The sequence below is a fragment of the Pelobates fuscus genome, chromosome 3 (assembly GCF_036172605.1).
Source record: "Pelobates fuscus isolate aPelFus1 chromosome 3, aPelFus1.pri, whole genome shotgun sequence".
Taxonomy (NCBI): Eukaryota; Metazoa; Chordata; class Amphibia; order Anura; family Pelobatidae; genus Pelobates; species Pelobates fuscus.
In genome coordinates, this window is record NC_086319.1 from 92,987,163 (window position 1) to 93,228,230 (window position 241,068).

At 41.8% G+C, this 241,068-nt stretch overlaps 1 protein-coding gene across 1 annotated transcript; it reads left to right on the top strand.

The window, feature by feature from the left end:
* Positions 1-75,828: 75,828 nt before the first annotated feature.
* On the top strand, positions 75,829-221,370 carry SH3PXD2B (SH3 and PX domains 2B). Its single transcript, XM_063447362.1, has 13 exons — positions 75,829-76,119; positions 116,705-116,785; positions 137,084-137,159; positions 158,942-159,018; positions 177,270-177,361; positions 207,528-207,553; positions 215,202-215,336; positions 215,500-215,604; positions 216,593-216,710; positions 217,046-217,269; positions 217,544-217,593; positions 217,879-218,004; positions 218,532-221,370. Exons 1-13 carry the CDS (start codon positions 76,048-76,050, stop codon positions 220,062-220,064), a joined length of 2,715 nt encoding a protein of 904 aa, XP_063303432.1. The 5' UTR covers positions 75,829-76,047; the 3' UTR covers positions 220,065-221,370.
* Positions 221,371-241,068: the final 19,698 nt, after the last annotated feature.

Consider the following 241,068-nt stretch of genomic DNA (forward strand, 5'->3'; position numbering starts at 1 on the left):
ATACTCCTATGTCAGCCAAAGGGCTAATGTAGCCGGGGTAGATTAGTAATAGTGTGTAACCAATCCTAAATGATAGCTTTAATGAAACAAATAATACTAAAAGGAAAAGGTACAATTACTAATGCAGAACCCATAATAAACCATTAGTGCGCTTCGGTATCTAGAGAATACCTGTGTATAGATGCACCCTCCAAGTATATTAAGTATATAAATATATATCTGTACCCCATAGGTGCAACACCCATTAGGATTAGGGTTGCACCAAAATTCAGGTACATCTAAAGTCTGGTAACTTGGTGGGTTTGAGCCTATTTAAGAGGAAACTATCCCCACATGAGGGGTACAGGGAGAGATAGAGGAAGTACAGAGTAGAAGAGGTCAGTCTATAACTAGCTGACTATTTAAGTTAAAAAGCCTCTCTCCCTGGTAAACTAGCTAGATAGTCATAGAGGTAAAGAGGGATAAATAAAGTTGTAGAGAGAAAAAAAGTTACATATTAAGAGTGCAAAACATAGTGTCGAAGTGCCCAGTGTGCATAAAATATGCAAAAACGCCCAATGCGCGTTTCGGTGCCTTAGGAGATGCACCTTCGTCAGGGGACAACTTACAAATGATACCTGAGTCTCTTAAATACTCTAAGTGCCATAAAGAAGCCAGTACCTGCATCCAATAGGAGAACGGGGGAGTGAACCGCATGTGTGGTAAATTGTCATCAGCCCGATAGTGTCCATCACGTAACCACGTGGTGTAAGTGTGGGCGGGGTCAGATGACCCGAGGGGAGCTCGATATGCACGGCTCAATGGAGTGTACAGGCGTCAAGTCTGAGCTCCACCAATCACCCGCCAGCAGGCGGAGACCAAGCCGTGGGGGATAGGCTATGAATCCTAAAAACGTCAATCAAAGTCATATGGGCAGATTGGGCTCAGAACGGGCTAGAAATTCCGAAACCCCGAGTATGTATCAAGCATTAAAATGATACACATTCACAATCATTGAGCTCAAGCCACTAGATGAATAAATATAATTATGGTTATAGTACCTTCTATATGAATTAAATGATACTATGAATCCAATTATATGTCTGAAGAGATACATTAATGTACCACAAGCTGAAAAAAAGGGAGAAGAGATCCACTCCAAAGACAGGGTCCAAATCAGGATCACAATGTATGTAAAGGAGAAAGAGATCTCTGATATCATAGAAAGTGTTTATGCATAAATAAAGCTATGTATGTGTGAAAAGCAGCTAATGCCTATATCCATATCTGTCAAAGTATCCCCATATTTTGGTAAAAATTTCATCTTCAACTGGATGCAGGTAAAAGTTGGGTCAGGTATCCAAAGCAAAATAATTAGTGATAAACAATAAACATAATAATATACATACCACAACACATACTATATACAATATATACAGGTGCCACAGGCAAAAAATAATAAATAAAGAGATAAAGTTTTAAGTTTACAAGACCTGTATCAGTAATTATAAGAATGTAAACATATAATATGATATAACTGTGCAGGATCTTGAGATGTTTGGCTTGTAGTGAATACAGTTCAGGTTGCGATAAGGTCACCGAATTCGGCTTTAGTCTGAAATAAATGGAGTGTATGAGAAACCCTCATTAAGGCCTAGGAGTGAAAGGGTTTTAAGTTTATAGATCCAAAAACTCTCCCTTTGGAGTAGTCTTTTGTCTAGATCTTCCCCTCTTGGTCCAAGTGTGACCTTATCAATACCACAGAATCTGATCCCTTCTGATGATCCACCATGATGTAGTTTAAGGTGTTGTCAGGGTACCTGTGGTCTCTACCTCTGAAAGAGGTAGAGACTTAGCTGTTCCTCCATCCAGACGGCCTGATGGCTCCCTTTCCCACGGTCTATCCGGTCATGCAAGGCCGGCCGCGAGGGAGTGACTGCCTTTTACAGCATCTAGGCAGGAAGTTGTCATCAGGAAACTCCTCCGGAACGACCTGTCACTCAATTGCTGCAAGACCAATCAGGACGCCTCGGAGGCGTGGTTACTGCTCTGAACAGGGTATTTAACAGAGCTTCTTTCATTAGCTCATTGCCCTGTCGTGGTTCTAGCTTGTTCTAGTCACTCAGTGCTTGTGTATTCTATTATCCCTTTTGGTTTTGACCCGGCTTGTTTACCTTACTCTGCTTATCTCTGTTACCCTTGATTCGGCTTGTCTCTCGCTTACCTGTCTTCTGTTACCCTCGACCTCGGCTTGTCTTTGACCATTCTATACTGTACTACTTACGTTAGTCCGGCCATTCTAAGGTCCGGTATACGTATCTGGCTACTGTTTGTACTCTGCGTGTTGGATCCCTGTCCCGATCCTGACATTACGACAGGGCCAATGGATCCTGCAAGTACAAACAGTCAGCTGGCTTCTCCTGATCCTAGGTTTGAAGCCATGGATCACAGAATGGATCAGATGGCGCTTGCGCTACAGGCTCTATTATCTCGTGCCAATAACCCACCAGAGGAGATACGTAATACCCCTGTTTCTCCTGTCGGTTCAGATCTAGAGGTAGCCACAGTGGGTGCTTCTTCTCGCATTACCCCCCCAGTACGCTATGGTGGGGCTCCTGAGAAGTGTCGTGGTTTCTTAAACCAAATTAGTATCCACTTTGAATTGCAACCTCGCTCTTATCCTACAGATAGGGCAAAGGTAGGATTTATTATCACTCTACTTATTGAGAAAGCTCTGAGATGGGCCAACCCATTATGGGAGAACGATAACCCATTAGTTTATAACTATAATGCCTTTGTAGCTGCTTTTAGAAGAACATTTGACCCTCCAGGTAGAAAGGTTAATGCAGCCAGATTACTGTTGCGTCTGAAACAGGAGAACCGAACACTGGTGGATTATGCACTAGAGTTCAGGTCTCTGGCGTCAGAGGTCAAGTGGAATGAGCAGGCGTATATGGATGTATTTTTGAATGGCTTATCTGAAGTAATCCTTGATGAGGTTGCTACCAGAGAACTCCCCGAGAATTTAGAGGATTTAATTTCGTTCATCTCTCGTATAGATGAACGTTTAAGAGAGAGACAGAACACTCGAGAGAGGAACCGGAGACCTTCTTTTAGGTTAGCCCCCGCTTTTCCAAGTCCTGACTCCACGGTATCTTTGCTTCCTGAACCTATGCAGATAGGGTATACCCGCCTCTCTGAGGAGGAAAGACAGTACAGGAGAAGAGAGGGTTTGTGTATGTATTGTGGAGCTAAGGGTCATTTACTCTCAAACTGTTCTAACCGCCCGGGAAACGCTCGCACCTAAGTCTCTCTAGAGGACAGGCCTTGGGTGTTTCTATATTGTCCTCTACTCCTAATTATAAAGATCACAGGCTTCTGCTACCAGTTTCCTTAACTTGCGGGAGGGAAGTAGTAAGGGCTATGGCTTTGATAGATTCCGGTGCTGCTGAGAATTTTATCGACCAAGCCTTTGCTAGTAAAAACAATTTCCCATCCCAGCTAAGGGAGACACCCTTGGCCGTTGAGGCCATAGATGGTAGACCACTACTAGACCCTGTTATCTTTCGTGAGACCATACCCATTGATTTAAATGTTGGTATCCTACACGTGGAGAAGTTATCTCTTTTGCTCATTTCATCTCCTTCCGTTCCCATAGTTCTGGGGTATCCATGGTTGAAAGAACATAACCCTATTATCGATTGGGAGTTAGGGGAGATACTCTCGTGGGGCCAGGGCTGCCAGGATCGGTGTTTGTGCAAGGTTTCTCCATTAGCTAATATTAACATACAGGAGAATCCTACGCAGTCCACAGAAAGACAAATACCAGACCTTTACCTAGACTTAAGGGCAGTGTTTGACAAGAAGAATGCCGATTCTTTGCCGCCACACAGGTCATTTGACTGTAAAATTAAGCTTCTACCCGGGACTATGCCTCCGAGGGGCCATGTATATCCTTTGTCTGTTCAGGAAAACTCGGTTCTAGAAGAGTATATTCAGGAGAATTTAGAAAAGGGATTCATCAGGAGGTCTTCTTCTCCGGCCGGGGCGGGGTTCTTTTTCATTAAGAAGAAGGATGGCACGCTGAGACCTTGTATCGATTACCGAGGCTTGAATAAAATAACTGTCAGAAATGCCTATCCTATCCCACTGATTACCGAGTTATTTGATCGTCTTAAGGGCTCCAAAATCTTCACCAAGTTAGATCTCAGAGGGGCTTACAATTTGGTGAGAATCCAGCAAGGTCACGAGTGGATGACGGCATTCAATACCCGGTATGGCCATTACGAATACACTGTTATGCCATTTGGACTATGCAATGCTCCTGCAGTATTTCAAGATTTGATTAATGAGGTACTTAGGGAGTTTCAGCATGATTGTGTTATTGTTTACCTGGACGACATACTAATACACTCTAAGGAGATTGAGACTCACCATAGACAGGTCAGAAAGGTGTTACACAAACTTCTGCAACATGGTCTATACTGCAAATTGGAGAAGTGCAGTTTTGATCAGTCTCAGGTAGACTTTCTTGGGTACGTGATTTCTGGGGAAGGTTTTAAAATGGATCTTGGTAAACTCCAATCTATTTTAGACTGGCCTTTGCCCAAAGGACTCAAGGCTATCCAAAGGTTTATTGGTTTTTCCAACTACTATAGGCGCTTCATTAAGGGTTACTCCTCTATCATTGCGCCTATTACCAATATGACCAAACAAGGGGCTGATACTAAGTTCTGGTCTGAGGAAGCTCTTGGTGCTTTTAAGACTCTCAAGGAACTTTTTGCCTCAGCTCCCATTCTAGTTCATCCTGATACGACTCTGCCTTTCTTGCTCGAGGTCGATGCTTCTGAGACAGGAGTTGGGGCTGTTCTGTCTCAAAGGTTAGGGGTGGATAAACCGTTACACCCTTGTGGTTTCTTCTCTAAAAAAATTTCTGGGCCTGAGAGCAGATATGACATCGGGGAGAGGGAACTGTTAGCGGTCATTAAGACTTTAAAGGAGTGGAGAAATTTACTGGAAGGGACACTACACCCTGTTACCATTCTAACGGATCATAAGAACTTGTCTTATATTGGGGAGGCTAAGCGCTTGTCCGCCAGGCAGGCTCGCTGGGCCTTGTTCCTCACTCACTTTAATTATGTACTTACGTATAGGCCTGGTTCTAAGAACTCTAAAGCCGATGCTTTGTCTCGTCAATATGAACCATCCACTATAACTGAACCACTTCTGTCCTCCATAGTTCCTAAGGGGAATATCATCGCGAACACGAATCTCAGGATACACTCTCCATTGCTTTCTGAGATCATGAAGTTTCAGCATTTGGCACCCAAACAGACCCCTGGGGATCGACACTTCGTTCCTGCCGCTCTCCAACTGGAGGTGCTACGCTGTCTCCATAACAGCAAGGTGGCTGGGCATCCTGGCATCCGCAAGACTTATGCGCTGGATTTTTGGTGGCCTGACTTACGCAAGGATATTAAAGAATTCATCGGGGCATGTGAAGTTTGTACCAAGACCAAGCTACCCCATTCGCTTCCATGCGGATTTCTGCACCCTTTAGAGGTTCCTGAAAAGCCTTGGTCCTGCCTGGCAATGGACTTCATTGTTGATTTGCCTATCTCTAAAAAGCAGACTGTCATCCTCACTGTGGTAGACAGATTTACTAAAATGGCTCACTTCATTCCCTTACCTAAACTCCCATCTTCGCCCGAATTAGCAGAGATATTCGCCAGGGAGATTTTCCGTTTGCATGGGATACCTTCCCAAATTGTCTCTGACAGAGGCTCCCAATTTGTTTCCCGTTTTTGGAGATCATTCTGCTTCCAACTAGGCATCAAATTGAATTTCTCCTCTGCCTATCATCCTCAGTCCAATGGAGCTGCTGAACGCACTAACCAAAAAGTTGAACAATATTTACGTTGTTTCGTTTCAGAACACCAGGACGATTGGGTCGGTTTGATTCCTTGGACGGAGTTTGCACATAACAATCTCATTTGTGATTCTACGCATTTTAGCCCTTTTTTCTTGAATTATGGCTTTCATCCTTCCATCCTTCCTTCGGAGTCTTCTTCTCAAGGGATACCGTCGGTGGATGTTCATGTTGCCAATTTAAGAAAGTTGTGGGATCGAACTCGACAAATCCTTCTTCACAATTCTACGCTGGTTAAAAAACACGCTGACAAACGTAGAAGGGCAGCACCGGTGTTTGTTCCAGGCGATAGAGTATGGTTAAGTACTAGAAACATTCGGTTAAAAGTGCCGTCCATGAAATTTGCTCCTCGATATATTGGACCGTACAGGGTACTGTCTCAAATTAACCCAGTTGCGTATCGTTTAGCGTTGCCTAATGCCTTACGCATTCCTAATTCATTTCATGTTTCCTTGCTAAAACCATTAATATGTAACAGGTTCACCTCCACGATCGCCCCTCCCCGCTCAGTTCAGGTGGAGGGTCAGGAGGAGTATGAGGTCAATTCCATCGTTGATTCTCGAATCTCCCGGGGGAAACTGCAATATCTGGTCGATTGGAAGGGTTATGGTCCTGAGGAGAGAAGTTGGGTACCTCAGGAGGAGGTGCATGCTCCCCGTCTCCGCAGGGCGTTTCACTCTCGATTCCCTTCTCGCCCTGGTGTATTCCGCCCGGTGGGCGTATCTGAGAGGGGGGGTACTGTCAGGGTACCTGTGGTCTCTACCTCTGAAAGAGGTAGAGACTTAGCTGTTCCTCCATCCAGACGGCCTGATGGCTCCCTTTCCCACGGTCTATCCGGTCATGCAAGGCCGGCCGCGAGGGAGTGACTGCCTTTTACAGCATTTAGGCAGGAAGTTGTCATCAGGAAACTCCTCCGGAACGACCTGTCACTCAATTGCTGCAGGACCAATCAGGACGCCTCGGAGGCGTGGTTACTGCTCTGAACAGGGTATTTAACAGAGCTTCTTTCATTAGCTCATTGCCCTGTCGTGGTTCTAGCTTGTTCTAGTCACTCAGTGCTTGTGTATTCTATTATCCCTTTTGGTTTTGACCCGGCTTGTTTACCTTACTCTGCTTATCTCTGTTACCCTTGATTCGGCTTGTCTCTCGCTTACCTGTCTTCTGTTACCCTCGACCTCGGCTTGTCTTTGACCATTCTATACTGTACTACTTACGTTAGTCCGGCCATTCTAAGGTCCGGTATACGTATCTGGCTACTGTTTGTACTCTGCGTGTTGGATCCCTGTCCCGATCCTGACAGGTGTTTAGAGACTGGGGTGTCTATCAATCTTTTGGGGTTAACTGAGTTTACATGTTCCCCTATTCTGAGTTTAAAGATGCAAGACGTTTTCCCCACATACAGCTTCTTACATGAACATGTAAGTAGGTAGACTAGACCTTTGGATTGACAATTAAAGAAGTGTTTAACCGTAAACTCTTGATTGCCCAGTGAGTCTGAAAACACTTTGGATGGTCTGCATATAAACTTACACGCTTTGCACTTACCACATTGGTAAGTACCTATGACTGAAGATTTTAGCCACGTTGTTTTTTGAGGTGCATTCTTAAGATGACTAGGTACCAAAATGTCCTTTAGATTACGTGCCCTCCTTGCAGTGACCGATGCCCTGGGAGTAATTACCCTATGAAGGTGTGGGTCGCGGTGTAAAAGAGGCCAGAATCTATCCAAAATCTTCATGATTTGATTCCAGCCTGCATCAAAATTTCCTATACACCTAATGGTCTCTCGTGCTGATTTTAAGTTAGGCTTCTCAATGAGGAGGTCTGAGCGTTCCGCAAGTAGAGCACGCTTATACGCACTTTTCAAACATTTGTTCGGATAGCCCTTCTGTTTGAACTGAGACTGTAGGGTTTTGGCTTTGAGTTTAAAGTCATCAATAGTGGAACAGTTACGTCGAAGACGTAAATATTGACTAGTGGGAATACCTCTTTTAAGTGAAGGAGGGTGATGACTTGTCCAGGTCAGCAAGTTATTAGTAGCTGTGGGTTTGCGAAAGAGTGTAGATGTAAGGTCTTCTTCGTCTGTTAATGTAATAGTGATGTTCAGAAAGTTAATTTGTTTCCCACCAATTTCGCTAGTCAGTCTCAAATGTATGTTGTTGAGGTTTAGTAGACTAACAAATTCTAGGAAGAGGTCAGGTGTACCCAACCAGATTATTAATACATCATCTATGTATCTTTTCCATAATCTGATGTGCCTAGTGTATTTTTCCAAATGTTCATTAAACACCATGGTGCCTTCCCACCAACCCAGGTGGAGATTGGCATATGAGGGGGCACAAGCCGTCCCCATAGCCGTTCCCCTCGGTAATATTTTCCTTGGAAATTAAAAGAATTGTGGGTCAAGATGAACTGCATTAGGTCCTGCACGAATTCATTATGTCTTAACGAGACGACCGGTTTAGCATCCATGCATGCTCTAAGGTGCTGCAGACCCACATTATGTGGTATTGAGCTATAGAGGCCCTCGACATCAAGACTACATAAAATAGCATCACCGTTAACTTTAATTCCTTCTATGGTATTCAATGTATGTTTTGTATCTTTTAAGTATGAAGGAAGCTCAACCACCAGTTTTCTCAGAATCTGATCGACATATAGACTGGCATTTTGAGTTAAATTCCCCCTGCCTGAAACAATTGGCCTTCCATTGAGTGTGGGTTGCTGTTTATGCACTTTTGGAAGGGCATAGAATGTAGCGATGACAGGTTTCTTTACGAATATGAAATTATATTCATCTTTTGAGATCAAGGCTAGAGGTAGTGCCATGTCTAAAATGGTTTTTAATTCTGCTAGATATTTCTTTGTAGGGTCACCCTTGAGTACTTCATAGGTGTCACTATCCTCAATGAGTCTGTATACCATTGAAACATAATCTGGTTTGTCTAAGATGACAGTGTTCCCTCCTTTATCCGAGGGTTTAAATATCACTTCATCAAAGTCTTTAAGATGTTTAAGGGAGGTATTCTCCTGTGTTATAGACTGACCTCTTCTACTCTGTACTTCCTCTATCTCTCCCTGTACCCCTCATGTGGGGATAGTTTCCTGTTAAATAGTCTCAAACCCACCAAGTTACCTGACTTTAGATGTACCTGAATTTTGGTGCAACTCTAATCCTAAGGGGTGTTGCACCTATGGGGTACAGATATATATTTATATACTTAATATACTTGGAGGGTGCATCTATACACAGGTATTCTCTAGATACCGAAGCGCACTAATGGTTTATTATGGGTTCTGCATTAGTAATTGTACCTTTTCCTTTTAGTATTATTTGTTTCATTAAAGCTATCATTTAGGATTGGTTACACACTATTACTAATCTACCCCGGCTACATTAGCCCTTTGGCTGACATAGGAGTATTAGTACATTTATTGTATATAGTTGTTTTTCTTTACCATTTGTTTTGTCTCTACCCATTTTTTTGCTTATTTGCTGTAGCCAGTTTATGATCTATCACACACTACTACCCATACTTCCAGGTGATGGGAATGGCCTGAGGATTATTTCTGAAGACCATTTACATCTTTCTTCTTTTGTTTGCTGTTTTTTTATAAATAATAGTAATTGTACAGAGAGTAAACGATGACACCGATGCACATTCACATAGAGGAACAAATCAGAAATAATTTAAGAAAAGTTATGACTCAGTGTTGGTTCATTTCTCCCGATATCTCTCACAAGACCCGAAGCAACCAATATTTATTGGGTTGGAATAAAAAGGGAGACGGGTATTTGCGTAACAAACTAAGTCAGCAGGAGTCGAGATGGATACACAAAGTTTATACCTCGATACCGGACAGACTTAACAGCGATTGTGCTGATTGTGAACTGTGTAACTTTCTCTCACTCATTGTTATTCCATGATAAATAACGAAGAGTAACTGCATATAGGACGGTTTGATTGTTCTTAGTCTTTTAGTATTTTGTTTTTAGTTTTATATATAGTTTATATGTAAGTGTATGTAAGTGTATATCTCTTTCTCTTGTTTTTCATCTTTATGTATTGTGTGCTAGAAATAGCTAGATATAATATTTAATGATAATAATATTCATGTGTAATAATACTAATTCACTTTGTAGATGTGGGATGTATTTACTAGTATATACACATTGTGAAGAATATACCTGTGATTTAAAAAAAATTATTGTTATAAATAATTGTTATTTTTATCTAATTATGTTTTAGTTTGTCTATCCCTTTTTATTGCAGATTGCTAATGATTTGAACTAGGTGTATACTATTTCTCTTTTAAGGCTTTCTTTGTGGCCGGAATATGGCTATATGTTAGAATCCCCGTTCTGATCTGTTACCTGTTGCTTAGATACATTTTGTAACGAGAGCAATCTCGCCACATTGCATCAGAGGAGCCTGGTTGCCCGCCTGCTCCCTTTAGACTATGGACCGGACTTTTAAAATACTTTATTTTCCCTGCAGAAAGGCGTGTGCCGTCAATTCACCTCCCTGAAGCTAGCGTGTGCCGTCAATTGACCACCCAGTAGCTGCGGTTAACCGCAGCTTAATTGACTATTACTGGGTGGCCGCGGTTACACTTAGCGGCCGCTAGGTGGCGGTGTTATGCAGCTCCCCGGACAGCCATCGGTGCTCAGCCTGGAATCAGTGCACTAAAAGCTGACACTTCTACATGCAGGCACCGCTGAGCGTCCAGCCTTTCCTGCTTCTATTCGTGGCTGTTTAGACGAATGCTGGATTGATCGGGACTTTTTCTATGTGAATGTTTTAACCCAGATAGCACAACCATGGAGCCTATTTGTGTAATTAAAGACTTTGGCTCCATGGCAATTGAACTGTGTGAATAGGATCTGAGCGCTATTCGGTAGTTATGTGCGCTCAGATCCCAGCTATCTGGGGATATGTGACATGTCTGTATTTTATGTATTAAATGTAACTTTGCATATGTTAAAGTATTTTACTGTCCTTATGTCCCCACATGTATAATGGCGATTTGCCTCTCTCCTGGGAGATAATTGGCTTACTTCCCAATTTCGCCTCTCCAGAGGCTTTATCAAAAGTGTGATAAAGCCTCACTTTTGATAAAGCCTCTGGAGAGGCGAAACGCGTCAAGTGGGACCCCCTTATATTTTGGACATTTGTACCTATACTTTTATATGTGATATTTTATAATAAATAGTCTATTTTATACTTTTAGACATTTATTCTTTTATTATTTTATATATTATTCCTCTATGTCCTGTTCAACTACCTGGTGCCATCATATCCTTAGGTGGGGATAGTACCACCCATGCTGTGATAACTAGAGCAAGTCTTGCTCTAAAAATTGTAAGTACATTACTTTATCTTATCACCCTGATTTTATAGTACTTACTACACTATCAGAGTGTCTCTTTCTCTTTTATCCCCATTGTGCATTTGGAGGACCAGTACCATCTTCACCACCTTACATCCTTAGACGGGGATTATACCGTCCACGCTGAAAAAAGTAGAGCTCTTATATAGCTCTACCGTATGTGAGTGTTTTTCCTACAGTTACCTAGCACAAATATTTGCACTGTTATATACTGTATTGCACTATTATTTTTTTCTGTTTTATTATTCCGAGGTATTTTACCAACTTTTCCTCGCAGAGGTGTATGTACGTATAATATTTGGGCGCAGTATACGCCACATTCTATATTTTCTGATTGCTAGGAGTGTAAGCCGATTGGGTGCTTTTCCTATTCGTCTGCTAGCAGTTATTCATGAGGTTCCAGTTTGGGAAATTGGAGTGCTACTTTGTATGCAGTTCGGGAGTTTGGAGCATTCCCTTGTATTCAGTTCAGGAGTTTGGTGTTCTGCAGTAGCTGTGCCTGTCTCTTTGGAAGGGGAAGATCTTCTAAATGGCGGTTTAACCCCTTTATGCCATGGGTGCCATTCCACATTTAATATCAATTAAAATTTAAAACGTTCGCGAAGTGACGATGATTGGAGGTTGAACTTTAAACTTTGGGTATATATTAGCCGTATGAGATGGTGTCATTGATGGATGAAACCTGACGTACAAAATGTATAATGCAGATGGTGGAGCAGGTCAGATTGTGGACATTTACATTTAGATTCACCATTACAGTGTTCTGTTGGACAAATGCATTCTGCCTACACCACTGTATTGGGCAATTAAGTTTTCAATATAAGCTTTTACGTTGTATTTTAAAGGTTTAATGAAGCAATTTTGGTGTATAGATTATGCCCCTGCAATCTTACTGCTCAATTTTCTGCCATTGAAGAGAAAAATCACTTTGTTTATATAGCCATGGTCACACCTCCCTGCATCTGACATACACAGCCTTCCTAAACACTTCCTGTAAAGGGTCATCTAATGTTTACATTTCATTTACAGCCAGGGGAGGTGTGGCTAGGGATGTCTAAACAGAAACAAAAGTGGTCTAACTCCTAAATGGCAGAGAATTGATCAGTGAGACCGCAGGGGTATAATCATACACCAACACTGCTTCATTAAGAAACAGTTGTTTTGGTGACTATAGTGTCCCTTTAAATAAATGTGATTTATTTTATTGATGACAATTTGTTTTTATCCTTCAACATTGAGGCACAACCGATACCCAATAAAGGATTGGATTCTTGTACGTGAGTAAGAGTTTGTATCCCATGTCACCCACGTGCAGACCCCCGATTGGGATCTTCGTTTTGTAATCTGTTGGCACAACCTCAGGAATGATTTCTATTAGTTGCTGCTTATATATGTGTGGCGAAACCGACCTCGCCATGTGTCCTTGGAGGGGGCTGCTTGCCCGCCTCTTGCCTTTGGACTATGGCCCTGGGAGATTGGGCCCTTTTACAAAACGTATTCGGCCCTAACAGAGTGCATGTCACTCATTCTGGCCCTTTAAACACAGTGGGGCCATTCGGTACTTGCCCTGTGTGAGCAGTGATACCCCCAGATAGCTATGCCATGGAGCCTATTCATATAATGAAAGACTATGGGAAAGACTTTGGCTCCATGGCAATTAAACTGTACTTGTGTGGTCTGCAAGCCATTCACCTAATAATGTGCACGCAGACCTGAGCTATCTGGGGATATGTTACATGTCTGTGTTTAAGGTATAGAAAGTAACTTTATATATTTTAAAACATAATCCTGTATTTAGGTCCCCACATGTGTAATGGAGTTTTGTCTTTGACCTGGGAGATAATTGGATTACTTCTCCAATTATCTCCAGGGCAGAAGGGAGGAAACCAGGATGCATTGTGGGGATGTTTTACTTTTACTGTTTGAGCCAGGTTAAAATACTGCCAGCCAGGGGGAACAAAAGATACTTTTACTAACTTTTGAACCCCTGGTCTGATTCATGACAATTTTTAATATGTTGTTCCCCTGAATGGATTGATTGTGGATATGTATTTTTATGTGAATGTGATGTATGGATTTAAAGTTACAGAGTATGTGTGGAAACTGTATTTTTAATGTATGTAATAAATTATGTTAACTGCTTATCTGAGGGGAGGGGATGTGTGGGTTGTTCTATTACTTGATTGGTTGTTTTATGCCTCCCCCTGGGTGTGTCCTGTATGTGCACAACTGTAATAAAAACCAGGCTGTGTGTGCCAGCACCTCAGATTCTGCTTGACCCTCAAACCGATGTGTCGTCTCGTTTTTGGGGGAATTGGATTGTATGCCGACTGCCAGGAGTGTAAGCGGATTGTATAGTTTTCCTGTTCGGCTGATTCCAGGGTTCGTGTGTTTCCAGTTCGGGAGTTTCCAGAATTCGTACAGTTTGTAGTTCGGGAGATTGGTGATTGCTGTAGCTGCTGGTCTATGGAAAAGGAGGATATCGCCTAAACTGGGTTTTATCCTCTTGTAAGTGAAACGGTCCGTTACAATATGTTACTGGTGTGTGTTGTCATGTTGTGTTTTGTAAATCACCATCTAGCTGATCTATCACATTTTCTGATTTATATCCACTCTAAAATATATACTGATCATGGTTTTTATGAACAAAAATACTTTGGGTGTAGTGTATTTTTGTAAAAGACTGTTTAAGCGATACACACTGTTATTGTTTTATTTGTATCCCCTTGGATGTCCTTATACATCTTTCAGATACCTGATCATAATGTGTATTTTTTTTTTTTATTCACGGAGGTGTCGCGTTGTTAAATCGCCCAGTGCTGACTGGGCCCCCTGAAAAGCCATACACATCGGGTGGCACTAACAGCATGGGCCACCAGATGGACCCCTTAAATGGTGTCCCCGGTGGTTGCCGTGCATGCCGGGGCCGCAAAAAATAGCGGCAGGCCCCCGGGCCCCCTGGAGTGACGGGCCTGGTCGCTGCTGCGACCCCTGCAACCCCTATATGTACTCCACAGAGGTGGATCCAATAGGGGCAGGGCCAGACGCGAGAAGACCTGTGAGGAGCTGGAAAAAGGTGAGTAAAATTTTTCATGGAGGGGAAAGGTGGGCAGGGGGCTTAAATGGTAATTCACACCTATAGTGTTAGGGATAAATGCTAGTATTACTGACACTATAGTGTTACTTTAAGCTCTATTTTTGGTAAATATAACATGAGAAATATTGAAGTGATTGTTACAACGTTGCACTTTAACCGTTCTACAGCTGCTTTTTATTAATAATAATTTCCTTAACCCTTTTATATTGGGTTGTATAGTGTCGAAACGCTCACACCTGAACATCAGATAAAAAGCTGCTTTCTAACACGGCATAAATAATGTAACATGTGGCACATCACAAACCATGTTAGACCTTCTGTGAAATCTGAACATCTTCAGGCTGAGTTTACATCGATGGACAGAAAATAGGAAAATGGAAAACCAGATTTCAACTGAAGGATTTTATTAGGGGATATTTTGATGGAACATGTGAATTGCAGCATTCATTATTCCTATTTCCAGGAAACACGCATTCAATTCTACAATTATTGCGCATGATATATTCAGAAAGTGCTGTAACAGGCTTCTAATCTGCTTTTCTATTGGTAAAGGATTGTCCATGAGATGGTAAATGATTGGTTTTCCGGTAATAAAAATATATTGGTGAAGGTGGTGCCAGGATTTCTGTAACATCCACTGTGATTGTCTCATCAGATAAAGATTCTGGTAATTTTTCGCGGATATTTACAGAGCCGCCATCTTTCCTTGTAACCTTAGCCATGGCTCGTCCTGCTCTTCGATTTAAGGAAAATATATTCACTTGCCGAAATCAAAGAACAAATGGTTACTGATATCGGATTGATTTCACAGTGAGGAACGTCTTGCTTAAACCTGCTACAAAATATTTCTAACATAAGACGTTCCAGAATTGTATGAAATGCGTTGGGCAGAAATAACACTTAAATATATAAACGTTAATTTGACAAAAGTCCAATTCCCAGATCTGAACAGATAAATGGCTATATATTCAAAATATAGATTTATATGGTGAATATGTCATCATTACAGTGAATCATGAAATCCCATATTAATTAATATTAAATCAGACAATTTGGATAATTTAACATGTGAGAGTAAGTATCACAATTTAATCAGACGTTTCCTTACTTATTTATCAATATGGCCGCTGTGGTGTCTACACCATCTATTCCCACATCAAAAAAATCAAAATAAAATAGTCAAAATAATCAATAGGCACAAACTATTCACTCACTGGAAGCGTCATGATACCTTACCTTTCTCCTTCCTAACCCGCGCGGCATAGCTTCAGGTTCCAACACTTCCGGGCAACGGCATAGCTTGTCGGCCGCAGGCCGCTCCTCACACGCCTCCTCTTATGACGTGCGCCGACATCAGGAGGATTATACTGCAATGTGCACAAACGTTTTGGAGGCGTGGTGTTAAAGCCAAAGACGCTCTAGTATAAAAGAGCGCCTTTCTCCCTAGATCAGTGCCCTATTGTGGTTCCTTTCTTGGTTCCCTCTAGTGCTTGATACTTCCTCTGTTAGTCTCCTCATATTTTGACCTCTGGCTTGCCCTTTTGACTATTCTCCTCTCTGGTATCTGGACTTCGGCTAGTTTATTCGTTGTTCCACTTTCTGGTATCCTCTGACTCTTGGCTATTTCCACGACTATTCTAAAACATTAAAGCCGGCCATCCTAAGGTCCGGTAATACGGTTCTTTGGTAGGTTATACTCTGCGTGCTTGGGGTCACTGTCCTGACAGCAAGGCTGCATTTTTTAAAAAGGGACACTATTGTCACCAACAGGGCCGGACTGGGGAAAAAATTCGGCCCGGGCATTTTTTATTCACAGCGGCCCACTGAAAAAGGGTCGGGGTCAGATCCCCAATGACAAGCACGCCCTATCTCAAAGTGAGCATGTTGGTTCAATGCTCTTCCAGAGCATGAAAAAAGGGCCCTGCATTTGTTCTGCACAGCACAAGCGAATTTAATAACATGCTTACGTTATGTTTGCTACAAACTTGTCTCAGGGATTTCCATAATTGGGATACTCACTGTATCCCATTTATGGAGACACTATGTGTTTTCTTACATGGAATCTAGTGTGTGCATTTGGGATCCAGAGTGTGTATGTCAGAAATGTAGTGTGTGTGTGTAGGTAGTGCAGCGTCTGTATGTAGGGGATCTAGTGTATGTTTGAAGGACTCAGGAGTGTGTATAGGAGATCTAGTGAGTGTGTGTGTGTGTGTGTGTGTGTGTGTGTATATAGCGTATGCAGAGTGTATATACAGATCTAGTGTGTGTATATCTGTAGATGATCCAGAGTTGGGTAAGAAATCTAGTGTTTGTCTGGAACATAATATGTTTAGGGGTGCAGTATGTGTGTTAGGGGTTCTGTAGTACAGGGAGTGCAGAATTATTAGGCAAATGAGTATTTTGACCACATCATCCTCTTTATGCATGTTGTCTTACTCCAAGCTGTATAGGCTCGAAAGCCTACTACCAATTAAGCATATTAGGTGATGTGCATCTCTGTAATGAGAAGGGGTGTGGTCTAATGACATCAATACCCTATATCAGGTGTGCATAATTATTAGGCAACTTCCTTTCCTTTGGCAAAATGGGTCAAAAGAAGGACTTGACAGGCTCAGAAAAGTCAAAAATAGTGAGATATCTTGCAGAGGGATGCAGCACTCTTAAAATTGCAAAGCTTCTGAAGCGTGATCATCGAACAATCAAGCGTTTCATTCAAAATAGTCAACAGGGTCGCAAGAAGCGTGTGGAGAAACCAAGGCGCAAAATAACTGCCCATGAACTGAGAAAAGTCAAGCATGCAGCTGCCAAGATGCCACTAGCCACCAGTTTGGCCATATTTCAGAGCTGCAACATCACTGGAGTGCCCAAAAGCACAAGGTGTGCAATACTCAGAGACATGGCCAAGGTAAGAAAGGCTGAAAGACGACCACCACTGAACAAGACACACAAGCTGAAACGTCAAGACTGGGCCAAGAAATATCTCAAGGCTGATTTTTCTAAGGTTTTATGGACTGATGAAATGAGAGTGAGTCTTGATGGGCCAGATGGATGGATTGGTAAAGGGCAGAGAGCTCCAGTCCGACTCAGACGCCAGCAAGGTGGAGGTGGAGTACTGGTTTGGGCTGGTATCATCAAAGATGAGCTTGTGGGGCCTTTTCGGGTTGAGGATGGAGTCAAGCTCAACTCCCAGTCCTACTGCCAGTTTCTGGAAGACATCTTCTTCAAGCAGTGGTACAGGAAGAAGTCTGCATCCTTCAAGAAAAACATGAATTTCATGCAGGACAATGCTCCATCACACGCGTCCAAGTACTCCACAGTGTGGCTGGCAAGAAAGGGTATAAAAGAAGAAAATCTAATGACATGGCCTCCTTGTTCACCTGATCTGAACCCCATTGAGAACCTGTGGTCCATCATCAAATGTGAGATTTACAAGGAGGGAAAACAGTACACCTCTCTGAACAGTGTCTGGGAGGCTGTGGTTGCTGCTGCACGCAATGTTGATGGTGAACAGATCAAAACACTGACAGAATCCATGGATGGTAGGCTTTTGAGTGTCCTTGCAAAGAAAGGTGGCTATATTGGTCACTGATTTGTTTTTGTTATGTTTTTGAATGTCAGAAATGTATATTTGTGAATGTTGAGATGTTATATTGGTTTCACTGGTAAAAATAAATAATTGAAATGGGTATATATTTGTTTTTTGTTAAGTTGCCTAATAATTATGCACAGTAATAGTCACCTGCACACACAGATATCCCCCTAAAATAGCTATAACTAAAAACAAACTAAAAACTACTTCCAAAAATATTCAGCTTTGATATTAATGAGTTTTTTGGGTTCATTGAGAACATGGTTGTTGTTCAATAATAAAATTAATCCTCAAAAATACAACTTTCCTAATAATTCTGCACTCCCTGTATATATACATATATGTTTGGAAGTATTGTGTGTGTATGAGTGGTGCAGCGTGTTTGGGGGTTGCTGTGTGTAGTGTGTGTGTGTGTGTGAAGGGTGTAGTGTGCATTTGTGAGGAGTATAGTGTGTGTGTGTGTGTGCAGTGTGAGGTGTGCAGTGTGAGGGTGCTGTGTGTGTCAGGGTGCTGTGCGATGGTGATGTGTGTATATGTGTGTGTGTGTTAGGGTGCTGAGTGAGGGTTCTGTGTGTGTGTGTGTGAGGTGTGCAGTGTGTGTTAGGATGCTGTGTGAGGGTGATGTGTTTGTCAGGGTGCTGTGTGTGTCAGGGTGCTGTGCGAGGGTGATGTGAGTATATGTGTGTGTGTGTTAGGGTGCTGTGTGAGGGTTCTGTGTGTGTGAGTTGTAGCGGAGGGCAATATTAAAATCAATGATATCCGCTGGTTCCACAGGTACATCCACAGTCAGCGCTGAAAAGTAAGGCAAGTTCCCAAATCCTCCCAATAACCGGACGAAACACAGTCTGGGAGTCAACTAACTCGCTTTATTCACAGCTGGCATATTTATACAGTTCCCCATGCAAGGGGTTTCCATACAGTAAATCCAGGGGATTTCTCCCATCATGCAATGTAATTTTCCCAACAGGCTGTGCTGCACGAGAAGGATACTCCCACTAAAATGGACGATTAAGTGGATTATCCCCTCGTGCAGCAGAACTGACAATCTGTATTAAAATACGGTTTTCACATTTTATTCGGTAGATTTAAATGACCGAACGTTCGGCAGGTAGCTGGGACCTGAGCGCATCTTTTGGGAGAATACCGCTCAGCTCCCAGCTGAACTGACCGAACGCCGCATAAAATACACTTAACCATCGAGTTCGGTTTAAAACTGCTGAACGCCGATGGGAAACATAATGCGATGAGAGCGGAACTCCCGAACGCTCGGGAAGTCCAGCGGTGTTCGTATCATTGAGTAGCCGTTTTCAGTACCAGGCGCTCGACGACCGAACACTGCTGGAGAGACGAAGGATCCAAGATGGCCGACCGCCGCATGGTCGGTAGTCGAACGACGGCCACCTAGGAGAGCCTTTAATTACCGATTGCAACAATGTTGCAATCGGTTAACGAGAGCCACACGACTGCTAAGTGTGTGGACACCTGGGGAGCCCGTGTTCGGTTGGCGAACGGCCCGGATGGCCGCAATTCGTCAAACGAAGGGTTTGCATGCTGGTAGCTTAGGGCTGCCAGCATGCGAACGGTGCTATACAATACACAAATAATATAGAAGATACAGTCCCCCATTACATCCTATGGACAACCTGTACATATCATAGTCCCGAAGTGGCTAGGTTTGCCACAATGCCCTCCCAGAACCAAGCCGGCATACACAGTCTGATCCCAACGGATCGGCTTGGGGATGTCCGGGGGAGTACTCACAGATCATTTTTCAAGTTCAGTTTGTCTGGATAACCCGTCGGCGTTACCGTTTTGCTTCCCTGGGCGATAATGGATCGTAAAGTCAAAGGGCTGTAGCGCCAAGCTCCAGCGCAACAGTCTGGCATTGTCCCCAGCCACACGGTTCAGCCATACCAACGGGTTATGATCTGTGAGTAGGGAAAAGGGTTGTCCATACAAATAAGGTTGCAACTTTTTGAGGGCCCACACCACGGCCAGGCATTCTTTTTCAATGGCGGCGTAGCTTACTTCCCGGGGTAACAACTTTCGCTTAGGTAAGCTACGGGATGTTCTCCGCCATCTGCTCCTACTTGGCTTAGCACTGCTCCCAATCCAAACATTGAAGCGTCTGTGTGGACAAGAAATCTTTTAGTTGGATCAGGAGCGGCAAGTACAGGAGCATTAGTCAAAGCATTTTTGGAGTTGTTGGAATGCCTGCTCACACTCTGGGGCCCAGACAACCAGTCGGGGAAGGTTCTTGCGGGTCAAGTCAGTCAGGGGTTTGGCCAGGGCACTGTAATTGGGCACGAATTTCCTATAGTACCCTGCGGTACCTAAAAATGCTAACACTTGAGTTTTGGTCCTGGGGGTAGGCCACTTGGCCACAGCTTCAATTTTAGCCGGCTCGGGTTTCTGCTGCCCACACCCCACCCGGTGACCCAAATACTGCACCTCTGCCATCCCAATATGGCACTTGCTGGGTTTCAGGGTTAGCCCTGCCTCCCCGATACAATCTAGGATGGCCCCTATATGCTGTAAGTGTTCCTCCCAGGTCTGGCTAAATATGGCAATATCGTCTAAGTACGCACATGCATAACCTTGGAAACCGTCCAGTAGCCGATCCACCATCCGCTGAAAGGTTGCCGGGGCGTTTTTCATCCCGAATGGCATGACCCGAAACTGGTACAGGCCAAACGGGGTGACAAAGGCCGACTTGGGATGGCATCATCGGCTAGGGGAATTTGCCAGTATCCCTTACACAAATCGATGGTAGTGAGATACTGGCCACGGGCCATCTTATATAGCAGCTCGTCTATCCGGGGCATCGGGTAGGCATCAGACACGGTTTTGTCATTTAGCCTCCGGTAGTCAACGCAGAACCGCGTCGTGCCGTCCTTCTTAGGTACTAGCACTACCGGTGATGCCCAGGGGCTATCGGAAGGCTCGATAACCCCTAGCTGCAACATTTCGTCCAGCTCAGTCTTCATATGTGCCCTCACTGATTCGGGGACACGATATGGAGCCTGCCGCATCGGCAGCTGTCCCTGGGTTTCAACTCGGTGGGTGGCCAGCGGAGTGTACCCAGGCAAATTGGAGAAGGTAGCCCCCTTAGCTACAATTAGCGCCTGTACCTGGGCACGCTCTTGAGGGCTTAGCCGCTCCCCCAGTTGAACCGCCTTGGAGGGCTCTGTCTGGGTCTCTGGTTCTAAGAGGTCGGGTAGGGGTAGATTCTCTTGATCCTCCGAGGCAGAGGCGCATATCGCCGTCACATCCTCTATCCTCTCATGGTAGGGTTTGAGCATGTTCACGTGGAGCATGCGTCTTTTCCCTACCCCTGAGCAGGGGCCAATCACATAGGTGGTGTCACACTTCTGTTCCACCACCTGGTATGGGCCCTGCCAGATGGCCTGCAGCTTGTCTGTGCGGACGGGTTTTAAAATCAAAACCTTTTGTCCTACTTGAAAGCTGCGGTCTCTGGCCCCCCTATTGTACCAGCGGCGCTGGCGTTGTTGGGCTGCCTGGAGATTGGTGCGTACGGCCTGAGTGAGTGCCTCCAGTCGATCCCTAAACTCCAGCACGTAAGATACAATAGGGGTCCCATCGGGACTACTCTCCCCCTCCCAGTGCTCCCGAATTAAGTCTAGCGGGCCCCGTACCCTCCTCCCGAACAGCAGTTCAAACGGGGAAAACCCTGTGGACTCTTGGGGTACTTCCCTGTACGCGAACAGTAGATGGGGTAGGAACCTTTCTCAGTCTCTATAGGCCTCTCCAAATGTGCGGAGCATCTGTTTCAGCGTACCATTAAACCTTTCGCATAGGCCATTGGACTGGGGGTGGTACGCTGAATTTACTATTGGCTTAATGCCACAGAGTTTCCAAAATTGTTGGGTGACCTCGGCGGTAAACTGGGTGTCCCTATCGGAGATAATCTCTTGGGGAAACCCTACTTGGGAGAATACCTTCATTAGGGCCTCGGCCACTGTTTCGGCATGAATGTTGGAGAGGGCTATAGCCTCGGGATAGCGGGTGGCATAGTCTACTACCGTTAAGATGTACTTTTTCCCGGAGGGGCTAGGGGTTGGCAAGGGCCCCACTATATCTACGGCCACCCGACTAAAGGGTTCTTCTATGATGGGAAGGGGGCAGAGTTTGGCTTTATGTCGGTCGCCCCGCTTGCCGACCCGCTGGCAGATGTCACATGACGTGCAGTACTGTCTCACATCCTTAGAAATCCCTGGCCAGAAGAAAGCGTGGGTTAACCTATATCGAGTACGGGTCATCCCTAGATGGCCAGACAGGGGAATGTCGTGTGTAATCCTAAGCAGTTCCTGTCTATACTTCTGGGGTACCACTAACTGTTTCGTTGTTACTGTGACTGACCCTCCAATTTCGCGTTCAGCAATGCGATACAGTAGTCCTTTCTCCCACATGTATCGCTCCCCCTCTGACCCTGCCTGGTCAGTGTGTACCCGGTCCCTGTATATCTGTAGCGTGGGATCTGATTTTACCTCGGCCTCAAACTTAGTCGGGGTATCCCAGGATAAACGTGTCGGGTGGGGGTCTTGGTCTCTTACCTGAGCCTCAGAGTGCGTTGGTGGAGCCATGGTGCGAGCCTGTTGCCGTGTGGTTACTGGATGGGCTTCCTGGTAGGGAGCCTGTGGAACAAAAGCAGAGGTCATCTGGCCCAAATCATTCCCTAGAACAACATCTGCCGGTAAGTTCTGCATTAGTCCCACTTCTACTGTCCCCTCTCCCGCACCCCAGTTCAAATGTACTTTTGCAGTGGGTAGTCGGTATACAGCTCCCCCGGCTACCCGGACGGCCACAGATCCGCCAGTATGCGTTCCCTCAGATACCAAATGGGGTGCTATCAGGGTTAAGGTAGCTCCCGAATCTCGTAGTCCCTGAACCTCTTTCCCCTCAAGGGTTACCAGCTGCCGGTGATGCTGCCGGTTATCGGTGGCTCGGACCGACATGACCTTATGCAATATACCCAGGGGTTCCTCCGCATGAACACTCCACAAATCCTGAGTGGTTGGTTCCCTCTGATAATGGTGAGCAGCCGCCCTGGGCACTGGGTTTGGACGCCCCTGATTCCAGGTGGGCTTGCCACGATTTTGGGTACATTCCCGGGCCATATGCCCCCATTGTTTACAGGAGTGGCATTGGATGTTGGCCTGCCCGTTGTATCTGGAAGGTGGAGGTACATTCCCTTGGGAAGGACGAAACGGGACGGCTGTGTGCGCTGGAGGTGGTATAGTGCTAGGTAGTCCTGTGGGTCGGGAGTAGCTTTTGGCTATAGGTCCCTGGTGCCTCCGTGCATCAAAGTGTTGGTCGGCCAATCTAGCCGCTTCAGTTAGGGTGAGGGGTTTCCTGTCCCGCACCCATTCTTGTGTCTCCGGGGATAGTCCATTAAAAAACTGCTCCAGCAACATCAGCTGGCGCAATTCCTCCATGGTGGTGGCTTTGCTGGCCTGTATCCACCCTTGGGAGGCTTGATCCAGTTTGTGTGCCCATTCCGCGTGCGAATCTCGCTCTGGTTTGCGCAAGTGTCTGAACTTGCGCCGGTATGCCTCTGGAGTAATGGCATACCTCTCTAAGATTGCTCGCTTCACCTTCTCATAATCCTTGCTGTCCTCACTGGGCACAGCACGGTAGGCTTCGGCTGCCCGACCTGCTAGCTTGCTTGCTAGCAGTTGCACCCATACTGTCCGCTCTAACTCATGTAAATCACACAGTCTCTCAAAGTCCTGCAAGTACCCATCAATCTCATCCTTTTCCTCGCAAAATGCTTTGAAGGCCTGGTACGGGATCTTGGGCTTTACCGGGTTGTAGAGGGACCCTGTGGTGGACTCTGTTCGAGTCAGTGTGTGCTGCGGGCTGTGTGCCATTACGTATTCCTGCACATTTGCCATCACCAGATGCATCATGGCCTCCGATATAGGCTGCGGCAAAAATGCTAGCCTGGTCCTCATCTCTCTCTCATAGAGAGTTTCTTCCATGACTGCTGGGGGTGTAGCGCTGCGGGCTTGGTCTCCCTCCATCAGCTCGGCAATTAGTACCGCCTTGGTTTTGCTGCTGGCTACTTTACCCCTGGCTTCCAGTAGTTCCTTTAACGTCTGTTTCTTTAGTTTAGATCCGTCTCCATTCACTTCGGCAGTCGGTTCTTTCGTTGGATTCCGCTTGCCATTCCCTTTTCTCATTCGGCAGTTGCAATTTGCACGAATTGCGCTTTCGGCTGTAAGTTCGGATCCCACCGCTGCCACCAATTGTAGCGGAGGGCAATATTAAAATCCCCGATATCCGCTGGTTCCACAGGTACATCCACAGTCAGCGCTGAAAAGTAAGGCAAGTTCCCAAATCCTCCCAATAACCGGACGAAACACAGTCTGGGAGTCAACTAACTCGCTTTATTCACAGCTGGCATATTTATACAGTTCCCCATGCAAGGGGTTTCTATACAGTAAATCCAGGGGATTTCTCCCATCATGCAATGTAATTTTCCCAACAGGCTGTGCTGCACAAGAAGGATACTCCCACTAAAATGGACGATTAAGTGGATTATCCCCTCGTGCAGCAGAACTGACAATCTGTATTAAAATACGTTTTTCACATTTTATTCGGTAGATTTAAATGACCGAACGTTCGGCAGGTAGCTAGGACCTGAGCGCATCTTTTGGTAAAATACTGCTCAGCTCCCAGCTGAACTGACCGAACGCTGCATAAAATACACTTAACCATCGAGTTCGGTTTAAAACTACCGAACGCCGATGGGAAACATAATGCGATGAGAGCGGAACTCCCGAACGCTCGGGAAGTCCAGCGGTGTTCGTATCATTGAGTAGCCGTTTTCAGTACCAGGCGCTCGACGACCGAACACCGCTGGAGAGACGAAGGATCCAAGATGGCCGACCGCCGCATGGTCGGTAGTCGAACGATGGCCACCTAGGAGAGCCTTTAATTACCGATTGCAACAATGTTGCAATCGGTTAACGAGCGCCACACGACTGCTAAGTGTGTGGTCCACCTGGGGAGCCCGTGTTCGGTTGGCGAACGCCCCGGATGTCCGCAATTCGTCAAACGAAGGGTTTGCATGCTGGTAGCTTAGGGCTGCCAGCATGCGAACGGTGCTATACAATACACACATAATATAGAAGATACAGTCCCCCCTTACATCCTATGGACAACCTGTACATATCATAGTCCCGAAGTGGCTAGGTTTGCCACATGAGTGAGGGTGATGAGTGTGTTAGGGTGCTGTATGTGTTAGGAAGATGTGTGAGTGAGGGTTCTCTGTGTGTGAGTGAGGGTGATGAGTGTGTTAGGGTGCTGTATGTGTTAGGAAGATGTGTGAGTGAGGGTGCTGTGTGTGTTAGGCTGATGTGTGTGTGTGTGTGTGTTAGGGTGCTGTGTGAGGGTGATGTGTGTGTTATGTTAGGTAATTACACTGAACACTGGATGGTAAATAAATAAGTATAGCAGATATTTCTGTTAAGTGTGATGCATTATAAATAGTAAAAAAGTATTGGTGAAAGTTTGTTATTGCTGGCTGTATATTTAGTTCTAAAATTGGCATTAGGTTTGGAAAGGGGCAGGATGGTGGCTTCCTATGCTATAGGGATAAGAATAAAAAAACAGGAATAATTCTATTAACACTTGTCTGCAGGGGCGTACCTAGACCATTTGGTACCCGGGGCGGGTCCTATTTTTAGCACCCCCCCCCCAACTTTAAATATAAAAACAACCAAACATTTTTTTTATGTATTTAGCACTAAGCAGTGTTTGTGTGTTTAAATGTATGCATGTTTTTGTATGGAGTATATGTGAGTGAATGTAGCGGTGTGTTTGTATGTAGTGTTGGCGTTTGAATGCAAGCATGCATTTGTGTGTTGTGTGGTATTTGAATGCAGTGGTATGGTTATATATAATGGTGGGGTTTGTATGTAGTGTTAACGTTGAAATGCATGAGTGTATTTGTGTGTAGTGTTGGAGAGATTTTTTGATGTCTGCACATATACACATACACACACATGCAGATACATATACACACAAACACAGTCACACACAGATACACATGCAGACATCGTGGCGACTCTAGGAACAATATATATGGGGGGACACATAAGATACCACAGTCAAAACAGGAGGGGGAGCAGTAAAACTTCTCACTAGGGGATGGGGTAATATGCTGCCATTGGCTGTCTGATGCCAGCATGCTGTGCTCTGCATGCTGGCATCTACTACACATTTGCATATAATTCACATTAGCCACCCAGATTTCTTGTTGTGGGCTGACTGACACCTCTCAATTCCAATCTTTGTTTAGCAGATAACTCCTCTATTTGCTATCCTTATGTGGGATTGCCATATTTAAGGACACCAAATAAGGTGCTATCTGCTAAACAGCACCCTCATTTGGTATCTTTAACTATGGAAATCTCACATACGGGCACCAATTCTGGGAATGATCTATTAAACAGCTAAAGGATTAAATAAAAACGCCCTTTTCTTATTTTTAGTTGTTTAGTAGATAAATCCCTTATTTGTTATCCTTATGTGGGATTGCAATATTTAAGGACAGGAAATAAGGGAGCTATCTACTAAACACATATGCAGAGATACACACAATCACACACATAATCACATATATACACAAACACAATCACTGATCCACACACATACAATCACAGACACACAATCGCATACACACACACAAACATCACATACATACACACATTTAATAATTACGAGGTCCACCCAGCCTTCCTACCTTGCTCTAGAAGGGCTGGAGTGGATCCTCAGTCCCTGGTGGTCAGTGGTTGCTGCTGGGATCTCTGTGCTCTTTCTGCACAGGTCCATCGCACGCCCTGTAATGATGCCGAGGCCGCGATGACATCATATCCTGGCTGCCGGCTCACTGCAGGGCGAAGACTGTCAGGCACAGTCAGATGCACACAGTCCCACACACAGTCACTCACACACAGTTACAGGCAGACAGTCAAACACACAGGCAATCACACAGGCAGACAGTCACACATACACACACAGATTCACAGACAGTCACACACACAATCACAGGCAGACAGTCACACATACACACAACACAGTCACAGACAGTCACTCACACACACACACACAATCACAGGCATACAGTCACAGGCATACAGTCACACACACACACACACACACACACACACACACAGAGTCACAGGCAGACAGTCACACATACACACAACACAATCACAGACAGTCACACACACACACACACACACACACACAGAGGCAGACAGTCACACACACACAAAGACACACAAAGACAATCACAATCACAGTTACACACAGCACACACAGAGTCAAAGACAGTCACAATCACAGTTACACACAGCACACACAGAGTCAAAGACAGTCACAATCACAGTTACACACAGCACACACAGAGTCAAAGACAGTCACAATCACAGTTACACACAGCACACACAGAGTCAAAGACAGTCACAATCACAGTTACACACAGCACACACACAGTCAAAGACAGTCACAATCACAGTTACACACAGCACACACAGAGTCAAAGACAGTCACAATCACAGTTACACACAGCACACACAGAGTCAAAGACAGTCACAATCACAGTTACACACAGCACACACAGAGTCAAAGACAGTCACAATCACAGTTACACACAGCACACACAGAGTCAAAGACAGTCACAATCACAGTTACACACAGCACACACAGAGTCAAAGACAGTCACAATCACAGTTACACACAGCACACACAGTCAAAGACAGTCACAATCAAAGTTACACACAGCACACACACAGTCAAAGACAGTCACAATCACAGTTACACACAGCACACAGAGTCAAAGACAGTCACAATCACAGTTACACACAGCACACACATAGTCAAAGACAGTCACAATCACACACAGCACACACAGAGTCAAAGACAGTCACAATCACAGTTACACACAGCACACACAGAGTCAAAGACAGTCACAATCACAGAGGACACACAGCCAAAGACAGTCACAATCACAGTTACACACAGCACACACAGCCAAAGACAGTCACAATCACAGTTACACACAGCACACACAGAGTCAAAGACAGTCACAATCACAGTTACACACAGCACACACACAGTCAAAGACAGTCACAATCACAGTTACACACAACACACACAGAGTCAAAGACAGTCACAATCACAGTTACACACAGCACACACAGAGTCAAAGACAGTCACAATCACAGTTACACACAGCACACACAGAGTCAAAGACAGTCACAATCACAGTTACACACAGTTACACACAGAGTCAAAGACAGTCACAATCACAGTTACACACAGCACACACAGAGTCAAAGAAAATCACAATCACAGTTACACACAGCACACACAGAGTCAAAGACAGTCACAATCACAGTTACACACAGCACACACAGAGTCAAAGACAGTCACAATCACAGTTACACACAGCACACACAGAGTCAAAGACAGTCACAACCACAGTTACACACAGCACACACAGAGTCAAAGACAGTCACAATCACAGTTACACACAGCACACACAGAGTCAAGACAGTCACAATCACAGTAACACACAGCACACACAGAGTCAAAGACAATCACAATCACAGTTACACACAGCACACACAGAGTCAAAGACAGTCACAATCACAGTTACACACAGCACACACATAGTCAAAGACAGTCACAATCACACACAGCACACACAGAGTCAAAGACAGTCACAATCACAGTTACACACAGCACACACAGAGTTAAAGACAGTCACAATCACAGTTACACACAGCACACACAGCCAAAGACAGTCACAATCACAGTTACACACAGCACACACAGCCAAAGACAATCACAATCACAGTTACACACAGCACACACAGAGTCAAAGACAGTCACAATCACAGTTACACACAGCACACACATAGTCAAAGACAGTCGCAATCACACACAGCACACACAGAGTCAAAGACAGTCACAATCACAGTTACACACAGCACACACAGAGTCAAAGACAGTCACAATCACAGTTACACACAGCACACACAGCCAAAGACAGTCACAATCACAGTTACACACAGCACACACAGCCAAAGACAGTCACAATCACAGTTACACACAGCACACACAGAGTCAAAGACAGTCACAATCACAGTTACACACAGCACACACAGTCAAAGACAGTCACAATCAAAGTTACACACAGCACACACACAGTCAAAGACAGTCACAATCACAGTTACACACAGCACACAGAGTCAAAGACAGTCACAATCACAGTTACACACAGCACACACATAGTCAAAGACAGTCACAATCACACACAGCACACACAGAGTCAAAGACAGTCACAATCACAGTTACACACAGCACACACAGAGTCAAAGACAGTCACAATCACAGTTACACAGAGGACACACAGCCAAAGACAGTCACAATCACAGTTACACACAGCACACACAGCCAAAGACAGTCACAATCACAGTTACACACAGCACACACAGTCAAAGACAGTCACAATCAAAGTTACACACAGCACACACACAGTCAAAGACAGTCACAATCACAGTTACACACAGCACACAGAGTCAAAGACAGTCACAATCACAGTTACACACAGCACACACTCTCTCACTTACAGTCAGCTTGGGCTGGAGGAGGAGTGGATTCAGTCCCTCCTGTGCTGTAGTTGGGGAAGCAGGGACTCCTTCCTGCTTTCCCTCTCTCTGTGTGCAGCAGTATGAGGCTGCATGTAGCTCCGCCCCCACAGCCGGCTTGGCTCCGCCCCCACGGCCGTTCTGGCTCCACCCCCAAATCTCCGTGCAGCCAGATCTCCAGCTCCTGCTGCCAGCCCCTGCGTGTGAGCTGTGTCGGCTGCCCGGCGCCCCTGCTGCTATGGCACCCGGTGCAGCCACAGAGCTCACAGAATGGCAAGCCTGGCCAGCCCTGGTGGCACCCCCCTGCCTGATGGCACCCGCGGTGGACGGCCCCCCCTCCTCCCCCCCCCTTAGTACACCACTGCTTGTCTGTGTCACAGGTAGGGGCAAAGTGACAAAAATAATTCCTTATTAAATATCATAATCATCATTATTGTTACTGTAAAAGGCCTACAGAATTGGTCAGGCGTCCCTATCTGCCTGTGGCTTTTAGTGGTCCTACTTTCCACTATAGTCTAGAAGAAAACATTTTTTTATAATAAAAAAAAATACATTATACCCCCCCCCACCCCCTTTCTTACCTGTAGCCTGGAAGGGTGGGGATCCTGCTGCTGACATCCATCCCTGGTGGTCCTCGTGGTAAGTGAACTCTAGCCTGTGAGGCTAGAGTTCACTCTCGCGAGAACCGGACCGGATCTCGCGAGAGAAACCCATCGGAGCTGCAAGTTAGAGCTCCGCCGGGTCCTCCTCCCCTGCCTAGCTGTCTCCCTCCCTTTCTCCCCGCCGGCGGCTGCGTGTGACAGCATGTGGGCCGATGAGGGAGATCTTTGATCTCCCCACCGGCCCTTCATGGAAAACAGCGGGCCGGCGCTAGGATAGCGCCGCCTCTGCATGGACTGGCAGGGGAGATCCTGGGACCTCCCCTGCCGGCCTCGGCCCCTGGCCACCGCGGCCCACCGGGCATTTGCCCAGTTTGCCCGATGGCCAGTCCGGGCCTGGTCACCAAAACAATGCTAACTTAATGAGGCAGTTTTGGTGTGTAGATCATGCATCTGTTGTGTCACTGCTCAATTTTTAGCCATTTAGGATTTAAATCACTTTTATTTCTGTTCGTACAGCCCTAACCACACCTCCCCTGGCTGAGACTGACACAGCCTGCATGAAACATTGTTTAATTTTCAATCTGTGTGTTGCACCCCATACAGCTGTAACCTGCAGAATATGGTTTGTTGATGGTATAATTCTCAGGAATTCAGAACAGTAAGCATTATGACAGTTAAATAATGGCTGTGTTTATTGGTCTTGACAGTGACCAGTCACCAGGTCATACACTTGGGAGTTTGGTAAATATACAGGGAAGGCAATGTACTATATTTTGTATTCGGTCAAATTTGTCGTTTTGAGTGACTGTTGTTGATTCTGCTGAAGTTCCTGTGTATCTCTGCCATTGGACTGACTTGTCTGCACAATCACCTGCAAAAAAAAAAAAATTAAATCACACCAATGGATATACATTACATAGTTACATAGTTACATAGCTGAAAAGAGACTTGTGTCCATCAAGTTCAGCCTTCCTCACATATGATTTTGCTGTTGATCCAAAAGAAGGCAAAAAAACTAGTCTGAAGCGCTTCCAATTTTGCCACAAACTAGGACAAAAATTCCTTCTTGACCCCAAAATAGCAGTCAGATGTCTCCTTGGACCAAGCAGCTATTACCCCACTAATTAGAAATTATATCCCTGTATGTTATGTTTTTGTAAGTATTTATCCAATGTGAAACCAGTTTTTTTTTTTCATGCAGGTTCTACCAATCATAGCCAGGGGAGGTGTGGCTAGGGCTGCATAAACAGAAACAAAGTGATTTAACTCCTAAATGACAGTGAATTGAGCAGTGAAATTGCAGGGGAATGATCTATAAATTAAAACTGCTTTATTTAGCTAAAGTAATTTAGGTGATGTAGCGAAAGCCACTTCGCCACTGTGTTTTGGAGGGGGCTGCTTGCCCGCCTCTTACCCTGTGACTACGGTCCCTGGGCGATTTGGCCCTTTATGCACGGTATTTGGGCATACTGTGGGTTATTGGGCTGCCCCAGGATTATGGGCCCTCTCATCAGCCCATACGAAACTTAAACCCCATGGCGTTTGAACTGTGTTTGTGGCATCTGAGCGCTGTTTGGATATGTTGAGCGCTCAGATCCAAGCCATCTGGGGATGGGTTGAATGTGGGGGTTCTGTTTAGTATAACAGGAGTTATGTATTTTTATGTCTTTTGGTGGTTGCTGGTAACATGTGCTTAATGGAGGCTGTGTTTGTCCCTGGATATAATTAAATGGATATAATTAAATCAGCTTCTCCATTGTCTCCAGGATAGAGGATTCTGTGGAACTAGTTTGAGCTGGAAAAACCATGCTTCCAGAAGGTCAAATGCACATTTGTACTAACTTTTGAACCCCTGGAGTATGTTGTTCCCCCGAATGTATTGATTGTGAATATGCATTTTTATGCGAATGTGATGTATATTTTGGGAGTTATGAATGTTGTGTAAAAACTGTATTTTCCCTACCTATGATAATTGTATTTTCCTGTGTGTACAGATAATTAGTTTACAGGTAGAGGGGAGGGCTATGTGTGGGATGTAACTATTGTGTGATTGGTTAATGTACGTTACTGTGTGTGTCCCTCCCCTTCATGGGAGCACCTAATAAAAAGGGCTGCAAGCTAGCAGCCAGGGAGTTCTATTTTTACCCTCAACTTGAGTCCTGTCTCTTATTGGGGGAATCTGCTACAAGGGATTGCTATGCTAGGCATATTCCCTTGCTATAATCACTGAGCTCTTGTAAGAGCTTGTTCCTGCTTCGTTCTGAAGGGAGATAGCTGCAGCCTGCGGTGCTTATGGTGTCTGGTGGAGTGCTTGGAGTCCTCTGGAAGCGCGAGGAGCATCTTTCAACGGAGGTACCCAGTCGGGGTGCCAGTGGATCCGTTACAGGTGACTATAGTGTTCCTTTAACCTTTCTTCATAACTAAAATGCTCCATACCTTTTATCAATTTTGTAGCTCGTCTCTGGACTTTTTCTAGTGCCATAATATCCTTCTTTAGAACAGGCGCCCAAAATTGCATATTCAAGGTTGTGGTCTTACCAGCGATTTATAAAGAGGCAAAATTATATTTTCATCCCGAGAATTTATGCCCCTATTTATACATGACAAAACCTTACTGGCCTTAGCAACTGCAGATTGACATTGCATATTGCTGCCTAATTTGTTGTCTATAACAATTCCCAAATCCTTCTCGTGTGTGGTTATCCCTAATTCACTACCATTTAGGGTGTAAATTGCTTGTGCATTTTTAACCTCGAAGTGCATAACTTTGCATTTCTCTACGTTACATATCATCTGCCATTTTAGTGCCCAGTCCCCCAATCTATCCAAATCTCTCTGCAGCAAAGCAATATCCTGCTCACATTTTATTACGTTACAAAGTTTTGTGTCATCTGCAAACACTGATACATGGCTTTCAATGCCTATTTCAAGATTATTTATAAATATGTTAAATAGACGTGGTCCCAAAACAGAACACTGAGGGACACCACTTACAACTTTTGTCTGGCTGGAAAATTTACCATTAATTACAACTCGTTGTACTCTATCCTTAAGCCAATGTTCTACCTAATAACAAGAATATTCATCTAGACCAATTTCTTTTAGTTTGAAGACTAGCCTATTGTGAGGAACCAAATGCCTTGGAAAAATCCAAGTAGATCACATCCACTGCAACACCCTGATCTACACTTCTACTTACTACTTCGTAGAATGCAATTAGGTTAGTTTGACATGACCTATGTTTCATAAAACCATGCTGATTATTGCTAATAACAAAGTTCTTCCCAATGAATTCCTGAATATTATCCCTTAATAGCCCTTCAAATATTTTCCCAGTTACAGAAGTTAAGCTCACATGTCTATAATTTCCAGGCAAGGATTTTGAACCATTTTTAAATATAGGAACAACATCTGCCTTCCTCCAATCCTCCGGTACAACACCTGAAACAAAAGAATCTTGAAAAATTAAATACATAGGTTCACTTATTTCCCCACGTAAGTACTCGTGGGTGAATACCGTCAGGCCCCGGAGCTTTATTTACATTAATTTGCTTTAATAGCTGTAGCACCTTGTCTCGAGTTATCCAATCACAAGTTATTTGCAAGTTTTTTGCAGCAATCATTTGCATATATTTTGCCATAGGATCCTCATTAATATATACTGAAGAAAAATAGTTATTTAAAATGTCTGCTTTTTCCTGGTCTCCATTAGCTAATAAACCCAACTCTGTTTCCAGTGTACCTACACTTTAATTTTTTGTTTTTTTAGAATTGATGTACTTGAAAATACATTTGGGGTTGGTTTTGCATTCTTTTGCTATCAATTTCTCCTTTTCTAGTTTAGCCACTTTAATTGCCTTTTTGCAAGCGTTATTGGCTTCCTTATATCTTAAATAGGATGCCTCTGATTTGTCTGATTTAAATGCTTTAAATGCCCTTTTCTTATTTTTAATCTCTTGTTTTAATTCTCTACTAAGCCACATTGGTTTTAATTTGTTTCTTTTATATTTATTACCCAATGGTACATACTGAGAAATGTACCTTTCTAATATTTATTTGAATAGTTTCCATTTATCCTCAGTGTTTGTATCACTAATGAGTTTATGCCAGTCGATATGTTGTAGAGCTGCCCTAATCTTATTGAAATTGGCTTTTTAAAAATTATATGTTTTAGTAAACCCCACTTGCTTTTGCTTTTTTGAGTTTATTTTAAAATTTACCATATTGTGATCACTATTTCACTATTGAATGTTGGTTAAAAGATCAACATTGTTTGTTATGACTAGTGATGTCCCGAACGGTTCGCTGGCGAACATAGTATGTTCGCGTCCGCCACCGCGGGCGAACACATGCGGTGTTCAGTCCGCCCCCTATTCGTCATCATTGAGTAAACTTTGACCCTGTACCTCAGTCAGCAGACACATTACAGCCAATCAGCAGCACACCCTCCCTAGCAGACCCTCCCACCTACTGGACAGCATCCATTTTAGATTAATTCGGAAGCTGCAACCATTTTTTTTTTTCAATTTATAATTTTTTTTTTGTGCATATAAATGTTACAAGCAGATACTCCCCCCAGACACTCTGTATTACTGCAGATACTCCCTCCAGACACCCTGTGTTACTGCAGATACTCCCTCCAGACACCCTGTGTTACTGCAGATACTCCCTCCAGACACCCTGTGTTACTGCAGATACTCCCCCCAGACACCCTGTGTTACTGCAGATACTCCCCCCAGACACTCTGTGTTACTGCAGATACTACCCCCAGACACTCTGTGTTACTGCAGATACTCCCTCTAGACGCTGACACAGAGCAGAATAGGGACTGTTCCCCCTACATAGGGTCACTTGGCAGATATGGATTGACACCTATCCTAAGGATCCCTGATAAACACTGACACGGAGCCCTCCATGGGTGAAGATGGATTAATTTTCTTTTGCGCTCAGGTTTTTTATTTTATTTTTAAGTTCGACGGGTATGATGGCTTTTTATTTGGCCTTTTTTGGGGCTGAAAAATGAAGATTTTAGAAAAAAGAAGACGTTGAATAGTAAGTTGAATTTTACTTTACAGGGTAGTCATTTTATTCCCCCCCCTCACTATTTTTTAGGGTGAGGGGGGTAGGTAGGAGCTTTTTTATTTGGTTGTGTGACTAGGGGCTTGGGGACCCCTAGTCACCTTTGATGGGGGAGGGGGGGAAATTTTCATTTAGGGCCCCCACCCGCCGCTCTACACACGCTACAGACACTGCATACACTGCACACACCCCACACACCCTATACACACACACAATATACACACACTGCACACACAATCTACACACACTGCACTAACTATACACTGTGGCAGGATGGCCAGGCTCTTCACAATAAACTTCAAGTGCAACAATCAGGATAAAATAGTACTGCAGTTTATTGTCACTTTCCACAATTTATACAAGGTTGTGCTCTCCCACAAAATAAAACAAAAAGAAAATAAATCCTACTCCAACTTGGAGACTTACTAAACAACAGTATTACTAACTATCCAACTGGCCAGCTAATCTAGTTCCCAGTTTTAAACAAAATGAAATACAGCACTTTTAGCAGGTTTCACACAGTACCTTTTTCTCAGAGTCTCAGGCTTAACTACCTCCTCTCTCCCAGCTGTTAGCCTCTGAAGACATCAGGGAGTCTAACCTTTTAAAACCCTAGGGCTGGTTAATTACATTCACCTGGTTGATAACATTCAAGGGGTGACTCCCCCCAATTAACCCAATCATGCTGGGAATAGAGATCGCTCCAATCTATTACTCACATAGAAAGCCTTTCTGACCTTGCCACATATCCTCCCCCCCAGCTTAACACTGGTGTGTGAAGCGGCCTTAGCCGAAAAGTCATGCACTCTAGATAATGCATCCGCGTTGGCATGCAGTAGACCAGCCCTGTGCTTTACAAAGAATTGAAATGGTTGCAGAGAGAGGAACCATGGTCCGTAATAAGGGTGAAAGATCTGCCCAACAGATAATATTTCAATGTTTCTGTTGCCCATTTAATGGCTAGACACTCTTTTTCTACTGTCGCATAGTTTTGCTCTCTTGGCAGTAACTTGCGACTTAGAAATAGCACTGGGTATTCTTCATCACCAATCATCTGAGATAGTACCGCCCCCAGGCCTACATCGGAAGCATCGGTTTGCAAAAAGAAATGCTTCTTAAAATCTGGGGCTACCAAAACGGGTTGCATGCATAGAGCTGTACGCAAATCTGTAAAAGACGTTTCTGCATTATCATTCCATTTTACTGTATCTGGTGCCTTTGCTTTAATCAAATCAGTGAGAGGGGCAGCTCGGGTTGCAAAGTGGGGAATGAAGCGTCTATAATAGCCAACTAATCCTAAGAAAGCTTTAACCTGTTTCTTTCTTAGAGGGCGTGGCCAATTTTCAATTGCCTCAACTTTAGTCATTTGCGGCTTTACCAGTCCTCTCCCTACAGTATAGCCAAGATATTTGGCTTCCATACAACCAATGGAACATTTGGAGGGATTAGCAGTAAGACCAGCTTTCCTTATGCTGTTTAATACTGCTTCTACCTTTTCCAAATGGGAGACCCAGTCTTGGCTATAGATGACTACATCATCTAAGTATGCTGAAGCATACCTGGAGTGAGGTCTTAGCAGTTTGTTCATTAACCTCTGAAAGGTTGCTGGGGCTCCATGAAGCCCGAATGGTAAGACCGTATACTGGTATAGACCCTCAGGGGTCACAAACGCAGTCTTCTCTTTAGCTGATTTTGTCAGCGGGATCTGCCAATATCCTTTTGTTAGGTCTAGAACACTTAGAAACCTGGCCTGTGCCAGTTTCTCAATAAGCTCGTCCACTCGGGGCATAGGATAGGCATCAAATTTAGAGTGTTCATTAAGTTTTCTAAAATCATTACAAAAACGCACTGACCCATCTGGTTTAGGTACTAAAACTATGGGGCTAGACCACTGGCTATGTGACTCCTCAATAACTCCTAGTTCAAGCATTTTTGCTACTTCCATTTGTATCGCCCCCCTTGTGGCCTCAGGAATTCTATAGGGCTTTAATTTTACTGTAATTCCTGGTTCTGTGATAATGTCATGGCAGATTTCGCTAGTTCTGCCAGGAATGCTAGAAAATACATCTTTATTTCTGGATATAATTTTTTTGGCTTCCATCTGCTGTTCAGGGGTGAGATCAGCGCATATACTAACGTCAACAATTGGGGATTTGTCTACAGCAATCATACAGCTTTCCCTATCCTTCCAGGGCTTTAATAAGTTTATATGGTAAACTTGTTCAACTTTCCTACGATTAGGTTGTCTAATTTTATAGTTTACTGGCCCTACTTGTTCAATAACCTCGTACGGGCCTTGCCAATGAGACAGGAGTTTGCTCTCAGCTGTGGGGACAAGTACCATCACTCGGGCCCCAGGTTGGAAGGACCTTACTACTGCCTGACGGTTGTAGATAACCTGTTGGCTCCTTTGAGCTTCTTCCAGGTATTGCCTGACTATTGGAGAAATTTGTGTAATGCGCTCTTTGAGTTGATCTACATAGTGAATCACATTCTTTCTAGGTACTGTTTGTTCTTCCCATTCTTCCTTTGCTATATCCAATAGACCCCTTGGGTGTCTACCATAAAGGAGCTCAAAAGGGGAAAACCCTACAGAAGATTGGGGAACCTCCCGAATAGCAAACAGCAAGTATGGTAAGAGAGTGTCCCAATTTTTCCCATCTCGACCTACAACCTTGCGCAACATGTGTTTTAGGGTTCTATTGAATCTTTCTACTAAGCCATCGGTTTGAGGATGGTACACTGATGTCCTCAAGGCTTTTATTTGCAATAATTGGCATAGCTCTTTCATTAGTCGGGACATAAAAGGGGTACCTTGGTCAGTTAAAATCTCTTTTGGTAACCCTACCCGAGAAAATACCTGGAGCAATTCCTTTGCTATGGTTTTGGAAGCAGTATTGCGAAGCGGAATAGCTTCTGGATAGCGTGTGGCATAATCCAATACAACCAGAATGTACTGATTACCCTTAGCTGACTTTTCCAATGGTCCCACCAAATCCATAGCAATTCGCTCAAAAGGGGTTTCAATTATAGGCAATGGGATTAGGGGTGCTCTTAAGTTAGGTTTTGGGGCTGCTAGTTGGCAGTCTGGGCATGAGGAACAGTACCTCTTGACCTCTTCATATACCCCAGGCCAGAAAAATCTCCTTAGAATCCTTTCCTGAGTTTTTTCAACCCCCAGGTGCCCCCCAAATAAGTGAGAATGAGCCAGATCTAACACCTTCCTTCTGAATGATCTGGGTACCAAAAGCTGTTCAATCTCTAGCCCCTCATCTTTGATAACTCTATAAAGCAAGTCATTTCTAAGAATGAAACGGGGATACATCTCTCTGGATTTCCCATCAACCATAGTACCATTAATTTCTATAACTTGGTTACGGGCATTTTGCAATGTTAAGTCATTAACTTGTTCCCTTCCAAATTGACCTGAACCTTGGACTAGGTAAGACCACACCTTCATTACTCTTCGCTTCATTAATCAAAGCCATTTGTAAATTCATAGTTCCCCTATGCTTATCTTCCCTTCGTTCACGCCTTGACTTGCGCCTTTTACATTGATCATAAAACAAGTCAGGGTGTGTAAATGGAAAAATACATAGAGGGCTCTCACTTATGGATTCACCCTGGGTCTGAATAAGGCTTTCAAAGCCTGGGAAATTGCGCCCGAGAATAAGAGCATGTGGCAATTTAGGCACAACTGCTGCCAATACTGGGTATGTTTGGCCAAGACAGCCTATTTTTATAGTGGTAGTAGGGTATGACACAGTACAGCCATGCACACAAAGTACCTTAACCTTCTTTTCTGGGATCAATTGCGAAGGCTGAATCAAACTGCTTGTCACTAGGGTAATGTCACTACCTGAATCCACAAGAGCCATGGTTGCCTTCCCATTTAACAAAACAGTTTTATCATATATGCATGTTTCAGTATGTTTCCCCACCAAACAGATCAGTCCACAAAAGTCCTCATTTACAGAATTATACCCACATTCCATAGGTTCTTGCAAATGTGGACACACAGCCTTTATGTGTCCTAGCTCCCCACACTCAAAGCAGGTAAATGGGGTTCTCCTGGTCTGTATCAAAGGCTTTTGAATTGTGCCATAGTTCAAGGTCTTTGAGCCTGGAATCAGTCCTTGGTTATGTTGTACTGCAGGTGGTGCTGTAGATTTTAACTCTCTCACTGCTGTATATCTTTCAACCAGGGCCACCATTGAATCATAAGTGGTAGGGCTGCCCTGTCCTGCCCACTGTCGCAGACCATGGGGTAATCCTCGCAAGAACCGATCCAAAACTAATGTCTCAATTATTTGTGCAGGTGTTGAACTCTCTGGTTTTAACCATCTCCTTGCCAGATGAATCAAGTCAAACATTTGTGACCTGGGTGCCTTCTGTTCCTGGAATTTCCAATTGTAGAACCTTTGGGCCCGGGTCACTGGAGTCACGCCAGTCCTTGCAAGAATCTCTGCTTTAAGAACCTCATAGCTTGCAGCCGCCTCTTCCTCTAGGTCAAAGTAAGCTTTTTGAGCATCACCAAGCAGAAAAGGTGCAACTATGCCAGCCCATTGAGCATGAGGCCATTGCTCACTGATAGCAGTTCGCTCAAAAGCAATGAGATATGCTTCCACATCATCTTGCGGCGTCATCTTTTGCAGATACTGATTTGCACGTATTGGCTTTGAACCGCTGCTTTGCTCCTCTCTGGTAGTTTTTGAGAGTTGCTGCACAATCTCCTTCAGGACAGTCCTGTCCTCTTGCTGTGCCTGCAACACAGCCCCCATTTGAGCAGTTATCAGCCGGTTAGCTTCCTGTTGCACTGTGGTAGCATGCAGCAAGGCCTTTAACACATCCTCCATGTTAATACAGGGTTCAAACAGCTAATCCCACTTCTGACACCACTTGTGGCAGGATGGCCAGGCTCTTCACAATAAACTTCAAGTGCAACAGTCAGGATAAAATAGTACTGCAGTTTATTGTCACTTTCCACAATTTATACAAGGTTGTGCTCTCCCACAAAATAAAACAAAAAGAAAATAAATCCTACTCCAACTTGGAGACTTACTAAACAACAGTATTACTAACTATCCAACTGGCCAGCTAATCTAGTTCCCAGTTTTAAACAAAATGAAATACAGCACTTTTAGCAGGTTTCACACAGTACCTTTTTCTCAGAGTCTCAGGCTTAACTACCTCCTCTCTCCCAGCTGTTAGACTCCCTGATGTCTTCAGAGGCTAACCTTTTAAAACCCTAGGGCTGGTTAATTACATTCACATTAACACATCCTCCATGTTAATACAGGGTTCAAACAGCTAATCCCACTTCTGACACCACTTGTGGCAGGATGGCCAGGCTCTTCACAATAAACTTCAAGTGCAACAGTCAGGATAAAATAGTACTGCAGTTTATTGTCACTTTCCACAATTTATACAAGGTTGTGCTCTCCCACAAAATAAAACAAAAAGAAAATAAATCCTACTCCAACTTGGAGACTTACTAAACAACAGTATTACTAACTATCCAACTGGCCAGCTAATCTAGTTCCCAGTTTTAAACAAAATGAAATACAGCACTTTTAGCAGGTTTCACACAGTACCTTTTTCTCAGAGTCTCAGGCTTAACTACCTCCTCTCTCCCAGCTGTTAGACTCCCTGATGTCTTCAGAGGCTAACCTTTTAAAACCCTAGGGCTGGTTAATTACATTCACCTGGTTGATAACATTCAAGGGGTGACTCCCCCCAATTAACCCAATCATGCTGGGAATAGAGATCGCTCCAATCTATTACTCACATAGAAAGCCTTTCTGACCTTGCCACAACACATACTGCACTAACTATACACACACTGCACTAACTATACACACACTGCACACACTATACACACACTGCATATACCCTATACACACACTGCATACACACTATATACACACTATATACACACTGCATACACACACTATACACACTACACACAGTATGCACACACTATACACACACACACTATGCACATGCTGCATACACTATGCACACACTATACACACACACTACACACACTGCATACACACTGCACACAATATACACACTGCACACACTATACACACTGCACACACTATACACACACTGCATGCACACTATACACACACACACTATACACACACTGCATACACCCTATATACACACTATATACACACTACACACACTGCATACACACTATACACACACTGCACACACTATACACACACACTGTACACACTGCATACACTATACACACTATATACACACTGCACACACTATACACACACTGCACACACTGCATACACTATGCACACACTATACACACACTGCACACACTGCACACACACTGCATACACTATACACACTCTACATACACTGCATACACTATACACACACTGCACACACTATACACACACTGCACACTCTATACACACACTGCACACACTATACACACACTGCATACACCCTATACACACACTATACACACTGCACACCCTATACACACTGCACACACTATACACACACACTGTACACACTCTACACACACTGCATACACTATACACACTCTACACACACTGCATACACTATACACACACTGCATACACACTACACACACACTGCATACAAACTATACACACACTGCATACACACTATACACACACTGCATACACACTATACACACTATACACACACTGCACACACTATACACACACTATACACACACTATGCACACACTGCACACACTATGCACACACTGCAGGGGCGGCTGGGCCGGGGGGCAAGGAGGCAATTGCCCCCCAGGCCGCCCGAAATTCTTTTAGGACCGGCCGCGGCGGGCCGGCCCTTTAAATGCTGCAGCCGCCTGAGCGCTCTGTAAAGAGCGCTCAGACAGGCTGCCTCACTGCCTCCCCTCCCCTGTAGCGTGGCCGAGCTGCTCTCCGGTCCGCGGTGCCGGCCGGAGTGATGGGAAGGTGCACACTGACTGTGCACCTTCCTGTCAGTCCGGCTAGGTACAGGAAACAGAAACTCCTGTTCCGCGCGGAACAGGAGTTTCTGTTTCCTGTAACCGGCCGGACTGACAGGAAGTGCACACTCAGTGTGCACCTTCCCACCACTCCGGCCGGGCACTGCGGACCGGAGAGCAGCTCTGCCACGCTACCGGGGAGGGGGTAAGAAGAAGAGGGGAGGGGGAGAGAATAAGAGGAGGGGAGGGGGGGAGAGAATAAGGGGAGGGGAGGGGGGAGAGAATAAGAGGAGGGGGAGAGAATAAGAGGAGGGGGAGAGAATAAGAGGAGGGGAGGGGGAGAGAATAAGAGGAGGGGAGGGGAGGAGAGAATAAGAGGAGGGGAGGGGGGGAAAGAATAAGAGGAGGGGAGGGGGGAGAGAATAAGAGGAGGGGAGGGGGGAAGAGAATAAGAGGAGGGGGGAGAGAATAAGAGGAGGGGAGGGGGGAGAGAATAAGAGGAGGGGAGGGGGGGAGAGAATAAGAGGAGGGGGTAGAGAATAAGAGGATGGGAGTGGGGAGAGAATAAGAGGAGGGGAGGGAGAGAATAAGAGGAGGGGAGGGGGGAGAGAATAAGAGGAGGGGAGGGAGAGAATAAGAGGAGGGGAGGGGGGAGAGAATAAGAGGAGGGGAGGGGGGAGAGCATAAGAGGAGGGGGGAGAGAATAAGAGGAGGGGAGGGGAGAGAATAAGAGGAGGGGAGGGGGAGTAAGAAGAGGGGGGAGAGTAAGAGGAGGGGAGGGGGAGAGTAAGAAGATGGGAGAGGGGAGTAGGAAGAGTGGAGGGGGAGTAAGAGGGGAGGGGGAGTAAGAAGAGGGGAGGGGAGAGGGGAGTAAGAAGAGGGGGGAGTAAGTGGAGGGGGAAGTAAGATGAGGGGCAGAGTAATAAGAGGCGAGGGGGGAGTGTTAGAAGGAGGGGAGAAAAGAAAAAAAGTCGGGAAGAAGAGGGAGGGGAGTAAGAAGAGGGGGAGGGGGAGTAAGAAGGAGGGGAGATAAGAAAAAGAGGGGGGTAAGAAGAAGAAGGGGGGAGTAAGAAAAAGGGGGAAGTAAGAAGAAGAAGAAGAGGGGGGAGTAAGAATAAGAAGAGTGGAGAGTAAGACGAAGAAGGGGGAAGTAAGAAGGAGGGGAGATAAGAAAAAGGGGGGAGTAAGAAGAACAAGAATGGGGAGTAATTAGAAGAAGGGGGTAAGAAGAAGAAGGGGGAGTAAGAAGAAGAGGGGGAAGTAAGAAGAAGAAGAGGGGGGAGTAAGAAGAAGAGGGGGGAGTATGAAGAAGAGGGGGGAGTATGAAGAAGAGGGGGGAGTAAGAAGAAGAGGGGGGAGTAAGAAGAAGAAGGGGGTAAGAAGAAGAAGGGGGGGTAAGAAGAAGTGGGGGTAAGAAGAGGGGGTAAGAAGAAGAAGGGGGAGTAAGAAGAAGAAGGGGGAGTAATAAGAAGAAGGGGGTAAGAAGAACAAGGGGGGAGTAAGAAGAACAAGGGGGGAAGTAAGAAGAACACAGGGAGGAGGGGGGGTGAGGAGAACACACAGAGGGAGGAGTGAGAAGAACACAGGGAGGGTGGAGGGGGGGATGAGAAGAGCACAGGGAGGGTGGGTGAGTGTGAGAAGAGACCGCTAGGGGAGGGTGGGGGTGAGGAGAGACCACTAAGGGGCAAGGGAGAGCTCTAAGGGAACTAAGGGACAGCTCTATAGGACAGGGAGCACTTTCACACTACGCGCGCACACACACACACACACACACACACACACACACACACAATGCATCCCTATACATACACAGAAACCCACAATGCATCCCTATACATACACAGAAACACAACATGCTTCCCTTACACACAGAGAAACACACAATGCATCCATTACACACACACACACAATGCAACCCTTACACACAAAGACAATGCATCATTTGCACACATACACAGAAACATACAATGCAAACCCTTACACACACATGCAAACACACACACTGTTTTTCTTACATACACACAGAAACACAATGCATCTCTTACACTCAATGCACACACATACAGACACACACCTTGCATCCCTTATGCATACAAACACAGATTCACACAATGCATCCCTTACACACAACCAGAAACACATAATACATCCCTTATACACAAATACACACTGCTTCCACTACACACAAACACACTGCATCACCTGCACAAACTGGTATCCCTATACACTATGTGGCGAAACCGACCTCGCCACGTGTCCTTGGAGGGGGCTGATTGCCCGCCTCTTGCCTTTGGACTATGGACCAGACTTTATGGGAATGTGATACCCCAGATAGCCATACCATGGAGCCTATTCATATAATGAAAGACTATGGGAAAGACTTTAGCTCCATGGCAATTGTACTGTGTGAGTAGGATCTGCGCGCTATTCGGTAGTTTTGTGCGTGCAGATCCCAGCTATCTGGGGATAGGTGAAATGTCTGTGTGTTATGTGTAAATGTGACTTTATGTATTTTAAAGTGTTTTATGTTGTTTTGCAACCATGTGGTTAATGGAGTCTGCCTTTAGTCCTGGGTAATTGGATTACTTCTCCAATTAACTCCAGGGCAGAAGGGAGGAAACCAGGGTGCATTGTGGGAATGTTTTTCTGCCAGCCAGAAAGGAACAAAAGATACTTTTAGTAACTTTTGAACCCCTGGTCGGATTCATGCCATTTTTTAATATGTTGTTCCCCTGAATGGATTGATTGTGGATATGTATTTTTATGTGAATGTGATGTATGGTTTTAAAGTTATGAAAGTTGTGTAAAAGTATATTTTACACTGTATGCATAATGGGATTATGTGTCACACTAAGGGGAGGGGATGTGTGGGAGGTAACATCTATGTCATTGGTTCTTTTATGCCTCCCCTTGGGTGTGGCCTGTATGTGTGAGTTGGAAATAAAAGCCAGGCTGGCTGAGCCAGTCGAGAGTTCCTGTTTTACCCTCAAAGTGATGTGTCGTCTCATTATTGGGGGAAGGATTTATTGTATGCTGTTCCAGTTGACTGCTAGGAGTACAAGCCTATTCGTATGGTTCCTATTCAATGGTCTACAGCATTCATACGCTTGGGAGAATTTAAAGGTTTCTTCGGTGATTGTGGTGTCTGCCAGAGTGCTTGGAGTCCTCAGGAAGCACTAGGAGCATCCATTAACGGAGGTACCAAGTCGGGGTGCCAGGTGATCCGTTACATTGGTGGCAAGCGGTGGGATGGCGTCCTAGTGTGAGGTAAAGCAGCTCAGAGACACTGTTTGGATTTACAAATTGAGGGCAACGCTAGCAGTCGTGCAGCGCCCCTGGGAGCAGACAAGTATGGAAGGTTCTGGCTCTGGAGATGATTGGCTGGCCGAGGTGAGGCAGCGAGTGGCCGAGTATGGGGATGATATACCCATGGAGACACGCCGGGTGATCTGGAACCAGGTCATGGCTGAGCGAAACACAAGGCTGGACCGAGAATTCCGGTTGGCAAAAGAGAGGAAGTATGCTCAGCAGCAGGAGCGGTACAGCAGCCGAGTAGAGGCTGCATCCGAGGAGGTTAGCCTTCTTTCCCTGAGGCGGCGGGAGGAACCCGAAGTGGGGGTCCTCATAGACTGGTCCTGTGAGGAACCACAACAGGCAGGTAGAGATGGGACCAAGGTCTCTCCACCGGGCCCTTACTCACAAATGTTGCGGGGCCTCACGGATTGGTCCTGGAGAGACCCACAGATGGCAGGTGGAGATGGGATCGAGGTCTCTCTACCGGCCCTACAGGGATGCTGGGCAGTCGGCCCAGATCCCCAGCGGCAGGTTACAGTTCAGAGAGAGGAGCTTGTTACACCCTCTCTCCAGCGGCAGCCTAACCCACCAAGGGCAGACCGTAAGCCCCACACCAGCGCAGATGGGACCGTGGTCTCTGCGCCCAAGTTACAGGGAGATGAAGGAGCCGTCCTCCCTCCCCAGCGGCAGTGTGATTTGTTGGGAATTGGGAGCCCGGTCTCCATTCCCCAGCGGCAGAATATCCAGCAGGGAATAGAGAGCCCAGCCCCCTTTCCCCCACAGCAGGACTCTGTGCTGGGAGGAGAGACAGTCGGTCTCCCTCCGCAGAGACGGGAAGTATGCATGGGAGAGGAGATTGTTACCACCTCTCCCCAGCGGCGGATCATTAATGTACAGGGAATAGAGAGCCCAGTCTCCATTCCCCAGCGGCAGAGTGTTCTAATGGGAGAGGAGCTGGTTACCACCTCTCCCCAGCGGCAGCTTAATGTACCAGGGGGAGACTGTAAGCCCCACACCTGTGCAGATGGGACCGTGGTCTCTGCACTTCCAGCACAGGGGGTAGGGACGGTCGGTCCTGCCCCCCCACAACAGGGCTGTTTAGCCAAAGGGGAGACAGTCTGTCTCCAGCAGCAGAGCTGTGTAACTAAAGGGGAGACAGTCGGTCTCCAGCAGCAGAGTTGTGTAACTCAAGGGGAGACAGTCGGTCTCCAGCAGCAGAGCGGTGTAACTCAAGGGGAGACAGTCGGTCTCCAGCAGCAGAGCGGTGTATTTAAAGGGGAGACAGTCTGTCTCCAGCAGCAGAGCTGTGTAACTAAAGGGGAGACAGTCGGTCTCCAGCAGCAGAGCTGTGTAACTCAAGGGGAGACAGTCGGTCTCCAGCAGCAGAGCGGTGTAACTCAAGGGGAGACAGTCGGTCTCCAGCAGCAGAGCGGTGTATTTAAAGGGGAGACAGTCGGTCTCCAGCAACCAGGCTCCAACCAGACTACTCCCGTGGTAGTGCTGGCAACAGGACAGAGTACCGCTGGTCTCTGCCCCCTCAGCAACCTACCAAGGCAGCCTACCAGTCCCCCACACAGCCGTGGTGAGGCACCTGAACCTGGACAAGATTCTCCCTCACCCAGGTGTAGTAACTGTTTATTGTGGGTGGGCTGCTCTGCTGTTTCTGCCTTGTGGGTGGGCTGCTGGACTAACAAGGGCACTGACCGGCAGGAGGTCAAGTACCCTGTTAGTCTGGGGGGTAAAGGGGAGAAGTGTGGCGAAACCGACCTCGCCACGTGTCCTTGGAGGGGGCTGATTGCCCGCCTCTTGCCTTTGGACTATGGACCAGACTTTATGGGAATGTGATACCCCAGATAGCCATACCATGGAGCCTATTCATATAATGAAAGACTATGGGAAAGACTTTAGCTCCATGGCAATTGTACTGTGTGAGTAGGATCTGCGCGCTATTCGGTAGTTTTGTGCGTGCAGATCCCAGCTATCTGGGGATAGGTGAAATGTCTGTGTGTTATGTGTAAATGTGACTTTATGTATTTTAAAGTGTTTTATGTTGTTTTGCAACCATGTGGTTAATGGAGTCTGCCTTTAGTCCTGGGTAATTGGATTACTTCTCCAATTAACTCCAGGGCAGAAGGGAGGAAACCAGGGTGCATTGTGGGAATGTTTTTCTGCCAGCCAGAAAGGGACAAAAGATACTTTTAGTAACTTTTGAACCCCTGGTCGGATTCATGCCATTTTTTAATATGTTGTTCCCCTGAATGGATTGATTGTGGATATGTATTTTTATGTGAATGTGATGTATGGTTTTAAAGTTATGAAAGTTGTGTAAAAGTATATTTTACACTGTATGCATAATGGGATTATGTGTCACACTAAGGGGAGGGGATGTGTGGGAGGTAACATCTATGTCATTGGTTCTTTTATGCCTCCCCTTGGGTGTGGCCTGTATGTGTGAGTTGGAAATAAAAGCCAGGCTGGCTGAGCCAGTCGAGAGTTCCTGTTTTACCCTCAAAGTGATGTGTCGTCTCATTATTGGGGGAAGGATTTATTGTATGCTGTTCCAGTTGACTGCTAGGAGTACAAGCCTATTCGTATGGTTCCTATTCAATGGTCTACAGCATTCATACGCTTGGGAGAATTTAAAGGTTTCTCGGATTCGGTGATTGTGGTGTCTGCCAGAGTGCTTGGAGTCCTCAGGAAGCACTAGGAGCATCCATTAACGGAGGTACCAAGTCGGGGTGCCAGGTGATCCGTTACATTGGTGGCAAGCGGTGGGATGGCGTCCTAGTGTGAGGTAAAGCAGCTCAGAGACACTGTTTGGATTTACAAATTGAGGGCAACGCTAGCAGTCGTGCAGCGCCCCTGGGAGCAGACAAGTATGGAAGGTTCTGGCTCTGGAGATGATTGGCTGGCCGAGGTGAGGCAGCGAGTGGCCGAGTATGGGGATGATATACCCATGGAGACACGCCGGGTGATCTGGAACCAGGTCATGGCTGAGCGAAACACAAGGCTGGACCGAGAATTCCGGTTGGCAAAAGAGAGGAAGTATGCTCAGCAGCAGGAGCGGTACAGCAGCCGAGTAGAGGCTGCATCCGAGGAGGTTAGCCTTCTTTCCCTGAGGCGGCGGGAGGAACCCGAAGTGGGGGTCCTCATAGACTGGTCCTGTGAGGAACCACAACAGGCAGGTAGAGATGGGACCAAGGTCTCTCCACCGGGCCCTTACTCACAAATGTTGCGGGGCCTCACGGATTGGTCCTGATTGTGGATATGTATTTTTATGTGAATGTGATGTATGGTTTTAAAGTTATGAAAGTTGTGTAAAAGTATATTTTACACTGTATGCATAATGGGATTATGTGTCACACTAAGGGGAGGGGATGTGTGGGAGGTAACATCTATGTCATTGGTTCTTTTATGCCTCCCCTTGGGTGTGGCCTGTATGTGTGAGTTGGAAATAAAAGCCAGGCTGGCTGAGCCAGTCGAGAGTTCCTGTTTTACCCTCAAAGTGATGTGTCGTCTCATTATTGGGGGAAGGATTTATTGTATGCTGTTCCAGTTGACTGCTAGGAGTACAAGCCTATTCGTATGGTTCCTATTCAATGGTCTACAGCATTCATACGCTTGGGAGAATTTAAAGGTTTCTCGGATTCGGTGATTGTGGTGTCTGCCAGAGTGCTTGGAGTCCTCAGGAAGCACTAGGAGCATCCATTAACGGAGGTACCAAGTCGGGGTGCCAGGTGATCCGTTACACACTACATACCATAAGCACACATATTAGATCCTCTACAATAACACATAACACATCCCCTACACACTCCACTCCCTGTGAGCGAACTCATGGGTGGGTGGAACATATAAGTGGACTTATGAGTGGGCCTTATGGGCATACCCACCGTCAGGCCCTGGGGCCCAGACCTTGAGCTGTGTAAGAGGCCCCCCAAAAATGGAGCTGCTTCCAATTCTCCCAGAACATTGAATTTTGTGACCACAGTTGCAAACAGCCTCCAGAGATCCTGTTCTACACCAGACCAGTGGAGCCAAACTGCAGCCCATCATCATCCTCATCTAATTGTAAGTAGGCAATCTAGTATATTATTAGTGACACTAATCTATAATTTACCTCACATTAAAGGGACACTATAGCTTAATGAAGTGGTTCTGGTGTCTATAGCTGGTCCCTGCAGGCTTTTTAATATAAACACACACTGTGTGCAGCACTGGCGTTAGTTCATATGGCAGATCATATGGGTGGGGTATTGTGATGTCACATGGGGGGGCGGCAAATTTATATTTTGTCTAGGGCGGCAAAAATCCTTGCACCGGCTCTGATCCTGGGCAGGTGCACCAGTCTACTGGTGACCCACAGGAGGGGAGTGCACTGATTGCACTGCACTCTCCTCCTGCCCAGACCCGTCTTGACCGCAGTGCAAGTGCCCTCTGTCCTCTGCCCCTAATTTACAGTGGGTCACACTCACAACAAGCAGTGCCTGGAGCCCTTTGCAGAGACGGAAACAAAGAGGTTCTGCGGCAGCTGGCCATCCTGCAAGCATTACATTAAACAGCTGTTCTCCATGCAGCCACAGGTGGCGTTGTGCTGGGAGACTGTGATTACTCTTCACTTCCTCCCAGCCTACAGAGCAGCGTATGGGGGAGAGAGAGGAGGAGGCATGATTTAATCTTACAATAAATCCTCTAAGCAAACCTTTTTTGGGGGGATCAGCTCTGTTTCCACAGTTTATTGGTGTTTACTCTGATGTATGTATTAATATTGAGTGATGTCTAAGTAGTAACGTCAGTGTGTGTCAGCAGGGTCAGCCGTTGGGGTGGGCAAGCTGTGCGGTCACGCAGGGTGCCATGACAACAGAGGCACCCGGCGGCCAACACAGCTCGCAAGTTGGGTACACCAGCATATTTAATTTAAACGATTCGCTGGTGGTCCACTGGTGCGCACTAGCAGTAGGTGCAGTCAGATCATATCCTCTCCCTCGTGGTTCCGGCGCTCAGTTAATGAGTCAGAGCACAGGCTCAGAGATTCTCAGCCTGTGCTCTGACAACATTGAAAGTCAGAGCCGTGAAGGAGCGGGTATGGCAAAGAGCTACTGATTAGCATAACATCAATATCCGTTATAAAACCAGGAAAAGGTGGGCATGGATGGTGAACTGATTTGGTGGCTCAATGGGCCACTTGACTGGTTTTGCCCCCCCAGGCCTAAGGCTGCCAGCCCTCCCCTGACACACTGCATACACTATGCACACACTGCATACACTATGCACACACTATACACACACTATACACACACTGCACACACTGCACACACTCTACACACACTGCACACACTATACACACACTGTACACACTATACACACACTGTACACACTATACACAAACTGTACACACTATGCACACACTGCATACACTATGCACACACTGCATACACTATGCACACACTATACACACACTATACACACTATACACACTATACACACTATACACACACTGCATAAACATACATTTAAAAAAAATTGCAGTTGTTTTTTACATTTCAAAGTTGGGGAGGGGGATGCCAAATAAAGGATCCGCCCCGGGTGCCAAATGCTCCAGGTACGCCCCTGCTGCTACCACTATACCAGACGAGCAGAGAAATGGGGAGAAAATCCCCAAAACCACCCGCGACCGCCGCAAAAACACAGCGTGACATAGGCCAGATGTGGTCAGCCTCAACACCATCAAGAGACTCACAGGAGCCCTCTCCCACGAGAGACCCAACACCCCAACAGACTGAAAGTGAGTACTCGCCCCAGAGCCCACACCAGGCCACCCAAGACACAGCCAGCACACCTGGACACATGGCCCCTGCCACAAAACAGGATATACAGGAGATGCTCATAAGCCTCCAATCAAACCTCAAGAAAATGTGGAAAGCTGATCTGGCAACACTGACCACAGAGGTACAAGCTGTCACAGCGTGCACCCAAGCCACAGAAGCGGATGTTGTAGCCCTGAAACAGGAATTCCAGGCACTGAGCGACAAGGTACACCAGTTACAAAAGGCCCAACTTGACACCAACAGACAAGTGAGCACCCTAGATGACAGAGGCAGGAGAAAGAATATAAAGATAAGGGGAGTCCCAGAAACTATCCCTTTGGAGGAACTGCCGCACTACGTGAGACGGCTGGTGGAATCTCTCCTGCCTGCGAAGCGAGCCAAGTACTTTACGTTTGATGGGGTATATAGAATAGCCAAATCCCCCAGGGCCCCAACCACAGCACCAAAGGACATAATCCTCAGATGCCAAACAGTAGCCGATAAACTAGGGCTAACAGCAACAGGGAAAAACCCCGTACAACTTTGAAAATGGCCATATATCCTTTTTTCAAGACTTAAGCAGGGCCACCCTGCAGTGGCGTAAGAGCATGCAACATCTCACAAGGACATTACAAGTGGAAAACGTAACCTATAGATGGGCTACCCCAAACACCCTGTGGGTCACGAAGGACGGGCAATCCTATGAGGCCACAGCCCCGACGGATGCTCCTGCACTGCTAACAACGCTGGGCCTACCCACCAACGGAACCCACGCACTTGGAACACCTTGCTCCCGATCCGAAGCAGCCACGCGGGAACAGAGAAGGAACAAAAAACCCCGCCGCCTGAATGGGACACTCATGGCCACATATCCCCCAAGGGGGAAAGAAGGGAAACCTTCAGCTGTTGCTGGAACTAATGTGCCCTACAAAGCCGCTATTTTCCTAATGTTGATAAGCATGATTTTTTTTTTTTGTGGCAAACTCATAGCGAAGTAACTCACTTGCTGGTACACCATACTCATGCAAACACACGAGAGAGGCGACAAAATCTTTAATGCCCTAGGCCTCCGATATACACGTCAGGCATAAAACAAGTCCACAGATCGCTCACGCAGCAACGCACCCCCCCCCAAACGCCCCAGGGGGAAGGGGTAGACACCACAGGGATATAAGCGGGACACCATGTGACATTAGACCAATGTAGCACTAGACATGCCCCGCATGGCAACCGACGTCCCCACACTATCATAGTCAACGCAGCACGACCTATTACTTGCTCCTCGGACATGTAGCTTACACCGTTGTAACATAGGACAACATATTGGAGCAATACCTCCATGACATACCCCACACTAATATAACCAGCGACTACAGACTAGCTCATCCCGAGCTCCCAATAGAACCACACAGGACATGGCGGTACCATACAAACACATAGGTCACCTCGTTATAACCACACAGTCCACCCCCTCAACAAAATGTGCAAATATATTGAATGCCATACCTGATGTATAACTGTTACGCTTTGACCACAAGGCAGTGGCACCTATGTATATTATGCTATGTTTTACGCAACATGCACCAAAAATAAAGAATTACAATTTTTTTTTAAAAATTTAAATCCCACGGAGCAGGGGAGGAGCGGCTGATCTCCTCGCTCCTCAGACCCCAGAGCAGCTCTGTGGCACTCCTACTCCTACCCCCTACTCTTTATATTTCACAGTGTGGGATAGGCATAAGGCTATCCTAACTATAAGATAAGGCCAGGGACTAATGAAAGTATTTAAAAAATTGGGCAGACTAGATGGGCCGAATGGTTCTTATCTGCCATCACATTCTATTTTTCTATGCCTATCATCGATGCCAGTTCACACACCTTTCACCACTAACCACACTTATTCATCTTCTGGCACGCATAGCATCATCCCGTTTACATATAAAAAATGTGTTTTGTTCAATCCTGTCATGATATTGTTTGCGTAAATATGCCTGTTACTGCTATCGTGGCACTACAGGCTTGTTTGTAACATGCATTGCACAACAAAATTAATGAATAAAAAAAAAAAATATTTAATCCGATCACAGTAAAATACTGTGATCTGTATTTTGATCACTACAGGCAGGTATCAAAGGTCATGGAGGGGGTTGAATTTTATTTGTAATAGGGGTGGGATATTTAACTAACGCGTTTGTTTTTCATTATATCAAGAAACGGGGGGGGCGGGGCTGGACCGCCGAGCCGAGCGGTCGCAGGAACGAGCAGCTCCTGTATAATATGGCCTACCCACGTTATAATTCGTGATTTTCACGGACCCAGGCGACCAACAATTGTGACCGGCAACACAGACGGGCTACCGGAGCCGGGGAGCGGCTTGCTCCCGGAGTTCTAGTCCCCCGGAGGAGGTTTCCCTGTAGCATCCAGCCTGGCGGTGAATGGAGTGGACGGCCGCCGCTCCACTATCCTGCCCAACGGAGCACGTCATGCACGAGACACAGTGGCGGTTCCGGTCCTGAACCCCCCCCTCCGGACCGGGGGGGTGATCCCGGTCCATGCCCCAAAACTACACTCGGAGGCATTGCCAGACCACCAGGCAGGCCCAGGGCCAAGATGGCGGGGGCCACGTGTGCGAAGACCAACCTGCAGAACCCGAGCCAGAGAGCAGATACAACCTGGCATGGCATACAAGGCTGCAACATACACCATAAAGCGGTGCCCGAGCCCAGAGAATCCCTGGGCGCAAAGCCCTGAAGACCCTGCTCAATACACTGCTCACGTGGACGGAGATGCCCATGACACCGCTCGCCCTTCTTCTGGGCTGGGCGCTCACCAAGAGGAACCCCTCTGCAGCCTGCCATACACCCTGGGAGAAGATTGGGATCGGAAACCCAGGGCCAACGATCCTGCTGAAGGGATCAATGGCATAAGGGCGCGAGCGCCTATAAAGGCCTCAGGCCGAAGGCTAGTGGCATCCGGACGCAGTACCACCACAACACCTGGGAAACTTGAGGACGGGCAACACCCACCTCGAGACGCAACAGCGTACCCGGTGGAGTATGAAGACGAGCAGGGGGAAACTACCACGTAACCTGGACTTGGGCCAAAACCTTTGAAACAGCCGGGCGCAACATCTCTGTACACTGCCTTGATCTGACCGATAAACTAGCCGCACCACCTTGGTGCGCAGCGGGCAGGAACTATGCTCATCGGGACGTAACGGGCATGCAACACTGGGCAGCTCGCAGCACCAAGCGGGACATTATTACTCGAAGCACTTACCGTGTATAATCTCTTTGCCCATACTAAAAGGCGAGACTTTAATTTTTGTTAAAATTGCTGGCCCCTTCATAACCTTTGGTGATGGGCAGGATCCAACAAAGTTTAGCCTGTACAAGTCACGAGGTGCCGGTCTTAATGCTCCAGCCCTACCAATGTCACGTATGTGTAGCTATATGGGTATAAGGGGCGATGTTACCTAGCCCTCATATCTAGCTTTCATCTAAGCATATACTCAGCAACTCGTACCAGCATATAATGCCTGCATGTTCCCCTTGTTATGTTTTCCTTGCCTCCCGGCCACTTAATCATTAGCCTCCGCATAGCATAGTGTATATTTGACGTGTACTTAACTACAGACCTGACTCCTGGGGCCAATACCATAAACATGTGTACCGTTTATGTAATCGACTAGCATTTCCACGGGGCCAACTGCGTGATACCTAGCATGTACCCAAACAGACACAACACAAGTAATCGCAGTTGAACCCTGTCCAGCATGTAACCTAATCTTAAATATCACCTAAGCAACCTTATCTTTAACAATGTTTAGCCTATTTTACATGACCCATCCAAGTTGCGTTTATGTCCTTTCTTTTGACCTCATAGAGAGACTTTAGTGTTCTGCTTCTGGTTCTCTTCTTTATTATGAATACTTTACTCTTGTTAGTAATCTTCTCGAATGCTTAAAAAATATAAAACGAGGCAGTTCCTCATGGGAGATGATGTACTGTATTGACGTGACCCCAAGCTGTATGAAAACCGTACACCCCCTCTTTATTCTGTACCCCATTTAACAAATGCCCCAATAAAAGAATGATTGACAAAAAAAAAAATTGCAATTATCTGTTTCTCTCCACTTCACACTGCACATGGAAGTAGAGGAATGAGGATCAGAAGTCCCTGCAGAACATGTGATCAATCTGATTGGCTGTCACGTGGTGGGACAGCGCTATTGGCTGTTGCTGGTCTGCTTCGGACATCTTCAGTAGGACAATTAATTTTAGTAAATGACAGACATTTTTTATGATGAGTCCTTAGGTGTTGCAATGATGGAAAATTTCCATCTTGTGTTGCAAAGGTGTTAACTCAAATTCAAGGTTTTGGTTTTGTCTCTGTCCTTAAGGGGTTATGTCTCTTTCATATTAAGTGCACCCACACTTATTATATATCATTTTTTTTTCAGGAGAAATATGGCTTTCCTTTCACATCACACATTTATATATGGAACACAATTTTATATGAATAAATTCTAAAAAAAGAAAAAAAAAGTGTAAGAAATTAATAAATGTTATTTTCCAAGTTCTGCATGGTATTTTAACTGTGAATGTCATAACACTGTTAGCTTTTACTGCAATAAAAACACATATATATGTATGCTGTGATGTCCCACAAGTACAACAATGCCCACCATATACAGTTTTTATGGTGCTTTGGAAAGTTACAGGGTCAGATAAAGAGCTTGCCCATTTCAGTTTTTACTCATTGAAATTTTCCAGATTGGTTTGCTGGGCCTATGCTGTCTTTGGGATCGTATGGCAGCCCAGGATAGAAAATCACCCCAATCCTGGCATTTGTAAAAGTAGACAACCCAGGGTATTCAAAATGAGGTATGTCCAGTCTTGTTTAACCCCTTAAGGACACATGACATGTGTGACATGTCATGATTCCCTTTTATTCCAGAAGTTTGGTCCTTAAGGGGTTAATAACCACTTAGTAATACACCCTGGTCAAAGCTCATGTTATTTATGTGCTAGAGATGTGTGTATTTTGCTGCAGACTTTGTAGATTAGGCAAAGTGTAGGATCACTTTCTAATAAAGCCAAGCTGTAGTTCATGGCAGTTCATTACAGCCACCCAGAGTTTTATGGATGCAATGGTCCTTTAGTTTTAACTTTTCCATTGCAGGGTTAAATACACATCAAATAGCTGTCTTCCTGACAGCCATTAGGGTCAAACACTGTTCTCAATTAAATGCTGTGCTAGGAGTAGCATTTAATTGGTGTAGTGAGGCAATTTGCCGTACACATGCACTAGCCTTCCAACGGGGAAGTATTGGATTGGCAGAGATCATGAGGATTGATAACCTCAGCAATGAAGGTAGGGTGTCCACCTTGCACAGTGGTTATAGAGAAAAGGTAAGAAAAAATGCCTTTTTACTTTACATAAGGGGTGGTAATCTAAGCAGCTAGCAAGTCAGTCCAGTGGTTTTTATGTGGGGGAAAAATATTTGCAATTGTTTAGAAATGCTAAGATTCGTTTTCTGGGGGAAGAAGTGGTAATCTAAAACAAGTAGGGGGAAAAGTAGATTTATATTATTAATATATAAGGACACACCTGACCAAAAATCCCAGATCTTTCACATGGATGTATATTAATGTATAGGGTGTGGCAAAAATAAATAACAGTATCTCCACACCAGCAAAACAATTGAGTAAATAAACTATTCTGCTGTAATATACATCCTTTATTAAATTATAATAAAAATGTGAAGGAGCTCCGTACTCCAATCGAGTACCTCCTCCAAGTCCTCTTCCTCACTGCCACAGGGGACTCTGGAGCACTTCAGGCCCAGAACCCAAGCTTGACTGGAGTCTCTCAGGAACTCTTCCACCAGATCAGGTTGCAGCTCTTTTCTTCCAGGCAGGTATTATCCCTTCTGCCTTTACTTCTTATGTTCCTCTCCCAGGCAGGTAACCAGACCTCTGCCTGTTCAGTGATCAGCTAATGCCTTTACAAAGGCATTTGTGGCTCTCAAGCCTAGCTCTTTTAACTTGTCCCAGGATCCAGGCAACCTGCCAACAGATCTGAAGACTCTGTTAATGGGATACCCAAATAATAAACTAGAACACACATTTCCAAAAGGATCTAACACGCAATGCTCTATTTTTTTACTTAGGACTAGCCCATATGCGGATTACATTTAATTTATGGTGACACACTAAATCTAATAAATATAACCAAATCATATTGGAAAATACACAGGAACTTATAATCACTCAATAACATATTTATAAATGGGTGGGGAAGGCAATACCTAACAGGAAATATCTCCCCTGCCTGCAAAAATCATAATATGCAAATCAACCTGAATATGCAAATAAAAATGTTTTGCTATTCAAGTAGTGCATATAGCTGTTTCAAGATCCTCACAACTAACAGCGCTGTAGAGCCAAATCCATCTAGGTGGTTGAGAGCATCAGCGGGACAGGAGAGTGAGTACACACAACATTTAACAATTAAAGGAAAACTATAGTGCTAGGAAAACAAAGATATCTGATTCCAGCACCAATGTCCCTCTGTGCTTGTTCGGGCTCCAGTTTCCTACCTTTCCTGCTGGTAGCTGAAGGTGTTGGGAGTTGGGGGTCTGGCTCTCTTGGCCAGCCCCCCTCCACTCTGCCTACTCTTCTTTCCCGCGCGCTCCTCTCTTTGTGGGAGGAAGTGATGCACGGCCGTCCCTTCCTCCCAGCCTGCTGCCGAAAATCAAGGGGTCCACTCGCGCTGTTAAAGCGCCTCAACATGCGACCAGACCCCTGCTGGCAGAAGCCCACTGGGTGGCCCTTTGTGCATGGGCCAGCCGGTGGGCCTCCTTAGTGTGCGGATTACCGGCCGGGGGGTGAGAAATAGTTGAGGCCAGCGGGGCTCATGGTGCAGCTGCCCCATTTGCCCCGCGTTAAAGACGGCCCTGCGTATATGAGCATTTATATTGTATATGTTCATGAGTAGTTTATGGTATTGTGTATGATACATATGAATGTAAGCTGTGTATGGGGGCTGCTTGTGGAATTGTGTGTGTGTGTGGATGGATATGTCACATTGTGTGTTTGGTAGTGTGTGGGGGCTGTTTGGGGTATTGCATGTGAGAGGCTGCATGTGGGGTTGTGTGCATGTATGTGGATTGTTAGTGGTGTTGCGTTTGTTCGGATTGTGTGTATGTTTGTGTGTGGGCTGTCCGTATTATTTGTATGGTGGGAAGGGTTATTCTGCATTTCTGTTTATATCTAGCAGTGTGGGTGACTTCCCTGGGTTCCAGTGGGGACCAGACCGGCCAGGTACATGTCAAAGACAGGAGCTGCAACTGCGTGCTGCTCTACTACTGTGTGGATTCTCATTCATAAGTGCTGGGAGGAAGTGATCTGAGATCACTTCCTCTACGTGCTGCAATGCATACATTGAGGATTGTCCTTCACCACCTTTTCGGATTAGCAGATATCTGAAGTTTTACTGGGACTCCTGATAGGCCAGAGCCTGTTTGGCTCTAGCAGCCTTGAGTGCCGTGCAAAGGCACCTCGAGTGCCGTGAATGGCACTAGTGCCGTAGGTTGCCTACCCCACCCTATATAGTGCATAAATAAATAGAATCAGCCAACTCTAGCCTAACGTGTTCCTTAGTGTATTAATGAAGAGGTGGCTAAGGTGTGTCTGAGAATGTTTTACCTCAAGGGTATCTTAGATGTGAACCCAACCCTGTTACCTACATTGGTAAATAAGCACATTTTGCAATGCTTTCATGTTTCCTGGAAACGATCTAGGTCAGCCTAATTATTGTCTAAAACATTTTTTAAAATAAGACTAATGAAGAAAGAGTAACTCCGGAGTCAACAAGTAGGGGGCGCCCTGTGCCCTGGATAATCTCTGTAAAAGGAACTCATATCAAGCAGTCACATTGTCATGCAATGAGTTAGGAACTTCTCTGTCACTCATACATTAGTGGTATTAGTGACATTCAGTAGAGAGTAAGCTCTACTTTGCGATTTCACATATAATGTGTTGTTTTAACCACTTAAAGTGCTATTATGCACACTTCTGGAAGTGAAGCAGTTAAATATTTGTTTTTGTGCAAATACGTGTGTCCTTCTGACAGATGTGTTCCTTAGCTAATGAGTACATTTCTAAAAGCTTCCAACACATTAAAGATGCTGAAATAGGAGAATCTCTTATGAGAGTACCCTGCTCCCTTAAGAGGCTTCTGGGAAGCATAAAACAACACTTTTTGCTGTAGGTTACTTTAATTCTACTTATTTTGTGTTCCAAACCAGAGTAAATTGCTGTACTGTTGGGAGAAGCTAAAGAGGGATGAATAAGCCTACATGGAGGGTACTTTGGCAGTGTATTTACCTCTATTAGAGAATCCAGCAGGAATAGGATGGTCTTAGAGTTGCCAAATTCACCATCTTTTTTCACTACTGCTTGGAAAATGCTGATCTGAAGCATGCAGAATTCATGTGCCGCTGGGAAAAAAAATAGTAATACTGTGCAGTCTCTTCTGCGTTTCTTACAGAGACACAATCTTCAGAAAAAAAAGCATATATATATATTGTATTGGAAATTCATTTAAAACATATACATCACAGTCACTTTTAGAAATAATGCAATAAATGGGTTATATTTGAAGACTGGGAATCCTGATATATTTTGGATGTTTGTATTTGGCAATTAATGGCACCAGGCAACAGGTTTCTTGTGCTACAAGACTGCGTTTGGTGTTAAATAAGATTATTTTTTTTTAAATGTACTTAAAGGGACACTCCAGGCACCCAGACCACTTCTGGGGATTGGTGGGTGGGAGGCAGGGCCGGACTGGGGATACAAAGCAGCCCTGGATAAAAAATTTATGCCAGCCCCATAAGTCACTGCGCCATATATTGTCGCGTGTAACATGTAAGGCTATGTCTTGCCATGACAGATGATTGAGTAATATATATATGCATGTCCCTACAGGCTTTTCAACTTAAACACTGACTTTTCAGAGAAAAGGCAGTGTTTACATTGCTTCAAAGTGACACCGCTAGTGACAGTCACTCAGACGGTCACTAGAGGTGCTTCCTGTGTCAGTGCACCTACATTCAGGGCCTCCACACTCTGTAGGTGCTGAACGTTCCCCATAGAGATACATTGATTCAATGCATCTCTATGAGGAGAAGCTGATTGGTGTAACATTTTGCAGCCAATCCAATGGCAAAACATTGGATTGGCTGAGATCATCAAGCTTGATGATCTCAGTCATAGAGGCAGGGCCAGTCGAGGGGAGACCAGCTCGCTGCGTGGGAAAAAAAAGGTGAGCAAAAACACTATTTTTAAACACACACATATACACCATGACAGACACAGAAATACACATATACCATGACAGATACACACCCCATGACAGACACACACCATGACAGACCATGACACAGACAGACCATGACGCAGACAGACCCACACACACACACCATGACACAGACAGAAACACACACATATACCATGACACACACACCATGACACAGACACACACACCATGACGGACAGACACACCATGACACAGACATACACACACACCATAACAGACAGACACACACACACACCATACAGACACACACCATGACACAGACAGACACACACACATATACCATGACACACACACCATGACACAGACAGACACACACCCCATGACACAGACACACACACCATGACGGACAGACACACCATGACACAGACATACACACACACACCATGACAGACAGACAGACACACACACACCATACAGACAGACACCATGACACAGACAGACACACACACATATACCATGACACACACACCATGACACAGACAGACACACACCCCATGACACAGACACACACACCATGACACAGACAGACAGACACACACACACACACACACACCATACAGACAGACACCATAACACAGACATACACACACACCATGACACAGACAGACACACACACACACACACACCATACAGATACACACCATGACACAGACAGACACACACACCACGACACAGACAGACAGACACACACACACACACCATACAGACACACACCATGACACAGACAGACACACACACACCATACAGACACACACCATGACACAGACAGACACACACACCATGACACACAGACAAACTCACTCTGACACACATTACTCCTACCTGCCAGGGGGTCGTGCAGTGCAGGAGGCTGCTGGGGCAGGGGCACCTGTGCTGGCGGCCGCTGGGGGAGGTCTGCTGGCAGCCGCTGGGGGAGGTCTGCTGGCGGCCGCTAGGGGAGGTCTGCTGGCGGCCGCTGGGGGACTTGTACTGGCGGCCGCTGGGGGAGCTGTGCTGGCTCTGCTCTCCCGCCCTAGCGCGCTGCTGAATGAGACCGGGGCCGGAATATGATGTCATATTCCGGCCCCGGTCTCATTCGGCTGCACGCTGGGGGAGCAGAGCCAGCGCAGCTCCCCCAGCGGCCGCCAGTACAAGTCCCCCAGCGGCCGCCAGCAGACCTCCCCCAGCGGCCACCAGGAGACCCAGGTGTCTGCCCGGCCCCAGGTGCCGACGGCCCACCGGGAAATTTCCCGGTATCCCGGTGGGCCAGTCCGGCCCTGATTGTATTATCGACTCAATACGAGTTTGCTATACTGTATAAGCAAGTTCTGTGTGTTACCTGCGAGTGAAGAGGCTTGCTGCTTAACCTAAGGGCTCTTGTCATGGTTCCAAATTTACATAGAACTATGTAAAAAAATAAACAAATTTGTTACATGCATTTCTTACTACTGGCGCTCCTGATGGAAGTGTATTCTTACAACATACATAAAACGTACTGAGACACCAAACAAAATACAGGATTTATTCACGCCACATAGCAATATTGTATGGCAAGAGCACTCAAACACAGTATAAAATGTAAACATGGAGTTCATGAATCTGATACAACATCCAGAGCACTCAACTTCTAATCAACTTCAAAGCCCACACAGTTCTAACAGTCTAATGCTTACTCTCATTAGATAAACCCACTGGCAGGCATTAAGTTGTTAGAGTAGGACCTGCTGATTTCAAGCTAATTTCAAGTTGAGTGTGCTCAATTTTGTACGATATATATATATAAAAAGAAAAATAGAAAAGTGTAAAAAATAAAAATAGACACAATTTTCCAGACGCCAATTATTACAGATGTATGATCTTCTAATACAGTAGGTTTTGTCATTGTGAGTGGTTTTATTAAATGTATGGATGTGCTGGCATAGTTTTCAGTGGGAATTCTTGCATGGTGTAGTCCTATAGTCTGTATTTATCCCATCAATGGGTAGTTTCCTTTTCATTATTTTTTTGTTGTACGTTTGGGGGGATGCCTGTAGGTCAAAATGAGAGTGTCAGATAAGCTTGCTTTCAAATTATTAGTATTGGCTAGCATTGGGTGTAAGTTTTAAATCATTAGTTCTGCAAGAGCCGGTTTGTGTGTGACCACATGTGGTACACATGTGGAGATTTTTGTTTTCTGTTTATATTCTAGCAGATAACTGCATGGTGTTTTTAAAGTGGAGTGACATTTGTTGGTAATGCATAGTTCTACTTAATTTTTGTTGTAACTCTTGTTTAGTATTTTGGAATGTTGGACCCTCCAGGAACTTGTTGCTACTCCCGGACCCTGTTGCGGATGAGTGTTTGATTTTTTTTTTTTTTTTTTTACAAATGTGCTGTTAATAGCCCTCGATTTGTACTTTTTTGTCTCACTGAATCAAACCAAAAAGAAGATTTGGATGGAAGATTTTGCAATCAGAGGATATTTGATGGCACCTGTTAGCTTGTCTGTGGACATTACCATGCTGAGTGTGAGAGGGGTGAAAGCTAAAGTAATAGAGATAACTGGATATGTCTGTGATCTTTCTGTAGCTATATATGTCTCCACCTGCTCTTTCACAAGCATATTGTGAATCCTGTATTGCATTGATAACATGTAATTGAGTAGAGTCTGGACCGGAATTTATGAGGGTCACGCAAAAAAAAGTGGGTGCTGCCCCGAGAAAGTGCCAGCCAGTACCCAAAAAATTGATAAAAATATTTATATTTTCTTTCCCTCAACTCGTTTTAGTAGAGCGGTTGAGCAGTGTTGACTTGACTGTGGCAGTAACTGCTTTGGGCATTATATCCTTGCCCCTTCTACACAGCAGCCAGTGCCTCAGTCAAGCATTCCGAGAGAGCATGATCACTATCAGGACTGTCATTTCAATGCCACTTGGCCACGCTGCTAAAGCGAGGGAAGGAGGAGAAAAATATAAATATTTTTATATATTTTCTGTATCACAGTAGAGGGGGACTTGCCCTAAGGCCATCCATGGCCATCCACAGCCTCCACCCCTGAATGCCATCTATGCAATTATTTTTCATAATGCATGGTTTTGCGGTCATTGCGCTCTATGGGCAGCACCAGGACATACATGAATTAGTCTGTCTGAGCTTAGATGGATAACCTAATGTGATGTGCTAAGCACTATATACAACAATATATAAAACCTTGCAATCTGCAGCCAACAGTGTTACATTTTCAACACCATATGCACTAATCCAATTTTCGAATAATTGATGAAGTCTTTCGGATGCCTTCTCAAACAAGGTTGGTGCCTTGAATTGCTGCATTGCGTATCAGTTATGGTGGCATAAGCTGACTGCAGCACTGTTGCGGAGACTAGGAGGTATACAGGGAGTGCAGAATTATTAGGCAAGTTGTATTTTTGAGGATTAATTTTATTATTGAACAACAACCATGTTCTCAATGAACCCAAAAAACTCATTAATAGCAAAGCTGAATATTTTTGGAAGTAGTTTTTAGTTTGTTTTTAGTTTTAGCTATTTTAGGGGGATATCTGTGTGTGCAGGTGACTATTACTGTGCATAATTATTAGGCAACTTAACAAAAAACAAATATATACCCATTTCAATTATTTATTTTTACCAGTGAAACCAATATAACATCTCAACATTCACAAATATACATTTCTGACATTCAAAAACAAAACAAAAACAAATCAGTGACTAATATAGCCACCTTTCTTTGCAAGGACACTCAAAAGCCTGCCATCCATGGATTCTGTCAGTGTTTTGATCTGTTCACCATCAACATTGCGTGCAGAAGCAACCACAGCCTCCCAGACACTGTTCAGAGAGGTGTACTGTTTTCCCTCCTTGTAAATCTCACATTTGATGATGGACCACAGGTTCTCAATGGGGTTCAGATCAGGTGAACAAGGAGGCCATGTCATTAGATTTTCTTCTTTTATACCCTTTCTTGCCAGCCACGCTGTGGAGTACTTGGACGCGTGTGATGGAGCATTGTCCTGCATGAAAATCATGTTTTTCTTGAAGGATGCAGACTTCTTCCTGTACCACTGCTTGAAGAAGGTGTCTTCCAGAAACTGGCAGTAGGACTGGGAGTTGAGCTTGACTCCATCATCAACCCGAAAAGGCCCCACAAGCTCATCTTTGATGATACCAGCCCAAACCAGTACTCCACCTCCATCTTGCTGGCGTCTGAGTCAGACTGGAGCTCTCTGCCCTTTACCAATCCAGCCACGGGCCTATCCATCTGGCCCATCAAGACTCACTCTCATTTCATCAGTCCATAAAACCTTAGAAAAATCAGTCTTGAGATATTTCTTGGCCCAGTCTTGACGTTTCAGCTTGTGTGTCTTGTTCAGTGGTGGTCGTCTTTCAGCCTTTCTTACCTTGGCCATGTCTCTGAGTATTGCACACCTTGTGCTTTTGGGCACTCCAGTGATGTTGCAGCTCTGAAATATGGCCAAACTGGTGGCAAGTGGCATCTTGGCAGCTGCACGCTTGACTTTTCTCAGTTCATGGGCAGTTATTTTGCGCCTTGGTTTTTCCACACGCTTCTTACGACCCTGTTGACTATTTTGAATGAAACGCTTGATTGTTCGATGATCACGCTTCAGAAGCTTTGCAATTTTAAGAGTGCTGCATCCCTCTGCAAGATATCTCACTATTTTTTGACTTTTCTGAGCCTGTCTAGTCCTTCTTTTGACCCATTTTGCCAAAGGAAAGGAAGTTGCCTAATAATTATGCACACCTGATATAGGGTGTTGATGTCATTAGACCACACCCCTTCTCATTACAGAGATGCACATCACCTAATATGCCTTATTGGTAGTAGGCTTTCGAGCCTATACAGCTTGGAGTAAAACAACATGCATAAAGAGGATGATGTGGTCAAAATACTCATTTGCCTAATAATTCTGCACTCCCTGTACAAATGGCCCACTACTACTATAATCAATGGAATATCAAGTAATCTGTCACTAGAAGAGTTTTCCGCTAGGTTAGAATTTTCCTTGGGCATCCTACTAATACCATCCATGCCAGATAATGGTCAGAAGATCTTTGTTCAGGGAGACAGTCCAACAAATCACATAATTTACTGTACACATCCAGATTTTGTTTTTAATATTTCCTACATTGATTTAGAAAATAGAAAAACAAATCCCAATGTAGTGATAATTTGAAAATTAACTTTGTAGGTCAGCATAGGTTCATGGTGGAGTTAGAGGGTGTGTTAGCATTATTTACAGTGGTTGGTTGGAGGGACGTGATTAATGGTGGAAAATATGTTTGGAGGATTGGATTTCCCAGAAAATAGATTATGATTCTAGTTCGTTAGTCTGTACTGGTTAGGAGTCATCGTTGCTTTCTTGAAAACATTGCATTTCTTGTACAACTCATGGACGTACATGCATGCAATATAATGTAAAATATTGTTTATTCTTAAACAGCATTAACAAATTATGCAGTGATAGCAAGAACAGACAGACGTATCAATTTTGCAATGATAAAATTGTCCCTAAACAATTTTAACTGTTATATACTAGTTTTAAAATTTGAAAAAAGCTGTTTTATTTAACTTCTTTATGTAACTGTACAATACAATTTATTTTCTCAACAATCCATAATGCATGTTTTACCACCATGCAGAGGGGACCCAAATCGTATGGCCCATTGCCAGTCTGAATAAAATTATTGCCAGTTACATTTTAGTAGTGAACATATTAGTTGACTGTTAAAGGGATCAAAATTTGTGCGGATTAAAGGAAAATTGGTACAAATCTTTACTTCCCAACTTTCAGTTAAACAAGAAATACGATTCTGATTCAGAATAGTTTTAGCTTGCCTTCATGGTAGCCATAAAGTGGCAGCAAAACATAAACTACCTTGGAGGCATGAAAATCTGCTTTCTCTTTAACTGTATATTTGGAGAGGAGTTGAGAAGATCGAAAAGTGTGATTCTGTCTCCTCAACGCCCCTCTAAGCATATCATTTTTGGAGAGGGACATAATTAACGGGGCATCTTAGGTAGCAGATTTTTCTAACTCTCTCTTTCTGTACTCGTTGGATCACTTGTGTCAATAAGCAGGGTTATTTAAACTGAAGCAGTTGAACAGATATCTGTTCCAATGATAGTACAGGTGATACTCGAAAAATTAGAATATCGTGCAAAAGTTCATTTATTTCAGTAATACAACGTAAAAGGGGAAACTAATATATGAGATAGACGCATTACATGCAAAGCAAGATAGTTCAAGCCGTGATTTGTCATAAGTGCAATGATATTAGTTTACCCTTTTACTTTGCATTACTGAAATAAATTAACTTTTGCACAATATTCTAATTTTTTGAGTATCACCTGTATTGTCTGTTTAAAGCCAGTAATCAATGTGCTTCCCTTTTATATTGCAGCCTCTGTTAGGTCAGACCATAGTTACATCCACAGCACAGTTCTTTAGAACATTCTGTGGCAAACCTAGCCACTTCTGGACTGTGATATGTAGAGGTTGTCCATAGGATGTAAGGGGGGACTGTATCTTCTATATTATGTGTGTATTGTATAGAACCGTTCGCATGCTGGCAGCCCTAAGCTACCAGCATGCAAACCCTTCGTTTGACGAATTGCGGCCATCCGGGCCGTTCGCCAACTGAACACGGGCTCCCCAGGTGGACCACACACTCAGAAGTCGTGTGGCGCTCGTTAACCGATTGCAACATTGTTGCAATCGGTAATTAAAGGCTCTCCTAGGTGGCCGTCGTTCGACTACCGACCATGCGGCGGTCGGCCATCTTGGATCCTTTGTCTCTCCAGCGGTGTTCGGTCGTCGAGCGCCTGGTACTGAAAACGGCTACTCAATGATACGAACACCGCTGGACTTCCCGAGCGTTCGGGAGTTCCGCTCTCATCGCATTGTGTTCCCCATCGGTGTTCGGTAGTTTTAAACAGAGCTCGATGGTTAAGTGTATTTTATGCGGCGTTCGGTCAGTTCAGCTGCGAGCTGAGCGGTATTCTCCCAAAAGATGCGCTCAGGTCCCAGCTACCTGCCGAACGTTCGGTCATTTAAATCTACCGAATAAAATGTGAAAACCGTATTTTAATACAGATTGTCAGTTCTGCTGCACGAGGGGATAATCCACTTAATCGTCCATTTTAGTGGGAGTATCCTTCTCGTGCAGCACAGCCTGTTGGGAAAATTACATTGCATGATGGGAGAAATCCCCTGGATTTACTGTATGGAAACCCCTTGCATGGGGAACTGTATAAATATGCCAGCTGTGAATAAAGCCAGTTAGTTGACTCCCAAACTGTGTTTCGTCCGGTTATTGGGAGGATTTGGGAACTTGCCTTACTTTTCAGCGCTGACTGTGGATTTACCTGTGGAACCAGCGGAGATTGGGGATTTTAATATTGCCCTCCGCTACACATTCAATTCAGGAACCCCAAACACTTTAAATACTCCGTTCAGATGTACATAACACAATAGCTCTGATATTCAGAAAGTGTAAGGGTCCCTTCATTCTTCATCTCCCTAAGTCTTCGTTCACTTTCCTATCTATTGTCCTCTGATGTTACTTGCTCCATTTCCGCCTATCTCTGTCAACCACTTTGATTGGTCTTGAGTTTTACTCGAGTCCAGCGAGGGCAGTCCTCTTAATTTGGCCCCTACACTCAAAAACAACTGTTTGCATAAGTTCATTTTTGGTTAACACAGAAAGTATGTCCAGCAGCAACATATGACTGTGTTCCAGAGATACAGGTACAATGCACCAATTATTTAGCTTTTCTGGATCTCTGTTAGTCTTATTTGTGTATGAGTGCATGTGTAAGCAATGAAACAACTGGGAGCTCACTAAAAAGTTCTTGATAAATAATTGGAACATTATGTCAAAAATATGTGCATTACTTAACTGTCTGATAAATGTCTGATAAATTATCTCACAGATAAAGTTAGCTTTGATATTTTGAGTGATACATATAGTAAGTAGGTCGGAAACCAGATAGTGTCTCGATGCCTAGTGGTAATTCTAAGCAGCTAATAATCATATGCATGTGCTTTGTAGGGGGAGATTGATCAAGGCAATGGGGCAAGGGACTAAATACAGTGTAATCACAGGGGGAACAAAGAGAATTTTTCAAGATTTTTTTTCACTAACAAAATAGCACCTGTTTTTTTCCTAAGTATCATAAACTGATTGAATGTTCACTGTGCAATATTAAATAATGAAATTGAATAAATCAATTAAAATGCACTTGTGCACATTTTTGGATGTAAAAAAAATAGATTTTATGTAAATTAATTATTGGTAATGCTTGTTACTACTATCCATCACACGATTATGATCATTGCTTAGTTAACAAACACAAAAAATATAGATTCAGACATATATAAAGTCTGTATACCTGGTCTCCTAATCGATATATATGTTGAAGAAGAACATAAACATAGACTAGTGTATAATAATATGTATTATAAATCCTAAACATATGATACAATCTATAAAAAAAAACAGACATCAAGAAATTCAGCTTATATGTGGAGAAATTGGGTTCCCTGAGAAATTGAACAAATTGATTAGATTAACTGGAGTTTTTTGCTGTACACTCTGAATATTTTAAAAGACATGATGCCAGTGATGTAAAAACATTTTGGTGCTTCAATCATAATTCCTTCAGCCTTACACTTTTTCCCATGTATTGGAATGTATATAAAGTTACATGTGATATATAAATACAATTTAAATAAATTAATTGTAGATGGAGTTCGAAAGCTAATGAGCTGGCACTGCATGGAGGAAGTGAACAGTGCACAGCAGATGCCAGGTATGTTGCCAAACTGCTAGCAACCCGAAAGACTACTTACATTGTGTTTATGATTTATATATAAACTTAGAAAAAATATAGAAGCAACTTGATTAGAAAATACACAAATTAGCAGTACAATTTCAATGCTTATTCCCGATGTTTAATGACCATTACCGGGACTACTATAGTTATCTTTTGTTTTGTCTGTAAAAGACTTGGCTTATCTGAAGAAGATAATAGTTCCAAAGAATTTATAAATCACCAAAACTGAAACTTTATTTCAAGGAAAAGATACATATAAACAACTGAGTCATATTTATTGTAACTAACATAATTTTTTTCGTAAACTCTTTAAGTTTCCATTGTTTTTGCTTGATCAATTAGATTGTACTTACAAAAACAATCTAATTTCACCCCTAAAAGTAGAAGTTACAGGATCAGGATACACTTGTAGGCAGAGCTGCTATGGGAAATTTTGGGGCTCCTTACACAGCTCAAGACCTGGGCCCCCAAATCTGCCCAAATGGCCACCCCTAAGTCCACCCCAGGGCCGGACTGGGGATACAAAGCAGCCCTGGAAAAAAATGTTATGCCAGCCCCATAAGTCATTGCGCCATATATTGCCGTATGTAATATGTAAGGCTATATCTTACCACCCCAGATGACAGATGATTGATATAGACGCACACACACAGTTTAATCTAGTGGTACTGATATCTATAACATGTCTCTACAGGTTTTCAACGTAAACACTGACTTTTCAGAGAAAAGGCAGTGTTTACATTGCTTCAAAGTGACACCGCTAGTGACAGTCACTCAGACGGTCACTAGAGGTGCACCTACATTCAGGGCCTCCACACTCTGGAGGCGCTGAACGTTCCCCATAGAGATACATTGATTCAATGCATCTCTATGAGGAGATGCTGATTGGTGTAGTGTTTTGCAGCCAATCCTATGGCAAAGCATTGGATTGGCTGAGATCATCAAGCTTGATGATCTTAGTCATAGAGGCAGGGCAAGTCGAGGGGTGACCCGCACGCTACGTGGGAGAAAAAAAGGTGAGCAAAAACACTATTTTTAAAACACACATATACCATGACACACACACACCATGACACAGACAGAACCACACACACACCATGACACACACACATATACCATGACACACACCCCATGACGGGCAGACACACATCCCATGACAGACAGACAGACACACACACCATGACCCAGGCAGACACACACACACACAACATACAGACAGACACACACACCATACACACACTATGACGGACAGACACACACACACACCATGACACAGACAGAACCACACACACACCATGACACAGACAGAACCACACACACACCATGACACAGACAGACACACACACACCATGACACACACACACACACACACACACATCCCATGACAAACACCCCATGACGGGCAGACACACATCCCATGACAGAAACACACCATGACACAGACAGACACGCACACAACATACAGACAGCCGGCACACAACATACAGACAGACACACACACACACACCATACACACACTGTGACAGACAGACACAGACACACACCATGACACACACACATATACCATGACACACACCCCATGACGGGCAGACACACACACCATGACACAGGCAGACACACACACGATGACACAGACAGACACACACACCATGACACAAACACATATACCATGACACACACCCCATGACGGGCAGACACACATCCCATGACAGACAGACACACACACACACACACACCATACACACACTATGACGGACAGACACACACACCATGACGGACAGACACACACACACACACACCATGACGGACAGACACACACACACACACACACCATGACGGACAGACAGACACACACACCATGACGGACAGACAGACACACACACCATGACAGACAGACAGACACACACACCATACAGACACACACACACACACCATGACGGACAGACACACACACACACACCATGACGGACAGACAGACACACACACACCATGACGGACAGACACACACACCATACAGACAGACAGACAGACACACCAAACAGACACACACACACCATACAGACAGACAGACACACACACACCATACAGACAGACACACACACACACACACCATGACAGACAGACACACACATACACACACCATGACAGACAGACACACACCATACAGACAGACACCATGACACAGACAAACAGACAGACAGACACATTAACACACATTACTTACATAACACACATTACTCCTGCCAGGGGGGCGTGCAGTGCAGACTGCTGACTGTGCTGGCGGCCGCTGGGGGACTTGTGCTGGAGTCTGGCGGCCGCTGGGGGAGGTCTGCTGGCGGCCTCATGTGAAGCTGTGCTGTGCTGGCTCTGCTCTCCCGCCTTCGCGCGCTGCTGAATGAGACCGCAACCGGAATATGACGTCATATTCCGGCCCCGGTCTCATTCAGCTGCACGCTGGGGAGCAGAGCCAGCACAGCACAGCTTCACATGCGGCCGCCAGCAGACCTCCCCCAGCGGCCGCCAGCAGACCTCCCCCAGCGGCCGCCAGCAGATCCACGTGTCTGCCCGGCCCCAGGTGCCGACGGCCCACCGGGAAATTTCCCGGTATCCCGGTGGGCCAGTCCGGCCCTGGTGGGAGGGAGAGGGATCCTCCAGTGCCAGGAAAACAGATCGTTTTCCTGGCACTGGAGTTTCCCTTTAAGATAACGCATGGGCTATGTACATAGTAGATTCTTATTGTAGCCCATGTAGAAGCGTAGCTAAGGGGAGTGGGCCTTTACATTGCTCGGAGACAGGCATAGAGTGACAGTGTGTTGGATTGGTTTAAAGTTGCATTGTGGGAGGAGCTTACAGGGTATATATAAAGCGGCCATTTTAGATTTAGCGACATTTTAACATAATCTGCACTTACCTGTTGTTGTCCCACCCTCCCTCCCTTTGGTTTTTTCTCTCAGTTGGTCATGGCAGCAGGGAGTGGAGAGAAAAGTTGGGCGGTGGGTCGGATTGATATGGGGTAAAATAGGTAGGCATCTGGACTGGTTTGGTAGGTTCAATCTCGTTGGTAGCTTAGAACCTGGGTGTGTAGGGGTATCTCGGTATACCCCTACAATTGTGGAACTGTGAAAATGGATGCCCTTGGTGGCAATTGTTATGTGCTCAATGTTAAAGATATTGTGTTAAAGGGAAACTCCAGTGCCAGGAAAACGATCCGTTTTCCTGGCACTGGAGGGTCCCTCTCCCTCCCACCCCCCAATCCCCAGTTGCTGAAGGGGTGAAAACCCCTTAAGTGACTTACCAGAGGCAGCGACAGGTACCACGTCGCTGCTTCCTCCTCCCCCGCCGCTCCTCCTTCTGCTTACGTCGGCCGGTGGGCGAGACTGATCTCGCCCGCCGGCCGAGAAGACCTAATGCACATGCGCGGCATTGCCCCGCATGCGCATTAGCGCTCCCCATAGGAAAGCATTGAAAATGAATTTCAACGCTTCCCTATGGGGAATAGAGCGACGCTGGAGGTCCTCACACAGCGTGAGGACGTCCAGCGACGCTCTAGCACAGAAAACCTGTGCTATGAAGGACTTAACCCTGCAAGGTAATTATTGCAGTTTAAAAAAAACTGCAATAATTACACTTGCAGGGTTAAGGGTAGTGGGAGTTGGCACCCAGACCACTCCAATGAGCAGAAGTGGTCTGGGTGCCTGGAGTGTCCCTTTAAGTGATAATGTTATTGGGATTTATTGTTTATATAGGGTTGGGTCATTGTCTGGGGGTTATAATTGTAGAAAGGCAGGATGGTGGATTTATATGTCAATGTTGGTGTTGTGTTGACAATGACAATTGTATTCTTGCCAAAAATACAACTTGCCTAATAATTCTGCACTCCCTGTATAGATAGATAGATAGATATTATTTCATTATAAGTGTATTTTGATATCAATATATATACATCTATATATATATATATATATTAATATCAAAATACAGCTAGAACGAAATGACACACATATTTTATTTTTATTTTTTTCATTTTTAACATATTTATATATTTTATATTATATATATATATATATATGCAAAATTATAGTTATATATATTTAATTAATATTATACTACGTGTATTTTGATATTAATTTTTATATATAATTATATATATTAATATTAAAATACACTTTGACAGTGTATGTGTATGTAAAAGTGTATATATACTTAGATCATATATATAATGTATGATCTATGTATTTATTATTTTATTATAAACCATTTTTAACCTTTGTTTAACTTTTTACAGGCAGCAGAGGGGCTACCTGTCATTGCAGGCACTCCCATTGATGGCACAGCTATGGAAGGCTATTCCTTCCATGTGATCGTGAAGTCCTCGCAAAGGTCACATGGCCCAGGAGGGCCAGATCGGCAGCAGGGGGACTCCCTGGGATGCCAGGTAAGTTCCCCCATCGCAATCGCCGGCGAGCAAGTAAATTGCCAGGATGCCGCCAGCCAGCGTTTAGAGCCAGATCCACAAGGATAGCATAGCACGCATGCCGTCCTCAAAGGGACACTCCAGGTACCCAGACCACTTCTGCCCATTGGAGTGGTCTGGGTGCCAACTCCCACTACTCTTAACCCTGCACGTGTAATTATTGCAGTTTTTTATAAACTGCAATAATTACCTTGCAGGGTTAACTACACCTCTACTGGCTGTCTACTAGACATCCACTAGAGGGCACTTCCTGGTTCCTAGCACAGGAAACCTGTGCTAGAGCGTCGCTGGACGACCTCACGCTGTGTGAGGACTTCCAGCGTCGCTCATTTCCCCATATTTTCCTATGGGGGGCGCTAATGCGCATGCCTGTGGGCCTGTGGGCGGATTGTTTTCCTGGCACTGGAGTTTCCCTTTAAGGGGTTAAACTTATTATCAATAAAAGCTGTGATCATTTTTTTTTAATCAAAAATAAATGGTATCAGTGACCTTTTGCAGATTGTGTGGTGGGGTTAAGCATATGCCGCAGAGGTGACTATGCACATGTCAAGTAAATATTGCAAAAGACAGAGGGGGTTATGAATAAAAAGTGTCTGTTCTGAAAAGTGGCGCAAACATGGGCGTGGAGTCCTCAGTGGAGTGTGTCTGCTGTTTGTACTGGTTTCTATGGTGACTACCCCACTTTTAGTACTTTGGAATACTATTTAAAACACTCTAATTTTTATACATATCACCAAAAGTTTTACAAAGCTTCTGCTTCCTCTACCTTGCCAATTTCTACCCTCCGTCAATTCATTGTGCAAGGTCTATGGTCTATCTATGGTGTCTGTGGATATTCCACAGACCACCATTTTGCACTCTGGATCATAGCAGAGACCCAGAGCAAGTAGTGTTTCTAATAAGTATCTCTTAGGTTAGGTATTTGCCTTCCCCTCTCACCCCTAGGTGCTATCATGCAAGCCCTCATGCCAAGTGAAGACACACACCAAAGTGACTGTGCAGCTCAATTCAAGGAAGAATCTCCAAATAACCTGCCTGAGGACAGCCTTTCCAAATAATCCCATCCCCCTCTTAGGGAACATACATTAAACCATACAATTTTATCCAGGCAAAATACTATATTATTACAAGGGAGTCTATTAGTCGAGTGGGAAAACAACTCTGACAAAACTTGTTTTTTCTTATGTTTCCTAAACAGAGAAGCCCATCATTTTCAAAGATACACTAGATTTTTGAGGGGTGGAAGGTGGGGTTGTGGATTCGTGTCCCCCTCCCTGTTCCTGACTTTTCATGTGCTGCCCAGCAGAATGAATGGCTGGTTTCTGTTTAGTAAAACCCTCTGTTGACGCATGCGAAATATTTAATATATTGTAAGCTTAGCTGCAATGATTGGAGCTGCAGGATGACACATCCAGATGTTGTGGAATGCTGAGCCCATCATGCCCAGCCATCAGTTTGCCTGCTGTGTTTCCTGGACACAGCTGGAATTCCAAAGGATGTTTGTCACCGCCCTGAAGCAATCTGACTCCTCAGACTTGTGACACATATTTGCAACACATTGATACAATTCGGATCCCACAGTTCTCTTACAGCAGGCAAAGCTCTGTGCATTGTCTCTGGAGTGTCACTGCCCCTTTAAAAGAAGGCCAGCCCACCATACTTTAATGGGAGGGATTAGTATAGAGCTACACAGAAAGTGGGGAAGAAAAGACAAGGACAAGAAAAGAAGGTAGTTGGGCAGATAGGCTGTGTGCATTACAGGGTGACTTCTGCTCATCCCCCCCTTTCCTGGCATCCTGTAACATTAGTTTCAAGGTTCTGTCACCCAGCAGCTGGATGTTGGAAAGATCTGGACCACCTAGTAAGAAAGCCAAAGCTGTGACCTGCTTTTTTTGTTTTAAGCTGGAGAGAAGGCTTCTAAGCTGAGCCATGCCTAGGAGAAGCATCGTGCAAGTCTGTGTGCAGGACGTACAGAAACGACGCAACCCCAATAAACATTATGTGAGTGCACTTAGGGGACACAGATCATCCTGTCCCTTTAATTAGAAATGCTTATGAAAAATGCACCCTGCGGGAGAGCATGGTATTCAGGGAAGCCCTGCATGATGTATGATCCCTAGGGAAAGTTATCTACTTCGTGGGAAAGATGTTCTGGGGTGGTCTGGTGTTATCTGCCGGGATAAGCTTGAGGGGGGGGGGGGGGAGGTTCATTCCCTCTCTGCCTTTACAGCTCCCACTCCCTGCAGTGACAATGTATCAACTTCAAATGGCAATGTGTTGGAATGAGGGGTGTGCAGGGAGACCCAGGGTGTGAATTGGATGTCAGGATTTGGGTGGTTCATGGCTCTGTTAATAGCACATCAGCAATGGACATTCTAGCAATCTAGCTTCTTATAGTCAGGATGTGAGTGGGAATCACAATAGTTTCCTGCCTAGAAACCAAAACAGGGTTGGTATGGAAATTACTGTATAGCATTTCACTCCTAGATGAGGATACGATTTGGTTTTATTATTAAATGCAGGAAATATGTCATATAGCAGAACAATTGCAGTTTCCTACCAATGCTGACTTCTAAATGTCTTTTGCAAAAATTAATAAATAAAATATTAAAGCCAGACATTTTAGTTGCCCATACTGTCATGTTAAAGGAGTTGACCCTTCCAGTGTTAAAAGTATCTCTATTGGTTGTGGCATCCCTTGCACTGAAAGGGTTACTGAATAGACATTTTCTTTGTTGGGGTTAGTTATGGCTCTGCAGTTGCTTTGGGTTAGGGGTTAGAGAGGACATGGGATATTGAATTAGAACTGGGTGTTCTTGCCAATGTGCATCAGAGGTAATCATGGTAATTGCAGACTGGAGCTGGGTCTGACTTGGCAAGTGGTATTCCCAGCAGAGCTGACAATGTAGCTTTTTGTCTGTATTGGATACAAATGTACTGCTGTTACTTTGCTGTGTCCACACATCTCATGTTTTCTGCATGTTACAAACATGCTTGTGAAGTAGGCATATGTTGGTGTTTATAGTTAGTTATTTTCTATGCTGGCAGGTTTACTTGTCTGCTTAGCAGTGTTGCAGTCACAGGGTTAATGTACACTTTTCAACTTCATTCTTTTTTTCTTTCTAGTATTTTCCCAGTAACTATCTTCTGTCACATTAACAGTCCTGTATCTTTAACAAAGGATAATCTATTTCAGAGTGCTACCATTTTAATAGAATTTAGTTCCTGTCTTTTGTTTGATAGAGTAGACCAGTAGAGATGAACTTGCTGCATAGGGGATTTTTTTTTAAATGTATTTTTTATTTTTAACTAGTGGTCAGTTATATGCTCTTTGTAGTCTTAATGTGGAATTTCTGTACATTAGTCATGCACATCTGCGTAGCCTCATATACAGTCAATGGATGACCTCACTTTTGGAGGGTCTATGCATATAGCATATGTATGTAAATGCGGTCTACTGAAAGCAACACATCATATTAGTTAACAAACCATAATCCTGACTTTTTGTGATATTTCTCTTGCCAATATCATATTTATCCACAAATGGTTTGGGTTTTGGAGGGCTGGAGATGGGCCTAATGGGTGCGTCTGCCTCTGCATCCTGAAATCTAGTGGGACTCCACGTTGTAAATTAAAACTCTCGCTTTGTAGAGTAACCCCTCTCCCATCATGCACCCTCAACATCATCCTTACATATCAAAATCATTCGAATACAGTCCTCTTCTTTACTCCTTCATCCAAAAAAGGCCATTAAAAGACAATTATTAAAACAGGGGCACAATATATAGGATGGACTACAGGTCAAACAGTATGTGCTGAAGTTGCTATGTGCCCACAAGTGGCTATGGATCAGAGCATATCCTGGAAGTTCTACAGGTGCTAGCATCATTTTTGCACATATTGTTTGGTCTGTACAATATCCTTGTTTGAGCTCAATATATGTGATTTTAATAAAAATGTCAAGTTCTTACCAGGATGGCGCTATATATATTTTTTTTTTTCCGATTTTTATTTCATTATGTATTACAATGATACATACTCCTCGTGTGTAAGCTTGTTCGACCAGGGCCCTTTTCGGCTCCTTGGTTCTTGTCAACATTACTTTGTATGTCAATGCTTATTTTACATCCCATCTTCATAATTGTAAAGAGCTGTGGGATATGTTGGCGCTATATAAAAGCTGATAATGAGAATCTCTCCTGTTCGAGTTATTTGTGTGAAGTACTGTAGGTGATACATGCATTCCTTTGGCTAGCGCACCCTGTTTTGATGTATATCTTTCAGTCTGAGCACGTTACAGAGTTGTGTGTGCTGGTGGCAGCTCTACAGTGGGTAACCTGGACTATCTCTCCTGTATTTTTTAAAACATTTTTTATCACAGTGTGTTTGCTAGCTTGTCATTTAGCTAATTGTCCATATATTACGTATGTAGAGGTTATTACACTGGAAGCCAGTTTAAGGATAGTTTTAACTCACTAAAGGTTTTACTAGCATTTCAATTTTGATCACACCGCCACCACCTGCTGCCTCGCTTTAGATCCCATTGGATTCAATATGCAGATGCTAGTCTATACTAGAAATAATTTATGTTAATGGAGCAAATTTTTCTGAAAGCAAGTGATCCCGTTTTTTTTTTTTTCCTGGCAAAATAACGATGAGATGAAGGCAGAGAAGAAACGAGAAGTAGAGTGGCGTAGGCTGGGACTGTGGGGGATAAAACCTTAACCATATATCCTCCCACAGTCTTTGAACCAAGGGTGTTGTACTCCGACCTTCTAAGCTCTGAATCCCTATGCACCCTTGTTGTTCTCCATCGTGGTGCTTGTTTTCTAAGGTACAAGATACTATGGCTAAAATGCTCCTGTGCCAATGAATGCTATGAAAAGACCAAGAGAAAATGGCACAGATAATCCTAACCTGACATTGGGTAGTTCAGACTAACTAGAACACTAACAAAGTGTTTGCTTATTGTAGCTAACAATTGGGAAAGTCTTGCCTTATTTGGAAAACCCAGTAAAGAGAGAGGCCTCTTAAACCAGGAAGTTCCACACAATAGTGGCATGAGATGTGAGTTCTGGACACATTATTATATTCTATATAATTAATTTTTGTGTGTGTTTCTTCTTTAGCGTTCTGAACTTCATGTGTTTTAAGCTCCAGCTCAAAGCTTAAGGTGGTTGCTGATAATTCCATAAAACATGTGAGGTTTTCATTTGCTGTGTTTTTTAATTACAATCATTTTGACACTAAATCACTTCCAGTAAATACTTGTAAAGCTTAAGATGAGATTTAAAATGTCAAAGTGTGTGGACTGTGCGTGTAACAAAAATCTAGAATTGGCTAAACACTTTGTCAGTGCAGGTCTAAACCTGTGGAACGCGAGTGCTGTAATGTTCATGGCCTAATCAATGCAAAATGAATGGCAAGTCATAAATGTTTCCCTTCGGCTGTATCAGACATTTATGAGAGTGGACGGATTTTAAACTTCAGTCTGTAACGGAGGTGTGGTCTATTGATTAGAATGTCAGAGAAAGCAGAGCATTAACAGGGGTTATCTTTCATGATTTATATTAACCCAAAGGTTTGTGCTTGTCCTGAACTCTGGAGTAAAAAGGCAAACAGTAACCGGTTAAATCAGAGCTCTCAAACTCTGACCCACAGATGTTGGACATACAACTCCAAAAATTATTTGGATACAGTATTGGCCAGAGAATCATGGGTGTTGTAGTTTAGCAATAAATGGGGGCCAGTGTTTGAGATGCCTATGTTAAATGATATGCATGTTGTAGTGATAATGGAGTCACTGATGGTATAGTAAAAAAACAAACAAAAAAAAACTGGTCAACTGATGCATATTATATACAAAGATAGAGCCCTATGTATAACAGAAGAGATGAGGTTGGATTTTTCAGAGCCTAACTTGTATTTACAGCCCGGCAGACCATTCTGTACATTTATAAGTGACTTACTGCTCCTCTTTGCATATTGATCTCAGATCTCTGCCTTTTCATGTCTGGATACAACAATGCAGAGCTGTAATTCGCTTCTTAAAGCTAGGCACAGTAGCCAGAGGTCATTAGTATGATGTCATCATGCCCTCCCCCACAACACAGTAATGTGTGCTCTATCTAAGTGGCTTAGATGACTAGGCTTTAAACCATTCTGTGCAATTGAGTACATTCTAGCCATTGGATTCCACAGGATGTCCATTCTCCAGCAGTCTGTGATGAGCACATTGATGTGTAGTTATCATTTTGAGCATGTTCTGGATCACAGTTTAATCAATCTTCTTCTACACATTTATTTTAGCCTTAAATGAATTCCCTATGTGTTATTTGAACCCTTTCTGCCTCAACTACAACTAACTCTTATAATTGAGAATAGAGTACAGTAATTCAGAAATTCTTCTGAATACCCGATTGGTCCAAATGTGGCCAAATTGCAGTACGGTTTGAAACAAAACTCCAAGTCTAGAGAATTTATCTGAATATTTCGATCTAGGCTGCTTCGTATTTACTAAGTAACTACGGTATTAATACAATTTCACCAAAGAGTTATGAAAATACATTTGTCAATTTGCCGTTTTGTGCCCATTGAAGATGCTGCAGATATTGAATAATTTTCTAAAGCGTTAAATAGGATTGATTTATAGTGTATAGCTAAATTGCTAGTATGTGTGTGTATTTATATCTATATCTCTATCAAGTGATATTTGTTCAGCTGGTAGACAAGGGATCCAATAAGTGACATAGCTGTTTTAAGCCCCAACCTGTAAGCAAGGTTGAATCCAAAAAGAGCAACTCCTCGTATTGCTTGGATTCTGCTCATCCACACAGTATTGTTAATCTTCTAGATTATGGTGTCCCAGTGAAGGGTGAGCTGGATCCCTGGTGTCCCAGTGGAGGGTGAGCTGGACACCTGGTGGGTGAACTACTTCCCTGGTGGTCCTGTGGGGGCGCTTCATCGTCTCTATACCAATATCAGATACAGAGCACTTAAAGAGCGCCTTTGCTGTCAATAGCTCAGAGTTCCAGCTGTGGACCACTCAAAGTGGTCAGTACCTGATATTGATACATACCACAATGCTACGCTCCCAACAAATTGTGGGAGCGCAGGGCCATGCAGGGAAATCTTTTGATCTCCCTGCTGGGTCAAATAAGCCAGCTCAGAGCTGGAGCTCCAGAACCTGGGCAGACTAGGCACCAGTTTGATTCTGGACCCTAGACAGCCACCTTTAACATCTAAAGCGTAATCCAGCTCTGGTAGCATACAAAACATTGACCATGGCCATTCAAAACCTGGTTTATATAGCAACTCTACTGCAGGTCCAGGTGTAAACCCTTATCCTGAAGTTTAGGGATAAGTGGAATGGAGTGGTAAACAGTGGTAGAACCCCTGCTTGATCTATTTGGAACCTATCGCCCACCACTAGCTCATTTTTATTTATTTATTTTTAGTCAGATTTATGTATTTGAGCATTACTTTCTGAGCTATTGAACTGGCTCCACCATTTAGATTGTATGGTTGTGTGGTTTTTGTTTCTGTTTTTTCCCCACTCTTATTTGGTGGATTTTTGTCCATTTCTTCCAGTTTGTCAGTTGATAAATAAGGTGAATGTCACCCAAATTGACAGTTAAAGGGACACTATAGTCACCTCAACAACTACAGCTTAATGTAGTTGTTCAGGTATGATCTATAGCTCCCTGCAGGCAATCTAATGTAAACACAGTATTTTCAGAGAAAATACAGTGTTTACATTGATTGATAGGAATACCAGTGGCCGTCACTCAGACGGCCACCAGAGGGACTTCCTATCATGCAGGGCCCTAAAAAGGCCCTGTACACGTCAGACTTATTTTAACTGTGTGCGCGCCTTCTCTCTCCAGCCTGTCAGCAGAGGAGGGGGCGGGCAAAGACCTACCGCATGCGCGGTAGTGCGCTAAGGACTTCAGAGGGCGGCATCTGAAGTATGTGCACATGTGCGGCGAAGCCATGCATGCGCACAAGGGAGCAATGACGCTTCCAAATGGAAGCGTCTGATTGCTCGCGCCCGCCTATTTCGTCATTTTGACGAAATAGGGGGCACGGCTTCACGAGGCTCCCGACGCTGGAACCAGGTGAGTAAAGAGGCTTGGCTGGAGAGTCCCTTTAATTATGACATTGTGATTACTTGCTGCATATTTCAATATTAAGTAACATGGATTAAAATCCTCATTATCTGTAGATTTATTTATTTTTTTTCATCCCATTGTGGATATCCTACCCCAAAATGTATTCAACTATCACTACAATTCACTGCTTAGTAAATAAACACAATATGACATTCAACAATGCAACTGCAATACATCACATGATCAGTATACAAAAAATGTATGGCCTACAACCACTTCCCAAGATGTGTCTCTGAATGTTCATTAGTACCGGAATATTTCCAGAGATGTCGTTTTTTTGTTTTTTTTCCCCTCAAATTAAATTGCAGTAAATGACAGAGCCATTTAGATGGATCAATACATTAATTCTGCATATGTGATCTTTTTAAGACTTGGCATAAATCCTTGCTCATTAAATATAGTGCGTTTTTATTCACTTACCACAACATTTAGGCAAAAAGTGCTGATTTTGAAACAAACTTTCTCACATTTTGGCTATAGTCACAACTTTTGTATTTTAGCTTTTATTTCACAACAATTGTGTTTAATTTAGTGAATAAGCCTCATAGTCTCTATGCCTATAAACATTACTTATTTTGCTGGGCAAGGGAAAACATTTTTTTTTTTCGATTGCTTAACACTACTCTTACCCCCACCCTTTACAAATGAAGGTATACAAACATTGTGACTGCTTTAATCTTGTACAGATGTGACTATCCAGAAAGACATTTTTGAGATAGGTTTAACTCCCTTTCTGCATGTTGTCCAGAGACAGCTGTTACTATTTAAAGGGATGCGATAGTCATCAAAGCAACTTTAGCTTAATGAAGCCGTTTTGGTGTAGAGATCATGCCACTGCAGTCTCACTGCTCCATTCTCTGCCATTTAGGAGTGAAATTGCCCTTGTTTCTGTTTGTGCAGCCCTCCTGCATGCGACTAACCCAGCTTGCATAAAACAGGGTATCATTTTCAACAGATGTTAACTTGCTTTAGATGTCTTGTTTCCTGCTCTTTAAATTGAAATTTAATTATACACAGGACACCACTGGAATTTAATTTCTCTACAGTTTGAATGTAGTGAATAAATCCAAAAGAGTTACAAAGCTAATAGGGCAAATACCTTTTTGTTTCCTTTAACCCCTTAAAGGACCACTCTAGGCACCCAGACCACTTCAGCTTAATGAAGTGGTCTGGGTGCCAGGTCCTTCTAGGGTTAACCCATTTTTTCATAAACATAGCAGTTTCAGAGAAACTGCTATGTTTGTGAATGGGTTAAGCCTTCCCCCTAATCCTCTAGTGGCTGTCTCATTGACAGCCGCTAGAGGCGCTTGCGTGATTCTCACTGTGAAAATCACAGTGAGAGCACGCAAGCGTCCATAGGAAAGCATTATGAATGCTTTCCTATGTGACCGGCTGAATGCGCACGCAGCTCTTGCCGCGCGTGCGCATTCAGCCGACGGGGAGGAGAAGAGGAGGATCGGAGGAGGAGAGCTCTCCGCCCACCGCTGGAAAAAGGTAAGTTTTAACCCCTTACCCCTTTCCAGAGCCCGGCGGGAGGGGGTCCCTGAGGGTGGGGGCACCCTCAGGGCACTCTAGTGCCAGGAAAACGAGTATGTTTTCCTGGCACTAGAGTGGTCCTTTAAGGACTGAGCCAATTGTACAAGTTGTGATCAAAACACAAACAAAACCTGGAATTTGCGCTATATGGCTGTTCAACTGTAATTCACCTCTTTCATATTAAATGCACCCACACTTATTATATAGCATTTTGTTCAGGAGAAACATGGCTTTCATGTTACTTCAAATATGTATATATTAAACATAGTTTTAATATGAATAAAATATAAAGAAAAGTGAGAAATTAAGAAAAAAATTAGTTCTGCATGTCATGTCAGCTGTAACTGCAATAAAGTACAGATATTTATATTCAGCGATTGTCTCACGAGTAGGGTGTAGGTTTTATGGTGTTTTGGAAAGTTACAGGGCCAAATAAATTTTTCAGTTCATACACATTGAAATTTGCCAGAGTTGTTATGTTGCCTTTGAGACCGTATGGTAGCCCAGGAATGAGAATTACCCCCCATGATAGCATACCATTTGCAAAAGTAGACAACCCAAGGTATTACAAATGGGGTATGTCCAGTCTTTTTTAGTAGGCACCTAGTCATAAACACTAGCCAAATTAAGGGTCATATTTGTTTGTGTGTAAAAAATGCAAAAAACGAATTTGAACACTAATATTGGCCAGTGTTTGTGACGAGGTGGCTACTAAAAAGACTGGAGATACCCCATTTTCAATACCTTGGGTTGTCTACTTTTGCAAAGGGTATGTGCAACATGGGGGTAATTCTCATTTCTGGGCTACCAATCGGGCAAATTTTAATGTGGGGGAAAATATAATATTTTATATTTGACTCTGTAACTTTCAAAAAAAAACTATAAACCTGTACATGGGGGGTACTGTTATACTTAGGAGACTTTGCTGAACACAAATATTAGTGTTTTAAAACAGTAAGACGTATTACATCAATTATATTGTCAGTGAAAGTACAGTTTGTGTGTGAATAATGCAAAAAACTGCATTTTCACTGACGATATCATCGTTGTTATATGTTTTACTGTTTTTAAACACAAATATTTGTGTTTAGCGTAGTCTCCTGAGTAAAACAGTACACCCCCCCCCCCCCATGTACAGGTTTTATGGTGTCCTGGAATGTTACAGGGTTAAATATAGGGCTTGCGAGACAAATTTTCTGGACTTTCTGCCTGGGTTGTCGGGCATGTCCCTCAGATTGTAATTAATAAAATGACTTAATTAAGAAAAATTATGTTCTGAGAGATTTTAGGTGATTTACTAATAACAATGTATACAGATCTAAAATGTAATTTAGAACAAGAACAATGTATCTTATCTTATCTACATAGACTTATTTTCTAAACCCATTTCTAGTAGTTTAAAGACACCGTAGATGAGTGTTATTGCGGTTGAGCTCTGTTATACACAGCAAATTGCATCACTGGGGCTGCTCAAAGAGGGTGGACATGTCCACTAAAGCAGGTCACCAGGGAATCATGTCAGGCCTGCATGACAGGACCTGAAGCAGGGACTATCCTGCTGAAATGTTTTATTATTATTATTTTTTATTATTATTTTTTTTATGCCGGTGTGGCTTATTGATATTTATAAGTGGCTACTTTATGTTTGTGTTGCTAATACATGTGTGTTTATGTGTACAAGAGGGCCCAGAAAAACTATCTTGCCCAGGGACCTGGATATGGGGCTACTTTTTATAGCCTTTTCCCCCTGATAGGTTTAACTCATGCAGTAAAACGATCTGTTTATAAAATCTGTAGCTCAATATGCAGCAGTTTTCTGTTTGTTTGTGTTCATGTCAAATCGGTTGAGCTGTTAATAGGTTGATGCACTTGTTAGCCAGCGATGTTTACAGATTGTACTGAAATCTTCAAGCTCCCAGAGGAAAACTACTTCCGATATTGGATTTAATATATTCTGTAATGATCTGCACTGCTAAGCTAGTTCTTACATCCACCGTTCCAGTATAACGTAGTAGAAGATTCAAAATTCAAAGTGTGGATTAATCGGACACTATGAAACTTTTTTGTTTTTTCTCCACTATGGAATTTGTGAATAGACCATTTTATAAAAAAAAAACTAGGGAAAAAACAAAAAGTGTAAGAAAATCTCTGCGGCCAGCACCGCCTCCATGACTAAAATCAGTCTTTTTAATCTTAGCCAATCCAATGATTTCCCATAGGAAACCATTGGGAGGCTAGTGTGTATGTACAGAACACATCCTCTAGATCAGTGTTTCCCAACCCAGTCCTCAAGGCACACCTACCAGTCCAGGATTTAAGGATTACCCAGTTTTGTCTAAGGTGTTTTTAGAAAAAAAAGAACACCTTGGACAAAACTGGGTAATCCTTAAATCCTGGACTGGTATGTGTGCCTTGAGGACTGGGTTGGGAAACACTGCTCTAGATGCATTTTAGCTCTGCAATGTAAACATTTCTGTTCCTGCTGAACAGGAACATGGCATCCAGACTACTTTATTGAGATGAAGAAGTCTGGGTGCCTCTATTGTCCCCTTTAAGCATTATGGTTAGGATTGAAAGGAATTCAAAGTGAATGTCCGTCACCTGCATGGGCAAAATATCAAACTGAAAACAGAACTGACGTGTAGAATTTTTCTAAATAGATGATTGTGTCCTAAATTTTGAAATGAACGTTATATTCACTCTAAAAACTCACAGCGATGATCACTTTAGTGATTAATCCTACATTGTTTGCAAATCCCTGGCCAACTAAAGCAACCTTGTACCTCTTGCTGATCACTTTTTAAGTATAATAACATAATAACATAACATATAATAACATTTGATATTTTGTATTGCTTAAACAGATATTGATAAAATGTAACCTCTTCCCCAGCTTCGACTGGTAGCCATGATCTGGAGTTTATGTATATTACAGGAATATAATGCCACTCACACTGCTGACCTTGTTTTGCCTCTTCCCTATGCAATGGGCCCTGCTTGTTAACCAGCCATCCTATGACATTGACACAGTTGCTTAATTTTTTTATTTTTTTTTATTCTTTATTTTTGGTGTGCACAAAAGTAACCGTAAACCTTGATGTGCCACAACAGCGACATCAGAGTACGTTAATAAACATTTGCATTACAGGTCGTGGTAAGAGATTGTCAGGCACATTTTTGGTTAAAGATAATAAAATTGCAACAGTTTAAGTTCTCGATCAGCGTAAAAAAAAGAGTTTTCAATGCAATTTTAAAATATAAAAATATTAACACGGTTGGCTCAGTGATGCTTCATCAGTAAAGATATGGTAACCATGCAAACCTGCGTGTGTACACTAGACATGCCGAATGTGGAACAGGCTTTTCAACAATCTAAGAACAAAATACACATGCCTAGTCGTAGTGGGGAGTATGGGTCTATGTGGTATGAGATTATTAGGTGTAGTCGCTTAGATCATATTTTGGGCTGTATAAAAAGATTACTCGTACTGCGCTTAACGTAATTCACACATGGAAGGTGGAACGTGCTAAGTGTTGTACAGGCTATAACGATGGGACATACTTGTAGTCTGGGTGAGTCGTTGATCGGCTATGTAGGAGTTAAACCGCTTAGATAGTATTAGATCCAGCTAGATTGTCATGGGACAGGCATAGTAAATTGAACATGCTAAGTCAGGATGAATCTGTGTGACATCACGCTGTGACGTACATAGTTGTAACTTAAAGTAGGTGGTTAATTATCATGTGAGGTAAACGTCCCTCATCGGTACACACTAGCCATCAAACATGCCATCTGTGTATAACTTGAGTTAAAGATAGATAGGTATAGCTCAGTACATGGTAAGAGACATTAAAGGGACACTATAGTCACCTGAACAACTTTAGTTTAATTAAGCAGTTTTGGTGTATAGAGCATGCCCCTGTAGCCTCACTGCTCAATCCTCTGCCATTTAGGAGTTAAATCCCTTTGTTTATGAACCCTAGTCACACCTCCCTGCATGTGACCTGCACAGCCTTTCATAAACACTTCCTGTAAAGAGAGCCCTATTTAGGCTTTCTTTATTGCAAGTTCTGTTTAATTAAGATTTTCTTATCCCCTGCTATGTTAATAGCTTGCTAGACCCTGCAAGAGCCTCCTGTATGTGATTCAAGTTCAATTTAGAGATTGAGATACAATTATTTAAGGTAAATTACATCTGTTTGAAAGTGAAAACTGTTTTTTTTCATGCAGGCTCTGTCAATCATAGCCAGGGGAGGTGTGGCTAGGGCTGCATAAACAGAAACAAAGTGATTTAACTCCTAAATGACAGTGAATTGAGCAGTGAAATTGTAGGGGAATAATCTATACACTAAAACTGCTTTATTTAGCTCATAGGCGTGCGCACGGGGTGTGCCGGGTGTGCCTGGGCACACCCTAATCCCCGCGGCACGCCTATGTATTGAGTCCTGCAGGAATAGCGTTCCTGCACTTTTGAGCAGGAACGCTGTTCCTGCGGGCACTCAGTGCCCCCAAATGCCCCCTTCCGGCCCCCATGCTCCCCCCCCTTCCCCCCCCCCCGCAGTCGGATGCCTGTGTCCATCTCAGACGCGGCGAGGGAGCTGTGTGCTCTCTGCTCCCTCTCGCCGCGCACTGTTTGCTGGTGCCTGAGCCGGAATATGACGTCATATTCCGGCTCCCAGCTACAGCAGACAGCCCGCGCGGCGAGAGGAAGCAGAGAGCACACAGCTCCCTCGCCGCGTCTGAGATGGACACAGGCACCTGACCCACTGGACCCCAGGGACAAGTCCACGCCAGCACTCCAGGTAGGGAGGCTGGGTGGACATTTTTTTAATAAAAAAAAAATGATTTGTATGTGTGTGTGCGTCTGTGAATGTATGTGTGTGTGTCTGTGAATGTGTGTCTGTAAGTGTGTCTGTGAATGTATGTATGTGTGTCTGTAAGTGTGTCTGTGAATGTATGTGTGTGTGTCTGTGAATGTATGTGTGTCTGTGAATGTGTCTGTAAGTGTGTCTGTGAATGAATGTGTGTGTTTGTGTGTCTGTGAGTGTATGTGTGTCTGTAAGTGTGTGTCTGTGAGTATGTGTGTGTCTGAGTGTATGGGTATGTGTGTGTGTCTGTGAGTGTATGTGTGTCTGTAAGTGTGTGTCTGAGTGTATGTGTGTCTGTAAGTGTGTGTCTGTGAGTGTGTGTGTATGGGTATGTGTGTGTGTGTCTGTGAGTGTGTGTGTGTATATGGGTGTGTGTGTGTCTGTAATTGTGTGTGTGTGTCTGTGAATGTATGTGTGTGTCTGAGTATGTGTGTGCACTCATATATATATCTGTGTGTCAGTATTTATATACACACACACACGTGTATATTTTTTTTGGGGGGGTGGGGGTGGGAAAAGAGTTCCCACACTTTATTCCCCAGGACTTCTCTGGAGATGTCCGGATCTCCCTTGACGGCTCACGCAGAGTCGGCGCTATCTGAGTGCCGGCTCTGCTCTTAGCCTCCATGGGCTGGCGGGGAGATCAAAGATCTACCTCACCAACCCACAGCAACACGGAGGGAGGCAGGAGAGGACCCGGGGAGCTCTAGACAGCAGCTCTGCCAGGTTCCTCTCACGAGATCTGAGCATTGCCACGGCAACACTCAGATCTCGCAAGAGTTAACTCTAGCTCCGCAGGCTAGAGTTCACTCTCCACTGGACCACCAGGGATGGCACATGGCAGCAAGGATCCCCCCTCCCTACATAAGGTAGGGAGGGGGGATATTTACTAATCTGCCCCCACCTCCACAATCCCTCCCAACATACAGCCCACACACACACACAGCACATAGACACATACAGCACGCTCACACACACAGTACACTAACCGCACCCTCAAACACACACAGCACCTTTACAAACACACAACACCCTCACACACAGCACACTAACAGCACCCTCACAAACACACACACACACACAAACAAACAGCACCCTCACAAATACACGACACCCACACACATCACACAAACGGCACCATCACACAAACGGCACCATCACACAAACGGCACCATCACACAAACGGCACCATCACACAAACGGCACCATCACACAAACGGCACCATCACACAAACGGCACCATCACACAAACGGCACCATCACACAAACGGCACCATCACACAAACGGCACCCTCACACAAACGGCACCCTCACACAAACAGCACCCTCACACAAACAGCACCCTCACACACAGCACCCTCACACAGCACAGTAACAGGACCCTAACAAACACATCCCACTAACACCACCCTCACACAGCACACTAGCAGCACACACACACAGCAGTGTGTATATATATATATATATATATATAGTAAAAATAGAAAAATAAATATATACACATGCGGCGTGTTTGTGCTTTAGGGTGCACACCCTAATGCAATAGGCTGCGCACGCCTATGATTTAGCTAAAGTAATTTAGATGACTATAGTGTTCCTTTAACTGGAATTATATAGATTGTACTGTGAGAATTTTGCATTGAGTGGCTTGCCGATAAGAAAGCCCATTTTGTATGGTAATTATAGTGTTGTGCGGAGATGTCTAGCCAATTGGGGAAATAACACATTCAAGCATAGAATGACTGCTAGACCTGATGAACAACTGTTAGCTGCGTAATGCCTCTGGGTGGCAAATGCTCGGGGAATTGGTGTACAGGGTCACAATGAATTCGTTGCCCGCAGAAAGTTAAAGGGTTGCAGACAAGAAATAAGTAAGTAAGGGGTAATTTTTGCATTTTAACATCGATTTAGTGTGATATTTGTCACTGTTAGTATATACCAATATCAACGTGCAAGACATACTTCCTAGAGGAATTATTACATTACTTACAAAGCATGCTGTAAGTGAGCAGGAGAACCTTTTTTTTTGTGGGAAGGTTCTCCTGCTCTCTCTGGTCAATTAGTTCTCTGCATACAGGTTTTTTTTGTCAGTAGCATATATCTCTATACTGAGAATTGGTTGACGGGAAGAGTGTACCACAAAATTAACAAACATGCTAGCTTATGTGCTAGTTCAATGCATAGGTGCTATATTACAGTATAAATCTGTATTCCTAATGCTATAGTGTTCTCCTAAGCATGTAGATTTAATATATTTAAACAAATGGAAAAAGGTAATTGTTTTTTTTTTTCCAGAGCCAAAATCCTGGGCACCTGACCTGCCTGCAGCGATGTCACACTGACCAGTGCTTCTCATAGAGGAGCATTGAGGAGAAGCACATGCGCAGTCAGAGCTACACTCCTCCAATCAAATGCTCTATATGAGAAACATTTGAGGAGGTTAGCCATGAGTGCCGAGTCTGAGTTTGTTCTCATAGGAGAAACGCCTTTCCCACTACATGTGTGTTTAGCCCCGCAATGAAAACCTTGCCATCTCTACTAAATAGCAATGTTTTACCTTGCAGGACTAAAATGCAACCAGGCCACTTCATTGAGATGAAGTTCCATGGAAAATATAAAAACAATTGAAACTTTAAGCACAATTTGTTAATCTCAGACTAGCAATTGAAACGTCAATAGGAGAATGACTGTTTGAACTAATCTGGATGGAACTTGTCCGGTGTGTATCCAGTTGTTCCTTGTGAGCTGCACCCTCATGATGCCACTTAAAGGAGATGCATATCAGTCAAGGGAGAAGTATCTATGTGGATAGAAAGGTCAACAAGTCACTAGTATCACTTTATCCTCCACATGAGCTGATCTCCTGCTGACGCAGGTTCTGACTTGCTGAATATTTTCCTACAGTCAGGCCTCTTACTCTCTCCCTAAAGTGATGGGAATATATTTTCCATGGTAAATGTAGAACTTTTTTTGGGGGGTAATATTATTTACATAGGGGTTTTCCCAGCCTAAACAGAACAGATGGAATTACTCTGTAAATTCTCATTTGTCAAGGCTATTGACTGACACCACAAAATGTCACAGCAAAAAATACTTCTGCATCTTCTGTGTACATTTAAAAAAAATTCATACATAAAATGGGTTTAATATAAAAATCTAAAGCAAAGCATGCTGGTTCTGGGCAGTGCCAAGTGCAATGATGGCTAACATTGTGCCCTACAACTGCTACGGACATCTGTTCCCATTATGTCATCAGGCAGTCAAACCGCATCCCTTGCCCATGACGTTGGCAGTCCTACCAGACAGAAATTGCTTTCTGAAAAAGGAGCAATATTTGACATCTGCTGCAGATCAAACTGGCAGAATTTTTACTGATTCTGCATGGCGCAGTACAAAGAACGTTGCTGGGCAATTTTTAATAGAATAGGTTTCGAGTTTACCAGACTTACCATGGTCATTTTAATAGCAATATGTATTTTGTAATGCACAATGTACTCCAGTTTATTAAGTCTATGTAAGCTTTGATGGATATTTAAATATATACACACATTTATGGGGGATTATATACTTTTACATACCATAATTTTGGTTTTCCCTTTACTTACTTTATATGGTTATTTTGTTATTTGCTTTCCTGGTCATTATCTATGGCAGTACTGACTACTGGGTTATCCTCCTTACTCTCAGTTGTGGTGAATTTATTGTAACAAAAGAGATGCTATATGTTAAATTTGTTTGGTTTCCCATGGAGATGGCTCCAAAGCTTTGCCTAATTGAAGGCCTCACCTCGGAGCAGGCCTTGACTGGCCACGGGCTAAGGCCAACTAGATCAAAGGATCTCCCCTGCCAGCCTGTTCAGCCTCAACATATTCAGCCTCACCTTGCGGCATTTGCACCCATCGGTCGTGCGTTTGTGTGCCTAACTCCTGCAACATGTTGATGGACGCTGGCCGCTGCGGATCCACACCAAATTATAGCCCCACGTCTGCCCACTTTGAGGACGACGTCGGCGTGCACATGACATCACCCGGTAGATGCGCGTGCACGTTCTGGGGTCAAAGGCCGATTTTCGGCCAATCAGAGCGAAAATAGGCTTATTTAAACTCCTTATGACTTTTCATCCTTGCCCTGTCGTGGTTTCCCTAGTGGTTGTTCAAGTGTATGTTTCTTAACATTTATTTCTGGTTATTGACTTTGGCTTTGTATTGGCCTCCCTGTATTCTGGTATCCCTGACTTCTGGCTTTCCCTTTTTGTTGTGTCTCTTTCTGTATCCCTGACCTCGGCTAGTATTCTGATGATTCTCTGGTACGTTTAGTCCGGCCATTCTAAGGCCCGGCAAGACGTTACCTTTTAGTCCTAGGTGTGACACAATTTTACGTGCTGGATCAACTAGAAATCCTGACACAGCCATGCAGGGCCAACACTAATAAACTGCTGGCCGAAAGAGGAAGCTGTATCACTCTGTGGCCAGTGGTGAGATCAAAGATTCCCTCATGGGCCAGCCCAGACATAGAGGCCCATAAAATTATGGTAAAAGTAAATACATTTTCACTTTTCCTAGTCTTTCCTGTGCAGTACTGCATAATGTGTAATGCCAGAACTAAATGGATGGGAAATCTAAACTTCAACAATATGCGAACTACAGCGAAATTATTCATTGAGAAAATGAAACAGAATTAAGAAAAATTTATCATCTGTAGCGGTAGCCACCTCTTGAAAAAGTGGACAAAGATTAACATGCTGCCAAATTACAACTGTTTCCCAGGCGACCTGCCGTCACAGCTGGCCACTCTCTTTAGGGAGATTATTGTTGCGAGATATGTGTGCTTTTACAATTGATGTAGTCATCCTTTTCCTGACCGTAGCAATTGAAGTTTTCTCGATTCCCCAGGGCAACACAAACAGTCTATAGTCTATTGAACTTCCTATATTGTTGAGCTCTGTCTATATAGTTTAAAGGGACACTACAGAGCTGAAACTGGCCCCCAGCTTATTAATGTATTAGATCTATATTGAATTAAGAAAATAAAAAAAGCACTTGCCTTGCTGTATTTGTATAGACAAGTGATGGCAGCAAACAGACACATCAAATTAGGAAACCTCTTATTCCGGACTTCTTATCTCATAAACCACTATTTAGCAGAGGATTGTGGGATATGTAGTTCAGATATGATGTGTGGAACTAATCTAAAAACTGATAGTTTAGTTTATCAGTTTATTCATAGACCAATTGATAAAATTGTGAATGGGGCCATTTTCTGTGGGATAATGGCAGCCATACAGTAAAACTGCAAATCAGAGCAGTTTTGTATGTCTAAATTTGACCTGTTTTACGTTGATTCTTTTCCATTTTTGATGTAGTGCTGACATGCCCAAAAGGTGTAAATACAAACTGAGTAAGGAGCACAACCGTAAGTATTTATATACAAAAAAAAAAAATCTTTATTTAGTGGGTACACAATCCTGGAATATCTCATTACATGAGAAACCAAGATATAAAGTCATATCATATTATAAAGTAACAGCCAGAACAATTCTGGATGTATATATAAAAGCCAAATGCGTAATGTAAAAATAGCAAAATATCAGTACAATAGATAGTTCAATGAGATACCAATACAATCCAATCCCACAAATATAAGTACATATAGAAAAAAATACAACAAGCCTACCAGACCCAGTGAGAAGCAGGGATGCAGTCAATCACCAAAGCACCCCCAACGTTTCGGCAAAAATGCCTTTATCAAGGGAGCCTGATACAGGCATTTTTGCATGTGCATTAGGTTTCCGCCACCGGCTCACGTTGGCAGGGGAGGAGCGTGGGCGAAGCTGAGCCAGCGCTGAGGGACATCGGTGCAGGACCCAGGTAAGTGATGGAGGGGGCGGGGGGTCTTGACAGAGGGGAAAGCTATAGTGCCAGGAAAACAAGTTTGTTTTCCTGGCACTATAGTTTCCCTTTAATTGAACTGAATTGTGATGTAATTTCCTGAATCTTTTCAAGTTCATTCTAAAAGAAAGGAGCATGAAGCGGGGCAGCGGGGGGAGGGAGGGAGTGTTAGCTCCCATTTCATGCTACTTTCTTTTAAAATGTTCTTAAATATTTATCAAATGACATCACAATCTTGTTTACCATCTTTGGTAAATATATGCGGCTTCTCATACATGTTATACTACCTTTTTGTTACATTCGAATACAAGCTTTGATTTATTGTACTGAATTAAGATATCATATCCATAAACTCTGAATGATAAAAAGTAGAAAAAAGCCTAACACGATCAGTGATTTTCAATGTTTTTTTTTTTATTAAATATGGTATAATTTCAAGAGAAGCGACAGTACTCTTTTTAAAATGTTCAGTTATTCAATAAAGTTCTATAATAGCTGGGCATCTTCCTCAGGGCCGTCTTTAACAAGGGGCAAACAGGGCAGCTGCCCCGGGCCCAGTTGCTCCTGGGGGGCCCAAAGCAGCTGCCCTGTGGGCCCCCTGTCCGCAGCCAGGTCTGAACAGCCCACCGGAATACTGAGAAATATCCCAGTGGGCTGCAGCAGGTGAAGTAATCAGGGGCCCCGGCCCTTTAAGAGAGCTCCTGACCGAGCCCCTGTCTTCTGGCCTGCTGGGAGGAAGTGTTGTGAGGTCACTTCCTCCCATTTAACAGAGTGCCGCTGGGGAGGATTAGACATACATGGAGAGAAGGAGGAGGTACAGACCAAGAAGAAGACTCCCATCAATCTCAGCCACCCAGCTCCCACTGGACTACAGGGAAGCCACATTTCTGTAAAGGTAAGGAGGGTGGCTAAACTATGTGAATTCATATGACTGTGTGTGTGTGTGTATCTGGCTGCGTGTGTGTATCTGGCTGCGTGTGTGTATCTGGCTGCGTGTGTGTGTATCTGGCTGCGTGTGTGTGTATCTGGCTGCGTGTGTGTGTGTATCTGGCTGCGTGTGTGTGTGTATCTGGCTGCGTGTGTGTGTATCTGGCTGTGTTTGTGTCAGTGTTTGTATCTGACTGTGTGTGTATCTGACGCTGTGTGTGTGTGTGTGTATCTGACGCTCTGTGTGTGTGTGTTTATTTGGCTGTGTTTGTGTCACTGTACATGTACCTGTGTGTGTATGAGTGTCAGTATGTGTAAGTGTGTATCTGTGCATGTGGCAATGCATACATCCCATCTAACATTGCACACAAATACAACCCTGCATTCCAACATTAACAATGCATACAAATACACCACTGCATGTGTATCCTGTGTGTATCACTGTTTGTGTGAGCGTGCATCTGTGTGACAATGCAGCATCTCGGCATTCCTACGCCAACACTGCACACAAATACATATGTATTTGTGTATATATCTGTGTCAGTGTGTGTAAGTGTGTATCTGTGTGTGGATGTGCCAGTGTCTTTATCTCTGTGTGTGTGCACGTGTATTTTATGTATGTGGCTGTGTAAGTGTGTGTATACGCCAGTCTTTGTCAGTGTGTGCATGTGTCCAGATGTTTGCATGTATCAGTGTGCTAATGTGTATGTATATCTGTGAATGTATATCATTCATCAAGGCAATCAAACACAACATGCAACCACACCCCTGCAAACATTACATACAAACACACCCCTGAATTCAAACTCAAAAAGTATATAGAAACACATCCCTACACTTAAACACCAATACTACACCCTACATGCACACACATACTGTATACAACAAAATGCTCACATTCAAATGCACAAACACTGCTCACAAATACAGCCCTGCAAGAATGGTCAAATGGTAGATCCCCAGCTGGCATAGCATCGTGGGAATTGTACAACAGATGAGGATCTATCTTTTCTCTGCTCTTGCGCTAGAGGGAAGGCTCAAAACAATGTCTTGCACCAGGGCCCTGTCTACATTAGTTCTGCCACTGTGTTGGGGTGGAGGGCGTGATTGCATGCCAGAGAGTGAAAGTTTCGGGGGAGGGCGAGGGATGGCAGGATCCAGGGGGCCCAAACAAATGCTTGCCCAGGGTCCAATCAATGTTAAAGACGGCCCTGATCTTCCTTTTGCTCACTTGTGATTTTGACGCTCTGTACGTATCAGAATGTGACAGTTCACTAAAGCCATGGCTTCCTATGCAGAAGCATGTTTCTCATCAAGTAGTACTGCAGCTGAGAGTCGAGAGCTAAGTGTTACCTTACGAGGCCTGTTACTCTTGTCCCAGTTGGATCAGGCCGATCTGCAGATGGGGAAAGCTGAGTTTGTGTTTCCTATGCAGCCTTGGACTCCTAATGTGGATCCTGGATGAGTACTCGTGAGGGCGTGGACTCAAGCCAGCAGTCAGCCCAGCCAAGAAGAGAAATCTCTTTTGTTTCCTGGCATCTCCATTGCTTAAACCTCTGTAACCCTTCACTGTTGCTGCTCCTGCCTCCCAGTCAGTATAATCGCTTACCCTGGACCATATCCATGTGCATTCACTTACTTTGCTGACCTAGACGCATTGTATTCAGCAATCTGAAGTAACCACAGCTGCACTTAAAGGGACAGTCATTTTAATTAAGTTATTGATATTTTTTATTTATTTTTTTATGTGTGTGGGAACATGCTGTCCATGACATTGCTTTCTCATCCATGGCTGGGTTCAGAACTGATGTTGATTATTTTGAGTTTTAGGCCTAACCACAATAGCTTAACCGAGGACTCTAGTTTGTGAGCTTTAGTGATTGAGGCTTGGAGCACCCTTTATCCAAGCTACCATAGTAGCCACTCTCATCGTGCTGGTGTGCATGCATGTTCTGCATAAAGCGGCCTTTTCTTGTCTAGGTTCTTTCAACAAATGCCTCACTTTAAATAGAACCAGGAGGGAGGATGTATATTAGTCATGTTTCAAGGAGAGTTCAAATACATCTTACCAAATACTGTTAAAGGAACACTATAGGGTCAGGAACACAAACATCTATTCCTGACCCTATAGTGTTAAAACCACCATCTGGCCTCCCTGGGCCCCTCATGCCTCCCTAAATATAGCAAAATCTTGTATTCAAGCCTGAAGCTGTAGCTCTGCATGCTCTTTGCCTCAGAATAGCAAGCTGTCTGATGACATCATCAGAAGTGGTGGCCTGGTCCAATGACAGGGCTTCTCCATAGGATTGGCTGAGACTGACAAAGAGGCAGATCAGGTGCAGAGCGAGCATGATTCAAACACAGCCCTGGACAATCAGCATCTCCTAATAGAGATGAATTGAATCAATTAATTTCTATGAGGAAAGTTCAGTGTCTGCATGCAGAGGGAGGAGACACTGAATGTTTGGATGCATTTTAGACAGCCATGACCCAGGAAGGATCTCTAACAGCTATCTGAGGAGTGGGCAGTGAAGTTATCACTAGGCTGTAATGTAAACCCTGCATTTTCTCTGAAAAGACAGTGTTTACAGCAAAAAGCCTGAAGGTAATGATTCTATTCACCAGAACAAATTCAATATGCTGTAGTTCTGGTGACTATAGTGTCCCTTTAAACATCATCCAGTGTACCATCATCTTCATCCAGAATAGAGGTTGGCAGAGGGTTATGTTTGTTGTGGTTCAATCATTTCTGGAGAGTTTTCTGTAGACATTTTCTGCACTAAAATCTAAAAGCACGTGTGGCGATATCAGTAGAGTGCAAAGCATCTATAAAGCAGTGTCATTATCAACCCAGCATAGGAGTCCTTTTACTTCTCAAAATGTTGACTTTTCTATTTCATTACTTGCATTATAGCTGCCTAAAAAAGAGCAGACTCTGCACAGATCACTGCTGAAGAATGCGGTTCTAATGACATGCTTGTGCTATGTTTGATAGGGGTAGTATGACCCCATATGTGGGACTCCTGGGAAGCAACCTGGGATAATTGGAATGGTCCCACCAGATCCAAGATTAAGAGGCTATTTTGTTATCTGTTCCTTCGGCATCATTCCTATTTATAAGTACACTTATACTGTTATGACTTCTCACAGGTTTATTAAACACAGTATTTCAGAAATTTTAAATCTGAATAGCGAAACGGAGTCAAAAGTACCTAAGCTGTGACTTTTTCAGGCATTTATAATTTTTTTGAAAGTTCTCTCTGTTTGGCCTCAAATTTGCCAATCAGACTTAAGTCTCAAAATTTCAGTGTTTGAGTAATTACGTAAGTAAATTCGAACTATATCTAAGTTGAGGAATTTTTTTAAAACTCCGGTATCCCAAAAAGTTGAAATTCACTTTGATTTCCAATATTCTCATTGTACATTTGTGAAATGCTATCTGTGCATAAAGGCAGTGATCATGCCATAGGGCATGAAAAACCATAACATGTAACATTTAATTTGGTCTTCAGGATTGATGGCTACCCTGTAAACCGAGACTGAGTGCATTGTCCTCCTGTTAGAGTGAGTCATTCCTATGTCGGTTTCACCCAGGTGTTTTGTATAATTCCTGGAAAGGAGTCAGGGGACTTAATGTGGGTGATCCCTATCTGCTCAGGCTGTTTACAAAGGGTGTATTATTGAAACATTTACTGATCTTGTAACAAAATAGCTTCCAAAACCAGTCAGAAGGGACATTTGTTTTTTCTTCCCATAATTGTCTCTCAAAGAGGAAATTGTATATAGACATTTGTAACGGACACCTTCCGTTGACTGATGCTCCTAGTGCTTCCTGAGGACTCCAAGCACTGCAGATGACACCACAACCACCGCAGACTCCACAACCGCCGTAGCTTAACTGGAGCCGCGCCGTCTTCCTTCCACCCTGTATGAACCTCCAGCATCCAGGACCGTGTGGGGAAGACCTCACCTCCAAGCAGAGCGTAATCTGAACAAACTCTCAAAATTAAAGCTCAAGGGAGTATGCAGAGCATAGCAATCCCCAGTGTGATATAGCACAATCCCCAGTGTGATATAGCAGCTCCCTCCAATAACGAGACAAGGCTACGTATTGAGGGTCAAGAAGAACTCTGGTTTAATTACACACACTCTGCTTTTATGCAATTCTCCCCTGCAAGGGAGACGCCCACATCCAATTAAACATTACCCAATCACACAACGGTTACATCCCACAGATTCCCTCCCCTTAGCCTGAGAGGTAACCCAATTATAACATACAATTTAAACATACATTTTACCCAACTTTCATAACTCTTAAACCATACATCCAATATTAATAACAGTTACATAGTATTAATCAGCACATTCCAAATACAAACATACCCAAAAATCATTCGAATCCGTCCAGCCGTTTGGGAGATAGGTATAAGTCCTTAATGACCGTCCGCAAGCACATTTTCATGCCCAAAACAGTTCCATGGATTTGGGCTGTGCGGTCGGTCTATTTTACACAGAGAAAACGACTAAGTCCCATTCGAACGAGCGTTCGAATCTTCGAACGGGACTTAGTCTCCAGCCGCAGTGTCGAAGTAGGTACGGGTCAGCGGTGTTCGTGCATTTGGGTAGCCGCAAACAGTTCCATAGATTTGGCTGCACACACTGCTGACCGCGTTCAAACAAGTTAAATGCCACATGTTCGTTTGTCGAATGGCGGCCACTTCAACGACTTCGGCACTTCGACTGCATTCGAAGTGCCAGTTTAAACGTTGTAACCCTGCTCCAAAGCATTTAAAGGGCCAGGAACAGCATACAAAAATCCATTATGCCCAAATGTAAGTCTTAACCCCTTAAGGACACATGACATGTGTGACACGTCATGATTCCATTTTATTCCAGAAGTTTGGTCCTTAAGGGGTTAAAGGGCAATACATTCCAGGGCCATAGTCGCAGGGCAGGAGGCTAGCGATAAGTCCTCTCCAATGCCCAGTGGCAAATGGCAGTTTGTCACAACATTTATACTGCCGATTTGTTTTGACATCATTGTATTGCATCATAAATTGCTCTGTAAGCTATGAATTTTAAAGTTGCAGACTAGAAAACCTACCAAACTTGTCAGGACTGATATCGAGAGAGGGAGTCATGAATGGGCATGTCTATGATGGAATAAATACTAAAGCCAACTTGTCCACTCATAACTGGGCATATCCTCCTGGCACACACACATGCCAGGCTGCATGGTTAGACACACAATTAGGGTTGCCTATTTACTAAGCTCTGCATATGGGCACAAATGCCCAGAATTTCATACAAGTGCAGCTCTAGTGACATTACTCATATACTCAACCTTAGTCCCCTCAGGGCAAAAGGACATTGAGTAATTTGGTATGTCTTGGCTAGTTACCCTATTATAATTTGTTCCTAAGTAGTTTGCAGTGAGTTTGGAAGTTAGAACGCTATAGCAACCAAGACAGTCATGAAAATATGCAGAAGAATTTATTTCATGCATTCATACAACTATCAGGCACTCCATAAGGTTTCATTTTAAGCTTGATATAAGACTTGAACATTTTTATGGCAGTAGCCCCTGCAAGAAGAATCAAATTAGCTCTCCTGAGCTAGGCAAGGCCAAACTCTGCTGAAAGTGTCGGCTGAGTGCTCTTAACCAATGAGTACAGTCCTGTATTGGCTGTTTTTAGAGAGATCTGGCTTCAACTGCAGGAGAAGAAAGATGAGGAGTGGTCCATAGTAGCCTGGTAAGTTGTCTAACCATTCTAAAATGGTTTGAACACTTACTATGGAAGGGCACAAGGCATTCCTTGCACCATAACTACAGCAAATGGAGTTCTGCGTATCCAGTTTGGTTGTGTACACCTAAGTGTTACTGCAATTTATTTGAGGACACAGGATAAACCAACGTTTCGGGCCTTTTTCAAAGCATGCTCAAATGTGTGCATTGTGTCTCTCCAAACAGTAAAGGAATAGAGGACATGTATGATTATTTCTGATACCAATTCTTGATTAGAGGTCCTACCTGGACAAGAATCCAACATTACCGGGTAACTCACTAGTAGAAAAATTAGAATTGTCCGCATGTGCATCCACAGTTTCCAGTAGGAAATTTTCTCTGGGGCTTCCGTGTGACATGACCAAGTTTTACTCGTTCTGTGCAAAGGAAGTTCCTTTATGGGTTGTCATACTGAAAGTCACTAGAGGAGGACTTAACCTAATGTTTTACATTGCAGGGATAATGGGACAAGGACACTGCACTCAGACCACTTCATTTAAATGAAGTGTTCTGGGTGACTATAGTGTTCCTTTAAGCTTGACACAGAGATCTTCAATGAAATAACATTTAGGCCGTTTTTAAAATAGTCTGTTCATAAATATGTTTTATTCATTTAATATTATGTCCCTTATAACTCAAATAATCTTAATATTATATCCCATTAATTGTCACTTGCATATATGTTGTTCGTTTTTTGGGTTTTCTTTGTGCCGAAACTCAGTAATCTGGGTGCAGCCATTTTGTTCTCCTCTGCCTATAATGTCCGCTGTTTGCCCTGCTTGGGCTTTGAGTTTTCTGATAGATTATGGGTAAATTGATTAGCAACTAAAACCAAACCTTACTTTAAGCTCTAACATTGCCAAGATTTTTCAGCTTGGCTGCTTCAAATTTTTTTTTATTTAAATTTTTTTTCTGAATGCTTGAGTACTCCTAAAGAGATTCAGAAGCAGATTTCAGTTTATGTTTGGTGACAGATCAACTTGAAAGGGTTACTCCAACCAACAGAACTTCTTCAGGGATTTGAAGTGGTAATTGTAATAGGAGAATGTATGTGCAATGTTTCTGTTTGAAACACTGCAAATACTGAGATATTTGTAATTGTGTGCCAGGGCTAGTTACAACCCCATCACACATGACCTTGGCAGCCAAGAAGTTCCGGGTTGTCAATGTCAATTCTGTGCATATTTTACATCTGTTGTCATTGCTCAAAACTCGCTGGCAACAGATGTGAAAATATTGCCTTTGCCAGCAGAGCGCCTTGCAAAGAGAATATTTCCCCTCCCTCCTATCCTGTGAGTATTCCCTCAGTATTTTTTTTTTCTGACATATGGTGGCAGTACATATGGGTTGTGCTTCCTAATTGGGACAAGCATCTGCAAGATAGGTGATTAAGAAAAGTCCCTCCCCTTTACCCTATAAAGGGCTTCCCTGGCAAACCCACCTCAGTTCTTCCTCATCCCAGCACGGGACGAATCAAGCGTCTGTCGGAGGTGAAGCACACAGGTTGCTGTCTGGTGGAGGAAGCCCGATAGCTGCCCGGGTGGTAGGATGAGCTGCATGGCTCCATCCGTGGAGGTTCCAGAACCCTTTCTATTTAACCGAGTATGTTCCGGCTTGGTGAGTATGGGCAGGCCGGGGGACGCCTTCATTATGTTGCAGGCCGTGCACAGCGGTGGAACGCATCCCGGGTGGTGTTGTGATCCACCGAAGTTCCAGGTGCGCTATTGCGCATGCGCGAACAGGAACTTCCGGGAAACCGCCGAGTGCAGATTGTTGTGCTGTTCCATCTGGCAGCAGAAAGCTTGTCAGAAGGGTTCCCTGTGTCACCAACCCCCCACACGGCTAGCTGATCTTCGCCTTGAAAATCTGTTCTGATTAAAATTGCAAGTTATGGATGGCATTGTTTTTTTCAGAAAGTGGACTGTATGAGCAGGATGGACTGTTTGTACACCATGGAATGCCTCTGCTATACTCAGCTTTTGCTTATTGTATCTGTTCCTCTCCTCTATATATGGTTCTGGGGTTTATAAATATGACAACGTTGCTGCAATTTCTTGGGTAAAATTAAGCAGAGAATATGCAATCATTCCTATCTTTGAATTCTTATAGTGAATCAAATAGTGTATCCGCTGCCTGAGATGTTCCGCAGGTACCGAAGAGAAGCGTCATTCGATTACTTCTAATGTCTGGCGAATGTTTATCTACCTCTTCTTAAGACATGTCTGGTTCATCATACTGTGTAGAGTTTGTTCCCACCTCATGTACTGAGAAGGTTCATTAGGAATGAATCTGTCATGGGGCAGGATAAATCTGCTTATCTGTTCCTCGAACCCCATGTCTTTCTTATATGCAGAATGGGAACACTCTGTGTAACAAGCCTTTCTTGACCGATGTTTCATATGTTTACCATCAATTGGGTAAATGTTACACCCCCAGGTACACTAGGAATCCATAAAATTCTGCAGAAGTAGCTACTTTAAAAACCCTGTCGTCAAGAAGGCCAAGACCTCTTGCAGACAATCTTTCCAGACTGCTGGGTTTCGGTATGGGTCTCTGCTGGCAGGTGCAGCGGTGTCCAAAACATATAACTTTGTTTGCAATAGTTAATGGAGGTTATTTAAGTCTCCTGATAAGCAGCTTGTCAGTTTCCTGTTTTATATGGATTTGACTAATAATATCTGACAATGACAGCCAAGATCATCTGCTGTTTCCCTTATATCCTGGTGGCTTAAGCTTGGACGGTAGATCAGGGTCCTTATCAGTCCCCTGTTTACTCCCATTAGGGTAAAGAGTATCTTTTATAACCTATGTCGAAAAAGGAAAAAGCTCTGCCTCAAGACAAGTAGAACTAGGTTAGACATGGGTAGGTGTTTCAGACGCCAAGAAGCTTGGAGGCATAATCCTGCATTTCTATACCAAGTGTGGATAGCTCAGTGGGTTTAGACCTTGTTCAACCATTGGGGTTCACAGGTTCGTTTCACCTTCAGGGCTGACTCAGCCCTTCATCCCTTTAAGGTAGATGACTGGCGTATCATTCAATTGAGTCACTTAACATTCCCAGGATGCATTTGGGAACCAGTAATTATCTTAATGTCTCTTGTCTGGCTTTTAAGTGGAACCTACTTGCAATGTTCGGGTAGCTTATCTAGTTTAAGAGGGCACCGCTTGCTCTTTTCAAATCTGCCCAACCCATAATCTTCCGAACATCTGATACTCTATTTACAGAAGCAGTGTTCCTGTTGGATTCAAGGAGTTTGAGATATGGTTCTGTGAACCACAAAGTTCATTGGGTTCCTTGGGAATCTACTGGTTATCAAACTCTGATCATTCCTTTAAACCAGTTATGAATCTAAATTAATTGGTTCCTCTCCTGAGGTTCAGAATTTAAACTTCTGCTTCTGTAACTCTAATTCTGCAGAAAGGAATTTCATGGTGTATATAGATCACAAAGATATATTCCCACATATCCCTATTGCGCAGTGGCGTACACATGACCTATGGGGCCCCGGTGCGAAAAGTGATTCGTGGCCCCCCCCCCCCCCGCACGCTTACTCTGCTTACTCACATGGCGGCGGGCACCTGGTGGCAGGGGTTGCAGGGCTGCGACCCCTGCGACCGCGGTATGTACACCAGTGCATGCAGATGCACACACACACTTAAAGGACCACTACAGACACCCAGATCACATCAGCTCAATGAAGTGGTCTGGGTGTCAGGTCCCTCTAGTTTTAACCCTGCAGCTGAAAGCATAGCAGTTTCAGAGAAACTGCTATGTTTCACTGAGGGTTAATCCAGCCTCTAGTGGCTGTCTCACTGACAGCCGCTAGAGGAGCTTCCGCAATTCTAAGACACTGAACGTCCATAGAAAAGCATTGAGTAATGCTTTCCTATGGGCGGTTTGAATGCTCTTGCTGTGCATGCGCATTCGGAGCTGAGAGGCGGAGGGATCCCCAGCGCCAAGGGAGTCCGGCGCTGGAGAAAGGTAAGTGCTGAAGACACACACTCTAACGAACAGACGCATACACACTAGCTAACAGACACACACATTTACTGACAGAGACACACTCAGCGACAGACATACATACACACTCACTTACAAAACATACACTCTCACTGACAAACACAGACTCACTAACACAAACACACTCAGTAACAGACACACACAGTAACGCACTCACTGACACTCACTAGCAGACACACACTCACTGACACTCACTAGCAGACACACACTCAACAGACACTCACAGTAACACTAACACACAGTAACACACACACTAACACTCACAGTAACACTAACACACACACTAACACTCACAGTAATACTAACACTCACAGTAACACACACACACTAACACACACAGTAACACTAACACACACACTAACACACACAGTAACACTAACACACACACTAACACTCACAGTAACACACACACTAACATTTTTTTTTTTTAAATTTAATCCCCCCAGCCTCCTTACCTTTTGGAGTGCTGAGGGGATTCCCTGGGGTCCAGTGGTGCTGCTGGGCTCCTGGGGGGCCGGTCACCTGGCGGGCAGGCAGGCTGGCGGGTGCGCGAGGGAGTACTCTCCCCTGAGTGCTTCCTCTTCAGCTCCCTCGCGCGCCGCATACTGATACCGGCACCGGAAGATGATGTCATCTTCCGGCTCCGGTATTGTCACGAGCGTGGGCTATAGGCCCAGCCGAGACAGTGGGGAGAGCGTGGAAGTGACAGGGTTAATGACACCAGACCCCTGGTTACCTGTTGCTAGTCCCAGCAACCACTCAATTAACCCCTGCAATCCCTTCTACACTAACCCCCTAGTACACACTTTACTGCCACCACCAAGACTTTTAAACCCGGGCGTCTTAGGTTACCCCACACACAGGAGAATTCTAGAATCACAGTTCTACTTTTACTAATCAAACACTTATAATTAACCCTTTTTGGTAACGTTTTTACCTGGGCTCTCTGGAGAGTAAAGCTCGTAGAAAACAGAGACCCCAAGCTGATTAATTAAACATTTAATCTGACAAAAAAAGATTCACAGTGCTGAGTACAAAATAGAGAAATAAATGACATACAGATAACAAATTGCAAAACAGTACATAAAATAAAATAGGAGAAAACACAAGAAATTCCTTACATATATTTACCCTATATAGAATTCTTGTGGGAGTCTTAGATGGTATTGATCTCCTAGAAGTTACTGACAAAAAGAAAAATGAATACTGACTTCTGGATAGTCCAGCACCCTCATTATATATCTAAAACTAGTTATTTCTCAGTGGGCAGACCCCTGGGGGAATCAGAGGGGGTTGGTCTGGCAGTCTATTGCCCACTCTATGAAATTCCTTGTGTCCAGCTCTGGTGATGGCTATCTAGATGTTTTATGGTCTAGGCCTGGTGCAAGATCAAAGACCACAATAAATGCCATCCCAAGGTTTACAAAAAAACAACTCTTAGCATATATAAACACACATCAAACAAGAACTCATGCTTTTGGCATGACAGGTATCATTGCGGTGCGCGAGGGAGCTGAAGAGGAAGCACTCAGGGGAGAGTGCTCCCTCGAGCGCCCGCAGGACCAGCCAGCCGGGTGACAGCAGGGCCAGCCTCGGGGGGCCCGGAGGTGGCCGGCTCCTGGGCCCCCCCGGAGAAGAGGCTGGCCCAGTGACATACATACCGGGTCGCAGGGGCGGCCGGGCCCCCTGGTGGGCCAGGCCCGGTCGCAGCCGCGACCCCTGCGACCCTGGTATGTACGCCACTGCTATTGCGGCCCCTCATGACGTTTTCTGAAAATACGCCATAATACGTGGATTGTAAAGATTGCTCTTCAAAACGCTCCCATAACAGCATATTTTAGGGAACTATGCATTCCCTACTTGGGAGTTTGGCTACTTATTCTAATCAGGAAGTTTGCCCTTTAAGTATGTTCGGGTAGATAGCAGAGCGCTACAGCAACACGGTTGGATACAGAGACTATAAAGTATTTTCTTCTTCTCCAGGAATCGTAGGGTTTTTTGATATTCGTGTTATCCTTAAAACGTTACCTCAGCATCTCCTGCACTCCTAAAGGAAAGGTCCAATTGCTAATAAAGCAAAAAATTCCTCCATAAGGACAGGAAATGAGATTGCTGGGATGTCTGACATTTTCAATTCCTGCAGTCAACTGGGCAAAATCTGGATTTGGCTGCTACAGTGGGTCAAAGTGTGGAAATCTTGGATTTCTGTCTCCTAGACTCTCTTTGAAAAAAGAGGAAGCTGTCCTTTCTGCCTATAGAAGGAGTACTTTTAACCACAGAAGGCATCTAGCACAGGCTGGGTCGCTCATCTAAATTGTCTAATGTGCCAGTGTTCCTGGTCCTAAGAAAAATAGTCCACTAATTTCAGAGCTCTTAAGGCAGTTCTTCACTCCCCTTACCGATTCAGATCTTGGTTGGTTGATTGAGGGACCTATTGCAATGCAGTCAGACTACGACACTGTTTCCCTCACATCAACAGACAGGGCAGTGCCAGAGGCTGGGTCTGTTTCAGCTATGTACCAAAACGGTGCACTGGGCTCAGGATCTCTTGGAGGTCCTCTCTCCATTCCACTCATGATGTGTCAACAATTTAATCACCTACAACCTCAGTACAAGAAATTGGGATCATGAGTAACGGTCTATAGATCTGATCATGTTCACGGTCTACAGAGAGATTTTGAATGCCCGGATAGACCTTGTGGCATTTCTCCGGGCTTGCATTTTTTTCTCCTATAGACTGTTCCCAAGACTACTTCAAAGAGGCAACGGACCGAGCAGTGGGTCTGCCAATCTTTCCGTACTGGCCAAACACGAGCCAGTTTAAAGCCTTGGTGGAGATGACTTTTAAGTTTGGGGATCTTCCGATCTCGAAAACACTTTTTGAAGGCAGGATCTCCTACTGGAAGTGTTGAATAGGTTCTTATTGACTGTAGGGCACTGCATGGTGGATCCTTCATCTGCTGAGTCTTCATGAGTCAGAGTCCACTTGTTGCGTATAATCTTCTAGTCATTCAGCCTCTAGCCTTTACATGAGGATTTGGAGAGTGTCTACATTGTTTTAAGGAACGTCATTGTCTTTTAGTTCATTTGTCCAGTTGGTTCAAATTTACACCTGCAGGAGATTTCTACAGGTTGGGCATTTCCACGTTAAGACCAAATTGTATTCCCTAAGTTCTTATTGAGAAGGGATTGGTCTTCATATATACTGGTTACACGTTTCTTTAAAGCAATAGGCTTCTTAGGCCCACTAGGAAGTTCTTTTTCCCTCCTGGGATCTTTCTTCAGTCTTTCAGGTCCCCTTTTACTTTGGAGGTTGTTCCTTTTAATATTCTGAAGCTTAACCAGCATTCTTAGTGGCCATTACCTCTGCCAAGAGAGTAAGCAAGCTTCAGGATATATCTTCTTCAGTGGAATTTCTTATATTCCGTCAAGGTGAAATGTGTGTTTCATCCTAAAACTTCAATTCAATATCCAGTGTTATGTTAAGCAGCTCATCCTTCTGTAATTATGCCACCTCCCCGCTGGAACTAGATGGCATATTCTAGAGTAAAAAAAAAAAAAGAGGGCATTTCAGATGTTCCTATCAATATCAGCCGAATTCAGAAGATCAGATCAGCTGTTGTCAACTTCTAGGAAAGTTTTAAGGGGAATGAAACCTCTCGTAATCCTATTTTTCGTTATTTTGTCAATTACATGGCCTATGCTTCAGTAGTTTTGATTCGCCAGCGTCCTTCACAGCGCATTCCACAAAGGTAATGGCAAATTCGTGGGCAGAGAAAAGCTCTTGCTTCACCCAAAGAAATCAGCATGGCTGCTTCTTGGTCAGCTTTTAGCACCTTACAAAACGTCAGGCATTTTCAGACTAGATGTACTCTCTGCCTCTAAAATTGCGTTAGGGCGTAGGTACTTCAAGCTGTTTAGGCATTAGTACCACCCGATTGGGAATCTTGCTATATCCCATACGTACTGCCACCATAGGCCAGAAAAAACAGAAATTTTTACTCACCGTAAATTATTTTATTTCAAATCTCCCTCCCTCTAAATTAAAATTTTGCTTACAGTGCGTGGCTTAGGTGTGTATTCTTGCTACGACTGAGGTGGGTTTGCCGGGGAAGCCCTTTATAAGGTATAAGGTATAAGGTATATTAAGAAAAAAATTATTTACGGTGAATATAAAAATAATTTTTTTATTTTTTTTTTAAAAGAACCCTCTCTACTCCCTCCCCTTTCCTCCCCTCGCCAGCCCAGAGTGCATATGCGCTCTGAGCCAGCAAAATGGACCAATCACAGGCTTTTCTTTGAGTAACCTTTTAGATTATACAGAATACAGTTTTCAATCTTTTGTAGTACTAGCAGAAAATAAGTTTGAGGTTTGTAACTTTAAGAACTGTAATACAGTGGCCACAAGTATAGTGGCCAAAAGTCCAAAAATCTTTTTGATCTTTGGATTACAATATCGGCCTATATCTACTATTGTCGGGGTTCTAATGAGGGAATGTTTTTTCTTTTTTCATAGTTGTATTATCTTTAATTTCCTTACCAAATCATCATTTTAGTTGTATAGCTTTAAAATGAAACATCATGCAGAATACTCTACTTCGCCTCATATGACATATCATCTTGGTGTGTTTTCAAAACTATATGTGCGCCAGTTAGCGTATAATTCTATAGGGTTAATTAGTTCTCTATATTCTGCCAGTAAATTCATTTATATGATTGCATGGTTTGGAATTTTAATGCATTGAGCGAACTGTTGGCATTCCTATTTAAACAAATCCCTTTAGAGAATTTGGGGGAAAAGCTCAAAGAAATTGGGCTTTAATAAGGTTTAAATAGTTCTCTAAACAGCAAGGCTCTATGCAGACTAGGAGTGAACTGGTTAAACTACGGAGCATCCGCTGACTTAGAATGAAAGACCCATTAGCTGTGCCGGTTTCTTTAGGATGATGGCCAGTTATGATATAATGGTGCAAAACCTTAATTCACTTTGGGTCTCTTAAGCAGAACAAAACTGCTTGACGTCACCTGGCAACACAGAGGGGATTTAAAACAAAGCGTTTTTACAGGCCATGCTCCCTTATATTTAATGGGTTCACTCCAGTTGTTTGACAATTTCCTGTGGGGTCCTAGATGGCATCTTTGAAGCCAAGCTGCTGCCCACGCTTTTACAGGGTGGAGGCGAATATCCTGTATACTGGGGGCCTTATTTTATTTTTATTTTTTTAAAGAATGATGTCAATTGAAAAAAGTTGGCAGTCAATAAGACATTGAACATTTTTGTCCTCATCTGGCCTATACACAGCAACCATTGATCATCTCAAGTCTAGCTTATTAATGGGGGGATATGTACACATATGTCATAAAGCAGTTGTGTAAAAAGTCATATGCATTTCTTTTAATAAATTTTTTTCTTAAAGTTCTTAAATCATGATCCGTAAGCCATATTTACTGTAACACTGGAATAAATAGGATAAAACCTTTTTTAAATGGCAGTCTAAGCAACAGCTTCTTGATCTAAAGAGAGATCTGACTGTCATTAATAGGGGCTTTAATAAAATTTTCCTAGTTTGTTGCAGAGTTGGAAAACACTTCAAACTGTTTTTTTTTTTTTTTTTTGTTTTTTTTTTTTGTTTTTTTTTTTGCCTTTTTACTGTTAAACCCAGAAAACTACAGATGTGAGGCTAAACAAGTCTCTTTTTAGCCTATATAACTATGTAACATTACAGCTAAAACGCAGTGTGCTGGTTATGTTGTCTAGAGTTCTAAGTACTGTCTCCTGGTTTTATGTCGGTGTTTAGACGTAGTTAAACTAAGACTGGACTCTCCGCAGCTCTCTGACTCTGCCCCTTCCTTGGCCATGTTGATAATGCAGAGTTTACAGTCCTGCATTGTCATTGTCTGTTTCATTCAATCTGGATGGAGATGTTTGACGGAGAGCAACATGTTGTATAAAATAGACTCTGATTAGTTGCTGATTATACAAAACAATTCACTCAGCATTATTAATGCAGCGAAGGTGACGGAACAGTCTCCAGGTGCCATGGAGAGGCCGGTTTCATGCCCAGTGGGAATGATTCATTATCTAATTGTCTTGGTGGTGGTACGGTTTATACTAGAATAGGTGTGGGTGGTGTTCTACTGCAGACAAGTAGTGATTTTAAACCCGTTCACCCACTGAACCAAATCATGTGCCTAACTGGGAGTGGTGGTGTTCATGACAGCCGGCTTTGTCAAAACGGTTCTAAACAGTTTGACATAAAACTGGGGGAAAGTGCCCAGAGACTCTAGGCAACATAGCCACCACACCAAGCTAAAGTGGTTGTGTTGCTTAGAGCACATGTTTAAAATAAAGAGCATCAATAATTAGAATAACTAGTATAAAGGTAAAACTCCCATGATGCCTTGCAGGCCTTTAGGTTAAGGGCTACGTTTTGGGGAGCCCTGCTTTAAACTGTTGCCCACTATCTTATACCCTTGCCCTTTCATTGATGCATCTACACCATTTTGTACTCTACATCAGAGGTTAAATGGGTACTCGAAGCACCATAACCCCTACAGAGTTCGATAGTAGGTACGGTTTGAGTCTCCTTGTGCTGTCCTGCTGTTAAGCATAAACTTTTTATCTCTTTTTTTTTTCTTCTTTTTTCTTTTTTTAATCCTCTGCTTCGTCATTGATATATCTAGCAGAAGTTCTTACTCTATTAATTCTGTCTGCATTTGGTCAAATGTAATTGACAGATAACACATTCTCAGCCAAGAAATTCTGTTTGTAGTTGTCCAAAGTTTTTATTTACCAAGTAGAAAGGGAACTAAAGTATTCTGTTAACAATTCCCTGTCTTACTCTATTTATTTGGTATTTGTGTGACTGTGTGTGGTTTTTGTTTATTTCTGCATCAATATTTAAATCCTTATAGGAATCCGTTAACGTTATGAAATAATATATTTATGTTATGTTTTCTTTAACTATCGGATGCCCCCCTTTTAAGGATGTATAAAAGAGGATAAACTCCACTTTAATTTTTCGAGCAGAGTCCTAGTCTTAACACAACAACTGCTCCGCTCTCTGTGAAAGCATCAGTGTTGATGGTAATCTTTGACCAGTTAAATTCTTTCCATAGAGAAGTCTATTGAGCAAGTACCTCTAATAGCTGTGCGACATGGTGTATGCACTAAATCACTGCATTAAGATGTAGAGGTTTTGGTGATTAGGGTGCCTTTAATATAAGATGACTCCCCTTCAGGCTTACCCTCCCTGCCAGCCAATCATTTTTTTTTCTTCTTCGTCAAATGTGTATCTATTTTTAAAGAAGTGGCTGGTCAGCCACAGTGTTGTAATCTTATAAACCTTAGAATACAGAGCAAACTGGTTAGGTTATCATTTTACAGTGAGTCATTCATCGTACATGTCTATTAATCTAAAGGTCTATTAGATTTATCTATGGAAAAATATAGCACGGCCGTTCAGCTCTCTAAACAGAAACAATCTGTATTCAGAACTAAGAGTTGGGTGCCACCTTCACTACAGACATGTCAAACCTTGACATTGAAACATAGATAATTAAAGTTTCACCCAGCCATTGGTTTTTAAAGGACCACTATGAAGTGGTCTAGGTGCAGTGGTCTTATCATTTTAACCCTGCAATGTAAAACACTGCAGTTTTGTAGAAATAGCAATGTTTGCATTGCAGGGCTAAATACACCTCTAGTGTTTTGTCTTCCTGTAGAAACATTTGATTAGAGGTGCGCGCCATTTGGCCACAAATCCCTGGTTCCAACTGATTGCTTCTCTATGAACATCAATGGATTGGAGGAGATCGCGGATGATGTGAGCTTAGATGCTGACATCAGTGTAGGCGGAGCTGTAGGCTGCAGTACTGGAAAGGTGGTTTAATCATTAACTTATATTTTCTGATGCCAAAGGGGGATGGATAGAAAGGAAGCTGTAGTCTAAATAATGATTGTTATTTTAGGTACTATAGGTTCCCTTTAATTGAGGTTCATTGTGTTTGTCCATTTCCCAATATTCTTTGAATGTATTTAATATTTTTGGATCCAGTCTTGTATCCGCGTCTTCTAATTTCCCTCACTTAGCATGTCTTATGTAGTGATGCAGTAATTAGCCATATTTTGTTTATTCATTGGGCTACAACAATTAACTGATATTATTCTTGTACTAAATTGATGTAAATTAAAGGGACACTATCGTCACCAAAACAACTTTAGCTTAATCAAGCAGTTTTGGTTTATAGATCATGTCCCTGCAGTCTCACTGCTCAATTCTCTGCCATTTAGGAGTTAAATCACTTTGTTTATGAACCCTAGTCACACCTCCCTGCATGTGACTTTCAGAGCCATCCTAAACACTTCCTGTAAAGAGTCATCTAAAAGGGACACTATAGTCACCAAAACAACTACAGCTTATTGAATTTGTTTTGGTGAGTAGAATCATTACCTTCAGGCTGTTTGCTGTAAACACTGTCTTTTCAGAGAAAATGCAGGGTTTACATTACAGCCTAGTGTTAACTTCACTGACCACTCCTCAGATGGCTGTTAGAGATCATTCCTGGGTTATGGCTGCCTAAAATGTATCCAAACATTCAGTGTCCCCACCCTCTGCATGCAGACACTGAACTGTCCTCATAGAGATTAATTGATTCAATTCATCTTGATGAGGAGATGTTGATTGGCCAGGGATGTGTTTGAATTGTGCTGGCTCTGCCCCTGCTCTGCCTCCTTTTCAGTCTCAGCCAATCCTATGGAGAAGCACTGTGATTGGATCAGGCTACCACTCCTGATGAGGTCAGCAGACTGCTTGTTTTTTTGACAGTGACTGAGGGAGGGAGGGGGTGACACAGGTGGCAGAGTGAGGGAGGGAAGGGATTGCAGAGTGAGGGAGGGGGTGACAGGTGGAAGGGTGATGGAGGGAGGGGTTGACACAGTGAGGGAGAGGGTGAAAGGTGGCAAAATAACTGAAGGAGGGAGGGGGTGACAGTGAGGGAGGGGATTGTAATTTTAAATATACCTTTTCCCTGGTGGTCCAGTTTCTTTGATCCCTGGTGGTGCAGTGTCTTTGATCCCTGGTGGTCCGGTGGGCTGTCTCTCCAGTTTGCCCTGAGAGGCAGAGATCCAGCACAGTCTGCAGCTTCGCCGGATGTGATGTGATGTCCAGAAGTCAGAGCCTTGCCATAGTAACCCGCAGCAACACTTTGATTGGCCCGAGATCGCGAGATACAGCACAGTTTGCAGCTGAGACTGTACTGGCTCTCTGCCTCTCAGGACAGATTGGAGGGGCCTCACACCCAGCGGCATACTGGGCAACCAGCCGGTGTCGGATCCTCTGTGAGGGACCGAGGACCTAACACAGTCTGCCCTATGGCCACTGACATGGGCGGCAAAATGCTGCTGCTGTCAGAATGCCGTCTGGAGCTCGCAGACTATGGATGGGCCGTCCCTGTGTGTGTATGTGTGTGTGTGTGTGTGTGTGTATGTATGTATTACAATATTAAACAAAAATCTGCACACCAGTCAAGCCATAAGACTTGCTTTTCCCGCAGAAATCACAAATTTGCAATGATGTTACTACCGCAAAGGATTCTGGGTGGGCATATGCAAATTAGTTCAACAAAGTATCAAATTTTTGCCTCATTCCATTTTAAACATGGTGTCAGGGTGGCAGTCCGGTGCCCGGGACCCAGACACAGTGTCCAGGCGGCGGCGCGTGGACCGGGACCCAATATGCCTGATGTTAAGTGGGAGTCTTCAGTGTGGAGGTGGATTAGCAGGGTCTGGTGCAGGGTAACCGCACGCCCCCTGGTGTTGAGCACCAGCGTTTGTGCAGCCACATACCAAGACCCTGAATCAGCTTATGCGGATAACAGGAACTAGGAGCTTGGAAATTAAGCAGACCTCCCAGGAGCTTAATAGGGAGGCTCTGCAGCAAGAATGTATCCAGTACTAGAAACAAGGCAAGACTAGAGATAGGCACCAAACATGAAAACAAGACAGAACTAATAGAACCCAGAACCAGAGAAGGATAGTAAGCTAAACCCAGAACATATACACAAGACATGAGGAAAACAAACATAACATGGGCATGACTAGACAGGACTATACATGGACTGGGGATACAAACTAAAACAAGACAAGATAACATAGGCAAAACAAGAGGAGAATTAACGAAGTACTACATATGTAAATCATGGGGATTTAGTCACACTATATGATCATACATTTTATAAGCCTGCCAACAACGCCAATGTACCCCATATCTGGCAGGTCCTACACTGCCTAATGTATGCTAAAACAACCAAAATACATATATAGCACTTACCTGCAAGAAAGGGCAGAAGCCTTGAGGAGCTGCCTACAGGAACACTGAAACAGAGTGAAATGATGGAAAACAAACGGGTGTGGTAACATAAAACAAACATTTAAAGGAAACCTGGAGACTGGGAAATCCAGGGACGGACTATAGGAATGAACCCAGAAATCCCAGCATAAAGAAAACCAGACATAGACTAAAAAACCAAGGAAAACTAAGCAAGAATAGCAAAAAGAGTACTGGATACCAGAAGCCAAGTCCAGACATCAGAACAGAGCAGAGCAGATCATGACACATGGATTCCTTTGAGTCTGTGTTTGCTGTATACAACAGCTTTGAAACACAACTTGGGAAAAGATGCAAAGCCAGTAAACCACTCATGGACAGCGGTTTTGTTAATGCAAATCATCAGCATGAGGTTGGTTACTGGCTTGCTATTGAGGCTTGGCAGTACTGTTGTATGTATATATGTGTGTGTGTGTGTGTATATATATATATATATGCAAATCATCAGCATGAGGACAGACAGATATATATATATATATATATATATATATATATCTGTCTGTCCTCATGCTGATGATTTGCATTAAAGGGACACGGTAGTCACCCAGACCACTTCAGCTCAGTGAAGTGGTCTGGGTGCCAGGTCTCCCAGGTTTTAACCCTTCAGATGTAAACATAGCAGTTTCAGAGAAACTGCTATGTTTACATTGCAGGGTTAATCCAGCCTCTAGTGGCTGTCTTCCTGACAGCCACTAGAGGCGCTTCTGCGACGCTGGATGCGACAATTGCATTCAGCATGCAGAATGTCCATAGGAAAGCATTGAGAAATGCTTTCCTATGGACTGTTGGAATGCGCATGCGGAGTCGGAGTGGGAGGAGAGGTCACCAGCGCCGAGGGAGCCCGGTGCTGGGTTAAAGTTTTAACCCCTTCAGTGCCAAGGGAGAGGGCCCTGGGGGTGGAGGGGGACATAATACATAACCTTTTTGGTTTTTGTATATATACATATATATATATATAGTATATGGATAAAACTAATGTCTTTGTGTGCTTTTCTGTGCAGGTCTACATTATTAAGGTCACCTGGTCCAATGGTAACACGGAGGTCATCTACAGAAGATACAGCAAGTTCTTTGACCTGCAGGTAAGGAGGAATATGGTGGTAAATGCCCCTGTCTCTCTTCTGTTTTTGTTTGTTTCTCTTGATATATTGCAATCACAGTCACGATAAGGTGGTATGTTTAAAATTGCAGCTAAAGGCTTTAAAGCCTTTATGATCACTTTTCTCAAGGCAACTCTTTAGTAGGGGTACATGGAATACAGTAGAACCTACTGCAATTGCATATTGTAAAAAGACTGAATTCAGCCAAAGGGTAAACTTTGTGATCACTTCCTACCTATTAACCTAAGCACATCTTAAAACTCATATAATAGATGTATGTATTAACCTTATTCTAAATGTATGTATGTATCCTTGTTCCTGCAGCAATTTGTAACATCAAATCTGCATCAACTTTATTAAAACACTGCACTCACAGCCCCATTTTCTTATTTTATATAGTGCAGTTTTTGATTATATTTGTACTAACACCTTCACACTGGGCTGTATAATTAATTATAATTCCAAATATGGTGCACTAAATCGACACCGTTGCAAGTTTTGTAATTGGAGTCCTTTCTCTCTTTAGATTTTATAGTCGTCTTGTAACTAACAGATAAAGGGTTCTTCAGTCTGGTCACCTTTCTATTCTTACACAACAGCCCTGGTAGAAGAAATGTGTTTTCAGTCCTACTAGAGTCTATACTCTACAGTCTAAAGTCTTCTAAAGTACTACAATACCCACATCACCAATAATGGATTTTATATGAAGAAACTCGCTTAACGGCATGCTCTAAGCACCATAACTAGTGCAGCTGATTTAAATGGTTATCCTGCAAAGTATGGTGGTGTTGTTTCTCCACTTATTGTGATACTGTCTTGATCTTTGAGTGGTTTCACAAAAACCTGGTGCTTTGTCAAGCCTAAGGCCCAGCCCCTGCAGTTCACCTATAGTTTAAATGAACGTCCACATTAGCCTGTCCAACGTAAGACAGTAAGAACGACTGAGCGTACTCGGCCTTGCGTTGTATGCATAGGCGTGCGCAGCCTATTGCATTAGGGTGTGCACCCTAAAGCACAAACACACGCCGCATGTATATATGTATATATATATATATATATATATATATACACACACACATATATACATACACTGCTGTGTGTGTGTGTGTGTGTGTGCTGTTAGTGTGCTGTGTGAGGGTGGTGTGTGTAAGGGTGCTGCTGTGTGTGTGTGTGTGTGTATGTGTGAGGGTGCTGGTAGTGTGCTATGTGGGTGAGGGTGTTTGTGTGTGTGTGTGTGTGTGTGAGGGTGTTTGTGTGTGTGTGTTAGGGTCCTGTTAGTGTGATGTGTGAGGGTGCTGTGTGTGTGAGGGTGCTGTTTGTGTGATGTGTGTGGGTGTCATGTATTTCTGAGGGTGCTGTTTGTGTGTGTGTGTTTGCGAGGGTGTTGTTAGTGTGCTGTGTGTGAGGGTGTTGTGTGTTTGTAAAGGTGCTGTGTGTGTTTGTGAGGGTGCGGTTAGTGTACTGTGTGTGTGAGGGTGCTGTATGTGTACTGTATGTGTGTGGGTGCTGTTTGGGTGTTGTGTGTGTGTGTGTGAGGGTGCTGTGTGTGTGCTGTTTGTGTGAGAGTGCTGTATGTCTGTAGGTGCTTTTTGTGTGTGGGTGCTGTATGTGTGTGTGTGTGCTGTATGATTGGACAGATTGTGGAGGTGGGGGCAGATTAGTAAATATCCCCCCTCCCTTCTTACCTTATGTAGGGAGGGGGGATCCTTGCTGCCATGTGCCATCTCTGGTGGTCCAGTGGAGAGTGAACTCTAGCCTGCGGGGCTAGAGTTAACTCTCGTGAGATCTGAGCGTTGCCGCGGCAATGCTCAGATCTCGCCAGAGGAACCTGGCGGAGCTGCTGTCTAGAGCTCCCCGGGTCCTCTCCTGCCTCCCTTCATGCTGCTGTGGGCCGGTGAGGTAGATCTTTGATCTCCCCGCCGGCCCATGGAGGCTTAGAGCAGAGCCGACACTCAGCGCCGGTTCTGCGTGAGCCGACAGGGGAGAATAAAGTCCTGGGGAATAAAGTGTGGGAACCAAGATTCCCACCCCCCCAAAAAAATAATATACACTCCAGTGTGTGTATGTATATGTGTGTGTGTGTGTGTGTGTATATGTGTGTGTATATATATATATATATATATATATATATATATATATACACACACATTGACACGCATACTCAAACACACACACATACACTCATACATTCATAGACACACGCATTCACAGACACACATATTCACATACACTGACACACATACACATTCACAGACACACATACACATTCACAGACACACATTCACAGATACACATACACACATACACTCACATATTCACACACACACACACACATTCACATACACACACACATTCACACACACACACACATTCACATACACACACACAGACACACACACATACACAGTCAAAGACACACACACACACACACACACACAAACAGACATTCACACACACACAAATTATTATTTTTTTAATTAAAAAAATGTCCACCCAGCCTCCCTACCTGGAGTGCTGGCGTGGACTTGTCCCTGGGGTCCAGTGGGTCGGGCGGCTCTCTCAATATCAGCCGCGGCGAGGGAGCTGTGAGCTCTCTGCTCCCTCTCGCCGCGCTGGCTGTCTGCTGTAGCTGGGAGCCGGAATATGACGTCATATTCCGGCTCCCAGCATCAGCAAGCAGCGCGCGGCGAGAGGGAGCAGAGAGCTCACAGCTCCCTCGCCGGCACACCGGCACACCCCGTGCGCACGCCTATGGTTGTATGATACATCATGTGAAATTAGCGTACATTCTATGAAGCCTTTCCTTTCTCCATTACCAGAATTTTTTCACCACGTTGACTTTCTTGACTGCCATGGAAAACGTCCTCAACAATAGTCTATTGTAGAAACGGCGTCCAGGTTTCCTGCTATAATAGGATTCTTCCTTTTTATTCTCATGTAACCATAGCATCCAGTAGATTGGGGATGATTCAAGGCTTGTTTGTAGCATATCGTTCTGTTTTCTATAATTGGAGACTATATTTTGCAATCTTCACGAGAAATGATCTCATTGCCTTTCTCTATGATTATCATCCTACTCCTATCCGGAGAATTCTTTATAACTGTTTTGTTCCTGTTGTAGATTTTAAAAACTAGATTTAAAAATATATATTATTTTATTCCATTTACATGTACCTGTGTGTACTATGTTTCTATGATTACATTTGGTTCGTGTGTGCATAAGTAAGAATACGAAACATTTATCTCGAAACCAGCTTCTAAATACCTGGCAATGAATAATGTTGGTATGTGCACTTTCAGTAAGGCGGAATATTGACAAAATGACCAAAGTCCAAATACTTTAGATAACGAGGCATTCTAAACATTTTAGAAGTAAATTTGCCTCCGTTCAGTAATATAATATAGAACAAGAAAAGGGAAAACAAAAACCAACACAACCTGTATAAAGGAGAACTGTCACTTCCCTTAAGTTATAATATTCTTTTAACAAATATGTATTTGTAAGATGCGGTTTTGGCTTTGACTTGTCTGCCTAGATTGTGTTGTATTTTGCTAAATTTGTGATCTAAATTTAATATTAAACTTGCATCTCATGAAACAAGGCTAAGACAATTAACAGGGGATTTCCAATGGTTTATTTAATGGTGTAAACTCCAGAAAAGTGACAGAGTTCCTTTTAGTTAGTCAGTCAGTCATACCATTAAAGTGTTATATCGCAATCTACCTGTGTAATGAACTCGATTAGATTCTTCTACCAACCTTGTTTTCTTGTAACTAACAATTACAATTGTCCCATGCGCCATCAGATCGGTTTGTCTAGATCAGGGGTAGGCAACATTTTGCACTCCAGATGTTGTTGGCTACATCTTCCCTGATGCTTTGCCAGCAAATTTTGTTTTGTTTAAGGTATGCAGCTCTTCACGATTCTGAACAAGTCAGAGTTGGGGTGAAGCCAGCCTTTGACATTGTCCCTACAAAGATCCTCTACTAATAATCTGCATTGACTATTGGGTACAGCCACGTTACAAATCGGAAGAATTAATCTGCTTGCCATTGGTGCACTTTCAATACCATCTGGGATTTGTGGATGGGTTTTTGCTTTTTTATTTTTTTTATTTTTTATTTTTTTTTACGAATTCTGTCTTTTTGGTCAAATTATCACTCAGCGTTTTATTAAACATAGAGAAATATTCACTCCATAAATAAATAATAATAATAAAAAAGCTGATCCTACACATTTTTATTAACTAGATTATATCCTTTTTTTTTTTTTTTTTTTTTTTTTTAATTGAGCGCTCTAGGGCATTCGTGAACCAGATGCTCTGTGAAAGCACTAGGTGTCCGTCTTAGAAACCTCCTTTAATCCAGATTTATTTGTTCACATTGTGCGTGGCTTTATTAAATAAGCGTAGCTTCGGACCAAAGATATTTAAAGCTTACTGCCGCCCAAAGAGAAAAAGTAAGCCAAGATATGCTTGGAAAATGAGAACTCACTTACAAACAATACAAATAGAGGATGTATTACATATAATAGTTTTATTTTCAATAATAAAAAAGGTCAGTTTACTTTAATTGTGCAAGTTATCTGTGTTCCCTCATATAAAATATTAATGGTTGCACGTTTCCTATTGCAATTGTGTTTGCGGATGTGAAGGTGGTAACCAGGAAAATATCAAACCTGATAATGTCTGTATACTGGAGAAAGTCCAATTCTGTACAGAGTGAGGAAATCACCTTGGACTAGAGTCTTCAGTTTTATGTGAGCGGTTTTATTAGATAAACCCAAAACAACAAAATGAAAATAGGTGGCTTTTTCTGATAACCGTTTAATACATAATTTTTTGGTCTGGTGTAGCCCCTGTTGTTTGGAGGAGTCCGATAAGCTCACGGAATGTTTCTTTTGCAATAGCACAAGTGAACTAAAACTTGTGTGAGACTCTCCTAAGGGACCAGCTTTTAAAAGGACACTAAAACCACTGCATTTTATTGAAGTGGTTGTAGTGCCAAGAGTTCCCTGGCACAGTACCACTGTTCAGTATTAAACCATTTTGAAATTATTTTAAACTTTTTCTGAGGGTCCCCAGCTGCCCATGACACCATACCCCCGGGGGCGGGGGAGGGGGGGGGGGGTATTCCTAAGCCAAAGTGCAACTTAACATTCGTCTCTATTTTTTTTTTTTTTTTCCCAGGGTATTGGGGCATGTTCCAACCAGGACAGTTCTGCTTGATCCAAGTGGCTTGGAAGATTGCATAACTTTTATTAAATCTCCTTGACCATGTTAAAAACATTGATAATTCTTTTTCTGGAATCTCCTTTTTGAAAGAGCCTAACCCAGTGCATATGCGACATAGCACAATACTATTTTACCAATAAACCCAGATTATAATTATTGTATCAACCTGTATAGAAATGCTGCCTAAAACTATGTTAACGTTAATGTTAATGTTGCAATAGTAAGTAAAGTACTTGCTTTTTTTTTTTTTACACTGTTGCACTGCTTTTTTTTTGGTCTTTTTTTCCCTGAGTTCAGATTTAGGTTGTGGTTATTCCCCAAGTATTGGAAGTAAGATGATTTATATTACAGGTATTTGGAGTGAACGCTATTTTTCTCAAGCTATTAAGTCTAAACATATTAACGTTTTTCCAGGATTTGCCAAAACGATGATCTATATTACAGGTATTTGGAGAGAATGTTTACTTTTTTCCTAAAACTCCAAGATGCCATACATATGAATGTAAATCATTTTGTATGATGTTTTTTTAATGAGAAGGCTTTATGATCATTTTAAAGGGCTTATACATTTTTATAAACCATTTTTTTAGCTTATCTTAACACAAAAGTAAAAAACACTACGCAAATCAGAAAAATGTGTACTGTGATACTTTTATAAAATTCATGTGATCGGTTACCTGATCTCTCAGACACCCACGCATACAGTGGTTGATAGGGCTCACTAAGGAATGAGGAATGTGTTTTTCTTTAGTTTTGTTTTTTATGATGTATTCCCCCACCTATGATTAATTGTAGAACTGCAGTAGCTCTTAAACAGTGTGCAACATCACTCATTGCTGTCCCAGCTTCTCTTGGAAGGCATTTCCTCTGTGCAGTGGCAAAGCGTGTGTTGCCAGCACCCGTGGCAAGTATGATGTCCCCCAGGGCCGGACTGGGAAAATAAATTTGTCCCGGGCATTTTTCTTATCACAGCGGCCCATTAAGAAGGGGGCGGGGGCAGAGAGGGTGTGTTTTGTCCTCACCAATGACAAACACACCCCCTCTCAAAGTGAGCATGTTGGTTCAATGCTCTTCTCTGTTGAAGAGCTCTAGCATGAGAAAAAGGCCCTGTATTTGTATTTGTTCTGTGTAGAGTGAGTTGATTGTGGTGTGGTATAGTGTAATCAGGTCGGTTTTAGTCGTGTTGTGTTTGTAGTGTTATGTAATGCATATGTGGCTAGGGGCTGTAGAGAGTGTGTATAGGGAATGTAGCAAGTGTGTGCATATGGGCTATAGTGTGTGTGTGTGTGTGTGTGTGTGTGTGTATGTATAGGTGATGTAGTGTGTGTAGGGGTTGTAGAGAATGTGTGTTTAGGGAATGTAGTATGTGTTCTCTTACAAGGAATTTAGTGTGTGTAGATGATCCAGAGTTGGGTAAGGAATCTAATGTGTGTCTGGAATGTAATGTGTTTAGGGGTGCAGTGTGTGTGTGTGTATGTGTGTGTATATGTATGTATGTATGTATATATATATATATATATATATATATATATATATTATATATATATATATATATAATGTGTGTGTTTGGAAGTTTAGTGTGTGAGGGGTGTAGTGTGTGTGTGATGGTTGCTGGATGTGGGTGTGTGTGTGTATATGTTAGGAGGGAATGTGTGTTGGGGCAGGGGTTAAAAACAATAACAAAAAATACATTATATCCCCTTCTCCCCCCCCCCTCCCTTCCTACCTTTAGCCTCCGCATCTCGTGGGTGGAACCCGGCGGAGCTGCAAGATAGAGCTCCGCCGGATCCTCCTCTCCCTCTCCAGCTGTATGCCTGTACAAGTGGGCCGGTGAGGGAGATCTTTGATCTCCCCACCGGCCTGTCATGGAAAACAGCGGGGCAGGCGCTTGAATAGTGCCGGCCATGCATAGACCGGCTGGGGAGATCTTGTGACCTCCCCTGCCAGCCTCGGCCCATGGACATCACGACCCACCAGGCATTTGTCCGATGGCCAGGCCGGGCCAGATATCCCCTAACCCATGGACCATTAGCACTCTGCGAATGTCTTAACGAATGCCTATATAGACTACCTCAAAATCTACCTCATGTTTAAAATAATGTGCATAGACTATAGACATTACTTTAGACGTGAAATGGATTTTAAAATTCTGCAATGCAACTATAAGTGTTACACACGTCACAGAGACAAGGCAGGGAGGGAAGGAGGAACAAGGCTATCTAGGAGCTTATTAACGGAGTACCGGTATGACCCCATTTTAATAGTCATTTACATAATGCCTAATAGCAGCGTGATTTTATGTTTGAAGATACCGCCGGTATCTTGTGTTTGTGTGTGTGTCTCTGTATGTCTTTGTGTATGCCTATTGTGCATGCCAATATTGTTTAAAACAAAACTATTTATGTGGCCAGCCTCCCTTTAAAATTTTAACAAATTTGCCTTTATTCCAGCCCTGCATGGGTCCGCCAGCTCTTTCTCCACCCCAATCTGCCTCCATGGCTGATATCATCCAAATTGTCGATCTCAGACTATTCAATGTTTTCCTGTGGGTGGGGAGATGGGATGGGGGCAGAGCCAAATGCCACGCTGGCCAATCAGGATCTCCTCATAGAGATGCATTGAAACCCAAGAGGTATAAGATCAGGAAGGCCTGCATGGGGCATCAACAGTAATGGAACTAGCAACGCCTATAGTGGGCAGTCTTGCTCTCTGAAGGGGCTATTTGGCTGGCTGCCAACAGTCAGGATCTTGCAGAGAGTGCAGCTGAAACCTCTAATAATGTCCTCGCGCTGTTCTGCCCAAGGACAGTTCACTGGTGTCCCCATTGAGCGACATGAAGGAACTAAACTGGGTCAGTGAGAAAAGACCCCAAACTTTTCTGCCAAATTCAGGACTTTTGTTGTACTTATTGTAGACAACAGTACAGCTCTTGAGATGTGCACACACAAGACTATTCCAATTTTTCTTATTTGTATTATCACCATAGTGCTTTAGACAGTAGAAAAAATAATTATATATAAGTAGGTTAGGGTATCGTGTGTGCCATAGGTACCTTTTTATTAGAATGGGTTTGCTGTTCTATTTATTTATTTTTGTGTCTATTTTCGTTATGTTCATTAAGACACAACATAAAATAAGTTAATATGAGTAATTTGCACTCAGTATTTGAGTAAAATTGGATTAATATTGGCTTACTTAATTAATCATCAAATTATGAGGGTCACTACTATGTACTACAAGTATACTACTCTCGATTTATGGTAGTAATAAGTTAACTACAAAATTAAAATAAAACTTGACACCATTTCACTTTGAGGTAGAGAAACTCAAACAATATAAGTCTGTATTGTTTGTCTGTGTGTAATTATATGTTGTTTATTGTAATATAAGGTGTCTAAAAAAAAAAAAAGAGAGAGAGAGAAAAAAGTAGGTGTATAAAAAGCTTTGGCCTGGAGCTTGCCTTACATTCTCTTATATAAATTGCAGGTGGCTAAGCTGTTGTGCTCTGCCAGATTGTAAGCCAGATAATAAAAATATATAATTTCTTCACAAGAGAAGCTTGTGTTCTTTTCTGTGTTAGTGTCTCCTAAAAGAACATATCTAGCCAGATGTTGTAATCACTATATTGTCCAAGAATACATCTTGAGCACTGTATACAGATAATTATTTTTGCTTTGAGCTCTGCATGTTGAATTCATTTGAGAGGGGGAACCGGTGAGGCTAACGCCTTGGTGTTTGAAAGTCTGTCATTACTTTGTATAACAAGGACCAAAAGGATTGGGGTCACACCCGGAATGTGCATTCTGCAGGAATGGTGCTGCCGTAATGACCGATATTCATACATAATAAACATTAGGTTACAGCGCACACATAAAAAAACACTTATAAATCTTATCTTGCTATCTAAGAAAACATATATGGGGATTCTGTTCCACCATATGGCCATATTGTGTAAAGCCCACCACTACTTCACAGTACCCCAATATCAGTGGGTCCTACATTTAATTTCGAATGTCCTTTTTGTCTCTGCTATGTAAGTTTGCAATCCAGACCAGATTCCCTTTTGGGTTAAGCACCTTGCCCAAGCCCCTAGCTTCAGATGCCCCTTTGGAGGTGACTGACCACAGGTGTGTATAAATGAGGAGTTTTTGAATAGTAATGTCACTTTTATTATACCCTTCATTTAGCACACATATAATTTGCATTGTGAGTATATTCATCCAAGGACTGCACTTTAGTATGATGTATACTCACAGTGCTATTACAATAGATTAATTGTATACACTTTAGCTTATTTAGTACTATTTAATTTGTCTCCCACATTTGGAATTGGTGTAGGACCCACCGATATTGGGATACTCTGAAGAAGTGGGGGTCGTATGGTGGAACTGAATCCCCATATTTGTTTTTATAGGCGATTTTCAGTAGTGTGAGATTTCTACGGGTATTTTTATGTGTGCACTGTAACCTAATTTTGTATTACTTTGTATAACCACTGAAACCTTTTGTAATATAAATCTTTTTTTGTCTACATGTTCTTGCATAGGTGGAGAATCAAATTGTGGTAGGTTACAAATGATATTCTGTATACAAAGCAAAGGAAGTTCAGTCTCTCCTTTTTTTTTTTCATTTTTGGTGCATGGTATTTAAGTTTCACAAACAGGTGTGCACGTAAGTGCTTCAAAAATGGATAGATACAATGTTGTTTAAGTTTTGCACCAATTTTGGGTCAGGCAGTAACATATTCAGGAATAACATTAACATAGTAAGCTTTACAAGATGCTCTGTTGAGGTGTGTCTGTGTGTTTTGTATACCCTTGCGTATAGGGTGAGGCATTATGTATTGTGTCAGCACTTGCGGATTGTGGGTCTGATGGTGCTAGCGCTCCGTGTGTGCGTAAAGGATTAGGTGCGGCTATGGTGTGCCTGGGTAGCGCTAAAACCGTATTCGTTAGGCTTTGTCTTTGTCTTGTACTGGGTGAGTGAGTCTGTGTGCTATGGTGGAGGGTTAGTAAGTCATGGACCTGTGGTAGTAAAGCATAGGTACAACGTTAAGCATTAGTAAAGAATAAAAAAATAAAAAAATAAAATAAAAAAAATTAACTAAATAAGCATTGAGGTCTCAACATGGAAGGTATGCCACTGTTGTGTTGGTAAGGCTGGAGGTATCAGTCCACACCCTTCACGGTACAGGGTGTTGTGATCCGCTGGGCCCCGGTACAAACTGGATGGTATTCTCAGGAATGTACCAGGCACATTCGTGAGCTGGATAGTCCCAGGGCATCTAGGAGGGGTGTTACTTCCTCCACTGAAGTTAGAACATGTGTGGTTCCTTTATGGATTATCTCCAGAGTCCTGTTAGCACCCCACCTGTAGGCTATGTTTGCTGATCGTAGTTGTGTGGTGGGCGGTCCATAGGATTTGCGCCACAGGAGGGTAGCTTTTGATAGGTCTAGGAAGAATGTTAAAGAGGAATTCTCAAATATCAGTGGTGTCTTGCCTTTCAGCCCCGCCATGATGTGTAGCTTGTCTTGAACATTGACACATCTGAGAATGACATCTCTGGCTGGTGGGGTTTTTAGGTGTGGGGAGCTGGTTAAGCGGTACACTCCATCCGTTATGATTTTCTTCACGAGTGTGTGTGGAAGCACAGTAGTCAGTAGGCGCCTGACATAATGCAGCATCTCGTCGACTGAGATCGTCATGGGTATGCCCCAGATTTTAATATGGGAGCGGCGCTGTCTGTCTTCCATGGTTGACATTTTGATTGCCGTGTAGGTGTGTTGTTGCTGGAGTTGTTTGATGGTTTCGTCCATCTGGTTCATGTGAGCGTGGACTTCGGGGCTCTGCTGGGCTGCAGTGGGTGCCTGGGCAAGGTCTGGCCTTGCTGTCATGGCAGTTGGCTTAGAGTTAGCAGGTCTTTGTAACATAGCCCCTATATCCCTGTCCCCAGGCTTACCTTGCCTTTTTTGGGAACCGCGTCCCATGGCTGGTGTGTGAGCAAGGACGATGGGTTGTTCCCGCGGGTAGTTAATGTTCCCTAGCTCCGTCGGGTATCCGGATTTCGTCAAGGCCGAGGATCGATGGCGTTTGGTAGGCCCCGATCTTGCGTCTCTGTTTCTGCTGCCGTGGCAGCTGGAAGAAAGGCATCGGATGGTGCGGTGTGCTGCGCTGGTGCCCGTTTGGTATGTGGCAGGGCTGGATGGGTGCTGGAAAGTTTTGATTTATTATGGATTATATTTTAAGGGTTGAGAGCTAAGTGAAATGGTGTCCGCATGGGTCTGGTAGCAGGCTCCGCCCCCAAGTTCAGTCTCTTTAACTAGTCAACGTTATAATCCACTCAGATATTACCTCATATACTCCTCCATAATAAACCATATAAACATTGTAAAATCTATCCAAAAGTATAAAATTTATTAAATGCAATAAACAAAATGTATTTGTTGTAATATAATAACAAAAGGTGACATCTAAACATATCCCCTGCTAGCCAAATCTATCATTCTGAATATAAAGGTGGTTATTTGTTGAAGTCATTTGAAAATGCCCACCCAGAATCCCTTGCAGTAGTAACACTGTGGGAAAAGCGCATGGCTTGACTGGTGTGCAAATCTGTGTTAATTAAACAATGTATTTACTATACACTGACTTCAGGTGGAAGGGGTTTTCAGTCCCTTTTTATTCCCCACCAAAACTCCATTGGTTTGCGCTCCATTCTGAATATAACAGATTTATGTGGTTCCAGCAGTATATTTTAACTTGGACATCATTTAAACCATCCCAAAGCACTTATGAGCTGCCTTGACTCTAAGCTGGACACGGGCCGGTGCAAGGATTTTTGCCGCCCTAGGCAAAAAAAAATTTGCCGCCCCCCCATATGTCCAGCCCACCATGTGACATCACAATGCCCCGCCCATATGCTCTGCCATATGGGCCAACGCCAGTCTTCACAAAGGGTCTTATCTGAAAAGACAGTGTGTTTACATTAAAAAGCCTACAGGCACAGGCTATAGACACCAGAACCACTACATTATGCTGTAGTGCTTCTGGTGACTATAGTATCCATTTAATGTGAGGTAAATTAGAGATTAGTGCCACTAATAATATATTGGATTGCCTACTTACCACCAGATGAGGACAAGAGGCTGATGATGGGCTCAGTCTGGCTCCACAGGTCTGGTGTAGAAGAGGCTCTCTGGAAACTGTTTTTAACAGTGCTCACAACAATTAACGAACAGGAAGCAGCTCCATTTTTTAGGGCCCCTTACACAGCTCAAGGTCTGGGCCCCCAGGGGGCATACGCCTACAATGCCCACCCATAAATCCACCTACATGCCCATCCATGAGTTGGGGATGTTTTATGTGTGCAATTTGTGTAAGGGATGTAGTGTGTTTATAGGGGATGTAGTGTGTGTTTGCGTGTAAGGAATGCATTGTATGTTTCTGGGTGTGTGTGTGTGTGTGTGTGTAAGGGGTGCAAGGTTTGTTTCTGTATATGTAATTGAATGCAGTGTGTGTCTGTAAGGGGTGCATTAATTATGTAAGAGAACGTAAGGGATGAATTGTGTGTTTCGGGTGTGTCTGTGTGTGAGTAGGAATGCATTGTATGTTTCTGTGTGTGGGGGGGGATGCATTGTGTATGTGTGTAGTGTAAAAGAGAGGGTTTGTGGGGTAGGATAGGGACTGAGATGGGAACAGCTTTCTTTTTTTTTAAAAAATTCATAGTGCTCTCCCCTCAATTATTGATTTCCCCTTCCCTTCTGTCCCTCCGTGTTCTCCCCTTCTGTCACTTAGTGCTCTCCCTTGGCCCCCTGTCCCTCTGCAGTCCCCCTTGGTGGTCTTCTCCCTCCCCCCTCCCCCTTAGTGGTCCTCCCTCTCACAAACCCCTTAGTAGACCTTCCCCTACTCCCCCCACCCCCTTAGTGGTAATCACCCTCCTCCCCTCTCCTTAGTAGTCCTCCCTCCTTACCCCCCTTTGGTGGTCCTTCCCCCCCTTAGTGGTCCTTATCCCCCCCCTAGTGGTCCTTATCCCCCCCAACCTCCCATAGTGGTCCTTATCCCCCCCAACCTCCCATAGTGGTCCTTATCCCCCCTCCCTCCCCTAGTGGTCCTTATCCCCCTCCCCTAGTGGTCCTTATCCTCCCTCCCCTAGTGGTCCTTATCCTCCCTCCCCTAGTGGTCCTTATCCTCCCTCCCCTAGTGGTCCTTATCCCCCCTCCCCTAGTGGTCCTTATCCCCCCTCCCCTAGTGGTCCTTATCCCCCCCCCAACCTCCCATAGTGGTCCTTATCCCCCCTCCCTCCCCTAGTGGTCCTTATACCCCCCCTCCCTTAGTGGTCCTTATACCCCCCCCCCTCCCTTAGTGGTCCTTATAACCCCCCCTCTCCCTTAGTGGTCCTTATAACCCCCCCTCTCCCTTAGTGGTCCTTATAACCCCCCCTCTCCCTTAGTGGTCCTTATACCCCCCTCCCTTAGTGGTCCTTATACCCCCCCTCCCTTAGTGGTCCTTATACCCCCCCTCCCTTAGTGGTCCTTAACCCCCCCCCTCTCACTTAGTGGTCCTTAACCCCCCCCCTCTCCCTTAGTGGTCCTTATAACTCCCCCCCCTCTCCCTTAGTGGTCCTTATAACCACCCCCCCCCCCCCTTAGTGGTCCTTACCCTCCCCTCCTGCCCATGTAGCGTGGCCGGGCGCGGAACGCGGGACAGGAACCTCTGTTTCCTGTACCGGCCGCCGGCGGAATGACAGGAAATGCTCACTGAGTGAGCACTTCCTGTCATTCCGCCGGCGGCCGGGTACAGGAAACAAAGGTTCCTGTCTCGCGTTCCGCGCCGCCCGGCCACGCTACATGGAGAGACCGGCAGGAGGGAGAGCTCTGCGCTTCCCTCCTGCCGGTCACAAACCCGGCCGCCCTCCATGCAGCAGTGATGCGCCGCCTGGGGCTTGCTAAAGCGCTCAGGCGGCGCAGCATGAGGAGGCGCAGCGGGGACAGGGATCCGGCGCCCCCTGGTAAGTTGCGCCCTAGGCGGCTGCCTAGGTCGCCTTACAGGTGGCGCCGGCCCTGGCTGGACAGGAGTGTCCTTCTTGCCTTAAATGTTTAAACTGTTTAGCAATGGTTTAACACCAAATTTGGGGCTCCGTCACCTCTGGCTCCCAACTTTCTTCTTTCTTCCCTCTGCTGTGCAGTATAGGAAATTCGAATACAAATGAGACACTCTGATGTAAATGTAAGTGTGTTTAAAAAAAAACCAAAAAAAATGTTTGTGAAGATAATACATTTGTAATACAAGTTTCTGCTAGGAGCCCCTCTGGTCTTTTCCTGTATCTCCGTCTAAGGCACACCTCCCAACATTTCAAATGGACAAAGATGGACACTTTCATTTTAGGGGTGTGACATCTTCTATGTTTCTACCTTTGGATTTATAATGTCTCTATTAGATGTTAAACACAGATGTTAGATGTTAGATGTTAGATGTTCACTGACACTGTGGTGGTGAAGTGTGTAATTGCCTATCCATCTCATATCTTCGATTTCAAATCAGTTGAACAGCAATTTTTGTCCTGAAAGCACTTCGCTATTGTGGAATACTATCCATTGATTTTATTGAGCCCACAGGTCAAACTGGTGGTCCAAAATCTATTTGTAAATGTAAATGCTCAGTGTGGTGAACAGAACCTCGTCATGGGCTTCTGGAGGGGCCTGCTAGCCAGCCTCTTGCCCCAGAACTATGGCCCATGTGTTAAACCTGGTTCAGGACTGTGAAAAGGCTTTGATCGTACCAAGTCGGGATGCCAGGCAGTGTGCCACAATCAGGCTTTGGTTGAGAGGGGGTTTGAATTGCAACATCTACACTGGGCATAATGTATACAAATCCCTTCTTGTTTCAAACAAAAAGGATTCAAAATTGTGGAAATCCGTTCCATTTATTAGCAGAGATGTAAAAAAGAATCACATTTTTGTGTGGTTATATGGTTAAAGGAACAGTATAATTAATTTCCCTGGATACCTACATTAAAACATTCCTTATAGTCCGTATACTCTCTCTTTCTGGGCGAAACATTGTATTTTCTATATGAAATTACGCCATAACTTGTCTAAAAGGTTTCCGTGCCACAGTATAAGTGTACTAGTGGCTAAACTGTCAGAGAATAAATTGGTCTCAGTGCCACAAAATTAGTTTTTGTCCCATTTTAGTGTCTGTGAGCATGTGTATCTCTGTGTCTGGGAGTGTATGTGTGTGAGGGAGCTGTTTGCCATGGGATGTGTGTATGGAAGGGTCAGCTTGTGATATGGATGTGTGCATTTTGTGTTTGACAAAGCAGTGTTATGTTTGTTTGTGTGTGTGTGTATTAGGGTACTGTGTGTGTGGGTATGAGGGTAAGTGTGTCAAGGTGATTGTGTGGGGTAAGTGTGACAAGGTAACTGCATCTGGTGAGTGCAACAGAGTTACTGTGTGTTGGGTGGGTGTGAATGTGTGGGGGGGGGGGAGGGTAGATTGTGTGTGCAGTGCAGTTCATTGTTTTTTGTTTTTTTTTCTTTTATAGCTTTAGCCCCCGTCCTGCTTAACTTTTCTGCAGTCTGGGGCATTCTAAAGCTTGATTCTAATGCTTTAAAGCTTCACTGTCATGGCCGAATCCCGTGGTTTTTTTTTTTTAAATCCCCCTCACGACTCCACTACATCTAATTGTCCCCCTAGTCACCCCCAAATGCCCCTAAGCCCCCCATATTACTTATTTTTTTAATCTTTTTCTTTTCTGCCTGGACCTAGGTCCTGGGTGCCTCCATCTTTGTGTGGGTAGTTGAAGTCCCTGTGGGACATGTCATCAACCCACACTAGATAGAGCTGTGAAATTACCGCACATGCCCAGTGAAACACTTGGGCATGCAAACAGGAATTTCATCCATTCATTCATCAGCCACAGGCTGCTCACTGTTTAATAGACATGCTGCTACTCGCGAACTGTTCTCATTCTGTTAGGACAAAATTCGGTAGTTTCGCCTGCGTCCTGTCTATATGAGAGGACATTCAGAAATACTGACAGGAAGCATCGCAAGATCACGGAGGAAAGGTAAGACTTGTGGGAACATTTCTCTGACTACAGGAAACGGAGCACACTTTGATCCTCCTCTTGTCATAGATGATCAGGCATAGGAAACCTCCATAAGACAAAATAGTCCCTACTTTGTCTTATGTTTTAAAGAAAACTAGAGCAGACAGGAAGAAATGAAGAACAGATCCTGACAGAAGGAGAGAAGAGGAATCGGTTGAGGAAAGGTAAGTTCGGCATTAATGATTCATTTCCTGTGGGGGTTTAGGAGAGCCGTCAAAAGGACATTGGGTGGCACAACGGCGCAATCACAGCACCTTCCTAATGTGACTGTATGTCCTTCCCTGTTCATTAAGGTAGATGCATTGTCTAGGGGATGTGCAGACCATGAACGCAGATAATGCGCATTCACGGCTGGCGTGTCGTACATTCCTGCTCAATGTAAACTTCCGCAATACTCAGGGATAGGACAGTGATTGACTGTAAAACATAGGGACTAAAAGCAGGTAGATATTAAAAAAAATCCCATTTATCTGCTTTCTCTGCCTGCAGAACTGGACACCTTATTCAATTGTCTCAAAAGGATGAATGCCCCTTTAATTATGTCCACTATCTGATTGTAATGTACTGCGGAAATACGTGGGTAATATGTAAATCCCAAAATGCTTGACTTGGATTAGGTATTCCACATCTAGCCAACCAGAGTTCTAGAACAATACCTACTTCAGGGTGCTAATGGAAAACGTCTTCTTAGTGCAGCACTGAATAATGTGTTTTTTTTTTTGTTTGTTTTTTTTGTCCATGATTCAATTATGAAGTGGTTACCTTACTATGAGATTTGAGCTCTTCAGGAATGTATGGTCAGTCCTTAGTGTATTCTCCTCCTATGAATTTTAGTGTTTTTTTTTTTTTTTCTCCTAATTTAATTGCAAGAGACGAGAGATCAGATGAACAACCATCTGGTTTTATCATTTTACTTTTGCAGTACTTGGTCTTGTAGTTCTCCACAACCACCCACTTTGCTTCTAGAAACCTTATATCTCAAAGGGCATTTCATTAAACATTTTTTTTTTTTATGAATAAGGAAATTAACTGGCAATTTTCAATTTATATATATGTATGTATGTATGTATGTATGTAGTGTGTGTGTGTAAAATAACTCAGTAACTGCAACCTTTTAATGCTTCTTCATTCTGTTTTATACCTTTCTACTTCTTGTTGGGTAAAGCTAAAGTATTTATGAAAATTGTAAAGACACTGATCTGTAATTCAGCCCTTCTTATAAGCCTGACAGACAGTTGATTACAACAAACCAAAAATATAGAGGAGTAAAGTTTTGGCTCGCACACCCTTCCTCAATATCTTGGCTCAAATCTGTTTGTCCGTGTATGTCCACAGCTGAATGGGTATTTCTTCCAGTAGTAAAAGTTTTACATCTCCTGTTGTGTCGAGTTTTGTTAGTGCTTTGAAAGTTGAAAAATGCCAAATTTTTTTTTTGTCTGTATATGTCGATCTGTACAGTGCACAGTTAGCCTGTATGTTTTAGATCTTACTCCCCCAAACAAAACTTAAAAGAGAAAGCAGCCATCTTTGCACCAGATGTCACGGCAGCCTCATCTTCTTGAAGTTCAAGACCCTCTTTGCGGTTCCTCAGTCTGGCTCCTTTCTACCAGTAAAAGGAGGGAGTGTGCAGTAAGAAAGGCACAAATCAGCAGATGGAAAGTCCAAATAGTTTTGGAAACCAGAGCTTGCTGACTCAGATTATTATTATTTAGCCGTTTAAATTATACCTAATTTCTGGGATAAGTGAGTGAACTATGAGTTTGCTTTTACGTACTTTAGAGATCTTTAAATAAATCAATCCTGCCATTTGAAAAGTGTGTGTGTGTGTGTCCTTCTCCTTGCTCCCTTCCTCCACATATTCCTTTTAGCTTAATCTGTTATGTGGTTTGAGTTTTTGGATTGTCAACAGCAGAACAGCTGTTATCCTCCAAAACAAAAGGCTTTGCATTATTGCAACTATCAAAATGTGGTCCACTGTCTTAATACAAACAGTTTTGAGTGGTTAAAGCTGAGGGTTTGTGTTTGTTTTGGAGTATATGTTTCATGCTTATGTGTAGCATTTTCAAAACTCTGAGCCCAGCATTTTCCTTGCTGTCTCGCTAACGGTGTAAAGTGGCAAGCAATGTTTGGAGGGTTGGCAGGGTGTTAATTTACATTTTTAGCTTCACATATAATTGTTTTTCCTCTTTAGCATTATAAACCTTTTGATCACCAATATGAAATAGTTTTAGACACCTTTAACTTGACCTAGTGTGTATTACTTTAAATAAAATATATTGACGATGACTCTGTTTCTTTTTGGACTGCTGTACCTAGTGTTTGTGTGTTTTGGGGTATTTTTTTTATAGGAAGGATTATAAGATGACTAGGGGTACAGTTAGACAGGACAGAAAAGAATGGTAAAAGTAGGTTTTCATGAGGTATGAAATTAGGTCGAGATAGGACCAAAAGTAATTTGCGAAAAGCAAAAGAGGGACATCAGCAGTGGAGAAGCATAATTGAACAAGGGACAAAAGCAGTTGATTTCCAATGCTCCACTAGGTGGGTGGGTGGGTGGTATCTGTTTGGACATATCTATATCTATCACTTCAATTATTTCCTCTCCTTTCTCATTGGCTCACTCTATGACTTAGTGTAAGTGGTGTAATGTTACATGAATACTGAGCACCAGCTGAAACAGAGCACTAGAATAGCATTTTGGTCTCCCTCTAGGGTTTGAAAGTTATTGCCCTTTGTTTTCATTTATTGTTTTTAATACTTTTTGTTAAGCAAGATACAAAACATGGTGGTAGTTTTTAGAAGGTCCATGATACCCAAACAAACAATTGTAAACAAAAGATCCAACACTTGACAAAAATATTGCACTGATCTAATGGAATTATTGTGGAATAGCATTGTGAGAATGAGATACAGAGATATGACCTTAGAACCGCAGAGTAACACCGCCTTTGGCATTGAAGACAAAGCATCCACATGAAAGGGGAGATTGCATGGGTTGACATGCACCTAGGATGCTTTACTAAACCAAATTTGTATCCAAAAAAATTGAAAACAGATATGTGGCTTAAGGCTAGGGAAGATGTAATGTACAGCTGGGGATCTACCTTTTTGGCAATATCTGATTTAGAGTATCATGTCTTGAGACCTTCCTACCTTTTTTATTACTCATCCATCTTTCTCAATGAGAGAAAATAATTAAAACCGTAAGTTACAAAGATAAATATCCTGAGGGTTCCATAAAAACTGATACTCTACCCATGTTTACACCATAGCTTACCCAACTGTATTTAAAGAAGGTGGTTGGCTTCAATTCTGTGTGTACGATCAGATGAGTATCTTGCTGTGCTAATCTCTTTAATGAGGCATTTTTCAAACAATACGGAAAACCTTGTTTTAATTAGCAGGAAACGATTATTTCCCTTCAAAGTGTGACTAAATTATGTAATTGGTCATTCTGGCAGCTAACCAATTTATGTGATTTGACTAAATATATCTGTGTTTGTTGTGAAATCTTACCCATTCATTCACACGGACTGCCAAGGCTGAGTTCAACAAGTATGTGGAGTTCACTTGTGTAGGTCAGGCTAATTTCCCAACATATCTCAATTTAGTGAATAACAATGTTAGAGTTATTTACTAAAATGGAAATTCCAAGTGAATTTCAAATTTAAGGCCAAATAGCTGAATTAGAAAGAAATCTCTAAGTCTACTTTGCTTCCACTTTGGCTGCTGTGGGCTTAGATCTGAAATCCCCTTTGAATTCTCACTTTAGTTAGTAACCAGGTGTATGTATTTTCTTAGGACCAGACATATAGCACTTTCTTATCCCTTTCACAGTATTGATCTTCTCTGTTGGTCTTTTCGGTTTATCAAACAAAAACCTTTGGTTATTTTAGATGTTACTTTTTTAAATTTTACTATCTCTTCTATTTTCAGATGCAGATGTTGGACAAGTTTCCAGTAGAAGGTGGTCAGAAAGACCCAAAACAACGAATTATTCCATTCTTACCAGGTATGTGTATCCATGCCACATCCCAACATTTAAGACCGGGATTTAAATTAGTTGCATTTTAAGTTCCTCTGGAATTTATACATATGTTATATATCAGTCGCACAGGAACTGATGGCTAAAAGAACAGATTATTTGTGGACTATAGACCGGGACTCAGGAAATGCAGGAACTCCAACTGTTAACAGGTTAAACAATGTTGTACTTTTCCAGTTACATTGTGTTTTGTTTTGCTTGTTTTTTCTTTCAAATGTTTGTGGTAGTTGTAGTCTAAGAGTTGATGGCCAGGTATTTGCAAACCACAGATATATTACTGTATTTAAACTTCTCTTTAAAGGAATACTATAGCGTTTAGAATACAAACATGTATTTCTAATTCTGTAGTGTCCTGAGGCCTGGTTAGATTACTGCAATTACCCAATTGAAGTAGGTAAGGAGATTTACTTACTTCAAATCCATCTCTGTGCCATTCTCTGTCCTGCTGGTCCATCTCCTTAGATGAAATCATAAAGCTTGTTAACTCTGCCAATCTAATGCATCCCCAAATTAAAGCTAGTGTGCCTAAGCAGCAACATGAAATGCTGCACAATTCAAATTCAATTCAAATAGATTGAGACAAAGTGGCCTCTGTGCTTATAGTGGTCCTTTTAAGAGAATGTATAATGTTACTTATTGCAAATTCGTTACTTATTGTAAACAGCAATTGATTAAATATGTTTGACAAAGACTTGAACTCAAATGTAGTATCGCGTTTCGGGGCGACTGTTTGACAGATTTCTATTCATGGGTATGAGTGCGTTTGAAGACCCTTACAGTGTAAGTTTAACAAAAAGGTTATATTGGAAAACTATTAATTTGCCACACGAAACATAATCTTGTGAGCTCCCTTTCCATCGGTAGAATTGGTTTGCCCCTGTTACTGGGTAATACACTAAACTTAAAATTGTTAGTAATTCACTGAGGAATTACAAAATGTTAGACCAAAATAGCTTTAAACTTTTTAAATTCTTCTTCAACTAGATAATTGGTGTACTCTGTGCTGTAACTATTTTGTTAGTTTAGTAAGTGGGTTAATTTCCTAAAAGTAGGCATTAAGGCTGCTAGAGTGGGACCTGCCAAGAATTGGCCACATTGACATTGTGGCAGGCTTATGGAATGTGTGATCATATACTGTAACTAAACCTCCATTATTTTTGCCTAAGCCAGGTGTTCTAAAAACAACAAAAACCTATTCCATTCTATGAGCTTTAACCCCTTAAGGACCGCTGACGGTTCAGGACCGTCAGCGGTAAAACGTGCGTTTGGACCGCTGACGGTCCTGAACCGTCATAACGGTTTTGGGCTACTTACCTGATCGCCGTCGGTCCCACGGCGGCGATCAGCTCTCCTCCCGGTCCAGGGGGGTTGCCTGTCTGCCCGGGCAGCCCCCCCTCGGCAGATCAGGACCCCACGGCCATGTGATCACTCGATCACATGACCGCAATAGGGGTCTTTGTATCTGCCTGCAGGGGGACTGTCTGTGCTGACAGGCAGTCTCCCTGCAAGTAAAAAATCACAAATAAAGTTTTAAAATAAAGTAATAAGTGTGAAAAAAATAATAATATGTGTATATATATATGCTATATATACATGTATTATATCTATATATACCTATATATAATATATGTATATATATCATATATATATAATGTCACACTAAGTGTATTTTTATATTTATATATACGTATATAATTATAAAAATACACTTATATTTAAATTACACACGAATATATACAATATATATATAATAACTATATATATGGTATATATATATTATTATAAAATACAAATAATATGTTAATAAAAATAAATAACAAAAAATAAAAATAATTTTTAATAATTAAAAAAAAATTATATATATATATTCAGTTTTATTCTAACAGTATTTTGATATTGATATATATATATATTTATATCAAAATACACTTAGAATGTAATGATATATATATCTATGTATAAATAAATAAATAAAAATAATACGAAATATACATATGTCCACATACATAATTACATAAATAATTTCATAAATATACACGTAGACGTCAAATATATAAATATGTATATATATTAAAATTCTACGTGCATATTTATGTAATATTTTTACCTAATTAAGTAATTTTAATGATTGCAATTTGAGGGACCTGCCTGCCAACCCAGGCCAAAAGTCCAGATAATTTAATTTGCTAGCACTGTGCTTAACCCTGTAACTTTCTATGACACCCTAAATCCTGTACATGGGGGTACTGTTTTACTCGGGAGACTTCGCTGAACACAAATATTAGTGTTTCAAAACAGTAAAACATATCACAGCGATGATATTGTCAGTGAAAGTGAAGTTTTTTGCATTTTTCACACACAAACAGCTCTTTCACTGAGGATATTATTGCTGTGATATATTTTACTGTTCTGATACACTAATATTTGTGTTCAGCGAAGTCTCCTGAGTATAACAGTACCCCACATGTAGAGGTTTTATAGTGTTTGTGAAAGTTACAGGGTCAAATATAAGGCTTGATTTTACTTTTTTTTTTTTATTGAAATTTGTCAGATTGGTTAGGTTGCCTTTGAGAGCGTATGGTAGCCAAGGAATGAGAATTAGCCCCATGATGGCATACCATTTGCAAAAGAAGACAACCCAAGGTATTGCAAATGGGGTATGTTCAGCTTTTTTTAGTAGCCACTTAGTCACAAACACCGGCCAAAGTTAGCGTTTTTTGCATTTTTAACACACAAACAAATATAAATGCTAACTTTGGCCAGTGTTTGTGACTAGGTGGCTACTAAAAAAGACTGGACATACCCCATTTTGAATACCCTGGGTTGTCTACTTTAAAAAATATGTACATGTTAGGTGTGTTTCGGGGATTTATGACAGATAACGGTGTAACAATGTCACTATTGATACATTTAAAATATATATATATTGAAACAGCAATTTCCTACTTGTATTTATAGGCCTATAACTTGCAAAAAAAAGCAATAAAGCATGTAAACACTGGGTGTTTTTAAACTCGGGACAAAATTTTGAATCTATTTAGCAGTTTTTTTCATTAGCTTTTGTAGATAAGTAAAATATTTTTCAAGTAAAAGTCCAAAAACATGTTTTTTTTTTATTTTTCACCATATTTTATTATTTTTTTTAAATACAATATATGACATAATATAAATACTGGTATGTAAAGAAAGCCCTTCTTGTCGTGGAAAAAACAATATATAACTTGTATGGGAACCGTAAATGAGAGAGCGGAAAATTACAGCTAAACACAAACACCACAAAAGTGTTAAAACTGCTCTGGTCCTTAACGTACAAACATCGCAAAAACAGGCCGGTCCTGAAGGGGTTAAAGCTGTTGTTTAGTGAGTGAGTCTCACTGGATCTTGTTTGTTGTCTTACTTGGCTTCAGCAGCACACTTATGAGTGCGCCCTATTTTTCCAATTTTTATACACCAGTTTTTTTGTTACAATATATATATATTTAAAAACTGGTTCGGCCAAACTAAATTTTGTCGGTGTGCACAAGTCTAGTAGAGTGTTATCAGAAAGGAAGCAATTTCTTTTCTGGTGATTCTTTATTTTACTAGTAGAGTGTTCTGACTGTAATTTGGAGTGCATTAGTGTAATGTGTTTGATGCTCACTGCAAACATTCCATAGAATCCGTTTGGAATTAGGCAGGTTCTGGAAGCCATTAACAGCAGTAAGTCTTTGTCAGCAATCTTGGGTTCTGCAAACTATGTATCAGCAGTCCTATCCCAGTAGAAAGTATGCAGTGCAGAGATTTTTATTTTTTATTTGTGTGCCAAAATAATAATCTGTTCTGCACTTTTCTATGAGATGACCCTTTCTTTTACAGAAACAGAACATGCATTCAGGGACATATTTTGAGATAGATTAAAGGCTTGGTTAACCTGGCTTCCTCCTGTGCTATTTTCAAAGGGAAACATGTTCAGTTTGCAAGTTAATGGGTTCAATATGCTGAGTTAATGGCATTTTGTGGATATATGACTGATGCTGTGCAATGCAGTATAACACTACTGTAGATCATGTTTCATGAAAACTATATTACGACAGGTAAGAATTTAGTATGTTTTACGGTTTCCTGCAATAGTTTGGGTACTCATATATTTTAGGGTTTACCTGCTATGTCCCCAATCATAATACTGCTCACTCTTAGCCAGTGGTTGATGTAAAAAAAATATTGATAAAGTGTAATGGGAACTTCTGCTTTAGTGTTGTCACAGAAGACAGGACGAACATGGGCCCCTAATGATCCAGGTAAATGTCAAACTATTGATAAGGCATTTGGTACAAGGGACTGCTGGCATCATTACAACTGCAATACTGCAATTGGTTATGGTGCTTATAGTGCCCATTGAAAGTTGAAGGGTCTTAAAAAATAAATTAAAAAAAATAAAAAGTTTCACATGCAACGTTTGAAAATTTACCTAAATCTGGGGCAGTTTTTCTCACTTTTTTCCTCTCCCAACCAGTGCCATGCTGGGAAGACCCAAAAGGATGACTTTGTGCATATTATAGCTAGGCATTGGTTAATATGGATAAATTAGTGAATGCTGTGTTCATTTGCATATTCTGCGATTATTAGGAAAGCTGATCTAATATGGTCCCTCACTTCAAGTCATTGCGGCAGCAGGGATCAGACTTTCTCCCAGCACATGCTGCTCCCCCTGCTCCATTATGACATGAAGTGACTGTAATTAAGAGTGTGGGGATAACTCATATAGTGTGACCGAAATGTTGCTGCTACTTGAACATTATTCCTAGTATCTGAGTTTCCAGCTAAAGTGATACCTCAAAAACCATGGCTACCTATGTTAAAGTTATTCTGCCTGTAGTGGGCTTACAGCTGCAATGATTTGCAAAAAATTGCTCCGTCATGGTAATGGAGGGCCCCCAATGGGCATGTAGCATAATAGTAGCTCGTATCTTTATGGAAGATGTCCTTAACCCCTTAAGGACACATGACATGTGTGACATGTCATGATTCCCTTTTATTCCAGAAGTTTGGTCCTTAAGGGATTAAGGGACAATCTAGTGTCAGGAATACAAACCTGTATTCCTGACACTATAGTATTGATATGGCATTTTAGGTGACTGGCCTAGCTCTGATTGCATCTTTCCTCCTACACTGCACCGGTCTCACCGTGGCTGGCCCTGCCTGGCTCTGCCTCCATGGCTGAGATCTTCACTCTTGATGCTCTCAGCCAACCCATATACAAGTATTGGGAGGCTATTTTGCATGTGCAGAAAATCAGCTTCTCCTCATTGAATTAATGCATCTCTATGGGGAACGTTCAGTGTCTCAATGCAAAGCGTGGAGATGCTGAATGCCAGTGCTGCACTACCCCAGGAAGCACCTCTATTGGCTGTCTGAGTGACTGACACTAGAGGTGTTACTAGGCACCAATCTAAACACTTTTTCTCTGAAAAGCCAGTGTTTACATTGAAAAGTTTGCAGGTTATAGACGCCAGAACCACTACATTAAGCTGTAATGGCTCTGGTGACTATAGTGTACCTTAAGTGCATGTAGCTCAGCTGTTACTTTGTAGAAACTAGAAGAAAGGTAGAAAAAAGCCAGAGGCAGTTCACCTATATGAGTGGAGCATACAGTGATAGTAATGGATACCTACCCTATAACAAGGGTCGTCTAGTCCTGATATTGTAGCAGTATCACTTTAAATTCAGCGTATATATACATAGAAAGAAAAACATATACAGGGAAATAATAGTGCAAATCTGTATGGTAATTAACCGTTGTGCAGTGATCAAAACAGAAGGCTAACTCACATTTTTTAGAGCCTAAGATGGGATAGGCTCAAATCACTTGCGCTTTAGTACAGTCTGGTGGTACTTGTCCCCTTTTTTGAAGAGTTGGTGGAATCCCTCAGAGATAAGAGATACAGGGAAAACGTAATAGGAGCTAATATAGTGTAGTAACTTAGGTTATAAAGGTGAGTATACTGTATCTTTAAATAGGTGCTCACCTTATTCAGAGCCAGGTACTCGGCTCTGAGGTTACCAGCTTGAGTGTCAATAAGGGAGACACTTTTCTCTTCTTGGAGCAGGTTTGGTGAAGATCAGAGGAGACTTGAATTAAAAATAAAAATTGATTTTGCCAGCAGGCAGTAAAATACAAACAAATAAAACAGAATAAAAAAAGTCCCATAAATATCCTTCACTTCCGAGACGCGTTTCGCCCTACTTGAGGGCTTTCTCAATCGGTGTTCACTGCTCTCCTCCTCATTCTGGTTTAAATATCCTGGTCCGGTTCTTCATTGGTAGATTTCCTCATTGGTTAGCCAATCACATCACTCGTTTGGGGGGAGTGTAGTGTGGCTTGTCAAATTCCTTTTTTTTTTTTTATTTTTTTTTTTTTAATTCTGTTTGTAACCGGAAGTGAAATCACTTCTGGTATTGCGGTCGCCATTTTACTTGTGGGCAATAAGTAGGGAAAGTAGCAGAGTATCATATATTCGTGCCTGTCACTTCCCTTATGCCCTTTAACCCATATTTGTATTTTTTTTATTTTTTTACAATTTGTATTAGGCAAGTAGAAGGATGTACATATATCTTGTATATTGTAAAGATGTCCTCATTTGTGTCAAGCATGCAGAAAAAATGATTGGGGCATAAATGGAAAAAATGAGAATACATATATCAATAAACTGTGCATTAAATTTAAATACAATGAAAATTGACATTCCCACAGCATGTATATAAATCCTTTCGAAAAGCTTTAAAGCAGTAGCTACATAAATAGATTATGTAGTGAGATAAGATTTAACTTAGTTAGTAATAATAATTTTAAATCCCCTGTGATTTAATTAGTTATTAGGCTGTTTGCTTTGTTTGCGTTGCTTTGAAATTGAGACTCGCAGGTAGAGAATGAAGTTATATGTCTCTTTTTTTGGCCGCTTTTTGCGAGCACCACATGTGCCACAGCCATAGAAGCCATTCTTTTGATTAAAGACATTTTTAATCGTTGCACGTTCTTTTATATGATTACGTACTAAATTAGTCCTTAAACTGAGAACTCCTCTATAGGTGAAAATAGGTTTATTTGGTAAGACCTTATTCAGGAACGTATAATTTTGTAGAATTGGCCAGTATTTCTGGAAAATTCTTTTTAATTTATAACTCTGGCAGCTGAAATCACAAATGAACGCTAGATTCCGTTCCTCTGTCTCAGTGGGTGGTGTTTTATACTGTAGGAGTGACTCTCTATCCTTTAGAGCAACTTCACGTTGAGCTTTATCTAATAGTTGGGCTTTATAGCCTTTTTGTTTAAAATCATTGAGAATTTTACAATATTGGATATTAAAAACTTCATTATCAGTACAGTTTCGCCTGATCCTCATCAATTGTGCTTTAGGTGCGTTGGTAAGCCAGGGTGAAAAATGGCAGCTTGTCTCCTCAATATAACTATTGACATCTACTTTTTTGAAATGTGTCTTAGTTTTAATTTCTCCTTCATCTATGTATATTTGAAGGTCCAAAAAATCAATGGACTGACGGCTGTAATTACTCTCCAATTTAATACCCCATGTGTTGTCATTAAGTTCTGACAAGAAGGATAGTAGGGACTCTTCGTCTCCCCTCCAGATTAAAAAAGTGCAAGTGATTTGAGCCTATCCCTTCTTAGGCTCTAAAAAAAAGTGAGTTAGCATTCTGTTTTGATCACTGCACAACGCTTAATTAGCATACAGATTTGCACTATTATTTCCCTGTATATGTTTTTCTTTCTATGTATATATACGCTGAATTTAAAGTGATACTGCTACAATATCAGGACTAGACGACCCTTGTTATAGGATAGGTATCTATTACTATCACTGTATGCTTCACTCATATAGGTGAACTGCCTCTGGCTTTTCTACCTTTCTTCTAGTTTCTACAATTTGAGGTGGGTCTGAGGGACCCCCACAAGAGTGTTGTAGCATCTACACGATTTTCAATATTTTATAAGCGCCTTTTATACACAGTTTTCTTCGTCTTTTTCTCAGCTGTTACTTTGTTGCCTGCAACAGGAGGGACCTCTCTTTCTCTTATGAGGGCACTCCATCTTGGGTATTGTATGTGTCTCTTGATTCTCTTTGCAAGTTTCCCACCCTTTCCTCCTCCTTTTCAGTTCCTGTGGTGTTTCATGTCCAGAACGCTTCAGGCAGAGTCAGTATAAGCACACTAACCCATAAGTTACACAATTTAATGTGTCCCTTGCAGGATGTCCATTTCTATGGCCCACTATTGTCTTGAATCTACTCTTGCCCCTGTCAGCAGGTAGATTGTTGGGGGTGCTCTTCAAAAGATCTTTGGAAAAGATGATGCGATTGTCCAGTTTGCCTCTGCTTCAGTGGAAGCAACGGGTGTTATGCTGCAGGACTAGGTTGGAGTTGCATCCTCATCCTGGTCTGACACAGTACTGCCATATTGGTTGTAGTTCTTATTTATGCTATTCTATTTAGACAGTAAACGTCATAATTTGCCATTAAAAAAAAAGAAAAAAGACTAGTCATGGTTTTTCTCCCAACATGTTGCACATGAGTTATTGATATGTGATGGGTCATTCAGGGATATTTCTGTGGGTGGAGGTTGGCTTGGTTTAGTTGTTTGCAACATGAAGGGACGTTAAGAGATTTACACCTTCTTTGACTTGTTTTCGTATTTATTTATTTATTTCCGTTGCTAAATAATAAAGTTAAACAATCCACCAAAAAAACTAAAGTAAAGAAGACGACTTGTATTATTCTATACCAATACTGCCAATGAAGAGACTAAAAAGTTGTAATATGGAATCTTTATTGACTGAGATAATTCTACTCTTTTCTCCAACTGATTAGAATGGAAGGGGGATCTAGGATGTTTGAGTGCTGTCAGAAGGCCATTCTTTGTTGCTTTGTTGTAGCCTGAATACCTTGTTCTCCCGCTAGTGACATGTGTAATAGACCGAATCTGACATGCTGGATTTGTGAGAGAGTGAAACGTGATGTGGCTACCAATACAATCTACCTTTTTATCAAGTTCCTCTTTTGCTGGATGCCTTCTTTATAGTCCAATACAGTATTTTTCAGCGTATTAACCTAGAGGGATGTGCATTCAGAAACTGTGCTGTCAATGGCTTTGTCATGGAACGCTTATGTTTTTGGACAATCTAAAGATAGGTTATATCAGTCCTTCGACCTCCAGCTGACACCACTTGATCAGACATACACAAGCTGCCTTGTTATTTGAGTAGTTCACAGAGCATGTGCATACCTCCCAAATGTCCCTATTTAGGAGGGACAATAATTTTTTGGGGTCCATTTTTGCTGTCCTAATGGCCCTCTTTTCTAGGAGCTCCATATTGTCAGCGTGTCTGAGTGTATAACAGAGCTCCACAGCAATAAAACTCCCGGTAATGTGTTTTTAAACTACAATATATGTGTTTAGAAATCAGTATGTGTAAATGAGATCAGATATTTTTTTCTTGTTCTAGATTAAATCTTAGTTGCATAACTTTTTATTATTCAAAAATTACTAGGAAACCCTTAATAAGGTAAGGGTTGGTCAGCGTTGGTGGTACCAATTCCACCCTAGCGCTTAACCCTAATTACAACAGTAGTGCAAGGCTGCGCCAAAATGTATCAATGTAGACTTATAGGAAATAAAAACAAGTATATAGATAGAGCATATATATAAAAAATATATATAAACCTAGGTATAATAGTCTCTATTAAAACACCATTAAAAAGTAGGTAAAACAGAGTCCATCCAAGTGTTGAAATGTTCAGTAGATATAAAATAATAAAATGTTCAATAAAAATCATAAAACTGTCTCACTAGTATATGGATAGGGTATGTGTACAGTCCTCAGGAGTTGATCCGTCCGGGTTGTAGATAATCCGTATATGTGAAGATAAAAAACATGACAAACTTCCAATGGTGAAATATTGTATCTTCAAAGGTAAAATAAATAAAAAGGAGGATAGTACACTCACATTTGGTGGAGCTAAGGCCAGCTCTGGGATGAAGGGCGCTTAGCGGTATAATCCCCGCTAAAGGATATACTGGAGAAGTGGGTCCGTCCGTCCGACTTTGGTTCCGTCGTACTCCACAGAATATATATAAAACCAGCAATAGTGCTCTCAGTTGGAAAAGTAAATAAAATAGGTAAAATAAAATATACTCACAATGGTAGAGCAGAAAATACTGCTCTATTGACACAGCACTGGTGGAATTATCCCCACCTATGGATTGCTTGAAACAGGATACAAGTAAAATTAAAATGGCAGGAAAAATAATAAAAAAAAGTGTATATACAATAAAATAAGTATAAGATTGGTCCTATAAAAAAGGTAACCAAATAGAATGTTTAATTGCTTTAAAATACACCGTTTAAAACCATTTACGTGTTTCGCCACTAGGGCTTTTTCAAAATGGAAGAAGATTAACAATCCTGGCTGGTAAGAGTGTGTATATATAGGTGCATAGAAAGTTAAAAATTGGCGCCAAAAACGTCCATCTAGTTAATAGGCAATAGAAAAGAGTAATTCCTTACATTTTAAATAAATGAAAATAAAAAGTTTTACATTAATAGTGACATTACATAGGGTCTCAAGCGGTTAAAATAACTTAAAAACGAGGTGTGAGGACTTAGAAAAGCTTAAATTAACCGAGTCACGTGACTCGCGTGTAAAATAGATGCAATGCATGTTGGAAAATGTAGTAGTTGTACACGCGAGTCACGTGACCATTATATTGCTTGCGGCAGGAAGTGAAGGGAGCATTGTGGGGGCTGTAGTTTGTATGGCCGGAAATGATTTGCGGTACCTTTCCGCCGATTAGGGCGGTCTTAATAAGTGGGTGTGTGCGGCCGCCGGTCAGGTGGGCGGTACGCACACAGTGGGGGGCGGGCTGGCTTAGAATTAAGGCTGTGATATAATGAGTGTCTAGTACAGGCATAGGCAACCTTCGGCACTCCAGCTGTTTTGGACTATACTTCCCATGATGCTTTGCCAGCACTGTGGATGTAAGAGCATTATGGGGGATGTAGTCTACAACATCTGGAGTGCCGAAGGTTGCCTATGCCTGGTCTAGTAACTAGTTAGGAAGGGGCGTGGCTTGATCGATCAAGAGAAAAGTGGGCAAATAATTACTAGCAGCCATCTTAACTATGGTCACAATGCTATGGGGCTAGAATAATAGTATTGATCAGATTAATAAGGGACAAATGTTAATAATAACCATCATAATGTATATGTGGGATCAGACTGTAAAAGAGACTATGCTGGTTAATAAAGTCATATTATAGAAGAGTGTTTGTTGTGTTACAATAAAAGTGCAAATATAGTACAGAATCAAAAAATAGGATGTAAATATCCATATTATAGCCATTTGAAGATATTTAGACAATTAAAAAAGACATTGGGACATTAAGTCTAATAAGAATTAATCTAAACCTCTGTACTATGAACCTGCAGAGGTGGTATTGATAAAATAATAGACACATTATGTACAGTGATAAAAAGATAGATATACACAGTAATAAAAAGGTAAATTAACGTGATATGGTTATACTGGTGGTGTTCTAGACCGTAATGCCGTAACTTGACAACTACGGATAGAATAGCCCCAAGATAACAATACGCAAAACTCTTATAGTGTCATTGGAATAAATGCAGTTATTAAAGTTATATAAAAACATGTGAAGATTATATATAACATTTAGGACATGATAAGAATGGGAAATGTAATTTTAAGGGGTGTAGCAGTATAAAATCAATTATAAAAAATTATATAGATCAAAATCTACATTGAGGCCTTGGGGGGCTAGGGTCTGCAGGTTGAAGACCCACTCCATTTCCGATCTGCCTAGGATATTTTTTATATTTCCCCCTCTCCATGGAATTTTACATTTTTTGATTCCAATGCATTTAAGGAATTTGGGGTCCTGGTTGTGATTAATAAAGTGTTTAGATACAGAATGGTTCTGGTATCCATTTTTGATATTCCTGCAATGCTCACCTAGTCTTGTTTTTAAGCACCTAGTGGTCATACCTACGTATTGGAGGCCACAAGGGCACTCCAATAGATAAATGACATTTTTCGTGTTACATCCAATAAAATCTCTAATATTATAACTTTTGTTGGTTCTGTTTGACTTGAAGCTTGTGACCTTGGATTATGTAGAGGGGTCAGTACTTCTGCAGACAATACAACGTTTACATTTATAAAAACCTTTTGCTCCTTCTAAAAACTTATGATTTGTATTTTGTTTTGTTTCTTTGGTATAGTTGTTAGTTAAAATAGATCTAAGGTTTGGTGCACCCCTGAAAACAATCATTGGTTTTGTTGGTAAAATTTCTTTGAGAAGATCGTCTTGTTTCAAAAGGTGCCAGTGTTTGTTGATTGTTTTTTTTTTTTTTAATAAAACCACTCTTATTGTTATAATTAAAAATTATGGGGAGAGTGGGAGAATCTGAGCATCCTATAAGTCTACATTGATACATTTTGGCGCAGCCTTGCACTACTGTTGTTGTTATTTTCTACTCTTATGCTAGAGGGTTAGAGGCCGCTGCCTACCTATTCTGCTAGGCTGCTGCCTACCTATTCCTTATTATTATTATTATTAGCGCTGACCTCTTTTAACTTTTCACAACTTAACCCTAATCAACTTAGAATTATTAGATTTCAAGAGATCCCAACAGGAGATCCCTAGATTGGTATTTATAAGGAACACTTTACAGTCCTAAGAGTGAATGCAGCTGTGATAGAATGAAGGGACATGGATACAATTTGAAAGGGAAAGATTCACTAAACAAATACTTCCCATATAGACCATCTAAAATGTTTTTGTTTTTTTTGTTTTTTTTTTAGGTTGTCTATATGGGAAATAACTGTTTATTTAATTGGTAAACAGAGTTACACTTGGTCAGTTTTCATTTTGGGAACTAATAAATAAAGCCTAATAAACTACTGAATAAGCAACAAAGTGAATTGCTGTTACACAATTGTATCCATGTCCCTTCATTCTATCACAGCTGCATTCACTCTTAGGACTGTAAAGTGTTCCTTATAAATACCAAATCTAGGGATCTCCTGTTGGGATCTCTTGAAACCTAACTTTTTATTACTAAGTCAACAATAACCTCTCAGAACAGACCCTTTTGCCACACCCCTAAAATTACAGTGTCCCTCTTTGTTCATTTGAAATGTTGGCTCTATGGTTATGTTTGGGTTAGATCAGCGGCATTCACACTGATACTTTAGTCTCCTTGCCTTCTTTGTTGCAGGCCAAGAGAATGGTCCTGCTCCGTACCATTGGTGTAATTTTTACATTTTTCACAGGTTGCGAGCATTTTGATCTTCAAGCAGAATGTGGGTTTAATCCCCCTTAGCGACCAATGGCAGCAATTATAACTACTATAGTGTTCTAGAACTAAAATCGCAAACATTCCTCGTTGGCGTCTATTCTCCGTGTTAACACAGACAAACATCCTTGGTGGGTTAAATGAACAACAGTCCTTTAAAAACATAATGGCCAAATCATTTATTTAGCTTGTCTTCCCCATGTCCCAGGCGTGCATTTCTCATTGAAATCCAAATTAAAGTAAACCTTCATTTTTTTTCATGCCCATGTTTTATAGGTATTTATTCAGTCTTGTCTGAATCTTATTCAATCTCCGCTAAAACTTTATTTTATGAGCTGTGCACGATCCGCCTATTCTATTCTTTTTATGTACCTAGTTTTTAAGATTTTTTTTTTTAATTTTTTTAATTTCTTTTTTTTTTTTAATCTATCATTTTAGACTAGAGCCTTTTTATTTGGTTGAAATATGTTGCACTGTATTTTTGGAGTAGAGGTCACTGGGCAGATCAGAAAGTTTTGTCTGTTGCCAAGGAAGTAGAATGGTCTGGAGCACACAGATATTTTTTAACAAATGTAATTTTTTTTAATATAATTGGAAAGACAAGTCACTGTTTATCTCGAAAACAGTTCTGTGTAAAAGGTCAAAGCTGGTCTGCGTAAATCACTTCACACAGTGCAGACGGGTGACTATCTACAGTTCAATGGTTGTTGCTAAACTAATTGGCAATTTATTTCTATATTTCTATGAGAAGAGTGAACTCAAAACATTTTGCAAAGTTCTTTACATTTTACATATGCACTGTACTTATAATAGCATACTATTCATAGCATTCATTTTTTTTTTTTTTTTATTATTATACTAGAATCTATTTTATCTGTAAGCTGTGAGTGAATTGTTGGTGCATGACCGTACCAAACTGATGCATGGCAAAATCTATAATTATGTATTTAGATTGTGGAAATAAAACTCTTTGATCTTGTACGTTACTTTTTCATTTATATTCGATCTTGAAATCACGTAGAACAGTGGTTCCCAAGCCATTCCTCATGGCCCACCAACAATCTATTATTTATGCATTTCCCTTTTTATACTCCAATTGAGATCCTGACAAAACCTGGACTGTTGGTGGGCCGTGAGGACTGGTTTGGGAACCACTGACCTAGAATGTTTTGAATAACCTGAATAGATCATGTGGTCACAGATCCTTTTACAAACAGACAAACATAATTTAATGAATAGTTAGCTCATTACGCCCTAATACAAGAACATGGGTGGTTATTGTGTCTGTAGTGTCTTTTTGAAAGAAACCAGCAGCTCACTAACCAAATAGTCAGACTTCCCTAGCAAACTCAATAAAACATGTTACATTTTAAACGGATACTCTAGTGTCAGGAAAACAAACCCGTTATCCTGGCACTGTAGAATCCTGAAATGCCCCCTCCCTCCTGCCCCCCTTCTCACATCGATGAAGGGGTTAAAACCTCCGCCGACGCTGGAGGTTCTCATGCATAGCGTGAGGACAACCTGCGTCTTCTAAGAGGCCGGAAGTCCCTCTAGTGGCTGTCTGGTAGACAACCACTATAGGAGGACTTAACTCTGCAAGGTAATGATTGCAGTTTATAAAAACTGCAATAATTACACTTGTAGGGTTAAGGGTGATGGGAGTTGGCACCCAGACAACTTCAATGGGTGGAAGAGGTGCCTACTGTGTTCCTTTAATTTTGTTTTCCTACTTTTTTTGTGTGTGGAAATATAAAGCCTATGAAGACATTTCAGACACAAATAATGAGGCAGGAGTTACCAATAATCGGTATTTTTAAAAGGTCCACAATCATGCACTCAAAAGTGTATAACTAAATACAGTAAACTCCAGAAGGTGAGAATAGAGGTAGAATTTTAATTTTGAGGATGAACACGATACATATGTCTGCCATACTGTCCATAATAGCAGGGCTCCCATGAAAACACACATCATTGTTATCTTATACCAATATATTATCTCCATGTAGAAAGAATGAAAATAGTACTATATTTTTCTTGCATTTGAACTGAATCAATACTTCATTATTTAACATAATATTTGGGTTGCTCTTCCCAGAAAAGAGATTTTATTCCAAATCTAAAGTATCAGCAATTTTAACCATGACATCAGGGTGTTGCCTGACTTGACTTGTAGATATAGAATTGTTTGCCTTTGTTACAGGATGGAAGTTGAAACTAGGACACAGTTTGCATTTTGACTAGTCTCCTGATCTGAGTAAATGTATGGAAAACATCTGTATGCTATAGGAATGAACCCACAGTCTGACCTGAATGTTTCTGTCATGCACGATTTTATTTCCCATCCTCTGAAAGAATCAAATGTTTACTTCCCAAAAATGGTGTGTGGGTGTTTATTTTTTAACGAGGGGAAAGAGGGAGGGTTGCATTCTGAATCATCTAACCTGGTGTTGAGCACGTTGATGCGGTTTTATTTGGGCCCTGTTAGTTGTGAACCGATACTGTATTTCCCCCAGCTGTTGACTGTTTTCATAAGAACTATTGTATTGATAAGAGTTGTAGTTCAACAATGGAATAAAATGCAGAGGTCATGTTTGAGGTCCAGCCTCGCTGTCCCAATTTAGTTTCCTGGTGTCCCGCATCTGTGGGCAGCACTGCACGAGCACATCACTAGATGTTCTTGCACTCTGAACAGGAATTTGGATCCTGCACTGTGTAGAAAGGGCAGGCCATGAGGTTGTCTGTCAACCTGGAATGGTTGACATCTGGCTTACGCACCCCTTCATTGGGTAAGCCTACTTTCTTCTGGGCGGCCCTGCTCATTATGGGCATCCTCAAGGGGAGGGGGGGATCTTATACCTCCTGATCTTGAAGCAATGCATAAGAAAGAATATACTTGTCGCATGTGGATATCCTGTTGTAAAATAAATTACAGCTTTTCAACCTAACTTACAGTAGTGACAAGAAAATGTTGACTTGATCCTCGTCCTAGGTAGGTTGCAAAGTTAGTTGTGAAAAAACTCTTGCAGGGTTATTTTACTAAAGTAAGAATTTAAAGTGTATTTCAAATTTAAAGGAACACTATATCGTTAGGAATACAAATCTATATTTCTAACCCTTTAATGTCCTTGTCCTGACTGTTATCCAGGCCCACACCTTGGGTGAATAGAATCTTTTTCTATGTCGTGGCTCTCTTTGGTGCTACTTACCTCTCCGCTGCATGCAGCACCATGAAGGAGGCATCGCCTCCTCCGGCTATGGCCAATTCAATGCTCCTCCTCTTAGAGGATCATTGGGGACCTAATACTTATGCACAGTGAGTGCCAAGCATTCATTCAAACTTCTCAATGGAATGTATTAAATTAATGCTTTCCTATGTGATTGGATTTTACTTGGTCAGTGCCTCTAGTGGTTGTCATACTGACAGGCACCAAAGATGGACTTGGTCCTCAAAAACTGCTATGTTTTACATTACAGCGTTAAACAGTGACACTGCACCCAGACCACTTCATTGAGATGAAGTGGTCTGGGTAATTATAGGGTCCCTTTAAAGCCAAAATAGCCAACTGGATACATTCTTTGTCAGTTATGCTTCCTGTGCAGCTATTTTGAACTTTAAAGGAATGCTCCAGACCCCTAAAGCACTTTAGCTTGCGTTAACCTTGTTACACCCCACTGGCTGTCAATCAGACAACTGTCCCTGTTATTTCCTGGTTGTATCAGTTGAGCTAAATTCAAAGGGCAGGCTATTGCTTCATGGTATGGTAAAGGGGAGGGCGATAATGCATGCTGGAGCTGAATGGAAGAGTTAAGAGTTTTGAGACTGAGAAAATGAGAGAGACAAATAATAGAGCAAAATTAATGGATGACTAGGTTTATTAAAATGTATGACTGATTCCAAGATTTTTGATTCAGGATGTACAACCTGGCTAAGGTGACAAAAGACTGAATCAAAACTACATAGAGGGGATAAGGGAATATACCAAATCTGTTCCTGAAAGCTTTCCTTTAAAGGTATTCAAAAAAGAAAACAGTAGACAGGAAGAAATTGTTGTAGGATCTGACTCAGGCCTGGTGCTTTAAATAAATAAATGTAAAAATAAATAGACTAATTTGACTCACCCCGATGTGGTAGGTAAAATCTGCAGACTAATATATTTTCTTTCTTTTTCTTTTTTTTCTTTCCCCGCTGAAATTCATGTTTTCTCACTTTCTTACGAGAAAGAGCACCCTTGTGGCATTGGTTTACTGAAATAATGTTATTTGCATGCACACAGCATGTGAGTGGCAGAACAACCCCTTTAAAAATATCATAGGATACTCTTTACATCAGCTCCGTTCTGCAAAGTCCACAGTTAGACTTTGATACACAGGAAATGCCCTTTTTATAAATGACCATCAGAATTGTGGTATTAGACAGATGTCTGACATCTGAACGCAGGATGTGGAGGAGTCCCACAGCAAATCTATACCACAGGACGTACTTGGAAAACAAATCTCAAATGTATCCTTCCTGATGGAACACTATTATGGAACTCCAAAATAAAGGCAACACCAATCTATATCCAAAAAATCTAGAAATGATTGTTGGTAGTCCCTTCCTCATACCTACTTCTCAATGTTTCTGGATATCAAAGCAAATGCATTATGGTCAGGACTGGCATCCCATATGGCGGGGCAAATAACAAAAACATTTTGCAGTGTTCCCTTGGTGCACACTCCTAGACAAGTATGTAGATACAAACTTTCAGATACACACACACATTCTCACATATTATGCACACACACAGAGATACACGTTCCCAGCGACATGCACATTCCCAAAAAAGCACAAACTGATTCAGAGACACAGGCACTCACACTATTAGACAATCACAGATATATTCTCTGCTAGACTCGCCAAATAGACACTTCCGCACACTTTATAAACGGAGACAAGTACACATGAAGGGGAAATCAAGTTCTTCTTTTCAGGGGTTTGACCACTACGATGAGCTATATTGGTTATAGTACGACTGGTCCTTTAAATTTTTTTGGAGATAAGTTGTTCATATAGTAAACTTGTAATATCACTATTTGTTTATATATTGTGTCTGATTGCAGATGGTAAGATTCATATGTAAACATACATGCATACATACATACATACATACATACATACATAGACACACACACACACACACACAAGACACTTACATACAAAGACACATACATGCAAAGAGACAGGCACACATACAGACAGACAGACACATACAGACACACATACATACAAAGGCACATACAGACAGACACACACAAGACACGCATACATACAAAGGCACATACATACCAAAAGACAGGCACACATACATACAGAAACACACACATGCACACACACACACACACACAAACAAATACACACACACACACACTCACATATACAAAATGTTTAAGTCAACCTCCTGTTTCCTACCTTTTAGGTGCAGGAGGGTGACTTTTTCTGGGGTCCAGTAGTGGCTCAGGTTCCTCCTGTGTATGCTGGGTGGAGTGACCGGGGCTGTCACTTCCTTCCAGCGTGTGATGTTAAAGCGCTGACCGGGCTCCCTGAAAATCCATACCCATCGGGTGGCCCTAACATCATGGGCCACCCGATGGGCCCTTGAACAGCGGCCCCGGCAGTTTGCCGCGCGGGCTGGGGCCGCAAAACATGACGGCGTGCACCCGGTCGCAGGGGGCCGCAGGGCGGCTGGGCCCCCTGGAGTGACAGGTCTGGTTGCAGCTGCGATCCCTGCAACCCCTATAAGTACGCCACTGCACAAGTCAGAGTATAGAATATTAGACAGAGTCCTAACCTCAACATCTGAGGAAAGGGATTCAGGGGTGATTAATGATTATGTCTGATGACTTAAAAGTAGGCAGACAATGTAAAAGAGCAGCAGGGAATGCTAGAAGAATGTTGGTTGAATAGGGAGAGGTATTAGCAGTAGAAAGAGGGAAGTGCTCATGCCATTGTACAGAACACTGAGACCTCACTTGGAGTATTGTACGCAGTACTGGAGACCGTATCTCCAGAAGCATATTGATACTTTGGAGAGAGTTCGGAGAAGGGCTGCTAAACTGGTTCATGGATTGCAGGATAAAACTTACCAGGAAAGGTTAAAGGATCTTAACATGTATAGCTTGGAGGAAAGACGAGACAGGGGGGATATGATAGAAACATTTAAATACATAAAGAGAATCAACACATTAAAGGAGGAGACTATATTTAAAAGAAGAAAAACTACCACAACAAGAGGACATAATCTTAAATTAGAGGGACAAAGGTTTAAAAATAATATCAGGAAGTATTTCTTTACTGAGAGGGTAGTGGATGCATGGAATAGCCTTGCAGCAGAAGTGAAGTTTACATTATATACGAACTTTAAACATGCGTGGGATAGACATAAGGCTTTTCTAACTATAAAATAAGGCCAGGGACTAATGAAAGTTTTTCTTATCTGCCGTCACATTCTATACATAATGACAAATAAAAAAACAGGATTACATAGCAGACACAGTGCAGTGTGCATTGCTTCTGGTGTTCTAATCCTGTTTTTTGTCATGATGTGTGCTGATGAATGAATGCAAGTTTTTTGTTTTTTTCTATTGTGGATTGGCAGTCAAGAGGAAGTCCATGTCTGTTAACTTTCTATGTTGGTGCTGCTTCCTAGTCATTCCTATCACAATTTTAGAATCCTGTGCTCTCTGCTCATTGTTTCAACAACATAGGAACTACTTTGAAACGTGGTGCTTCCTTTTTTTTTTTTGTGTGGGCTGATATTGTTATTTTTACTTTGTGAGTGTTATTATGTCAGTCTGTGCGTTCACCTGTCTCTTGACTTGCACTACATTTGAAAGTCAACATGTGTAAATGAAATACTCTTGTTTGTTTTCATTGCAAACCAAACTGCAATTCAACTGAGCCAAAATATACCTGAATTACATACTAATCGAAATCTGCAATGTTACAAATATTCAGGAGGGTCAATATTCAGAATTTTGCCCATGGCGTCACAAAGGAGATGATTGCTAGGAGGGAGGGGGACAATAATGATAGCTAATCATTAAATGTTTTCAGAGCACGAGTAACCATAAGGCGGTCCAGGGGTTAGACTGGGGCTCGACTGGGGCTCTGGAACTATGAATTTGCTCAGCCACATTAACTCAGCATCACACCTGGACCATGGAGCTCCACATGCATCAATGAGCCTTGGCCACCCATGACCCTGATGCCCATTCAACCATTGTCCTTCCTTGCACCACTTTTGTTAGGTACTAACTACTGCCTGCCATGAGCACCCCACAACAATTGCCATTTTCGAGATGCTCTGACCCAGTCATCAAGCCATCTTTATTTGGCCCTTATTAAAGTCACTCCGATCTTATCGCTAGCCCATTTTTCCTACTTCCAACATATAAAATTCAAGAACAGACTGTTCACTTGCCTGACAAATATATCCCACCCCTCGAAAGGAGCTATTGTAACAATATAATCAGTTATTCACTGCCTCTGTCAGTGGTTTTAATTTTTTGACAGATCGGTGTATAGTGATAGATCATATACCCAGAATGAACTGATTTCACTATGGTATCTTTAAGTATTTAAAGGAGCACTATAGGGTCAGGGACACAAACATATTCTTATAGGGTTAAAACCTTATAGGGTTAAAACCACCATCAAGCCCCCCTGGCCACCTTTGCCTCCCTAAATATAGTAAAATCTTACTTGTATTCAAGTCTGGGGCTGTTTACTTTGTCCCTGTTTCCTTTTAACTTGCCCACTGCCTGCTGACATCAGCAGAAGTGGTAGCCTGATCCAATCACAATTCTTCCCCATAGGATTGGCTGAGACTGACAAGGAGGCAGCACAATTCAAACACAGCCCTGGCCAATCAATTAAATCAATGAATCTCTATGAGGAAAGTTCAGTGTCTGCATGCAGAGGGAGGAGACACTGAATGTTTGGATGCATTTTAGGCAGCCATGACCCAGGAAGGATCTCCAACAGCCATCTGAGGAGTGGCCAGTGAAGTTATCACTAGGCTGTAATGTAAACACTGCATTTTCTCTGAAAAGACCGTTTTACAGCAAAAAGCCTGAAGGCAATGATTCTACTCACCAGAACAAATTCAACAAGCTGTAGTTGTTCTGGTGACTATAGTGCCCCTTTCATTTCCAGAAGTTGAGCAGTGCATTGTAAAGAGTCGTTAACCGAATAAGACAATAACATCCAATTGTGTTCTGCCTGGTCTGTGCGTATTATGCTATTAGTTATTTTTGACTGATTTTTATGTTATCTTGATGGAAGTTCTGATATAATGCTGTATGGATAGTAATGACTTTTTTTTTTTTAAATTCATTTAGGCAAAATCCTCTTCCGAAGGAGTCACATACGTGATGTAGCAGTGAGACGCTTGATTCCCATTGATGAGTATTGCAAGGTGAGTGCGAACAATGACCTTTATTGCTGACATTGCATGACATCTATTTTCTTTAGGATTATGATCTCTAAAAGCATTCACAATAAAAAAGCATTTTTATACAGAGTACGAATAAAATCCTGAACATTTCCCATTGTATTTCAATCTCTACCTTGCTCAGCTGAGTAACCCTATCTTGTTCTAACACTATACATCTCAAAACACTGACGTGGGTGTAGGGTGATGATCTAAAATATTTAGAGCACTAGGGGTGCACCACTGGTTTATTGAATGTAATAAACGTTTTAAAAAACAAGAAGTGATTATTTGATAGTAGTCCTTTAAAGCATTGCTTCTGTTCATGGAGAATACTGTAGTGATTTATCAGAAAACAAAGCTACATCATTTCTAATTTCTGTTTTTAATCAAAGACTCTGTGTCTGAGAACATACTCATTCTCACATGCACCATTTCGCCCCCCCAAAAAATCTTGGCAGAAATAGTTACGTGCCAGGGGGACAAAAATGCTAATTTACTTTTTAGTTACTTTATCTGATGCTAAAAATGAGCCAGTAGGCACAGCCTTTATTTATATCCAAGATCCTTCACTTATGTGAAGTCACATAGTGAATGGGTTTTGGGGCGGCACTGCCAAAATATACATCGTTTACATTCTGTTCACTTTTCATTCTGGTCTAGCATTCCTTGTTTGTTTTCTTTTTAGTAGATTTCAGTCTGTGTCGTAAATTGCCATGTAAGGGATTGTAATAAATCTTTCCAGATTTCCTCTTGAGCCTCCTGTTCCAGAAATCTGAGTTATGGCCATTTTAAAACTGATTTATACCACGTCCTTAATTTTAGAATTGCGTGCTTGGGTTATAAGCGAAGAAAACGGCATAAGATGTCCAAATCTCTGAAGCCCATGTGCGTATTTTGAGAGACTTTTTTTGGGCTTGCTTGGTGTGAAGGGAAATATTTTAAATCGGAAAGCATTAAGGATAAAGTTTTATATTTAAAAATATAATGAGTAAAATAAATAAATAAGACCTCTTCAAAAGAGGCATGCTTTTCTAAAATGTGAACACCTTTAGATCTGCCAATTCGTATATCCCATTGGAACACAGCAATCACAGAAATTAAAGTGATAATGCCTGTGATATAGCCTGCAACTAGTTTCCTCTGTAACTGTTAATTTAATACTGTTAACCCCCCTTTGCCCATGTTCTGGGAAATTCTTATAAAGTCCTACTGATGGAGCTAGAAAAACATCCTGGTTAGTGACTAGTAATAAACGGCAAGGAAAAGGCTGTGTCTCACCAAATCAGTGGTACTCTCAGTGGTACCTGGTGAAGTTTAACAATGACCCTCCCTAGCTTGGTGGGTTCTACCTATTTAACCTCCATTATATGCAATGTCCTGTTTAAAAGCAAATTCTCACATCAGTAAAGCGTAGAATGGAACATGTAGATATAATCATGACAGATCATGTTTATTTTTGTTTTTTCAACACACACACTTATCAGTAGTCCTTACAATGCCAATAGAATGTTTTTATTTATTTAGCAACAAAAAACAAAACATAGGGGGCAGCGTACACTGGGTGCTCTTTTAGTTCTTCAATTTGGCTTCTTGGATGATGTCCTCACCATGGAGTGGCTTTCTGATAAGATCTATTTTAATAGCGTAGTTGGTGCCCTCATTGTTAGCTCCAATACTTCATTTTAAAAGCTCAGTCACAGATTGAGCCACTGACACTGGGTGGTGGCATCTAAAACTTCAACCTCACAAATGTTGGCTAGTATGTTTTGGGAAAATTTTGTTTTGAACCTGAAAGTGTGCATCCCTTGTTAATGACACTGACTTGTTCCTTTTAGTAGTAATGTCAAACCAAGTAACATTCCATATTGTTTTCATGCTGTTCTGTAAAATTAGTAAGCATATATATTTTTTGGGTGGCTGAGATATTCTGTTGATACGAAGTATTTATTTTAGTCACGGCTGGAATCTCATTTCTTGTAATCCACTTTGGTGACATTTCCGTCACTTTCTCAGCCTTTGAAAAATGGCCCCAAGGCTGATCATAATGCAATGTCAAGGCCATTGGTGCTACTGATAGCTCATGTATAGCTCGTGTTTAAATTAGACTTTTCGCGGGAACTGATTTTGCAGCCCAATGGCCCACCTGTGACTGGAACGTAGTTAAATACGATATTCTTCAAGAAAAATACATTGAGTTAAAAATATATCCGTGTTAGTGGAAATCATTTTAAATGAAGCTTCATTGCTGTAGAACAAAGTATAGCATAAAGTTGACTGGTTATCCCCCAACACCATCCCCAGCCACTCTTCATATGTGACTTTCTCCTCAGCTCGATCCCCTGAAGCTCACTTTGTTGTCGACACTTTCTAATTCACTTCCTTTAAGCTAATGCCAAGGGGTTGTAATTGTTTTGTGAGAAAGTGTTTTGTCTGAGGGTGGTAAATTTATCCCCTCCAGCTCAGATGTTTTAAACACTTAAATATATCAAGCTGAGTTTTGTTTTATGTAATGCAACTTTAAATTAAACAGTGCCATATTATGAATTTCTATGACTTGAAGCTTTTAGACGAAAGAAACAAACACATGGCAGTATCTTGTGCGTCTGGATGTTGCAGGATCAAAAGTATACAGACACTTTAACTATCAGTTGGCTTCCTGCCACCATATCTGAAGCTTCTCTCTCTCTCTCTCTGGCAAATGACAAAGGGTGAAGGGCAGGTGACAGAACTTACAGTGGGCATATTGATCCACAGATTCCTGGGTAAATAATGTTCAGTCCGCACAAAAAACAATTTGTAAAAATTGTACTAAATGGTGCCATTTCAAATAATTAGATTATAAAATAACAAACATGTTAATGTCCCAACATATGGTAAAGCTAGACAGCCTCACACAATTTTGTAGTAGGTGGGGATTACTTTAAATAGTTCTCTCTAGTGTATAAAAAAAAAAAGTGATGCTCATATTGGACATGGATACAATAATAACAAGACTTCTCTCTTTTTGGTTTATTACAGTACTGTACTGTGTCTTTAAAAGCCACAACAGGTTGTGGTTAAAGTGCCAATAGTGACCTGGGCCACCAACCCCAGTAGTTTGATTTCAACCTGAGACTCATTTGCTGCTGCTCCCTGCTTTCCTTTCTGCTAGTGTCATTGGTTGAGAGAAACAGTTGATTGCTCTCAGCCAATGAGCTAAGCCCTGCATCTCTGGACTTAGCTTGGTGAAGGGAGCTTCAGGACCGGCACATAGTGCACATGATGTTGTGGACTACATCTTCTCTGCTGCTTTGCCAGCATATTGAGCAGTGGCGTACACATGACCCATGGGGCCCCGGTGCAAAAATTGATCCGTGGCCCCCCCCTCCCCCCCACCCCCGCGTGCTTACTCTGGCGGGCCGGGGCCGCAACACATTGCGGCAGGCACCTGGTCGCAGGGGTTGCAAGGCTGCGAACCCTGCGACCGCGGTATGTACGCCAGTGCATGCAGATGCACACACACTTAAAGGACCACTACAGACACCCAGATCACATCAGCTCAATGAAGTGGTCTGGGTGTCAGGTCCCTCTAGTTTTAACCCTGCAGCTGAAAACATAGCAGTTTCAGAGAAACTGCTATGTTTCACTGAGGGTTAATCCAGCCTCTAGTGGCTGTCTCATTGACAGCCGCTAGAGGCGCTTCCGCGATTCTAAGACACTGAACGTCCAAAGAAAAGCATTGAGTAATGCTTTCCTATGGGCGGTTTGAATGCGTGCGCGGCTCTTGCCGCACATGCGCATTCGGAGCTGAGAGGCGGAGGGATCCCCTGCGCCAAGGGAGTCCGGCGCTGGAGAAAGGTAAGTGCTGAAGACACACACACTCTCACGAACAGACGCATACACACTAGCTAACAGACACACACATTTACTGACAGAGACACACTCAGCGGCAGACATACATACACACTCACTTACAAAACATACACTCTCACTGACAAACACACACTCACTAACAGACATCAAACAGACTCACTAACACACACACAAACACACTCACTAACACACACACAAACACACTCAGTAACACACACACACAGTAACACACTCACTGACACTCACTAACAGACACACTCACTCACTGACACTAGCAGACACACACACTCTAACACTCACTAACAATCACACTAACACACACTAACACACACACACACTCAGTAACAGACACACACAGTAACACACTCACTGACACTCACTAGCAGACACACTCAACAGACACAGTCACTCACAGACACTCACTAGCAGACACAAACACTCTAACACACACACTCACACTAACACAAACTAACACTAACACACACTTACACATACTAACACACACACTAACACTCACACTAACACACACTAACACACACACACTCACACTAACACACACACACACACGTTTTTTTTTTGTTTTTTTTTAAATCCCCCAGCCTCCTTACCTTTTGGGATTCCCTGGGGTCCAGTGGTGCTGCTGGGCTCCTGTGCGGCCGGTCACTGGGCGGGAAGGCAGGCTGGCGGGCGCGCAAGGGAGCACTCTCCCCTGAGTGCTTCCTCTTCAGCTCCCTCGCGCACCGCGTAGGGATGCCGGCGCCGGAAGATGACGTCATCTTCCGGCTCCGGTATCAGTGCGGTGCGCGAGGGAGCTGAAGAGGAAGCACTTAGGGGAGAGTGCTCCCTCGCGCGCCCGCAGGACCGGCCGTGGGGTGACAGCAGGGCCAGCCTCGGGGGGCCCTGAGGTGGCTGGCTCTAGGGCCCCCCAGGAGAAGAGGTTGGCCCAGTGGCTACATACCGGGTCGCAGGGGCGGCCGGGCCCCCTGGTGGGCCGGGCCCGGTCGCAGCTGCGACCCTGGTATGTACGCCACTGATAATGAGTGTAAGAGCACTATGGGAGATGTAGGCCACAGCATCTGAAGTGCCAAAGGTTGACTAACCCTGGTCTATTTCTTAGTGCATTCACCTTGTGTCAATGGCAGCAGGCTATGCAAATGGAAGGCTGTATGCAGTGTTCTGCTGCTTAGGAAATTCTGGCAAGGTTGACATGCTTTATGTTCGTAGCACTATGTGTTTCCACTGGTTCCCATTGTAATTTGATACATACCCATCTTCTTACGTTCTTGTACGTGCAGCTCCCTTCCTTAAAGGGATGCTATAGTCACCAAAACAAGTTTAGCTTAATGAAGCCTGGTATTATAATACACAAAATGCTTTCTCAAGCTGCACTTCATTGTAGCTAGTCATGACAGAGGTTTAGTAGTTATATTAATGAAAATATAGACTTCATTTAATTCTGATCAATCCGAATTGAATCTGTCAGTGGGTTGACTCCCAATTACTTAAAGGGACACTAGAGTCACCAAAACAGCTTTAGCTTAACCCCTTAAGGACACATGACATGTGTGACATGTCATGATTCCCTTTTATTACAGAAGTTTGGTCCTTAAGGGGTTAAAGGACCACTATAGGCACCCAGACCACTTCAGCTTAATGAAGTGGTCTGGGTGCCTGGTCCAGCTAGGGTTAACCCTTTTTTTTTTATAAACATAGCAGTTTCAGAGAAACTGCTATGTTTACACTGAGGGTTACACCTAAAGAGTGGGATACCATAATATCCAACCCGCTTAAACTACTCCGATCATCCTCCCACTTAGAATAACATCGACAATATCCTCTACAGGTGGTACTTGGTGCCAACCAGATTACATAAAATCTTCCCTTCCACCTCCCCAAATTGTTGGAGATGTCATGGAGTCGAGGGTATGAAGCACCATATTTGGTGGAATTGTGCGACGCTAGGTCACTACTGGACTGAGGTCCATGATTTAGGCTGAGCCATTGACAGCCGCTAGAGGCGCTTGCGTGCTTCTCACTGTGAAAATCACAGTGAGAAGACGCCAGCGTCCATAGGAAAGCATTGTAAATGCTTTCCTATGAACTGACTGCGCGCGCGGCTCCTGCCGCGCATTTCCGCATTCAGCCGATGACGTCGCTAGGAAGGAGGAGAGGAGGAGGAAAGTTCCCCGCCTGGCACTGGAGAAAGGTAAGATTTTTTTTTTTTTTTTCAATTCTTTATTTTTGAGTGCAGAGATGATTACAAGCTTAATCTTTGACATGTTTAGAATACAATATCATTGCAAACAATTGGTACATATAGTCAAGAGGTGCTGCACTTTTTTTTTTTTTTTTGTCGAGTAGGAACATAAAGTATACAAGAAGAATTGCAAGATAAAGCAGTAATTATAGTCGTGTTGTGTAACATGCTAACTTGTACGTTTTACATACTGTTTGCTTGTGTGTAAGGAAACTAGCGTGATGCATAAACTGGTTTATGGCATAAAATATATATTATTAACTTATTTAAGATAGAGCCTAAGTCTAATGCAGGATGGCTGTTGTTATTCGTTACTGCAGACTAGGTGGATAGAACTAAGTAAAATAGAGACGTGTAACAGCGCTATTACGTCTACGCTAGAGAGCTAATTCTGATATGGTGTATAATAACGTGGTGCTATGGGTGTTTAGCTGAGGGAGTTTCTCATTAAAGTGAACGTTGCCAGTAACTTCTCTATAATATATATACTATTTCTTAACATTGTTTTTCTCTCTAGATGCTTGCCCTGTAAAACATTGCTATGTCCAGCCTGTCATTCAAAATAGCTGTCCTATGCATTCTAGGCATGAGTAGTAACACATCTTTTAAGTAACCGTCGAGCAGAGAGGCATAATGGTTAGGGAAAGATTGCCTCATGGTTATAGTCCGCCTAGTGAAAACAGGTCTTATCTCCTCCATTATGGCTGTAGGAGAACAGTCCTTCCTGGGTATAGTCCGCTTTGATTAGCCGATCCCGGCTCTGGGTACCTGCCAGGCCAGCCGTGGATAGCGGCAGGGTTGGTGTCTCAATGGGATGTCAACTCCGCTGTGCTCCTCCTGGCCCCCAGTGTGGGTTCTTGGCTGTCGGGTTGCGTCTTGCTGGTCGGTGGTCCCCGGTGGTACTGGGCGATGGGTAGGTCGCATGTGTTCAACGGCCTCGCTCAGATATGATGTATTGTGAGTGCTAGCGCCTGCAGGACCTGTCGCTGTTGTCCGCTTCTCGCTGGATCTGTCGCTGGGTATTGCCTGATTACGTGCGAAGCTGGAGTAGCCTAACTTGGTCGCTTTCTGTGCCCTGTTGGACAGTGGCAGGCCGCCTCTGCGTTCATTGGGTCTCCCCAAGCTTTTCTTCAGGGCGACACCCCTGTAGCTCCAGCCGTTCAGACGCCTGGGGCTTGTAATAGCATTTGCTTTCTGCTTTGCGGTTACCCGCTGTGGGCTTGGTCGCTTGCCTTTTGTCTGGGTCTCCAGGTGGGGAGGTCGCATAAGTGCCTCCAGCTTCTCCCAAAAGGAGTTGAAAATAGCGGCCATTTGGAGCTCTGCGTCCGCTGGGATGTGAGAGGCCTCCCAGGCCGCCGCCATTTTGGAGGCATCGTGTGCCGGGTTGCCCCTCTGTGTTGCAAGTTCGGCCTTATGGTAGGACTTCGCTGGGTTACCCCTGTTGTCCAGGGGGGACCGGGATATCCCCCGCCGGTCCAGAGGGGGGGGGGGTAGGAAGCCAGTGTGTCGAGGGGTCCATGCGCGTTTTTGCTGTCGCAGCTTCGTGTAGGCCCCAGTGACTTGTGAGGTTTCCCGGGGAGCGTATGTCTCGATTTTGGGGTCATTGGATTCCCCCGGATTTCCCCTGCCTTCATCGTGCCGTGTAGCAGAATTTGCACCAATTTGTGGGGTGTTTATCCCCAAAACAGTTGCTTGGAGTCGGGAGCTCTTACGTTGTGCGACTTTCCCGCTCGGCGGTTAGGCTCCGCCCCGAGAAAGGTAAGATTTTAACCCCTTTCCTCTCTCCAGAGCCCGGTGGGAGGGGGACCCTGAGGGTGGGGGCACCCTCAGGGCACTATAGTGCCAGGAAAACGAGTATGTTTTCCTGGCACTATAGTGGTCCTTTAAAGAAGCAGTTTTGGTGTATAGATCATGCCCCTGCAGTCTCACTGCTCAATTCTCTGCTGGTTTTATTTTTGTGATATGGATCCTGGTTTACTGTAGGAAAGATTGATCAGGTGTAGAAGATAAATAGACACTTAACAGCTAAATGTCTCATTTAAAAAAGAGTTGCATGCTTAATTTAATTAAAGCAGCACTGTCATGCCGAACTTACCTTTCCTCAATCTCTTCCTCTTCTCCCCCTCTCTCAGGATCTGTTCTTCTTTTCTTCCTGTCTTCTTTAGTTTTCTTTAAAATCATAAGACAAAGTAGGGATTCTTTGCCTTATGGAGGATTCCTCCGCTTGACCAGCTCTGACCAGCGGAGGAGCAAAGTGTGCTTCATTTCCGCTGGTCAGAGCAATTTTCCCATGATCCCTAGCTTTCCTCCCTGTTCCCACGATGCTTCCTGTCAGTATTGCCGAACGTCCTGTCACTTAGACAGAACGCCAGCAAAACTGCCGAATTGCATCCTAACAGAATGAGAAGAGTTTCTCCATTCGTGTTAGGATGCAATTCAGTACTTTGTTCGGATCGCAATTTCATTCGAATGAATTAAACTCCGATCCTATTCGTGCTGTGGCTACATCTTGCAGCCGCTTAGTAGATAACTCCCTAATTCCCATGGTATTAGGGAGCTATCTACTAAAAGTCTGAAAGACCTAAATTGGTCTCTCAGCCAAATTTACTAATACTAAGTAAAGATTACTTAGTATTAGTAAATTATGCCCTTACTCGCTATAGCGCGAGTAGGGGCATGTCTATTAAACAGTGAGCAGCCTGTGGCTGCTCACTGTTTAAAAAACAACCAAAAAATAACTACTAACCGCCCCCCTGCGCGGGCGGGTGCCCCCTAAATAACAATTAGGGGGGGGACCTATTGGCCTCTCCCCTGGCCCCCACCCACGGGTGACGGGTGGGGGCCCTAAATGACAATAAGGGGGGGCTACTGTCCTCTCCTCCCCCGGCCCCCACCCCTGCGCGGTGGGTGGGGGCTATAAATCACAATGGGGGGACCTATTGTCCACCCCCCACCCCCACCCCTGCGCGGCGGGTGGGGCCCTAAATAAGGATAAGGGGGGGGGGAACCTGCTGTCCTTCCCCTGGCCCCCACCTCTGAGCGGTGGGTGGGGGCCCTAAAAACAATAAAGAGGGGGGACCTACTGTCCTCCCCCCCTGGCCCCCACCCCTGAGTGTTGGGTAGGGGCCCTAAATAAAAAATCACCCCCCTCCCAATCAAGGTGACTAGGGGTCCCAAGCCCCTAGTCACCCCCCACCCAAATAAAACTATCCCCTACCTAACAAAAATTAAACTTACCATTTGACGTCTTCTTTTTTCTAAAATCTTCATTTTTCAGCACCAAAAAAGGGCAAATAAAAAGCCATCATACCCGTCGAATTTAAAATAAAAGAAAAAACCCGAGCGCAAAAAAAAAATCCAGACGAAAAAGAAAAAACCTGCCGCTAAAAAAATTAATCCATCTTCACCCGTGGAGGGCTCCGCGCAGACTGAGCACTGCAGGGCAGAGGAAGGCTTATAAAGCCTTGCCCCGCCCTGAAATTAGGCTAAGAACACTCTGATTGGTTGGTTTAAGCCAATCAGAGTGCTCTTTGTCATTTTACAGAGCGTGGGGAAATTCCAAAGAATTTTCCCACGCTGTGTAAAATGACACAGAGCACTCTGATTGGGTGGCTTGAAATCCATCCAATCACAGTGCTCTGTGTCATTTTACACAGCGTGGGAAAATTCCAAAGAACTTTCCCACGCTGTGTAAAATGACACAGGGCACTGTGATTGGTTAGATTCCAACCCCACCAATCAGAGTGCTCTTTGTCATTTTACACAGCGTGGGAACATTCCAAGGAACTTTCCCACGCTCTGTAAAATGACAGAGCACTTTGATTGGCTTAAACCAACCAATCAGAGTGTTCTTAGCCTAATTGCAGGGCGGGACAAGGCTCTATAAGCCTTCCCCCGCCCTGCAGAGCTCAGTCTGCGCGGAGCCCTCCATGGGTGAAGATGGATTAATTTTTTTTAGCGTCGTTTTTTTTTGGGGGGGGGGCGCTCGGGTTTTTTATTTTATTTTAAGTTCTTAAGCTCCCTTCTTGTAACAAACTGAACGAACAAACGAACACTGATACACAGTGTTTGTTTGTTCGTCTGATTTTTCTATTCATTCATTCGTCTGTCTGATGAATGAATGAATAGATTAAATTCCCGTTCGCATGTCCAGGTGTTTCACTGGGCATGTGCGGGAATCTCACAGGCTATCTAGTATGGGCAGATGACGTGTCCCACAGGGACTTCATCTACCCACACAAAGATGGCGGCGCCCTGAATAAAGATCGGGGCAGAAAAAAAAGAATAAAAAGTAGGTAATATGGGGGGCTTCGAGGCATTTGGGGGTGACTAGGGGGTCAGTTAGATGTAGTGGAGGCGGGAGGGGGGTTAAAAAACAAAACGGGATTCGGCCATGACAGTGCCGCTTTAATTTCTGCACAAGGCATTCCCAAACGACTAGCCAAAAATTTATTCATACATGACGAGTTCCAATTTAAGGGCAAAGGGCATTGGCGCTTCAACGAGTCGCCGTTTTGTGGGCGCCGTTTTGTATAGATGAATGCCATCCAGGGGGAGCATTCGTATCCCGAAAGGAGACACTTCCCTTGCCGGGTTTCACAGAGGGTTATGCATAAAAGCTGTGTGTGGCCAATAAAATTGTGTTGTACTCCCAGAACTAGGTCTTGTCCAGTTACTGGGGGTGGGGGGGAATTGGTTTGTGTGTACTTTGTGGTTCCAGAGCGGCGAAAGGAAGGCAATAGCGGAGGTAACCGGTCGGATTACTCAGAGTCCGCTACAGCCCACATGCCCCTTGAATTGTTACATGCCCCCAAACAACTAGGAGGCCTGGCACTGCCCAGCATACAGGCCTACTACCAAGCGGCTGTATTAGCCACTGCCAGACCACAATGGGTTTCGCTGGAGAGAGACTTAACGGGAGGTCCTGAAAGCCCCAATATGGTCTGGATGCCGAATCAACTTAGACCAAGCACAAATCTCTTTCCAGCTCATGTTCCAAATCTGGGATAAATACTGACCTTGATTGGGTAGCACGCCCACCCTCTCCCTGGCGACCCCACTCAGGGCTGTGCCATACCCTTTCCCCACATTTAATCGATTACCATGGCATTGTATGGGCGCAACACACCTTTACCACCTGTTCGAAGTAGACAAACTGCTAGATTACCCAAGCCTCTCTGCTAAATATTCACTCCCACAGTCGTCACTATATTCATGTCTACAGCTGAAATCCTACTTAAAGGGACACTCCAGGCACCCAGACCACTTCTGCTCATTGGAGTGGTCTGGGTGCCAACTCCCACTACTCCTAACCCTGCAAGTGTAATTATTGCAGTTTTTTATAAACTGCAATAATTACCTTGCAGGGTTAACGCCACTAGAGGTCACTTCCTGAATTATAGCAAGGATTTTCCTTGCTAGAGCGTCGCTGGACGTCCTCACGCTGTGTGAGGACCTCCAGCATCGCTCATTTCCCCATAGGAAAGCATTGAAAATCTTTTTCAATGCTTTCCTATGGGGAGCGCTAATGCGCATGCGCGGCATTGCCGCACATGCGCATTGGGTCTCCTCGGCCGGTGGGCGGGATCAGTCTCGCCCACCGGCCGACGGAATCACAGGGAGGAGGAGGCAGCGACAAGGGACATCGCCGCTGCCTCAGGTAAGTGACTGAAGGGGTTTTCACCCCTTCAGTAACTGGGGATTGGTGGGTGGGAGGAGGGAGAGGGTCCCTCCAGTGCCAGGAAAACGGATTGTTTTCCTGGCACTGGAGTTTCCCTTTAACCAAAACACTGAGGCAAAACCGAGACTCCGCTCTTACCACCACATCACTCACTGTCTGGGAACAAATGTGTATTACTGCGAAACTTTCACCTCAATGTAAACCGATCTCCATGTGCCATAGCCCAATAACCATCCATGACAGCTTCTCCATTTTCAAATATGCAAAACAACCCAAGATGATTGTAATTTCATGTGTACATTAAGTACCATTGTCATGTTTTTTCTATAACCGATGCCAAACAAAAAAATAATAACCACTCACTTTTTATTTTGAGGCAGTTTTAGCACGGCAGACTGATGTGGCAGCAAAGCAGAGAGATAAACGGACAGTCCTTGAAAATAGAAGTTTAGGTGATGTGTACAGGGTTAGTCCATAAGCAATGTCCTTTATCCAGTCCGAGGTCGTTCAAAAGGAGATCAAGCAGTATTGAAGGAAATTCCAAAAGCAGAGTCAAGGCCAGTCCGAATTAGTTACCCAGGTAATCAAAGATATAGGGGTATGAAGAGGAGATTCAGAAAGGGTCCGGTGATGGAACACACGGTCTCTCTAGGAGTGATCCAAATGATTAGGAAGGAAGTTGATGCAATCAGTCAGATTAACACATTAATTGTGCCCTGAGGTATTGGAGATTGGAGTTTAAATAACCAAGGGGTGTGTACTTTCATACCGTCTTAAAGGGACAGTAATAAACAAATACATTTCCTGACAACCATGTTGGTACCAAACAGTGGACGAAACTTCATTAGTTTACTGTAAAGAATAAAACCAGCACTGCTGCTCAGTTGTAAGTGTAATGCAATGTACCAAAGATGCACCCCCTTCCCTTCCCCTCCCACCTTTTTTTGTTTCTGTACCCATTCCCTATCTTTATTTGAAATGACAATAAAAATTTCAAATGGGGGGAAAAAATGAATTCCATAAAAAGGCACCATGGAGTAAAGTTGACTTGCTATGTTGCAAGCTCTATATAGTAGCACTAAAGCCTATGGGAAAAACAATATGTGTTGAAAGAATACTCCCAAATCTCTACAACAATCTAATGTTAGCTGATCTCTCTAGTAAAACATTACTTGGGTACATTTTCTGCAAAAAAAGGCCCAACATATTAAGTTGTCCTAAGCTCTAAACTGGTTTTAATTTCAAACAACTGAAACCTATATTTTCATTATTATACCTATTAAACCTCTCTCATGACTAGCTAAAATGAAGGTCAGCTTGAGAAAGCATGTTGTGTATTATAATAGTTTTTTTCTCTCACCATCACGTGATGCAAAGACACTGCCAAATAGAAACCCCATTAGGCCCTGAAATGATATTAACAAAACAGAATGTAAAAACCAAGTACAGGTATACAGTATACAGTTTTAAAACCTGCTCTACAAAGTACGTTCAAACTTTAAAGCAGATGGCATTAGGTGAAACACATTGCTAGAAAGGAAAGTCTAGCCATTGAAGTAATCTGATACTCTGGCCATAATAAATGAATGTTGTTTTATTTTTTTTATTTTTCACTACAATACAGTAAAGAAAATGTTCAAATGATTTTGCCAATGCTTTGACTGCTAGTAGTCGGTCAGATTACTGCTCAATCATTCTTATGGCATTGAGACTTGCATTGACAGAGATATTACGTGTTTAATTCAAATAGTCTTCTTTTATCCTCACTTTTCAATTTTATCTATTCTGCTACCCTATTTAGATCTATTTACACTTACTAATTATGATCATATTTATTATCCATCATATATATTTGTTCTCTAAATCGCCCCAGAATAATGTTTGACAGTAATGCCACCTGTGCGATATTTTTATCATCTCTGATCACAGACACATTTCTGTAGCAATATTTGAATAAAATACATGCATTCTAAACTCTAAGTTGTATTCTATTAAAGATCTTTCTTTCTTTTCTTTTTTAGCTCTCAATACTGTACCTGTTACGTGTATGACATGCTCTTAAATTCCTTTTGCATTTTTTACGGTTACATACAATTGCCTTTAAGAGTTCATGATTAATTGTTTAATTGTTGGGCTACAATTCCGATTATTAAACTTTTGAATTAATTTACAAGATAGATGTTGTGATAAACTACCTATTTTATTTTTTGCTGTATTCGTGGGATCTGAGCTCTGTTTGGACAACTTGGGCGCTCAGATCCAGGCTATCCGGGGATATGATATTTATGGGGGTTCCTCTGTTTTATGTGTATTTTTATGTAATTTTGATATTGTGTTTTATGCAGAGTCCTTGTGACTCAGAAATTCGTGGACGTGTTGTGGGAGTTTTTATGGGCGTGTATACTGTATTCTTGAATTGCATAAAAGCCGGCCATCTGGCCTGAATAAAATTATTCCTGTTGTACCCTTCATATACTCTCAACTGAAGTTTGGGTATGTAACTGACAAACCACTGGATTTACTTTCATGCTGCACTTTGATTATTGGGAAACGTACGAATCAGCGCTGCGAGCTGCGGATTTTCACATCTGTTTCATTGTTAATTGTTGGGAATAGATTAATTCGTTAGTTTACAATATGATTGATGTGTAAATTGTTAATTTAGGAGAACTAGTCTATTTATTATTTAATAATTGCAAGTTGAATAGAGAATTATTATAACTTGAGGACTATACATAAATCAAAGTTTTTTGAAATGTGTGTGTGTGTGTGTGTGTGTACTCATCAACTTATTTTAACCAAATTGTATTGGGTGTAAAGACATCACAACGTGTGTGTGTGGTGGGTGTGTGTGTGTGTGTATATATATATATATAGCTCTTGTGTGTTTAGATTATTCATAGAGATTATACAATTTATAACACCTTTTCCATCCAGCCAAGATATTGTTGAATGGGTTTTCCAGAGTGTGTGTGAATCCTGAGCCAAGTTTCAAAGTCTCTTGGAATTGGAACAGGTGTAAAAACTTTCCCAGATTTAACCAATTAAAAAGACATTTATTTCATTTCACTTTGGTTTGAAATGTTTAACCATGTGCACTCAGACTTTATCTTTCTACCAGTTCTTTACATGGGCTTTCCTATATAGCGGCAATTATTCACCCGTAAAATAGAACTTCTTTTTCATCAAAATCTTATGTGAATAATTGTAATGGTGTTTCCCTCTTATTCTTCTGAGTTATTAACCGTGACGTGCATTAGATCTAGTAGTGTCGTTTTAGGATGTGTGTCTGTAAGTTAAGACTATGGCTTCGATTTAATATTGTTGAATAAGCTTTTCTAATTATTTTATATTTTTGGATAGGCTTTTAAAATATTATAAAAAAAATCTTGATTTTTTTATACATTCAGACATTTTTATAGATATATTTATGATATTTGAAAAAAATGTTATACAACAATATTAAATTGAGGTCTATGTTAAATACTCTAGTTCAATGCAAATACCTGGGAAGTAGATTAGTCCAATCTAAATAATACATTTTACTTCATATTGATAAGCTCCTCTTTAGTCTGCATTTATTTGTAAAGATACATCCACTATTTTATGAAATGTTTTTGCACTACAAATGTATTGCTAGACAAAGGCAAAAAGTCAATAAATCAATCTCTTCTTAAAATAGATGATGTTCCTCTAGATGGAATTCTAATTGAAATAACTGTATTTTGATCTCCATTATTGATTATTATTCCACTTTGCTATACAAAATACATGTGCTTAGGATACATCCGGATCCATTGTCTTGTCGGAGTAGTGGCATAAGGATTAAAAATAACAGATCTTCTTTTATTACTCCTATCCTCTGCCTGAAAAAAAATCAAATGAGCATTCTGAGAATCTCGCTGACCAACAGCAAAGGCTATATGTTGGTTTCATTTATCCCGTTAAAAGGGTTTAGTGGGACTAAGATGAAATTGTTCATTTGGTAGTCATTTTGGCATTTCTTACTATGTGCTGAGAAAGTTGTAAAAGTGTACATTTTTTTTCTCCCCATAGATTGTTGTAAATTTATTGATTGATTGATTTTGCAGAACATAGTGGGTTTTTACGAGTGCCTAATGTATAGAATATTATTTTAACCAGTAATTTTGTTTCAAACATTTGTATGAAGTATTTTCGTAGTTGACCACGAAAGACATTGTATCAATCCATAAACAATACGCGAGATGTCAAGACACATTTTAACAATATCAAATGCTTTAATAGAAAGGTAAAAGTTAAAACCAAAGTATCAAATAGTACGTATTAGCAGACACATTGTCAACCCATAAAACAAAGGAACGTCTGAGAATCCAAATATGAGATTCGATAAGAACCAGGAGGAACAATAAATTAAAAGTATAAGCCTCATCCTAATGTTAACCCTATAATGAAAGGGGTCGTCTCCATATATGGATTAAAGAAAAGGATAGCGGGTTTGGAATTAAAGCGCTTGAAGGGGTGGTCGAAGTGTTTAGGATAGTAGGTTTATCTTGTAAATCGTGTGTGCAGCACAGGAATGCATTGAAAAAAAAATCTACATTGTTAACAAATAAAGCCTAATCTTCCCAATGAATGTATTTTCATTGGTTACTCTATATACCTATAAACCATGTATAAGGGTCTATGAAGTGATAGGATGAGTATTTAGAAGTACCAAATTGTTTACTGGAAGATTTTCTTAATATTCAGTTTTAGAGAGGGTTCTAAGCAACTAGTAGAAGACTGCCAAGTGGAAACACATTTATTTTCGACGGATTCTCTTTGTTTTATTACATTTCCAGTTAATCCACACGAAATGTGTGGTGGATCTTGGAACGGAAAATAAATCGGATTTTAAGCTTTTGTTCTAATATGTTGTAGGATGGATTTTTTTTTTAGTCACCACGGTTATGTGCAACCAGTAATTAATAGACCGGTGTGCTTTATTTATTGAATGAAGACACAATCCGTTTTCTGGATAGTCAATCAGTCGTTATACTGAATTGTCAGAACGATCATCCTTGATGACATATTCTAGAAGAGCTGGCTGAGGATGCAATGTAAATTTAGCATGCAATTGTATGCCACTGGAGTCACAATTTAGCCATTTGAGATTTGTGAAAAAATTGTTTGATTTGTCTTTCGGCGACAAGTTAACAAGTGGCCAACAATTCTTCAATCACCAAATTTAAAAAAAAAAATAGTTTTCCAGCACATATAGTCTCTTAATAAACTACATCTAGCTTTGTTTGTTTTTTGGGTGGTGGGGTACTTTTATCAGCTTATAATGTTATATGCTTGATTTAGCAATTATTTGGGTTAAAATTAAATTTTATGCTATTGATACCACATACTAAGGGAATTATTTGAAATTTTTTTTATTTCTTTTAAATATGGAATCATGTTTACAGTAACTATTGTGTCCCTAACTTAATAGGCCAGCCACCACATCCTACGATTTAAGAGTTAAAACCTTTTTTTTTCTCTTACCTCATTCCATCCCCGAGGTTCCATCAACGCTGGCACGGTTTGCCTCTTCTGCAACATCACGGCAATGATGAAGCTACGTAATTAGTATGAGCTTATGAATCTTTGCTTTCCTATGGGGAATTTGAAGATTTTAGACATCCTCATGCAAAGCGTAAGGACATCAAACGTAGTGTCATGGAGTAAAACCCTGTTGGAGACCAGGAAGTGCCTCTAGTGGTGGTGTGGATGAGAGCAGCTATAGGTGGAGTTAACCTTGCAATGTAATCAATGCAGTTTAATTATTGCAGAAATTGCAATAATTAACATTGCAGGGTTAAACTTACCATTATTTTGCATCAATAAAGTGTCTACATATTATACATCACTGTACAGACCTATCAAAACTAAACAGATGGGGGACCCTGACAATCTTAAATCTTTCTTTGTCACTCTCAGACACACATACGCAAACATGCTCCCAGACACCGGTTCATACACAAATTCACTCTGCCAGACTCTCCCGCCTACCCACCCACAAATATTAAAATGTATGCTCTTTTTAGCTACCTTTCTCTTTGCATATCTCTTATCGCAGAAGAGTGGCTTCCCTGAGGTCTAATGGGGTGCAGGCTGTGGGCTACACTCTTCACACTGTGCTTGGGCAATTATTCCACTTTTCTGTAGATTCCTATGAGAGCTGGAAGGTAGTGATCAGATCTCACTACCTTCTAGTGCTGTGTGTAGGTGTGAGAACGGGACAGTTTGTGCGCTCATGTAGGGGGCTCACTCCTCCACAGTACTGCAGTGTGTTCTGGCTATTGTAGGATCTCATTTGGGGCTTAGCGCCTTACTGGAGTTCTGGCTCTTGCTGACAATCGCCCTGAAATGCCCTACCACTTAGTTCTAAGTTTCTATTAATTATGTGATATCTTTTTATTTTTCATGTTTTTCCAGGCTCTCATCCGCCTGCCTCCATATATCTCACAGTGCGATGAAGTTCTGCAGTTTTTCGAGGCTAGATTGGAAGACTTTAATCCTCCCAAAGAGTAAGTAGTGGCCTGTGAAATATCATTTTAATAAATATCTTGCTTGACAGTTCATGTATAGTGTAATCCTATATTGGCATAATATCAAGTTATGATATAGCAGAACATTCCGTGTCTTTCAATTTCCATTGGTTATGGACCATTTATGTTAACTGTGATTATCTTGCATTTTGAGGACATGTTGCAGTGGCTATGTCCTAAGATACCCTTGGAATGGATGTAATTTTGGCATTGAATATGAGGTCTATAAGATTTAAACAAAAACGCTTTAAGTAGAGTTGAAAAAACCCTGAATTATTTTTCAGTACTGGCACTTTATCAAAACTTCAATATGAATAATTAAGCGACTTCAGGTTACAGTTGGCCACAACAATGTGCAATCATATCTGTGATCAAATAATTGTGGGTGACAAAATGATTAATGAAAAAAAACACTGCTGGTATTTTGGAGGTTTGGGAGTTGGAGAACTCCTGCATGAAGAAATATGAAGGGACACAGAGGGAATTATCTTTATTTAAACATCCTGTGAAGTTACAGTATATGCTCCACTGCTTAAAGAACCACTAATGCCACTCAGATTGTTCAGGTAAAAGTGGTCCTATACTTTTATTCCTTTAATGTAAAACATTTCCGTTTTGTAAAACTGCAATGTTTACATTATACGGTTAACCAAGCCTCTAGTGGCTGCCTTCTGTCTCTATAACTGAGTAAAATATGGTCCTGCAATTAAATGCTGTTGATCGTAGCATTTGATTGGCTGCCTACATTGGAGGTACAAATGTGAAGGTCAGAAAATTAATAGCTCTTCATCTTGTGTGACAGCCATTAATGTTTAATAATTCCCCAGTAGGTTTTATTTAAAATATCTTATTAATCGGCCCTTTATTAATAAATGCTATCTGTTGAAAAGGTACCTTTTAACATTTATAGTTTATAGTTTATAGTTTAGAATGGAATAATAGAACAGTGCAGTGACATTGTTCCTTGCACTTTGGTGGTTACACTGCTCCCCCCCCACTCCTCCTCATCAGTGTAAGTACTTAGTTTGACTTCTTACCTGGAGTCTTCCTGGGTTACTCCCTGCCTCAGAGAGCTGATAGCTGCAGTACAGGGCTTTTCTCATTGGCTGAGGACAAACAGCTGATGCTCTCAGCCAAATAACTGACCCTACACTGCAGGGCTTATCTCAGTGCAGATAACTGAAGTTCCTAGCAGGTAAGTTCCTAGCTTCCAGATCCTGGTACTGAAAGGGAACCGGTACGGAGTGACACCTGGCGGACCTCAGTTTAATGATGGCAAAAACGGTTTGTCTTCTTACATTCAAGGGCACCCAAGTACTCCGTGCACTATAACAACTTCAGCTCACATTTAAATATTAAGTATTCTTTATACTGACCGACGTCAGATTATGTTATGAGGCATTGCGTGTTCATTTAATTATGGAAAAGTCTTTCTAAAATACATAGGCAGCAATAAATGCTTCTTCTTTCCTCCCACTTGACTGTTGACCTGATTCCCCGGTAATTGGGCAAACAATGGTTTGTCCCCTTACCCGTGTCCCTGCTGGGCTCTGATGCTTCCTGGTAGTTCTGCAGAGCCGCAGGAGCCACAGCCATCGCCATTCATTAGATAGTTAGGTGACTTCTCTCAGCCAATGACTGACATTCTGTGCAACAAAAGGCTCACCAAATTGACATTAGCCAGCCCTGGAACTTTAGTTCCCGGCTTGCTGATGACACCCCAATGACCCATCTGGAGCTTTAGTTACACCTCCGGCAGCAGAAGGGTTAAACTTTGTATGTGCAGCGATTAAAAGCAAAATGTTGTACATAGGCCATGGCCATTTCAAATAAATTAAGTGGTTGTGGTACTTAGAGTAACCCTTTAACGAACAGTGTGTTAACAGAACACTATCACCAAAACAGAGTGTATCAGTGATTTTGCAAGTAGTATAACCAGAGATAAAAAGGACTGACCGCAAAGTTGCAACTGCATCCATTTGAACATTGCTAGTGCACTTTATAATAAAGAGTTATTCACGTTTAATTTAAACACCAGTTAGATATTGATCCCGTTGGAAATCTGATCTGTTGAGTTTGGAAAGGATTGCTTCCACCAGGGCTTAGCTGTATATCGTGTACCCTTAGGCACAGATTCCTCCGCAAATACACTCTCTGTACTTGTAATGTAAGCCTACGTATAAATCCAGGGTGCAGCTGTGCAAACATTGTGTAACATTATTGTGTATTATTATTTTGGTCCTGCAAAATGCAAGAAGTGCAGATTTAGGAGAGGAAACGAGAGTATAGCAATTCTCCTGGTGCTCCTTCGTTAGGCTAAGTGGGAAAAAGAAAGTTATTCTGTCTGGCAGTCCCCATTTCATTGAAGAGAGTGTTGATAGATTTGGTACAAATGATGTGGGGGGGTTATTTAAAAAAAAAATAAAAAAATTTAATGAAGCATATTACATCTAAAAAGTGTATATATAAATGAAACATTCTGGAGTTTATAATTCAACTCTCCTTGGTTCTTGGCTTCTCCTCCTCGGCAGCCTTTAATTCACTGTAATTTACTGCACATGTTAAAGAAGCTGTCTCGTTTAGCCTGTGGTTTTATCTTCCTTTTGGAGTCCTCACCCAAACCTGCATTTACATCTCTGACTACAGTGATGCTATCAAGCATACCACTGTGCAGATTTTTGTTTTTTTTTACTATATAAATGGTGTATTTCAGAATGCCATAACTGTTTATACCATTTTTGGTTGGACTGTGTTTGTGAAGGTCTTACATTTTCACAGAATAAACGAGTGTTCATAGAGAGAAGTTGTAGGTGGTGTAGTTATATATAGACACAGTGCGTTGGAGGTTCTGATGTGGTGAAGACTTTAGGCTGCAGTCTTGGTAAAATCCTATGAGTCAAATTTCCCTTAATATATCTACTCTGAGTCCGAGCTTGACAGCTGAATTAAAAAAAACTAAAATGGATTTAGTTGGCTTTGTTCAAACATAAAAAGACATAACGTAGAAATCTGATTTGTATTAATATAATGTTGAGTTTAAAGAACTAATTAAAGAGAGTGCATGTAGGAAAACCTATAGTGCAGGGGTCCTATTAAAGTCACAGCAAGTGACTATGAGGGTATAAAATTAAGGCCACTAGGCCGAAACATTGTAATTTAGTGTGGTTATAAACCTTTGAGTTTTGGATGTCTACCCCTGTGAGAGTCAACACAGAGGACCCATGATGCACTGCTCCTGGAAGTGATGCAACACTAGATGGATGTGCATGTAGGTTAACAGCCAATGACAAAGTTAGCAAAAGCTGGGGAACCTGACTAAAGTTATACCCTTTATCAGTCTGAAGGTTATATGTAAGGAAAGGTAGTCCCTATATTCCTTATGTATAACTTTAAAAAGAAAACATGAACAAAAAACAAATTGGGCTACACAGAGGGGAATTTAGGACATACTAAACCATAAGTGACAGAGCTGCATTAACTTATATGTTTATTACAAGAAAATATTAACAATATAACCTGATATCTTTTACTTTCAGTAGTATAAAAAAAAAAAATGGCCGTTCTCCTTTGAGTACTGGTGTAAACTGTGATCAAAGTAATATCATATGGCTTTCCACTTTACACAAGATTATTGCCATATATGGAATTCATGATATGTACTGGAGGTTCTAGTCAAGAGCAATAGTCTATGGATCTCAGGGGATACAGGCCATAATGCAAGTTCTTATAGACTGCCACCTAACTGAGTAATCACTGCTTGTTGTGAGTCAATTTTCAGGAATTGCAAAACTGTTAAAATATTCTGACATTTTCTCTTCTGTGCTAATGGACGGCAGTATTATTCACTACATCAGAAAAAAAAAACGATCCACAAAAGTCTGTATTTTTTTTTTCTTCACTTTTTTTTTTTTTTTTTTGCATACTATGTCCTGTAAGCGAGACTTGTGCATGGCAAGGACATTTAGTTTGGACGGACCAAATTTCATCCATGTGGAATTTTCATTGGGTGAATTTTGAACATGTGATTGGAAGAAAAAAAATTCCTAGGAAACAAAATGGATGTAAAATTCATTTGGTTTACTATTGTTCCTGTGATACAATATTGTTTTAAAGGATTAATCCAGCATTATCAAAAAAAATATTTTTTATAATACTGGTGTGCTGGTAAGTCTCATGGGCTCCCTTCCCCCACCACCTAAAAAAAGAAACCCATTAAAATGGTTACTCAGCTGTAATCCAAAATTCTATGTGTCAGGAGGTCGTCGATGATACCGATGATTTCCCAGCCAATACCCTGCTTCTCAGAGAGAAGCATTGGAAGTAGGGTGTATGTGTGTCAATCACCATGCTGCTCTGCAGTGCTGCACCCCCTACCAGTCCAGGATTTAGTGATTATCCTGTTGTGTCTAAAGATTTTTTTTTCTTCTAAAAACCCCTTTAACACAACTGGGTAATCCCTAAATCCGGGCACTGTTAGTGGGTACTTGAGGACTGGGTTGGGAACCACTGACATAGAGAAACATTTAATCCACAACGCACAACGCAACCATGAAGAGTACCCTCCTGACTTTCTGACAGCAGGGAGAGCTTAAAGGAACACTATTGTCACCTAAATTACTTTAGCTAAATTAAACAGTTTTAGTGTATAGATCATTCCCCTGCAATTTCACTGCTCAATTCACTGCCATTTAGGAGTTAAATCACTTTGTTTCTGTTTATGCAGCCCTAGCCACACCTCCCCTAGCTATGAAAAAAACTGGTTTCACTTTCTAACAGATGTAATTTACCTTAAATAATTGTATCTCAATCTCTAAATTGAACTTGAATCACATACAGGAGGCTCTTGCAGGGTCTAGCAAGCTATTAACATAGCAGGGGATAAGAAAATCTTAATTAAACAGAACTTGCAATAAAGAAAGCCTAAATAGGGCTCTCTTTACAGGAAGTGTTTATGGAAGGCTGTGCAAGTCACATGCAGGGAGGTGTGACTAGGGTTCATAAACAAAGGGATTTAACTCCTAAATGGCAGAGGATTGAGCAGTGAGGCTACAGGGGCATGTTCTATACACCAAAACTGCTTCATTAAGCTAAAGTTGTACAGGTGACTAGTGTCCCTTTAACCCCTTAAGGACACATGACATGTGTGATATGTCATGATTCCATTTTATTCCAGAAGTTTGGTCCTTAAGGGGTTAAACCTGTCACTTTATTAAGAGTGCTGATTTCTCTTGAAATGTAGGGGGGGGGGGGGGGGGGCACTTTTTAACCTTTTATTAAAAGATACCATTCTGTGGTTTGTAAGTCATACAGAGAGTTGGCCCAGAACTTGTTAAATAAGTGAGTTGGCCCAGAACTTGTTAAATAAGTGATGCCATTAACTAGATGACTAAAAGTGGGGATCATGGGACAGGTGCCCTGTGTTAGACAGTCATAACAATTTGTATGTTTTTATTTTCCTCAAGAATCACTTGATTAGAACCACAATATATCACCAATATTGTCTGTTTTCATAACTTACATGTTTATGATTTGACAATCCACATCCTGTGAAGTCACATAAAAACCACCAGGATTGGATGCTGAGATTCAAAGGGTTATTTCCCAATCAATGCACAATTTGAACTAAAAACACATGAGCTGGCTGCTGCCCAGGAATGAGAAGACAGAGTTAACATTTAGGACTGTTTTGTCCTGTTTTGAGAATTGCCGTTTCCACAACAGTGTTTAATGTGACGTGAGGTTAAAATCACAAGACTGGGTGAGATAAACAATAGATTGTGCAATTAAGATGAAGAACTTTATTCCAGAGGAAGCAAAATGTGGGAATTTCTCAGTATTTTTTTGATATGTTAAAAATAATGAAAATAACATTTTGCAATCTTTACAATTTTTCATCTAAAAATGTCTCTCACAGGAATTTGTAAAATGTATTTATTTTTAAATGTAGTAAAATATTATTGACTTGCTTTGGCTTTCTTTATTTTTTTTCCTTTAATATAATAAACAGGGCAGATAATATAAAGAAATAAATCAGCTCAACTTTTCAATTCTCCTATTGGCTTGCCACAGTGAAACATTTTAGTAGGTTATTCTATGAAATAAGATTCGGCAAAAATCTCTCATACAATTAAAAAGCTGTAGAGAAAACAGATAAATGTACCACTAGAACTGTGTTATGACCATTTCTCTGCAGTTGCATTTGACTTTATCAGTAAGCACCAGTTTAGTGTTTTGTGTTTTTATGGTTTAAGCATATCTTATAGAATATTTTTTTTATTTTTGGTTTTGCAACAAATATAAAAATAAATTCTCAAGGGATGTATCTGCATTGAAAGGGCTTGGAATTCCTGATAATGAAAAAACTTATCTTCCAAGCTAATTATGGCTGAATTTATTATTGGCTTGGATAGGTGAAATAATATTTATATGTGATGTATCTTACTTTTTTTTTTTTGTCAGTCTTTGTTTTTATTGAGGCATAGATTAAGACAGTACAGAATACAAATGGGGGGGTTAGAGCATATAAACGTATGGTATACAATTCATATTCAGTACGTAAACTCCCGCTTGAGTCAGCCTCTTTTATATTTTAAGGTAACAGTACAGGTTAACTCCTAGCCAACAGTGATGCGTCCGACTAATCGTAAGGGATTTATAGGCTATTCAGGCATCACTCTTGTTTTTAAACTATGCGTTATATTACAGGCTTTAAACATACATTTCTAGTAGCGCAAACACATATAAGTCTAGCAAGTTAGATAAGCATTTATGATTATTCTAGTGCGACGTTCAGGGTAATTGTTACAGGCTAATATTAGCTTTCTTGCAACAGTTAGTAACACAGGTTCAATTTAAGTTTTGCTCAGGAAAGACATGGTTGGTTACAAGCTGGAGACCAAGTGTATGGGGGATAGCCCCTTTTAAATGCTAGGGTCTGACTAGGGACATACAGAAGCGTCTAAACAATTGCCATTATGAGGGCTGCCAAGGGCTTAGAGAGCAGACCGGACTACTTCATGGTAAAATAGAAGGGTATAGCCAAAGTGTGGAGAGGGTCATTAAGCATGAGTCCATGGGTCAAGTAGGGCTCGAGTCCTGCAGGAACGCGTGGGAACGGCGTTCCTGCACTTTTTTTAGAGTGTGTGTGTGTGTATATGTGTCTGGGAGTGTGTGTGTCTGGGAGTGTGTGTGTGTGTGTGTCTGGGAGTGTGTGTGTGTGTGCCTGGGAGTGTGTGTGTGTGTCTGGGAGTGTGTGTGTGTGTCTGGGAGTGTGTCTGGGAGTGTGTGTGTGTGTGTGTGTGTCTGTGAGTGTATGTATGTGTGTATGTGTCTGTGAGTGTATGTATGTGTCTGGGAGTGTGTGTCTGGGAGTGTGTGTGTCTGGGAGTGTGTGTGTCTGGGAGTGTCTGGGAGTGTATGTATGTGTATTTGTGTGTCTGTGAGTGTATGTGTGTGTTGGTGTCTGTGTATGTGTCTGGGAGTGTGTGTATGTGTCTGGGAGTGTGTGTGTGTGTCTGGGAGTGTGTGTGTGTCTGTGAGTGTATGTGTGTGTGTCTGTGAGTGTGTGTGTGTGTATGTGAGTGTGTGTGTGTGTGTCTGTGAGTGTGTGTGTGTCTGTGAGTGTATGTGTGTATGTGTGTGTGTGTGTCTGTGAGAGTATGCGTGTCTATCTGTGAATTTGTGTCTGTGTGTGTGTCTGTGTTTGTGTGTGTCTGTGAGTGTACGTGTGTGTCTGTAAGTGTATGTGTGCACCTGAGTGTGTGTGTACGTGTTTATATATGCATACAAGTTTTTTTGTTTTTTTGGTGGTGGGGTGGGGGCGGAACTCGAGTGAGTTCCCACACTTTATTCCCCAGGACTTGACCCCTGGGGTCAAGTGACTGGGTCACTAAGAGTCAATGTCCACCCAGGTATTAGGCAATACTCAGCTGTGGTGGTACATTTCTCTCCCGCCGGCAGATCGTGTAGGGTGATCGGTCTCGTGTGCTGGCCCAGTGTTCAGATCTCTGCTTCATCCAATGCCCGTGATAGGATGCGTGGCGGTCGGAGCGTGGGCGATCTTGTTGATAACCAGAGCGCGGCGGGAAACTTCTCCCCAGCTCCAGGCTGCACGTGGGGCCAATACCTCGCGTCCACAGACTCGGTAGCCTCTTGGGGCCGGGTCTTTCCCATTATGGGCGCTATGAAGGGTCCTGGTGGTTCTCTGCCGCCAGCGGCGGGTGACCCTCCTGCGTTGTGGTCGATATATGGGAGGGATTCTCCTGGTGGGCCCCCGCCTGGATGGGCATTCCGTCCGTAAGTGTAGGCCGGCTTCGCCCAGGGTCTGCCTCTGCCGCCTCTTGGCCCCTACCTGCTTCACCTCCTCGTGCTGAGTGAGGGTTTGGTGGGTTCTCCGCCACTCCAGCCTCTCCCAGAAGCGTTGAAACAGAGCGTCCAGTTGTTCATGTAGGGGCTGAGGGGGTGTTAGCTCAGCTGTGAGGTCTGTGTTCGCCATTTTGTGTACGGTCGCTTGTTGCATTGGTACGAGCTTTTGGCCCTCGCCAGTGTTCGTCGTCTTCGTGGTCGTGGATTGCATGCCAGTGCGGACCGGGATAATCCCCACCGGTCCTGAGGGGGGAGGGAAGGCCCGATGTTTTGGGTGCTTTGTCGTTTGGTGGGCCGGGAGAGCGGCCGTCTCTCTCTGGCCCAGCATGATGTAGGCCTCAGGCCACCGGTCTGGCTTCGCAGCGGGCATCGAGTCGTACCCCTGTCTTCAGGTTGCAAAGTGGGGTGAGTTGGGGTACAGGATTGCTTGGTTTACCGCTGATTTTCGTCAAAAAACGGAATCAGGCTCAGGACCTCACTGAAAGCGTGTCTGTGCTGCTCCTCGGTCAGGCCCCGCCCCCCGTATCTTACTTTTAAAGGACTGATAGTGCTTTCTTCTACATTCTATGCCCTATGTGTACATATTGTATTTTTTAAAGCTGTGGTTTGGGGTGTGGCCTGGGACGCGTCCATATAATTAACGTGAATTACTAATAACAAATATACAAGTAAAATGTAATTTATAACAAGGACAATGTTTCTTATTTATACTGACTGATTTCTAAACACATTTATTGTACTTTAAAGACATATATTACTGTGAGTATTATTGCTGTGGAGCCTGTTATACACTCAGACACACCAACATTTGGATAGGAAAGACGGAGAGGGGGTTTTGGGAACAGAATTGGTATTGTTCTTCCTAAATAGGAACACTTGGAAGGTATGCAAAAATATGAATAAAATATGTAAAAAGAAACTGAGGGGTTATGAGTCATCACCAGTGGCTGTTTTACTAATATTGTTTTACTGTTGACAAGATTAGTCTTTTTTTTTTTTCTGTGACTTTACCAGTATCTCTCACTGGGTACTCCAACCCAGTGGTTTCTATCTTAGTATTTTAAGCATTGTTTTTAGAAGTCTTTAGAATTCTGCACTACATTTTAAATTATAATTAACCAGTGAAAATAACGTAGCACGTTATTTCCCTTTTGTGTGTGTGTGTGTGTGGGGGGCATAATTATATGACTACTTTTATATTCATTTTTGCCAATCAAAAAAAATTAAAAGAGAAAATTAAAAAAAAAAAAAAAACAATGGAGGGGTTTTTCTTCTAATTTGAACACCATTACTACAGCTTAAAAAAAAAATCCTAAACATACTCTACGTTATTACATTATTACTCCTGTGTGTCTCTCGTATGTCACGCTTTACATTTTTGGTCAAATAGTAGAATGAATAAATTCTAGTTTCAGAGCTAAGAAATTTGGGATGCTGATATTAATTCTCAACAATTATTCTACTGAATAACCCTGTTAGTAAATATTTATAGAAATAATTATCCTCGGTATATACCAAGGTTCATTTTTAAAATCATTTTCATTGTTTTATGTTATCAGCTCCAGTTACTTTGGATATCAGAAATGGCACTTAACGTAGATGTGGTTTATTCAAAGTCCTCATCTTATTGCTGGCACTTTAGGAACCCTTTCTTGAGTGCCTACCTAGAACAAAAGGCAGAAAGCAACTTGTGCCTTTCTACATGTCCTTTCTACATTATATGTTGCAATTCTGCATGTTTTGATATCTGCTTAATTTACTGCAAAAACATTGCACAATACTTTAGTTGAAAGTCCTTTTTCTAGGAACTGAGGAGCATTTAGAAAAAGACTCATTGAGGTACATCATTCACGGTAACAAATTGAGTCAGTGGCATGAAATTATATATATATTGTACAGTATACAAAGTTGTGCTAAAAAAAAAAAAAAAAATGATTTTCAAGTTTTAGATGGAATGTTAATTGAATCTGCCATTCACCGGTCACGTGGATGGCTAGTTTATCTTCCCCCCCAAGAAAACATGCAAAAATAATTACAGGTGAGGTGTGCCATTCTTTAAGGGTATATCTACATAACCTCTGTAGGTTACAGATGTCTTGTCTCTATCAGAACAAATGTGTTTCTCATGGAAACAATCTGCGATTTCCTGATGTTATCCATGTCTTGAAATACATGCCACATGGGCTGATTAGAAGTGATTTATGATCGGAATTTTCATCACTATTACTATTTTGATTTTCTGCTGCCTCTGGTGTCCCATTTAATGGATTTATTTTATATTTGACAACATATCAGCTGAGTAGACATATTGGACCGCCTACTGACCTTGGCAGCCTTCTTTTTACGGAGGGTTTACTGCAGCATCATCTCCAGCAGGACAACTTGTTTAACTTGCCATCTCCGTATTTCATTATCCTGAGTGCACTTAGGTAATGACCTGCCTTTATAAGAGCCATGTCTTATGTATATTCCTTTTCCTTGGCTAGAAGATAATCTTTTACCTTTCAAGGCTTCCATCAGGAATTTGCATCATCCAATTAGATTTAGAACATTGCATGTAACAGCACTGCTCAATAATTGTGAGGCCTATACTGTTATTGTCAAAAGCTGAGTTAGTGAACCAGTTATTATGCTGCACTTGAAAGTCTTTGAAATATGCAAACAGAACTGCATGAAACGTTCGGCAAAGTGACTAAAAACATTACCTTGCTATTTTTATTATTATTATTTTTTTCAAACAAGAAATTATCTATCTCTACCCAAACTGATTTCCATCCAATGAAGGCTGTATGAATAGAAATTAATCCCCCCCTTACCCCCACCCCCAGGCATTTCAATTGGAGTTTTGTTGAATTTGATTACGAATATTGCTATATATCTGGATGTAAAAACAAAGAGAACGTTACCTGCGCTCTGGCCTAAATCCCCATGTACATTTAAACAAAATGGAGGCTCTTTAGTTTTATTCCAATGGCCATTTGAATATATCTGGATGTGCCTGATAATGTTAGGTGCTTCTTGATCTTGGATAAAGCACACCTGATCCATATGAATCTGTGAGGGGTAATAGAGAACCCAAATAACATGACAATGGGGAAAAGTGTGGCATCAGACCATAGAGCGAAAGTGGGCAAAAACTTGACAAAGAGGTGGGATTCGTCATTTTTTTGTGGAGTTCTACAATTCTTGTTTTTATCATCTACTGTGATGGGAATTCTAAACACGTAAGAAAGGAATTAAAAGCGCAGGAGCTCATTAAAGGTTATACTGCTCTTTGGTCTGTTTCTGCACTGTAGCAATTTAGGTTCTCCTCATTTGTTTTTGCCACTTTTCTTTTTCAAGTAAAAAAGTCTCCGACAGATTTTATTGTTGTGCCATATTGGGGATTCAGTTGTATTATCATTGGGCTTGCTGTGCATTGCTATACATTCCTAGAACAGAACATTTTATTCCAAGTAGTTATGTATATTTTACACAAAGTTAATGTCCATCTAATACATTTTTTTAGTAACTTTTCTTGTAATATGCACATTAAAAGCAAATACCCTTTTTATACTGGAAATACTCCTACAATGCTGCAGTGTTTGCATTTTTTTCTCCACATATTAATACCAATTTAATAGCACAACATGCTGACTATTCCAAAGTTTGTGTCCTCTTCATTGAGGGCTTGAATGGGCATAGATCATCCACAAGTGGAAATTCAGATTCATGAAACGACCTTGAGGTTGTTTCTTGGCAGATTATGTTTTTAAACCATTTGCATTTGACATATCTCCAGGAATCTGACGTACACAGACTCACATCCATGCCTCTCCACTTGTGTTTTTATACGAACATAGCTGGTATTAAAACTGCATGCTGGGGCCTCTTCACTAAATATGTAATTATAGTAAATTGAAAACCAAATTACAAAATGTAGGTCAATAAAATAGACAAGCTGCAAATATGACTCAGTTGGAGAATTTGTTTTCCAAACTCATAGATATCCCTTGTATGTGCCCTCTAAAGCAGCCTATCAATGAATTTAAACATTGCGTGATATGGGCATGAAAATGAGTTACATCATCCTCACTGGATCCATGCCATGTATACCGGTCCATCTGCGTTTTAACTTCCTTTTTATGTTCTGTGTATTGTTTTAGCAGAGTAAAATTGTGCAATCCCACTGCCCACATGTAGTAGAGGGTGTATCTGTTCCTTTGTAACTGAGGAAAGAGCTGGGCTATAAGTCTACTCTTAAACTCTCTATGCTTATAGCAAATAGGGTGGGCATATCTCATGGTTCGGATCTAAAAACCATATTTAATATAGACACATGAATTTTTACAAATAAATACAACAGCTCGATGCAGGAGATGTTACCATGTTAATACATTGATTATGCACAGGGCATTAAAGCTTAAAGGGACACTCCAGTGCCTGGAAAACAATCCATTGCTGAAGGGGTGAAAACCCCTTCAGTCACTTAACTGAGACCCCCGCCGATGTCACTTGGCGGTGGTTTCTTCTGTAAGTTATTCCTATATGGTGCTTAGATGGTCCTTTTAAACATTATTACTATGGAGTGCTCCATCCCATAACAATAGTTGTGGATGAGCTTCCTAGGATTTGTTAGATGGTGTACACCTTATTTGTAGGGTTGAGTGGCTGCACATTCTGCATCTCCTTCCATTTCCAGTCTCCATGTTGGAGGAAGCCATTTTGTTCAGAGGAGACTAATTTCAGCTTATATGTTTTATAGCCTTTTTGTTAATTATGTCGTATCTTATTTTTGTGTTTTCCCCAGCCTTACCCTTCCGCTGTGGGGACAGGCAGCTATCTAAAAAACTAAAAGACCAAAACATCCTGAATGAATTTAAAAAGGATCAACACAAGGTATTATCAACTGGCTACACTGTGTTGACTTGGCCATGCCATATAAATAGTTCTAAAATCAGATGTGAACCCTGACTGGCCAGTTTGCTTTCAATGTGGTTTACAATCACTGTCTACAAGGCTTGAGAATACTAGCAGTCAAGACAACCTGCTGAAAAGAAATGTGCCACCCCTTGTAGGCCCTCAGTAGTATGTTTATGTTCATGCATATATCTAGACATTCTAAAATCCCCTTGAAAGTTTCGGGCTTCATCTCGAACACTAGTTGCCTATTTCATCCATCTCCCAGGTGTTTAAATGTCTGTCTCTCTATCTAATCGTTGTATCTAATCTCCCCATGCATAATTTTCTACGAACTGAGCCACTTTCAACTAACACTATTAAATGCAGCCCTGCCATGAGAAATTTCCTTTTGCAATATCATATAGCACTTCTCTAAAATGACCTAAATTTAAATCTGCTACAAATCCTTTTTTTTTTCTTTCTTTCTTTTTTTTTTTTTAATATAATGAATGGTTTATAATTTAGCATTAAATTCCCGTGAAATTTTTAATTTTGGAATAATGGGTATATTTAGGCCCCATCCAATATTAAACCATATATTTGCTCTCTCTTGCACAGTGGCTTACCTCCCAACTGTCCTGGATTTGTCCGGACTATTCCAAATTTGAGGCCCTTTCCCGGGTATGTTTATTGGTATTTCACTAATACAGAAACCAGAGAATTGTTCCCAAACAGCTCTACGTTCACCCTCCATTCAGAAAATAAAAGGATATTAACCTAAACTCATCTTAAAGTTGGACAATGTTTGTTTAAGTTGGACAGCTGGACAATGTTTCATTTAGATCTCAATCTGTACCTCTAACTGTGATTAGAATAGAAAACATTCAGCATTCTGGGTGTGTTGCTGTGTACGTGGAATAGTGATGTGACATATCAGTATATGTTGGACTATAAATGGGCTGAAAACTGGAAGTTTGTACATCTGCTGATATACACATCCATCGTCAATTCCCATCACCCTCAATACCCAAGTAATTGTCATTACAATGTATAATATAACAATCTAAACAGAAGTAGTCATAAGAGGATCATTTCCATGTGGACACATGTTAAGTTTTGCCACTTTTTATTTCGCACATTTAACATGCAATAAATGCTGGTAAAATTTATATGAAAATTATCTTGTCATAATATTCTCATAAAACCTGAATACTTAGGTAACTTATGGGGAAGCAGACAAAACTTTTTGGAATACGTAGTGACATTTTTATGGTAGAAGAAAGTGTAAAAGCAGATGTTATAAGCATATTTTATATGCACATTGATATTTAAAGTTGATCTTTTAAAAAAGAAATGGTTTATTGCAGACAGAAAGACTATGGTTTTACATGCCATAAAATCCCATTGGCTGTGTCTTGTTACTTTTTAAGCCAAAAGTATCTATGATGTTTGATTTAAAAAAAAAAAATGTAATAAAGGAATAAAGGAATGGATCAGTAAGCTAATTTTCCAAAAACAGATAATGGGTCGCCACCCTATTGCTATGTCCATAATTTGTGTCCTCGTGAAAATTGATTGAAATCCTCTGAGATAGATGCACAGCACTTTATGAAGGATCATTTATGAAAGATCTGTAGCCTCAAATGACTCCCATTCTTAAATATTTCACAGAAACTGGGATTATAGGGAAATAATCTTTTAGTATTAAAGATTTTGCTGGGACAAAATGTAAAGGGACACTATAGTCACCAGAGCAACTACAGCTTATGGTATTTGTTCTGGTGAGTACAATCATTCCCGTTAGGCTTTTTGCAGTAAACCATTTTTTTTTTTTAGAGAGAAAATGCAGTGTTTACATAACAGCCTAGTGATAACTCCATTGGCCACTGCTCAGATAGAGGTGCACACTGTGCAGCACTGACATTCAGTGTCCCCACCATCTGCATGAAGACACTGAACTTTCCTCATAGAGATTCATTGATTTAATGCATCTCTATGAGGAGATGCAGATTGGCCAGGGCTGTGCTTGGCTTGTGCTGGCTCTGCCCCAATCTGCTCCATTGACAGTCTCAGCCAATCCGATGCTTTCCTACATTTTTGGCTCAGACCAAAAACGTGCTTTCCTATTGTGATTGGCTCAGACCAACACTTCTGATGATGTCAGCCAAGGAGACAGATCAGGAGAAGATCCATCAGCAGCAGGCTGGAATAAAGGTAAGATTTTACTATATTTAGGGGGGCAAGGGAGGCTAGATGGTGCTTTTAACATGTTTGTGTTCCTGACCCTGCAGTGCTCCTTTAAATAATAAATACATATAAAATATCCTAATCAGTGTGTGCTTCATCTAAAAGGCATTGATGACTGCCATGTTTTACTGTGTAATCTAACGCATGTAAAAAGGAAAAATGAGGGGGGCGTGGCCACGCAACGATCCAAGATGGACGCGTAAGCCACGAGCTCCTGCGCCAGGGACTTCAGATCAGCGACTATAACAGAGCAAAACACAGCGATACCCACCCTATCTCAGTGCCTGACAACTATGGCACAGCGGGCGCAAAAGAAACCGCGGCTCAAATCAGCGGACTTGCAGATATCGGCTCGCACACCGCCGCATGGAAAAATCCAAGATGGCGACGGCGGCCCGTCCTCGCCTGCCTCATGCTCAGACAGGAGCGACAGCACGTCCATATCAGTGCCAAATTCTGCGCCGGCCACTGACTCCTCGATACAGAGGATGCTGGCAGATCTACAAAGCTCTATGCAGCTCGAATTTTCGAAATTGGCGAAAGGCATCAAAGCTGACATCCAGGCCATAGGTGAGCGCACTGCCCATTTAGAGGACAAAACGGGCGAAATTATTAGTGCCCATAACACCCTAGCAGATGCTCACGCAGACATAAAGGCCAGACTGGACTTACTCACTGACAAGATTGCAGATCATGAAGACAGAGACAGGAGAAGCAACATACGCATAAGGGGGATCCCTGATGATGTCGCACCACAAGATCTTCTAACATACGCGACAGAACTCTTCCACGCACTGTCTCCAGACCTGCCAATTTCGGATCTCCTCCTCGACAGGATACACCGCCTTCCGTGGCCAAGAAATCTGCCACCGTCTCTACCACGAGATGCCATCGCTAAGTTCCACTATTTTACATCTAAGGATAGAATTATGAGAGCCTCCAGACTTCTCCCCGAACTCCCGGGCAAGTTTGCAAAAGTAAAGCTCTTTACAGATCTCTCAGCTAATACACTCCTCAAAAGGAAAATCTTGGCACCTATAACAACAGCCCTAAGGGACGCAGACATTCTCTACAGATGGGGTTTTCCCGCCAGATTGATGATCCGACGGAATGGAGTAGAAAAGCATATTACATCGCTAGAAGAAGGCCAAAGAATGCTCAAAGAATGGAATATACCACAACGGATCTCTGCTGAAGACGGAGCAAAGAGCCAACCGCGACGCTCCTTGACACAGATCTCAAGAGACTGGAATACCATCTCCACAGCTAAGTGACTTTGGCCTATACCCCTCACTAGGCCTTACCTTCCAGGCCTACTTCTCCACGCTCCATGACCAAGGACTGGTAACGTTATTACACATCCCCAATGATAGCATGTATCATACTATATGCAACCCCCCCTTAGACGATTTTAGTCTTGTTATAACACTTGTTATACCCCCCGATGCCTTTTTGCAATACGGAGCTCCCCTGAACCTAACTAGTTATTGAGTAAGGCACAGTCGTGTTATAGGGGACCCAGTTCCCCGCGTATAGCCAGACATGTACTAACTGGCTCTCTCATTGAGCCTTACAGTTTAAGCTCCGAGTCCCCCCGCAGGTTGTACATCAACCCCTCCATTAGGCCATTTCTGGCCTTTATACTGCCGCTCGTACACCTCTGTACTGATTCAGGTGGCTTTTTGTACATAGTTCTGTTGTTTATGTTCTTGGTTTTTTGCTTAACCATTCATTCTCTGATGTCACCTACTGTGGTACGGAATGGTCCGCATGTTAGATGTCATTTATGTGTAATACCTGTACTAAGAAACGCACCAACATACTTCGCTTTACCGTCCCCAATATTATACAATGCTCAAAAACGATGAAAACGGAACTACATCTCTTCCGGGTTTCCTCTGAACCTCACCACAGCCAAAAACAATATCGCTACCCGACCTCCCAATATCAGGCCTACAGTGAATTTGCCAATTACAATGACACACATAGCCATACAAGCTGTCACACTCTCTAATTATGTAATATGACTCACACAATTCTCTCATTAAACACCAAAGGTCTTAATACGCCTCATAAGAGGCGGCTAGCGCTAGCAGAGGCAAAGAAGCATAAAGCCTTAGTGACTTTCTATCAAGAAACCCACTTTAAATGGGGGAATAGGCCTAAATTTAACTCGCCTCAATATCCCATTGACTTTCACTCATGCTACAAAAAGAAAAAGCGTGGAGTTTCTACCCTGATTAGTAAAGATGTATCTTTCACGCTAATTAAGAAAATGGGAGATAAACAGGGCAGATATCTTATTATCCAATGCTATATAAATAATAACCCATATACACTGGTAAATATATACGGTCCTAACGAAAATCAAAATGAGTTCATGGTAAAAATTTTCGGCCTGATTTCTTTGTACAGCTTTGGAGATGTGATTTTAGGGGGAGACACAAACTTTTTGCTTGATGCTTCCACAGACACTTCCTCACACAGCTCAGAACACTCAAAAACCTTTAAAGCATGGAGGACACTGACATCTAAACTAGCGCACACTATTCTCCAACATGACTTTGTAGACCCCTGGAGGATTCTCCACTCCACCGACGTAGACTATACCTTTCACTCAGCAGTACACAACACATACACCAGAATAGACAGATACCTCATACCGGCTAAACTCATGGACAAAGTTCAACGGATAGAGATAGGCACCATTACGTGGTCTGACCACGCGCCCATTTCACTACACATTTCCGAAAGATACCCATCCACAGGCAAAGGCACGTGGAGATTGAACGACTCCCTGCTCATTAACAATGATACCGTAGCAACAATACAGAAAGACATAGAAGCATATTTTATAGAAAATGCACTAGACAACATAAGTGTGGAAACTATATGGCAAGCACACAAAGCTGTCATAAGGGGCACACTTATCAAAATAGCCAGCTACCAAAACAAACAGCTCAAATTGAAATACACGAAACTCATAAAAGACATCACAGACCTAACGCACCGAAACAAACAGCAGCCAACAAAAGTCACACAACAACAGCTATCTGTCCTACAAAAGGACTTGCACCACTTTGAACTAGAAAAGACCACCCATATCCTGCAGCGGTGTAAACACAGATTCTTTGCTAATGGTAACAGAGCAGGGGCTTTACTGGCTGCACAACTCAAAACTCGCTCGCAACAGACAAAAATAACACACATACAGTCAACACTCGGCAAAAAATTGATCAACCCACAAGATATAGTAGACGAATTCGCACTCTATTATAGCTCACTCTACAACCTTAAGGATAGCCCAGAGATTGTACAACCCTCACCACACTCCATTGTTGACTTTCTGCATTCTGTTGACATCCCCAAATTACAGGACTCAGATATCGAAATTCTTACCTCGCCGTTCACGGTAGAGGAAGTGACAAAGACAATACAAGACCTACCTAAACAGAAAGCTCCAGGACCAGAGCTTTACCAACTTATACTATCAAACCTACACGACCATACTCGCACCTCATTTGACGAACCTATATAATTCCTGCTACAAATCAGGACGTATACCGCCTGATATGCTGACAGCCCACATCTCGACCTTGCCCAAACCAGGGAAACCCCCAACCCAATGCTCAAACTTCAGGCCGATCTCCCTCATCAACGCAGATGTCAAAGTGTATGCCAAACTGTTAGCTAATAGACTAGCCCGATTCCTTCCTTCTCTGATCCATAACGACCAATCCGGTTTTATTAAGGGTAGACAGGGATCAGACAACACTCGGAAAGTCCTGAATATATTATCACACATGCATGGTACACACACCGAGGGTTTAATTTTAGCTCTTGATGCGGAAAAGGCCTTTGACAGGGTCAACTGGGAATACATGAAACAAGTACTGTTCAAATTCGGCTTCCCAGAGGGCCTTGTCTCGGGCATCATGGCCCTTTATAATGATCCCCAAGCGAGGGTATCCAATTCAGGCTTTCTCTCTACGCCCTTCAAAATAACCAATGGCACCAGACAGGGGTGCCCTCTGTCGCCGCTGCTGTATATACTTTCTTTAGAACCTTTAGCGGCATTAATACGACAACACGACACGATCAAAGGTGTAGACATAGGGAATAAAACTTTTTGCCTTTCTATGTTCGCAGACGATATTCTGCTTACAATGGTAGAACCTGAACAGTCCATCCCGGCACTAACACACTTACTCCGCCGCTACGGACAACTATCCTATTATAAGCTTAACCTCGGTAAGACCCAAGCCCTTCCCATAAACCTATCCAGTTCAGTAATAACACGGCTCAAACAATGCCACCCCTTTGACTGGAGAACGGCAGACATCACCTACCTGGGAGTGAAACTGGGTCCCTCACCCACAGACACATTTAAATTTAACCTCAAGCCGCTTATACCACTATGCAAAACACACACTCAGCAATGGAAAGCAGTTAAGCTCTCATGGCTGGGACGAATAAACACGGTAAAAATGATGCTCCTCCCTAAAATTCTGTATAAATTTAGGATGCTACCGATACACGTCAAACCAACGTTTTTCAAGCACCTCCAGGCTATCCTCTCCTCGTTCATCTGGGAATCCCGCAAACCCAGACTATCTATGTCACTCCTCCAGAAACGCTCTGATCAGGGGGGGCTGGGTTTCCCAGATGTTTCTAGGTACCACAAAGCATCCCTCTTAGAGGCGGCGGTCAAACTCCATGCCCCCAAAGGGACCTTCCAATGGGTGGACATGGAACATGCTAAGGCACCGGGTGGCTCCCTGATCCCGATAATGTGGACACCTAAAAAACTTAGACCGCATGCTCCCCACCTGTTCCAAGCCTCGATACTATCAATTAAGCAATGGGACTCTTTGCATCACGCACAACACAAACTTAACAGGTTCCACCCGAGAGCTCCAATAACGGCCCTGAACTCCTTAGCCTCAGGCCTAACAATGAATTCCTGGGCGAAACATGGCATTCGACACATAGCAGATACGTACCATGATCACCAGCTCTTATCCTTCCCAGACCTCCAGAGCAGACATGGCCTCCCCAATTCTTCAGTCTTCCAATACCTCCAACTAAAAAGCATTGCCACTTATAAGATTCTCACCAAAGCTGACATACCGACCTCCGGCCCGCGATCTATGGAATTTTTCTATGACCGCTGCTGGCTCACACCCACAAAACCTAAGTCTCTGTCCATATGTTATAACATGTTGACGATAAACGCTGATGCGAAAACACCCACTTATGAACGACAATGGCAGGCAGAGTACACCCCCTCACCATCTGGCAACACTTGGCTAAGATCGCTCAATGCGCTCAGAGGTATTACCAACTGCTACTCCCACTTAGAAGCCCATAGGAAGCTGGTGTACAGATGGTACCTAACACCAAACAAACTACACAATTTTTACCCAAACGTCTCTGCAGAATGCTGGAGATGCAAGGCAGCTCTAGGCACAATGCTCCATACATGGTGGGGCTGTCCCACACTGACACCTCTCTGGGAACATGTTAAGGACATCCTCCAGGTGATGAACATAGAAGGAGTCGCACTTGATCCCACAACATGTCTATTCTTGCTCCTTCCCAAAGCCATGCCCAAACCCTGTAAACAAGTGACGATCTTAACCATCTTGGCAGCTAGAAACCTCATAGCGAATGGATGGAAAAGCACCACCTGCCCTACCAAACAACAATTGATGGACAAAACCCACTTATATTTTATCTACGAAAAATTATCCGCCACTTCCATTGCACAGTCCAAAGAATTCCAAGAGGTCTGGGAGAAATGGGCAGATGTATACGCCCCCTGACCACTGGGACACATTGGGCCACATAAAAAACGCACAGTAAATCTCAGTAGTACCCACCACGTTCCATGTTAAACGTCTAAAAGTAACTCTATAATGTGCAAATTAATACTCCCAAAGGGGACAATACAAATAATACTGTATACAGTTCAGACAGTACGACTAGGTAGATACATGAGGACTGAGTGACACCACGTAGAATGACACACATACACGGTTACACGTCAGAGGTTATGGTTAAACGGGGCAATGTTTTGTCCCCCTCCCCTTTTCAAGTTTTACCTCTACTGCCAAGCCTAACCGCAGGGAAATGAAAACCACCACCCGGTTACCCCATTAGGGACCACAGTAATAGATATACAGTATGTTGATAAGTTGTATTGTTGTATAATATCAGAACAGATTTCATGCAATGTTCAAATGATGTATGAAGCATTACATGGTCTTATGATGTAATCACCCGTTTCCCCCTTCCCCCCTCCCCTTTTTGTTTCTGCACCCCACCTCCCTTCTCTATGTTTTCAACAAAATTAATAAAACTATTAATAATAAAAAAAAAAAGGAAAAATGAACAGCTGGTCAGCAAAGAAATTTGAATACAGAACTGCTAAAAGATCTATATGATGATTTAGTGACAGTTTTTGGCATCTTAAAGCTACAGTGTTCTGCTTACACTTATATTCCTCCTTCATCACTGTTCAGTCTTGGGTTGAGTTGTCCTTGATATCTGATGAAGGATTTTCATTGTCTCAACATGGTCTACATGAATAAAATACACATTAATTTATGCTAGTCAGCTCACGCCGTATCCTGTCTTACTCCTTCCATTTAGCCTTTCCATTAAGTGGCTCAATACAGTTACCCAGTTTGGAAAGCACAAATTGTTATGTACTAGCCAAAACATTTGTGATGAGGGGAATGAGCCAAACTGTCAAATATTTGCCCATCTTATTATCCTCCTGAATCTACGGATCTAGATGAAATGTTCCTCACTTCCTCTACATTTATACAGGACTTACAACACTGACTTGTCTGACAACTGTCTCTGTAATGCATCAATTAATTCCAGACACTAACAGATCACAAACAGACATTAATGTAATATATGATGCATCAGTGTTCAAACAATGAAAATCCGCTAAGAGTCCCTTAGCATTCCATTGAGATGAAGACAGTTGTCTTTTGAAGGATAGTACGTTCACTGGCTTCCTGATATAAGAATATAATTATTTCATGATTTTATTCCTTAACTTTGTCTGTTTCCTGTCCGTGTCAAGTAATTCTGGACAGGTTTATGTATTATTGCATATATATCTGAGTCAGACAAGGTTATTCACTAAAGGTGACTTTAATTTCAAATATTTGTCCAATAAAGCTGAATTGGCAAATCATCAAGTCTATCATTTTTAATTCAATCACTCTAAATTTTACTTTAAATTCTTAACATCACACCTGCAGATTTTTAATCCATGTTCATAATGTGACGCTACGTTTCCATCTGACAGACTGAGATCAACATAGTACGAACCTAATAGAGTATACGGAGGTCACTGTTCAAGACTTTTTCATTAAATGGAAGCATATGGTTACCAACACTGCTGCAAATTGAAAAAGAAAATGCTGTAGACGCTGCTGCTCAGGATAATTGGGAGGTCCTTACTGTTAGGAAAGGACTTTGACATGCGTGTCTCAGTGGTAGCTGAGATTAGTGGCAGTTACTGTCCTAAATTCATTGCCGCTACTGGTTTTAGCTCAAGAATAAGATGAAGCAAAGGGTTGCTCAAACTAAAAACCTGTGTTTTTATAAAATATTGGTTTTGGTTATTGAAAACCTACCTCTCCCCAAATTAAAAAATAAATAAATATAAGAAGAATCAAAGAAATCCTCTCACTGCAGCCCACCTCGTCTGGGAGGGATGCAGACAAAAGGAGAGCACATGGGCGGCATCGGAGGGACGCCATTGGCTCTCTGGCATTGGTATGCTGTGTGTACTGGCATCAGATGTCAAATCTGTACAGGATTCACATTAGCCACGCAGTACTCCTGTTCTAGGCTGGTGACACCCCAATGACATGGACGGAGGTGGTAGCAGAGGGGTTAAAACCCTGTTTGTGCAGTGTTCCATAGCAAAATGCTTGACATACAGATTCCAGGTACAATGACCACTTCTAATCACTGTGTGAACGTGGCCTTTTTTAAAAAAAAAAAAGGTTTTGTATATTGTATAAATGCATTCATCCAGAGCCATGGTCCAAAGTCAATTCATCATCTTGGGGCCCAATATAAACAGGCAGAGCAGGGTTCATATGATTTATCTGACAGCTTTGTCGCTTTAGTCCCAGAGTTCCCAGACTGACTGCTTCCAATATAGTAGCCTTCTGTGTTGTGTGTGCGACTTCTTTTCTTTTCTTTTTTTTTTAACCATTCTATACATGGAACATTCTGCACCTCCACATATTTTGCAGTGCATCTAAAACTGCAAGTTCTAAATAACAGAATTCTCTAGTACTCTAAATTTAAAAGTGACAGGATGTGGTTAACAAGTATCATTCAATCCTATTTAATGCGATTTAAAAAGTCTGGGTTTAGGACAAGATGTTCCTCCTGACCCGTGATCAGCTTATGGCACTGTGTATGAAATTAGGCCAGAGGAGAGACCATGTCATTTTACATATAATGGGGGCCTGATTATTAAAGGGACACTCCAGGCACCCAGACCACTTTTGCCCATTGGAGTGGTCTGCTAGACGGCCACTAGAGGGCACTTCCTCACTCATAGCAAAGATTTTCTTTGCTAGAGCGTCGCTGGATGTCCTCACGCTGTGTGAGGACCTCCAGCGTCGCTCAATTCCCCATAGGAAACCATTGAAAATCTTTTTCAATGCTTTCCTATGGGAAGACCTAACGCGCGTGCGCGGCATTTCCTCGCACGCGCATTAGGTTTCCTCAACCGGCGGGCGGGATCAGGACGGAATGACTAGGAGGAGCGACGCCGACCTGAAACCACCACCGAGGGACATCGGCGGGGTCTCAGGTAAGTGACCTGAAGGGGTTTTCACCCCTTCAGCTACCTGGGATGGGAGGTGGGAGGGAGAGGGTACCTGCAGTGCCAGGAAAATTGATTGTTTTCCTGGCACTGGAGTTTTCCTTTTAGTATACTAATTTCAGACTGTAATTAAAGCAATAAACAATCTTGTCAATTGTGTAAAAAACAAACAAAAAAACACGACACAGTACTTAGAGCCAATTCCTTGGTTAGAATCTTCCTTGGTTAGAATCTACGTTCACACATGATAGCACTGATTCCTTCATGTTCTGCAAGGTTGTGATGGTAAATTAAAAGTGCATGACACTTAGGTATGATAGGTAATATGTAGAACATTATATATATGTGGGTTAGTATTAGTCCAGTAGACAAGATGCCAAAATACCAGAGTATTGCAGTATGCAGGGCCGGATTAACATAGGGGCTGATGGAGCTGCAGCTCCAGGCCCAGGCCCATGGAATAGGCCCATTGGTTTAAAAAAAAAAAAAAAAAATTTTTTTTTTTTAAATTTTTTTTTTTTTTTTTTTTTTACACACTACTCTTAGGGTTGCCAGATATTTCTCATGTATTTCTTAGGGTTTCCAGGTATATCTCAGAAGTATTTCTCAGGTATTTGAGGCTGCCTAGCTGGTGCCGGTATTGCAGTAATACCGGCAACACAAATGTCTGTCTCAGTATAAACATAGATTATTCTGCAATACCAGCGCCGGCCAGTAGGGGTCGCTGTTTGTGTGGAGAGAGGCAGTGATAAGAAGTTACGGCATCTCCCTCCCTGCCTCTCTCTACTCACTGATCCGCGGGGGAGCAGCTCTGCACAGAGTGTCCAGACAGCAGCTCCGAGACATGGGGACGCTGATACATTGGGACACTGGGGAACATGGGGACCCTGAGCATGGACGTCCGCAGGAATTTTTCCGTGGGGGGGGGCGCATAATTGTAATGACATCCATGCTTGGCCCCTTTTTGACAGTGTCATGAAAGGGAAGGAGCATAGTCATTTTCACATAAAGCAAGGATGAATAGCGTTTTCACAACTATGGTGTCAGGAATATATGTTTGTACAGTATATGTTTGGAACACTATAGTGTTCCTTTCATCAAATTACAGGAACATTCTGGTCACCATAACAACTTTATCTAAATGAAAATGCTGTGATGCAAAGAGGCCCCTGCGTGCTCTTTCTTTGAAGGGGTGACACTGCTCTCAAATGGTTTACCCCCAAAGGCTTCCTTCATCTCCAGATCTCCAGGTCGCTCAGTGGTATTCGACTTCTGAAACAGAGTGTCAGGAAGTGCAGATTGACGTTGGGCATGGGTGCCACTGATTGGCTAGAGTGGTCAGCTGACACTCTAAGCCAATCGCTAGTTCCCGATTCATAAAAATGTTTTAGCCAACAATGTTTTAGCCAATCAGCGGCACCCCTGCCCAGCGTCCCTCTGTGTTTCCTGACACTCAGTAAATAAAAGTGAACACATTAACACTGATATTGTTTCCTGTTCCCTCTTCCTACTCCTTGCTGCCTCTTCCTACTCCTTGCTGCCCCTTCCTACTCCTTGCTGCCCCTTCCTGCTCCATGCTGCCTCTTCCTACTCCTTGCTGCCTCTTCCTACTCCTTGCTGCCTCTTCCTACTCCTTGCTGCCTCTTTCTACTCCTTGGTGACCCCTCCTGCTCCTTGCAGACTGTCCCTACCCCTTCCTGCATCCCCTTCCTATTCCTTGCTGACCCCTCCTGCCTCTTGCAGACCCTTTCTACTCCTTGCTGACCCCTCCTGCTCCTTGCTGACCCCTCCTGCTCCTTGCTGCTCCTTCTACTTTACCCTCCTGCTCCATGAAAACCTTTCGACCCCTTATTGCTTCTTGCTGCCCCTTTCTATTCCTTGCTGACCCCTCCTGCCCCTTGCAGAACCTTTCTGCTCCTTCTACTTTACCTTCCTCTATGCGGTCTCCCCCACCCCCCCATCCCTCACTTACCTGCTCTGTAGGCTGCCTTTGTGCTGCTCCCCTGCGGTTTCAGTCATGAGAGAGAGGCAGGGATTAGCTGTAGCTTTCTGCCTTTCTCAATTCACAGCGCCACCTACTGGCCAGCGCTGGTATTGCACTGTATTCTCACACTAAAATGAAAAATAGCAGCACAAGCTGAAAAATCCGGGGGGGGGGGGGGGGGGGCAAGTACCCCCCTTTACCCCCCCCATTCGAACGCCCATGACCCTGAGACACTAGGGACACAGTGGCCCCATGTCTCCCAGTGGCCCCTAGTCTGTGTCCCCATGTCTCCCAGCCACTGTCCCTAGTGGCTCAGTGTCCCCATGTCTCTAAGTGTCCCCTAGTGTCCTAGTGACATCAGGACACTGGGAGACATGAGGACACAGACTCTAAGGGACACTGGGAGACATGGGGATACAAACACTAGGGGACACTGGGCGACATGGGGACACTGAAAGGCATGGAGACACAGGGAGACATGGGGACACTGGGCGACTTTGAGACATAGGAGACATGGCAGTGTCCCCATGTCTCCCAGCCAGTGTCCCTAGTATCTCAGTATCCCCATGTGTCCCTGGTGTCTCTCAGTGTCTGTAGTGTGCCAGTGTCCCTAGTGTCTCAGTGTTCCCTAGACTCCCAAAGTCCCCTAGTCTCCCAATGTCTCTGTGTCCCCATGTCTCCTAGTGTCTCAGTGTCCCCTAGTATAAAAGAAAAAATCTCAGGCACTCACTGTGATAGATTTAGGCAGGTTTATTGGACACCGCAACGTTTCGACCTGTACCCAGGTCTTTATCAAGTCTCCAATGTCCCCTATGTATCAGTGTCCCCTATGTCAGTGTCTCAGTGCCCCATGTCTCTATGTGCCCGTAGTGTCTCTGTGCCCGTAGTGTCTCTGTGCCCATAGTGTCTCTGTGCCTGTAGTGTCTCTGTGCCCGTAGTGTCTGTGTCCCCTAGTATAAAAGAAAAAAATCTCAGGCACTCACTGTGATAGCTTTAAGCAGGTTTATTGGACACCGCAACATTTTGACCTGTACCCAGGTTTTTATCAAGTCTCCAGTGTCCCCTATATATAACAGTGGCTCAGTGCCCCATGTCTCCCCGTGTCCCCTCGTGTCTGTCACCCAGTGTCCCCAAGAGTCTCAGATTTCCCAGGTCTCCCAGTGTTCCCTAGTATCTGTGTCCCCATGTCTCCCAGTGTCCCAATGTCTCTCAATGTCCCCTAGTGACATAGGGACACTGGGAGACACCGAGGACACAAACACTAAGGGACTGGGAGACATAGGGACACAGACATTCCCCCTTTTTGTGTATGTTCGCCCTTTCAGCCGTTCTGGTTAGGTGATTTGTGTCAGTAGCCCACCATTTTACCGCATCCATAGACTTCCTGCTTTACTGGACACTGCTGTTAGGGGGTATGGGTTTACTTGAAAGATGAAAGCATGAGATTAGCAAAGGGTATGTGTTTTCTCATAGTTGCATCCTATGAGTTTCCCTACAGCATCATCTCCATCAGATACATGACGCTTAGGAGGTAGGACTGTTTTAGTGTTTTTGGTCAATAAGATTTTGTAATTAGGCCCATCATAATTATCAGCACCAGGCCCACTGGGCTCTTAATCCGGCCCTGGCAGTATGCAATGATTCAACACTTAAAGGACCACTATGGGCACCACTTGAGCTCAATGAAGTGGTCTGGGTGCCAGGTCCATCTAGGGTTAACTCTGCAGCTGTAAACATTGCAGTTTCAGAGAAACTGCTATGTTTACTTTAGGGTTAATCCAGCCTCTAGTGGCTGTCTCATTGACAGCTGCTAGAGGCGCTTCCGCGCTTCTCACTGTGATTTTCAAAGTGAGAAGATGCCAGCGTCCATAGGAAAGCATTGAGAAATGCTTTCCTATGGACTGATTAAATGCACGCCCGACTCTTGCCGTTCATGTACATACAGCGGATGACGTCGGAAGAGGGAGGAGAGTCCCTAGCGCCGAGGGAGCCCGGCGCTGGAGAAACGTAAGAATTTAACCTCTTCCTCCTCTAGAGCCTGCCGGGAGGGTGGCCATGAGGATGGGGGGGACCGAAAGACCCTATAGAGCCAGGAAAACAAGTTTGTTTTCCTGGCACTGTAGTGGTCCTTTAATGATATTTTATTGGTAACTTTGGGACATCTTAAAAGCATTTTCAAGCAAGTATTGTTTTGTTAGTACTGTTTAGCTTAAGTACAACCTCTAATATCTTCTAGACCATGTTCTAGAATCTAGATCTTATTACCTACTCTCTGCCAAAAAAAAAGGCAATTAACACGTTGCTTAGTTGTTTTTTGACATCCATTCCAAAAAATCTGCAGGTTAATTTATGTTATAACAACTATCCTATTATGAAGTTCATTAAAATATATTTGTATTCTTTGCCAAATAATCTGAACCCTAGGGAGAGACCAACACTGTGAATCAAAGTACCATTGTTTTTGACACCCTTGAAATCGTCCAACCAGCATGTTAGCACGGGCATAATTAATTTAGTGTACTGTTGGTTTTAGTGCATTTTTTCAGGAATCGCTATTTGAAGTCTTCACTTGGGGACACATTAGAGAGATGCATTATATGAAAACCTTATCGATCACTTTCGTCTGTAATTAAGAATGTTGTTGTATTTACTAGGAAGACTTTCATTCCTTAAAATATTGTATAGATGTTTCAGTGAATTAGCATTTTTCTAGTCACAGCCTCACAATTGAAGGGTTCCCTCAAAGAGACCGCTTTTGTCATCAAGGGGTACCCCAAACACAATAACAGGGGATCTAGATTATCCATGGCTATTGACTGACACTTATTGCTACATGATTTTGCTGAAATTGCCATAGCTAAAAATTCAGAGGAAAGTGGAAGCTTTGCATTTAACTGTATAGATTCTTAACAGGGGTGTACAAGTCATTCATACTGTGAAAAGGCTCTCTCATATTTAAAAAACAAACAATAAATTGAGCTGGAAGCTGTATGATTAGCGGCTTGAGGTCGGGAAAATTGAAGAACTCACTCAATGTCAGATTTTTTCACGGGTGTTCCCCAGTTTGTGACGTCACTGAGCCTAAAGTTGAAATATCTTGAAAAAAGACCACTATTTAACAATTACACCATATGGACAAAAATAATTAAGAGGTGTGTCCCAATAGAGTTCAGTGAGAATTTAAAGCATGATCACAGTCGTCGTTCGGAATTAGAATTTATGATTGGACAAACAAAACTCACTCAACCGAAATAAATATTAAAAACATTAGTGTATAATATGTAACAACAGTACCTTGTGTATGTTCCTTCTGGGAATCATGCAAAACTTGTATGAATTCTCCCTGACTCTCTGCAGAGAAGCATTTTTTGAATAACTGTCAGACTAAACTGTCATCTGGGTCAGATCTCTGTACAGACATCAAACTGAAAGATATTCCTAAATGTATACATAATAGAATGGAGCGGTTTAATTAATTATTTAATTTAGCAGCAGGAGCCTCATAATTAACAATTGAAAATTAATCCGTTCTGGGAACCTTACAACATCTGTGTGTTTTAATGGCCGTAGTTTTCTATTCTCTGTATTCCGTTAAAGGTACAGGATGAACTGCGTTTAACAAATCTTTGTTAGCTATACTGATATGGTGTGTTAAAAGACTATACCTATTAGTACAGTCTATACCAGTCTAGTGTTTTTTATACAGTGAGTTTTTATCATTATTTGTGCATTATGTGAATTACATATTTATTGTGTGATCATCTATGTAGTTAAAACATTCTGTTTCTTTCTCATTTTAGAGAGCCAATTGGGAGGAGAAAATTGGGTAAGCATCCATGTTTTATTGTTTGTTGATGAGATTTGTGTTGCTTGTGTCATGCTTTGAATCTCTGTATTAATGAAATTTCCATGTGAAAAAATACATAACATATTATGATTATTGGACAAATGTCATTCTTACGAGGCAATTCTAACTGCATGCAGGGACATACAGACTGAAGTCGAGATGGGTCAATTTTTTGTTTTTTTGTGATGTCTGCCGTCAGTGGAATGGAGAGCTGTCCATTTAAATTTGTCTGGAACTTGCTTGTATGAATATCTAATCCAGTCCCTTGTAGCCTGTTACGTACTAAAAATAATTAGATGTGCTGCGAGGGAGCTGGATATGTCTCCTATCTACATCCTCTATCACTGCTCTTTTTACAGGCAGGAGCCACCAAGATATATATATATAATAGATAGATAGATATAATGTCCTGTTGCCCTCCGATACATCCAATAGGAAACAGACAATGCAAAGATATTTGTTATCTGATGCCATGTTACTTATCAGTTGCATGTGTCTCCACGACGACATCACAGACCCACTTTACATCCCTATCTCTTTTTAAAATGTACTTTTTGTATTTCAGAACCCTAGACCCTTATCTCTAGCATTCAGTGTCTTGTTCCATCCTTCTCCCAGGTAGCCACTTAATTTCTGATATGTTCCCAGAAAAACCAACTAGTGGCCTTCAAACAATCCTCATCCTGCTACTACAATGTCCTTCATTTGCTCATTTTAATGACCCTAACCGCTTCTTACTTAACCCATATATCACAAACCTCCAAAAGGTGATATCCTTGTGCCCAAAAGGTAACTACTTTGCCAACAATCTTTATACATCAACTAACCATGCACCCAGGGACACATAAATTTCGCAGAGACAGTGACATAACTCCAGAGAAGAATACACTTGTAATTTATTTAATGATGACCAATGCCCTCACAAATGTACCTGTTAACCCCTATTCTCCCCCATTAGCCGAAATCTTTATCAGCTAGCCACAATAGTGGCGAAGCAAAATAAAATAGTGGTGCAGCAAAATAAAATCCAGGAAATCGTCGATCTTTCTTGAATTTGTTATTCCAGACAAAAATATAGAGAAAATAGATTTTCTACACTAGTGACTGCACGCAAGTGAACCAAAAATAAAGCTGTGCTTTGTGGTATCACGTGTTTGGGTGAGGAATAAAATGTATTATTTTTTTGTGATTAATACACAACACATTGTGCAATATATTTTAGAAATCAGATGTTACTGTGGTGTTACAGAACAGATCTTTAAAACCGGAATGTCTAATAAAGCTTTCTTTTTCTTTCAAATATAGATATATATTTTTAAATATATTGAATTATATGAGAACAAATAATAATAATAATAATAATAAATATGTAATTTACTGTATCATGTAGTGGTCATGAATTTAAATAAAGATACATAACCAAAATATATTGGAAGATTTCAGAAACCTGAAGCTGTTCTTTTTCTATTGCATTTGGAGGAAGAAACTTGTATGTCCAAGATGTTTGTTTACAGCAATTATTTTTACGATTATTTTATTCATTTTTAATTTTAATTTTTTTTTTCTGTCGTTCCTTCTCCAATTCAGATTCACACACCTTTTTTCTTTCCTTTTGTTAGGCTTATTCGCGAAAGCACCACCTTTCTTTAGAACAGGTAGTCATTACGATGAATCAGAACCCCTGACTGTCTTAATCACGTACCCTTTTCACGTTTGATTTTCCTGTCCATGGGGTGGTGGAGCATGAGTAGTGTGCTCTTGCTAGTGTCACCTTAATTTTGTGTCTCACTGTTATAAATGTCCGGTGTATTTCAGCTGCCTGGGGGTAGTAAAACTTGTGACAACTATAAAGAATAAGACCTGCATGTTTGATGGGGAGATGTCTGTCCTTAATGGGAATTTACCTTCTAAATCAATCTATAATGTTCTCATTGTCTACTTTTAAAGATCTTTATGACTGCTACAGTATTTACTCCAGTGCATGTGTTGCCCTTTGATGTCCAATCATTTTCATTGCAGTAATATAAATGAGTGCTAAAGAATGCATTTTTTTTTCTAGCAAGATGACTGGAGCAGCATTTGGGACACTGCAGTCACCATAATGCCTTTAGCTTAATGAAGCAGTTTTTGTATATAGATCATGCCTCTGAAGTATCACTGCTCAATTCTCTGCCTTTTAGGATTTAAATCCCTTTCGTTTCTGTTTATGCAGCCCTAGCCACAACCACCCCTGGTTGTGACCGACACAGTCTGCAGGAAAAAAAATCGTTTAATTTTTAATCAGATGTAATTTACTTTTAAAAGTATTTATCTCCTGCTCTGTAAATCAAACTTGAATTACATATAAGAGACTCCTGCGGGGTCTAGCAGGCTATTAACGCCTGAAGGACGGAGCCAAATGTACACGTTGTGAACGAAACAAAATGTAAACAAAACCTGGCATTTGCGCTATATGTCTGTCCAACCGTAATTCACCTCTTTCATATTAAATGCACCCTTATTATATATCATTTATTCAGGGGAAACAGGGCTTTCATTTAATATCAAATTTTTAGCTATGAAACATAATTTAATATGAAAAAAATGGGAGAAAATAAGAAATTTTATTTTTTTAGTTCAACATGACATTTTAACTGTCAACGTCATAATACTGTTTGCTTTTACTGCAATAAAATACACATATTTGTATTTAGCAAAGTCTCACGTGTAAAACAGTACCCCCTATGTGCAGGTTTGTACAGGTTTTATGGTGTTTTGGGAAGTTACAGGGTCAAATATAGCACGTTACATTGAAATTGAAATTCGCCAGATTGGTTACGTTGCCTTTGGGACTTTATAGTAGCCCAGAAATGAAATTTACACCTATAATGGCATACCATTTGTAATAGTAGACAACCCAGGGTATTGCAAATGGGGTATGTCCAGTCATTTTTTGTAGCCATTTGGTCACAAACACTGCCCAAAGTTAGCGTTAGTATTTGTTTGTGTGTGAAAAATGCATAAAACGCCAATTTTGGCTAGTGTTTGTGACTAAGTGGCTACTATAAAGACTGGACATACCCCGTTTGCAATACCTTGGGTTGTCTACTATTGCAAATGGTATGCCATCATAGGGGTAATTTTCATTCTTGGGCTACCATAGGATCTCAAAGGCAACGTACCCAATCTGGCAAATTTTAATGTGAAAAAAATGAAACCCAAGCCTTATATTTGACGCTGTAACTTTTGAAAACACCATAAAACCTGTACATGAGGGGTACTGATGTACTCGGGAGACTTCGCTGAACACAAATATTTGTGTTTCAAAACAGTAAAAAGTATCGCAGCAATAATATCATCCGTGTAAGTGCTGTTTGTGCGTGAAAAATGCAAAAAAGCGTCACTTTTACTGGCGATATCGTCGTTGTAATACATTTTACTGTTTTGAAACACTAATATTTGTGTTCAGCGAAGTCCCCGAGTAGAACAGTACCCCCCATGTACAGGTTTTATGGTGTCTTGGAAAGTTATAGGGTTAAATATTGTGCTAGCAAATAGAATTCCCTTTACTTTCGGCATGGGTTGTCAGGCAGGTCCCGCTAATTGTAATTAATTAAGATACCCAATTATGTAAAAATATTACATAAATATATATGTAGAATTAATATATGTATATATATATATACGTATGTGAATATATATGTATATATAAATATATATAATGTTTTTAAAAAATGGGGGGACTGGAGGAGGAAGATCTGCTGCGGGGGGGCTCCCTGGGAGTCCCCCCAACCGCGATCGCCGGCATGGGACCGCCGGCGACCGGGTAAGTAAGGAAAGACCGGAGGGCGTACTATTACGCCCGGCGGCGTTTAGAGCCGCCTATAATAGGACGTAATAGAACGCCCTCCGGTCTTAAGGGGTTAAAGGCTGTGTAGGTCACATGCAGGAAGGTGTGCCTAGGGCTGCGTAAACAAAGTGATTTTAACACACCCAAACTGCTTCATTAAGCTAAAGTTGTTTTTGTGGCTATAGTGTCCCTTTAAGTTAAGATCCCTTAAGATGTATACTTTTTGCTTTGGTTGAGAACTAGTTTAGTATATGCATTCCCATCAATCACTGATAATTCTTACCGTTGAACATGTCCAGAAATCTGTTTTATTCTTCACAGTTTGTTAGCATGTGGTTTCCATTGCAGTCACGGATTTTCAATGGGAGCATGCAAATTTGGTTATTTTTTTGGCTTCAGCTATTTTGCCTTGGATTCCCTTATGCGTATATGCGCTTTACCACACACAGCACTAGGTGCGCGTGCATTGACAACAAAGCTACTCACAGACAGCTGTTTGACTTACTTGGGGCATCATCGGTGCTGAGTGTATTCAAATCCATTGATATTCACTGTGATTTACTTTGGGCTCATGTCTAGTATTGTCACTAAAACAAACCTGTTCATCTATATAATTCTGTTTCCCCAAACATCTCTGATTTCTTTGTGAGTTAACATATGTGTGTGTCAATTGTATAGTAAAGATATTGAAAATGTGAAGCTTTTCACTAGGCCATTAACATGTTATTAAGTGTAAACATTTTCGCGTCTACTAAACCCGTGTCTGTTTCACAAAAAGTAACCATAGTCCATACACTAAAAACTTGAAAAAGTGTTTGTAGAAGCAACTAAAGTCAAAATACTGAATAATGGAACATATGTATCAAATTTGGGAGTGCACTTTTTGTGAAGTCTTGATTTTATTTTTTTTAAATCACTTTTGATTTGTATTCAAGCAGGTAAGCTTAATATGGCTGTATTTTTCAATTCCAGGCTATAAACTCGATTCGAGCCTGATTGGTATTGCAAATGGAACATATAGTGTAACTCTAAAAATGTCCAGCTTTTCTGACTTTAAAGATATCCTTGCACACATAGATAAAGCAATTGGGGGTACACTAAGATTTTAAGTTAAGACATATGATACAAATAAATAAAAACATGACGGGCAATATGTTAAGAGGTAGGTTTCTAAAAAGAGTCTGATGAAAGTATTGTGACCTATACAGCAGGGCAGTGTGTATGGCACTGTTGGCTTTTTGTGAGATCTCGTTATCAACACTTATGTGTAATTCCGGGTGCTGTACAAGGCAGTGCACTGCTGTGTATTGGGCAAGGCTGGAATTTGGTAAACATGCTAATAAGGCTTTCAAGGGCTATTATGCTGCATTATATACCGGCTTGTAAAAGAAGGCAATTAACAGAGAAACAGATGTGGCTACCAATAGCTAATAGATACGCTCATTGAAGACTAGTTTGGGATATTTCACTGGGCTAAGAATGCCATGTGTATTTATTATTGGAAAGCACGTAAACCATTAAAGAACTTGATGCATTTAAGCTCTTTGAGATTAAGTTTAAAATGCTGTTATCTTTAAATTTACTCTGTTATGAGCACTTAGGAACTTGCTGGATGTAAATGCTATAAAAAAAAACTGCAGAAACCTTGATGGGTAAAAGGAACAGATAGCCTGGTTTAAGATTATTTACCATTCACACAGTGTAAATAAGCTTGAATCAAGATAGACCAGGCATTGATGTTTCTTCCATGGATTAACTATTCTACAGGGTTGAATGAACCCTTTGAAGTGAAGAAGACAAATTGATTTAAAGGTCCATGTAGGCTGGTCTTACACCACTAAATTGCTTACCATGTTGGAGCCTGCCATCTGTGTTTCATTAGCAATGCTATAACTGGAAAATACCCAGTGGGTTCCACAGTGTGGCTGGAGTATTCTGTCACTGGCTGGTCACTGGACCTCAGAAAGGGGTGGAACCCTTGGCTTTGACGTCTTTACAGCCGTCCTCTTCTTCTCATCTTTGGAAACATGGTATGGAAATAAACAGACACAACAGGCAAGACAGATAATTATTTATAGCAGTAATGTGATCATCATGGCAGTATTGGTCTCTGGATCTGGATTGTTTTCAGTGTCACATCTGTTGAACAGATGAAGGGCTCCTGGTGTGGGAATGGTACTGGGAAGGTAGACACAAGGTACAACTGATAACTACGCATTCACATTCTTTAATGCAAGGTAGTGCATTAGTTGTGAGTCAACTGTGGGTAGAGTTAATCATTCCAGGAAGTCTTTATATTATCGTTTGCTATTTGGAATTCTTGTGTATTATTCTGCATAGAATGAAACCATCTTATCCACCCGTGTCTTATTGTAAAGCGTACGTCTGACTTAGATTTATACTCGGTACAAAAGGATACCTTGGACATGCATTGCTGAATTCACATATTTTGTTAGCCTCTACTACTCCTGCTAAACATCTGTTACTTGCACCTGCTACCACCCATCCTACCACAATTCTACCCCATTCAGTTCTGTACAAATCTAGTCATAAAAAGAGGATTCAAAGAGTATAGAATTGTGTAAATCTGAGTAATCTCCTCATAGTAACCATCGTTAATGTAGCAATGTTAAGTACAATTTGCTTATATAATGCGTGGAGGGGGGGAGGGGGGGAATTTTAAAATTAAAATTTTTTTTGAAAACGCTGAGAGCATAACTCCTCGAGTGAAGCGTCGAGTACCCAAACAATGCCTCAGTATCCTAATTTTCAAAGTAAAAATGGAAGCTAAAACAATATGTGGAAAACACGCAGTGTTACAAGTATAATTGTCTCATTCTTGTGTTATATGAGCTCTGCCAGGATTTCAGGGGACATTGGAGTTTGGAGGTTTGGTGTGAATAGCATGGCTCCAATTTTGACTCAAATTATACAGAGATCTCATGCGTGTTTTGGACCTCATTTATTATTTGTGTAATAGTGAACTATACAGTAATAATAGTGGGACAATTGTTAAACCAGTGATTTTAAAAAGATAGTTTTCAAATTAAGCTTTCTGCTCTGTCATTTGTTGTTTTATTGTTGTGTATTTTTTTTTTTAAATAATCATAAAAGTTAAAATGTTGAATATGTTGAAATCGTGTAAGTCTACTTGCGATATCTATGCTCCAACAACATCTTTAGTTAGGTTTCTCCAAGTAAAAGGCCAGACCTGAATCAGAAGAAGGACGTTTGTCTTGATGATAGACATGCTCAGTGGCAAGTTCTGTGCTATACTGCCCTCTAGCTGTATTCATACAAAATGACAATTAAATATTGATTTGTCTTAACTGCACAGAGTAAGGAATTGCTAAATCAGTTGATTAATATCTACTGAGCAAATAAATCAGATTAACAAATCAGAATGTTTCTCACTACAATTGCAAAGTATGTTCAAACTCCACTCTATCCTAGACTTGTTTGTTTCTAGAGGCTACTAGGGCTACAATTAATTAAACAGAGGATAAGAAAATCCTTGAGTAAAACAAAACCGTTTAGTTTCAGTGCCAAGTACCCTAGTCACATTTTGAAATGAATAAATGAATCAAGATTTCCCAGTATGTACATTTGCTTTTTATTACCATATATATTGTATTTGTTCCAGATGCACTTGCCACACATATTAGGTTCCTGAGCGATGAATAACAGCTTGTTCTTCGGAATGTCTATGTCTATTCATTTTTACAATATTAACCATTGATTACTGTTCTGAGCCTGTTTATTCACGTGATGATTAGGTTCTGGTCTATTTTTTGACAGGTGGAGATTCTACATCATCAGATGCCTTGGTCCTTGATCAGTACGTGGTGGCGGCTGCTTATGACAAACAAGAATGTTCAGAAATCAGTCTCCGAGTAGGACAAGTTGTGGATATAATTGAAAAAAATGAATCCGGTAAGAAGGTCTGAGTTAATGTTCCCAAAGTGCAGTTCATGTTACATTTTTTTCGAATACCTAGACAGTTTACCTTTGGCCATTTTACTACAATACTTTAACTCAAGACCTGCAAGAACTGGTTTGTTGTGACTTAAAATTGACCTTTATATCCCAATTTTAGGATGGTGGTTTGTGAGCACTGCTGATGAGCAAGGTTGGGTACCTGCTACCTGCTTAGAGGCTCAAGACGGTGCACAAGATGACTTGGCAATTCAGCCTGAAGAAGGTAGGTATCCATACTGCATCCTTCTGTCATTTCATACAAGAAAATAAAAAAGGACATGTGCATGCCACTCACAAGAACTGCACACCAACATCCTGATGAATCATTTGTCTTTAATGAAGTACATAATATAAAACAAAGGCAGAGAATGTATGTCAAACTAAAATCAAACAAACTTGTTTTGTCTTTACCCATAGCTTCTGTATGTCATGTCTTAATATATTTAATGTTAATATTCATTGTAACATTGTATTGGAATATATATGTGTGTGTAGTCCTCTTTATATGTGACTTTAAATGTCTGCCTTTTAGGGACAAATATTTTCTAATATTCTGCTAGCTACCACCTAGACGGTGGTTTTGGATTCCTAAAGGATGCCCCAATCAGAAAGGGGTGACATGTAGAACTATACCATCTCCTCACTTCCTTTTTTGTCACTTCCTACCTTCCAACATGCTACCAGCCCCATGGAGATACTGGTCCTTGCCCAGGCACGTCGGCCGCCGACGGACTCTTGGGGACTTGTACACCAGTGGATGGGGTCCAGGTGCTGGAGGCTTGTTTAATTGTCCTTGATTACAGTTTGTCTGACATGTTTGCATGTGCTGCAACCATTTGTGTCTGCATGTTCTGCACGGAATTTCTCTTTTAAGGAAACAAGCTGTTGATATATGCATGGTTTTACCTTTTTTTCCTTGGTTGTAAAATTCAAGACCTAAGAATACTTTAATATATGAATACTGTGTAGCCCACAGCTCTTGATGTATTCTATTCATGGATTGGACAGGAATCTAATAGGATCTTATTGTTCTTTATAAACAAGTAGAAGGCACATCTGGTTTCCTCAATAATCTTATTAATGTTTATTGATTGAAACCGTGATGACTTCAAGCTAAAATGTGCACACACAGGTCTGATGCTCCAGAATCAGGCCTGTTTCCTGTGTTTAGATCTAAGTATACTCATATTTTTTTTTATTTCTGAAAACAGAGGAGAAGTACAGTGTGATCTACCCTTATATTGCAAGGGATCCGGATGAAATTAGTTTGGACAAAGGAGCTACAGTGGAAGTCATTCAGAAGAATTTGGAGGGCTGGTGGAAAATTAGGTATAACTGTCTGTGCCTAATATGTTTATAATAAAATGAAATGTTTAAATGACAAATATAATTATTATAATCACTTTAACATTTCAGTTTTGTAAAAAAAAGTTCCGCTTTGATTTCTTTATTATAAAGTTTCACCAGCTGTTTGTCATAATATTTTTGAGAAATATATTACCGACTGCAGTACAGAATAGTAGTTTGGACAATGTTGGAATACTTGTATAGACTTTCTCTATCTTTTTTTGATAGCCACAAGGTTCAGTGCTATGTTGATATTTTATTATGTACCATTTTGTTAAGCCAATAACATTCCTGTTTAATGTCTCTTCTTCTGACAGATATAAAGGAGCTGAGGGTTGGGCTCCTGCATCCTATCTAAAGAAGATCAGTGGAGATTTGTTGGCTCAAAAATTGGCTTCTGGATCAAGCAACAACTCTAGTGCCCTAGATTTGGATGGAATCTCTAGGCAGAACAACTACGTTAGTCGGGAAAAGGAAGCTGCTGCTTCGAGAGATGGGAAATTTGATTCACGACCATTCCCTTTTGTAGACCTAAAACGCAGTAAGTTTCCTAAATTACTTCCTGGTCTGGTTATAACTCACAGTAGAAAGCAGGAGATTTTGGGGATTTGCAGCAAATGCAGGAACTTCACCGGCAAATATCTGATTTTTATTTATTTTTAAGCGATTATTTTGTTTTGTTTTTTATGGTTCATCTATATTATGCGTTAAAGATGTGTGTTTGTAAAGGAGGCAATTCTCAGAATATGTAATCATTTTGTTGCTGTTGAGCCATTTGACTGATTATCGGTTTTCCTGTTTTTTGCAATCTATAGAATCTCCAACCATGAGACAGAGACCTCCTCCACGCCGTGATCTCACCATAGTATGTATTGCTGGGCTAATCTAACCACTCTTTGTGCATTCAGTGACTCCGAGGCTGTAGCCAAGTGTTCTCTGTTTTATTGTTAATCATACGTCATAGAAATATCTTCCAGGGCTTCCACTTCCCTATTTGGCTGTTCATTCTTGTTGCTTTCTTTTTTACTTTGTCTTGGGGTATGCCCTAAAATCCAAAATACTTTTCTACTGTCTATATTTCATAGAATATGACTTTGTTTTTGTCTATTTTTGATTGCTAATCATTATCTGCTTCTTCATTTTATTTTAGCCTCGAGGAGTAAATCTGCCAAAGCCACCTACTCCCCCACATGTAGAAGAAGAGTATTACACTATTGCAGACTTCCAAACCACCATTCCAGATGGAATCAGCTTCCAAGCTGGACTTAAAGTTGAGGTTAGACTCTTAGTTCCCTTTTGACATGTGCATTCATCTTTTTCCTGGTATTGAAATGTATTACGTCTAAGTTTATCATATATTTTCTAGTTGTCCAAAATGGGGGTGAACGAGGCATTTTTTAGAACTATAGAAGGTATATGTTATAGTTATATATTGTATGCCCACATGTACTTCACGCTTCCTCTAAAAACATGGACTTAAACATCTGTAAAAGGATTTTGCTTAGGAAAACAAATTTGATATACTTCACCAACCATTTTCTTACGAAATTACAGATTTATCAATGTGAAATGTGTTAACATTTACCATGTAACTCCCCCCTCCCTCTCCACAAATAAACCATGAAATGGTTAATTGTTCAGATTTGGATGACCTAAACTCTAGCTTAGAGTGATAAATGAGGGTTTGTTCGTGTGATTTCAGGTTTGTTTGTTTTTTAAGAAGCATTGCATTTAAACTGTTTTAGGTATTTGTTGAAATCCTTCCTTATCACAAACCTATTCATATGTACTGTTTATTTTTAGGTGATTGAGAAGAATCATAGTGGATGGTGGTATATTCAGATTGACGAGAAAGAAGGATGGGCTCCTGCTACTTTTATTGATAAATATAAAAAAACTAGCAATGCTTCAAGGCCTAACTTTTTGGCTCCTTTACCCAATGAAATGGCTCAGTTATGTTTGGGTGATTCAGGTGTTGAAAATGGCTCATTTGAAGACTCTTCTGGACCATCAAGGCCTCTGCCAGAACCACCTCAGAATGGAACAGACCCTTCAACAAAATGGTCTAAAGAATGGAAAAGCAAAGATCAAGGCCTAAAGAGTAGTATGATGGATGGACAAGAACTAGGGATAAACAATGTATATGACGAGGCTGCTTATTTAGATGAGGGAGAGAAGCCAAGCCTACCACCGAGGAGAGAATCCATGTTGAAAACAGAAGAAGTTTCTGAAAGACCAAGTATACATCAGCTAAGAGCACCTCCTCCAAAACCACCTGGTGGAATGATGGCACCAAACCTTCATAAACCGGTAGTTCTAAAAGACACAAAGAAACCTGAACTAAAAAGTGACAAAGGAAAAATGTTCCAACTGAAAAATGAAATGGGACTCGAATGTGGCCACAAAGTGTCTCCTAAAGAACTAAAAAAGCCTATGCTTAAACCTGTCAACAACAAACCCAAAGCAGACTTGCCTGCTGAAAAGCCAGAATTAACTGCCCCAACCCCATTCCTGAAACCCAAACCACTAGTAAGACCAAAGCCAATGTCTACTCCAAAACCTGAGGTTCATACTGAGGAAAATGTGGATATTTCAAATCTAAGAAGTAGACTCAAGCCAGCTACAAAGTCTGTAGACAAGGCAGCTGAGCAGGATTCTGTTGCAACAAGTGGGGTCAGTAATGCTCCAATGTATACTGCACCCAATATAGGGGCTGCTGGCAGACCCCAAGATAGGTCAGATTTCAGGTCTCAGCAGAAACTGCAAAATGAACAATCTAGAGAGCCCCCATCCAAAGCACTGCCAGTACCCATGAGGACAGCAGGCATAGAACAAAAGGCTAGTATTGTATCTAGTAAAGAACCACCTCAAAGGCCAGTTATCCCTCCAAGAAGACCACCTCCTCCTAAAGTACCAGATGACCAGCCAGAAGAGAAAGCACACCAGAGAGAGTCTTCTGAGTTCACAGCTGCACAAGTTGCAAGCAGACCAATACTGGTTCCTCCTAAGGCCAAAATATCCTTTCCTTCAAGTATCAATGATACCAAAGTGAAAAATAGCTTTGTCCCAAAGACACAAGCACCAAGAATTGCAGATAAAGCTGACATGAAAGAAAGATGTCCTCCTTTTATGCCCCCATCTGAGACTACCAAAGAAAACCACTATGTTGCAGTTGCTGATTTTGATGGTGATGAGGATACAAGCAGCTTCAAAGAAGGGACTGTGTTTGAAGTGCAGGAAAAGAGCTCCAGTGGCTGGTGGTTCTGTAGGGTCCTAAGTGGAAGTCCACTTTGGGAGGGCTGGATACCTTCCAATTATCTGAGAAAGAAGCCATAATGGCTCATTTCAGTTTACACAGTCCATTAGTCTCCTATTTTATGTGTATTTAAATAGCTGAATAATTTATAGTTTTTACCTAAGGCCTGCTTTTTTATACATTCCATTTTTTACTTCTTTTTTTTTTATTTAATAATTTTCACTCACTTTTTTTAGAACAACAAGAGAAGGGCTTGTAAGTGGACTGGACCTGCACGAAATAAATTCATGGTGGTATATCTAGCCATCTACATAATTTGTGATATAAAAAAAAATCATTTTAGTAGTACTAGAGTACTACAGCATTACCAATTTTTTGAAAATTGCAATGTTATTTTAAAAAAAAATTGTTAAACTACAAACCCTTTAAATGTGAGCTGTTAGTTTCTCAAAAGCTCCATTCCAGCCATATAAACTGTTAGCCTGCTTGACACATGTTTAATTTGCCTGTGACTCGTTAAATTATGAATCTGGATCAATTCACTTACTTTGTAAGTGCCTGGAAGCCTTTTTTTTTTTATATGTTCTAGATTACACAAGTGGTTTATACATCTTTATCTCATAGGTTTATGACCATCAATTAGGTAACTATATATCTGAGGGTAGAGTACAACTTGATGAGACTCAGATCAGATATTTCATGTTTCTGCTTTTGGAAGGTAGAAGACAAAATAATTTAACATGCATTTAACTCAGAATAGTGAGTAAAAACACTTAGGATGATATTAAAAGTTCTGCAAACTCAATAATAGATGACTTTCAGCTTGATTAATCGGAACTGTGACCATATTCTGTCTTTGTCACGTTGGTTACATGGTGCTGTTTGATCATTTATGCCATGACATTTCTTACAAAAACTTTGGGTGGTATACTTTAATCTAAAACACTTGTTTTACAAATTATTTCCAATTATTACTACTATGACAATGAGAAAAGTTACTTTATGTAGCACGTGAGTATAAGCAGACAATAAAAAGAAATATTACAAAAAATGTTTGTACTCTCACTGCCATAATTAATATGCAATACTCTTATTAAGTTAAATAAAAAAATTCTACATTAATAAATAGGGGAGGGAGTGTTAACGTTTGATTAGCAGAGGGCTGGGCCCACTGAAGAATTCTTCTGAACCAAGAAGAAAAATGTGCTTCCTTTCTGGTTTGAAAATGAAATATTTTGAAATGAAAAGTAGGAAAATAGAAATTATATAATTCAAATGTCAATGCACATTTGATAAAAGGTCAAGTGTAGTTTGTCAAGATTCAGAATTCCTCCTCCTTTTTTATTTTATTTTTTTACATTTTTCAGTAGTCTAACATCAGAAGTTCTTTAAGCGTTACCATTAAGTATTATTTCTATATTTTAAAGATTTTTTTTTTTAGATACTGGTAATCTTTCGGTTTACAAGTGCTCAGGGCTTTCTTCTTCACAAGGCAAAAGGGTCTGATGCCATTCGCGCTCACTGGCTCTGCTACTATGTAAAGGCCGAAGGAAGAAAAAAAAGTTAAAGGTCACGAAAACTTTAAGCAATACTTGAGACATTAACAGAGTTTTCAATCAGCTCTGTATATGCAACTTTCTATAAAAAGCTTGCAAACTGTTATTTATGGAGGATCTGTAAATACAACATTAACTATGGATTTAATTGGCCTCACATATTCAATGGCAGTAGTTTAATAGATTTTATTGGTTTCAAGATCGGTTCCAAAAATATGTATACTCTGTAAAGTCTTGGTTCAGTAATATTGTAAGTGGGTACATCAAATGAATGATGTCAGGAAAAACTATAGACACTTAATTGCATTGTTACTTCCCCGGTTTCTTAATATTATATTCATTTACTCCTCTTTTTAGCAAATATATATTTTTGAGGCAAGAAAGTAAGATTGAAAAGGGACATCTTTATCTTACAACTGGGCGCCTCCATCTTAGCCCTCAGTCAATGATTATAAGCGTTATAATCTCTGTCCTTCACAACTGGTATTCAGTATATAGAAACTGTGATTCTATTTCTCCTCTTTAATAGGAATGATTGGATTGGCTTTGCCTTGCCTGAACTGGATCATGATGTTTCTTTTAAATATTAATAAAATATTTTGCAAATAACAACGCATCCTTAGAAAAAAGTAACAGACGTTACAAGTCATGTCACCGTTTTATTCAACAGTATGAATTTCAGGGAAGTGACAATCCTTTTAATTGGGGTCCCACTTACTTATTAATTATACATTATATCCCAGGCTTAAGCAAGCTCTAAGTAGTTCAGATTTGAGGGCTTTTTTTCATTTTCTTTAGGCATTGCAGTTGTTGAATAGTTGATGGCTAAGGTTATGGTGCAGTGTTGACGATAGTGTTGTTGAAACAACGGTACATAGTGGGTGTGCGATCTTGTACTATAAACATACAGGTTCTCCGATTCGTAACCACAACAAGTTGATCCACACCATGGGAGATTGTTGTGAATATGTTGCCAAAAGAACAGTGTATCAGAATTCTAGAAGTGGAATTAAGTCCAGTGGAATTAATCAGATCCTATGATAATTGATCTGCCCCACTTTTCTGTTTGAACTATTTAATTTTTTATATATACTGCTATATATATCGCTTGGCCCAGAAAGCAAGGTATTACCATACTGAAGACTGAAATATTGAAACGTGATATTTGATTAATAAAATAAATGTTGTTTAATTATATATTGATACAGGCTTAACAGGAAAAATAATTACCTTAAAACAGTACCGGTATATTTTTTTTTTAGCAAAAGCTTTCGTTTGTATATCAGTGGAGAAGCGCTCTGTGTCTTATTAACCTCTAAATATAGGTCTTCTGCAAAAGAAGACCACTGGTGCCTACTTTGCATTTCCCTCTCTTGTTGTTCGGTTTATTTTGACAAATGTTAATTTAAACATCAACAAGGCAGAATATCTGCGCACGTTGCACATTTCTCAGTGTAATCTATTGTATCCTAACAGTATTATATAGCCTGTTGTGTCGCTTATCGAGGAAATCATTTGTCTTCTGCTGCATGTTGCCAGCTGTTTTGTCAGTGTCCAACTACTCTATAAATATATAACCTAAGTCCGAATTCTCTCTTTTATGACGAACACAACCTCAATTTTCTCTATTATTGCCCCATCGGTCTTAAAGAATGTATCTCTCTGTTTAAACAGTGACAAAATGTCACATTCCAAGTACATGACTTCTCCATGCAAGGCTGTATCACATTAGAACCAATGATGTTCTCCCATCTGGTAAATGATGACGGTACCTTTTTATTTTTTTTAAACACAGCCCTTTGTGTTTGTCACAGTTCAAAAGTGACCTCTTTTATAGATCTCATTATTGTGCCTTCACGTTTTATAGCAATTTTGCAAGAGTCTTGGGAAGTTGCAAAGGACCGGATTTACCTGCTAGGCACTCCAAATTACAAATACTAAAACCTTGCCCCACACCTAAATTTAAAATGTAAAAAGAGAATTGCAATTAAATACTAGGTGGGGTAGGAAACATTTATGATCTAGACATAGACTCCATGTAATATAGCAATATGCATTAAATATCAGCTTATTAAAGTATGGATTGGAGAGGAGTCAAGATTTCTACTGTGCTTAATGTGAATTCCTATTTTGAAGTTTGTACTTCTAGAGGAGTCCAAAATGGAGATAAATCCTATAATTATAGAAACCAGGACTGTTAAAAGAAAAATGTGTTCCTCACTTTTCTTCAAAAAGATTGTGATCAACTCTTGTAACTTTTTTTCTATTGATGGCTAAGCAAAAAGTCAATAATGTTGACTGTTTAGGTTCCCTGGAAAAAAGTCTCACTTGTATGCAATATGTTTAAATGTTGATATATTGTTCCCTTGCTGTTTTGTCTTCTGTAATATGACAAAACATGATTCCACGTTAATAAAGCTTTTTTTAAGTTTCAGCTTATTGTGTTTATTGTCAACACTTCGGATCAGTGTTTGTGTGTGTTCTTTTGCCACAGCTATTTTATTTATTAATTTTATTTTTTATTCTATATTTTTGCATTGGCAGCATGTACGTCATGTTATTCACGTATGGGCTTGTGCAAAAGCCACTTTTCATTCAGATAAAAGTATCACAGCACAATAACCGTCTATAGTTTTGGTAATCATAGTTTGATATACACTATCAAAGGGTTTTACAGTTTACAAAAAGTATTAAAAAAACAATATAAAAAAGTTAAAACAAAACATAGTTGCGGTGCTTGTCAGCTTCTTTTTTTAAAATAAATTCTTTGTTTTTGCATAAACAGAGATGCGTTTAGACGACAGTAAAGGCTTTCGCAGAAGCCAAATCACAATGCAAGTTTCATTCGTTTTACAGAAAAGAAACGAAGTTGGTTAGTGCATGTCAAAATACGGAATGTTATATCGTATATGTTCCCGTCACCAGATGTTTGCCTAGTTGTAACACTCATGGAAGCTTGACTGTCGACATGTCACAAATTGTCGTCATGTTACTTCAGTTTAAATATTGGTTACATAAAAGTAAGGTAAAATCAAAAACCAAAAGATAACTAAAAATCAAGATAAGATAACAGTAAGTTAATAACCCACGGCTCGTGTGAGGAACACTCTGTCCACATTCTCCAATGACCCCGTCTCTAGACATCTTCCCTGATCAGCCTCCCTCCTCTTCTATGTTCTGCTCCCATAGCTCCCAAACCATGCCAAACATTTTAGCTGTGTGTCTGACCATATAAGTGAGCTTATCCATAAGGTAATTGTCCTATTTTGGCTGTAACCAGTGAGAGAGAGGGTACCATTTTTGAGCTAAGGCCCTGCATGCCACTAGGTAGATCATATTTAGTAATTGCTGTTCGGGTCGTGTTAGGCCCTCCGTTGATCTGGAGAGGAGACAGGCCCAGGGGTCTATTTGTAGCGGTCTCTACATTAATTTAGAGCTAAGTTGTGTTATTTGGGACCAATAGGCCTGTGCAGAGGGGCAGGTCCACCACATATGGATATAGGTTCCTTTTTCTCCGAAGGAGTGCCAACAGGGTCCGTGGGGTTTAGTTTCATGTGAAACTGTTTTACTGGGGTGGTACACCACCGGAATAAGGTTATGAATGATTGCTCTTGGAGGGTTACACAAAAGGAGGATCGGGCTGTAGACTCCCAGATGTCCTGCCAGTCCGTGCCCTCCAACGATTCCCCTAGGTCTGCTTCCCAAAGGTCAGTATACAGGAGCTTTCCCCACTCATTGGACTCTACGCTAAGGTGATTATATAATGAGGAGATCTCTTGGAGGCATATTTTCTCAAAGCAGATAAGTGAGATTGCGGCTGTCTCTTTAACTTCTTTGTTGACCGCAAAATCCCGTATCTGGATATAGCAAAATAAATCCTTGGTGGTTAGATGTGAGAGTTCCTTAAAGGGACACTATAGTCACCAGTGCAACTACATGTATTTCTGACCCTATTGTGTTAACACACCACTATCTAGCCCACCTGGGCCCCTCATGCCTCCATAAATATAGTAAAAATCTTACTGTATTCAAGCCAGAAGCTGTAAATCTGCATGCTGTTAGACTCAGGAAAGAGATCAGGGGCAGAGCCAGCATGATTCAAACACAGCCTTGGCCTATCAGTATCTCCTCATAGAGATTAATTGAATCAATGAATCTCTATGAGGAAAGTTCAGTGTCTGCATGCAGTGGGAGGAGATACTGAATCACAGAATGCTCGTGCACAGCAGATCTGAGTGGATGGAGGCATATTATGCCTCCTTCAACTCAGAAATCCCTCTGGTTCACTCTGAGTGACTGCAACTGGAGGTGTTCCTAGCTTTCAGCTTCTCAGAAAATACAGTGCTTACATGAGAGGCTACAGGGAGCTATAGTTCTAACCTGAACAACCTCATTAAGCTGAAGTTGTTCAGGTGACTATAGTGTCCCTTTAAGTCTCTCAAATGTGACTATTTGTTAGTCAATATATAAGTGTAGGTATCTTTGGAGACTTGTTCGTTCAAGATCTTTGAAGTCCCTCGCTCTAATTCCTGGTAGGAAGGCCCTGTTACTGACTACATGCGTCATTGCCACAGCTATTTTATAAGTACAGTTGACCACTCATCATAGCTGATCCTTAATACTGTGGCCATTTAGACATGCAACCAAATCAAACATATGTAATATGTTGAATACAGGAGAAAAACTTACAGCATCTTATTTTGGTCTTTATTTTTATAGTCTAGGAAGGATGAGTGACAGTCTGACAACATACCAATCTGATCCTTAAAGGGACACTATAGTAACCAGGACCACTGCAGCTAGATGTAGCTATGCCTCACTGATGATGCCTAACGAGGCTGAAGCGATCGTCTGGGGTTGCTGTATCTCTCGTGCAGAGGGAACTTGCTGGCATTTCGGATCTAGACTGCCCGTATGTGTGGGACCAGTCTGATATGTTTCAGAGATGTTCTCTCTGTAATGGCACAAGATGAGCTAAAACCAGCTTGATGTCCACCGAAGGGCAGGTTATTTTAGCTGCTGCCTGTTCTCCTTTATACTCTTGCACCCTGGTTTTTTTTTTTTTTTTTTTTTCTTTCTTTTTTTTTTTTTTTTTTTTTCCTCTCTAGTGGTTCTGGTGTCTATAGCTTGTGTCTGCAGGCTTTTCAATATAAACAGTTTATAAATATATAAATATGTTATCAATATAAACAGAGTTTACATTACTGACAAGTAACACCTCTAGTGGCAATCACTCAGACAGCCATTAGAGGTGCTTCCTATCTCGTGCTGCACAATGTGCAGCAGCTACGTTCAGCGCCTCCACGCTCTGCGCCCCATAGAGTCGCATTGGTTAAATGCATCTCTGTGAGTAGATACTGATTGGCTAGGGCAGCATTTTACTGTGCATGCACAACAGCCTCTGAATGCTTACCTATGGAAAAGCATTGGATTGGCTGAGATCATAAAAATTTGATGATCTCAGCCATGGTGACCGGGCCTGGTACAGCAAGACCAGCATGGTGTGACAAAAAGGTGAGTAAAATCACCTTTCCCATGTGATCAGAGGGGGGCTTGGAACCTAAATAGTTGAATTCTATAGTGTCAGAAATACATGTTTGTATTCCTGACATTATAGTGTTCCTTTAATGATCATGTTACAAACTAAAATGACCTATTTATTGGCTGACAGTCTACTAAAAGTTGCCACATTGTGATGATGGAAAAGTGTAAAATTTTCAGGTAATACAAGATGTAAGGTTTCTATCACTTATACAACCCAAACCTGAGTCTCTTCTTTCTAGTTGTTGATGGTTATTGTGTAGGGAGAGGGAAGCAGTGCCTTGCAATTGTCCACAATTTCAGGTCAGGATGGTAGCATTTGTCAGAATGGTAACAGAAGTGTAACATTTGGTCCTTCGATGGTTACTAATCTATATCACTAAGTGGTTTCAGCCATGATTCCACAACATGTTTCCTTATTTAGATTTTCTGTAAAACAAAATAAAGTGAAGTAAGCTCACTCACACACAATAACTACTCATGATGGCCTCACCAGGGTGCGCAGGACTCTAGTTTCGACATCCAGCACAATGTAGATAGAAAAAAGAGAATCCAGCATTCCACAGTGGGTGTAAAAAGCACTCCAAAAATGTGCTGTTGTTTCAATATTTCGGGGGATCTACCTATTGGGCACCTCTGGCGTAAACAGATAATATGACTTTTAAAAGTTTTTTCTTTTTGTAATTAAATGTTTATTGAGAATATTGCAATACAAGTTAACAAATATCAGAAGATAAAAGGACAGCAACTACACAGTATTTCGAGCACAACAAGAAAATTCAAAATCTTTATTTTTTGTTTGTGTTTAAAGAACAATACCACAGATCTGCTTAATTTATTGTTCTTAACATTGCACTCTATTTTATCTAGCTGGTATAGTTCTAAATATATACAAATGTATATTATTTTATTCGGGATTGATGTTGTGAATGTTGATTATGTAGGCCTTTTTATTTTTTTTATCAATCTTTATTTTATTGATGAAAGTTTAAAAGTTTTTCGGTTTCAGATAATGCGTTGCGATAAGGCTTATCAGTATTACATCAACAGTTATAAACATTCGACATTAGCAGGCCTCTTTTACTTTTTTTTTGCGTGCGTGCGTGCGTGTCTCAGTAGGGTTTGTGCACTATGTGTGGTGTCTATTGGCCTTGTTCGGTGTAGGGTACCTCGTAGGTAGGTGAAAGCTTGATCTGTGTGCTATAGCGGTCCATCCCAGGCATACAGTATGTCATGTTGTCGTATGTGTGTCAGATGAGGCTATCGGTGACAGCGTCGTTAGTAAGTTAGGTACCTAGGGTTGTGACAGGTAGAATAATGTCCCCTACCCTGGGGGGAGGAGGGGCAGGGGGTGAAGGTGGGGGGGAGTCAGTTTCCATCCCGTGTGTCCAGGCTCTATTACGGCTGTGGCCATTGGCTGTGAGTGTGGTTTGGGCCAAGTCATGGCTAGTGTTGTTTGCATAGTGGTCAGGCAAGAGAGAAAGAAAGAAAGAAAGAGAAAGAAAGAAAGAAAGAAATTAAAATAACAGTGATAATTCAGAACAGGAATACAATTAACAAGATGCAGCATTGGGCATGGCGGGTGGTCAGGTCGCGTTTGCTGCTCCCGGGTTGATTATGTAGCTTTTATTCGTTAAACAATTGGGAACAAAATTGACATTTTGGTCCAAAATGACTACATGGGAAACAAACCCAATTCAGTTATTTTCACCATTGCTATTTTGGTCTAAATGTTTCAAAAAATATTTTCATTATCACTTGCAGAATAAAAACAATATGCTTTTTTTTTCTATATTTTATGCTTTGTAAAACTAAAATGATAGCCATGCAAACAATGATGGAGCACTCCAAATAACATAACCACCACGAGAGAACAAACTGTTAGTAAACTGTTTGACTGCTTATGTGGGCGAGGTGCCAGGACCCCATAACCATTACAGTATTTGGAGTGTTCATTTAAAGAAATAATGCTGCCTGCACAATATACAGTGAATTTTATACATTTTATTCCTTAACTGAGATATTTTAAAAAACTACCACGAGGTGGCAGCATTATAAAGCTTTAACTCTTTGGGCCATTCTATATACAGCATCCATGAAAATGTATCTGTTATCCTCATGATAATTACATAGATACACTGCAACACTAAAGTGGCACCATTTTTAAATGATTTCATAAAAATAAAGTTTTTATAAAATACTCATTGTGACGAACTGAACCTCGTCACTGGTTCTTGGAGGAGCCTGTTTGCCAGCCTCTTACCATGTGACTATGGCCCCTGCAATAGACCTGGCTAAAATACTTTAAACAGGCTCTGTTTACATCTATTAACAACTTGGAACATTTCTCAACGCAGTGTTCTAATTGTTTGTCTGGGTAGCCGCAATTCCTATGGACAACCACGAGGTGGCAGCCATCTTGTTCGCATGAACGCAGGCAGCGGTGTTTGGGCATGAATCTCCTGGAACTAAAATCGGATACAGAAACTCCCGAACACAACTGGACTTCCATCATCACCTGCGTTCGATTCTATACAGGTTAGAAGAGCACTGTTCGGTGGGATCATTCGTCTGGATGAAGGGAACAAGCTCCAGGGTAAGACTATTGACTCTGTTCGGTAGTTTGTTCGCTTTCAAACTACCGAACTAGACCGACCACAAGCCCTGATTCTTTGGAACTGTTTTGGGCATGAGACCATGCCTGCAGTCAGTCAAATATGTGACTTCCATAACATTTCTGAACCCCTTAACTGATCTAGGTGATTTTTGGATATGTTGGTCACCCAGATCAGGGCTATCAGGGGATGCAACATGTGGGGATATAATGTGTTTTGGGGTACTTTTGGGGTTTTGTAAAATGTGTTTTTTTTTCTGCCTGGAGATAATTGGGTTAAAACATTATCTGACTCAAGTATCTCCCAGGCAGAGGAGAGGGATTGTATGCTATGTGTGGGAGTAACTTACATTGTAAATGTGTTATTATTGGATTGTGTCCCTGTCCCCAACAAGGTTCATGTGAGCGTACACCTTGCTTGGGGACTTGCATAAATGGCCAGTCTGGCTCCCATTAAAGAGAGATTTGTTTACCCCTTCATGGCTCATGTTTGGGGGATTGGAGAACAACATACACTCTGGGGATTGCTATATCACAATACTCCCCTGAGTATAATCATTAGCTCTTATAAGCGCTGTTACTGCTACGCTCTCTGGAGTAGGAGAGGTCTACACACTGGAAGCTGGATCCTGGTCTTGGGTCCAGGGTGGGTAGAGAACGGCGAGACCCCAACAAAGCTGTGGGGGCTACGGTGGTTATGGTGTTCCAGTACAGTGCTTATGGTGCTCGTAAGTACTAGGAAGCAGTGATTGACGGAGGTACTTTGATATTCTGGCACAGTCATATACTTACATAGCTGAAAAGGGACATGTGTCCATCAAGTACAGCCTTTCTCGCATTTGATTTTTGATGTCGATCCAAAATAAGGCAAATAACCCAGACTGAAGCGCTTCAAATTGTGCAACAAACTAGGAAATGTTCCTTCTTGACCCCAGAATAGCAGTTGGATATATCCTTGGTTTAAAGGGACACTCCAGGCACCCAGACCACTTCTGCCCATTGGAGTGGTCTGGGTGCCAACTCCCACTACTCCTAACGCTGCAGCTGTAAGTATTGCAGTTTTTTTTTATAAAAAACTAGACAGCCACTAGAGGGAACTTCCTGATTTCTAGCAAAGATTTTCTTTGCTAGAGCGTCGCTGGACGTCCTCACGCTGTGAGCTTTCCTATGGGGAGCGCTAATGCGCATGCACGGCATTGCCGCGCATGCGCATTAGGTCTCCTCGGCCGGTGGGCGGAATCAGAAGGAGGGCCGACGGAATCAGAAGGAGGAGCGGCGCGGAGGAGGAGACAGCGACGAGGGACATCGCCGCTGCCTCAGGTAAGTGACTGAAGGGGTTTTCACCCCATCAGTAACCGGGGATTGGTGGGTGGGAGGGAGATGGTACCCCCAGTGCCAGGAAAACGGATTGCACTGGAAGTTAAGAAGTTATTTAAGAAGTTATTACCACACTAATTAAAATGTATATCCCTGTATATTATGCTTTTGCAATTATTTATGCAATTGCTGTTTAAACCTCGGTATAGGCTCTAATAAAACCACCTCTTCAGGCAGAGAATTCTGCATCCTTATTGTTCTTTCTGTAAAAAACCTTTACTTTGCCTTAGACTATATACATCGTTTCTTCCGGTCTAAATGTGTGACCTTGTGTCCTATTTATGAATAGATTTCCGGACAATGATTTGTATTGGCACATAGTATGTCATGTTGTCGTACCCCCTCTGAGGCGCCGTTTTTCCAAACTAAAGCAATCGAAATTCGTTAACCTTTCTTCATAACTAAAATGCTCCATTTCTTTTAAAATATATCATAAGACAAAGTATGGACTACTTTGTGTTATGACAAAGCTTTAATCTGACAAAACTAAAATCGGAAGCACCTGGTTTTTGATTGGTTATGATTAATGGTAATGAGTGTTCCGTTCTCACAATTCCATGTATTGATTGAAGCTTTATTAATGTTTGATCATTGTCTGAAGACTTTGTGGCAATTGAGCATGTGTAGACATGAGGACGTCTATGTAAACCGTCTATTACAGGGTTAATAGTTCAACCACCTGTCTGCATCAGGTCAGTAAGCTCCAATGTACCTGTCTCACTTGCTCCTCGTCTCCTGGGTCCCTGGTTTTATCTCCATTAATTAAAGTGCCAACCCCAAACTTGGTTTTCATCAATCATTTCTTTTTAAAATACATTAGAAAAAGTAGCAACTAATTTGCCTTATGTGTTTGCCACCTCTTGCCAAAACTTGATAAAGGGCTTATTTTAAGGCAAGCTCCACTTCCTTTTAATAAGTCTAATTTGTCTGTTTACCTGTCCATCGAATCACTCCGGCTCAAATCTCACCATTCCCCAGTGTCTTACATCGTGCACCTTGCAGACAAAAAATATGCAGTCGGCATGAACAAGATCAGACGCTCAGGGCAGAGGATGACAACACGTCTGTCAGGCTCCGGAACATGACGACAATAGATAGGATGAGGATTTTAACCCTGCAGTTTCTACCACACAGGAGCTGAATGCACTGGTAGAACTCTGCCGTGGTACATACTAAATTACATTAACCTATAGAAAGGTTTTAATGGTTTACCTTTTGCACTGCAGTTCTTACTGATTACATTTCTCATGACACTAACCATTCAATGAAAAGGAAGAGGAATGCTAAGTCATACGAGACTGAACGTCTTTTTATTTTCCCATTTTATATCCATATAAGTTTTAATAAAATATAAATTGGCCACTAGGTGGAACTGTAAGCCAGTCTGCTAATATTTCCAATCCATTTTAGAAAGCTTAAAGGGGGTACCTTAGCCCAATAACAACTACAACCCTCCATTGTTATAGTGCCAAGAGTCCCTTGGCACTGTCCTCCAACTAAGAGTCAAATCCTTTGGACAGCTGCAGTCCAGCACAGATATAGCTAAAGCAGAAGCATATTTGCTCGTATTGGACTCTAAACAATTAAAACAACTTAATGACAGTATAGAACACCTATATCACTGAGGAATACAACCATAACCACCGTCTCACTGAAAAAATAGCCACCACCTGAGGCTATCACTGTAAAATATATGTATATAACTAATTACCTTAATCAATAGTAGATTCAGGACTACAGTGGAAATAGAATAGGATATACTAATGAAATAATCTGCCAAAACGATATATATTGTGAAATAGAGTGCTTGTGGCAATAGGGAGTCAAACTAGATACAAATCAGATAGTTGTATCTAATTACAAACAGTGCATTAGCTTAATGTCAGGCTAAAACCGACCAGCCGCACGTCATCACGTATGACGGTGCGCACGGCACGGTCTGCGCATGCGCCATCATTAAATGGCGGCCGGACCGGCAGATTTAAAAGAAGAAGAGGACCAGCAAGAATCCAGCAAGCTCCTGAGGAAGTCGACATCGACGAAACGCGTTGAGCATCCATAAGATCCCTGCACTTTTGGTATAGCAGTCTTTTTTCTACATGCACTTTATTTTATAGTATTTATGTACCTTGTGCTGCCTTTAGCTCATGGAGCAATATTATTAACATCCTGCATTTCTGCACTTCAGCACTTGGCACTTTACTATAATTCAAGTTTCCTGTATGTTTATAGCTGCTATCCTTAGGGGTTCTTGGCCAATTTGGCTGTGTATTTACTTTTAATTATTTTATTATTCTGTACGCATTGTGCATGTTGCACTTTTGTGTACTATTGTTTCAAATAAAGTGGACTTCGTATTTCCACGGATTGTTTTTCATTTATGGGATTATCCTGAATATTACTATTATATATCTTAGTGATTGTGGCGCCCTGTAGTCTGAATTAGAGTTCAGACATTGTGTTTAAAACCCTACCATATTAAAGGTAGGAAAGCTCTAATGAAGCTGCAGATTTTAGTATAGTATTAGTTTAATACCTATTTCTCTGGGAAAACTGATACAGAGATTAACAATGGTATACCCAAAAAAGGAGAGGGATTTGGTACTCAAAGGGTTTAAAATGCTTGCAGACCAATGAGTCATATATTGCTACAGACAGGGTACTTTCTATTAGAATTTATTAAAGATAGACACTGTCCAGTACACATATATAAAAAAACTTGCACTTATAAAATGTCCCAATGTGGAGCAAAAATACCAGGTTAACACACTTATAGGATAGGAGGGAGTCTGGATCTCTTTGTGTTGTTAAAACACTGGATGTCTGCCGCGTGCGTTCCACTGCGGTTCTGAATGCGTTCCACTTAGCTGTCTCCTGGGAACTCGTGTAGGATGCCTGCCTGCCTTACCGTTTCGTAATCTGCTGACTGTAGACTCTAATGATTTCTATCCAAACAATGGCAGAACTGATATCACAAATACAGCAGTAGAAAGCTCTATTTTAGCAATATTGGAGGAGAGCTTGGAATGCAGTGGCTTGGGGAACCCAGGTAAGTGTCAAACTGACCCCTAAATGGAGGATTGTGCCAGTGTCTCCTTGCATCATAACCACTACAGTGAATTGTAGTGGTTAAGGTGCTTAGTGCCTCTTTAATATTTTATAGTATATGTTGGTATAAGTTTACATAGAGGGGATGAGCTTAGTACTACATGTCAAAATAGCTAAACTGGATATATTAATCTGCTCTCCTCATTTTATTTTGAAGAACCAGCCAAAAGAGCTTTTTGCACGTCTAAAAATTACCAGTTTAGTTTAAAGCCTTTACTGGAGTGGGGATCTAAAGTTTTACGCCAAAACGGCCAAACTGGACATATTTGTCTAACAAAGTCTTTTTTTCCCGCGGGCCTAAAATTCCCTGGATAATATCTGGTTGAGTGACTTTAGTGTTCAGGATACACCTTACAGAGACACTATAGTCACCAGAACAACTACAGTTTATTGAATTTGTTCTGGTGAATAGAATCATTGCCTTTAGGCATTTTGCTGTAAACACTGTATTTTCAGAGAAAATGCAGTGTTTACATTACAGCCTAGTGATAACTTCACTGGACACTCCTCAGATAGCTGTTAGAGATCCTTCCTGGGTCATGGCTGCCTAAAATGCATCCAAACATTCAGTGTCTCCTCTGCATGCAGACACTGAACTTTCCTCAATTCATCTCTATGAGGAGATGCTGATTGGCCAGGGCTGTGTTTGAATCATGCTGGCTCTGCCCCTGATCTGCCTCCTTGTCAGTCTCAGCCAATCATACGGGGAAGCATTGTGATTGGATCAGGCTACCACTTCTGATGATGTCAGCAGACAGCTTGTTTTTCTGAGGCAAAAAGCATGCAGAGTTACAGCTTCAGGCTTGAATACAAGTAAAATTTTGATATATTTATGGAGGCATGAGGGGCTAGATTGTGGTTTTAACACTATAGGGTCAGGAATATATGTTTGTGTTCCTGACCCTATAGTGTTCCTTTAAACGGAATCTTGTTTTTCGACCACGCTCAGAGTGCTTGTAAAAAAATGTTTTCCTTCTACCTAGTTTTGTCATGTTTACTATAAAGGTTGCTCTGTCCAGGAACACGGAGTGGGAGATTAAATTTGTACAGGTTGATAAACTCCATCAGTACAATTACCCTATGGAAATATATTTTAGTAAATCTTCCATCTTTCTGATTTTCACATCTCTTTTTAGTTTAGATCCACGTCTTGTAATACATATGGGCACAACATTCTGAAGAAGACATTTTTCAAAACGGTTTGCTGATAAAAGTTCACATTATCCCAGCTGCAGACATTTATTTTGTGGTCAAGCCTTCAGCTGTGTTTGAGGCATCCCCCTGTGCTGCATGTCAAAGTCTACAAGAGCTTGAATTGGTTCCACTTTTGTCCCCCCTGATCTACATAAAATGCATTTAAAGGAACACTATAGTCACCTAAATTACTTTAGCTAAATAAAGCAGTTTTAGTGTATAGATCATTCCCCTGCAATTGCACTGCTCAATTCACTGTCATTTAGGAGTTAAATCACTTTGTTTCTGTTTATGCAGCCCTAGCCACACCTCCCCTGGCTATGATTGACAGAGCCTGCACGAAAAAAAACAAAAACTGGTTTCACTTTCAAACATATGTAATTTACCTTAAATGATTGTATATCAATCTCTTAATTGAACTTTAGTCACATACAGGAGGCTCTTGCAGGGTCTAGCAAGCTATTAACATAGCATGGGATAAGAAAATCTTAATTAAACAGAACTTGCAATAAAGAAAGCCTAAATAGGGCTCTCTTTACAGGAAGTGTTTATGGAAGGCTGTGCAAGTCACACGCAGGGAGGTGTGACTAGGGTTCATAAACAAAGGAATTTAACTCCTAAATGGCAGAGGATTGAGCAGTGAGGCTACAGGGGCATGTTCTATACACCAAAACTGCTTCATTAAGCTAAAGTTGTTCTGGTGACTATAGTGTCCCTTTAATCCCCTCTATAACCCAGGACCTTGGATGGATTAGAAACACTTTAGTAAAAGGCCCAGGCAAAAAACATTAAGCGTAGTTTATTGGATTCTATTGTTTTTTTAGTATTGTTTTTATTTTTTTATTCTACATTGGATAACTTATATTTTACACATCCATTTACGTCCTGGACTCCTGTATATCCTAGGTGGGATTAGACCACCATTGCAGGTTTGTTTGCTCATGCCTAGATTACCTATATATCTAGCCATTGTTGTACTGCATTATTGTATTTTCAGATTAGCTACATATTCCCATATTGGATGTGTAGTCCAGCTTGTATCCTGAGCCGAGGATTGTACGGTCCATGCCAGTATCAGCAGAGCTCTTGAAAGTGTGAGTGTGGTCTTTTATGTGCTATATATGCAATTTTAATATTGATTATATTGCACAATGAGGGGGAGACTTTGCAAGTTTAAAACGGTTCTATTGTGGGGCAAAGTGCTAAGACTAAGCAATCACTATGGAAACCAATGTAATGGAGGATATTTATCAAAGTGTTCTGAAAAGTGTGTTAAATTCAGATATTATTTTGATCATATTGTGTATTAAGTGTGCTGTATCACTTCTCTTATTTGAGCCACTCTAAATGTGGTGGTCTTCTGCAAAAACTGGCGACATTCACTATAACAAAAACAATTGTTTGTCTTTTTAATTACATTTAGAATACTTCAATATATATTTAAAAAATAATGAATCCAACCAAATTGTGCAAAATATTCACCTAAAATCAGATCTAAAAGAATTCGGGATACTTTGATTAATCTCCTCTATTGGTGAATAATTTAGCGTTTTGTACTGAAAAGAACACCTGCTTGCCTTGATAAATTTAATTTGTATTATGAAATGGGCTTTTATTTATTTATTTATTTATTTATTTTTTAAAACAAAGAGAGTTTGTCACTCCAATTTCTTTTTTTCTTTTCCAAAAAACTAAAATGGATTAATGCTAAATAAAAAATAAATAAAACAGACAAAAATATTTAATTGAACTTTGAAACAGAACTTTCTTTATTTTTGAAACCAAAATAATGCTATGGATGCAAAACAGATACAAATGTACACTGACAAAAGAAACACAGAAGAAGTATAACACAAAATAGAAAGTGCAAAACAGACAACTAATAAAAGTCTTTTATACAGACTATATTTAAGCTTACAATTTATTACAGGCATCACAGTAATTAACTATAATTCAACAGTATAATCTCCCAGAAAAGAAAAAAAAATGTTTTATGGTTTTGGGAAAAAATACTGTGAAGTATATAATTTTCACTCGAATATAAAAAAAAGCTGTTATCAGTGGTAATTTTATAAAACTAACATTAAAGTGTGTTCATTTTGAAATTTAAATTTTTTATTTTATTTTCATTTTTTTAAACATTGCATCAATATAAAAAGTGCACAAACACCCTTGTTAAGGCACAGACATGTTCTATACAAATTATATTTACCTAAACTTGCCATTAAAAGTTTCAAAGTTACAAGTCAATTACACATGAATTGTACAACGATTGTCTTCATGGAAAGTGTGGGGTACATGAGGATAGGATCCCGCACACTTTCGGTTTACCAGGGAAATATTGGACAGAATTATTTTGGCTTGTTTTACTACAAAGTTCAGGCACAACTTTGGGAGACTGATTTTTGAGCAATGTAAGAAATAAAAGTAAAAAATAAAATAAAAAGTCAAATCTAGAATTCTGGAACCATGTGACAGCTTTGATTTGCAAGATTAACCAATCACAGAGGTTTTCAAGATTTTGAAACCCTGTTAGTCTATCCAGTCATCAAGATTAGCGAATCTCCTGGATAGAATTTAAGGAACCTGTGATTTAAGGCATATATTGTGGGTTATGAATAAAGATCAATATGGGTGTAAAATATGCCCATTGAGTTCTTGATTTTAAGAACTTCCATATAACCATCATTGTACATAACGCTGTGGTTGTGCCCAATTAAGTAAAACCAAAGCCTTCATGAGATCAAAATCAGTATGCTACCTTTAAAAGGAGCCTCTGATGTTCTATAGCAAAGTTGCAAAGAATACGTATCCGTTAAAAAAAAAACCCTTCAACATCAGTTTAACCCCTTAAGGACCAAACTTCTGGAATAAAAGGGAATCATGACATGTCACACATGTCATGTGTCCTTAAGGGGTTAAGATAGAGGAACAATACTTAATCATTTTAAGGATGTTAACCCCTTAAGGACACATGATGGAAATATTCCGTCATGATTCCCTTTTATTTCAGAAGCGGTGTCCTTAAGGGGTTAAATAGAAGGGTATACATATAAATCCCTTTTATCTCAAAGAATGGACGTGTTTTGAGAAAGCGAATGCAGTAAATGTAACTTTATTTAAAAGATGGTAAATGTTCTCACGATGAGGATGTGAGATTGGATACCATTAAAAGTATGACATATGTAAGAGTTTCAGAGTATTTAGTGCCTGTGCACTAAATATTTTCCTCCTTTTCACTGAGAAGGTTTGGACACCCCTGTGTGATATTGGGTTCCTTAAATTCCTGTATGTGCAGTACTCCAAATATCTAGATTAAATGCAGTATATGTGTGCGATATACTATTGGGGAGATGTGCTATTAATAAAAATAAAATAAATCAATAAATAGGTTAAATAAGTCTCTTTATACATTTTTTTGTTTCTCTAAAGGGTTAGCAATAAAATAAAAAGTGTCCTGTGGATAAAGACTCTGAACTTTATTCCAAACAATGCCAGGAGTTTCAAAATTCAAGGGAGGTACATACAATGGTATGGGACATTCAGCTTATTGGTTCTTATTAATGACTAACGTGATCTCCTGATTAGGAAAAATCCTATAAAATGATTAGGCCCCATAATTAGCCTTATTGAATTGCTGCATCTCATCTCTGAAATAGGACGTTTTGTACTTTTTTCAAGTCACCTTCATAATCGTAAATTCTTTCTACCAACACATACTACACCATCAGGTGAAATTAGCAAGTCAAAATATAAGTGGATTAGCTCCAAATCTACTTGCCTTATCAGGACTGGAATAAAATCCATTCTGAAAACATTTGCCAAACTAATCTCAAAGTGATCCTAAAAACACAATACAACACACCTAATACACTCAAGAACAAACCACTGATTATCAACCACAGTGCTGTATCACATGTTCTAATGCAACATGTGCCTTACACCCTACTGGTACCACAAAGTTCTACGTCTACTGAAACGATGTACAAAGAATATTTCCATTAAACATCTGCTAGATAAGAAAAAGTTTTCATTAAACAATGCTGTGTTATTATACTCATTACATTAACACTTATTTTGTATTTAAACTATTACAGAGACCAGACCAAAATGAACAAGACACTACAATTCTTGTGTAAATTGTCCTATACGGAGCAGTGGGTGAAAAATATATATACCGTATATATATATATATATATATATATATATATATATATATATATATATATCTTTAGGGATGAATGGTTTGGTTTTATATTTAAAAAATATCTAGTTAATATACACCTACATTCATAGCAATGTGCTTAATGTATCAATAGTCCTTCTAATTCCAAAGTTAGATCTGCCACTAGACCAAAAAAGACCGGTTTCTAAAACACGTTTTGTTTCCCTTGTTCACATTTTAACAGAGGCTTTCGGATTTGTCTCTCTTGGTGTAACTGTATCTAGTATCACAAATTCTTGAATTTTACAGCTGTAGAATCAATGGTGGCTAGGCCGCATTAGCATAGTCCAGTCCATAAAGACAAATCCCTTTGTCTTTGGACCAATTATGTTTGCTAGGATGAACATAGACTCCTAACCTCTAGAGGCCAATATCTGGTCAATAGAATTGCACAGCTGTTTTCCAGATTTCTGTTGTCATTTTATTATCAAATATATAAAAAAAAAAAACATGGTTTATTATTTTTATAGTTGTTTGGCATCTGCTGGTCAAGGAATATTTTAACGTAGGCACACCAAAACAATGTGCCAATAAGAGATAATGGCACGGATTTCCATATATAAAAAAAAAAGTAACAGGTTAAATGCTGGTACTGGCAAAGTTTTATGACAATAATATTTAGGGTGTTATCTTCTACAACCGTCTGTGTGTGGTAGAGTGGGAAAAGAGCAGGCAACATACGAGAATTCCATGTCATCTAGATAAGTAGCAGAACAAAGGATCAAGAATGTAATGTACAAGATGACCTCGTTAATAATGAAATGATTAATTACTCTCTGGTTGTTACAGAGCAGATCATCCTAAAGAAAGATTGATGAACTGTGAAAGCAAAACGAAATCTTCCAGCAGATAAATGTCCAGACCTGGGCTCTAAACCATTGGGACTTGCTTTGAGTTGACCACAGCAAAAAGGCACCAAGGGATCTATATAGTATTAGGAGAGATAAAACACAGATGTCTAGAGTCAAGGCCTCTGCAAATGGGCAATCAGAGATGTAATTAAGTAGTAATCAAACTAAAGTGCCACTAAAGTTTGGAAAAGGTAAGTTTCTTTAATTCCCCATATCAATGTGTGTGTGTGTTTCTTTGTGTGGGGGAAGGAGAGGGGCAACATATAGTTCTGGGCATAAAACATGTTGATGTATCAGCACCAGTCTGCAATGCCCTGAAACACCATGAGAAATACGGTTATACACAGAGTGTGAGTATTACAAGCAAGGTACATTTGTGCTGGACCTACAGTACAGTACACAGACATATTTATGTTCTTTAAGATTTTTTTTTAGAACTTATCATAGAAGGATTGCAAGTATAATCTATCATTTTTTATGTTCTCCAACACATCAATTTTTAAGCACATATTTTAATTTCCATGTATCCCTGAAGTAAATTTACTAATGTCATGAGCTGGCTTCAAATAAAAGTTTTTTTTTTTTTTTTTAAATTCTACAGCAAGAAGAAGCACAAAC

Excerpts from the sequence above, each read along its gene's own strand:
- SH3PXD2B (XM_063447362.1), top strand. The coding sequence starts at position 76,048 with ATGCCTAGGAGAAGCATCGTGCAAGTCTGTGTGCAGGACGTACAGAAA. Across the intron at positions 137,160-158,941 it reads AATTATTCCATTCTTACCAG|GCAAAATCCTCTTCCGAAGG; the intron begins GTATGTGTATCC and ends AAATTCATTTAG. Across the intron at positions 215,337-215,499 it reads AATTGAAAAAAATGAATCCG|GATGGTGGTTTGTGAGCACT; the intron begins GTAAGAAGGTCT and ends TCCCAATTTTAG.